At 45.5% G+C, this 221,512-nt stretch overlaps 4 protein-coding genes across 14 annotated transcripts; 1 reads left to right on the top strand and 3 right to left on the bottom strand.

Moving 5' to 3' along the window:
• Positions 1–7,000: 7,000 nt before the first annotated feature.
• Positions 7,001–156,050, bottom strand: slc1a7a (solute carrier family 1 member 7a). 2 transcript variants are annotated; one of them, XM_085982805.1, is made up of 11 exons: positions 155,765–156,050; positions 155,224–155,303; positions 93,375–93,590; positions 74,163–74,205; positions 67,239–67,464; positions 65,488–65,587; positions 62,477–62,710; positions 61,293–61,487; positions 40,564–40,698; positions 40,320–40,419; positions 7,001–7,850 (listed from the first exon to the last, which is right to left on the bottom strand). In XM_085982805.1, exons 1-11 carry the CDS (start codon positions 155,903–155,905, stop codon positions 7,710–7,712), a joined length of 1,611 nt encoding a protein of 536 aa, XP_085838931.1. In that variant the 5' UTR covers positions 155,906–156,050; the 3' UTR covers positions 7,001–7,709. The 2 variants fall into 2 exon arrangements, with proteins under 2 accessions (XP_085838931.1, XP_085838930.1); XM_085982804.1 differs by lacking the exon at positions 7,001–7,850 and adding an exon at positions 27,100–30,294.
• Positions 156,051–159,274: 3,224 nt separating this feature from the next.
• cpt2 (carnitine palmitoyltransferase 2) lies at positions 159,275–170,006 on the top strand. Of its 6 annotated transcripts, none has more exons than XM_085982797.1 (5): positions 159,275–159,621; positions 162,883–162,963; positions 164,825–164,931; positions 165,887–167,191; positions 168,355–170,006. In XM_085982797.1, the coding sequence occupies exons 1-5, from the start codon at positions 159,446–159,448 to the stop codon at positions 168,684–168,686; spliced, it is 2,001 nt and encodes a 666-aa protein (XP_085838923.1). In that variant the 5' UTR covers positions 159,275–159,445; the 3' UTR covers positions 168,687–170,006. The 6 variants fall into 6 exon arrangements, with proteins under 6 accessions (XP_085838923.1, XP_085838925.1, XP_085838929.1 ...); XM_085982799.1 differs by having other exon boundaries at positions 159,535–159,621; positions 165,991–167,191; XM_085982803.1 differs by lacking the exon at positions 159,275–159,621 and adding an exon at positions 159,660–160,899 and having other exon boundaries at positions 165,991–167,191.
• A 765-nt stretch (positions 170,007–170,771) lies between these two features.
• On the bottom strand, positions 170,772–184,501 carry czib (CXXC motif containing zinc binding protein). 3 transcript variants are annotated; one of them, XM_085982806.1, is made up of 8 exons: positions 184,394–184,501; positions 184,213–184,296; positions 178,367–178,423; positions 175,849–175,930; positions 173,079–173,110; positions 172,803–172,880; positions 171,350–171,415; positions 170,772–171,241 (listed from the first exon to the last, which is right to left on the bottom strand). In XM_085982806.1, exons 1-8 carry the CDS (start codon positions 184,397–184,399, stop codon positions 171,164–171,166), a joined length of 483 nt encoding a protein of 160 aa, XP_085838932.1. In that variant the 5' UTR covers positions 184,400–184,501; the 3' UTR covers positions 170,772–171,163. The 3 variants fall into 3 exon arrangements, with proteins under 3 accessions (XP_085838932.1, XP_085838933.1, XP_085838934.1); XM_085982807.1 differs by lacking the exon at positions 178,367–178,423; XM_085982808.1 differs by lacking the exon at positions 184,213–184,296 and having other exon boundaries at positions 184,394–184,483.
• A 7,977-nt stretch (positions 184,502–192,478) lies between these two features.
• magoh (mago homolog, exon junction complex subunit) lies at positions 192,479–203,766 on the bottom strand. Of its 3 annotated transcripts, none has more exons than XM_085982796.1 (5): positions 203,686–203,766; positions 196,692–196,750; positions 196,409–196,519; positions 193,412–193,494; positions 192,479–192,858 (listed from the first exon to the last, which is right to left on the bottom strand). In XM_085982796.1, the coding sequence occupies exons 2-5, from the start codon at positions 196,704–196,706 to the stop codon at positions 192,759–192,761; spliced, it is 309 nt and encodes a 102-aa protein (XP_085838922.1). In that variant the 5' UTR covers positions 196,707–196,750; positions 203,686–203,766; the 3' UTR covers positions 192,479–192,758. The 3 variants fall into 3 exon arrangements, with proteins under 3 accessions (XP_085838922.1, XP_085838921.1, XP_085838920.1); XM_085982795.1 differs by having other exon boundaries at positions 203,651–203,687; XM_085982794.1 differs by lacking the exon at positions 203,686–203,766 and adding an exon at positions 203,555–203,679.
• Between the last annotated feature and the right edge of the window lie 17,746 nt (positions 203,767–221,512).

Here is a 221,512-nt window from a genome sequence, read left to right as displayed (position 1 = left end):
TCTAAAACTTAGAGCCAGACCTTTCAGGAGTGAAATTAGAAAACGCTTCTACACACAAAGGGTGGTAGTTGTTTGGAACTCTCTTCTGCAAACAGCAGTTGATGCTAGATCAATAGTTAATTTTAAATCGGAGATTGATAGCATATTGTTAACCAAAGGTATTAAGGGATATGGGCCAAAGGCAAGGATATGGAGTTAAATCACAGATTAGCCATGATCTCATCGAACGGCGGAACAGGCTCGAGGGGCTGAATGGCCTATTCCTGTTCCTATGTTCCTAATAGCATTGTCAGAATCTCTGAGTAGCACGCAGACTGAACACAATGGCCCAGAAATTCAGGTCGGGGGCTTTCCGCGGGTGCAAGCCCCCGACCTGCACTTACCTAGCGCGCCGGCAGTTGAGCTGTAGGGCCCCGTGGAATTCCGATCCGGGGCCTGCTCCAGCTGCCGGCGCGCAGTGCTTGCGTATCCCAGGGGCGCAGTTAGTGCGATGCGTCCCCTGGGATCACGTGGGCCATGGAGAGCCAATCGGAGCAGGGAATGCTCCATTCATAAGTCTTGACAGGAAGAGCTGTCAAGACTTATAAATACTATGGCCCCAAAATAGCAGTAAACCTTCAAATAAATTTTTTTTAAATCACATTTTTTAAATAAACTATACATTACATTAAATAACTATTTTAAACAATAATTTAAATTTTTGAAAAAAATAATTTTATATTCTAATGGGGCTAAAAATAAACTTACCTTGCTTTAAATTATTTAAAAATAATAAACCTGTGGAAAAAATGTTTTAATTTTAATTAATTGACCACTTACCTTGTAAAAAGCAGGCCTTATGCCTGCTTTTTACATTTCTAAATTCTAAAGACTTACCCTCACAGAAAAACCTGCAAAAAAACCGTAAGTTCGATGCGTACGCGCAGACTCCCCTGCGCACGTGTTCGACCTCTGAACCCCTGCTTTCAGAGGAACGAAAGTGCCGGTTTCCCGCGCATGCAAGAAACCGGCACTTCCATCGGGCCTACGGGTGAGTACACAGCGCGTACTCACCCGTGGAGACCCGAATTTCTGGGCCATCACTGCTGGCTCCATCCCGGTCTCTGAAATGAATTTCCCCTGATTGGGCTTGTTAAGCCCACCCAGCACGTTTCCCGGCCAATTAGAGGAAGCAGGTCTGATGACATAAGAACAATAAGAACATAAGAAATAGCAGGAGTAGGCCATTTGGCCCCCTGAGCTTGCTCCGCCATTTAATAAGATCATGGCTGATCCGATTTTGGCCTCAACTCCACTTTCCTGCCTGTTCCATAGAAACATAGGAGCAGGAGTAGGCCATTCGGCCCTTCGAGCCTGCTCCGCCATTCAATGAGATCATGGCTGATCATCCAAATTCAGTACCCTGTCCCTGCCTTCTCCCCATATCCCTTGATCCCTTTAGCCTTAAGAAATATATCCAACTCTTTTTTGAATATATTTAATGAACTGGCCTCCACCGCCCTCTGTGGCAGAGAATTCCACAGGTTCACCACTCTCTGGGTGAAGAAATTCCTCCTCATTTCAGTCCTAAATGGCTTACCCCTTATCCTTAGACTATGACCCCTGGTTCTGGACTCCCCGGCCATCATAAACATCCTTCCTGCATCTAGTCTGTCCAGGCCTGACAGAATTTTATAGGTTTCGATGAGATCCCCTCTCAATCTTCTAAACTCCAGTGAGTATAAGCCCAATCGACACAATCTCTCCTCATGCGTCATTCCTGCCATCCCAGGTATCAGCCTGGTGAATCTTCGCTGCACTCCTTCCATGGCAAGAACGTCCTTCCTCAGGTAAGGCGACCAAAACTGCACACAATACTCAAGGTGCGGTCTCACCAAGGCCCTGTACAACTGTAGCAAGACATCCTTGTTCCTGTACTCGAACCCTCTTGCTACGAAGGCCAACATACCATTTGCCTTCTTAACCGCCTGCTGCACCTGCATGCTTACCTTCAGCGACTGGTGCACAAGAACACCCAGGTCTCTTTGTATTTCCCCTTCTCCCAATCTATTGCCATTCAAATAATAATCTGCCTTCCTGTTTTTGCCACCAAAGTGGATAACCTCACATTTATCCACATTATAGTGCATTTGCCATGTTTCTGCCCAATCACCCAATCTGTCCAAATCGTACTGGAGTTTCACGACATCCTCCTCACAGCTTACCCTCCCACCCAGCTTTGTGTCGTCTGCAAATTTGGAGATATTACATCCAATTCCCTCGTCCAGATCATTAATATATATTGTGAACAGCTGGGGTCCTAGGACTGATCCTTGCGGTACCCCACTAGTCACTGCCTGCCACTCGGAAAATGACCCGTTTATTCCAACTCTTTGCTTTCTGTCCACCAACCAGTTCTCTATCCAAGTCAATACCTTGCCCCCAATCCCATGTGCCTTAATTTTGCACGCTAATCTCTTATGTGGGACCTTATCGAAAGCCTTCTGAAAGTCCAAATACACCACATCCACTGGTTCTCCCTTATCTATTTTACCAGTTACATCCTCAAAAAATTCCAGTAGATTAGTCAAGCATGATTTACCTTTTGTAAATCCATGTTGACTTTTTCCGATCCTGTCACTGCTTACCAAGTGCTCTGCTATTACATCTTTTATAATAGATTCTAGCATTTTCCCCACTACCGATGTCAGGCTCTATAATTCCCTGCTTTTCCTCTACCACCTTTTTTGAATAGTGGGGTAACATTAGCTACCCTCCAATCCATGGGTACTGTTCCAGAGTCTATCGAGTTCTGGAAGATGACCAGCAATGCATCTACTATTTCTAGGGCCACTTCCTTAAGTACCCTGGGATGTAGATTATCAGGCCTTGGGGATTTATCGGCCTTCAGTCCCATCAATTTTCCTAACACCATTTCCCTACAAATACTGATTTCTTTCAGTTCCACCCTTTCATCAGGCCCCATGTTCCCCGGCATCTCTGGGAGGTTATTTGTGTCCTCCTTTGTGAAGACAGAACCAAAGTATGAATTTAGTTGGCCTGCCATTTCTTTGTTTCCCATTATAAATTCCCCTGATTCTGACTGCCAGGGACCTACGCTTGACTTCACCAATCTTTTTCTCTTCACATATCTATAAAAGCTTTTACAGTCAGTTTTTATGACTCCCCTTGACTCCCCTGTTGCTCAAAAATCTGTCTATCTCAGCTCTGAATATATTCAATGACCCAGCTTCCACAATTCTCTGGGGTAAAGAATTCCAAAGATTCATGACTCTCTGAGAGAAGAAATTCCTCCTCATCTCTGTCTTAAAGTGGGCGACCCCATAGTCTGAGACAATGCTCCCTTGTTCTAGATTCCTCCACGAGGGGAAACATCCTCTCAGCATCTACCCTGTCCAACCCCCCTCAGAATCTTATATGTTTCAATAAGATCACCCCTCATTCTTCTAAACTCCAATGAGTATAGGCCCAACCGGCTCATCCTTTCCTCATAAGACAACCCTTCCATCCCAGGAATCAACCTAGTGAACCTTCTCTGAACTGCCTCCAATGAAAGTATATCCCTCCTTAAATAAGGGGAACAAAACTGTACGCAGTACTCTAGGTGTGATCTCACCAGCGCGCTGTACAGTTGTAGCAAGACTTCCCTACTTTTATACTCCACCCCTTGAAATAAAGGCCAGTATTCCATTTGCCTTCCTAATTACTTGCTGCACCTGCATGTTAACAAGGACACCCAAATCCCTCCGTACCGCCACATTCTGTAGTCTTTCTCCATTTAAATAATATTTTTCTTTTCTATTCTTCCTACCAAAGTGGATAACTTTACATTTTCCCACATTATACTCGATCTGCCAAATTCTTGGCCATTCACTTAACCTAGCTATATAACTTTGCAGACTCTTTGGGCAGGAATTTAACTCAGGAGTTGGGTTGGAGGCAGGACTACAACTTTCGGCGTTGTAGTCCCACCTTCATCGAGGTGCGGTCAATCCACGCGATTTTAACTTGATTGACCTCGTTGAGCCCACCCAGCGGGCTCAGCAGGCCAATTAAGGGCCACCCAGCAACAGGTGACGTCACAGGCTGAAATTTCATCTGTCAAGAGCTTTTAACAGATGAACTATCAGTGTTTCACAGCTGTTTGAAGCTGTCAAACACTGACAGTCTTACTTCTAACCTGAGTCCTTCTTCACAGACTCAGTTAGAAATCTCTCCTGCACAGTAAGCTGAAGGCTGTCATTTTTGACAGTTCGCAGCCATTCTGCTTTCTGTGCCGGTGAGATGAGGGACTCCCGGAACCTAAAGGAAGGAAGGCTGAAAAGGTATGTAATACTTATTTAATCACTTTAGACAAACCAAACGCACTTACCTTTGCATTCATGCACACATCACTCACCGGAACACCGACATCTTGACCCCTCCAAGCCCGCCTCCTCTAACTTGGCGTGGGTCGGAGCCATCGGGAATCCTACACTTCAACATCAAAAATAGGGATTAGGCTAAAAACTGCCTGTTAACTACCTGTTACCAGGCAGTTAATTGGCACTAATCCCTTCCCGCCTCGGGTAGGTGGGTCCTAGTGCGGGGTGGGTACCCGTCTCCTTTGAAACTGGCATGGAGACAGGTTTGGGTGCGGGAAGGGGTCGGGACCCCTGATTTCGGGATTTTAACCCCCCACCCCTCCAATCCTGACTCCATGGTACAATGAAAATCCTGCCCTTTATGTCCTCCTCACAACTTGCTTTCCCACCTATCTTTGTATCAACAGCAAATTTGGCAACAGTACACTTGGTCCCTTCATCCAAGACATTAATATAGATTGAAAATAGTTGAGGCCCCAGCACTGATCCCTGTGGTACCCCACTAGTTACAGATTGCCATCCTGGAAATGACCCATTTATCCCAACGCTCTGTTTTCTGTTAGTTAGCCAATCCTCTATCCATGCTAATATATTATCCCCAACACCATGAGCTCTTACGTTATGCAGTAACCTTTTATGTGGCACCTTGTCGAATGCCTTCTGGAAATCCAAATACACTTATTCACCCTGCTTGTTACCTCCTCAAAGAACAATAATAAATTTGTCAATTTGATGACACGTTATTTGTCGGTTTCCTTAAAGGGACCATGCCCAAATTTATTTTGAGATTTGTGCTGTTAGTGTTCTACAGCATTGAGGTGCTGCAAACACTGACGAGCACTGCACAGAGATGCACGGCTGCACCCAGGCTGTCCCATGACTCCTTCCATATGCTTATGGAGGAAGTCACAGCACAATGGGAGGTCCTCTTCCATTCCCATGGGTGGAAGAGACCTCCTTAGGAGATCAATACAGCCTAGTTGCACATTGCACAAGAGGGTACAAGCAGCAATGTGGTCAAGAAGACCTGGGTGCAGTACCACAAGCATTTCAATGATTTCTGTACTTAACGAAACATTAGTACAAAGCCACATGCAACCTCATCCTGCTGTGCCTCTCATTACATCCCCATCAGTCTGCCTTCCCTACCCTACTCCTGCACATCCTTACTCACACCAACTTAACTTGGACCTCCACCCATCCCTCTCTATCTATATTATCACATCCCCATCTCACAAGCCACCCCTCACACTCACCCTCATCCTAGTGCAATCATACCTACTGACAACACACAAGGGTAGGCACTTGGGTGTTTTATACAATGTTCATGTAAAGTTTCTGTTAATGTGGTGTCAAACATTGAAACCTTTATTTTCAACACTTTGCGTTCTTGAACAGATTTGTGTGCACCTTTGGAAGTGGCTTAGTGAGTTGCAGTGAATGGTGAGACATAACGGTACCCCCCGCAATGGTGGTGAGTGTGAAAGGAATGGCTTGGGCATTGTAGGGATGCTTTATGGTGTTGGTGTGGAGTGGTGCCAAGCTGGCTCATCATGTGGCAGTCAGGGTATACAGCATCAAGTGAAGTTAATCTGGCCATGGTGAGGCCATCCCTGGCCTCCCGGGCAGCAATGTGGTTGGGTGCTGATGCCCTGTGTCCTGTGCAGCATCAGGTGATTGCGGAGAAGGTTGGTGTTGTTATTGGTGCTGCTGGTGTGCCTGGTACTGCTGGTGTTGGGGCTGATCGTGGTGGGATTCTGAAGACCAAGGTGAGAGAGTATAAAGGGCACCGATGCTGATGGAATAGATGGCTGGTGAAGTATATGGATGAGCGGATCAAATGTAGTATATCCAAGTTTGCTGATGATACAAAGCTGGGTGGGAATGTAAGTTATGAGGAGGATGCAAAGAGGCTTAAGGGGATATAGACAGGCTAAGTGAGTGGGCCAGAACATGGCAAATGGAAAATAATGTGGAGAAATGCGAAGGTATCCACTTTGGAAGGAAAAATAGAAAAGCAGAGTATTTTTTAAATGGCGAGATTGGGAAATGTTGGTGTTCAGAGGAACCTGAGTGTCCTTGCACATGAATCACTGAAAGTTAAAATGCAGGTACAGCGAGCCATTAGGAAAGCAAATGGTATGTTGGTCTTTATTACAAAAGGATTTGTGTATAAAAGTAAAAACATCTTACTGCAATTATATAGGGCCATGGTGAGACCACACCTGGAGTATTGTGTACAGCTTTGGTCTCCGTACCTAAGGAACGATATACTTGCCATAGAGGGAGTGCAACAAAGGTTCACCAGACTGGTTCCTGGGATGGGGGGATTGTCCGATGAGGACAGATTGAATAGACTAGGCCTATATTCTTTGGAGTTTAGAAGAATGAGAGGTGATTTCATTGAAACATACAAAATTCTTACAGGGCTTGACAGGGTAGATGCAGGGAGGATGTTTCCCCTGGCTGGAGAGTCTAGAACCAGGGGTCACAGTCTCAGAATAAGGGGTTGGCCATTTAGGATTGAGATGAGGAGACATTTCTTCATTCAGAGGGTGATGAATCTTTCGAATTCTCTTCCCCAGAGGGCTGTGGAGGCTCAGTCGTTGAGTATATTCAAGGTAGAGATCGCTAGATTTTTGGATATTAAGGGAATCAAGGGATATGGGGATTGTGCAGGAAAGTGGAGTTGAGGTAGAACATCAGCCATGATCTTATTGAATGGCAGAGCAGGCTTGAAGAGCCAAATGGCCTACTCCTGCTCCTATTTCTTATGTTCTTAGAGATGACAGAAGCAATCTGTCAATGGCGGGAGAAGTAATGAGGTCAGACTGGATGGAGACTTGAATAAAGTCTTGCAGCATCCTGAATCTGTCGTGGAAATGCAGTTTAGAGAAGCAAGTGATCAAGGGAACATTTCTCAATCAGATGGGAGCTTTGACTTGACATTTAAAGCTCATCAGCTGATTCAATAGCCGCTGATCTTCCGCCTCAGCTTCACAGATGAGGTCTATGCACAGCAGGAAACCAGTGGGCGACCTGGCAAATCCAAAAAGCTGGTAAAAAAACTATTGATAAGTATCTGTAAATAAGCCACTAATGATTTTAATTGCCTCGCCCACCACTGCATGTCGGGTCTGCTCAGCACTGACAGACCCGACATTTGGTAAAGGTGGGTTCACAGTGGGGCCCCGACATGCTGGGGAAAAAAGCACTTTCCCATCCAACCCACCACCAATCGCGCCCTCAGTGTTTATAAGGCACACAGAAGAATCCTCTTTAACCATTATAAAGTGGAAAATACTAATTTGTTATGTTCTTAAGTTATAATCCTATTATATGATGTCATTTGCTTTCTGTATCATAGTTGCAAATAAAATATGGTAAAGGACATTGTTCTACCTTTTTGCGTGGATGTTTTGCTCTTTTCCTTGTAAAAATTGTAAAATTTTGCACAAGCAAGGCACTGTTCTGGATCATCATAATCTTTGACAAAAAGTTAATGAAAGACTGTGTTATGATTTGAAAAATGTCACGATGATATAATCACATACTGTTAACAACTGTTTCAGGACCTTACATATTGAAAAAAATACAGACTCTGGTTTAGGACATCAAGGGTTTTTTTTTGTTTTGCTTTTATTTCAGTTGCCTAGAGAAGCAGAAAAATAATGGTGACATTGAAGTAGGCAATCGGGTCCAATTAAAATCACAACAACCTGACTGCCTAACACAGTCAACACTTGCCCTGAGAAAGAGGATCGAGATTAAATATCAAAAACTTCAGTGCTAATCCAAATAAATCTGACAAGGTTTATCCTTTAGTCCTTTGGACTCTTTATTTATTGTTTAATATACAGTATAGGCTTATCTCAAAAGTAGAGGTGGAAGCTGGGAAAACATATATATATTGACAATCTGGAAATGCATACAAGGGACCTGCTTTCCAACTCACATGGAAATGAAAATGTTCTTTGCACTGACACAGAATATATTTTCTCTGGAGTTAGCAAAAGTGTAATTCTTGTGCTCATGGAGGGATTCAGCACGATCCACAGGGTAGCAGCATGTAGGAAGCTAACATTGCAGGGCTGGGGTCGGGGGTGGGGGGGAAAGAAGATGCTAACATTGGAGTGTTTCTTGCATTGTGGCAGCAAAAAAGCTGGTTTTAAAATTGCACAGATATTGTAATTTACTGGCCTGGATTTTCCGGGGCCTACGACCGTACGTGGCCGTAAGCGCCCCACAAGTTCCAGGTTTCTGCATGCGATGCGATGCGCATGCATGAAAACCCGGAACTTGCAATCTGTCAAGAATCTTCTTTGACAGATCCTCTGTATCCCCGGGAAATGGACATTCGCTGGCGTAGAGTTAGGCTATTTGCCCAACTACTGCCCAGCGAATGCCCGTAAAACTCTTATGCCTGGTAAAAGCAGGCATAGGGCCTTCTTTTACCAGCATAAGAGTTTAAATAAATATTAAAATATTTTTTTAAATTATTTAAAAATAAAAAAACTTTAAAATTAGTTATTATTTTTAGCCCCTTTAAAATGTTTAAATTTATTTTTCAAAAAATTAAATTTTTGTTTTAAATGTTTAATTAAATTGTATTTTAATTAATTTTAAACATGTAATATTTTTTATTTGCGTTGTGTACATGTATTTTTTGGGGGGGATTCCTATTAAGCTTATGGCGATCCCGTACGTAAATGGAATCCTCAGAAGCAGAATGGGAATCCCCTTTCTGATTGGTTGGGCCGGCCCATGAGATCCCAGGGATGCATACAAACCGCCTGCACCCTGGGATACATGGGCCTCTACGCAGGCATATGGGTAGAGGCCCAGGAGCATGAATCTCCGTGGATCCAGGACCATCAGGTAGGTTCATAGTTTTATTGCAGTTCGGAGGCGTCCGCCTGCAGGAAGCCTCCGACCGCAAATTCAGACCCAGTATTTTTAGATGACTTAAAAAGGTATGATCAGCCCTCAAACTCTTGGCTTTCTCAAAATTAGAGTCAAAACATAGAAGATTATTTTTAGAGCTCAGTGTATAAAAATTGGGCATTTACAGATATTTTAATTTGTTATTTTTTCACCGCTTGCCTCCACTTTGTTGTCCCATGCTACACACATTCCAGGGCTGAGAGGAAACAAGGCAGCTTGGTCCTTGGACTGTCAATGGTGCGCTGAGATCAGCTAGTAGGTGTTAATTCATCCTCCAATTTTCCCCATTTGGGAGGGGAGGGGTGAGTGCCTGGCCTGTGCTCAGTGCCTCGGCCTCAACTGCAGCAAAGTTGCTGGTAATCACGGATCTGATCTCATGTCTGGTACAGGCTATTGCAGTGCCACTGTGGGAACCTACTGTTCCAAAGTTTCCAATTTAATCCCACCTCGGGACCAACCTTCTGTGGCATAAACACAAAAATTGGGGGATAAGGGAATGGAGATCCTACAGTGTGTACAGGACTTCTTTCTAACCCAATATGTAAAAAGCCCAACAAGGGAGAATTCGCTATTAGGTCTAGTAATGGGGAATGAACCAGAGCAGATAAGAAAAGTAAAGGTAGGGGAACATATAGGCAATAGTGACCATAATATAATATGCTTTTAAGATGATAATTGAGAACGACATAAGTGTGATGAAAACCAGGTTAATAGATTGGAAAAAAGCTGATGTTGAGGGGCTGAGAATAGAACTTGGGGGAATAAAAGGGCAACAATATTAGCAAACAACGATGTAGAAGAGCAATGGGAAACATTTAAAACGGTGTTCAACAGATTGCAGGAAAAATATATTCCGCTAAAAGGAAAGAACAAACTAAACAATAATGAGACTCCATGAATGAATAAAGCCATAAGGGAACAATTGAGGATAAGGAAAGAGGCATATATTAAGTACATAAACAGCAGGGGAGTTCATGATAAGAGAGAATATGAAGGGATTAGGAGAGAACTAAAAAAAAACACAAGTCAGAAGGCAAAGAGGAATGATAAAACTAAATTATCAAGGAACATAAAACAAAATAGTAAAGTATTTTATAGGCACATCAATAAAAAAAGGAAGGTTGGGATGGGAATAGGGCCATTAAGGAATAGTCAGGATAATACCACAGGTAACAATAGAGAGATGACAGAAATATTAAATCATTATTTTGCTTCAGTATTTACCAGGGAGATAGAACAGGTGGACATGACATTGGATGATGAGATTAGTAATGAGATAAGTGCATTTAAAATAAAAAAGGGAATATATTAAATAAATTAATCAAACTCAAAGAGGATAAACCCCTGGTCCGGATGAATTACATCCACGCATTTTAAAACAACCTAAGGAAGAGATAGCAGCAGCATTACTACGCATATTTAATAATTCGTTAGAATAAAGGTGTAGAGCCAGAGGACTGGTGGATAACTAATGTAATACCGATATTTAAGAAGGGGGATAGAACATGTCCAGGAAATTATAGACCAGTCAGCTTAACATCGGTGATAGGAAAAATAATGGAATCCCTACTAAAGGAGAAAATAGAAGAACATCTAGAAACCAAAAATATAATAATGAATAGTCAACATGGATTTCAAAAGGGAAAGTCTTGCTTGACCAACCTCACTGAATTTCCTGAAGAGGTAACAGAGAGAGTAGACAATGGTAATGCAGATGATGTAATTTATCTGGCTTTTCAAAAGTCCTTCGATAAGGTACTGCATAATAGACTGATGAATAAGGTCAGAGAATGCGGGGTCAGGGGACAAGTAGCAGAATGGATTGCTGGCTGGCTTCAGGACAGAAAGCATAGAGTAGGAGTAAAGGGTAGCTATTCACAGTGGCAGAACGTGGGTAGTGGTGTTCTGCAAGGTTCAGAGCTGGAACCACAGCTGTTCACAATTTACATTAATGATTTAGACTTAGGAATCAAAAACACAATTTCTAAATTTGCGGATGACACCAAATTTGGGGGGGGGGGATAGTCAATACTGAGGAGGACTGCAACAAGTTACAGGAGGACCTTAATAAACTTGCAGAATGGGCATATAATTGGCAAATTAAGTTCAACATAGATAAATATGAGGTATTACATTTTGGTAGGAATAGGGAGGTCACTTATCACTTGGAGAGTGCAAGTCTAGGTGGGGTAGAGGAAAAAAGGGATCTCGGAGTACAAATACACAAATCACTAAAAGTTGCGACAAGGCAATAAAAAAAAGCAAACCAAGCACTAGGGTTTATTGCTAGAGGGATAGAATTGAAAAGTAGCGAAGTTATGCTAAACCTGTATCGAACCTTCATTAGACCACACTTATAGTATTGCGTACAGTTCTGGTCACCATATTATAAAAAGGATATAGAGGCACTGGAGAGGGTGCAGAGAAGATTTACAAGGATGATACCAGAAATGCAAGGGTATACATATCAGGAAAGGATGAACAGGCTAGGTCTCTTTTCTCTTGAAAAGAGAAGGCTGAGGGGTGACCCAATAGAGGTCTTTAAAATTATGAAAAATTTTGATAGAGTGGATACAGGGAAATGTTTCCACTTGTAGAGGAGAGCATAACTAGAGGCCATCAATATAAGATAGTCACCAAGAAATCCAATAGGGAATTCAGAAGAAACTTCTTTACCCAAAGATTGGCAAGAATGTGGAACTTGCTACCACAGGGAGTGGTTGAAGCGAATAGTATAGGTGCATTTAAGGGGAGGCTAGACAAGCATCTGAGGGAAAAGGGAATAGAGGGCTATGCTGATAGATTTAGATGAGGAAAGATGGGAGGAGGCTCGTGTGGAGCATAAACGCCGGCATGGACTGGTTGGGCCGAATGACCTGTTTCTGTGCCATATATCCTACGTGTGTAATCCTATGCATGAAAAGGCTGACCAAATATGACAACACAGTATACTCCACATTGAGCTGAATCTCACTGAAGTTAAAATTTCACACAGCCCAGCATCCGAGCAGCTAAATAGTAGCATTCTTCCTAGGTGGAGAGTGCTAACAGCTCACAATAAAATTCGCTATTTGTATCTGGTTAGTTAATGTGAATATAATTTTTGCTTAATGCACATTAATATGCTACATCCCTAATATGTAGCGGTGAGTATAGAATGCATACAATACATGATTTTAATACAAAAGCAAAATACTGCGGATGCTGGAAATCTGAAATAAAAACAGAAAATGCTGGAAATACTCAGCAGGTCAGGCAGCATCTGTGGAGAGAGAAACAGAGTTAGTGTTTAAGGTCAATGACCCTTTGTCAGAACTGGAAAAAGCTGGAGATGAACAGGTTTTTAAGCAAGTGAAGGGGCAGGGAGAGGGGGGTGGGGAGGAAAGAACAAAAGGGAAGGTCTGTGATAGGATGGAAGGCAGGAGAGATTAAGAGACAAAAGGGATGATGGTGCAAGGCAAAAGGAGATGGTAATGGGACAAGTTAAGAAACAAAAGATGGCTCTAGATGAAGTGTAAATGGCACTGGCAGGATGAAAGACAGCTGCCATGTGAGATTGAGAAAAAAAATATGGAGAAAAAGATAGGGGCAGAGGTTATGGTCTGAAATTGTTGAACTCAATGTTGAGTCCAGAAGGCTGTAAAGTGCCTAATCGAAAGATGAGGTGCTGTTCCTCGAGCTTACGTTGAGCTTCATTAGAACAGTGTAAGAGGCTGAGGATGGTGAGGTCAGAGTGAGAGTGGAGCGGAGAATTAAAGTGACTGGCGACCTGAAGTTCGGGGTCACCCTTACGGACTGAATGGAGATGTTCCGCAAAGCGGTCACCCAATCTGCGTTTGCTCTCCCCAATGTAGAGGAGACCGCATCATGAGCATCGAATACAGTATGCTAAATTGCAAGAAGTACAAGTAAATCGCTGTTTCACCTGGAAGGAATGTTTGGGGCCCTGGACAGTGGGAAGGGAGGAAGTAAAAGGGCATGAGTTGCATCTCCTGCGCTTGCACGGGAAGGTGCCAGGCGAAGGGGAAGGGGTGTTGGGGGTGATAGAGGAGTGGACCAGGGTGTCACGGAGGCAGTGGTCCCTTTGGAATGCTGAAAGGGGAAGTGAGGGGAAGATATGTTTGGCGGTGGGATCACGCTGGAGGTGACGGAAATGGCAGAGGATGATCCGTTGAATGTGGAGGCTGGTGGGGTGAAAGGTGAAGACAAGGGGAACCCTATCATGGTTACAGGAGGGAGGGGAAGGGCTGAGAGCAGAAGTGCGGGAAGTAGAATGGACATGGTCAAGGGCCACATCAACAACAGTGGTTGAGGAAAAAGGAAGACGTCGGAAGCACTGGTATGAAAGGTGGCATCATCAGAGCAGATGCGGTGGAGACGGAGAAATGGGGAGAATGGAATAGAGTCTGTAATGATCAGTAACATGTCATTCTAGAATGGTACACTAGGTGGAGCTCTATGTTTAAGAGTGGGCTACCCACAAGGTAGTAGTCAAGATGGATGCCTGTACACTAGTCCACATGGCTAAGTAAATGACTAGCTCAAGCTAGCTGTTCATAATGAAAACGTCTATTTATTTATGAACATAACATGGTACCAGGATTGGTAATATCTGCTGAATATTGTGAAACGCGACATGGAGAATTTGAAGCCACCGGAGGGTTTGAAACTTACGGGGAATGTCGACTGCAATTGGCGGACTTTCAAACAACAATTTGAACTCTACATTGCCGCCATCGGGTTCGGTACGATGCCAGACGCAAGGAAAATAGCATTACTGCTCACGGTTGCAGGCCCGCAGGCGATAGAGGTATTTAATATGTTTGTATTTGATCAAGAGGAGGACAGAGAAAAGATGGACGTCGTGCTAAAGAAGTTTGATACACATTGTTCCCCCAAAAAGAACGAGACCTATGAGAGGTACATGTTCCATTCACGGACACAGCAGCAAAATGAAACTTTTGATAGCTTTGTGACCGATCTGAAACTGAAAGCACAGACATGTAATTTCTCTGAACTGAAATCATCCATGATTCGTGACCAACTTGTGTTTGGTATTCATGATAAAAAAGTCAGGGAACGTTTGTTGAGAGAAACCGAACTAACATTGGAGGATGCTGTGAAAATATGCCATGCCAGTGAGCTAGCTAAAAAGCACACGAAGACTTTCAGTGAAATTAATAATAATGCGACTGTAATGAGTGACTGTGCTGCTGTCGGTGCTGTTTTCTGCAAGGGGAAGAAACATGGGCAGAACAGAAATGCAAAGCAATCGGAGGATGGAATTTTAAATTGTAAACGCTGTGGTTACCAGCACCAGTCAAGACAATGCCCAACGTTTGGGAAAATATGCACAAAATGTAATGGAAAGAATCACTTTGCCAAACAATGCCTTTCAAATGTAAAAACAAAGAAAGGGCAACAAGTCAATGTGATTGAGGACACTGATTTAAGTGAGACATTTTTTGTAGGAATGGTGTCATGTGACAATATCGAAAAGGATACAGAAAATGTGCAGCCCTCAGAAATGGACAATGCTGAACATAAAGTTAATGCAGTAAAAGAGGACGAATGGATAATGTCACTGCAGATAAATGGAGCATTAGTTACATTGAAACTAGACACTGGGCCAAAAGCAAACTTAATCAGTATGAGTGACATTAAAAATATGAAAGAAAAGCCCAAAATACAGAAAAAGTCAGTACGACTGAAGAACTATAATGGACAGAAAATAGATAGCTTAGGTGTATGCAGACTTAAAGTGACAGTCAAAGACAAAGTGCATCATCTCATGTTTTCTGTTGTGGCTGAAGGACTTGATTCACTACTAGGTGACCTGTGAGGACTTAGAACTGGTCAAGAGAGTCTACTGTATAAACTGTGCCATAAGCAGACCAGATGACTCGGTGGATTCTGTAGTGAGTAATTTCCAGGATGTGTTCAAAGGATTTGGAGTTCTACCATTCACTTACAAGATCCAGCTAAAGGAGGATGCTCAGCCAGTGGTACATGCTCCATGGAGAGTTCCAGCACCCCTGCGTGACCGGCTCAAGAAAGAACTGGACAGAATGACCACACTAGGAGTCATCAGGAAAGTCGAAGAGCCAACAGACTGGTTTAACGCCATGGTATGTGTAAAGAAAAAGAACAATGATCTAAGAGTATGCATGGAGCCAAAGGACTTAAATGCAAACATAAAACATGAACACTACCAGATTCCCAAGCGAGAAGAAATCACCAGTGAAATGTCAGGTGCCAGATACTTCACAAAGCTTGATGCTTCACAAGGATTTTGGCAACTAAAACTGGATGAAGAAAGCACCAAATACTGTACCTTCAACACACCATTTGGCAGGTATTGTTTCCTCAGAATGCCTTTCGGGATAATATCTGCATCTGAAATCTTTCATAGAGCGATGGAACACATAATTGAAGGTCTGGAAGGAGTTCGGGTCTATGTTGATGACATCATCATCTGGGGCTCCACTCTGAAAGAACACAATGAGAGACTGACTAAAGTGCTACAGAGCATACGCCGGAATGGACTGAAGCTCAACAAAGCCAAGTGTCAGTTTGGCGTCGAGGAAGTCACTTTCCTAGGAGATAATCTATCTGGTAAAGGAATAGAGCCAGATATGGAAAAAGTAAACGCCATACACAACATGCCCCGACCCACTGACAAAAAAGGAGTGCTACGCATCATGGGGATGATAAGCTTCATTGGAAAGTTCATTCCTAACTTGTCAGCCAAGACAGCCTGTCTGCGAGACCTGCTACATAAAACAAATGAGTTCGCATGGACAGAAAGACATGAACAAGAGTGAATGAACCTCAAAACAGTGCTGACAACCACACCTGTACTCACCTTCTTTGACCCAACAAAGAGAATCGAAGTGTCAACGGATGCATCAAAAGATGGCCTAGGCGCGGTCTTGCTACAAGCAGAGGGTGAAGATTGGAAGCCTGTTGCCTATGCCTCCAGGTCTATGACTGACTCTGAGTGTCGATACGCCCAGATTGAAAAGGAATGTCTAGGCTTGGTAGTTGGACTAGAAAAGTTCCATGGCTACATATATGGACTTTCCACCTTCACAGTTGAGACAGACCACTGCCCACTGGTTGTCATCATAAAAAAAAACCTGAATGAGATGTCTCCAAGGATTCAACGACTCATGATAAAGCTGCAAAGATATGACTTTGAACTGATCTACACACCAGGCAAACACATAGGCCCAGAAATTCCAGAACGGGGCTTGCAGCGCGTGCAAGCCCCGTATTTGCACTTACCCCGCGCTCGTGCCGATCAGCTTCTGGGACGCCTGAACTTGCAGAAATAGAAAGCACATTCCCGGGCAGCGTATGACGTCACGCCGCCCAGGAGTGCAGCCAGCGCAAAGCCAGGAGCGTGCAGTGTAAGTGAGACACGCCCCTTGAGGTCTCAGTTTCACTGGACACGCCCCCAATGTTTCTGTCAAGCTGCTAAGGATTTTTACATGCAAAGCAGCAGTTTAAATAGGTTTTTGGAAGTTTTTTGAAGATTTTGGTAACTTTTATAAACTTTTTAAAATGTTTACATTATTTTGAGTAATCTGAAGTAGTTTTAAAGAGAATTAAAGCAATTTAAAGACTTTTAAAAGCCCTAAAAGAATTTTTTTAATTCCATTTATTTATTTAGCAATGTTGTCGTCATACGTGTCTTCACACTGTTCCCTTTGGGGAACTGTATGAAGTGGCGGAAGGATTTATGGCCATGATTAACGCTCATTCCGTGACCGTAACCATCTTTGAACCAGCCATTAGGGCGGTTAGTCCTATGGCGGGAGGGTTTTACGGGCTCCCACAAGCTATACAAGGAGGGGGGGCCACCCACACCCACACCCACAGACGCAAATATCCCACTGGATGTCAACCCAGAATTTAGAGCCGGAGCTCCGACTCCACTTGCCGGGACTGTCTGGAGCGGGGTTCAAAACCCTACCCTGATCTGGCCCAGCGGCGGGGATCCTACCGCTATGACAAAGGCCCAATCCGATTAGCAACGTGAAATGGCAGCATAGGGCTCCAGTCACGGGGAGGGAAAAGGCGCAGGAAACGTATGGGTGTCACCTTTTGTGCGGAGTGGGCCTTTTGCGTAGCAGTAAGCATCCCCGCCGCTGGGCCAGAAGGAGTAGGGTTTTGAACCCCACTCCAGACAGTCCCGGCAAGTGGAGTCGGAGCTCCAACTTTAAATTCTGGGTGGACATCCAGCGGGATACTTGCGTCCGTGGGTGTTGGTGGCCCCCCCCCTCAGATGGGTTGTGGGAGCCCGTAAAACCCTCCCGCCATAGGACTAACCACCCTAATGGCTGGTTCAAAGATGGTTACGGTCACGGAATGAGCGTTAATCACGGCCATAAATCCTTCCACCACTTCATACAGTTCCCCAAAGGGAACAGTGTGAGGATACGTACGATGATGACCTCTTGCGCAATGCACCTCCTTGGACCCTCAGTCGCAGATGCGAGGGGGCAAATCGTGCAATTGTTAAATTTTTTATTTTATTGACATGTAAAATGTTGGCCCAGTAATTCCCTTCCAAATGCGCTAGTATGGTCGGGGGTACTTACGCATCTGGCCGGATGAAATGCCGGTTTTCAGCATGCACAGTGCATGTGGGGAAAACCGGCATTTCCTGTCCTCTGAACGAAGGGGTTCAGAGGCAGAACGCGTGCGACTGCACAGGCAGCGCGTGCGCAGTATAATTCGCCGCTTTCATTAATGCTTTCAGTGAGGTCCAGTCATTACAACTTACACATGAAAAAAGCATGGGTACAGTTGCTCCAGAGGCTGCGGAGGAAGATATTTCTTATCGTGGAGCTTCTGAAAGTATGTATGTCTGTATATATTCCTTTGCGTGTTATGTATATATTCCTTTACTTATGTGTATGAATGTATTATTTAATTATGACTTTCAGAGAAAGTAACTTATTGGAAAATCATAATTAAAAATATACATTCATACACATTAGTGAAGGAATATAAAACATACATACATATACGTAAAGGAATATATGTGGACATACATACATAACTCATTCTCACATTCCATTCACACAGCCACAATTGCTCCTTCTACCTACCGTTCTGAAAACCCGTTTAAAAAAAAAAAAATTAAAGTTTAAAACTTACTTAAAATTTCTTAAAATAACTTCCCTCCCTTTCCCAAACCTAAATATTGCATTTCATAAGCTCCTCCATAAAATATATCTCCTTCCCCAGCCAATGAACAACTTTACACTTGCTTTTTTCAAGTGTAAGTTCTAGGGACTTACCCTCACTGAATCCATCAGTGAAATCTACAAAGTTCACTGCGCAAGCGCTGCCTGTGCAGTCGCACGCGCTGTGAATAGACCTCGGGTCTGGAAATGCCGGCGTTCCCCGCATGCGCTGTTCCTGCTGAACGCCGGCATTTCCAACGGCCAGATGCGTGAGTAACCCAACCGTACTCACGCTTCTGGCCTGGAATTTCTGGCCCATAGTGTTAGCAGATGCACTATCCCGAGCACCCACAATGAGTCATGTGAGCTCTACTGAGGAAGACGTGGATGTTCATGTGAGTATGGTCACTGCTGCGCTGCCCGTGTCAGACACAAAATCAAAGCAAATAGCAGAAGAAACAGTAAAAGGTACAGTGTTACAAACAGTAATAGAGAACATTCATCATGGTTGGCCGAAAGGTTCCTGTCCAAAGTACTATCACATCAGGTCAGAGTTAAGTGTCGCAAGTGGACTATTACTAAAACAGAACAGAATAGTCATTCCACAGGCTCTACATCAAGACATGCTCAAAAGGATTCATGAGGGACACCTCGGAATTGAAAAATGCAAAAGGAGAGCAAGAGACACTGTTTATTGGCCTGGCATAAATAAGGACATTGAGAACATGATAGGCATATGTGAGACATGTCAGAAACGCCAAAACAAACAAGTAAAGGAGCCAATGATTGTAGCGGACTTACCAATAGCACCATGGCAAAAGGTTGGTATGGACCTCTTTCATTTGAATGGTAAAGACTATCTAATAGTGATTGACTACTATTCTAATTATCCTGAGATGGCGCTGCTCTCAAGCACATTAGCAAGCAGTGTCATAATGCATGTTAAATCCATCTTCGCCAGACATGGAATTCCCAGGATTGCCGTTAGCGACAATGGTCCGTGCTTCAACTGTAAGGAGTGGCAACAGTTTGCAGCACATTATGACTTTCAACACATCACATCCAGTCCTCTGTATGCTCAGTCGAATGGTAAGGCAGAGAAAGGTGTTCAAGTTCTCAAACAGCTACTGAAGAAAGCTACAGAAAGCAAGTCTGATCCTTATCTCGCCCTGCTGAGCTACCGAGCTTCCCCTTTAGACTGTGGTTCTTCACCTGCTGAACTCCTAATGGGTCACAAGTTGTGGACCACGCTACCCTGCTGTGCAAAAGAAAAGCAGAGTAAGGAACTAAGACAGAGACTTCAACTGTTAAAGCTGAAACAGAAATCACACTATGACAAGTCATTCAAAACTCTGAAACCATTGACAAGGGATGATGTTGTCAGGATTGAGGATCCAAATGCATGGAACAGGAAAGCTACAGTTCTTGAGGAAGTAGGACCAAGGTCATACACCGTTAGAACTGAGGAAGGACAGATTCTCAGGAGGAACCACCGTTCCCTCCTGAAAACACAAGAAACTATCCAAGAGCAAATCGATGACAATGCCGCAACTGAATATTGTCACTCACCACCAGAACAATCTAACACAAACACACATACAGGCTCTCATGAAAACACATCAGACTTACCTGTGCTGAGAAGATCCACACGTGAAGTAAAAAAGCCTGATAGACTTAATCTTTGAGTACAAAGAAAACTATAATAAAAGAACGAAAAGCTTAGAGTTCATAAAGTAAAGCTTTGAAAATTTGTTGACTGTTGTGAATATGTTTATGTTGTTATGATTGATTGATATTGATTTTGTTTAACCTCTAAGGAAGGGGGATGTAATGATCAGTAACATGTCATTCTAGAATGGTACACTAGGTAGAGCTATATGTTTAAGAGTGGGCTACCCACAAGGCAGTAGTCAAGATGGATGCTTGTACACTAATCCACATGGCTAAATAAATGACTAGCTCAAGCTAGCTGTTCATAATGAAAATGTCTATTTATTTATGAACATAACAGAGTCCTTACAGGAAGTGGGGTGGGAGGAAGTGTAGTCCAGGTAGCTGTGGGAGTCAGTGGGCTTGGTGTGCCTCCAGCAATGAAGTCAACATGATTTTAATACTTTATTTCAACTATATCGTGTAAGAATGGACTTTGAGATGTCTGCATTGCCAAAATAAACTTTTGATTTGCAATAGAGGCACACAACAGTATGACTATTTGTATCATCCATACACTTTGGTGTCTTTCGCTTTTGCTGAAATATATTCTCAGCCTCAAACCACAAGGATTTCCCTTTAAAAATAAAGAACAGTTTCAAATGCCTGTTGGGCAGTGCAAAGAGCTGTCACACTATATTTTCATATCTGTTTTAAATTATATTACGCCATCTCCATGAAATATTTTTATAATATTGAGAACATATACATATTTAAAAAGTGGGGAAAATTGGGAACCATTAGAAGCTAATGGGGGAAAAATTGGGTTGCTTTGTGCCTCCCGTTAGCAAAGCCCCTAGTGCCTGGGTGCAGTGCCGCTAACGCCTCCCGCAAAATGCAGCGGGAGATTAGCAGCGGCGGCAGCGCCCTGTGAAGTTGCGCCTCCAGCAATGATGTCATCACCGTGCGCAGCGCCCTGCTCACGCCCCGGCCGCAAACTTCAGTCACGTCTCCTGACCTACCGTTGGACGATATGTCCGACAGGATCAGAGTGGCGTTTTTGTGGCCGCGGTGACGCAAATTAAAGGGCAGGTGCCAGGCAGCCATTTTTTTCTGGCCGCCTGCCAGCACCTGCCCCCTTCCATTTTTTTAAGTGGGGTGCTGGCCGCAATTTGCCAGCCCGGCACTTCTCTTGAGTGCTGGGCTGTTTACCCGGCACCCCACTCCCCGGTGGTCCAGCAGGGCCCCGGTGCGCGCTGCAGTAGGCCCCTCCCCTTTAATCAGGGGAGGGAGGTCTGTAATACCGCGCACTATGTGCCGACGAGCGTGGCGTTGTTGCGTGTAGTGCCACAATATTCACTGGTAGCACCCCAGGAAGGAGGGGGAGTGCTTCCAGTAGCACCCCGCCTCCTGCTTGGGGCACTACCACTGAATTTATGGCACAGGGCGCTAACTTTTATGGAGCGCTAAAAGTAGCACCCCGGCGAAGTTATCGCCCCAAAGGGGGCGCAAGCGAATTTTTCCCCCAACATACTTTAAAATGCTCCTTGGTAATTGGACAATTCTGCACTGCACATGTAAAGAACACAACACTGTCCCAGACTGCTTGTGGTTACATATTGAAAATCCTGCGGCTGGGTTTTTCTTCCACATCACAGCTTTTTTTTTAAAGTTGGAAAGGTCTTTAATTCCTTCCACCCTCTCTCAATTAACATGCTGTCAGTTCAAGTGCGAAGTAGGTTTACCAGTGGAGACCATTAGAAAATCTGATAATAATAGCAATGGCAATGTAAAAACCACGGGCATGAAATTTGGCTGCTTTGTGCCTGCCGTTAGCGCCTCCATGGGGCACAAATGGGTTTTCAATTTAAATTTATGTTATAATGTTTGATTGTATAACAAACAAACATTTATTTAAGAATCACTCTTGTGCATTTCCTTATATCCCCTCTTTGGCTGCAGCACGGCTGGTGGAAGGCTGCTGTGTGTGAGGACTAGAGGCTTCAGATGGCCGTGCAGGACGCCCTCGACCAGCTCTGGGCCTGGAAGGCACGGCTGTAGACAAGGGCAATGGCGGAGTGGCAGTGGTGGGATCAGGAATGCTGTCATCCTGAGAGAGGACAGCAGGTTCCTATTCCACTGGCCTACTGACACTCCCCCGGGGCAGCACCTTAGCATCCCTACCAATCTGCTGGAGCACAGACTGGTGAGCAGCTGGGACACCGTGAGATCCCCGGTGGACTGTGGTGGACCCAGCGGCGATGGCAGCAGTCAGAGCACGCGTGGCATCCAGCTGAGATGCATCACAGCACCAAGATGTTGCATGGCATGCTACTGAGGCTGGATGAGAGCAGTCTGAGCTTCGATGCCACTAACCATTGTCTGCATTACAGCACTAAGATGTTGCGTTGCTTCCGCCTGTGCTGCAATGGAAGCTGCCACATCGCCATGACACGTGTCATGAGGTCTGGATCTGCACAGTCTCTCTGGGAGTCCACCATCGTCTGCAGACTGGCAATGATGGACTCCATGGTATGCACAGAGCTCTGTGCAATGCTGGAGGCAGACTCCTCCATGCTCCTTACCACTGCAGAGGGGCTCTCGGGCACACTTGCCATTGCATCTATCATCTCGGAGTGCATGACCATCACCGTTCTTCTAACGGCCTCCCCATCGAGGTCCTCATCTGAGTTCTGTGCAGCAGAACTTGAGCGCAAACTCTCCCTCCAGGGAGATGGCTCCCGAGGTTCCATTTCCCCTTGACCTTGCTGCAGCCTGCTAGGCCCCAGTGCAGACCCCTGTGCTAAGCTAACCTCTAAGGAGCGCGTAGTGCCAGTCTCTGAACTGGTGCCTGCGGGTGAGAAATGCAGTGACGCAGTGCTTGGCTCCTCCTCCTCCTCTCCCTCGTATGTGTGGGGGGAGGTTGCTCAGGTACAGGTTCCACATCTGCTAGGAGATTATCAGAAAGCATAAATGGCACAAGACTCACGTTAAGGGAAGGGCAGGGGGGCAGGTATGGAGCAAGGAAGGCAGATAGTATCAGGAGGTGGAAAGTGATAAATGCTTCTGCTTTGACGGGGAAGTGGGATAAGCAAAGGAGGGGATAGATACTGTTGTTGTCCCTAGCTGGGTCGACGCCTCCGCCGGCCATGGTGCCCACCACCTGTGGGCCAATGAGCCTCAGCACTCACTCCTCAAGGTCAGAGAGGTCTCGCAGTTGAGGTTCCCCCCCTCCAGTCTGCTGTTGCTCCCTCGTATTATGTGCCATCTTGGCTTGCAAAAGAAAGGAACTTGTGTGAGTGACAGGCCAGCTATGTCTGTGGAAGATATGCCTGCCATGATTGAATAGCTTTGAATGTAGGCAAGGCGTGAGGTGAGTATGTGAGTTTGAGTAGATGCAGATGCTCAGTGGTTGAGTGGTGGTTTGCATAGTGTGCACAGACAGGCTGATATGTAGGAGGTCTGCAAGCATGTACTCACCCTCACCACCTGACTGAGGTAGTTGAATTTCTTCCGGCACTGTGTAAGGGTTTGGTGTAGGACAGTGCTGGCCGACAGCTCCTTGCCAGATGGCCCTGAATATCTGTGGCGATGGCCTCCTGCCAGATGAAGGGAACAGCGATTCCCTCCTTCTCTCCACTGCCCCCACCAATGTCTCCAATTCCACATCGCTGAATTGAGTAGCCCTCTCCCTTGCGGCAGCCATGGCACAAAGCTGTCTCAGTAGCTGAGAGGTCGCACTCAAGTGTAGCAATGCTGATCATGAGCAGCTGCAGCTTGAAATGACCTCCCCTTTAAGAGCTGGAATAAGCTGGAGTCAAGGCTTAAAGGCTGATTGCTGAACGCAAGTCAGCTGAAATTGGGTAGCGCCCTGGCAATAGCTGCAGCGCTCCACTGAGACAATTAGCGCCTCATTTACCGCCCTGCTTCACTCCTGGGGCAAAAATGCCCTATTTTGCAACATGTATATGCCATATTAAAAGGTATGATGTTAGACAAGCAATGGCTAACATTTAAAGAATTAATATATAATTTACAACAAATATATACATTCCTTTAAGGCACAAAAACCCCACAGGAAAAGTGGTCCAACCATGGCTAACAATAGAAGTTAAAGATAGTATTAGATCGAAGGAAGAGGCTTATAATGTTGCCAAAAAGAGTAGCAAGCCTGAGGATTGGGAGGATTTTAGAATTCAGCAAAGGAGGACCAAGAAATTGATAAAGAAAGGGAAAATAGAATGAGAGTAAACTAGTGAGAGACATAAAAACAGACTGTAAAAACTTCTATAGGTATGTAAAAAGGCAAAGGTAAGCGAAAGTAAATGTGGGTCCCTTACAGGCTGAGACAGGGGAAATTATAATGGGGAATAAGGAAATGACAGATATTAAACAAATACTTTGGGCTGGATTTTGTCAATGGAGACGTGCTGGAGGCGGGACTTCTGGTTTCTGGGTTTCAGTCCCGCCCCCAGCGACGTTTGACCAACCCACGCTATTTTCTCTTGATTGGCCTTACCAGCCAATTAAGGGAAAGCCGGTGACAGATGACGTCAGCGTATGACGCTTCATCTGTCGAAAAATTTTTGACAGGTGAATTGTCAGCGTTTGACAGCTTTGAGAAGCTGTGAAACACTGACAATCTCTGTTCTAAGGTGAGCCCTTGCACAAAGGCTCACCAAGACCTCTCTCCTCAGCAGAAAGCAGATGGCTGCTGTATCTGAGAATGCAGCAGCCGTTCTGTCATCTCGGTCATTGAGATGAGGCACCTCCGGATCCTCAACGGTTGAAGCCTGCAGAAAGAAGCAAAGGTAAGGAAACTTTTTCCAACACTTTACACTCACCTCTCATAATTACCTGTCCACACTTGCACCCATCACTCACCTCTACAGCTGACATTTTGACCCCTCTCACCCCTGCAGACCCACTGCTCATCTCGCTGACCCTGGCAAGGTTCAGGAAGCCCGCAATCGCAGGCGTAAAATGGGGAAAAGCCTCAAACCTGCCTGTTAACTGGCAGTTAATTGGCTCTAATCCACTTCCCGCCTCGAGGAGATGGGTCCCTGCGCGAGTCGGGGACCCGCCTCCCAGAAAAATGGGACAGAGGCAGGTTAGGAGCAGGGTTGGTACCCGCTCCCAGTTTCTGCCATTTTCCTGGCAGTCCCACCTCCAAACCCACTTCCTCAGGGCTGGGAAAACCCAGCCCTAATTGTCTGTCCAGAAAAAACTTCCCGGAAATAGTGGAGAAGCAAGAGTCTAGCGAGAATGATGAACTGAAAGAAATTAGTAATAGTAAAAAATAGTACTGGAGAAATTAATGGAACTGAAAGCCAATAAATCCCCTGGACCTGATGGCCTACATCCTAGGATTTTGAAAGAGGTGGCTATAGAGATACTGGATGCATTTGTTGCCAGTTTCCAAAATTCCATAGATTCTAGAACAGTTCCCACAGATTGGAAGGCAGCAAATGTAACCCCACTATTTAAGAAAGGAGGGAGAAAGAAAACGGGGAACAACAGACCAGTTAGGCTGACATCAGTAGTAGGGAAAATGCTAGAATCTATTATTAAGGACGTGGTAACAGCGCACTTAGAAAATAATAATAGGATTGGGCAGAGTCAACACGGATTTATGAAAGGGAAATCATGTTTGACAAATCTGTTAGAGTTTTTGGAGGTTGTAACTAGCAGAATAGATAAGGGGGAACCCAGTGGATTTGATGTATTTGGATTTTCAGAAGGCATTTGATACGGTGCCACACAAGAGGTTATTAAACAAAATTAGGGCTCATGGGATTGGGGGTAATATGCTAGCATGGATTGAGGATTGGTTAACGGACAGAAAACAGAGAGTAGGAATAAACGGGTAATTTTCGAGTTGGCAGGCTGTAACTAGTGGGGTACTGCAAGGATCAGTGCTTGGGCCTCAGCTATTCACAATCTACATCAATGATTTGGATGAGGGGACCAAATGTAATATATCCAAGTTTGCTGATGATACAAAGCTGGGTGGGAATGTAAGTTGTGAGGAGGATGCAAAGAGGCTTCAAGGGGATATAGATAGGCTAAGTGAGTGGGCAAGAACATGGCAAATGGAATATAATGTGGAGAAATGTGAAGTTATCCACTTTGGTCAGAAAAAAAGCAGAGTATTTTTTAAATGGTGAGAGATTGGGAAATGTTGGTGTTCAGAGGGACCTGGGTGTCCTTGTACATGAATCACTGAAAGTTAACATGCAGGTACAACAAGCAATTAGGAAAGCAAATGCGTGGGTTTCCTCCGGGTGCTCCGGTTTCCTCCCACAGTCCAAAGATGTGCGGGTTAGGTTGATTGGCTATGATAAATTGACCCTTAGTGTTAGGGGGATTAAATACGTGGGGTTACGGGGATAGGGTGGGATATGTGTCGGTGCAGGCTCGATGGGCCGAAATGGCCTCTATCTGCACTGTGGGGTTTCTGTGATTTCTGTGTTTCTGTATGTTGGCCTTTATCACAAGAGGATTTGAGTTTAAGAGTAAAGACACCGTACTGCAATTATATAGGGCCCTGGTGAGACCACACCTGGGTTATTGTGTGCAGTTTTGGTCTCCTTACCTAAGGAAGGATATACTTGCCATAGAGGGAGTGCAACAAAGGTTCACCAGACTGATTCCTGGGATGGGGGGATTGTCCTATAAGGAGAGATTGAGTAGACTAGGCCTATATTCTCTAGAGTTTAGAAGAATGAGGTGTGATCTCATTGAAACATAAAATTCTTACAGGGCTTGACAGGGTAGATGCAAGGAGGATGTTTCCCCTGTCTGGGGAGTCTAGAACCAAGGGTCACAGTCTCAGAATAAGGGGTCGGCCATTTAAGACTGAGATGAGGAGAAATTTCTTCACTCAGCAGGTGGTGAATCTTTGGAATTCTCTACCCCAGAGGGCTGTGGAGGCTCAGTCGTTGAGTATATTCAAGACAGAGATTGATAGGTTTTTGAATATTAAGGGAATCAAGGGATATGGGATAGTGCAGGAAAATGGAGATGAGGTCGAAGATCAGCCATGATCTTATTGAATGGCGGAGCAGGCTCGAAGGGCCTACGCCTGCTCCTATTTATTGTGTTTTTCAATGGATTTCGCCGGGTGCTAACTTTTCAAAAAGTTAAAAGCGCTACTGAATTTCGCGCTCACATCTTTACATCTACAAATTACCGACAGCCTGGCATAGTCAACAATGCTTGCACCAATTACACCAAGTCCACACAATTTCATAAAAAACATAATTTATTGCCACTCAAAAAAGGTCATCAGGAGCAATAACTTGTGGTCATACAACGACGACAGCTGGTTACTTGTAGTCTTATTTTTCGATCAAACAGACCTGATACAGAGGGTCCTACAGCATCTGAGAATTCAGTATTTTCAACAGACAGACATAAAAAAAAAAGCTGATAGAAAGTTCATCAGCTATACATTCACAAGACGATTATCTCCATTTAGATACAGTAATTCTCTTTATACATGATACTTGTTTTTGGCTGACATTGTAAAATTTTCCACATGCCTAAACAGTAATAAATTGTAAACTTCTCTACTTAACATTAGACTGTAAGTAGCATACAGTCTGCTTCAGGCTCTGGTCATATTAAATGACGATGCATTTAAACTATGTACAGTGAAAGGATTATTTATTAAAAACCACAGTGCATCAGGTATGACATCAAAATCACATAAGGAATGAAAGAGTGCATCCACTAGGTGATTACTGGACCATTAAATGATTACAACTTGCTATCCCATTCAAAGTATTATGGCCAATTCATTGAAAACATTTTTTTAGCTTTCAATACATAAATTTCCACATAATTATCTTAATCCTTCATTGATGTAGGTCAGCATAATTCCGCAGTAGAAAGATTGCTACAGTGAAGCAGAATTGTTACTTGGTAGGAGAATGATGTATGAGGAGAGATTGGGTCGATTGGGCTTGTACTCGCTGGAGTTTAGAAGAATGAGAGGGGATCTCATTGAAACTTATAAAATTCTAACAGGACTGGACAGACTAGATGCAGGAAGGATGTTCCCGATGGTTGGGGAGTCCAGAACCAGGGGGCACAGTCTAAGGATAATGGGTAGGCCATTTAGGACAGAAATTAGGAGGAATTTCTTCACCCAGAGAGTGGTGAACCTGTGGAATTCTCTACCACAGAAGACAGTAGAGGCCCATACATTAAATATATTCAAGAAGGAGTTGGATATATTTCTTAAGGCTAAAGGGATCAAGGGATATGGGGAGAAAGCAGGGACCGGGTACTGAATTTGGATGATCAGCCATGATCGCATTGAATGGTGGAGCAGGCTCGAGGGGCCGAATGACCTACTCCTGCTCCTATCTTCTATGTTTCTATGATAAGAGGAACTTCTTCAAAGAGAGCTTAGATACAGTATTAAAGGGTTCCAGGGTTAGTATAGACAAGATGATTGAACTCTGCATGGAGCATAATGATTCCTTAATTGCTAGAACCTTGAAAACTTCATACTGAGGCGGCTGCTTCAGGGTGTTTACTGTAATGCAGAGCGTAAGTTTAGGAAAGTTTCTGGAGCTTTATTTGATTTATCTTTTGGATTAGGAAGAAACTTTGCAGAATTTACTTTCAGACCAAACATTTATTTTCCCCTCAACAACTCCATAAAACTTTTTTTTATTAAGCGTCTCTCCCTCATTCTGTCTCAGGACTCAAGACTGTGGAACTGTTTACTTCCCTTGATCTTCCTTTCATCCTACAATAAACCGGCTTTTAAAACCTGATGTTTAACTCATCTTCCTTCTTACTCTTCTTAGTGTTAATGGGCTTTGACCTCTCCCCTCAGAACCTGAGATTAATGGGTTAGGGTGAGTTCATGAAAGAGAAGCTGTCTTGCATCAGGATTTTTGGCTATAAGTGCTTAGAAGCGATTTTGAATAAATACATATTAGGATGATGCTATTCAATTAAATTTCGCTCCCAAGAGATTAAGTCCACAACATGCAGTTTCCAGGAATACAAATTAGAAAAGTGTCTGTCCAGAATGGTGCTTCCTGTATATCACATCAACGTGAGACAATGAAGGTTCATTAAAAACACACAAAATGTTAGCTGCCAGGAGCCCATCAATTGACCAATCTTTTGGCATGAAGAGCTGGGGGAGGGTCAGAGGTCAAGCCATTGGCCTTCTATCCAGCCAAGAAAGGAGACCGTCCTCAGAGATCTCGGGAGTAAAATATTGCAGGAGTTGTCCCGCTTGTTTGCCGTAACTTTGCTGAGTAATACAGCCAGATTCTGACACTGGGGACTGGATCCCAAGGGAGCAAAGTTCCTAGATAATAATTGGTGATTCTTCTATCTTACCCTTTCATATACTAAAACAGGCATCAAGGGGTATGGGGAGAGAGTGGAAATATGGTATTGAGATCGAGGATCAGCCATGATCATATTGAATGGTGGAGCAGGCTCGAAGGGCCGAAGGGCCTACTCCTGCTCCTATTTTTCTATGTTTCTAACATGCAGGAGGATCTCACCTGCTTCCTCAATCCCCTGACTAGATAGAGGGCAGACAAACCTTTGGAAAGGGGAGAAAGGAATCAGGACAGATAAGAGATGACAAAACAAATGTGTTTAATTAGGTACTTATTATTGCTGCAGGTGAAACAAATTAAGTTATTCCATTATACTGTTTCAGAAATAGCCTAGATGGACAACAAACACATAGTAGTGATTTAAAAAATTAAGAAAATTTTTTTTTTTCACAAAAATGAATAGTAATTTACAACTGGTTTGAGTCACTGTACATCTTCAGCACGGCCATCAGTTCTGCTTTTCACTTCTGATGTATATATAACATTTCCAACTGTGAGGTAGTCATACACATTACTGGTATGGCATGAAATACTCCCGCTGAGTACACATTCTTGTGACTATACTTTGGTCTCCAACTCATCTATTTCAATGGTGCAGTGATCTTTTTTGGTGCTGAGGCCCAACTCCATTTGTACATTATGGGATCCATCTGTGGCATAGACTTGTTTGTCTGCCTTGTTAGCATCATTTGTGCATCCATTTCTCGGATAGGCCATGATTTGATTAATGCTTATCGGCTTTGATTCACAAATCAGTGGAACCTAAATAAAAAAATATATAGTGAGCAGATTAGATAGATTGCTCACTGTAGCTGAACAATTTGATAAATTGTAGGTCACTCAAGCAATGATTAAACTTTTCACCATGGATGTCCAATCTCTCTACACCTCCATCCCCCACCAGGACAGCCTAAGGGCTCTCCGCTTCTTCCTTGAACGGAGGCCCAACCATTCCCCATCCACCACCATCCCCCTCCGCCTGGCTAAATTTGTTCTCACATTGAACAACTTCTCCTTTGACTCCACTCACATCCTCCAAATAAAAGGTATTGCTATGGGAACCCGTATGGGTCCTAGCTACGCCTACGTTTTTGTGGGTTATATGGAACATTCTTTACTCCAGTCCCACTCAGGTCCCCTCCCTCGCCTCTTTTTCCGGTACATTGATGACTGAATTGAGGCCATTTCCTGCTCTAGCCCCGAACTGGAAAATTTAAATTTTGCTTCCAATTTCCACCCTTCCCTCGCCTGCACATGGTCCATCTCCGACTCTTCCCTTCCTCGACTCCTCTGTCTCCATTTCTGGGGATAGGCTAGCGACCATTATCCACTATAACCCCACTGATTCTCACAGCTACCTTGACTACACTTCTTGCGAGGACTCTATTCCCTTCTCCCAGTTTCTCCATCTCTGTTGCATCTGTTCTGATGATGCCATTTTCCATATCAGTGCTTCCAATATGTCTTCCCTTTTCCTCAACTGAGGATTCCCCTCCACCGTGGTTGACAGGGCCCTCGACCATGTCCATTTCATTTCACGCAATTCTGCTCTCGCCCCTTCCCCTCCCTCCCAGAACCACGATAGGGTTCCCCTTGTCCTCACCTTCCACCCCACCAGCCTCCACATTTAAAAGATCATCCACCGCCATTTCCGCCACCTCCAGCGTGACCCCACCACCAAACACATCTTCCCCTCCCCACCCCTTTCAGCATTCCGAAGGGACCGCTCCCTCTGCGACACCCTGGTCCACTCTTCAATCACCCCCACTTCCCATGGCACCTTCCCGTGCAAGCCCAGGAGATGCAACACCTGCCCTTTTACCTCCTCCCTTCTCACTGTCCAGGACCCCAAACACTCCTTCCAGGTGAAACAGCGATTTACATGTACTTCTTTCAATTTAGTATACTGTATTCGCTGCTCATGGTGTGGCCTCCTCTACAATGGAGAGACCAAACGCAGATTGGATGACTGCTTTGCGGAACACCTCCATTCAGTTCGCAAGCATGACCCTGAGCTTCCGATCGCCTGTCATTTTAGTTCTCCACCCCACTCCCACTCCCACCTCGGGCTCCTATACTGTTCCAATGAAGCTCAACATAAGCTTGAGGAACAGCATCTCATGTTTCGATTAGGCACTTAATAGCCTTCTGGACTCAACACTGAGTTCAACAATTTCAGATCATTAACCTCTGCTCCCAATTTTTCCAGACGGCAGCTGTTGGTGATGATTCTGTTATTCCCATTTTTTTGTTCCTTAACTTGTCCCATTACATTCTTTTTCCTTGCACCATCATCCCTTTTGTCATTTAATCTTTCCTTCCTTCCACCAAATCACAGACCTTCCCTTTTGTTCTTTCCTCCTCTTCTCTGTACTTGCTTAAAACCTGTTACATCTCTAACTTTTTCCAGTTCTGTCAAAAGGTCATCAACCTGAAACGTTGGGCTGGATTTTGCCAATGGGGAGCTTTTGGAGGCGGGACTCCCACTTGTCGAGTTTTAGTCCCGCCTCCATTGACTTCTGGCCAACCCACGCTATTTTCCCTTGATTGACCTTGTTAAGCCCGCCCAGTGGGTTTAGCAGGCCAATTAAGGGAAGGCCGGTCACAGAGAACGTCAGCGTATGACGTTTCTTTTTTGACAGATGAATTGTCATCATTTGACAGCTCTGTGAAGCTGTCAAACACCGACATTCTCTGTAGTTTGATGAGTCCTTGTATTCAAGACTCATCAAACCTATCTGCTGAGCAGAAAGCAGATGGCTGTTGCATCGGCGAATGCAGCAACCATCTGTCATCTCTGCCGGTGAGTCTCCGGTTCCCCAACTGTTGAAGCCTGCAGGAAGAAACAAAGGTAAGTAAACATTTTCTATCACTTAACACTCACCTCACATACTTACCTCTCCACACTTGCACCCATCACTCACCTCCACAGCGCACTTTTGGACCCCTCCAAACCTCGCTGACCCTGGTGGGGTTTCCCCTACGTCGGGAAGCCTGCACTTGCAGGGGTAAAATGGGGATAATCCTCTTAACTGCCTGTAAGCTACCTGTTAACAGGCAGTTAAGTGGCGGTAATCCCCTTCCCGCCTCGGGGAGGCGGCTCCCAGCGCGGGTCAGATACCCGCCTCCTGGGAAGATGACACAGAGAGCTGTCCCACAGACTAGTCAAGCAACAGCCTGACATAGTCATACTCACAGAATCATACCTTTCAGCCAATGTCCCAAACAGCACCATCCCTGGGTATGTCCTGTCCCACCGACAGGACAGGCCCACCAGGGGTATCGGCATGGTGGTGTACAGTCGGGAAGAAGTGGCCCTTGGAGTCCTCAGCATTGACTCCGGACCCCATGAGGTCTCATGGCTTCAGGTCAAGCATGGGCAAGGAAACCTCCTGCTGATTACCACCTACCACCCTCCCTCAGCTGATGAATCAGTTCTCCTCCATGTTGAACACCACTTGGAAGAAGCACTGAGAGTAGCAAGGGCACAGAATGTACTCTGGGTGGGGCACTTCAATGTCCATCACCAAGAGTGGCTCGGTAGCACCACTGCTGGCCGAGTCCTGAAGGACATAACTACCAATCTGGGCCTGCGACAGGTGGTGAGAGAACCAACATGAGGAGAAAAACCTACTTGACCTCGTCCTCACCAATCTACCTGTCGCAGATGTCCATGACAGCATTGGTAGCAGTGACCACTGCACAGTCATTGTAAAGATGAAGTCCAGTCTTCACACTGAGCACACCCTCCATCGTATTGTGTGGCACTACCATCATGCTAAATGGGATAGATTCAGAACAGATCTAGCAGCTCAAAACTGGGCATCCATGAGGCGCTGTGGGCCATCAGCAGCAGCAGAATTGTATTCCACCACAATCTGTAACCTCATGGCCTGGCATATCACTCACTCTACCATTACCATCAAGCCAGGGGACCAACTCTGGTTCAATAAGGAGTGTAGAAGAGCATGCCAGGAGCAGCACCAAGCGTACCTAAAAATGAGGTGCCAACCTGGGAAAGCTGCAACACAGGACTACATGCATGCTAAAAAGTGGAAGCAGCAAGCTATAGACAGGGCTAAGCGATCCCACAATCAGATCAAAGCTCTGCAGTCCTGCCACATCCAGTCGTGAATGGTGGTGGTCCATTAAACAACTAACGGGAAGAGGAGGCTCCATGAATATCCCCATCCTCAATGATGATGGAACCCAGCACATGAGTGCTAAAGACAAGGCTGAAGCGTTTGCAACCATCTTCAGCCAGAAGTGCCAAGTGGACGATCCATATCCAGTCTTCAGCCAATTCGATTCACTCCACGTGATATCAAGAAACGGCTGAGCTCACTGGATACAGCAAAGGCTATGGGCCCCGACAACATACCGGCTATCGTGCTGAAGACTTGTGCTCCAGAACTAGCCGCACCTCTAGCCAAGCTGTTCCAGTACAGCTACAACACTGGCATCTAACCGACAATGTGGAAAACTGCCCAGGTGTGTCCTGTCCACAAAAAAAAGCAGGACAAATCCAATCCGGCCAATTACTGCCCCATCAGTCTACTCTCAATCATCAGAAAAGTGATGGAAGGGGTCATCGACAGTGCTATCAAGCGGCACCTGCTCACTGATGCCCAGTTTGAGTTCTGCCAAGACGACTCGGCTCCTGACCTCATTACAGCCTTGGTCCAAACATGGACAAAGGAGCTGAATTCCAGAGGTGAGTTGAGAGTGACTGCCCTTGACATCAAGGCAGCATTTGACCGAGTGTGGCATCAAGGAGCCCTCATAAAACTGATGTCAATGGGAATCAGGGAGAAAACTCTCCACTGGCTGGAGTCATACCTAGCACAAAGGAAGATGGTTGTGGTGGTTGAAGGTCAATCATCACAGCCCCAGGACATCACTGCAGGAGTTCCTCAGGGCAGTGTCCTAGGCCCAACCATCTTCAGCTGCTTCATCAATGGCCTTCCCTCCAACATAAGGTCAGAAATGGGGATGTTCACTGATGACTGCACAGTGTTCAGTGCCATTCACAACTGCTCCGATAATGAAGCAGTCCATGCCCGCATGGAACAAGACCTGGATGACGTTCAGGCTTGGGCTGATAAGTGGCAGGTAACATTCACGCCACAGAAGCGTCAGGCAATGGCTATCTCCAACAAGCGAGAGTTTAACCACCTTCCCTTGATATTCAACAGCATTACCATCGCCGAATCCTCCACTGTCAACATCCTGGGATACCATTGACCAGAAACAAAACTGGACTAGCCACATAAATACTGTGGCAACAAGAGCAGATCATAGAAACATAGAAGATAGGAGCAGGAGTAGGCCATTCGGCCCCTCGAGCCTGCTTCACCATTCAATGCGATCATGGCTGATCATCCAAATTCAGTACCCGGTCCCTGCTTTCTCCCCATACCCCTTGATCCCTTTAGCCTTAAGAAATATATCCAACTCCTTCTTGAATATATTTAATGTATGGGCCTCTACTGCCTTCTGTGGTAGAGAATTCCACAGGTTCACCACTCTCTGGGTGAAGAAATTCCTCCTCATTTCTGTCCTAAATGGCCTATCCCTTATCCTTAGACTGTGACCCCTGGTTCTGGACTCCCCGACCATCAGGAACATCCTTCCTGCATCTAGTCTGTCCAGTCCTGTCAGAATTTTATAAGTTTCAATGAGATCCCCTCTCATTCTTCTAAACTCCAGCGAGTACAAGCCCATTCGACCCAATCTCTCCTCATACATAATTCCTGCCATCCCAGGTATCAGCCTGGTGAAACTTCGCTGAACTCCTTCCATGGCAAGAACATCTTTCCTCAGATAAGGCGACCAATACTGCACACAATACTCAAGATGTGGTCTCACCAAGGCCCTGTACAACTGCAGCAAGACATCCTTGTTCCTGTACTCAAACCCTCTCGCTACGAAGGGCAACATGCCATTTGCCTTCTTAACCGCCTGCTGCACCTGCATGCTTACCTTCAGCGACTGGTGCACAAGGACACCCAGGTCTCGTTGCATTTCCCCTTCTCCCAATCTATTGCCATTCAGATAATAATCTGCCTTCCTGTTTTTGCCACCAAAGTGGATAACCTCGCATTTATCCACATTATATTGCATCTGCCATGCTTTTGCCCAATCACCCAACCTGTCCAAATCATACTGGAGTTTCTCGGCATCCTCCTCACAGCACACACGCCCACCCAGCTTTGTGTCGTCTGCAAATTTGGAGATATTACATCTAGTTCCCTTGTCTAGATCATTAATATATATTGTGAATAGCTGGGGCCCAAGGACCGATCCCTGCGGTATCCCACTAGTCACTGCTTGCCACTCGGAAAAAGACCCGTTTATTCCAACTCTTTACTTTCTGTCTGCCAACCAGTTCTCTATCCAAGTCAATACCTTGCCCCCAATCCCATGTGCCTTAACTTTATACGCTAATCTCTTATGCGGAACCTTATCAAAAGCCTTCTGAAAGTCCAAATACACCACATCCACTGGTTCTCCATTATCTATTTTACCAGTTACATACTCAAAAAATTCCAGTAGATTAGTCAAGCATGATTTAGCTTTTGTAAATCCATGTTGACTTTGTCCGATCCTGTCACTGTTTTCCAAGTGCTCTGCTATTACATCTTTTATAATGGACTCTAGCATTTTCCCCACTACCGATGTCAGGCTTACCGGTCTGTAATTCCCCGTTTTCTCTCTACCACCTTTTTTGAATAGTGGGGTAACATTAGCTACCCTCCAATCCATGGGTACTGTTCCAGATTCCATCGAATGCTGGAAGATGATCAGCAAAGCATCAACTATTTCTAGGGCCACTTCCTTAAGTACCATAGGATGTAGATTATCAGGCCCTGGGGATTTATCGGCCTTCAATCCCATCAATTTCCCTAACACCATTTCCCTAAAAATACTGATTTCTTTCAGTTCCTCCCTTTCATCAGACCCCATGTTCCCCGACATCTCTGGGAGGTTATTTGTGTCCTCCTTTGTGAAGACAGAACCAAAATATGTATTTAATTGGTCTGCCATTTCTTTGTTTCCCATTATAAATTCCCCTGATTCTGACTGCAAGGGACCTACGCTTGATTTCACCAATCTTTTTCTCTTCACATATCTATAAAAGCTTTTACAGTCAGTTTTTATGTTCCCTGAAAGCTTACTCTCATATTCTATTTTCCCTTTCTTAATTAATGCCTTTGTCCTCCTTTGTTGAATCCTAAACTGCTCCCAATCCTCAGGTTTACTGCTTTTTCTGGCCAATTTATTTGTCCTCTCCTTGGATCTTATGCTATCCCTAATTTCCCTTGTTAGCCACGGTTGAGTCACCTTTTTTGTTTTATTTTTATGCCAAACTGGGATGAACAAATTCTGTAGTTCATCCATGCGGTCTTTGAATGTTTGCCATTGCCTATCCACCGTCAACCCTTTGAGTGACATTCCCCAATCAATCCTACCCAACTTGCGCCTCAGACCATCAGACACTAGGTATTCTGTGGCGAGTGTCTCACCTCCTGACTCCCTAAAGCCTTTCCACCATCTACAAGGCACAAGTAAGGAGTGTGATGGAATACTCTCCACTTGCCTGGATGAGTGCAGCTCCAACAACACTCCCAAGAGGCTCGACACCATCCAGGACAAAGCAGCCCATTTGATTGGCACCCCATCCACTACCTTAAACATTCACTCCCTCCACCACTGGCGTACCATGGCTGCAGTGTGTACCATCTACAACATGCACTGCAGCAACTCGCCAAGGCTTCTTCGGCAGCACCTCCCAAACCTGCGACCTCTTCCACCTAGAAGGACAGGGCAACAGGCGCATAGGAACACCACCACCCCCAAGTTCCCCTCCAAGTCACACATCATCCTGACGTAGAAGTATATCACTGATGCTTCATCGTCACTGGGTCAAAATCCTGGAACTCCCTCCCTAACAGCACTGTGGGAGTACCTTCACTACACGGACTGCAGCGGTTAAAGAAAGCGGCTCACCGCCACCTTCTCAAGGGCAACTAGGGATGTGCAATAAATGCTGGCCTTGCCAGCGACGCCCACATCGCATAAGCAAATAAAAAAAAAGATAAACAGCGAGATGGCATGGGTTACACATTGTCACACATCCCATAGTGGCCACCAATCATGACTACATCACCCCCAACCAGAAGGACAGATTGTGTGGACCTGTCACCAGAACACATACTTGTCAAAATAGAAGAGCCTGATGGTTGACAATGTGGAGAACTCTGTGCCATGCATCTGGTCCAGCCACTAGCTTGGAGTGTCCTGGGCTAGGTAACATCCACTTCCAGTTGAGAGGAGTAGAATAAGTGTAATAAGCATCACAGTTGCAATTCCACTAGCTTATACACTTAAATGCAACATACTGTGCTTTATGAAAGCTTATACTTTGTAGGGTTGATTCCATGGTCCCTTGCTTCTAGGATATGGTGGCACTTACAGTAAGCACATTGCAGGAAATCACATGCACACAGCCAGTGATTTTACATTCATTAAAATTAATCTATGGGATCTATGTTAAAATTTGAGTTCTTTTAAAATGTGCTTTGAGATAAAGCTTGCTTTAAAAGGGTTTGTTTCTCAGGACAGCTCTATGCTGGATTCTGAATCCAAAGTTTAAAAAAGGTGGTTAATATCCTAATTAGATGTTGTTTTTCCCCAGAGAGCAAACAATAATTGATTTAGTGGCTTGACTCTAAGAATTTTAATCTCTTCCTGACTAAGAACAAAGATACCAAGGAAGGCAGTCTGGTATTTGGAAGCACGGCTGACAAGGCAGTCAGGCAGCAAATGGTCACAAAGGGAGAGTGGTTCTGTCCAGGGACAGTGGAACAGAATGCAGAGAGGTTATTTTGTTTAAGTTAAGCAAGATGACCCACTGAAGTGGGATAATGTTGCATGTTCTTGAAGTACATAACCTGGTCTAAAGGAGATCAGATACAAACAGTTGGCACTTAAAAGCCAGTCAGCAGCAGTCAGCTTGAAGGCCAGACACTAACATTTGAAATAAGCATGTTCTAGAATGTGGAGAAAAACATGTAAAAAAGATGAGTAGGTGACAATATATGGAGATGAAGGGATCCAGCTAGAAATGGAGAGTACATGTAAACTAACTGAAGAGAATAGCTGAAAAACAAAGCCTATAATATTTGGTCAGGCAACATATGAATAAAGCAAATAGGAGATTCTGTAAGATAATCCATATGGGCGAATTTTCTGGTCCCAGCGCAAAAAACAGTGAGCTTCATGCCTACTGTTTTCACTGAACACCGACTTCACATGATTTAGTATATTCAGACTTATGTCAGTGAGCTCCCTTAAAGGACGATTTCCAGCCTCAGTCCTCTCTGCTGAGCTCCTGCCAGGTCTAATAAACTTAGGCTGGGAATATATCTGGAGATTTATCTCACAGCGTCTGGTTTAACACTTAGCTTTGCCTTATGCCAAAGCACAGCTGTGGTTGAGTTGCTGCCATATTCACACCTACTTGTTTATTAAAGGAAGAGGAATCTCTCTCCATTGCAATCTTTCATGTCTTTCTCTATTTTATCAATACTTCTGAACTTTTCCTTCTATGTTCCAAATTATCTATTTTAAATATTCTTCTTCCACACTGTGTCCTCAACACTGTTGAATTCAAGACTCATTGCCCTGTCTCCTAATCACCATCATTCTCTCCGAGCATCTCACAACTATGAAACTTCTTACCCCCTCAGTCTTCCCTTTATACTACAACTTTTAGAACTGTAGCATGGCATCATCTAATCATTAATTTTTGATGTATCTCTCTTTTCCATGCTCTTTCTAACTTTGATCGTATCCTGCACTATAGAACTTGACCCTTGAGCTAGATTTCTTAAAATAAATCTATATCTAGAATTACACTGCAAACCATTTTTTGTAAATACATAATGAAATGCAACACTATGCAACCTGCATATGACATCATGATGAAAGTGACACAGGCTCTTCTCCCTCCTCAAATTAAAAAAAGGTTTGGAGGAAACATTTTCTTGTGAAAACAATGGACCTTCAAACAAGGAAGTCACTGGGGCAATATCCTATACATGTCGAAAATTTCACACCCGAGTTTTGGGTACATACATTGCACGAAAGCTATATCACAAAAGGTCTCTCTAAAGGTGACCATTGGAAAAAAACTCCAACAGCAGCACCAGTCCCAACACAGCAAGAAACAGCTGCTGTTGTAAGAATAAAGTAACACTGTCTGGGACGAGGGAAAAAAAACTCATATCAATGCCCACAAAATAATAGCAGAGACAATTTAGTTATTGCAATCATTGTTCAGAGTGAGCTTTTTCTTCCTCTCCTGAAAGCACTGCCTTAGACTGGGGTTGTGGGCATCAGCAGTCAGCCTCTGGTAGCTTGCCACAAAGGCTACTCTTGAGGTGTAAACCTAGACAGTTCAGAAGCTATTTGTCTATAGGGGGCAGGGCATCATAGCTGAAGCCAATCCTGTCTTCACCTGACATCCACACACTTTCCAACAGAGGTCCTGGTTGCCTTGACTGAGATAAGTGAACACAGATCAGAGATCAAACCTGGTATCTTCCTAGGCTAAATGGCTCATTATCACACTGGGTAATTAATGTATACACCCACTGTGCTATTCGCGGAGTTTCCAAGATTAATTATCAGACTATCAGTCTTTGAAAGAGTTAACAAGCCACTAGGCACATCTGCTAAGTAAAACAAAGTTTGAAAACAGCACAACAAAATAATTTTCCTACTTCATCATTCTCCTGAGTGAAATTCTTTCGGCAGATATGAGCCATAATTCCAGCTGCCAGAGCATCTCCCAGGACATTAATCATGGTTCGAAATCGATCCCTTTAAAAAAAAAGCAGCCATTAAATAAATGTTAGCAGTCTGTAAAAATATTAGTCAGCCAGCCATTTACTTTGCTGGAGTAAAAACAACTTAATATAAGATTTCTATATTTAAAAAAAGAAAAATTCTTGCTTCGCAACTTACAACGCCCAGTCTACAGCAATTATTAGAGTGATGTCATCTGTAGGAAGACCAACAGACGTCAAGACAATAACCATGGTTACCAGGCCAGCTTGTGGAATCCCTGCTGCACCTATACTGGCAGCTGTTGCTGTTATGCTAGAAAAAGAACACATAAGAATTATTTTTTGTATAAGACTCCCTCCTTTTCATGTAACTTTTTCCTGGTTTGTCCCCTTTCCCTCCACCTGTGACTGAGAGGGTGCCCTGTAACCACACCTCTGGCAATGATGTTCTAAAGCCAGCAGGACTCAGCATAAATGAGAGCAGTACCAGGGATGGTGCCACCTCCAACTTTTCCCTCCCCTTTTGTGGACCAAAGCACCCACCTCTGCTCAGCACAGCTGGCATCAGGACCTCGGTGATGCAGGGCTGAAGGCAGCGACGGGTGCTGGTGTACAATTCCCATTGGTGCGGTCAGCTCTTCAAAACCTTGTCTCTGTCAGCAGGCTAATTGAACTTGGGGGCATCATAGCCAAGCTCATTATTTACATGTTGCTTTATTTATTTGACGCCGAGGTGAGCTTCTGACCACATATCCGCGCCATCACTAAGACCGCCTAGCTCCACCTCCGGAACGTTGCCCGTCTCCGCCCCTGCCTCAGCTCATCTGCTGCTGAAGCCCTCATCCATGCCTCTGTTACCTCTAGGCTTGACTATTCCAACACACTCCCGGTCGGCCGCCCACGTTCTACCCTCTGGAAACTTGAGGTGATCCAAAACTTGGCTGCCCATGTCCTAACTCGCACCAAGTCCCGTTCGCCCATCACCCCTGTGCTCGCTGACCTACATTGGCTCCCGGTTAAGCAACGCCTCGATTTTAAAATTCTCATCCTTGCTTTCAAATCCCTCCATGGCCTTACCTCTCCCTATCTCTGTAATCTCCTCCATCCCCCCAACACCCCCCCCAACCGAGATATCTGCACTCCTCTAATTCTGGCCTCTTGAGCATCCCCGATTTTAATCGTTCAACCATTGGTGGCCGTGTCTTCAGCTGCTTAGGCCTGGAGCTCTGGAATTCCCTCCCTAAACCTCTCTTTTCTCCTTTTATAAGCTCCTTAAAATCTACCTCTCATCTGCCCTAACACTTCCTTCTGTGGCTCGGTGCCAATGTTTGTTTTAGAGCGCTCCTGTGAAGCGCCTTGGGACGTTTCACTACATTAAGGGCGCTATATAAATACAAGTTGTTGTTGTTCCCAAAATCTGCTTTTTGATTGGATTTTACTGCGGTTTGGATTTTAGTACCACATCCATGTCCCAACAATCGACACAAGTACAAAAATTTAATCGCTGGCACTTTCCAGCTTCATACGAGACTACACAAGGCGAATGCCATTGTGTTGGTTCTAGTGAAAGAGAAATGCTGGGATTGGAGGCATGACCAGTGTGCTCGGCTTGGCACAAGAGAGGCACATTAAGAAAACCAAACTCAGCACTCAGTACTTTGTAGGAAACTATGAGAGACGCAAGATATTTAATAACCAGATGCTAACTCCAAATGCCAACTCCTCCATTCCCAGTACTGCTCGACAAAATATTGGTGGCTGCACAACTCAGGGAGTTTACAGTTATTTGGACAGGAGTTGTCACCTACACAGGCCACAAGGTGCTAGATGTCATATAAATTCAAATTTTGCCTCCCCTGATTGCTCAGTGAGAAGCTAAGCTAGACAGACCATGGTAGTTCATGTTCTATCCCTGCTCGATTAGTTGATCTCAGCAAGATAGCAGCTACATTGGAGGATGGAGTGGAAATCGCCCTTTATTCCCACTCCTGATGTGTACAGTAGCCTGGTGCATCATAGTACTGGACTATAAACCCAGAGCTTGTGGGGGCTATTTTACTAGTGAGTGGAATCAGTGCAGGGGGGCAGGCGAGCAGCAAGCTCACATGCTGGTACCTTGGAATGTCTGGAGAGATTTTAGCTCCTGGGTTTCATTTCCATATCGGAGGTTGGACTTCCTCCCACAGCCGGAGGGAATCACTGCTTGGCCGGCAGGTGAGAATGGGAATTTGGGCGGCAGGAAGTTGCTGCTGGAGACAGGACATAATGGTCCACAGCCCTGTGGTAAATGGTAGGAGGGGGTCGGAAGGAGATCATGGTCGGGGGAAGGGAGAGGGAAGCCTGGAGCAGAGGAGGCCAAGGTTTCCTGGTGGGGCTCGGAAGAGCATGCCTAGTCCTCCTGACCAACAAGGAAACCACCCACCCAAAATTTTAAAATGTAAATTTCCGGGCCTGGATCCATTTCCTGACAGGTTTAGCCTGGCAGAGAAACCATGAGGGCTGTGGCTTCCCCACACAGGTCTGGGTTAAGATTGCAGTTGGCCCAGATGACATCAGCAGGACACGATCTGCATTCTTAAACAAGGACCCTGCCAGCTTCAGGCAGGTGTCCTGGGCACCTGCAAATTAAAATTGGAGGTTTTTAAAATTCATTTATGGGATGTGGGCGTCGCTGGCAAGGCCAGCATTTATTGCCCATCCCTAATTGCCCTCGAGAAAGTGGTGGTGAGCCACCTTCTTGAACCACTGCAGTCCGTGTGGTGAAGGTACTCCCACAGTGCTGTTAGGGAGTTCCAGGATTTTGACCCAGCGATGATGAAGGATCACCGATATATTTCCAAGTGTGGATGGTGTGTGACTTGGAGGGGAACTTGGAGGTGGTGGTGTTCCCATGTGCCTGCTGCCCTTGTCCTTTTAGGTAGACGAGGTCGCGGGTTTGGGAGGTGCTGTTGAAGAAGCCTTGGCGAGTTGCTGCAGTGCATCTTGTAGATGGTACACACTGCCGCCACGGTGTGTCAGTGGTGGAGGGAGTGAATGTTTAAGTTGGTAAATGGGGTGTCAATCAAGCGGCTGCTTTGTACTAGATGGCGTCAAGCTTCTCGAGTCTTGTTGGAGCTGCACTTATCCAGGCAAATGGAGAGTATTCCATCACACTCCTTACTTGTGCCTTGTAGATGGTAGAAAGGCTTTGGAGAGTAAGGAAGTGAGACACTCGCCGCAGAATGCAAAGCCTCTGACCTGCTCTTGTTGCCACAGTATTTATGTGGCTGGTCCAGTTAAGTTTCTGGTCAATGGTAACCCCCAGGATGTTGATGGTGGGGGATTCAGCGACGGTAATACCGTTGAATGTCATGGGGCGGTGGTTAGACTCTCGTTTGTTGGAGATAATCATTGCCTGGCACTTCTGTGGCGTGAATGTTACTTGCCACTTATCAGCCCAAGACTGAACGTCGTCCAGGTCTTGTTCCATGCAGGCATGGACTGCTTCATTATCTGAGGAGTTGTGAATGGCACTGAACACTGTGCAGTCATCAGCGAACATCCCCATTTCTGATCATATGTTGGAGGTGTAATGTATATACCTTTAAGGGGAACTATCTTTTACAGCTCATGTATACTGCAGTACCGGCAGTGACCACACCTGTATATAGCACTGAGTAGTAATCTGTACAGATCAGTTCCACTGTGAGCCACGTTGAGTAAACACCTGTTGTACCGTTTCTCCTGCAGACTGTGTCTTATTATACACGGACACAACATTGGCGACAAGGCAAGTTTGAACCTACCTGCAACTCTGCATCACCTCCCGGGGATTCATTCCTGGAGATCAGTGGATTGGAGGTCAAGGCCAGAGACTCGGGCGTCAACCACGGGCAACCGCCCAGTCATCCAGCAGAGACTCGAGAATTGCGGGGGAGGCTGTCGATAGCCAAGCTTGGCTTTCCAGTCGAGGCGGTCCAACGAAACGGGCTGGCAACAGGTAGTGCGCAGACCCTTCCCGGACAGTGGCGGGCTAGAGCCTGACTGAGCAGCACAGCAAAGGGCCGAGCAGCGTCGACGGGGAGAGAGAGGGAAGAGCGCACAGGGTGCAGCCGGTGGTCAGGGGCCGAGCAGCGTCGAAGAGAGGGAGAGAGAGAGAGGGCAGAACGCACAGGGCGCAGCCGGTGTTCAGGGGCCGAGCAGCATCGGAGAGAGGGAGAGAGAGACGCACAGAAACCCGCAAGGCGCCGCCATTGCCACGAGGACCGCCGGGTGCGGCGTTGGCAGCAGCGCAGGAGAAGCGCGCAAAACCTACAGGGCGCCGCCATTGCCACGAGAACCACCGGGAGCGGCGTTGGCAGCAGCGGGGGAGGAAGGAAAGCGCGGGAGATGCCATTTTAAGTCATTGGGAGACGCCATTTTAAACCACACCCAAAATGCCGAAGAGTGGCAGTATCACCGCATTTGACAATGAAGTCGAAGATTGGACTACATATGTCAAACGAATAGAGGTGTACTGCAAGGCAAATGAGGTGTCAGATGACAAGAAAGCGTCGGTATTGTTAAATTTAATGGGTGCAAAGACGTATGGTTTATTACAAAATCTAGTAACCCCAACGAAGCCAATGGAAGATATTACGTCCGTGAATGATTGAGACACGGACAGCAGGAGTTGAACAAAACAAGTCTTTACTGCTGGAAATCAATAGTGAAACTGAAAACAACAGAGGCTCACTAGCGCCTTTTATACAGGTGGTCACTGCCGGTACTGCAGCCTGAGACCAGTTATTCTCTTAAAGGTACATACACAACAATTCCTCCCCTTTCAGATAAACAGTACAGAACATTCATTTAACAACTAAATGATAACTAATTACAATCACAATTACGGTTGCTAGATACATTGGTTAAGTTTAAGCAATTATAAGTTCAGTCTTTGAGGAGGCTTCCTGATTCTGTCTGGATAACGCCTCTTTGGGGTGTCAGGTTCTTCTGGCAATGTTGAGTCGGGATCAATGTCATTGTTTGGTTCATCTGCTTCCAATATTACCGGTTCTGCGGTAGCTGCAATTGGAACGTCGATTTCATTACCAGGTGTATCAGATCGTGGTATGGAGTTGACGTTTTCCAGTGACTCTAGAATCTGGTCAGCATGGCATCTTACAATGCTCTCTCCAACATCCACAGTATACATTAGGGGTCCTTGCCGTGTGCAGTTCGTTCCTGGCTGCCATTTCTCTGTGCGGTAGTCCCGGGCCAAAACTGGTTGAGCTATCTTAAAACTCCTGGTCGGCCTTTCATTCATATTCTGAAACTGTCTGTTCTCCACATCTCTTCTGATGTTTGGCTTAACCAAATCCAAGCGGCATCGTAGTCTTCGATTGAAGAACATCATGGCTGGAGTTTGGTTGGTAACCGCATGTGTCGCATTCCAGTAGGCAAACAAGAAGTTGTCCACCTTGTGTTGTAGGGGTATATCTTCATTACACATTGCCTTGATAGCCTTCTTGAATGTTTGGACAAACCTCTCGGCCAATCCATTAGTGGCTGGATGATATGGGGCAGATGTGTAATGCTTAACACCATTGTTCTTTAAGAACCTCCGGAACTCTTCAGACACAAACTGTGGTCCATTGTCAGAGCAAATCTGTTCAGGCAGCCCATTCCTGGTGAATACGGTTTATAAAACTGTGATAGTTTTTTCCGTGGTGGTTGAGGACATTTTTATTACCTCTGGCCACTTTGAATGTGCATCCACCGCAATAAAAACATCGAGTCTATAAATGGACCAGCAAAATCAATGTGCACCCTTATTTTTCCTCTGGGGTATACTTTTTGCCCCGTATACGTCGTCAAGACGATGGATGTCTCTCTCAAGGGTATGTGTGAAAATAGCCGCTCGTAGTCTCATTGATTCATGATGGTTAGCGCTGATCCTGTATCCAATTCCATTTTAACTTGGGACCCTGCTATCGTGAGGGAGACCCAAATGGTTCGGTGATCCTCTTTTGCGATTACATTGTGAAGTTTGAGACAGCTTAGTCTCCTGTTCCCGGATTCACTATCGCTCATCTGGTCTTCGGAACTACTGTCCGTCATCTTTTGTACTTTCTTGTACGGTTCCTTAGTAACCTTTTTGTTGTCGCTGGTCTTCTTCCCAGACCTGCAAACTCGTGCAATGTGTCCCATCTTCCCGCATTGCCTGCATATTTTGTCTTTGGACCAGCAGTCCTTCTGGTCATGGTTAGTTCTACCGCAGCGATAACATTTTGCAAATCCCCGTGTCATTTCGTGGGTGCCGTATTCCTGTGGTTTTTGTTGAATTTCTGCAGCTCCCCTGGCTGCTGCTTCATACGATACTGCCACGCTAAAAGCCTTACCTAGCGTCAGCTCTTTCTCTGATAGTAACTTCTTCTGTGTTCCTTCACTCAAGAGTCCACAGACAAATTTGTCCCGTAGGGCATCTGCCAGTCCTTCTCCGAACTGGCAGTGCTTTGATAGCTTGCGTAGTTCCGTAAGGTACTCAACATTGCTCTCATCTTTCTGCTGAGTTCTCCTGTGGAATTTAAATCTTTCTGCTATCAACAGCGGTGCAGGGTTTAGGTGTTCCTGTAGGACAGCAACAATTTCGTTAAAACTCTTCGCCTTCGGTTTGGCTGGAGTAATCAGGTCCCGCAATAGGCCGTACGTTCTAGCGCCCATTAAATTTAGCAATGCCTTTTTCTCCTCAGCTATTTCGTTTGCCTCGAAATATACCTCGACTCTTTCCACATACGTGGTCCAGTCCTCTATTGTATTATCAAAAGCAGTGATACAGCCAGTCTTCGGCATCTTGCAAATCTAAAATGGCGCCTCCCGCGCTTTGCCTTCTTCCCCGATTTAACAAAATGGCGCCTCCCGCGCTTTGCCTTCTTCCCCGCTGATTAAGATGGTGCCTCCCGCACTTTGCCTTCTTCCCCGCTGTTGCTAGCACTGCTTTCCGCGGTTCCCGTTGCAACCTGCAGCTCCTCGCGGTTTCTTGCGCGTTTAATATTTCTTTTTTTTTAAATTATTTTCCCGTCGTGGAACAACCCTGTGGGACTCTTGCCTCCCTCTTCGCGGGTCTATACGCAGCCCAGCTTCGTAGCACCAGCCGCGCCCTGTGTGCTCCACCCTCTCTCTCTCTTCTTCCCGACAACGCTGCTCGGCCCCGTTGCAAACCACCCTCTCGAGTTCGTGACCGCCGCAGCCCAGGAAGGATCAGTGCACTACCTGCCACCAGCCCGATTAGCTGAAGCACCGTCGACAGGAACCAGGCCCCGCTTCCGACAGCTTCTCCAGCAATCTTCAACTCCACAACACAGGGCGGATGCCCACGGTCGACGCCCATTTCTACTGCCTCTTACTTTCTTTTCTTTCTGGCCTCGACCTCTGCTCACTTCGCTGTAGGAATGGATCCCAGGAGGTGGTGCAGACCGTAGGTAGGTTCGTATCTGCTCGTCGCCAGTGTTACGTCCGTGAATGATTGAGACACGGACAGCAGGAGTTGAACAAAACAAGTCTTTACTGCTGGAAGTCAATAGTGAAACTGAAAACAACAGAGGCTCACTAGCGCCTTTTATACAGGGGTGGTCACTGCCGGTACTGCAGTCTGAGACCAGTTATTCTCTTAAAGGTACATACACAACAGAAGAGAGTTTTGAAGACATAGTAACGACACTACAGGAACATTTAAACCCCACACCGCTGCTGATAGCAGAAAGATTCAAGTTTCACAAAACCAGCATAAGGATGAAAGCAATGCTGATTATTTAACAGAACTGCACAAACTATCGAAACACTGCCAGTTTGGAGCAGGACTGGCAGATACCTTAAGGGACAAGTGTGTGTGTGGGCTTCAAAGTGAAGGAACCCAGAAACGGCTTTTATGTGAAAAGGACCTTACGCTGGAAAAGGCTTTCAGCATTGCAGTATCATATGAAGCAGCAGCACGGGGCGCTGCAGAGATACAACAGAGACCGCAAGAATATAGCACAAACAAAATGTCATATGGAACAGAGAAGTGCTATCGCTGCGGCAGAACAACACATGACCAGAATGATTGCTGGTTCAAAGACAAAGTGTGCAGACAGTGTGGAAAAGTAGGACACATAGCACGAGTCTGCAGGTCAGGAAAGAAAACCAGCAATAAGAAACCTACCAAAGGAAAGTACAAGAAGGTACATAAGATGACGGAGAATAGTTCAGACGAACAAGAGAGTGATAACAACTCTGAAAGCAGGGAACTGAGTTGTCTGAAACTACAAAATGTGTCACAACTGAGGTCGTTCCTCGGGCTGGTAAACTACCACCATAAGTTCTTGCCAAATTTGTCTACAATACTACACCCACTGAACACCCTACTGCAAACTGGGGTGCCATGGAAGTGGAGTGGCGAATGTAGATGAGCTTTCCAGAAGAGCAAAACACTAATCACATCGAAAGAGGTATTGGCCCATTACAACCCGGCATTACCAATTCGGTTGGCATGTGATGTGTCACCCTACGGCATTGGAGCGGTGCTGTCGCACAAATTCTCGGACGGCTCAGAGAGGCCAATAGCCTTTGCGTCACGATCACTAACCTCAGCCGAGCGTAACTACGCCCAGATTGACAGGGAGGCCCTCAGCCTAGTGTGGGGAGTGAAAAAGTTCAATCACTATCTGCACGGGCAGAAATTCACCTTGCTGACTGATCACCAGCCTCTTGTCTCCATTTTTAATCCGAAGAAGGGCGTTCCGGTGATGACTGCGCAACGGCTACAAAGATGGTCACCTTTTCTAGGGGCGCACCACTAGGAGATTGAATATAAGGGCACGAAACAGCATGGAAATGCTGATGGGCTATCACATCTGCCATTGCCTACTGCGGAGGAAGCGCCAGCAGTGGATCCTGTCGAAATATTCCATTCGACTATAGTTGAATACCTACCGGTAACTAACGCTTGTATCGAAAAGGAAACCCGAAATGACCCGACACTGTCTCGGGTATATGATTTGACGGTGAAGGGATGGCCAGCACATGGCGACTCACTGTTGCCAGCATTCTCGACAAGGAGAAAACAGCCGTCAGTGTGCCGGGGGACCGTGATGTGTGGATCCCGAGTGGTAATTCCACCCAAGTTAAGGGATAGAGTGCTCAATGAGCTTCATGAGGGTCATCTGGGAGGGTTAAAAATGTAAAGCCTAGCCAGGGCTTATGTGTGGTGGCCGGGAATCGATAAACAAATCGAGGACCTGACAAAGAGCTGCTCAGGATGCCAGAAAGTCCAAAATGCACCACCACAGGCCCCTCTACACCCATGGGAGTGGCCCTCATCTCCATGGTAATGGGTGCATATTGATTTTGCTGGTCCATTCATGGACTCAATGTTTTTAATAGCCGTGGATGCGCACTCGAAATGGCCTGAGGTCATCAAAATGTCCTCCACCACCACGGAGAAAACTATTGCAGTCCTACGGACCATTTTTGCCAGGAATGGCTTGCCAGAACAGATTTGCTCCGGCAACGGACCACAGTTTGTGTCCGAAGAGTTCCGGAGGTTCTTGAAAAAGAATGGGGTAAGGCATTACACATCCGCCCCATATCATCCAGCCACAAATGGATTGGCTGAGAGGTTTGTACAAACCTTTAAGAAGGCAATAAAGGCTATGTGCAATGACAACATTCCGCTGCAGCACAAGGTGGACAATTTCCTGTTCGCCTACCGGAATGCGACACATGCAGTCACCAACCAGGCCCCAGCCATGATGTTCTTTAGCCGAAGGTTAAGATCTCGCCTGGATTTGCTCAGACCAAACGTACGAAGAGATGTTGAGAGTAAGCAATTCCAGCACATCCATGAAAAGCCAACAAGGAACTTCAATGTAGGGCAACCAGTCTTGGCCCGCGACTACCGAACAGAAAAATGGCAGCCAGGAACGATATGCACACGGCAGGGCCCACTAATGTACACAGTGGACGTTGGGGAGAGCATCGTGAGACGCCATGCTGACCAGATCCTAGAGTCACAGGAACAAGTCAACCCCATGCCTCGCCCATACGTACCTGGTGATGAACCCGACGTACAGGTCGCATCTACCCCAGAAACAGTAGCATCGGAAGCTGATGAACCAACCGACGACAGGGGGCCAGCATCACCTCCGCACCAAGAGCAAGACACTCGGGAAAGGCGCTATCCAGAAAGGATCAGGAAGCCTCCCCAAAGACTGAATATATAAATAGACTATTTTCAGCTAATGTTGCATGTTGAAAGTGTTAATTGTAATTAGTTTGATATTTAATTGTTAAATGAGTGTTATGGTACTGTTAATCTAAAAGGGGAGGAATTGTAATGTATATACCTTTAAGGGGAACTATCTTTTACAGCTCATGTATACTGCAGTACCGGCAGTGACCACACCTGTATATAGCACTGAGTAGTAATCTGTACAGATCAGTTCCACTATGAGCCACGTTGAGTAAAAACCTGTTGTACCGTTTCTCCTGCAGTGTGTCTTATTATACACGGACACAACAGGAGGGAAGGTCATTGATGAAGTAGCTGAAGATGGTTGGACAGTGCCCTGAGGAACTCCTGCAGCGATGTCCTGGGGCTGTGATGATTGACCTTCAATCACCACTACCATCTTCCTTTGTGCTAGGTATGACTCCAGCCAGTGGAGTTTTCCCCGATTCCCATTGACTTCAGTTTTACTGGGGCTCCTTGATGCCAGACTCGGTCAAATGCTGCCTTGATGTCAAGGGCAGTCACTCTCACCTCACCTCTGGAATTCAGCTCCTTTGTCCATGTTTGGACCAAGGCTGTAGTGAGGTCGAGAGCCGAGTGGTCTTGGCGGAACCCAAACTGGGCATCAGTGAGCAGGTTATTGGCGAGTAAGTGCTGCTGGATAGCACTGTTGATGACACCTTCCATCACTTTGCTGATGATTGAGAGTAGACTGATGGGGCGGTAATTGGCCGGATTGGATTTGTCTTGCTTTTTGTGGACAGGACATACCTGGGCAGTTTTCCACATTGTCGGATAGATGCCAGTGTTGTAGCTGTACTGGAACAGCTTGGCTAGAGGCGTGGCTCGTTCTGGAGCTCAAGTCTTCAGCATGATGGCCGGGATGTTGTCAGGGCCCATAGCCTTTCCTGTATCCAGTGCGCTGAGCCGTTTCTTGATATCACTTGGAGTGAATCGAATTGGCTGAAGACTGGCTTCTGTGACGGTGGGGACCTCAGGAGGGGGCCGATGTGGATTATCCACTCGGCACTTCTGGCTGAAGATGGTTGCAAACACTTCAGCCTTGTCTTTTACACTCACGTGCTGGGCTCCACCATCATTGAGGATGGGGATATTCATGGAGCCTCCTCCTTCCGTTAGTTGTTTAATGGTTCACCACCATTCACGACTGGATGTGGTAGAACTGCAGAGCTTTGATCTGATCCGTTGATTGTGGGATCACTTAGCTCTGTCTATAGCATGTTGCTTCCACTTTTTAAGCATGCTTGTAGTCATGTGTTGCAGCTTCCCCAGGTTGGCACCTCATTTTTAGGTATGCTGCTCCTGGCATGCCCTTCTACACTCCTTATTGAACCAGGGTTGGTCCCCTGGCTTGATTGTAGTGGTAGAGTGAGGGATATGTAGGGCCATGAGGTTACAGATTGTGGTGGAATACAATTCTGCTGCTACTGATGGCCCACAGCGCCTCATGGATGCTCAGTTTTGGGCTGCTAGATCTGTTCTGAATCTATCCTATTTAGCACAATGGCAGTGCCACACAACACGATGGAGGCTGTCCTCAGTGTGAAGACAGGACTTCGTCTCCACAATGACTGTGCGGTGGTCATTGCTACCAATACTGTCATGGGCAGATGCATCTGCAACAGGTAGATTGGTGAGGACGGGGTCAAGTAGGTTTATCCCTCATGTTGGTTCTTTCACCACCTGTCGCAGGCCCAGACTGGCAGTTATGTCCTTCAGGACTCGGCCAGCTCGGTTAGTAGTGGCGTTACCGAGCCACTCTTGGTGATGGACATTGAAGTCCCCCACCCAGAGTACATTCTGTGCCCTTGCTACTCTCAGTGCTTCTTCCAAGTGGTGTTCAACATGGCGAAGTACTGATTCATCAGCTGAGGGAGGGCGTAGGTGGTAATCAGCAGGGGGTTTCCTTGCCCATGCTTGACCTGAAGCCTTGAGACTTCATGGGGTCCAGAGTCAATGTTGAGTACTCCCAGGGCCACTCCTTCCTGACTGTATACCACCGTGACGCCACCCCTGGTGGGTCTGTCCTGCCGGTGGGACAGGACATACCCAGGGATGGTGATTGAGGAGTTTGGGACATTGGCTGAAAGGTATGATTCTGTGAGTATGACTATGTCAGGCTGTTGCTTGACTAGTCAGTGGGACAGCTCTCCCAATTTTGGCACAAGTCCCCAGATGTTGATGAGGAGGACTTTGCAGGGTTGACTGGGCTGGGTGTGCCATTGCCGAGTCCGTAGTCGGTGCCAAAGTTGATGCCGGGTGGTCCGTCTGGTTTCATTCTTATTATTTTGTTTCGTAGTGGTTTGTTACAACTGAGTGGCTTGCTAGGCCATTTCAGAGGGCAGTTAAGAGTCAACCACATTGCTGTTTTCATTCCGGATCAGGATTAGAAACCAGCGGGTACATCGCCCACTCCATTTTAACTGCTCCCCATGTCCGGTTTCAACCAGGTGGAGGGGTTAAAATTGCCCCATGAGTTTAAATTCCACTGTGGAAGTTGTGAAACTGATTCGATATATCTAATAATTTGTGGGCTAGCAATCATAAATATAAGCTACCGGATTGTTTAAAAATCCAACTAGTTCACTAATGTTCAAGGAAGGGAATCTGTCACCCCTATATGGTATGGCCTACCTATGACGCCAGTCCCATACTATGCGGTTGAGTCATAGAGTCATACAGCACAGAAAGAGGCCCTTCGGCCCATCGCGTCCGCGCCGGTCATCAAGCCCTGTCTATTCTAATCCCATTTTCCAGCACTTGGTCCATATCCTTGTATGCCATGGCATTTCAAGTGCTCATCTAAATACTTCTGGAATGTTGTGAGTTTTCCTGCCTCTACCACCCTTTCAGGCAGTGAGTTCCAGATTCCAACCACCCTCTGGGTGAAAAAGTTTTTCCTCAAATCCCCTCACCTTGAAACTATGCCCCCTGGTTATTGAGCCCTCTACTAAAGGGAAAAGTTCCTTTCTATCTATCCTATCTATGCCCCTCATAATTTTGCACACTTCAATCAGGTTCCCCCTCAGCCTTCTCTGCTCTAAGGAAAACAACCCCAGCCTGTCCAGTCTCTCTTCATAGCTGAAACGCTCCAGCCCAGGTAACGTTCTGGTGAATCTCCTCTGCACCCTCTCCAATGCAATCACATCCTTCCTATAGTGTGGCGACCAGAACTGCACACAGTATTCCAGCTGTGGCCTAATTAGCGTTTTGTACAGCTCCGTCATAACCTCCCTGCTCTTATATTCTATGCTTCGGCTAATGAAGGCAAGTATCCCATATGCCTTCTTAACCACCTCATCTACCTGTCCTGCTGCCTTCAGGGATCTATGTACATGCACACCAAGGTCCCTCTGATCCTCTGTCCTTCCTAGGGTCCTACCATTCATTGTGTATTCCCTTGTCTTGTTAGTCCTCCCAAAATACATCACCTCACACTTTTCAGGGTTAAGTTACATTTGCCACTGTTCTGCCCACCTGACCAACTCATCTAGATCGTCCTGTAGCCTGAAGCTTCCCTCCTCGCTATTTACCACTCCACCAATTTTCGTGACATCTGTGAACTTACTGATCATACCTCCTACATTCATATCTAAATCATTAATGTACACTACAAACAGCAAGGGACCCAGCACCGATCCCTGCGGTACACCACTGGACACAGGCTTCCAATCACAAAAACAACCTTCGACAATCACCCTCTGCCTCCTGCCACTAAGCCAATTTTGGATCCAATGTGCCAAATTGCCCTGGATCCCATGGGCTCTTACCTTCTTGACCAGTCTCCCATGCGGGACCTTGTCAAAAGCCTTACTGAAGTCCATGTAGACTACATCAACTGCACTACCCTCATCTACACACCTAGTCACCCCCTTGAAAAATTCAATCAAATTGGTTAGACATGATCTCCCCCTGACAAAGCCATGCTGACTATCCTTGACTCTCCAAGTGGAGACTAATTCTGTCCCTCAGAATTTTGTTTCAATAATTTCCCTACCAGTGATGTTAGGCTCACTGGCCTGTAATTCCCTGGTTTATCCCTGACATGAATCAGTCATTCATAAAAGAAAGACTTATGAAATAATACTAAGCGGCCTGCGGGTGGCGCTGTCCAGGGAGAGTATAAATACTCGGGCATGGGCCCAGCTTGCGCAGGACATTCTTAACAGGAACTAGTGAAGGACACAACTAGACCTCCATGTTGTAAAACAGTTGATTAAAGCTTTGTTTAATGCTTAGACCAAGCGCCTAGTAGTTTTCTTAGGTCAATCCCTACTACCCTTCTTGAATAATGGTATCACGTTAGCTGTCCTCCAGTCCTCTGGCACCTCCCCTGTAGCCAGAGAGGTTCTGAAAATTTGTGTCAGAGCCCCTGCAATCTCCTCCCTTGCCTCACACAGCAGCCTGGGATACACCTCATCTGGGCCTGGGGATTTATCCACTTTTAAGCCCGCTAAAACCGCTAGTATCTCCTCCCTCTCAATGCTAATTTGTTCAAGTATATCACAAACCCCCTGCCCGATTTCTATGCCTACATCATCCTTCTCCATAGTGAACACAGATGTAAAATATTCATTTAAAACCTCACCTACATCTTCCGGCTCTACACACAGATTGCCACTTTGGTCCCTAATGGGCCCTACTCTTTCCCTGGTTATCCTCTTGCCCTTAATATACTTAAAAAACATCTTGGGATTTTCCTTTATTTTGCCCGCCAGTGTTTTTTCATGCCCCCTCTTCGCTCTCCTAATTTCTTTTTTAAGTACCCCCCTGCACTTTCTAATGCTTTCTGCAGTGACCTGGCAAGCCACTCAGTTGTAAAATAGCTGGTACAAAACAGAATATCAGATGGATCTATTGGCAATGATCCAGGCACTGGATCAGGACAAGGCTCAAACAATCCCAGCCTATTTGGCCTTGCAAATTCTTCCTCACCAACATCAGGGAACTGGTGCCCAAGTTGGGAGAGCTGTCTCAAGGAACAGCTCGATATGGATGTACTCACAGAATTACATCTATTACATCCCAGACTGATCACCATTCCTGGATATGTCCTGTTCTACCAACAAGATAGATCTACCAGAGGTGAGGGCATAATCATACACAGTCAATTGGATGTGGCCCTGGAGTCCGTAGCAGTGACTCTGGACCTCATGAAATCTTATGACTTCATGTCAAACATGCTGCGAATAAAAAAATGCACGTATGGATGTTAGATGAAGACAGGTTTAGGCGTATCTATGATGCCGTATGGCCTAATAACCAGGCAACACTCAACGTCAATGGTGAATTTGATAAGGTATTGGAGGGCAAGTGGCTGCCATGGAACCAAACCCAAGCTAGAAGTCAATGGGGGAGAAATTTAGTATCGCCCCGTTTGGGGGCGGTGCTTTTGAAAGCTGGGAAATTTAGCGCCAGGCACCAGCGATTCCCAGCTTTTAAAAAATTGGGTTTTAGCGCTCCAGGAAGGAAGTGGAGTGCTAAATCAACTGCCCCACTGTCTTGTTTTGCACACTTTGTACAAAAATTAAAAATTGCAGGACAACGGAGTATTACAGTTTAACTCTTTTATGAAGCATTAGGTCTGATCTTACTCATACAGCAGTGGGGAAAAGATGGCGTTAGGACCCCTAGCCTGGGTCTTCAAAACAATAGTAGTCCTTACAGATGCCTGCAGGCCAATGACAACTCAGCATGTGATCACATGTGAAAATAATAGTTATTCTTTACAGATGCCTGCGGGCCAATGATAATTCAATATGCAAATGTTACATCCCCTTTCTTTTAAAAGAAAAATGTTATGCATTATTTTTAAACCTTTCTTCTACATAATGTTCTCGGTAGCATAACCATATAAGTAAACTCAGCATTTAACTAGCACTGAGAACATCTCAACGTTTCAATAACGACGTACTTTTTTTTTTTTTTAAGGGCAGCGATCCACCTACACCCTTTGACAGTTCACAAGTCAAGGATAACTCTAGGCTTGACATCTCGTCCTGACCTTGTGTGGTATGGAACTGAGCATGCTCCTGAATCGGTCAACAATTCAGGTTCAGGTTTAGGTTCAGGTAAGTATGATGTGTTTTGTGTATTGCTCTGTTCATCACACTCTGTTGAACTGATCCTCTCATCGGAATGACGGTGTTGTTCCTTGGTGTTCAGGAGGTGCCTGCGATTGCGGCGGTACACCTGTCCTTCTGGGGTGCGGACGTGATACGATCGCTCAGTGGCAGCTGGCTGGATGACGACTGCTGGCTTCCAGTAGTCATGCTCCTGGATTCTGACGGATTCTCCATTGTGCAGCGGCGGCAGTAGTCTAGCTGACCTGTCATAGTATCTCTTTTGGTGTTGCTGTCTCTGTGCACGTTTTGCATGCACTTGCTTGCAGCTGACAACCTCTGGCTGCAGCTGCTGGTTGGTGCTTGGAAGGATTGAGCGAAGTCTGCGGCTCATCAACAGCTGTGCTGGTGACTTGAAGTTGTCAACTGGAGTGTTGCGGTACTCAAGGAGACTAATGTAGGGGTCTCTTTTGTCCACTTTGGCTTTGTCCATGAGTGTTTTTGCAATCTGGATAGTTTTTTCAGCAAGGCCATTACTTTGAGGGTAATGTGGGCTTGATGTGACATGTGTGAAATCCCATGCCTTGGCAAATGACTCGAACTCTTTTGATTTGTATTGGGGGCCATTGTCTGAGACTAAAGTCTCTACCATGCCAGGCAAAGGCTGCCTTTAGCTTGTGGATCACAGCTGCAGATGTGGTGCTGTGAAGCTTGTACAGTTCAAAAAATCTGCTGTAGTAATCAACAGTCACTATGTAGTCCTCGTTGTTCCATGTGAACAGATCCGTTGCCGTGACCTGTCTGGGATACGGTGAGGTATCATGGGCTCTTTGACATTTGATGGGCGGCGTTCTAGACAAATGGAACATTTTCCGACAATGTCCTCAATGTGTTTGCACATTCCGGGCCAAAACATAATGTCACGTGCTCTTTGTTTGCATTTTTCCATGCCCATATGTCCAGCATGAATTTTTGTCAACATCTCTTCTTTGAGACTGGTAGGAATGATGATTTTCTCCCCTTTGAAGACGATTCTGTTGATTTGTGATAGTTCGTCTCTGTGGTTCCAGAATTCAGATATGCTCTGAGGGCATTTCCTCCTTTCCTCAGGCCATCCTTCATGTATGACTTTGCTCAGCAGTGTGAGTTGTGCATCTTTCTCTGTTCCTGCTCGGATTTCCTTCAGTTTTGAGTCACTCACAGGTAAGCTGTTGTACACCATGTGCACCTGCACATCCATGCCTTCACTGAGGCTGCTGTCCTGGTAGCTAAGAGACTTTCTGGAGAGCGTGTCTGCGACAGGAATGTCTTTGCCTGGACGGTGAATGATTGTGAAGTCGTATTTCTGTAGCTGAAGGATCATTCTCTGTAGCCTTGGTAGGGCTGCGACTAGTGGTTTCCTCATGATTGACTCGAGGGGCTTGTGGTCGGATTCCACAATGACTTGTCGGCCATAGACGTACTGGTGGAAACGCTTCCATCCAAACAGAATGGAAGTGATTTCTGTATTCTCCATGCTCTGCAGCTCCTCCTTCAGGCGACTATGTAGAGCAAGGGGTATCCTTCTCGGTGGGCAAACCACAGGGGTTGCTGCTGGGTCAAGGTGAATAGTGCATTCACCTGGGAATAGTTCGATTCCTTTGAAAACGTCAGCAAACTCCTCCATGACTGTCTGCTTCTCAACTGGTGCTGTCAATGATAGCACTAACTTGACGAGGTCCATGTCTAAACATGCCTTTAGAGCTAGCACTGGAGGTGCTTGAGTGTCAACAATGTAAAAGTCCAACATCATGTCGCTTTCTTTGTACTTGTATTTCATCACGCATGTGCCTTTTACAATGAGCTGCTCACCCCCATAGCTGGTCAGTCTGCGTGAGGTGGGCTGTAGCTCACACTCACCCTTCAAGCCGTGATACTCACTCAGAGGAATTACATTAACCTGAGCTCCAGTGTCTAGTTTAAACCTAAGCTCTGTGCCCTGTTTTCCTATCTCAATATCGGCAAAGGCTTACTCAGTCTCTGAAATCTGTTTTTTCTGTGACACAGAATCAATAAACAGTTCCTCTGCATTTGGCTCTCTATCTGGCATTTGGCTGTCACTCACTGTGTGTACTGCTATTCAAAAAACAGTCCTGCAAACTTTAGCAAAGTGGTTCCGTTTACCACATTTAGCACATTGCCTTCCTTTGGCAGGGCAATGCTCCTTTTCCACATGCACCTTGTTTCCACAATATCCACAGTTTTTGAAGGGTTTTTTATGTCTGTGTTGCTCATTTTTAGAACTCTCTCTGTTCTTTCTGTTCTGAAACACGCTCTCTGGGCGATGTTCTTTGGTGTGTGTCTATTAACTGCGTGCACTGTCTGTTCACGCGAGCTGTTCGTGGTGCCAGTTATGGTTTTCAACTGTGCTTGGGCTATATCGTGTGATCTAGCTATGTCTATAGCTTTGTCCAGCGTTAGCCCGGACCCAACATTCAAACGTTTCTCTCTCACTTTAGCTGAATGTATTCCAAACACGATGCGGTCTCTGACCATCTCATCTTTATCTGCATATTCACAGTCTTTTACCAGCAGTTTTAACTCAGTCATGAACTGTTCAAACGACTCACTAGCTCCTTGTACTTTCTCCTGAAACTTGTACCTAGCGAATATCGTATTTGTCTTGGGCGTCACATATGATTCAAAATGGTCAAAATAACTTTTCAGTACCTTTGCTTCATCCGCGGTGAGAGACCATGGCCTAGAAATTGAGTGGGGTTAGCGCCCATTTTGAGGCGCTAGAGGGCCTAGCGCCGCAAGTACAGCCGATTGAGAAATTCACTTGGGCGCTGCCATCGGCGTTAGCCGGTTGCGCTGTGCCGGCACCGATGACGTCATCGGTGTGCGCAGCGTCCCGGTTGCCGTGGCAACACGCCCGAACGCTGAAATTGAGTTGCGGCCGCCTCGCCCGTGGCAGCCGCAACCAACGATTTTTCAAAAGTTCGCTACGGGTCTTAGCGCCGGCGCATTAAGGTCGCCCGGCGGCCGCCTGCCCGCAGCTCCCTCCCCGGACTCCTCCAACACCCCCCCGCGGCACAGATGCGTGTGGGCCGCGAGCCCGGCACTTCTCCGAGGTGCCGGGCTCATTTTTCTCCAGAGATCAACGGCCAGCGGTCGGGTGCAGGCAGCTCCTCCTTAACGGAAGGAGGAGGCCTGCACTTCCCCAGCCTGCCGCACCGCATCGGGTGCCGCAGCGGCGGATTAGCGCCACAATGCGGCAGTCAGCGCCCATTGCGAGGCGCTGACACCCTCCAGTAGCGCCGGCAGCCGTCTGGGCGCGGCGCTACTGAATTTTTGGCGCGCGCAGGGGGACATAGCGCCGGCGCTAAATTCCCGGCGCTAAAGCCCTGGCGCGGCGCCAACTCAATTTCTAGGCCCATGTGTTAAAAATGTCTCTCCCTTTTTCTCCGATCCACAGGAGTAGGTAGCTGCAACTTTCTTCCTCCTCTATGCTTTTCAGCAGACCCGCGAACATCAACTCCACGTGTTGCTTGAACTTGCGCCATTCTACAGGTAAGTTCAAAGATCCCCAATCGATTTGAGGCAAGGGAGCTCCAACGATGTCCATTTTCAATCCCTGTTCTGACACCATGTCTTGTTTTGCACACTTTGTACAAAAATAATAAATTGCAGGACAACGGAGTATTACAGTTTAACTCTTTTATTAAGCATTAGGTCTGATCTTACTCATACAGCAGTGGGGAAAAGATGGCGTTAGGACCCCTAGCCTGGGTCTTCAAAACAATAGTAGTCCTTACAGATGCCTGCAGGCCAATGACAACTCAGCATATGATCACATGTGAATATAATTGCTATTCCTTACAGATGCCTGCGGGCCAATGATAATTCAATATGCAAATGTTACACCCACTTCCTTCCTGGAGCGCTAAAGGACGCAGGCGGGGCAGTGGTGGTGCAGCGCCGCACAATGGGCCGTGCAGCGCTGCCACGTTCCAAGGCTCCTTCCCTCCCTTACAGGGAAGGGCCATCACTGCAGGCTCTGCATTGGGACCAGTTAGATAGTCCCTACGATCCGGCTTGATCAGCCGCATGCACTCCAGCAGAGTGCTGGGCTGATCGATCGCGGCCCAAGAGAAGTAAAAAAAAAATAGAACAGAAACATTTTAGAAATTTAGGTACTTACCTCGGCAACCTTCCCTTTAACATTCGCCCCTGAAGCGCACGGCCTCCCGATCAACGCCTCCTGCAGCTGTCGGTGTCATTGTCCAGCGATGCTGCAGGGGGCCGAACTGAAGTTCGGGTTTGGGGCGCTACTGGGGTGATGTGCACAGCAATGACGTCACGATCTCCGGGCACAGGAGATCATGGCGCAAAGTCTTATCTCTGTCGCAAACCTCTCACCGAAGTTCGCGGGAGTCGGTCATCTCGCTGTACCCAGGTGGTAAGTCGTTAACGCCCCATTATCGCCCTCCGGGGCACTAACGGGAGGCGCTAATCCATCATATTTCTCCCCCAAAGCCTTTAAAAGGAGGAGGGAAGAAAAGTTGGCGAGTATATACTAAATTGCAATTTGCTCATATAAATGAGAATTTCAAATACCTTACAGTAATAATTTGTCCAAAGTCCAGTTCATAGTTGTTAACCTGTGCTATAAATATCGCTGCCACAGCTTCGTACAAGGCAGTGCCATCCATGTTGATTGTAGCTCCCACAGGCAAAACAAACCTTGCAATTCTTCTGTCGATATGATTGTTTTCCAACAGGCACTTGAAGGTAATAGGTAAAGTGGCAGAACTGTAAATAGATAAGCAATGGCAACCACAGTTTTACTACAGTGTAAGCCTCAAATAGTGGACAGATCCATGCAGATCTGATTTGTCTGGTTTAACCAATGCCTGTTATAACCAGTGAATGGACCGCCAAAGAAGCCTCAATGACAGCTACTCAAACTTTAAAAATGCTTTTAAAATGTACCCATAGATAATTAACAGTCTTTTTGATCAATCAACTGCATAACTTCTGACGTTGAATATTTGATCATTAACTCTAGGCAGGCAAACCAGATTAGGCTTAAAAATGCAAAATCTGGGAGGAGTAAAATGCCCATTTTATTAGCAGTGCAAGATACAGTCAAACTATGGCTAATTTACCTACATTTGCAGCAACTACCATCTGAAATGTGAAAACCAATTATCTGCGTCCTCTATAATCAATAAAACATGTATTACTTTTAATGTATTTGATTTGGGAAAACTGTTTTTGATCAGATTACTCCACTATCTGGACAAACTACTTCTGCTATAAACAGAATGCACCGCATTACCAATCATTGACTGTGGTGAAGGAGTCAAGTATCAGACAGAAGTTAAAAATAGGATAGGAGTAAGAAGGGAATTCAGGTATAACTTTGTCTTTTTACACAAAGAATAATAGACTTGTGGAATAAGGTACAGTTCAGGTCTGCACTGGATATTTTCTTGGATTCAGCATGACTGGTCTCTCTCATAAGTGGACCCCTTGTAGCCTACGATCATGAGTTTACCCTTACTGCCCAATATCTAGTCATTGGATAGTTTGACCTGGGAGTCATAACAAGGAAACTCTTCATTGTGTGTACTGGCTACTGGAATCTTGCATATGTTCCCATGTGTGTTTCTCCTATTTTGTGGATGGTGTACTAATGAACACTCTAGTAAGATGAGGCTAATTATAAACCAATAGGCCGATTTATTTTTATTATTAAATGACAGCATTTGAATCTTGCAAAAGAACATGGAACATACCTTGATGAAGTAGCCAATGCTATGAGCAAAGCTTGAAGAATTCCTCTTATATAAACTATTGGATTTTTCTTGGTGATAAAGAGGTACACCATGGGTAGAATAAATAGCCCATGGACCACTAGACCACAAACCACTGTGATAGCATAGAAACCCAGTTTCTTTCCAATTGCTGTAGGATCATCCATTTCCAGTATTTTGCCAGCAATAAGGAACACTATGCCTAATGGGAAATAGCTAAAATAAAGAACACAATATGTGTAATTAAGCAAAAGAGAAAACAAATAGAAACAGAAGCAAAATTAAAAGACTAGCACCCACCCAAGCCAAGAATCATCTGGAGACTGCCATCATTTAGATCTCAAGAAGTGCCTTACAGAACTACGAAGAGTTTTAGTGTTGAGAAAATATTATTTTGTCATTTATAGTGTCCATAATTTATTAGCTGGCAGAGTTAGAAGAGACAATTACTAGACAAGGGTCTTTGTTGCTTTTTCATGTCCTGAAATTTAAATAAATTTATGTCAGATAACCTACGTGAAGCCAATTTTCCTTTTTTGAAAAATATAATTCAATAATACAAAAGTTAAAAAGTATTTTCAAAGACTATAGTTACATTGCTTCAGTATATTGCAATGGAATAGCTCATCAACCTATATGTACCAATTGGTACACAGGACTGTCTAAATTATTTATTCAAATGTTGCAATACATAAAATGTAAACTGCATAAAGGAGATCAGATGTTGCAATAGATTATAGGTAAGGAATAAGCCACAGTCTTGAGTTTAACATGAGCCTAATCAGAATGGCAATTCAAGTTATAATCTATACCAACTCTTCATTGAAAGTACTACTATGTACAGAGAGATTCTGGGGGAAATTTTCCGGGGAGTCAGTGGGCAGGATCGGTGGCGGGTCGGGTGGGAAAGTGTTTTTTTTTGACAACGGGTCGGGTCCCCGCTATCAACCCACCGCTAATGAGATAATTGAATGGTTTGCACCACTGCACCCGGGTCTTTCTGACCACATCCCTGCTTATGCCCTCCTGTGCAATCTGCAACCAGGCTGTGTTGGTCTCCTGGGGAGGTTTCTTCCGCCCATGGGAAGGGAAAAGGACCACCCTGCATGCTGTGATTCCCTCTATTAGCATATGGAGGGAGTCATGGGAGAACCTGGGTGCAGCCCTGCACCTCTGTGCCGTGCTTGTCAGTGTTTGTAGCACTTCGATGCTGTAGAACACTGACCGCACAAACATCAAAATAAAGTTGGCCATGGTCCCTTTAAAGAAACCAGCTGATGACACGTCATGAAATTATGTCACCAGATCCCCTTCCTCTAATTGGCCCGGGAAACGCGCTGGACGGGCTTAACAAGCCCCATTTCAGACAGCGGGCTGGAGCCAGCAGCGGGGTCGGGACCCAACACCAACATGGCCCACCACGGACCTGCCAAGGTAAGTAAAATCGCAGCCTCAATCATCAGATCACACCTCTTGGGCACTTATGTCAGTGGACACTGGCTGAAAGGATTATAACAACAACTTGCATATATATATAATGCCTTTAATATAGTAAAATGTCCCAAGGAGCGTTATCGGTAGTAGGCCAGATCACCAACAACGATGAGTCAGCCTACAGGGAGGAGGTCCAGCATCTCGTGACGTGGTGCACCGACAACAACCTGGCCCTTAACACCAAGAAAACAAAGGAAATAATCGTGGACTTCAGGAAGTCCAAAGGCGGAAGTCACACCCCCATCCACATCAATGGGGCGGAGGTGGAAAGGGTGGCCAGCTTTAAGTTCCTCGGAGTCCACATCACGGAAGACCTCTCCTGGTCCCTCAACACCTCCTCTCTGGTGAAGAAGGCCCAGCAGCGCCTATATTTCTTGAGGAGGCTGAAGGGATGTAATCTGTCACCCCCAATCCTCTCTAACTTCTACCGCTGCACTATAGAGAGCATCCTGACAAACTGTATCACGGTATGGTACGGCAGCTGTAGCTCCCATGACCGGAAAGCCCTGCAGCGGGTAGTCAAAACTGCCCAACGCATTACCGGCACCCGGCTACCGACCATAGAACATATATATCAGAAACGCTGCCTACGGAGGGCACGGTCCATCATCAAAGACCCTACCCACCCCAGCCACAGTCTGTTCGCCCTCCTACCATCTGGAAGACGCTACAGATGCATTCGCACCCGTACGACCAGATTTAGGAACAGCTTCTTTCCCAGGGCTGTCATTCTACTGAACTCCACAAATAAACACTAAAGCCTGCACATCTGCCGATGCACTTTATTATGGTCATATTTATGCTAATATATATGTACAAATGTATGTTGAAATGTTTAAGTGTCCTAATCCAAATTGTACACTCTCGGGAGCCGTAAGCCTACATTTCGTTGTACTGCACTTGTGCACTAACAATGACAATAAAAGTTGATTTGATTTGATTTGATTTGATTTATCAGACACAATTTGACACTGAGCCACATAAAGAGCGAATAGGGCTGGTGACCAAAAGCTTGGTCAAAAAAGGTAGGTTTTAAGGAGCATTTAAGTTTGGACGAGCTGAAGTTTACGGAGGGTGGAAAGTGGGAGGCTGGCCAGAAGAGCATTGGAATAGTCGAGTCTGGAGGTAACAAAAGCATGGATGAGGGTTTCAGCAGCAGATGGGCTGAGGCAGAGATGGGCAAATCTTGCGATATTAAAAAAAAAAAATCTTTCCTGAATTTCCTTGCTATCTGGTGGAGATAGTGGGCTCTTATATGGGGTGATAGAGATAGCAACATTTATTGTTGCTACCCAGGAGGCTTTAGTGTACTATTATCAATAAAAAATTTGCAAAATGCATGGTAAGTTTAACACTTAACACCAAAATAAACCGTTATCAGCATTTACTGGTCACAACTTTCACCCAAGTGACACCATAATTTAACATATAATGAAACAGTTACCATTCCTTAAAATTCAAGTAAAGTTATGCATGGAAAGCACCTGACAGAAACTCACCATGTGGCAACAGCGACAATCTTCATCACAGATTCATTTAAACACTGACAGAAGCTGACCAGTGGCAATCCATTCTTTCCCATTCTCCCCAGCATTATACCTTCACACAGAGAATATACACTTGTCACAGCTCAAGTCATTAACTTTAACTGGTTGTCGCAGCATTGCGTTAATATCCAGACCTGAAACATGCAATTGGTTTATGGGCCCATTGCAATATTAAGCAATCAGCATCTTAAGTTCAAAAAAGAGAAAGAAAAGACACACAAACAACCAACCTGAAAATATTTTTGATTAATTATAAAATCAATAAATTCAAGTGACGATTTCTTTTGAGTAATTTAACTCTTAGATTGCTGGAAAGTTCAGTGAAACTCCACTCCCCCCGTGAAGAGCATCTTGTTTGCAGCTTTACATTGTGACCATAAAAAGCATAGGTATTCTAATCACTCTTTTTCTGAATCAGGCCATCTCTCTCTGAAGTAAAAGTTAAGCACGATAATAGTTTAAATATGAAACATCACACAAAGAAAGCTTTTTAAATTAATTCCAGATTGTTTTGAAATCATTTGGAAGAACAAAAATGCCAAAATTTTGTTACAGTAAACAACAATTCCAGTTGCATTGAGAGAATATACTGATGCATGCAGGGACATCCTGCACACTACACAAGCACGTATTATGGCATCCAAAGGACTGCGGGCACAGGTGTAGTGAGTCCCTTTAGTTTTTAGGTTAATATCAACTCCAAGCTTTCTTTCGAGAGACAGTGAAGCCTTCAAGAAATGTATTAGTGAAGGTACTCAACAACGGTAGCTTTTTGGGGGGCGGGGGGGAAGGGGTTATCTGGGTCTGGCATCAACGGTTTGCAATTTTCTAAGAGATCACCACAAACATTAAGTTAAATGTTTGTTTGATTCCTGAAAAATAAGTAAATCTTGTTTTCCTTTATATATATATCTGAATCTGCCTCTCTGGAACAGTAAACACATGACTGTCTTAATAAAATGCTATTTATAATTTCAATTAATAACATTTAGTGGGTGGACAGGGGTGAAGCTTGTAGTCAACTTCTTTTGTGAATGAGCAACTCGCTGTCAATCATAGACATTCCAAGAAATTACCTCAGAAAACATTATTTACATGAGGCAAGAGTATTTATGTTGGATATAAAGAACTAAAATTACCCACCATTTTTCCATTGAGGAAAGGAAATAAAATCTTTGTTTTGCTTTCTAAATGGGTTGTATATTACTATTATAAATAAGCATATGGGAGTTACGAGTTACGTTATGGTGGTCTGCGAGAGTGGCCCTAGAGCAAGTCACTGCTTGGGACTGTGTCCCTTGATCAAACATTAATTTGTACTCTTACACTATATGAAATATTGGTGATCAAAGGCCCAGCAACTGGTGGCAAAAGCAATGTGAGCTGATGAAATATTACACAAAATGCACATAGCATATTAAAATATGTTAAGTAATTTTTCCCACAATATGCTAAATAAGTCCAGTGACAATACTGCAAGGTACATTTACTTACTCATTTTAATTTGGGAAAAACATCTGGCACATCAGGACAAGTAGGCTTATATGGACAAGCAGAGATTTTTAATTGTAGGTGTGTTACTTCATTGAAGAAATGATACACAGGCACAGGAAGTCAGAGGTGAAAACTTACCAAAAAATAATCTATGCATTCTGATACAAGCAGCACAGTTTGACAGAAGATGCCCTTCTTAGCAAACTTACCCATTGTTGCAGAAAATATAACAATGCCAAGAACATTCATTCCCTCACTCGATCCCGGTCCTGATTTGTATATGATTTCTGGAGGTGGGGTGATATCTAAGGAAATGTTCTGAATTATTTCAGAGTCATTGTCACCCTGAATTCCATAGATTAAAGGCATTCTCATGGCAGCTTCAGATCCTGCTACTTTGACAGAAATGACTATTGGGACGATCTTGGTTCGATACTGTGAAACAAGAAGATTATGTATTTGAGGGTTCTCAGTGGCAAATTCTTTAAAATCAAATACTGCTGCAGAACTTCTATTTTCATGTCTACACAGCCCAATCCTAACAAAAATTGAAAATGAAACTTTATTGCTATGAGCTGAAGTTATTTTTCCACTGTTCTGTTCTTAAAGTGCTAAGTCGTGTTGGATACAGTACCACAAGCATGAACAGAGTTCTGGAATTTCAAACATGTGGGAATCCTTCATGGGTGGACTTAGACTTTCCCATACCAGCCACTCTCGTCAACTCTTCAATGAGACATGCCAATTTAGTGCCATTCCTTACTGTGGGCCCAGATTCACAGGGACCTGGTTTCAGCCTGTCAAAACTCAATTCATGCCCATACCTGACAGCCTCCAAAGACACTCTGGAACCCACTGTACCGTCTAGTTTCCACAAGACTTTGGACACAAAAAAGCAATGTGTCACATCAACAGTTCGCAGTCCTCACTCGAGAAGCAGTGGAAAATTTGAAAGGCCTCTATTATTTTTGACAAGATAACGGTTACTGAAATTTTTTTTTTTTTTTTAAACAGGTTATTAAAATTTCTGTTACTAGCTAGAAATTTTTATTATTTTCAATCAGAACTGCATTTAATATTTTTGCTGCTTTTTTCTGTTTTTGGAGATAATATATATGTGGAATGAGAAACACACAATTTGATTTGCCTACGAATTGCATCTTGTTCCCCTCTAAGATTCAAATATGCCATAGATTCAGAGAATCATAGAATCACAGGGTGCAATCATGCCAGCCCTGGGGAGGCGGGTATGGATGTGGGACTGCCGGAAAAATGGCAGATTTTTTTTTTTTAATTCGCTTATGGGATGTGGGCGTCGCTGGCAATGCCAGCATTTATTGCCCATCCCTAGTTGCCCTTGAGAAGGTGGTGGTGAGCTGCCTTCTTGAACCACGGCAGTCTGTGTGGTGAAGGTACTCCCACAGTGCTGTTAGGTAGAGAGTTCCAGTATTTTGACCCAGTGATGATGAAAGGTCGGCAATATACTTCTAAGTCAGGATGGTGTGTGACTTGGAGGGGAACTTGGAGGTGGTGGTGTTCCCATGCGCCTGCTGCCCTTGTCCTTCTAGGTGGAAGAAGTCGGGGGTTTGGGAGGTGCTGCCGAAGAAGCCTTGGTGAGTTGCTGCAGTGCATCTTGTAGACGGTACACACTGCAGCCACGGTATGCCGGTGGTGGAGGGAGTGAATGTTTAAGTTGGTGGATGGGGTGCCAATCAAACGGGCTGCTTTGTCCTGGATGGTGTCGAGTTTCTTGAGTGTTGTTGCAACTGCACTCATCCAGGCAAGTGGAGAGTATTCCATCACACTCCTTACTTGTGTCTTGTAGATGGTGGAAATGCTTTGGGGAGTCAGGAGGTGAGACACTCACCACAGAATACCTAGCCTCTGACCTGCTTTTGTTGCCACAGTATTTATGTGGCTGGTCCAGTTAAGTTTCTGGTCAATGGTGACCCCCAGGATGTCGATGGTGGGGGATTCAGCAATGGTAATGCCATTGAATGTCAAGTGGAGCTGGTTAGATTCTCGTTTGTTGGAGATAGTTATTGCTTGGCACTTCTGTGGCGTGAATGTTACTTGCCACTTATCAGCCCAAGCCTGAACGTCATCCAGGTCTTGTTGCATGCGGGCATGGATTGCTTCATTATCTGAGGAGTTGTGAATGGTGCTGAACACTGTGCAGCGAACATCCCCATTTCTGACCTTATGTTGGAGGGCAGGTCATTGATGAAGCAGCTGAAGATGGTTGGGCCTAGGACACTGCACTGAGGAACTTCTGCAGTGATGTCCTGGGGCTGTGATGATTGACCTTCAACCACCACAACCATCTTCCTTTGTGCTAGGTATGACTCCAGCCAGTGGAGAGTTTTCCCCCTGATTCCCATTGACTTCAGTTTTACTAGGGCTCCTTGATGCCAGACTTGGTCAAATGCTGCCTTGATGTCAAGGGCAGTCACTCTCACCACACCTCAGCAATTCAGCTCCTTTGTCCATGTTTGGACCAAGGCTGTAATGAGGTTGGGAGCCGAGTGGTCTTGGCGGAACCCAAACTGGGCATCAGTGAGCAGGTTATTGGTGAGTAAGTGCCACTTGATAGCACTGTCGATGACACCTTCCATCACTTTGCTGATGATTGTAATTAGACTGATGGGGTGGTAATTGGCTGGATTGGATTGGTCCTGCTTTTTGTGGACAGGACATACCTGGGCAGTTTTCCACATTGTCGGATAGATGCCAGTGTTGTAGCTGTACTGGAACAGCTTGGCTAGATGCGCAGCTAGTTCTGGAGCACAAGTCTTCAGCACGATAGCCGGGATGTTGTCGGGGCCCATAGCCTTTGCTGTATCCAGTGAGCTCAGCCGTTTCTTGATATCACGTGGAGTAAATCGAATTGGCTGAAGACTGGCTTCTGTGATGGTGGGGACCTCGGGAGTAGGCTGATATGGATCATCCACTCGGCACTTCTGGCTGAAGATGGTGCCCAACCCATCCCCAACCTGCCTCCGTGCCATCATGCCAGGAGGCGGGTAGCCGTCCCGCACCGGGACCCGGCTCCTTGGAGGCAGGAAGGGGATTACAGCCACTTAACTGCCTGTAGTTAATAGGCAGATAAGAGGATTATCCCCATTTTACCCATAAAAGTAAGGGCTTCCTGAAGGCTCCGAACCCCGCCAGGGTCACCGAGGCGAGTAGTGAGTCTGTGGAGGTCGGAGGGGTGCAAAAGTGCGCTGTGAAGGTAAGTGATGGGTGCAAGTGTGGAGAGGTGAATATGTGAGGTGAGTGGAAAGTGTTGGAAAAAGTTTGCTTATTTGTTTCTTCCTGCAGGCTTCAATTGGTGGGTATGTGGAGAGTCTCGCACCTCTGTGGCAGAGATGACAGATTGTTATTGCATTCTCCAATGCAACAACTATCTAATTTCTGCAAAAGAAAGAGGATTGATGAGTCTTGAATTCAAGAACTCATCAAACTACAGAGAATGTCAGTATTTGACAGCTTCACAGAGCTGTCAAATGATGACAATTCATCTGTCAAAAATTTGACAGATGAAACATCATACGCTGACGTTCTCTGTAACCGGCTTTCCCTTAATTGGCCTGCTAAGCCCGCTGGACGGGCTTAACAAGGTCAATCAAGGGAAAATAGCGTGGGCTGGCCACAAATCGATATAGGCGGGACATCGACCCGACAAGCAGCAATCCCGCCTCCAATGCGACCCCATTGGCAAAATCGCCCCCTTACAGCACAGAAGGAGGCCATTCGGCCTGTCATGCCTGTCCAATTTAGTCCCACACTCCAGCTTTTTCCCATAACCCTGCAAATTAATTCTCTTTGAGTGCCTGTCCAACTGCCTTTTGAAAGTTCCTATAGAATCTGCTTCCACCACCCTTTCAGGTAGCGCGTTCCAGATCTTAACAACCCTCTGTGTGAAAATAAAAATTCTCCTCATTTCCCCTCTAGTTCTTTGGCCAATTATTTTAAAACTATGACCTCTGGTTACTGACTCACTTGCCAGAGGAAAGTTTCTCCCTACATGCTCTATCAAAACCTCTGATAATTTTGAATACCTCTATTAGGTCTTCCCTTAACCTTTTCAGCGCTAAGGAGAATAATCCCAATTTCTCCAAATAACTTAAGTTCCTCATCCATGGTATCATCCTGGTAAACCTCCTCTGTACCCTCTCCAAGGTCTTGACATACTTCCTAAAGTGTGGTGCCCAGAATTGTACACAATACTCCAGCTGAGGCCTAACCAGTAATTTGAAAAGGTTTAGCATGACTTCCTTGTTTTTGTATTTGATGCCTCTAGTTACAAAGCCAAGTATATGCACCCCAGGTCCCTCTGCTCTTGTACCCCCATCAAAATAGTATTATTTAGATTATATTGCCTCTCCATGTCATTCCTCCCAAAGTGCATCACTTCACACTTATCCGCATTAAATTGCATTTGCCACGTGTCCGCCCATTTCACCAGTCTGTCTAGGTCACCTTACATACCTTTTCTCTATATCTTTACTGTGTTGAAATCAAGACTTATTGTGCCACTTCCTAGTCAAACTCATTCTTTGTCAAACTTCTCATCTCCCTCAATCTTACATTCCTTCAATAATTTACAGGCTTTTGAAACTTAAACATCGTATCACCTAACCATAAGAACATAAGAACATAAGAAATAGGAGCAGGAGTAGGCCAATCGGCCCCTCGAGCCTGCTCCGCCATTCAATAAGATCATGGCTGATCTGATCCTAACCGCCAATCCACTATCACAGAATCATCTCCTGAATCTAACAGAATTAGACACACGAAATAGGAGCAGGATCAGGCTACACGGCCCCTGGGCCCGCTCCGCTACCCACAGGGCCATGACCGATCCGAACCTAGACTCATGTCCAAGTTCCTGCCCGCTCCCCGTAACCCTTAATTCCCTTTACTTCTAGGAAACTGTCTATTTCTGTTTTAAATTTATGTAATGATGTAGCTTCTACAGCTTTTTGGGGCAGCATATTCCACGGACCTACCACCCTCTGAGTGAAGTAGTTCCTCCTCATCTCAGTTTTGAAAGAGCAGCCCCTTATTCTAAGACTATGCCCCTAGTTCTAGTTTCACCCATCATCGGGAACATCTTCCCCGCATCCACCCGATCCAACCCCTTCACAATCTTATATGTTTCAATAAGATCGCCTCTCATTCTTCTGAACTCCAATGAGTAGAGTCCCAATCTACTCAACCTCTCCTCATATGTCCATCCCCTCATCCCCGGGATTAACCGAGTGAACCTTCTTTGTACTGACTCGAGAGCAAGTATGTCCTTTCTTAAGTATGGACACCAAAACCGTACGCAGTATTCCAGGTGCGGTCTCACCAATACCTTGTACAACTGAAGCAATACCTCCCTATTTTTATATTCTATCCCCCTAGCAATGAAAGCCAACATTCCATTGGCCTTCTTAATCACTTGCTGCACCTGCATACTAACCTTTTGAGTTTCGTGCACCAGGACCCCCAGATCCCTTTGTACTTCAGTACTTTCCAGTTTCTTGCCATTAAGATAATAACTTGCTCTACGATTTTTCCTGCCAAAGTGCATAACCTCACACTTTCCAGTATTGTATTCCATCTGCCAAATCTCTGCCCACTTACTTAGCCTGTCGATGTCCCCTTGCAGGTTTTTTATGTCCTCCTCACTCACTACTTTCCCTCCCATCTTAGTATCATCTGCAAACTTTGATATGTTACACTCGGTCCCCTCCTCCAAATCGTTAATATAGATTGTAAAGAGTTGGGGACCCAGCACTGACCCCTGCGGAACACCACTAGTTACTGATTGCCAGTCTGAGAATGAACCATTTATCCCAACTCTCTGCCTTCTGTTAGATAGCCAATCCTCTATCCATGCCAGAATATTACCCCCAATCCCGTGATTTTTTATCTTAAGCAATAATCTTGTGTGGCACCTTGTCAAATGCCTTTTGGAAGTCTAAATACACTACGTCCACTGGTTCCCCTTCATCCACGCTTGTTTGAGATCCAACCTTCTCATCCTCTAATTGAATATGGAATTCAACCATGTTATGGTCACTCATTCCAAGGGGATCCTTTACTAGGACATTTTTAATTAATCCTGTCTTATTATTCCTTACCTCCACCCAAACTGTTTCATTATCCTGATCTTTTGACCCAATATCATTTCTCTGTATTACAGTGATTCCTTCCTTTATTAACATAGCAACCCCACCTCCCCTTCCTTCCTGCCTGTCCTTCCTGATCGTTAAATAACCTGGTATGTTTAATTCCCAGGCATTGTCACCCTGCAGCCATGTTTCTGTAATGGCCACAAGATCATACCCATCTGTAGTTATTTGTGCCATTAACTCGTCTATTTTGTTACGAATGCTATGTGCATTCAGATAGAGAACTTTCAAATATGTTTTGTGACACTTAGTTCCTGCTTTTGCCCTTTTTATTACTTTACCTTTTACTCCATACCTTCTGCCCCTTCCTGACACACACTGGTTTTTAATTTCCCCACTGCTACCTAAGTCTATGACCTTCTCTGTTGTCATTTTTATTATTTGCTCTCTAGGAACCTCCCCCCCACTAGTTAGTTTAAAGCCCTCTCTACAGCCCTAGTTATATGATCCGCCAGGACTCTAGTCCCAGCACTGGCCAAGTGAAGCCCGTCCCAACGGAACAGCTCCCTCCTGCCCCAGTACTGGTGCCAGTGTCCCAGGAAGCAAAACCCATTTCTCCCACACCAGTCTTTGAGCCACGCATTTAACTCTCTAATTTTATTTGTCCTAGCCAAATTCGCTCGTGGCTCAGGTAATAATATTACCCTTGTGGTTCTGCTTTTTAATTTGGCCCCTAGCTGCTCAAACTCCCTCAGCAGAACCTCCTTCCTTGTCCTATCTATGTCGTTGGTACCAACATGGACCACGACAACTGGATCCTCCCCCTCCCACTCCAAGTTTCTCTCCAGTCCAGAGGCTGCAGTATTGAAGTAACCAATACTTCACAATTTAAATAGTCTCCTTTCCTATCCTTTTCAGTATTGGTGGTATTCTGCATTACGAGCCTTGGCCCTTCACCTGGATTTCTCAAAAATAAACCATTAAATGCCATATAGGATATGGACTCACCTGTTGAAATGTAGCTTGAACTAGATTAGATGGGAACATGTTCCTTTAAGAGGGAAAAAGGAAAACATAAAATAAAGTTTCTCAGCATTAATATAACAATCAATAACAGCATGTTCTGTTAGAATTATAGTTTAAATAAAGAACAATTTATAGCTATGAATGATAACAAGGGAAACCAGGAGATAGAAGCTTCAATAGCCTAGAAATTCAGTTGCTTGCGCCAGCCGGTAGCGCCTTAGGAGGAGGAGATGTTGGGCGCTAGGCGGCTAGCGGCCGGGCGCAGCGCGATCTGCGCCTCTCCCCAACTTCACTAGAGATTTAGCGTCGGCGCAAAGTCTTTGCGCGCGTTCAGCTGCGCGCGCAGATCCTGACGCCATTTCATCGTGCAACGCCCTTTGTGCGCCCCAAACCGGAACTTCAGTGGCGCCGGCCTTCTTTGCGCCTGGCGCCCCCAGCGACTGGTAGAGGGGAACGGTTCCCAGTCGCTGTGGGGTGCGGGGGGCGCTATTTAAAGGGGACTCCTCCTGCATTATAAGTGACAGCCATTTTGTGCCAATCCTTCTGTGTGAGAGACAAAGGCAGAGAGCTTTCTGCTTTGACTCAGCGTTCGCACAGGTACTTCTGGCTTCAGGCCAGAGCTTTGCACTTGGATTTCACTTTCAGTGCCATAGCCTTGAGTCGCCACATATACTGTAAATGGGGGCTACAATGGGTGGAAATGTTGGCTTTCTGCATTGCATTCAAAGGGATCAGAGACGCCGTGAGAAAGTGCCAGTCATGGCCAGACGGAGAAGGGCCAACAGGTGTCGGCACAGGAGGCCTTACCCACCCAGGGTATACCGCCAGCAGTTCTCATATCTGAACATGTCTGAGGAGCAGTGTGTTCGGAGGCTGCGATTCAGAAGGGAGGTGGTCACTGAGATCTGCCACCTGCTTCGCAGAGATCTGCAGCCACAGCTGAGGAGCAGGACATCTCTGTCGGTGGCAGTGAAGGTGACGGTGGCTCTCAACTTCTATGCCACCGGCTCCTTCCAATCCACTACTGGGGACATTGCCAACATCTCCCAGTTTGCGGTACATTGCTGCATCCGACAGGTGAACAACGCTCTTTGTGATGATATATTCCATTCATCACTGCCTGTGACTGTGGTTGGTTTCAGGTTTCAGTTCCCTTACCTCAGTTCCGTCTCCTCACCATTGTATTGTATATTGTAATGTATTGTGTGTAGGGCTCCGCCCATACCTGGCCCCTATGTAAGCAAGCTCAGTCTGGCCTCATATCCAGTACTGCAGACCTCCAGATGGAAGATACCTCTCTCCACTGCGTGTTACCTTCTAAGTTAATAAAAGCCTTGTTTTGTTTCGCTAACATCGAGTCTCGGAATTATTGAGGCACATCAATTTTATTAACTTATTTTTCAACACAATGGATCAACTCCTAAAACCCGAACATTTGGATTTGGACCAGCACGCTTCGGACACTGGTTTATGTGTATGGAATTCTTCCTGGAGAATTCCGCAGCCGTCAAAGACGCTACGGACGCTGCGAGTATGAAACTCGGAATTCTGCGGAATTGGGTAAGCCACCGGGTTTACCCCCTCATCCAAGACGCCGACACGTACCTGGCCGCCTGCGACATCTTAAAGGCGCATTACCAGCAGCCTACGAATGAGGTGTATGCTAGGCATCTGCTCGCTACTCGCGCACAGCGACCTGGGGAATCGGTGGAGGAGTTCCTAGGCACCCTGAAAATGCTTGGCAAAGACTGCAAGTGCCAAGATGTAAAAGCCGCAGTGTACACTGACGAGCTTGTTCGCGATGCCTTTATCACAGGCCTCAGCTCCACTTACATCCGGCAGAGACTGCTGGAAAAAACGGGATTGGACCTGAAACAGGCTGCGGACATCGCGCGATCCCTGGATGTGGCCCAGAGAAACTCGGACGCCGACTCTTCAGCCCGCGCCGTCCACGCCGCCACGTGTGCACCAAGGGCGCCGCCATCTTGGAAGGCATCTTCCCCGCCCGGCAGCCCGACACCGGCGGGGCCCCGCTCTCCCCCCAGAAGCCCTACGACAGCCGCGACGCGTCGGGGACCCAACTGCTACTTCTGCGGGCAGCCAAAGCACACCAGAAACCTGTGCCCGGCGAAAGGCACCACCTGCTTTAAGTGCGGTAAGAAGGGGCACTTCGGGAAGGTGTGCAGAGGGAACCCCGCCGGAAAACCCGCCACCGCCGCGTGTGCGCCGTGGGAGCGGCCATCTTGGACGCAATCTTGCCCGACCTCGTGGGGTCCGCCATCTCATGAGCAGACAGCGTGGACGCCATCTTGTCTCGATCAGGGCCCTACAGCGGCATCGGTCACAGTGGACCAGACCAGGCCGCACCCGCTATCCAAATCAATGGTGGACATCGAGGTAAACGGGTGCCGGGTTAAATGTTTAATTGACAGTGGAAGCACGGAGAGTTTTATCCACCCTGAACTGGCACAACAACTCTCCCTAAAGGTGGTCCCTACTCAGGGTACCATCTCTATGGCTGATAAAACCCAGACATCGACCATTCTGGGTTACTGCACGGTACAATTGTCCGTTAACGGAACTGTATACGATAATTTTAAAGTATTAATCATGAAGAATCTATGTGCGAGCGTGATCTTGGGCCTGGATTTCCAGTGCAACCACCAAAGCATCACGCTCAAGTACGGTGGGTCCCAGCCGCCCCTCACAGTGTGCGGTCTGGCTACCCTGAAGGTAAAGCCGCCTTCGCTATTCGCGAACCTTACCCCTAACTGCCGGCCAATAGCGACCAAAAGCAGGAGGTACAGCTGGGAGGACAGGCGGTTTATCGCGACCGAGGTAGACAGGCTCCTGAAAGAGCACATTATTGAACGCAGCAACAGCCCATGGCGCGCCCAAGTGGTAGTGGTAAGGGGTAGCGAGAAGAAATGGATGGTGATCGACTATAGCCAAACGATCAACAGGTACACCCAACTAGACGCCTACCCGCTACCCCGCATATCAGAAATGGTGAACCAAATCGCCCAATACCGGGTGTTCTCCACCATCGACCTCAAGTCAGCGTACCACCAGCTCCCTATCAGACCAGAGGACCGCCCGTACACCGCCTTCGAGGCGAACGGACGCCTCTACCAATTCCTCAGAGTCCCCTTTGGGGTGACGAATGGGGTCTCGGTCTTCCAGAGGGAGATGGACCGCATGGTCGATGACCACCACTTGCAGGCAACCTTCCCCTACCTCGACAACGTCACCATCTGCGGTCACAAACAGCAGGATCACGACTCGAACCTCGAGAGGTTCCTGAAAACCGCACAAAAACTCAACCTCACCTACAACGAGGACAAGTGCGTTTTCAACACCACGCGTCTCTGCATACTAGGCAGCGTGGTGGAGAATGGGGAAATCGGACCAGACCCCGACCGATTGCGCCCCCTACGGGAGCTGCCCCTGCCCAACACTCCCAAAGCCCTGAAAAGGTGCCTGGGGTTATTTTCTTATTATTCCCGATGGGTCCCCAACTACTCCGACAAAGCCCGCCCCCTCTTGAAAGCATCCTCTTTTCCGCTCTCTGCTGAGGCCCACGCCGGCTTCAAAAGCATTAAGCAGGATATTGAGCGGGCCACGCTACAGGCAGTGGACGAGAACACTCCATTTCAAGTGGAAAGTGATGCGTCTGACTTTGCCTTGGCGGCCACCCTCAACCAGGCGGGGCGGCCCGTAGCTTTCTTCTCGAGGACCCTCCAAGGGCCCGAGATCAGACACTCCTCCGTAGAAAAGGAGGCCCAAGCCATCGTGGAGGCAGTGCGCCACTGGCGCCACTACCTAGCCGGCAAACGCTTCACCCTACTTACCGACCAGCGGTCGGTAGCGTTTATGTTCAATAATAAACAGAGGGGGAAGATTAAAAATGATAAGATTCTTAGGTGGCGGATCGAGCTCTCCACCTTCGAGTATGACATCATTTACCGGCCAGGGGCCCTTAACGAATCCCCTGACGCCCTCTCACGAGGGATGTGTGCCAGCGCCACCGGGGATCGGCTACAGACCCTCCACAACGACCTCTGCCACCCAGGGGTCACGCGGCTGTTCCACTTCATAAAGTCCCGTAACTTACCCTACTCGATTGAGGAAGTTCGGTCTCTGACCAGGAACTGCCGCACTTGCGCTGAGTGCAAGCCTCGGTTCTACCGCCCAGATAGAGCCCACTTAATCAAAGCTACACGGCCCTTTGAGCGGCTCAGCTTAGATTTCAAGGGCCCCCTCCCGTCAGTCGACCGCAATGTTTACTTCCTGAACATTGTGGAAGAATGCTCCCGTTTCCCATTCGCCTTCCCCTGCCCAGACATGACCAGCGCCACGGTCATTAAATGCCTCAACAGCCTGTTCGGTATGCCGAGCTACATCCATACGGATAGGGGGGCGTCCTTCATGAGTGAAGAGCTACGCCAGTACATGCTGTCCAGGGGGATCGCCACGAGCCGTACCACCAGCTACAACCCCCGGGGTAACGGTCAAGTGGAGCGAGAGAACGGGACAGTATGGAAAGCAGTCACTCTAGCTCTAAGGACCAAGGGCCTCCCTATCTCCCGCTGGCAGGAAGTCCTCTCAGATGTGCTCCATTCGATACGGTCGCTATTGTGTACTGCCACTAATGCCACGCCTCATGAACGAATGTTTGTCTTTCCCCGGAAATCCACCTCAGGCGTATCCATGCCGTCATGGCTCTCCACCCCGGGTCCGGTATTCGTGCGAAGGCATGTGAGGGGCCATAAGACGGACCCTCTCGTGGAGCCAGTGCACCTACTCCACGCCAACCCCCAATACGCGTATGTCCAGCACGCCGACGGAAGGGAGGACACCGTGTCCATAAAAGACGTCGCCCCAGCCGGTAACGACAACAACCACGGCAATAGCAACAACAACGATCACAGCAACTCTTACCCACCCAGTACTCTTTCATCACCCCCGGAAGAACATCGACCAACGGCACCCCCACCAACTACCCCTTCAACAACCCTGGCGGCACCCCCGGCAGAGACCCAGGAGGCCACCGGGGACACCCAGCCGACACCCGCGACATCACAACAGCCACGTCGGTCGCAGAGGACTATCAAACCCCCGAGCAGACTAAATCTATAGAAGGGGTGAATGTGATGAAATATTCCATTCATCACTGCCTGTGACTGTGGTTGGTTTCAGGTTTCAGTTCCCTTACCTCAGTTCCGTCTCCTCACCATTGTATTGTATATTGTAATGTATTGTGTGTAGGGCTCCGCCCATACCTGGCCCCTATGTAAGTAAGCTCAGTCTGGCCTCATATCCAGTACTGCAGACCTCCAGATGGAAGATACCTCTCCCCACTGCGTGTTACCTTCTAAGTTAATAAAAGCCTTGTTTTGTTCTGCTAACTTCGAGTCTCGGAATTATTGAGGCACATCAATTTTATTAACTTAGAACGTAACACGTAAGCGAGAGAGATGTCTTCCTTCTGGAGGCTGAGGCCAGACTGAGCCAGCCTACAAACGGGGCCAGGTATGGGCAGAGCCCTACACACAGCACATTCCAGCACATTCCAGTATACAATACAGCACATTCCAGTACACAATACAATGAGGAGTGGGGGAAGGGAAATGGCACTGAAACCGATCTCAGTCACAGGCAGTGATGATGATGAATATTTCATCACATTCACCCCTTCTATAGATTTAGTCTGTTCGGGGGTTTGATAGTCCTCTGCGACCGACGTGGCTGTTGCGGTGCCGCGGGTGTCGGCTGGGTGTCCCCGGTAGCCTCCTGGGTCTCTGCCGGGGGTGCCGCCAGGGTTGTTGAAGGGGTAGTTGGTGGGGGTGCCGTTGGTCGGTGTTCTTCCGGGGGTGATGAAAGAGTAGTGGGTGGGTAAGAGTTGCTGTGATCGTCGTTGCCGCTATTGCCGTGGTTGTTGTCGATGCCGGCTGGGGCGACGTCTTTTATGGACACGGTGTCCTCCCTTCCGTCGGCGTGCCGGACATATGCGTATTGGGGGTTGGCGTGGAGTAGGTGTACTGGCTCCACGAGAGGGTCCGTCTTGTGGCCCCTCACATGCCTTCGCACGAGTACCGGACCTGGGGTGGAGAGCCATGACGGCATGGATACGCCTGAGGTGGATTTCCGGGGAAAGACAAACATTCGTTCATGAGGCGTGGTATTAGTGGCCGTACACAATAGCGACCGTATCGAATGGAGCACATCCGAGAGGACACCCTGCCAGCGGAGATAGGGAGGCCCTTGGTCCTTAGAGCTAGAGTGACTGCTTTCCATACTGTCCCGTTCTCTCGCTCCACTTGGCCGTTACCCCGGGGGTTGTAGCTGGTGGTACGGCTCGTGGTGATCCCCCTGGACAGCATGTACTGGCGTAGCTCTTCACTCATGAAGGACGCCCCCCTATCCGTATGGATTTAGCTCGGCATACCGAACAGGCAGAACAGGCTGTTGAGGCATTTAATGACCGTGGCGCTGGTCATGTCTGGGCAGGGGAAGGCGAATGGGAACCGGGAGTATTCATCCACAATGTTCAGGAAGTAAACATTGCGGTCGACGGACGGGAGGGGGCCCTTGAAATCTAAGCTGAGCCGCTCAAAGGGCCGTGTAGCTTTGATTAAGTGGGCTCTATCTGGGCGGTAGAACCGAGGCTTGCACTCAGCGCAAGTGTGGCAGTTCCTGGTCAGGGACCGAACTTCCTCAATCGAGTAGGGTAAGTTACGGGACTTTATGAAGTGGAACAGCCGCGTGACCCCTGGGTGGCAGAGGTCGTTGTGGAGGGTCTGTAACCGATCCCCGGTGGCGCTGGCACACGTCCCTCGTGAGAGGGCGTCAGGGGATTCGTTAAGGGTCCCTGGCTGGTAAATGATGTCGTACTCGAAGGTGGAGAGCTCGATCCGCCACCTAAGAATCTTATCATTTTTAATCTTCCCCCTCTGTTTATTATTGAACATAAACGCTACCGACCGCTGGTCGGTAAGTAGGGTGAAGCGTTTGCCGGCTAGGTAGTGGCGCCAGTGGCGCACTGCCTCCACGATGGCTTGGGCCTCCTTTTCCACGGAGGAGTGTCTGATCTCGGGCCCTTGGAGGGTCCTCGAGAAGAAAGCTACGGGCCGCCCCGCCTGGTTGAGGGTGGCCGCCAAGGCGAAGTCAGGCGCATCACTTTCCACTTGAAATGGAGTGTTCTCGTCCACTGCCTGTAGCGTGGCCCGCTCAATATCCTGCTTAATGCTTTTGAAGGCGGCGTGGGCCTCAGCAGAGAGCGGGAAAGAGGATGCTTTCAAGAGGGGGCGGGCTTTGTCAGAGTAGTTGGGGACCCATTGGGAATAATAAGAAAATAACCCCAGGCACCTTTTCAGGGCTTTGGGAGTGTTGGGCAGGGGCAGCTCCCGTAGGGGGCGCAATCGGTCGGGGTCTGGTCCGATTTCCCCATTCTCCACCACGCTGCCTAGTATGCAGAGGCGCGTGGTGTTGTAAACGCACTTGTCCTCGTTGTAGGTGAGGTTGAGTTTTTGTGCGGTTTCCAGGAACCTCTCGAGGTTCGAGTCGTGATCCTGCTGATTGTGGCCGCAGATGGTGACGTTGTCGAGGTAGGGGAAGGTTGCCTGCAAGTGGTGGTCATCGACCATGCGGTCCATCTCCCTCTGGAAGACCGAGACCCCATTCGTCACCCCAAAGGGGACTCTGAGGAATTGGTAGAGGCATCCGTTCGCCTCGAAGGCGGTGTACGGGCGGTCCTCTGGTCTGATAGGGAGCTGGTGGTACGCTGACTTGAGGTCGATGGTGGAGAACACCCGGTATTGGGCGATTTGGTTCACCATTTCTGATATGCGGGGTAGCGGGTATGTGTCTAGTAGGGTGTACCTGTTGATCGTTTGACTATCGTCGATCACGATCCGTTTCTTCTCGCTACCCCTTACCACTACCACTTGGGCGCGCCACGGGCTGTTGCTGCGTTCAATAATGCGCTCTTTCAGGAGCCTGTCTACCTCGGTCGCGATAAACCGCCTGTCCTCCCAGCTGTACCTCCTGCTTTTGGTCGCTATTGGCCGGCAGTTAGGGGTAAGGTTCGCGAATAGCGAAGGCGGCTTTACCTTCAGGGTAGCCAGACCGCACACTGTGAGGGGCAGCTGAGACCCACCGTACTTGAGCGTGATGCTTTGGTGGTTGCACTGGAAATCCAGGCCCAAGATCACGCTCGCACATAGGTTCTTCATGATTAATACTTTAAAATTATCATATACCAGTTCCGTTAACGCACAATTGTACCGTGCAGTAACCCAGAATGGTCGATGTCTGGGTTTTGTCAGCCATAGAGATGGTACCCTGAGTAGGGACCACCTTTAGGGAGAGTTGTTGTGCCAGTTCTGGGTGGATAAAGCTCTCCGTGCTTCCACTGTCAATTAAGCATTTAACCCGGCACCCGTTTACCTCGATGTCCACCATTGATCTGGATAGCGGGTGCGGCCTGGTCTGGTCCACTGTGACCGATGCCACTGTAGGGCCCTGATCGATACAAGATGGCGTCCACGCTGTCTGCTCACAAGATGGCGGACCCCACGAGGTCGGGCAAGATGGCGTCCAAGATGGCCGCTCCCACGGCGCACACGCGGCGGTGGCGGGTTTTCCAGCGGTTGGTTTTCTGGCGGGGTTCCCTCTGCACACCTTCCCGAAGTGCCCCTTCTTACCGCACTTAAAGCAGGTGGTGCCTTTCGCCGGGCACAGGTTTCTGGTGTGCTTTGGCTGCCCGCAGAAGTAGCAGTTGGGTCCCTGACGTGTCGCGGCTGTCGTAGGGCTTCTGGGGGGAGAGCGGGGCCCAGCCGGTGTCGGGCTGTCGGGCGGGGAAGATGCCTTCCAAGATGGCGGCGCCCTCGGTGCACACGTGGCGGCGTGGACGGCGTGGGCTGAAGAGTAGGCGTCCGAGTTTCTCTGGGCCACATCCAGGGATCGCGCGGTGTCCGCAGCCTGTTTCAGGTCCAACCCCGTTTTTTCCAGCAGTCTTTGCCGGATGTAAGTGGAGCTGAGGCCTGTGATGAAGGCATCGCGAACAAGCTCGTCAGTGTACACTGCGGCTTTTACATCTCGGCACTTGCAGTCTTTGCCAAGCATTTTCAGGGTGCTTAGGAACTCCTCCACCGATTCCCCAGGTCGCTGTGCGCGGGTAGCGAGCAGGTGCCTAACATACACCTCATTTGTAGGCTGCTGGTAATGCGCCTTTAAGATGTCGCAGGCGGCCAGGTACGTCTCGGCGTCTTGGATGAGGGGGTAAACCCGGTGGCTTACCCAATTCCGCAGAATTCCGAGTCTCATCCTCGCAGCGTCCGTAGCGTCTTTGACGGCTGCGGAATTGTCCAGGAAGAATTCCATACACTCAAACCAGTGTCCGAAGCGTGCTGATGCGTCCGGAGCATGTTGATCCAAATCCAAACGTTCGGGTTTCAGGAGTTGATCCATAGTGTTGAAAAATAAGTTAATAAAATTGATGTGCCTCAATAATTCCGAGACTCGAAGTTAGCAGAACAAAACAAGGCTTTTATTAACTTAGAACGTAACACGTAAGCGAGAGAGATGTCTTCCTTCTGGAGGCTGAGGCCAGACTGAGCCAGCCTACAAACGGGGCCAGGTATGGGCGGAGCCCTACACACAGCACATTCCAGCACATTCCAGTATACAATACAGCACATTCCAGTACACAATACAGTGAGGTCTGGGGGAAGGGAAATGGCACTGAAACCGATCTCAGTCACAGGCAGTGATGATGATGAATATTTCATCACATCCTCCTCTTTTCTCTCCTAGCCTATTACATTGTCCCTCTCTTTGGGGGAAATTTTAATCTAAAAAGGGGGTGGGTTTAGAGTGTGGGGGTAGTGAAATTATTAAAAATCGGAATCCCGACCTGAACCCGCCTCCAACCCGCTCACTTCCTGTTTTAACGGAGGCGGGATGGGGCAGGCAGCCAACCTGGTGCCAGGAGGCGGGACATCAATTTAAATATTACAATGAGGCTGGAAACCTCTTCTTTAAACTCATTTTGTTTTTAAACTGTGGCTGGTCAGGTTTTACACACCTCATAAATCCCGGCAGTTACAGCAAGGCGAGGACTGCTACATCCCTGAGGTAAGTGCCTCTACACCAACCTCCTGGATCGAGGGTCTCTGCCTAACCCACCCTCTAGTGATCGGAGACATCCTCACGAGGCCTCCGATCGCCTTCCCAGACTGACCTCCCCCACGATCATCCTGAGGCCAACCAGGATCCTCCGGTGGCCGGCCCCGATCTTCTCTTCCCTCCTCCCAATCCACCAGAGGCCCTGATCTTCCTTCTCACCTCCCCACCGGAGGCCAGCACTGGCCCGCCCACGCGATCCCTCCCTCCCCCCTCTGTGCAGCCTAGTTCCGCAGGCCTACCTGCCCTCAGCCAGCCAGCCTCTCCATCTGGCTGGCTGCGGGTGGGAAACAGAGGCTTCAGATGCAAATCAGCGCTGTCATTAAAGTCGACAGTATTGTGTCTGTACCTTTCTACCTAGACACAATTAGGGCTCAGAACCCAGAGATTCAAACATGAGGCTACTTTATTCAAAAGGAAGGTTCTGGAGAGTACAGAACAAAGAGAACAAAAACCCAACCAAGAGAACAAACCCAACCATTTGAGGAGAACACATAATACATAACAGACAGGGCCTGCGGGAAACCATTTCTCCCGTGTTTCCCGCCCGCCACCAACTTGCCTTCCCCATGAAAATCCAGCCCTCTGTCTCTCTGATTTCTTTCATTCCCATTCTTTCATTCACCCTGTGCTTCCCTCTTTCTGTCATTCCTTCTCTTCATGTCTCATATCCTCTCTTCTTCTACCACCCATTCCCTCTGACAGTATTAGTAGCAGTAACTCTTTCTCTTATTAAACCTGGCATACTTTCCCCCAGGATTTCCTGACTTCTTATCTGCCACAGAGACCAGTAGCACTAAGGGTTTGTGCTTGTTGTGGTTGCAGCAGCGACACTCTTCATTTGCTCCTTTGCCAGGTTCTGGTTAATTGTTAAGAGCCGAGTTTACACGGCAGAATCCCACTGGATATGGTGATGCATTCTGGTTAATATTAGATGAATCAGAAAAGATTCCTCAAATATGTGAAAAAATAAACTAGGTTATCTTAAAGCAGGTCCATTTCAGATTACTTGTTATTTAAATCAAGCCATGACCTCGATGCTGGTTCCTGAACAACAGTTTCAATAGTCAAAAACATCTTCATATACTTGTCCCTTTTCCAGTAGCTATCATTGAAAGACGAAGGAATAAACAATTTTCACCTATGGTGAATGGAAAACATTTATAATACACGAACACCAACCCTCCCTCCCTCGTGCTTACGACCTATCCTGTTATTTATTATATGAATGTATTGACACTCCACAAATGTCTTCCGTTTCTCCAAATCCAGGTCTGATACATGCTTTGGTTGTACCCACCTATTATAGTTTCTGATCACCTGCCGCCTCCCACCCCCGACCCCACTTCCCCAAAATAGCACTTTTTGATCAAATGTTGCTCTTTAGACATCTGGAGAAACCACATAGGCCCAGATTTTCTGGGGCTTATGACCACGTACACTGTGCCCTGCAAGTTCCGGGTTTCTGTATGTGATGCGCATGTGCGAAAAGCCAGAAGCTGCGATGCGTCATAGAAACATAGAAAAATAGGAGCAGGAGTAGGCCATTCGGCCCTTCAAGCCTGCTCCACCATTCAACATGATCATGGCTGATCCTCTATCACAATACCATATTCCCGCTCTCTCCCCATACCCCTTGATGCCTTTTGTGTCTAGAAATCTATCTATCTCCTTCTTAAATATATTCAGTGACCTGGCCTCCATAGCCTTCTGTGGTAGAGAATTCCACAGGTTCACCACCCTCTGAGTGAAGAAATTTCTCCTCATCTCAGTCCTAAATGTCCTACCCCATATCCTGAGACTGTGACCCCTCGTTCTAGACCCCCCAGCCAGGGGAAACATCCTCCCTGCATCCAGCCTGTCTAGCCCTGTCAGAATTTTATATGTTTCAATGAGTTCCCCTCTCATTCTTCTAAACTCTAGTGAATACAGGCCTAGTCGACCTAATCTCTCCTCATACGGCAGTCCTGCCATCCCAGGAATCAGTCTGGTGAACCTTCGCTGCACTCCCTCTATGGCAAGTATATCCTTTCTTAGGTAAGGAGACCAAAACTGCACACAATACTCCAGGTGTGTCAAGTTTCAGCTTGGCAGATTGTATGAATCCGAAGGAAATGAATATTCGCTGGCACAGGGCTAGGTTATTTGCCCAACTACTGTCCAGCGAATGCCCATGAAACTCTTATGCCTGGTAAAAGCAGGTTTAAGGCTTTCTTTCACCAGTGTAAGGGTGAAAATAAATAGTAAAATAATTTTAAAAAAATCATTTAAACATTCAAAGTCCTTTAAAATTAGTTTAGGTTATTTTTGGCCCCTTTAAAAATTAAATTTTTGTTTTAAATATTTAATTAAATTGTATTTTAATTAATTTTAAACATGTGATGGTTTAATCTGGTGGATAGCTAATGCAATACCTATATCTAAGAAGGGAGATAGAATATGTCCAGGGAATTATAGACCAGTCAGCTCAACATCGGTGGTAGGAAAAATAATGGAATCTCTACTAAAGGAGAAAATAGAAGAACATCTAGAAACAAAAAGTATAATAATGAATAGTCAGCATGGATTTCAAAAGGAAAAGTTTTGAATAGGTAACAGAGAGAGTAGGCAATGGTAATGCAGAAGATGTAATTTATCTGGATTTTCAAAAGGCCTTTGATAAGGTACCCCATAATAGACTAATGAATAAGGTCAGGGGACAAGTAGCAGAATGGATTGCTAGCTGGCTTCAAGACAGAAAGCAGAGAGTGAGAGTAAAGGGTAGCTATTCACAGTGGCAAAAGGTGGGTAGTGTTGTTCCACAAGGATCAGTGCTGGGATCACTGCTGTTCACAATTTACATTAACGATTTAGACTTTGGAATCAAAAACACAATTTCTAAATTGCTAATGATACCAAATTTGGGGGGGGGGGGAATTCAATACTGAGGAGGACTGCAAAAAATTACAGGAGGACATTAATAAACTTGCAGAATGGGCAAATAATTGGCAAATGAAGTTCAACACAGACAGATGTGAGGCAAGTACGGATTTTACTTGCGGTTTAGAGGAATTCACCCGCGGGAAGCCTCCGACCACAATTTCAGGTACATTACCTCTCAGTCTGAACACTGGACCTGAGATTTCCTGCACAGGGGTTTCTCCAACTAGGTCAATTTCTGGAGCCATTCTCGACCAATTTAGGGTTGGCATAAATTCTCACCTTGTGTCACACGAATGACTACACCTTCAAGGTCAAAAATGTTTGGAGGTAAAATACAGCCACCAATCTCCATGACAGCAGATGGGAAAATCTTGGCTGTTTCAAATCACAAGCTAGAAAGTAAATTCTCATAGCAAACTCATTACTGGCAATAAAGTGCAATAACTAAGCACTGAATATTATAAGAACACTCATTTATTAATCCTTCCCCCAGAAAAGAACCAACTTAAAAGGATCATTTTGCAAAGAGTTGGGGGAAAAATTCAGTTGCTTTGCGCCTCCCGTTAGTGCTCTAAGCAACTCGGCGCCGCCAACGCCTCCCGCAAAATTCAGCGGGAGGTTAGCAGTGGCGCTAACCATTAGCACCCCCCGGCGCTGTGCTGCCAGCGATGACGTCATCGCCATGCGCAGCGCCCCGGCCGTGATCTTTGGTAGCGCCCCCTGACTTTCCGCTGGACACTATGTCCGACGGGGTCAGGGGGCCTACCTGCGGCCGGGGTGATGCTATTTAAAGGTGAGGTGCTGGGCGGCCATTTTCCTTGCTGGTCACCTGCCAGCACCTGCCTCCGCTGCCGTCCCCGGCCTCCTTACCCGCCACCACCCCGCCCCCGCGGAGTGCCGGCTGCGCTCCATGAGCCCGGCACTTCTCTTGAGTGCCAGGCTCTTTTGCCAGCACTCCCGATCCTCGGAGTCCCAGCTGGGCCACGGGTCGCGCTGCGCAAGGTCCCTCCCCTTTAAGAAGGGGTGGAAGGCCTGCAATACCGCGGCATGACGTACCGCAACGCGTGGCACTGCGGCACACAGCGCTGCGAAATTCCCTCGCAGCGCCCGAAGAGGGAGGCGGGGTGCTTCCAGTAGCATTCTGCTTCCCTCTTGGGGCACTACCAGTCAATTTCGGTCGCGGGGGTGCTAATTTTCCCTGGCGAAGTTAACGCCCCATAGGGGGCGCGACTCAATTTTTTGCCCTTTATGTTACAAACATTTTGTGCAACATTGGTGAAATCAGAAAGCCCGTATTTCAGATAAAAATATTATAAATAACATTGTAAATTTATTTATAAAGCTACTTAATACAACATTAATATTTGGGATTGGGAGGGGGCTGGTTAAGAAGCAGATCAAGTCTATTTCCTAAAAATATACATACAAAAAAGGAAAATGTTATTTTTCCAGAGGTGAGAACTAAGTTTAGGATCGCCATCTTCTTTACTGTTATTGTCAGTTGAGAAGGCAATTAGTTCTTAATACACACTCCATAGTAAATAGCTAATATATTACAATTCATGAAAAGCATATTAGTGAGGTCAGAAGGGGAGGAACACTACTTGTTTTGTCAAGTTCAGCTTCTTTCTGCACTTCTGTGTCAGGACTGAGTACATGGGCAAGACAGGCAAACAAAGCATTCAAAGACCACACAGAGGAGTCACACACAGCTTGCAAGTTTCTGGTTGGCCATCCCTGAAATAATGCAATGCCCCTTGATTTGAATGCAGTAGGGATGCAGGGAACAGGTAGAATGTATGATTTGGTCTACTTAGGGCTTGGGAGGAATGAGGGAGAAAAGCTCAGAGCAGCAATGACCGCAGTATCACCAAGGTAGCAAAAGACAAGAAATATTGTGACAGGGACGTTGCAGGCTAGAAGTGAGAGAAGCATCACCCATCAAATAACAAGGCCCTTTTTGCATTCTGTCCACAAGTGCAGGTGAGATGCTAGAAGAACCTCCCAGTTATGGGATATCATCTCATGTGACAATTAAGTTGGGAACAGAACAATTTGAACACGAATGGCAGCAAGAAGGTGCATCAGGAGATTTTAAACAGTAAACAGTCACATGTGGAGAGAGACACACAGGCTGTGAGATTCTCAGCAGCTCAGCTCTGCTCGGTGCTGTGTGAACGGGCTGCTCCACACCCCGGCTGCTCGCGGGGAATGCCAGTGCGGAGGGCCCAGTGCAGAAGGTCCAGGGTGGAAGACCCAGAGGAGAGTGTCCTAGGCGGGAAGCCCAGCACGGAGGACCCTAGGCGGGGGGGCCCAGGGCGGTGCGGCTGGTTGGCAGAAGCGGAGTCGGGTGATGCTGTGGGTGAGCATGCTGTACGGTTTCTAAGGTTGAAGAACGGTCTCGGGTGCGAATGAGTTCCAGCGGCCCCGTCTGGTGGCAGCTGTGAGGCTTTGTTTCGGTGATGGGATTGGGTTTGTGCGCCGCCATCCTGGTGGAGGAAAGACAGACTGTTTCCATCTGTAGCATGGCGCATGAGCGGTCATAAGATGGGAAAAGAGAACGGAATAAAAATGGGAAAAAAAGGAAGATAAAAGACAAAACAAAGTAATATCGGCAAGGAATAATGAGTATTTTGATGGTTGGGTCCTGGGAGCGATAACAGCAAGTAGAAGAAAATTTGAGTATTCGGTCTTTTTACGGGATTTGAGAAAGTGATTGGCTTCTTTTCCGTGGAAAAGCTGAGGACCGTGGACAAGGATTGTGACATTACATGGTTAGACAACATCAAGTGAAAATGAGGAGTTATTAGATTGCCAATAGGACTGGCGCAGAACTGGTATTCACTTGTTTTGTTGAAGAAGTTTCTGGTTTTCTGGTTGAAAGCAGTCTACTTGAAGCTTTAATTGATTTCTGATAAGGCTATGGGACTTTGTACATTGTGGTGTTAATTAGTGTCTATGTGGAATTTACTTTGAGATTATTGCCTAGTAAATGATATGTTTTACAAAAGGGAGAAAAATAAGTTAACAGGGGAAAGTTAAAAGGAAGGGGAAAAAAAGATAAAATAAATTATATTGGTAAGAAATCTGAGTACTTCGAACGCTTGAGTGAACGCACGCCGCAGACACAAATGATACGCACGCACGCATGCACGCACAATGGAACTTACGCTCGAGTGAACGAATGAACGAACGAGCGCGCGCATGCTCGCACGTAGACACAAATGACACGCATGCACGCACAATGGAACTTATGCTCGAGTGAACGAACGAACAAACGGACGATTGAATGATTGAATGGGTAAACGATGCCAGTAGGACTGGCGTGATACGTTTTTTTTTTCTGGGTTTATTGAAATAGTGGTAGTTTGTACTGTAAATATTATTGACTTATTTGTAAAAATTTATCATTGCATTTATATTGTTAACCATAACGCTGTTTTTTAAGGCTTTATTCTTTTCTTATTGTGGTCAATGGATGTAATGGATTTACTTTATAATTGATGAGTTGTATAAGTACCGTTGTACTTAAATAAAGAATAAAAAAAGGTGCATCAGTGGAGGTGGTCACAGTTTGCCAGCTCATTGCATGCACTCCAGTTTTTTTAAGCAAAGGCAAATATTGACCTGGAATGGCATTTAAATCACATTCACTCTATAAATGGAGAGAATTATTTGACAGCATGAGCTCATACTCCAAACAAAAGTTTAAGTAAATTCATCTGTACAGTCTGCACAAACAAATTTACCATGAATGGGCAACAGATGTGGATTTTCAACTGTAGTATAATTGGGTCATTAAACATGTTAAATACTGCGTGGGAGAAAGAAATGTCAGCAAGCCACTATGGACCAGCCATTAAAATATACCTATTTGGCTGATTAACTGACCATTTAAATGTAACCTTCCTTCAGCTGGGAATAGTTATCACACCTCTGTTCAGTTTATACTGTGCTTTTCTTTTAAAACTCCTTTTTTGAATGTTAGTTCTCACACAAGTATTAGAATTAAATTCATATTCGTTTTATGAACTGGTATCCGGTTTTCATGTTCATATCCAAATGAGGCTGTTCAAGCTAAGGAAAAGAACGCTATTTCATTTTGGATACAAAGTCAGCAGAAGATAGGTTGAGCAGGACCAGAAACAGAGTAACGTTCATCCTAGTCTGCCCCCAAAAATGTAAGGCAACGTTAACCTCAGAACAGCATACAAAAATATATTATCAAACCAGACATTCTATGGTCTCGCCTGAGTGGGACTGCCAGTTTGTGCTGCATCTCGGGCAGTTTTGAACCCATGCTGATTAAGAGCCAGGTTAAGACTACTGCAGCTCATTTTGCATAGAGCCTTTATAGCCAGTGGAGAAATCAAACATTCATCCCATCAGTCCAGACTGGATTTAAACCCCAAACCCAGAGATAAAAGAGTAGATGTTAGTTGGTTGCAATAGCCAGCTTTGTAAATCGCTAATCTAGTTGGGAAACATACCAAAGATTGACCGAGGAATGTCAGAGACAACTCTGCCAATCTTTGAAAATAAAACTGCCAATTAGCTCCAAAAGCTAGTTTTTCAGCCAACTGCAGGCAAAGATTTAAAGTTGCTCTCTCCTCTAAAATGGACAACAGGTGTAGGGAGACTGGCGAAACAGAGCGAGTAAAATATTATTTAAAATAAACGGGAAGAAAAGTTTGAAATAGGTAGAATGAGTTATATTACTGAGAATGTCTAGAAGTTAAAATTTAAAAAAGGACTGCAAGAAATGAAGAAAAAAATGAAGAAAAAAGGTTAGTGTGAAAAACATGGGTAGGATTTAAATGTTTTTATTTGCATTGCATTGAAGATTGTTTTGAGTTATTTTAGTAGTTTGTAATATATAGAGCTATTTCTGTTTGAGCAACTTTATTACAATAATATGGTTGTTTCAGCATCACACTGCTTAAGCTGAAAATTTACTAAATAAGCCAGCATTTTAGTGGTTAACTAAAACTATTCCTCGTTAGACCTAATTTAGATAATTAGAAAATAATCATTCAACTTGAATTAGAAGAGAAGAGAACATTTAAACAAACACCAAATAAATGCTTGCTGACTTAAATTAAATTAAATTATATATTAGGCTTCTAAAAAAAGTTACTTCAAATAAGCTTAAAAGGGGCGGCTGAGAAATATCTGCAAGATTTCTGTAAAAGAACAGTGCATTTTCACACTTAACACAAAGTGTTAACAAATGGCATGAGGCAAGTAAATAGGGATTAATTCAGACATTCAATTCTTCTGTCTTTCCCCCCCCCCACCCCAACTCTCACAAACTTTAATCAAAAACATAGGACCCAATATTCAAAAGATTTATTATCTTGGTCTATTGCCACATCCCAACCAACACCTCGGCTGAAACCAGTTAGCTCAGTATAGGCCAGGAATCAAGAATGGGGCCTTCTTGGTCCATATGACTCAGTGCCACAACATACAGTGCAGATACCCACTGCAGTCCAAGAGCCTTTACCAACATTTCTTCTCCAAGGGTAGGATTGCTATAGCACAGTTACTCACTGCAGTACCAGAGCTTTTACCAACATTTCTTCTCCAAGGGTAGGATTGCTACAGCAGTTACCCACTGCAGTCCTAGAGCCTTTACCAACATTTCTTCTCCAAGGGTAGGATTGCCACAGCAGTTATCCACTGCAGTCCTAGAGCCTTTACATTTACCAACATTTCTTCTCCAAGGGAAGGGCTGCTGCTGCACCATTCAGTGGACAAGATTAGATTTCACAGGCGAGGCATAAGATAACTTGATTGAATGTCACATAACAGGTTGGGTTCCACTTAAATTAATAAGTCATATAATGTTATTCTGACAGTGCCGCCTGCAGGGGCAATACCATTAGAATATTACAACCACACACCATTTTTAATATAAGAGATTGTTATGTATTACAGTAATAAAACTGACATTCCTGTTGCATCATATTAGATGATTGTTCAGCCTCACAATGTGTGAAGTAAATTGTATTTAAAAATAGCCATCTGAATTCCCTGGAGATGCTGTAATTCTGACACTGAACAAAGGTCAATACTTGCACGTACCGTATCAGATCCAACAACGCATCAGCAGAGCTCATAATTGGCTTTCCACTGTCCTCGGTGTTCTCCTTCTGGGCCGCACCACCAGGATGGATGATGGAGACCATAATAATTCCAATAACGACAGCTACAAAAGTGGTCCAGAGGTAGTAGGCTATTGTGATGAGACCCAACCGACTTGAAGCTTTTGCATCCAAAGCCGCCAGCCCAGACATCAAACTGAAAGACAAATACTTGAATAGTGCAAGATTTTTCTGAGCGTGCTTGCCTGTACATTACTTGCTTCATTCTTTTCCCTCCTGTTCTGAAGTGGCTCATACTGGGGATAGCTCCACAGGTGCTTTGATCGTATGATCGTTCTTCCTTTGAATCAAGCACGAGGCAACTGAAACAGGATTGATTTTTCCCCCTCCCTAATCCTAGGATGCTGATGCCAATTGTCATGCTCCTCCTATTATCCTCAGCCTTCTCCCTTCCCATTGAGGACAAACGCATCCTCCTTCTCCTTCCCAACCCCCACCCCCACGCTCACAGAGGAGACATTTGCCCTTCTCTTTTTCTATCCTCCCTGCCACTGTGCTATCATCCTATGAATTGAGCTGGTTACTTATCTGGCTTTGTGTCCCAACATCGACTGAAAAAGAAATTTTAAATATATTTCGCCCTTGTAACAGCTGCAAAATTTTCTTCCAATCTAAGCAGCCACCCTAATGTAAGTGGCTATATCTCTTTAAATTTTAGCCCTGTAAGGACTGCTGATGTATTGTTTTCTGCTCCCCTTCCACTCCTTTGACAAGCTCCCAATACTGGGCTCAACATAGGCTGGGCGTTCACTATGCATGATGAATTAGGGCCAGTCCTAGAAAAATTGGCGCGTGTTAAGCTCACTGTGCTCTGGTCCAAATACTTTAGCATTGGGGATTGGGAAATTAACACTTGCATCTCTACCAATGTTGAATGTTGCACTGCAATGCAGCCGAATTAAGAAATCTTCCTCTTTTGTACATGTACAGAATAGTTTACAATTTGATTTTCTTCCCTGCCTTTGATACAGACTCGACATGCTCAGAGTAGTACTGAGCCATACCGATTAAAAAGGTAACCGGTTCAAATTTCTGGTGTAGCCAAGTAGGCTGACCCCAGCAAAGATGGTGCTTAAGTCCTATAACTGAACGTAGTCCCCTTGGACTTGGAAGGGACTGGGGGGGGAAGTTGGCTAAAGTTCCTGCTCCCAATTGCTTTACCCCGTTTGAAAGTTCACATCTGTAGATATCATGGGAGGAGCAGGATCAAGCTCGACTCAGATACTTGTGTAGTTTATCAATGTTCAATGTGTGGTGAAAAATGCCTATTTGGATGAGGTACTGGAAGCTGCCTTTGCTTGTGAAACTGCAGGATTTAGCAAGAGTACATGTCTTCGGGGGTGGGGGGAAGAAAGGAGAACAATGGGAAGGGAAGAGGAAGGATTTTTTAAAAAGACATGACATGTCACTTTTATTAGTAAGACCAAGATTTTCTGGGGGGTCAGCAGGCGCGATCAGTGGCGGATCGGGTGGGAAAGTGTTTTTTTTCCCCAACGGGCCGGGACCCCGCTGTGAACCCGCCGCCATGTGCCTTTCCCCGATGTCGTGTCTGTCAGCGCTGAGCAGACCCGACACGCAGCGGCGGGGGACCCAATTCAGGTCATTATGACCTTGTTTAGAGATCATTAAGAATACATTTGAGCTCACCTTTTGATTTTCCGTGCTCGCCCATGGGGTTCTTGCTGCGGGGACCACGTCTGTTAAGCTGAGGCGAGAGGTGAATGGCCATTGAATCAGCTGATTATTTGACAGCTTGAAATGTGCTATAAAAACTCCCACCTCACAGCTGTTGACTTTCCAAGCTCAGAAGCTGTTGCTTACTGCATTTGGAAGACAAATTGAGCAGGTTGCAAGTGTTTGGAGCAAACTCTCTTATCAGTGCCATCTCATTGGAACAAACTCTCTCACCACTGACAGATTGCTTATGTCATTTATTCCATCAGCATGGGTACAGTTTATACTCTCTCACCTTGGTCCTCAGAATCCCACCACGATCAGCCCCAACACCAGCAGCACCAACAACAACACCAACCTTCTCCGCAATCAACTAATGCTGCACAGGACAGAGGGCATCAGCACCCGACCACATTGCTGCCCGGGACACCAGGAATGGGCTCACCATGGCACTTGATGCTGTACACCCTGGCTGCCACATGATGAGCTACACCAGAAAGCATCCCTACAATGCCCAAGCCATTCCTTTCACACTCATCACCATTGCAGGGGTGTACCGTTATGTCTCACCATTCACTGCAACTCACTAAGCCACTTCCAAAGGTGCACACGAATCTGTCCAAGAACGCAAAGTGTTGAAAATAAAGATTTCAATGTTTGACACCACATTAACAGAAACTTTACATGAATATTGGATAAAACACCCAAGTACCTACCCTTGTGTGTTGTTAGTTGGTATGATTGCACTTAAAAACGAATAGTAAGATTGGGCAGAATTAACATGGATTTATGAAAAGGAAATCCTGTTTGACAAACCTATTGGAGTTCTTTGAGGATGTAACTAGTGGAGTAGACAAAGAGGAATGGGTAGATGTGATGTATCTGGATTTTCAGAAGGCCTTCGATAAGGTCCCACACAAGAGGTTGGTGAACAAAATTAGGGCACATGGAATTGAGGGTAATATACTAGCATGGATTGAGAATTGGTTAACAGACAGAAAACAAGGAGTAGGGATAAACGGGTCTTTTTCAGGGTGACAGGCTGTGACTAGTAGGGTACCGCAAGGATCAGTGCTTGGGCCCCAGCTATTCACAATCTATATCAATGATTTGGATGAGGGGACTAAATGTAACATTTCCAAATTTGCTGATGATACAAAGCTAGGTGGCAGTGTCAGTTGCGAAGAGGATGGGAAGAGGCTTCAAGGGGATCTCGACAGGCTCAGTGAGTGGGCGAGAACATGGCAGATGGAATATAATGTGGATAAATGTGAAGTTATCCACTTTGGTAGAAAAAACAGAAAGGCAGAGTATTTCCTAAATGGTGAAAGATTGGGGAATACAGATGCTCAAAGGGACTTGGGTGTCCTTGTACATGAGCCACTGAAAGTGAGTGTGCAGGTGCAGCAAGCCATTAGGAAGGCAAATGGTATGCTGGCCTTCATTACAAGAGGATTTGAGTACAGGAGTAAAGAAGTCTTACTCCAATTATGTAGGGCCTTGGTGAGTCCACACCTGGAGTATTGTGTACAATTTTGGTCTCCTTACCTAAGGTAAGGATATACTTGCCATAGAAAGAGTGCAACGAAGGTTCACGAGATTGATTCCTGGGATGGCGGGACTGTCGTATGAGAAGAGATTGAGTAAACTAGGCCTGTATTCTCTTGAATTCAGAAGAATGAGAGGGGATCTCATTGGAGCATACAAAATAATTACAGGGCTTGATAGGGTGGATGCTGGGAGAATGTTTACCTTGGCTGGGGAGTCTAGAACCAGGGGCCACAGTCACAGGATAAAGGGTAGGCCATTCAGGACTGAGATGAGAAGAAATTTCTTCACACAGAGGGTGGTGAATCTTTGGAATTCTCTACCCCAGAGGGCTGTGGAAGCTCAGTCATTGGGTATATTCAAAACAGAAGTCGATAGATTTCTGACTAGTAAAGGCTTCAAGGGATATGGCGATAAGGCCGGTGAATGGAATTGAGGTAGAAGATCAGCCATGATCTCATTGAATGGCGGAGCAGGCTCGAAGAGCCGAATGGCCTACTCCTGCTCCTATTTCTTACGTTCTTATGATCGGTCAGTCAGTCTTATTAGAAATACAACAACCTCTTTATCCAGAGAGTGTTGAGAATGTGGAACAGGAAGTAGTTGAGGCGAATAGTATAGATGCATTCAAGGGGAAGCTAGATAAGCACGAGAACAGAAAGACTTACATTTATATAACGCCTTTCACGACCACCAGACGTCTCAAAGCGCTTTACAACCAATGAAGTATTTTTTGAAATGTAGTCACTGTTGTAATGTGGGAAATGCAGCAGCCAATCTGCACACAGCAAGCTCCCACAAACAGCAATGTGATAATAACCAGATAATCTGTTTTTGTTATGTTGATTGAGAGATAAATATTGGCCAGGACACCGGGATAACGCCCCTGCTCTTCTTCTAAATAATGCCATGGGATCTTTTATGTCCACTTGAGAGCACAGATGGGGCCTTGGTTTAACGTCTCATGTCCAAAAGACGACACCTCAGACAGTGCAGTACTCCCTCAGCACTGCACTGGAGTGTCAGCCTAGATTTATGTGCTGAAGTCCCTGACTCAGAGGCGAGTGTGATACCCACTGAGCCACAGCTAACACTGAGGGAGAAAGGAATAGAAGGACATGTTGATGGGGTTAGATGAAGAGGGGTGGGAGGAGGCTGGTGTGGAGCATAAACACTGGCATGGACTGGTTTGGCCAAATGGCCTGTTTCTGTGCTGTAAATACATGGTAATACTTGGTAAAACAGTTAGATTTATGTTCTGAGGATACAGCAGTCATCAGATTAATTCAGAAAATGTACAATTTTATTCACATGCCAACTTTTTCATTGATTTAATTACTGGTCAGCTGGCAAAGCCCAATGAACAATATAGTTGTTATTCCAGAGTTTTAAAATAATCTGCAAGTCACAGCATAACAGAGATAAGGATACAAGTAATCTATCTCTAAAGTATAAAATGTATAAAGTAGAGCAAAAGCTCTTTCATGTATTTGAGAGAATGCTATACAGATTGTTCCCCCGTGGTTAGCACACAGACTGACAAACAAAAGAATTAGGCATTAGTATGAAACTAAGACAACACTGAACTAATAAATGTCAAACCCTCTATTACATTGATCCATTGCACACCTTTGGGGATAGATTTCCTCTGTTATTTGTAGTGTGCAGTGAGATTGTATACATATTCTCAATGAACGCCTTTAGGATTTCACTACAAATAACTCTTGAGGGATAGCTTTCCCCTTTGTTTCCTGTGTTGCTTTAATTTCTTTTGAGTAGGAACTCATTGCACAAGTGCAACTTGGATATTCAATGGAAATACCTTTAGCAAGTAACTGTGTTGTGGGGTTTGTAGACACTGGGGTTCATTGCTTTGAAGTGAACTTTGTATCAATACCTAAACCACAAGCTCAGGCTGTCTTAGTGTTCTCCTCTTTACCACTTTTTATTCTTTTAAAGAGCATTTTCCATGCATCAAATAAATCATTTCTGTTGTATTGTATTATTCTACTCTCGTCATTGAATGAAAAGCATACCAGCTAGATTTTCCCTCAGTTTTCAAGTTATTTCATAGTGCAAACTAGAGCTAAAAGTAAGCAAATGTAGCCCAAGGGCTTTTGGTATTTTCATCTGCTCCTGCTTCTAATTTCCCACGGTGCCCACTGAAACCCCACCTCTGCCATTAAAATCCTTGTACAATGAGTATAAAATGTGTAACACTAAATTTCTCTCCTCCAGTGCTGGGTTATTGCTCCCAAAAATTAATGGCAGTATATTAGTGGCTTTGCATGTTGCTAGAGGCACAAGTAAATCAGAGGTGTTGCTAGGTGGGTATTTTGGACTTCTGTGAAAGTTTTGGTTTTTAGGGATTGCAGAACTTGGGCTTTGCTGACTACAGGATTGTTGCCGGGGGTACCATCTTTGCTACTGTAAACTCTGGAGCCTGCCAGCAATTGCTCCCCTCCAAACAATGCCCTTTTTCCTAGGCTGGGGATGGGGAGGATGCCTTGAGATGCCAAATTAATAACGCACCGTAGACGTAGACTGGCATCAATCCACCCATTGCACCACATTTGCGGACCAAGGAGTATCCAGATACCAAGTACATTATAAGGCTGCTCCTTCCCAAGCAGACAATACCAGAGTTGTGCCCTCAACTTACAGCCTTCATCCAACACTGACAATGGCACCAGGTATTGTGGTTAAAATGCCACATATTCTTTTCAGGCCACATCCAGAGATATTTGCCCCAGTGATCCAGACTTTGACATCTGCTTCTTCAACTTTGTAACTCATTGCATGGATTCCCTGGAGCTTCTTGCTGATACAGCCACTTAAATTCTGAAATAGCAGAGAGACTGGCTACCAATAGGCAGTGAAAATAGCACCCACCTACAGTACTGTAAAGAGTTGGACCCAGGAACATTGGGCGGATGCATTGCAGGGTCACCAGAGCTAGTGGATGTGCAGTCTTGGTGCTATTTTAGCACTAAACCCAATGGAGAGGAAAATCTAGGCTGCTTTCTTTATCCTCTCCAATTCCCCTTGCCCTTGGGCCAAGTATATCATTCAGCTGACACAACCGTTAGCAGACCTGTATTAAGCTTTCTGCCAATGCAACTCAGACCTGCAGAGGTGCCCATCAGAGAGACCTTGGGGCAGTTTTTGCTTCTGATTTTTCCCTCACCCCAATGTTTCCCTAGAGCAACATAAGTGAGATTAGGAAAGTAGGGGATCAAACTCGCATCTCTCTGCCATGGCACCATATGTCAGTGGTCCAACATTCTGCACCATCACATTGCATAATGCACTTTGTTTAAGGAGGCATCCTACGGCACCGATTCAAGCAGTCTGTTGATTTGACATACAAGTCAAAGTCACTTATAAGGCAGCTGAATTGGGAAAATCACTTGAAGGATACACGTCTCGGGCAAAGCCCATATATTTTCTCAACTTTAATAGCTGAACCCACAATCCTTTGTGTTATAATCTGCACCATGTCCCTGGCTAATAGCAGGGTGACAGTCAAATATTACACACCAGATGTCAGTCCATTAATGGGCACACAAAAAAATCTGTGCCCATTCTAATAATCAGATTTATAAATGCAGATTTTTCAATAAGAAAATGGCTGTTTGAACAGATACGTGCCTCAGATCAACTGGGGAAAACAGAAATACTTCAAAAGCTTTTTATTTATTAGGATTTTGATTTTGTGGCTTTGAAAGTGCTGACATTCACTGAATTTTTATTCTGTTGTCTGAAGCTAAATGGCTTTTTTAAACTTGTACTCAACCTCATAATATTAAACAATTACATTCTCCTATGTAAGTGACAAAAAATGTTAAAATACATTTACATTATTTCTTTTCCTTGATATTGCTAGAGCCTGTACTGACAATGGCAGAGAGCGTGTGTGGGTGCCTTAATCCAGTAGAACAGCTGAGATCAGGAATTAGTAGCACTGGAATATCTTAATCCACCACCCACTGTCCCACAGTGCAGCATACTTGCTCTTCACCATCCATTACACGCTGTTTGTAACATAAACCCCATCTCCAGCAGCTAGAAACTATATGAAGCTCACTTTGACACAGATGGTTATGAATGAATATATATTATGAGCGATTTTAGCGATTAGAGAAAAAGAGAATCCTCCCAAGCAGCAGTTAAGTATTAATGATCAGTCAGAGTGAATTCATGTTTGTCTCCATCGTCTGTAGTGACTTGCCCCAAAAATGGACTCAGAATTAAAGCCTTACAGGCAATTTTTTTTGCCAAAGCTGTGTTATTAGTAAAACTTAATACAGTAATACTTTCTATATTTCAGTTTACAATCCAGTCAGAAAACAAATTCTCTGAGCAATCAGTAGCCTTTGCATGTTTTGGTTTTCATTCAATATATTTCTTTGTAAGAACATACCCACCAAGTTATTTTTCCCACATTCCCCCGGTTGTCTTTTTGTGTCCTGCAGCAACTGTAACCAGCTCCCATATATCTACGCTGGGACTGGGCAGCAGGAGATGCAGGGCAGCAATCTAAGGAGGACTTCTACATATTTTCTTTCTTCCCCATGGGGACTTGACTGACACAGGTTAAATTTTCATGTGACATTGTAAATGGTTCCCCCTGCTCAGGTAGTGGTCATCTCCCTTTCAAAACAGTTGTCATCACCCCCTCCTCAAAAAACCCCACCCTTGACTCCTCTGTCCTTGCAAAATATTGTCCCATCTCCAAACTTGCTTTCCACTCCAAAGTTCTTGATCATATTGTCGCCTCCCAAAATCCATTCCCATCTTTCCCACAACTCCACGTTGAATCTCTAAAATCGTGATTCCCTCTCCCCTCCCCGCCACAGCACTGAAACAACCCTAATCATTGTCACAAATGACATCCTCTATGACTGTGATTGTGGTGTATTTTCTCTCCTCATCCCCTCTGTAACCTTTGACACAGTTGCCTATGCCAACCTCCTCCAATGCCTTTCCTCCGCTCGTCAGCTCTGTGCGACTCCCCTCGCTTGGTCCCATTCTTAACTATCCAATCGCAGCCAGAATATTTCCAGCAATGGCTTCTCTTCACACCCAGTTATCTCTGGAATTTCCCCAAAATCTATCCTTGGACACCTCCTTATCTACATGCTACCCCTTGGCAACATCATCCAAAGACATGTACACTGACAACATCCAGCTCTACCTCTCCACCACATCTCTTAACTCCTCCACTGCCTGTGTTGTCAGACTGCATGTCCAACATCCAGTCTTGGGTGAGCCACAATTTCTTCCAGTTAAACATTGGGAAGACCGAAGCCATTGTCTTCGGCCCTCGCCACAAACTCTGTACCCTTGGCACTGATTCCATCCCCCTCCCTGGCCACTGTCTCTGGTTGAACCACACTGTTTGCAACCTTGGTGTCACATTCGACCCCGAGCTGAGCTTTCAACCCCGTATCCTCTTCAGCACAAAGACCGCTTACTTCCACCTCCATAATATCGTTTGGCTCTGCTGCTGAAACTCTCATCCATGCTTTTGTCACCTCCAGACTTGACTATTTGAATGCATTCCGAACCGGCCTCCCATCCTCTACCTTCCATAAACTTTAGCTCATCCAAAACTCTGCTGCATGTTTCCTATTCTGCATCAAGTGCTGCGCACCCATCACTCCTATTCTTGCAGACCTACAGGTCTCCTGGTCTCCCAACATTTAAAATTCTGATCCTCATGTTTAAATCCCTTCATCGCCTCAACTCGTATTTCTGTAAACTCCTACAACCCCCAACCCAGAACGCTCCATTCCTGTAGGATTCGCAAAATCCAGAAAATACAGTCTAGATTGGTAAAACCCCTGAAATGGCCACATTGTGAGAACACAAGATGGAGTTGGCAGTTCTCATGGCTCAGTTCAAAAGGACACACCAGCAGTATCTTACAGCAGCCTGAGTCATCACCGATTAGAAGATTCCAGAACTTACTGCTATTGATATGATAATATGGTTACAGCAGTAACAAACTCGTAAACAAAAGTATTTGCACCTGGAGGTGCGCTAATTGCTAGCAAAACGCAAACCCACCTCTGAAATCGCTGAGCACAGAAAAAAAAACATTATCTGTACCAAACTCAGAGGGACACAGGACAGATCCCATCAGTTTCATTTACAAGACATTAAAATAAAGTACTTGCTTTTGTCAAAGCAGCCTGCCCATTACCTTGACAAAAGAAAACCCCTGATTTGGCACCGAGATAAAGGCAAGGAAACAGTATAACTGTTGAGGGAAAATCGACAGCAAGACATTCATTCAGTGAGATTCAGACAGATCCATCACAGATTCACACAGACACGAGGTCAAGGACAGAGCGAGGAGGACCCACAAGATTGTGCAGGAGAGCAGATTCAGAAGTTCAGTCCAGATCCAAGACCATCAGGAGTTCGAAGGCCGAGTGGAGAGGAGACGGTTCGAGGAGTTCGGAGGACTTTCAAGATTGTGCAGGAGAGCGGGTTCAGGAGCCGGTCCCATGAGGAAGATCGGAGATCCCGGACGTCACAGGAGTACCAAGATTAAGGACGGTTTTAAAACTCTGGTGAGCATAAAGGCCCAACTCTACCTAACTGACATAGTTGAGGTATATTTTAGCAACGGGAGGGTTTGTAACATTAAGGGTTTGTAATTCAGGAGTGTGATTTATCCCTCGATGTGTCCGTGCACTTTTCCCACCCCCGTTTTAGTATACCGCTGATTAAGAATTGTTGTATGATTTAAGATAGTCAAAGTTATTCCTTGTGTGTTAAATTTTAGTTCCCATTGGGAGACGTGCTAATGATTTTTGTCTAAATTGATTCTTGCATTCTCTGTTTATTCTCCTTGAAAATAAAGATATTTCTGATTTAAAACTCACCTTGTCTCACCTGATCCATTTGTCTTCCGAGTCACAAGTTGGGCCAACACATCAAGGTTGTCTGGCAATAAGCCCAGTGTCTAGAACCGGTGAGGGGGGAGCGCTTCGGAACCGCTCACGAGCAGTGCGAAATCAAAACCGATCTAGCACACCACAAGCTCGTTAAAACGACCCCTTACATTCCTCAGGCTCATACATTGTTCCCGCCGCCCCACTCCCTTTGCCCCACCATTGGTGGCTATGCCTCTAACCATTTAGGCCCATGCTCTGAAATTCCCTCCCCAAACTCTCCACCTCTCTCCTCCTTTAAAACCCACCCCTGACCAGGGTTTTTATCAGCACTCTGAATATTGTTGTGGTTTCTGTTGTTTCCAGTGAAGAGCTTTGCAGAACAGCTCATATTGGAATTCACGCATGTGCTGGATATTACTTTTAAATGGATAGAAAATCAGGAATCAGGGATGCACCCAAATTCCTGATGAGCATCATTCGATGGGAGTGCCTAATGCCAAAATCGCTGGACGTGAAAATTTACCTTTACTTTTTCATACTTAGTGCAATTTCATTTAGGCTTTTTGCATATATGATGGTATTACAAGGTGCAGCTATAAACAATGATACCTAGGAGAGAGATCTTACGAACTTTATCTTGTTGGTTCCTGGGAGCAAAGAAAACTTGGAAAAATTGTAGCAGTTAGAGATTTCCAAAAGCCTTCTCATTCTACCTTAATTCACAAGTGATAGTTAATGCTGCCCTTCCTCTTTACTACATCTTCAGTGTTGAAATCAACACTGTCTCCTACTCTAATTCATTCTTTGCCTGAACCTCTAAACTGGGGAACTCCTAATTTTCCCTCAGTATTCCCTTCATCTTACAATTATCAGCACCTATTCCTTGACTACCTTGCACTCTTCTACACTTTTGGTGCTGTCCTATGTGTGACACTACAACCAGATTTCTCAGCTTAAAAAACTGCACGGCCAAGGGAAATAGTTCCAGCCAACTTCACAGTCTGGGAAAGAGTTCCACAGGCAGGAGAAGCAGTGTTCCTGTGCCTTGTTGCCAGTACATGACTAAACAAAGGAAAATCACTGTAAAAAGTTGGAAAACATGCAGTAGACAGGAAAATTCTGAGGATAGGAATTTGGAACATTTAGGAACAGAAAGATAATTCACCCCATCAAGCCTGCCCCTCTTTGGTTGATGACAACCCTTCCTCCATATCCCTCAAACCCCTCTTTTTGCAGAAAGAAACTCTTTAACTAACCTATTTTATTATTTCTGCTTCAGTGGTCTTTGCTTGGTAACTTATTTCAAATGTTTATTACCCTTTGTATATAATGATTCAGCCTGAATTTGTTATTTACTGCTAATTTTACGTTTTCTAGTTTTGGAACTTTTCATGGTATGAACAATTTATCCAGATGAACTTTATCAATCCCTTACATAATTTTAAATACCTCTACTGAGTCACTTTGAAGCCTGCTCTTTTCCATGATCTGGAATCGTGCTAAAATTTCAAATAAATAAAATAAAATGGACTTCCCGTGTAAAGGGCTGAAGAATGGCCTACCAAGAATCTCGGACCTTCTAAAACAAGCACTTCCACCATCAGCTCTATAATCTGATTGATGATTCAGAATGGCAGGGACATCACTGGCATTGGCAGTTCTCTGATACAGCAATTGTAAAGAAAGTAGAACAAAACATTTTAATTAAGAAGAATGTATAGAGTTAAATATTACTGTTGGTGTGAATAGCGGAAAATTGTTTAGCACATTTGTATGAAGTTACTCTGCGTTGTTTTAACAGAAGCTTTAGCTTATTAAAATAAATATGTTATGATGTCTCCATTAATATAGTAGACAAATGATGCCATTTGAACCTGGCAGTCATTCATCCATTGTTAATGCCAGCAGTAATTTCTAGACTATAGTACAGATCACAAGAGTACAATTAGCCAATCTATAGTGGTGAATTATGCTATAATTATGAGTGAATTTGACAGTATGACTACAAAACACCATCCAGCAGCTCATACTTCCACTGAAAAAAACAACTCTGGCAGATTTTAATTAGGCAGATTCTGTTTCAGGTCTTTTATTATGGCATCCTCCAGCAACAAGGTTCGTGTATTGTATGTGGAGAATGAATCCAGCCAAACTCAAAATCCAAACCGATCCAAATGGAGGGGAATTGATCAAACCAAGCCAAATCCAAGCCTTTGTGGTTTAGTTAGAATTTGGCTCGGACTTATTTTTTCCCCCCCAAAGTCCCAAAACCCATGACTGCAGTTAAAGCAGCAGAGGATCCTTTTTAATCCCGGTTTGAATGGCTGCTTCAACCTCTGCCATCAGCAGGGATTTGGATTGAGGCAAACCGAATTTCAGCGACTCATCACACTGATTCAAGCCGACATGTATAAATCTATAATTCAGCAGCTTCAAAACACACGGGAATGATTTATTTTTTCCTCTCAATTTTCTCCCCTCATCTTCGGAGTGTGCTGACTTACAATGGGGTACAGTTCCATAGGTGTTAACCCCCTTTCACTAGCTTGCCCCCAAGTGGTCCTTTTATGATGTGTGAAGCTCGACAGTGTCAGAAGGCTAGTTGAGCACCATAGACAAATCCAACATCCCACACACGTGACTTTTCCAGCAGGAGTCGCCAAGAAGCAGTCAGGAGTGGGAACTCTACAAGTTTTCCCTCCCATCATTAAATCAGGGGTGCTGAGGCTAATGGTGGCACTCTTACAAGTAGTCTGGATGATATCAGCTCACTCAACACAGATCAGGGATAGAATTTAGAACCTTCTGGTCTGTAGGGCTCTGTTCTTCATTAAGCACTACACTTGCCAATTAACCCATCTGGGAGATTTGTTGGTCAACTTCATTTCTATTTTTCTTCTGAGCATTCTACCTAAGAGAGTGTGTGTGTGTGTGTGTGTGTGTTGGTTACGACTACTGCTGTGGTCCTGGTTTGCCACAGAACATGGCGGGGTTGCTGGCTTTTTTGTTCCTGATCAGTTGCAATCACCTGAACAAATAGACATGGACTAATGTTAATATCTCATCTGAGGCACAGCCCTCAGTACTGCACTGTTTAGATCATGTGCTTAGGTCCTGGAGCAGGGCTCAAATCAGCAACTTTCTGACTCGGGAGCAAGACTGCTAACAACTGAGGCTGCTAACACTTACTTACGTGATCGGTATATGGAGTTTTCCTTTTTTGGAAATTCTTTGTTTTTTTCTAACCCATTATACATACCTAGGGTTCACAATACCAATGACCACACCTAAAAATCATTACATCTGTGATGCAAGTAGAAGCAGAAAGCAGTCAGAGTCGGCCATGTTCTTTGAGCTGCCAATTCCTCCACCCTGCTGGTGAAATTACTGTATAGCATAAGACAGGGTATCTTACCAGAAGAGCAAACAGCAAATATACGAAGGCACTATTGAAGACAGCAATGTACTACAAATGTTGCATTAAGACCATGACAGTCAGCCAGAAAAATAAGAGATGTTCATCCCATCAGTCTAGGCTGGATAGGATTACCCCATCATGGATGTGCCTCCAATTCCATCACAAATCCCAGGATCAGGAGCATTAGCATGTTGCAGGCAGGCACCTGCACCATTGTGACACAATTGATATGCCCGCCTCAGCGTGCAGGAGAGGGATTTCACTGTGGCACTTTGCTGCAGCATATGTGGGCTGCTGCACTTGGCAAAGATTACTAAAAAGTTTTAAACTGGCCAGGGTTTGAAGTTCTCCTTTTCTGACAGCAATCGATTTCCATAGGGGAATGGCCTTTTAATAGTTCAGTGCTTTCAGTTCCACCAGGATCAGGTCCTGGCATGAAAATATGTCGGCTATGCAATGTGCGCTTGCATGATGGGAGCAAATGAGGGATCACTGGAACTTTGATGGGCGAGGTCATCCTGTCAGTCCTGCCACTTTTAGTGATGTCTATGTAGAGGGGAACAGACACAAGAAACACCCACCCACACTTTGTGAAAAGTTCAAGGCAGAGAAAAGGAACTGAGACCTCATGTAACCACTCCAAATTGTACCAGGTTTTTTTAATTTCACCACCTCAGTCTTCTCTCTCTAATGTCACAAATTACAATAAGAAACATTTGAAGTTGGACTTGAAGAACTGACAGGGAAAATGTTTTAAACCCCAAATGATCACTCCCAGCCAGGTATTTTGAAAGTTAATCTCAATTTTCACTGGTAATTCAGTCAGTCCTTCAGCTGCAGGTATCTCCACGTACTGGGAGGAGGTAACAGCTAGAATTGCCCTGGTTACACTACTCCTCGTAATGTGGAGCTCTGACTGCTGACACCAGATTCAGCATATTTGCATTATTGTAAAGATACAACTGTTGGTGAGACAGGAGATGTCTATTAGCTCCCTCCCTTTAGCACTGGCACTGCCACAATAACACAAGATACACCATCATAATGACATTGCAGATATTTATAAAATCCTGACCAAGACACCAGGGGAATGGGTGGGAAAGAAAAAAAAGAAAGGAAAGAAAGACTTGCATTTACATAGCGCCTTTTACAACCACCAGATTTCCCAAAGCACTTTACAACCAATGAAGTTCTTTTGAAGTGTAGTCACTGTTGTAATGTATGAAACACAGCAGCCAATTTGCGCACAGCAAGCTCTCATAAACAGCAATGTGACAATGACCAGATAATGTTTTAGTGATGTTGACTGAGGGATAAATATTGGCCAGGACACCGGGGATAACTCCCCTGCTCTTCTTCGAAATAGTGTCATGGGATCTTTTACGTCCACTTGAGAGAGCAGACTTGGTTCAACATCTCATCTGAAAGACAGCACCTTCAACAGTGCAGCTGTCAGCCTAGATTTTTGCACTCAAGTCTCTGGGGTGGGACTTGAACCCACAACCTTCTGACTCAGAGGTGAGGCTGCTACCAACTGAGCCATAGCTTCCATGATTGGGTGCAAGTGGTGGGTTAAATGGCCAAAAAATGGAAGTGTGTCGGGAAGCCAGCTCCAACCAGCCGACTTCCAGCTTTTACTCAGGTGGGACAAGGGGCAGGCAGCCAACCCGCTCCCAGGAGGCGGGTTGGCATTTTAAATATGTTAATGAGGCTGGAAGCTTTTCATGTTTAACTATGGCCGACTGGGTTTCCCGGGCCTTGGGGAGCACTCCTTGTGGCCCAGGAGAAGCAGGAGTGTTTCCTCCCCGCCCCCCAAGCTCCCCCGCCATCAGACCACCACCCCCACCTTCCGCCGCCCCCAGGATCAGACCCAATCCCGGGATTGGATCCCAACCCCACGCCCCCACCAGGATCTGTGCCCATCTCCATTTCAATCCGTCTGATTAGATTTCCGCTTCTCCCACAGCGCCAAAACCACCATAAAAAGATCAATATGAACAATCTCTTTGACTCGTCTAATATCCCTCCTCATCCTCTCTGCAGCTTTCAACATGATCAAACACACAATTCGCCTCCAAAGCCTCTCCTCATTGTTTAGCGCATTAGGACTGCTGTTACTTGGTTCTACTCTTGGCTATCCGTTCATAACGAGAGCACCATTAACAATGGCTTCTCAGCATTATCATCTCCAGAGTCTCCTAATGATCTATCCTTGCCCCTTCCTCTTTTTCTTCTACATACTTCCCCTTGATGACATCATCCAAATGTATGCTGATGACAGAAGATAAGAACATAAGATATAGGAGCAGGAGTAGGCCATTTGGCCCTTCAAGCCTGCTCCACCATTCAATAAGATCATGGCTGATCTATCACAACTCCACCTTTCTGCAGTATCCCCATATCCCTAGATTCCCTTAATATTCAAAAATCTAGCGATCTCTGCCTTGACTATGCTCAATGACTGGGCATCCATGGCCCTCCAGGGTAGAGGATTCCAAAGATTCACAACCCTTTTAGTGAAGAAACTTTTCCTCATCTCAGCCCTAAATGGCTGACCCCTTATTCTGAGACTGTGATCCCTGGTTCTGGACTGTCCAGCCAGGGGAAACATCCTCCCAGCATCTACCCTGTCAAGCCCTGTAAGAATTTTACATGTTTCAACAAGATCACCTCTCATTCATCTAAATTCTAAGGAATATAGGCCTAGTTTTCATATATAGACATATACAACACTGCCTCTGTGCGATCAGATTGTTTATTTAAAATCCTGTCTTAGAGGATCTGTAATTCCCTCCAGCAAAACATTGGAAAGACCGAAGCTATCGTCTTCAGCCTCTGCCACAAACTCTATAACCTCTTCCTCTCTACAATCACAGCTGAACTAGATAGGATGCAGAGTTAACGAACTGTTAACCTCTGAGCTAAGGTTCAATTTATATCCTCTCCATCAAAAAACATATACTTCCACCTCCATAATATCGTCCACCTGTTCTTCTACTTCAACCCATCAGGCACTGAAACCCTCCATCTTTTGGCATTTTATGACCATTTTGCCACAGAAAGCATATGCCAAGAGAGTTATTTTTAAATATTGTATTTTAAAGCATAGTGTATTCATGCAGGATAAAAAAAAGCCTCTTAGACAATATGTAGTTAAGATACTAATGAGCCAGCTTTAATGTTATTTCTTCAGACTGCAAATAATGAGCAATTCATTAGCTTGTTACCGATAAACAATAAGCACCTCACCCCTATTCATTTGGAGAATCATTGGTCCCGGGTGCCCAGCAGAGAGACAGAGACATCGGCCGCAATTTTCTGCTTCGAGGTGGCTTCGGAGCGGATCAGCTGCCTTCCGGGTTCCAGTCCCGCCCCCAACTACATCCAGCCCACAGACGTAATTTTACGTCAATTGGCCTTGCCGGCCAATTAAGAGGAAGCCGGTGTAGGATGATGTCATTTGATGACGCGTCATCTGCCAGTTTTCTTAAAGGGACCACGCGCAATTTTTTTTGACAGTTGATTTTTCAGTGCATTGAGGAGATGCAAACACCGACAATCACTGTACAAAGGTGACCTCTTGCATCCAGGCTCTCCAGTGACTCCCTCCTTAGGCTAGAACAGATGGCAGCTGCAGGTGAGGTTACAGAAGCAATCTGTCGCTGGTGAGAGAGGTTCTCCCAATGAGGTGGGACTACACATATAATTCAAAACTTGTTACCTACAGAAAAGTCTAAATGCATTAAAAATGAATTTCCCAACATTTTCTTACCTCTGAAACTCATCAGTGCACCATTGGATCCTTCACACCACTTCTGCAGCTGTCATCAATGTATAAACATTACAGCAGATTCACAACACGCCACACTTACCTGGCGTGGTGTCCGGACATCAGGAAGCCCGCAGTAGAAGTGTCAAAATTGGAAAAAGCCTGTAAGCAGTTAAGTGGCTATAATCCTCTTCCCGACGCTCGGTGTCGGGTCCCTGCGCAAATCGGGGACCCGGCACTTGGGAAGATTGATTGGCGGTGGGTTGACAGTGGGTTTCCGACCCGGTCAATCTTTGTGATTTTGCCGGATGTCCAGCCTCCAAACCCGCCCCAAGCACCGGCAAAATTCCGGCCATAGACACACATCAGCAGCTGATGTAGTTTTTTTAAAAAAAAAACAATGTTGCAATGCAGTTATACAGTAAAGCCTACGAGAAGGTGGGAATACAAGAGAGAATAGTCAGAAATTGCCTTGTTTAAATCAATTAAGATAACCCACTGATGTTGGGAGGTGCAGTGATTTCTTTATTTTGTAGTATTAAAAAAGATAAGTTGTGTTGTTTGAATTAGAGTGAGTCCGAGCATTACTGATGTTCTGTATGTTTTTCTTACTATGAAATAATGCCGCTGATCAATTTGTAGCCAGCCTCATTTCATCAAGGGTTTGCTCAGTTCACCTTCAAAGAGGTTGAAGAAGCACCCGTGTGAACAACATGAATATGTCATTCAGATTTACTGAGGATATTGCTACATCCCTGGGTTATGCTATCATACAAGTACATACAGAGCAGAACAAGTCAAAGCAATATGTTCAGATCACTTATGGGAGGTGATTGACGCCCGTGAACGCCATCTACGGCAGACCCAAATTTGAAATACACCTGTATTATATCTTTGTCACTTCCAGACTTGATTAATCCAATAGTTTTGTGATTGGCCTCCCATCCTTCATCCTTCATAATCTTCAGTTTATTCAAAACTCTGCTGTCTGTGTCCTAGTTTGCACCAAGTCCCAAGATAGAATTCTTCATTAAGATGGAGAGTGAAGTAGTTGACTCAGAGACTAGGGTCCTGAATTGAAATAAAGGAAACTACGATGGTACAAAAAAGGTGACTCAACCGTGGCTAACAAGGGAAATTAGGGATAGCATAAGATCCAAGGAGAAGACACATAAATTGGCCAGAAAAAGCAGTAAACCTGAGGATTAGGAGCAGTTTAGGACTCAGCAAAGGAGGACAAAGGGATTACTTAAGAGGGGGAAAATAGAGTATGAGAGTAAGCTTGCAGGGAAGATAAAAACTGACTGTAAAAGCTTTTACAGATATGTGAAGAGAAAAAGATTGGTGAAGTCAAGCGTAGGTCCCTTGCAGTCAGAATCAGGGGAATTTATAATGGGGAACAAAGAAATGGCAGACCAATTAAATACATACTTTGGTTCTGTCTTCACAAAGGAGGACACAAATAACCTCCCAGAGATGTTGGGGAACATAGGGTCTAATGAGAGGGAGGAACTGAAAGGTGGTAGAGAGAAAACAGGGAATTATAGACCGGTAAGCCTGACATCGGTAGTGGGGAAAATGCTAGGGTCCATTATAAAAGATGTAATAGCAGAGCACTTGGAAAACAGTGACAGGATCGGACAAAGTCAACATGGATTCACAAAAGGTAAATCGTGCTTGACTAATCTACTGGTAATTTTTGAGGATGTAACTGGTAGAATAGATAAGGGAGAACCAGTGAATGTGGTGTATTTGGACTTTCAGAAGGCTTTTGATAAGGTCCCGCATAAGAGATTTGCGTGTAAAGTTAAGGCACATGGGATTGGGGGAAAGATACTGACTTGGATAAAGAACTGGTTGGCAGACAGGAAGCAAAGAGTTGAACTAAATGGCTCTTTTTCCAAGTGGCAGGCAGTGACTAGTGGGGTACCGCAGGGATCGGTCCTAGGACCCCAGCTATTCACAATACATATAAATGATCTAGATGAGGGAACTAGATATATCTCCAAGTTTGCAGACGACACAAAACTGGGTGGGCGTGTGTGCTGTGAGGAGGATGCAGAGAAACTCCAGTATGATTTGGACAGGTTGGGTGATTGGGCAGAAGCACAGCAGATGCAGTATAATGTGGATAAATGCAAGGTTATCCACTTTGGTGGCAAAAACAGGAAGGCAGATTATTATCTGAATGGCAATAGATTGGGAGAAGGGGAAGTGCAACGAGAGCTGGGTGTCCTTGTGCACCAGTCACTGAAGGTAAGCATGCAGGTGCAGCAGGCGGTTAAGAAGGCAAATGGTATGTTGGCCTTCGTAGTGAGAGGGTTCGAGTACAAGAACAAGGATGTCTTGCTGCAGTTGTACAGGGCCTTGGTGAGACCACACCTTGAGTATTGTGTGCAGTTTTGGTCGCCTTATCTGAGGAAGGATGTTCTTGCCATGGAGGGAGTGCAGCGAAGATTCACCAGACTGATACCTGGGATGGCAGGAATGACATATGAGGAGAGATTGGGTCTGTTGTGTATGTACCTTTAAGAGAATAACTGGTCTCAGACTGCAGTACCGGCAGTGACCACCCCTGTATAAAAGGTGCTAGAGAGCCTCTGTTGTTTAGTTTCGTTATTGACTTCCACCAGTAAAGATCTGTTTGTTTTCTCTCCTGCTAGTCCGTGTCTCAATCATTCACGGACTTAACACTGGCGACGAGTAAGAAACGTACTTACCTGCAACTCGGCAGCAGCTCCGAAGACGTTGTTGAAGGTCGGAGCCAGAAGAAAAAAAAAAAAAGAGTCCATTGAAACTCGAGAAACGGGCGTCGACCGTCAATCATCGGGTTCAAAACTTGCAGGAGAGATTGTCCAGAGCCAGGCTGGGTTCCTCGGTCCGTGGTTTCCCAGCTAATCGGGCTGGTGGCAGGTAGTGCTCTGATCCTTCCTGGGCTGCGGCGGGCTGAAGCTCGATCGGGTGGCCTTTCAACGGGGCCGGGCAGCGAGTCGGGAAGCAAAGAGAGAGAGGGTGGAGCATACAGGGCGCGGCCGGTGTTTCGAAGCCGGGCAGCGTTCGGACCCAAGAAGAGGGAGGGAAGTGTCCCAGAGGGTCCGCCCCACGACGGGAAAATAATAAAAGAGAAAGAATCAATATTTAACGTGCAGGAAACCATGGAAAGCAGTGCTAACAACAGCGGGGAAGAAGACAAAGCGCGGGAGGCACCATTTTGTTAAATCGGGGAAGAAGGCAAAGCGCGGGAGGCGCCATTTTAGATTTGCAAGATGCCGAAGACTGGCTGTATCACTGCTTTTGATAATACATTAGAGGACTGGACAACGTATGTGGAAAGAGTCGAGGTATATTTCGAGGCAAACGAAATAGCGGAGGGGAAAAAGGCATCAATATTGCTAAACTTAATGGGCGCTAGAACGTACGGCCTATTGCGGGATCTGATTACTCCAGCCAAACCAAAGGCGAAGAGTTTTAACGAAATTGTTGCTGTTCTACAGGAACACTTAAACCCTGCACCGCTGTTGATAGCAGAAAGATTTAAATTCCACAGAACTCAGCACAAAGATGAGAGCAATGCTGAGTATCTTACGGAACTACGCAAGCTATCAAAGCACTGCCAGTTCGGAGCAGGACTGGCAGATACTCTACGGGACAAATTTGTCTGTGGACTCCTGAGTGAAGGAACACAGAAGAAGTTACTCTCAGAAAAAGAGCTGACGCTAGATAAGGCTTTCAGCGTGGCAGTATCGTATGAAGCAGCAGCCAGGGGAGCTGCGGAAATACAGCAAAAGCCACAGGAATACGGCACCCATGAAATGACACGGGGATTTGAAAAATGTTATCGCTGCGGCAGAACAACCCATGACCAGAAGGACTGCTGGTCCAAGAACAAAATATGCAGGCAATGCGGAAAGATGGGACACATTGCATGAGTTTGCAGGTCTGGGAAGAAGACTAACGACAACAAAAAGGCTACTAAGGAACAGTACAGGAAAGTACAAAAGATGACGGACAGTAGTTCCGAAGACCAGATGAGCGATAGTGAATCCGGGAACAAGAGACTAAGCTGTCTCAAACTTCACAATGTAATCGCAAAAGAGGATCACCGAACCATTTGGGTCACCCTCACGATAGCAGGGTCCCAAGATAAAATGGAATTGGATACAGGATCAGCGCTAACCGTCATGAATCGACGAGACTACGAGCGGCTATTTTCACACATACCCTTGAGAGACATCCATCGTCTTGACGACGTATACGGGGCAAAAAGTATACCCCAGAGGAAAAATAAGGGTGCCTGTCGAATACAATGGCAAGAAAATATGGAAATTGTATCTCTACATACTGCCAAATGGTGGACCACCGTTATTGTGACGGGAATGGATCAGGAAGATAAACTTAGATTGGCATTCCATTCATGCAATGACGGTGGATGGTAAAAAGGATGAAGACGTCACTCCTGGACGATTGTCAACAATCTTAGCTAACGCCAAAGAGGTATTTCAACAAGAACTGGGCACGCTTAAAGGCGTAACCGCCTCGATATAAATAGAAGAGAATGCAGTTCCCAAGTTTTTCAAAGCGAGACCGGTACCATATGCAATTTGCCCAGCTGTCGAGGCAGAGCTGGAGAATCTGGGCGTGTTGTCTAAGGTCGACTGGAGCGAGTGATGACACCCATCGTTCCTGTCATGAAGAAAACGTTAAGCAATAAGTCCGGAGAGCCAAGGAAGATTCGCATCTGTGGGGATTTCAAGGTGACGGTGAACCCTGTCCTTCGCACAGTACAATATCCTCTTCCAAGGATAGAAGACATCTTCGCCTCGCTGTCTGGAGGAAAGCGTTTTACAAAAATTGACCTGGCACAAGCATATTTGCAGATGGAGGTTGAAGAGTCCTCCAGGAAGTATCTCACAATAAACACTCACAAATGTCTTTACCAGTATCATCGATTGGTATTCGGAGTAGCATCGGCTCCGGCGATATGGCAAAGAGCGATGGAACAAGTCCTGCAAGGGATTCCGGGGACTCAGTGTTACTTGGACGACATCCTTGTAACAGGTGAAGATGACAGTGAACACCTTAACAACCTAGAACAGGTGCTCACTAGACTACGGGAACATGGGCTGCGAGCCAACCGCCCCAAGTGCGAATTTTTTAAGAAACAGATATCGTATTGTGGCCACGTGATTGATGAAGAGGGGTTACATAAGTCCCCTGACAAAATTGAAGCGGTTGTTAAGGCCCCAGCGCCTGAAAATGTGTCGCAACTGAGGTCATTTCTCGGGTTGGTGAATCACTATCATAAGTTTTTGCCGAATTTGTCGACAATTCTGCACCCGCTGAACGCCCTGCTACGAACGGGGTAGCATGGAAATGGAGCGATGATTGTAAGCGTGCTTTTCGGAAGAGTAAGGACTTAATCACTTCAAAGGAAGTATTGGCTCACTACAACCCAGCACTGCCAATCAGGCTGGCGTGTGATGTGTCTCCCTACGGCATTGGGGCGGTACTGTCACATAAATTCCTTGATGGTTTGGAGAGGCCGATAGCTTTTGCGTCACGCTCGTTAACTTCTGCCGAGCGTAACTACGCTCAGATTGACAGAGAGGCCCTCAGCCTAGTGTGGGGGGTGAAGAAGTTCAATCACTATCTGCACGGTCAAAAATTTACTCTACTAACCGATCATCAACATCTTGTCTCCATTTTCAACCCTCAGAAGGGCGTACCGATAATGACAGCACAACGGCTGCAGAGATGGTCCCTTTTCCTAGGGGCACACCAATATGACATCGAGTACAAAGGAACTAAACAGCATGGAAATGCTGATGGATTGTCACGTCTACCGTTGCCGACGGTGGAAGAAGAAGACCTTGCAGTGGATCCAATGGAGTTATTCCACTCGACCATAGTCGAATGTCTTCCTGTGACGAATGCAAACATAGAAAAGGAAACACGGAATGACCCGACACTATCACGGGTCTATGATTTAACGGTGAAGGGATGGCCAGCACATGGCGAACCACTGCTGCCAGCATTCTCGCCGAGAAGAGAACAGCTGTCAGTGTGCAGAGGAACCTTGATGTGTGGATCCAGAGTAGTAATTCCACCTACGTTGACGGATAGAGTGCTCAATGAGCTTCATGAGGGTCATCTGGGTGGGGTAAAAATGAAGAGCTTAGCCAGAGCGTTTGTGTGGTGGCTGGGAATCGATAGAGAAATCGAAGAGATGACCAAGAGCTGTGCAGGATGCCAGAAGGTCCAAAACGCCCCACCACAAGCTCCTCTGCATCCATGGGAATGGCCCTCATCTCCATGGCAAAGGGTGCACATTGATTTTGCTGGTCCCTTCATGGACTCGATGTTTTTAATTGCGGTGGATGCACAAAGTGGCCAGAGGTAATAAAAATGTCCTCAACCACCACGGAAAAAACTATCACAGTTTTACGAACCATATTCGCCAGGAATGGGCTGCCTGAACAGATTTCCAGAGGTTCTTAAAGAACAATGGTGTTAAGCATTACACATCTGCCCCATATCATCCAGCCACTAATGGATTGGCCGAGAGGTTTGTCCAAACATTCAAGAAGGCTATCAAGGCAATGTGTAATGAAGAGATACCCCTACAACACAAGGTGGACAACTTCTTGTTTGCCTACCGGAATGCGACACATGCGGTTACCAACGAAACTCCAGCCATGATGTTCTTCAATCGAAGACTACGATGCCGCTTGGATTTGGTTAAGCCAAACGTCCGAAGAGATGTGCAGAACAGGCAGTTTCAGAATACGAATGAAAGGCCGACCAGGAGTTTAAAGATAGGGCAACCAGTTTTGGCCCGGGACTACCGCACTGAGAAATGGCAGCCACGAACGATTTGTACACGACAAGGACCTCTCATGTATACCGTGGACGTTGGGGAGAGCATTGTAAGACGCCATGCTGACCAGATTCTAGAGTCACTGGAAAACGTCAACTCCACACCACGATCTGATACACCTGGTAATGAAATCGACGTTCCAATTGCAGCTACCGCAGAACCGGTAATATTGGAAGCAGATGAATCAAACAACGACATTGATTCCGACTCAACATTGCCAGAAGAACCTGTTACCCCAAAGAGGCATTATCCAGACAGAATCAGGAAGCCTCCTCAAAGACTGAACTTATAATTGCTTAAACTTAACCAATGTATCTAGCAACAGTAATTGTGATTGTAATTCGTTATCATTTAGTTGTTAAATGAATGTTATGTACTGTTTATCTAAAAGGGGTGGAATTGTTGTGTATGTACCTTTAAGAGAATAACTGGTCTCAGACTGCAGTACCGGCAGTGACCACCCCTGTATAAAAGGCGCTAGAGTGCCTCTGTTGTTTAGTTTCGTTATTGACTTCCACCAGTAAAGATCTGTTTGTTCTCTCTCCTGCTAGTCCGTGTCTCAATCATTCACGGACTTAACAGGGTCGATTGGGCTTATACTCGCTGGAGTTTAGAAGAATGAGAGGGGATCTCATTGAAACTTATAAAATTCTAACAGGGCTAGACAGACTGGATGCAGGAAGGATGTTCCCAATGGCCAGGGAGTCCAGAACCAGGGGTCACAGTCTAAGGATAAGGGGTAAGCCATTTAGGACAGAGATGAGGAGGAATTTCTTCACCCAGAGTGGTGAAACTGTGGAATTCTCTACCACAGAAGGCAGTGGAGGTCAATTCATTAAATATATTCAAGAAGGAGTTGGATATATTTCTCAAGGCTAAAGGGATCAAGGGATATGGGGAGAAGTCAGGGACAGGGTACTGAATTTGGATGATCAGCCATGATCTCATTGAATGGCAGAGCAGGCTCGAGGGGCCGAATGGCCTACTCTTGCTCCTATCTTCTATGTTTCTATGTTGACCATCCACCTGTCTTTCAATTACACTCAGTCCCCAACACCTCAAATTTAATTCTCATTCTTATATTTAAATCTCTTCATGGTCTCGCCTCTCCCCATCTCTGTAACCCCCTCTAGCATTGCACTCCCCCTCCAAACTTTCAATTCCTCTGGATCCAGTGTCTTGTGCATTCCCTCCCCACCTCCCCCCACCACCACCTCCCCTTCACCTGACCATTGACAGCTGTACCTACATCTCGAAGTTCCACTCTCTGGAATTCCCTCCCTAGACTTTTCCACCTCGCTATCCCTTAAAAACCTCCTGAAAACCTACCTCTTTGACCAAGCTTTTAGTTACCTTTCCTAATCTCTCTTCCTTTGGCTCGGAGTCTAATTTTTCCTTATACCATTGTGAAGCACCTTTTGACAGTTTACTATGTTAGAGGCATTATACAAAGGCAAATTGTAGTTTTCACTACTCTCAGGGCTCATACTGGTACATCCCTGGGGGCTGGAGAGTTTGCACAGTAGTGTGCGCTGCAGCCTTGTATCTATACTAGAAGATTGACATTAAATTATTTGAGCTCATTGTAGCCAGCAGTAAATGTTATCTCCATCGTTGGGCCATTGAAACAGTGTGATGAAATATTCCATTCATCACTCATCAGTATTTCTCTGCCTGTGACTGTGGTTGGTTTCAGTTTCATTTCCATTGTATTGTACTGTGTGTAGGGCTCCGCCCATGCCTGGCTCCTATGTAAGCTGGCCCAGCCTGCAGCACATCCAGTACGGCAGACCTCTGGATGGAAGATACATTCTCCCTTGTGTGTTACCTTCTAAGTCAATAAAAGCCTTGTTTTGTTTCGCTAACATCGAGTCTCGGATTTATTGAGGCACATCAAACAGAAAAAGGAGGCACATGACAAATGTAAGTTTGATAATACAGTAGAGAACCAAGCTGAATATAGAAAGTACAGAGGAGAGCTAAAAAGGGGAATGAGAGGGGCAAAGAGCATGAGAATAAATTAGCTAACATAAAAGGGAACCCAAAAGTCTTTTATAAACATATAGTGCTGGATTTTCTCAATGGGAAGCTTTTGGAGGCGGGACTGCTGCTTGCCGGCTTTCAATCCCGCCTCCATCAGCTTCTGGCCAACCAGCGGGATTTTCCCCTGATTGACCTTGTTAAGCCCGCCCAGCTGGCTCAGCAGGCCAATTAGGGGGAAGTCAGTGACAGAGCACGTCAACGTATGACATGCTATCTGTCAAGAACTTGTAAAAGAAGAAATGTCATCGTTTGACAGCTCTGTGAAGCTGTCAAACACTGACATTCTGTGTAGTTTGATGAGTCCTTGTGTTCAGGACTCATCAAACCTTTCAACTTTGCAGAAATCACCTGGTTGTTGGTTCGGAGGATTCTACAGCCAGTCTGTGATCTCTGCAATAGAGATGTCGGGACTCCGGCTCCACAGCGGCTGAAGGCTGTAGGCAGAAACAAAGGTAAGTGAACATTTTCTAACACTTTACACTCACCTTACATACTTACCACTCCACACTTGCGCCCATCACTCACCTCCACATCGCACTTTCAGACCCCTCCGGCCCCCCGCAGACCTCCTAATCATCTCCTATACCCTGACGGGTTCCCCGAGGTCAGGAAACCTGCACCTTGGAAGGAAAAATGGGGATAATCCTATTTTCTGCCTGTTAACTGGCAGTTAATAGGCTTTAATCCCTTTCCCGCCTTGAGAAGATGGGACCCGGGGCAGGACGACTTCCCGCCTCCTGGCAAGAGAGCACGGAGGTGGGTTGTGGGCGGGTTTGCCAGCCGCCCCCAAATTCTGCAACTTTACCGGCAGTCCCGCCTCCATACCCGCCTCCTCGGGGCTGATAAAATCCAGCCCATAAATATTAAAAGGGTAGTCAAGGAAGGGTGGGGCAGATTAGGGACCAAAAAGGAGATATTCTTGTGGAGGTAGAGGGCATGGCTGAGGTACTAAATGAGTACTTTGCATCTGTTTTCACTAAAAAGTAAGCGAGTTTGGTAGGCAGAGGAAACAAAGGCTAGAAAATAGACAACAAGGGAGTTTGGCAGTGCTAAATGGTATATACTTCAATGCAAGGAGTCTAGGGAATAAAGCAGATGAGCTGAGGGCACAGATAGACACGTGGGAGTATGATATTATAGCTATTACTGAGACATGGCTGAAAGAAGGGCAGGAATGGCAGCTCAACATTCCTGGTTACAAGGTTTTCAGACGAGATAGAGAGGGGGATAAAAAAGGAGGGGGGTTGCAATATTGATTAAAGAATCAATTACAGCTGTGAGGAGGGAGGATATCTTAGAAGGATCATCAATTGAGGACATATGGGTTGAACTGAAAAAAAAAAGGGCCAATCACACTGCTGGGAGTGTACTATAGACCTCCAAACAGTCAGAGGGCGATAGAAGAACAAATATGTAGGCAAATTTCTGAGACGTGCAAAAATAGGGCAGTAATAGTAGGGGATTTCAACTTCCCTAATATTAACTGGGATAAAATTAGTGTGAAGGGCATAGAGGGAGCAGAATTCTTAAAATGCATTCAAGAGAACGTTTTTGGCCAGTACGTAGCAAGCCCAACAAGAGAGGGGGCGGTTCTGGACTTAGTTTTAGGGAATAAAGCTGGGTAGGTGGAAAGGCTATCAGTGGGAGAGCATATTGGTGGTAGTGATCATAATTCAGTTAGTTTTAGGGTAGTTATGGAAAAGGACAAGGATGGACCAGGAATAAAAGTTCTCAATTGGGGAAAAGCTAATTTTACTGAGCTGCAAGGTGATTTAGCCAAAGTGGACTGGAAACAGAAACTTGAAAGTAAATCAGTGTCAGAGCAGTGGGAGGCATTCAAGGAGGAGATAGTGAGGGTTCCCTTAAAGAAAAAGGGTGAGACTAACAAATCTAGAGCTCCCTGGATGTCAAGGAGCATACAGGGTAGGATAAAGAAAAAAAGGGACGCTTATGACAGATACCAAGGACTCAATACTGCAGAAAGCCGAGAGGAGTATGGAAAGTGCAGGGGTGAAATCAAAAAGGAAATTAGGAAAGCAAAGAGAGGGCATGAAAAAATATTGGCAAGTAAAATCAAGGAAAACCCAAAGATGTTTTATAAATACATTAAGAGCAAGAGGATAACTAAAGTAAGAGTAGGGCCTATTAGGGACCATAAAGGTAACCTGTGTGTGGAAGTGGAAGACATGGGTATGGTTCTTAATGAATACTTTGCGTCTGTTTTCACAAAAGAGAGGGATGATGCAGATATTGCAATCAGGGAGGAGGAGTGTGAAATATTAGATGAAATAAACATAGAAACATAGAAGATAGGAGCAGGAGTAGGCCATTCGGCCCTTCGAGCCTGCTCCGCCATTCAACGAGATCATGGCTGAAAGAGGAAGTATTAAGGGGTTTAGCATCTTTGAAAGTGGATAAATCCCCAGGCCTGGATAAAATGTATCCCAGACTGTTAAGAGGAAGTAAGAGAGGAAATAGCAGAGGCTCTGACCATCATTTTCCAATCCCCTCTGGCTACAGGTGTGGTACTGGAGGACTGCTAACGTGGTAGTGTTGTTTGAAAAGGGATAAAAGGTTAGACTGAGTAATTACAGGCCAGTCAGTCTAACCTCGGTGGTGGGAAAATTAATGGAAAAAATTCTGAGGGACAGGATAAATCTTCATTTAGAAAGGCACGGATTAATCAGGGACAGTCAGCATGGATTTGTTAAGGGAAGGTCGTGTCTGATTAACTTGATTGAATTTTTTGAGGAGGTAACAAGGAAGGTGGATGAGGGTAGTGCGTTTGATATAGTCTATATGGATTTTAGCAAGGCTTTTGATGAGGTCCCGCATGGCAGACTGGTCACTAAAGTAAAAGCCCATGGGATCCAAGGCAAAGTGGCAAATTTAATCCAAAATTGGCTCTGGGGCAGGAAATAAAGGGTAATGGTCGAAGGGTATTTTTGTGACTGGAAGGCTGTTTCCAGTGGGGTTCCGCAGGGCTCAGTACTGGGTCCTTTGCTTTTTGTGGCATATATCAATGATTTGGACTTGAATGTAGAAAGTATGATTAAGAAGTTTGCAGATGATACAAAAATTGGCCGTGTGATTGATAATGAAGAAGAAAGCTGCAGACTGCAAGAAGATATCAATGGACTGGTCAGGTGGGCAGAACAGTGGCAAATGGAATTCAATCTGGAGAAGTGTGAGGTAATGCATTTGGGGAGGGCTAACAAGGCAGGGGAATACACTATAAATGGTAGGACACTGAGAAGTGCAGAACATCAGAGGGAGCTTGGAGTGCATGTCCACAGATCCCTGAAGGTAACAGGACAGGTAGATAAGGTGGTTAAGAAGGCATACGGGATACTTGCCTTTATTAGCCGAGGCATAGAATATAAGAGCAGGGAGGTTACGCTTGAACTGTATAAAACACTAGTTAGGCCGCAGCTAGAATACTGCGTGCAGTTCTGGTCACCACATTACAGGAAGGATGTGATTGCACTAGAGGGGGTGCAGAGGAGATTTACGAGGATGTTGCCTGGGCTGTGGAATTTTAGCTATGAGGAAAGACTGGATAGGCCGGGGTGGTTTTCTTTGGAACATAGGAGGCTGAGGGGAGATTTAATTGAGGTGTATAAAATTATGAGGGGCCTAGATAGAGTGGATAGGAAGGACCTATTTCACTTAGCAGAAGGGTCAATAACCAGGGGGCATAGATTTAAAGTAATTGGTCGGAAGTTTAGAGGGGATTTGAGGAGAACTTTTTTCACCCAGAGAGTGGTGGGGGTCTGGAACTCACTGCCTGAAAGGGTGGTAGAGGCAGAGTCCCTCATCACATTTAAAAAGTACTTGGATATGCACTTGAAGTGCCGTAACCTACAGGGCTACGGACCAAGTGCTGGAAAGTAGGATTAGGGTGGATAGCTCTTTGTCGGCCGGCACGGACAAGATGGGCCGAATGGCCTCCTTCTGTGCTGTAAATTTCTATTATTCTATGAAGAGGATGCTGCCAATGTAGAGGTGGAGGAGGAGGTAATAGCAATATTGGACAGGATAAAAATAAAAAGGATACTTAAAAAGTTGGCAGTACTCAAAGTAGAAAAGTGACCCGGTCTGATGGGATGCATGCTAGTTTAATGAGGGAAGTAAGGGTGGAAATTGGGGAGAATCTCGCCACAATCTTCCAATCCTCCTTAGATATAGGTGTGGTGCCAGAAGACGGAGGGTTGCAAATGTTACACCCCTGTTCAAAAAAAGGGGAGGGGGATAAACCCGGCAATTACAGGCCAGTCAGCCTAACATCAGTAATGGGGAAACTTTTAGAGACAATAATCTGGGAAAAATTTAATTGGCACTTAGAAAATTATGGGCTAATAAATGAAAGTCAGCAGAGATTTGTTAAAGGCAAATCGTGTTTGACTAACTTGATTGAGTTCTTTGATCCACTGTCTCTAAATTGTTTGACTGCTTGTCCGACATCCAGTGCTGGATGACCAGAAATTTCCTCCAACTAAATATTGGGAAGACTGAAGCCATTTGGTCATCTGCCCTAATAGCTCGGTGTTAAAATTCATTTGATAATACAGTACTCCTGTGAAGCACCTTGGAAGGTTTTACTATGTTAAAGGTGCTATGTAAATACAAGTTGTTGCTGATGAAGTAGTGGAGAGTGTTGATGAGGGTAGTGCGGTTGATGTTGTGCATATGGACTTTCAAAAGGCATTTGACAAAGTACCACATAATAGAAGTGAGCAAAATTAAAGAGACAGTGGCAGCATGGATATGAAATTGGCTAAGGGACAGAAAGCAGAGAGTACTGGAGAACAGTGGAGTTTCAGACTGGAGGGAAGTATACAGTGATGTTCTCCAGGGGTCGTTATTGGGACCACAGCTCTTTTTGATATATACTATTGACTTGGACGTGGGTATACAGGGCATAATTTCAGAGTTTGCAGATGACACAAACCTCAAAAATGTAGTTAACAATGAGGAGGATAGTAACAGACTTCAGGAGGACATCGACAGACTGGTGTAATAGGCAGACACATGGCAGATGAAATTTAACGCAGAGAAGTGTAAAGTGATATATTTTGGCAGGAAGAATGAGGTGAGGCAATATAAACTAAATGGTACAATTTTAAAAGGGGTGCAGGAACAGAGAGATCTGGGGGTGTATGTACACAAATCTTTGAAGGTGGCAGGACAAATTGAGAATTCTGTTAAAAAAGCATAATGGATCCTTGGCTTTATTAATATAGGCATAGTGTACAAAAGCAAGGAAGTTATGCTGGATCTTTATAAAACACTGGTTAGGTCTCAGCTGGAGCATTGTGGCCAATTCTGGGCACCACACTGTAGGAAGAATGTCAAGGCCTCAGAGAGGGATGAGTGACTTCAGTTGTGTGGAGAGACTGGAGAAGCTGGGGTTGTTCTCCTTAGAGCAAAGAAGGTTAAGAGGAGATTTGGTAGAGGTGTTCAAAATCATGAACAGTTTTGATAGAGTAAATAAGGAGGAACTGTTTCTAGTGGCAGAAGGGTCAGTAACCAGAAGACACAGATATAAAGTGAAAAGAACCAGAGGTGACTTGAGAACATTTTTATTTTTATTTTACACAGCGAGTTGTTAAGATCTGGAATGCACTGCCTGAAAGGGTGGTGGACGCAGATTCAATAGTAACATTCAAATGGGAATTGGATAAATACTCGAAGGGAAACAATTTACAGGACTTGGGGAAAGAGCAGGGAAGTGGTACGAATTGGATTGCAATTTTAAAGAGGTGTGATAGGCCGGATGGCCACCTTGTGTGCTCCATATCATTCTATGACTCTTTGATTTCTTAAAGTAGGTTACACAATAGTATTTTGAAGTAGTCTACTCAGGCAATTGAGGACATATCCAATATTTATAATGACTCTACATTGCTGCAGCACTGTCATAGCAGATATATAAATGAGTTTGTTAGACACTGTGCAATGTTCAATCCAACAGCAGGAACATTCCCCCCACTGTTGCTCCCCATTTACCTTAAAGACAGTGGCCTAGAAATTGAATAAGACCCAAAAACGGGCGGGGACTTTGCCCAGCGCTATTTGCCTGCTCCTGTTCAAAGTGCTGCAGGCAGCACACAAAATTCGTGCTGCCTGTTCATTTACATGATTGCACTGCTGATTGGCTTAGCGCTCAACAGGAGGGCCAATATCAAGTGCAGTCTACTGGCTAATAAAGTTTGGCCTAGGCTCTCTGCACTACTTAAAGGGGAGGTGCTTTGCTGCAGAAGCACCTCATTGTCAGTCGACATGAAGTCACGGCCTAACAGCTGAGGCATAAGGGCTAGATGATTTTCTGATGCAGCACTGGAGGCCTTGGACCTGGCGGTCCAAAGACACCGGAGGTCCTCTACCTGCAGGGGGGCAAGAGGCCGTCAAGGATGTCCACAAGGAGGATCTGGGAGGAGATTGATCAAGCCGTCACTGTGACGAGTGTTGTCCCCAGGACTTGGATCCAGTGACGCAAAAAGTTTAATGACTTCACACGAGTGGTCAAGGGGAGTGAAGGCACCATCAAATGCCATATCCCACCATCTGCACCACTAGCCTCACACACTGCTCAATGCACCACACCCCCATCACTCACCTACCAACAATCTCTAGCAATCACCACTCCTACCTCACAATCATAGCTTCACCTCAGCCTCATACACTTATCAAGAGGCCCCAAGGGGCTCAGGTAGGCCTCAGTGCGGCATTGGCAGCGGCGACAGGCGGAGCAGCGCGGCAGAGCGACTACAAGAGGCCCCAGAGGCTCAGGTAGGCCTCAGTGCGGCATTGGCAGTGGGTGGAGGCGGAGCAGCGTGGCAGAGCGACTACAAGAGGCCCCAGAGGCTCAGGTAGGCCTCACCAATCTCAGGCAAGGAGAGAGGTAAAAAGTATTCAAGGTGTGACGTCACCACAAAACAGATAGGTGATTGGTTGGAGTATTTCTCTCGTTTTAAAACTTTAAGTCTGTGGTTTATAGTTTTTAAGGTTGCTGTGGTGTACCAAGGCCTTTCTGGTGCAGAGTGACTGTTGGTAAACCATTTAACTGGTGTAAATAGAGGGATTGATTTAATTTAAATCCAATTAATTAAAGGGGATACTAGCATCTAAAATCGGGCAGAGGGTGTCCATAACTAACAATAAAAAATTTAATTAATTAAATAGAATGGAGCAGGTGATGTGTTACTGTTGCGAGATGTGGGAGCCGGTGAACCCCATTGAGGCTCACGGTGATTACATCTGTGACAAGTGTCTGCTGCGACAGGAACTCCAGCTCCGTGTTGATGAGCTGGAGTCTGAGCTTCAGACACTGCGACACATCAGGGAGGGGGAGAAGTACCTGGACTCTGTGTATCAGGAGGTGGTCACACCTATGAAGTTAAGTAATTCAGATGTAGTCCATGGTCAGGGACAGGACGGTGTGACTACGAGTGAGGCAGGTACGGGGATCCAGGATGTAGAGCTGGAGGAGCCGCAGCCCTTGCTCTTGTCCAACAGGTTCGAGGTTCTTACTCCCTGTGGGGACAGGAGCAGGGACTGCAGGGAGGATGAGCAACCTGGCCACAGCACCATGGAACGGGGGGCCATTCAAGAGGGGGGAGTAAATAGAAATGTTGTAGTGGTAGGGGATAGTATTATTAGGGGGATAGATAGAGTTCTCTGCAGCCGAGAGCGAGAGTCCCGAAGGCTGTGTTGCCTACCCGGTGCCAGGGTTAAGGACATCTCCTCTGGGCTGGAAAGAAACTTGCAGTGGGAGGGGGTGGATCCAGTTGTCGTGGTCCATGTTGGTACAAATGACGTAGATAGGACTAGGAAGCTGGTTCTGTTAAAGGAGTATGAGCAGCTAGGGGTCAAATTAAAAAACAGAACCTCAAGGGTAATAATCTCTGGATTATTACCTGAGCCACGAGCGAATTTGGCTGGGACAAATAAAATTAGAGAGTTAAATGCGTGGCTCAAAGACTGGTGTGGGAGAAATGGGTTTTGCTTCCTGGGACACTGGCACCAGTACTGGGGCAGGAGGGAGCGTTCACGATGCTCAGGGCATCGTGAATAGCACATTTACGGAGTTGGACACACCGCAGGTAGAGGTTGGACAGGAAGAAAGGGAACGGGTGACCAACAAGCAGAGTACTAGGCGCAGGCAGGTAGTGCAGGGGTCCCCTGTGGCCATCCCCCTCTCCAACAGATACACCACTTTGGGTACTGTTGGGGGGGATGGCTTATCATAGGAAGGCAGCAGCAGCCAACTTCCTGGCACCAGGGGTGGCTCTGCTGCACAGAATGGGAGGAAAAAGAGGGGTAGAGCTATAGTAATAGGGGATTCAATTGTAAGGGGAATAGATAGGCGTTTCTGCGGCCGCAAACGAGACTCCAGGATGGTGTGTTGCCTCCCTGGTGCAAGGGTCAAGGATGTCTCCGAGCGACTCCAGAACATCTTGGAAGGGGAGGGGAGGGTGAACAGCCAGTTGTCGTGGTGCATATAGGCACCAACGATATGGGTAAAAAACGGGATGAGGTCCTAAAAGCAGAGTATAGGGAGTTAGGAGATAAATTAAAAAACAGGACCTCAAAGGTAGTAATCTCAGGATTGCTACCAGTGCCACGTGCTAGTCAGAGTAGAAATAGAAGGATACTTCAGATGAATACGTGGCTAGAGGAATGGTGCCAGGGGGAGGGATTCAAGTTCCTGGGACATTGGAACCGGTTCTGGGGGAGGTGGGACCAGTTCAAACCAGACGGTTTGCACCTGGGCAGGGCTGGAACCAATGTCCTAGGGAGAGTGTTTGCTAGTGCTGTGGGGGAGGGTTTAAACTAAAATGGCAGGGGGTTGGGAACCTGAGCAGGGAGACAGAGGAAAGGGAAACAAGGATAAAAGCAAAAGATAGGAAGGAGAAAAACAAAAGTGGCAGTCAGAGAAATCAACGGTTTAAATCAAACATGGCCACAGTAAATAATAATTCTAATAGGTCTAAGAGCGTTAAAAAAACAAGCTTGAAGGCTTTGTGTCTTAATACGAGGAGCATTTGTAATAAGGTGGATGAATTGGCTGCGCAAATAGCAGTAAACAAATACGATTTGGTTGGGATTACGGAAACGTGGCTCAAGGAAGGCCAGGACTGGGAACTCAACATTCAGGGGTATTCGATATTCAGGAAAGATAGGCAAAAAGGAAAGGGAGGTGGGGTAGCATTACTGGTTAAAGAAGGGATTAACACAATTGTAATGTAGGATACTAGCTCTGATGAGGTGGAATCTGTATGGGTAGAACTGAGAAATACTAAGGGGAAAAAAACGTTCGTGGGAGTGGTATATAGACCTCCAAACAGTAAGGCGGAGGTTGGGGATGGCATTAAAAGGGAAATTAAAGAAGCGTGCAATAAGGGCACAGCAGTCATCATGGGTGACTTTAATCTACATATAGATTGGGCCAACCAAATTAGTAACAATACTGTGGAGGAGGAATTCCTGGAGTGTTTACGGGATGGTTTCCTGGACCAACATGTCGAGGAACCAGCCAGAGATCAGGCCATCTTAGACTGGGTATTATGTAACGAGAAAGGATTAATTAGCAATCTTGTTGTAAGAGGCCCCTTGGGTCGGAGCGATCATAATATGATCGAATTCTTCATTAAGATGGAGAACGAAGTAGTTGACTCGGAGACTAGGGTCCTCAATTTAAATAAAGGAAACTATGATGGTCTGAGGAGCGAGTTGGGTAGGATTGATTGGGGAATGGCACTCAAAGGGTTGACGGTGGATAGGCAATGGCAAACATTCAAAGACCGAATGGATGAACTACAGAATTTGTTCATTCCAGTTTGGCATAAAAATAAAACAAAAAAGGTGACCCAACCGTGGCTAACAAGGGAAATTAGGGATAGCATAAGGTCCAAGGAGAGGGCATATAAACTGGCCAGAAAAAGCAATAATCCTGAGGATTCGGAGCAGTTTAGGATTCAACAAAGGAGGGCAGAGGGATTAATTAAGAAAGGGAAAATAGAATATGAGAGTAAGCTTGCAGAGAACATAAAAACTGACTGTAAAAGCTTTTATAGATATGTGAAGAGAAAAAGATTGGTGAAGTCAAGCATAGGTCCCTTGCAGTCAGAATCGGGGGAATTTATAATGGGGAACAAAGAAATGGCAGACCAACTAAATACATGTTTTGGTTCTGTCTACACAAAGGAGGACACAAATAACCTCCCAGAGATGCCGGGAAACATAGGGTCTGATGAAAGGGTGGAACTGAAAGAAATCAGTATTTGTAGGGAAATGGTGTTAGGAAAATTGATGGGACTGAAGGCCGATAAATCCCCAGGGCCTGATAATCTACGTCCCAGGGTACTTAAGGAAGTGGCCCTAGAAATAGTAGATGCATTGCTGGTCATCTTCCAGAACTCGATAGACTCTGGAACGGTACCCATGGATTGGCGGGTAGCTAATGTTACCCCGCTATTCAAAAAAGGTGGTAGAGAAAAGGCGGGGAATTATAGACCGGTAAGCTTGACATCGGTAGTGGGGAAAATGCTAGAGTCCATTATAAAAGATGTAATAGCAGAGCACTTGGAAAGCAGTGACTGGATCGGACAAAGTCAACATGGATTTACAAAAGGTAAATCATGCTTGACTAATCTACTGGAATTTTTTGAGGATGTAACTGGTAAAATAGATAAGGGAGAACCAGTGGATGTGGTGTATTTGGACTTTCAGAAGGCTTTCGATAAGGTCCCACATAAGAGATTAGCGTGCAAAATTAAGGCACATGGGATTGGGGGCAAGGTATTGACTTGGATAGAGAACTGGTTGGCGGACAGAAAGCAAAGAGTTGGAATAAACGGGTCGTTTTCCGAGTGGCAGGCAGTGACTAGTGGGGTACCGCAAGGATCGGTCCTAGGACCCCAGCTGTTCACAATATATGTTAATGATCTGGACGAGGGAATTGGATGTAATATCTCGAAATTTGCAGACGACACAAAGCTGGGTGGGAGGGTATGCTGTGAGGAGGATGTCGTGAAACTCCAGCACGATTTGGACAGGTTGGGTGATTGGGCAGAAACATGGCAAATGCACTACAATGTGGATAAATGTGAGGTTATCCACTTTGGTGGCAAAAACAGGAAGGCAGATTATTATTTGAATGGTAATAGATTGGGAGAAGGGGAAGTGCAAAGAGACCTGGGTGTTTTTGTACACCAGTCGCTGAAGGTAAGCATGCAGGTGCAGCAGGCGGTTAAGAAGGCAAATGGTATGTTGGCCTTCGTAGCAAGAGGGTTCGAGTACAGGAACAAGGATGTCTTGCTACAGTTGTACAGGGCCTTGGTGAGACCGCACCTTGAGTATTGTGTGCAGTTTTGGTCACCTTACCTGAGGAAGGACATTCTTGCCATGGAAGGAGTGCAGTGAAGATTCACCAGGCTGATACCTGGGATGGCAGGAATGATGTATGAGGAGAGATTGTGTCGATTGGGCTTATACTCACTGGAGTTTAGAAGATTGAGAGGGGATCTCATCGAAACCTATAAAATTCTGTCAGGCCTGGACAGACTAGATGCAGGAAGGATGTTTCTGATGGCCGGGGAGTCCAGAACCAGGGGTCATAGTCTAAGGATAAGGGGTAAGCCATTTAGGACTGAAATGAGGAGGAATTTCTTCACCCAGAGAGTGGTGAACCTGTGGAATTCTCTGCCACAGAGGGCGGTGGAGGCCAGTTCATTAAATATATTCAAGAAGGAGTTGGATATATTTCTTAAGGCTAAAGGGATCAAGGGATATGGGGAGAAGGCAGGGGCCGGGTACTGAATTTGGATGATCAGCCATGATCTCATTGAATGGCGCAGCAGGCTCGAGGGGCCGAATGGCCTACTCCTGCTCCTATCTTCTATGTTTCTATGTTTCTATGAGCTGTTCCGTTGGGACGGGCTTCACTTGGCCAGTGCTGGGACTAGAGTCCTGGCGGATCATATAACTAGGGCTGTAGAGAGGGCTTTAAACTAACTAGTTGGGGGGGGAGGTTCCTAGAGAGCAAATAATAAAAATGACAACAGAGAAGGTCATAGACTTAGGTAGCAGTGGGGAAATTAAAAACCAGAGTGTGTCAGGAAGGGGCAGAAGGTATGGAGTAAAAGGTAAAGTAATAAAAAGGGCAAAAGCAGGAACTAAGCGTCACAAAACATATTTGAAAGTTCTCTATCTGATTGCACGTAGCATTCGTAACAAAATAGACGAGTTAATGGCACAAATAACTACATATGGGTATGATCTTGTGGCCATTACAGAAACATGGCTGCAGGGTGACAATGCCTGGGAATTAAACATACCAGGTTATTTAACGATCAGGAAGGACAGGCAGGAAGGAAGGGGAGGTGGGGTGGCTATGTTAATAAAGGAAGGAATCACTGTAATACAGAGAAATGATATTGGGTCAAAAGATCAGGATAATGAAACAGTTTGGGTGGAGGTAAGGAATAATAAGGGGAAAAAAACACTAGTGGGCGTAGTCTATAGGCCTCCGAACAGTGGCAACTCTGTTGGACGGAGTATCAATCAGGAAATAGTTGAGGCTTGTAATAAGGGAACATCTATAATTATGGGGGATTTTAACTATCATATTAATTGGACAAATCAAATTGGGCAGGGCTGCCTTGAGGATGAGTTCATTGAGTGTATTAGGGATGGGTTTCTTGAGCAGTATGTAACTGAACCGACCAGGGGGCAAGCAACCTTAGATCTGGTCCTGTGTAACGAGACAGGATTAATTAAAAATGTCCTAGTAAAGGATCCCCTTGGAATGAGTGACCATAACATGGTTGAATTCCATATTCAATTAGAGGGTGAGAAGGTTGGATCTCAAACAAGCATGCTAAGCTTGAATAAAGGAGACTATGAAGGTATGAGAGCGGAATTGAGTAGAGTGGATTGGGAAAATAGATTAAAGGGTAAGACAATACATGATCAGTGGTGTACATTTAAGGAGTTCTTTTACAACTTCCAAAAAATATATATTCCACTGAGAAGAAAAGGGTGTAAAAGAAAAGACAGCCATCCGTGGCTAAGTAAAGAAATTAAGGATAGTATTCGACTAAAAACAAGGGCATATAAGGTAGCCAAATCTAGTGGGAGGATAGAGGATTGGGAAAACTTTAAAAGACAGCAAAAAATAACAAAAAGATTGATTAAGAAAGGGAAGATAGATTATGAAAGTAAATTAGCAAAAAATATAAAAACAGATAGTAAGAGTTTTTATAGTTATATAAAAAGAAAAAGGGTGGCTAAAGTAAATGTTGGTCCCTTAGAGGATGAGACCGGGAAATTAATGGTGGGAAATATGGAGATGGCAAAAACACTGAATGAATATTTTACATCAGTCTTTACAGTAGAAGACACTAAGAATATCCCAACACTGGACAAACAGGGGGCTAAAGGGGGGGAGGAGCTAAACACGATCAAAATCACTAAGGAAGTGGTACTCGGTAAAATAATGGGACTCAAGGCGGATAAATCACCTGGACCTGATGGCTTACATCCTAGGGTCTTGAGGGAAGTGGCGGTAGGGATTGTGGATGCATTGGTAATAATTTTCTGAAACTCCCTGGACTCGGCAAAGGTCCCGGCAGACTGGAAAACTGCTAATGTAACACCCTTATTTAAAAAGGGCAGTAGACAGAAGGCTGGAAACTATAGACCGGTTAGCCTAACATCTGTGGTAGGTAAAATTTTGGAGTCCATTATTAAGGAGACAGTAACAGGACATTTGGATAATCATAATTTAATAGGACAAAGTCAGCATGGTTTTATGAAGGGGAAGTCATGTTTGACAAATTTGCTGGAGTTCTTTGAGGAAGTAACATATAGGGTGGATAAAGGGGAACCAGTGGACATAGTGTATTTAGACTTCCAAAAGGCATTTGATAAGGTGCCACACAAAAGATTATTGCTTAAGATAAAAAATCACGGGATTGGGGGTAATATTCTGGCATGGATAGAGGATTGGCTATCTAACAGAAGGCAGAGAGTTGGGATAAATGGTTCATTCTCGGACTGGCAATCAGTAACCAGTGGTGTTCCACAGGGGTCAGTGCTGGGTCCCCAACTCTTTACAATCTATATTAACGATTTGGAGGAGGGGACCGAGTGTAACATATCTAAGTTTGCAGATGATACTAAGATGGGAGGGAAAGTAGTGAGTGAGGAGGACATAAAAAACCTGCAAGGGGACATCAACAGGCTAAGTAAGTGGGCAGAGATTTGGCAGATGGAATACAATACTGGAAAGTGTGAGGTTATGCACTTTGGCAGGAAAAATCGTAGAGCAAGTTATTATCTTAAAGGCAAGAAACTGGAAAGTACTGAAGTACAAAGGGATCTGGGGGTCCTGGTGCACGAAACTCAAAAGGTTAGTATGCAGGTGCAGCAAGTGATTAAGAAGGCCAATGGAATGTTGGCTTTCATTGCTAGGGGGATAGAATATAAAAATAGGGAGGTATTGCTTCAGTTGTACAAGGTATTGGTGAGACCGCACCTGGAATACTGCATACAGTTTTGGTGTCCATACTTAAGAAAAGACATATTTGCTCTCGAGTCAGTACAAAGAAGGTTCACTCGGTTAATCCCGGGGATGAGGGGATGGACATATGAGGAGAGGTTGAGTAGATTGGGACTCTACTCATTGGAGTTCAGAAGAATGAGAGGCGATCTTATTGAAACATATAAGATTGTGAAGGGGTTGGATCAGGTGGATGCGGGGAGGATGTTCCCGATGATGGGTGAAACTAGAACTAGGGGGCATAGTCTTAGAATAAGGGGCTGCTCTTTCAAAACTGAGATGAGGAGGAACTACTTCACTCACAGGGTGGTAGGTCCATGGAATATGCTGCCCCAAAAAGCTGTAGAAGCTACATCATTACATAAATTTAAAACAGGAATAGACAGTTTCCCAGAAGTAAAGGGAATTAAGGGTTACGGGGAGCGGGCAGGAATTTGGACATGAGTCTAGGTTCGGATCGGTCATGGCCCTGTGGGTAGCGGAGCGGGCCCAGGGGCCATGTAGCCTGATCCTGCTCCTATTTCGTGTGTCTAATTCTGTTAGATTCAGGAGATGGTTCTGTGATAGTAGATTGGCGGTTAGGATCAGATCAGCCATGATCTTATTGAATGGCGGAGCAGGCTCGAGGGGCCGATTGGCCTACTCCTGCTCCTATTTCTTATGTTCTTATGTTCTTATCACTGCTACAACACTCACACCCACATCTCGTACCTTGCACGCACTGCCAACTATTCAACTATGGCAGGCACATCACACAAACACATTGCACCACACTCACTGACACACTTCCCTTTCTCTTGCAAGCCAAGGTTGCGCACATCCACCGAGAGCACCAGCAGACGGGAGGAGGGCAAACAAAAATTGAGAACCTGACGTACCTGGAGGAAGCAGTGCTGGCAATAATTGGAGGGCAGTGACGGAGTCCGTGGCGAGTGGAGAAGTGGAAAGCATTGCTGATGACGGTACGCTCATACCTAATCCTTCTTCTCACATCCCACTTCCCCCTCATCCCACAATCTCTTCTCACTTACAAGCTGCTGATGGTGTAAGCATGCACATCTTGCTTCCCCCACACCCGCTTCCCCTCACCACAACCCTATCCTTGTGCATTTCTCCTTTCAGATACTGAAGAACTGCCAGCAGCCCAGCCTGTCCCTGAAGTGCTGGAGGAGAGTGATGGAGAAGAAGACCCATCAGCACTGCATCTGACGCTCGCAGACACCAGCTCAGAAAATGGCACTGCGCGTACTTTGGAGAGTAGTATAGAGTCGGGATCTGCACGTGGTGAGTCACCAGGCACGAGAGGGCTGCAGCCAGACCAGGAGGAAAGGGTAGATCGGGTGCCAGCTCCCCTGGGGGCAGGTTCACGCACGAGTTCTGCTGCACGTGACTCGGATGATGACCGCGATGTGGCGGCCTTCAGAAGAAGGGCAATAGGAATGCACACAGAAATGCTTGGTGCAATGGCAAGCCTGCCAGAGAGCTTTTTGTCAGTGTCAAGGACCATGGAGGTGTCCGGCTCCAACATTGCACGGGGTTTTGGAGCACATGATTTCCAGGATGGACAACAAATGATGGGCAACTCCAGGAGAGAACTTGTGGACCCTAACATGATGCTGGGTGTGATGAGCAATCTCGCAACTTACATTGCAACACAGGCGGAAGCGACCCAACATCTCAGTGCTGCAGTGAAAGTGCAGACTACTCTCCTGAAGTTTCAGCTTGCTGCCATGCAAGCTCAGACTGCTGCCATCATGGCTGGGTTTACAAGTGTCGAAAGAGGCTTGTAGGGTGTCACAGCAGTCCCGCAATCTGTGCTTCAACAGATGGCTAGGAACGCTGAGGCTCCACCCCAGGTGAGTGGCAGTGGCTCTGTGGAGCAAGAACCTGCTGTTCTCTCTCAGGATAACAGCATTCCTACTCCCACCACTGCCACTCTGCCAGTGCCCTAGTTGCTGCCTGTCAATAAGCCAGCCCAGACAGCTGCTGCCCATGCCGAAGTGGTGCAGTCTACAGCCGGGCCTTCTCGGCCCAGAGCGACTCATGGTCGTCCGATGTACTCTTCCCCCACTGAAAGTCAGCAGCCTTCCACCAACTGTGCTGCAGCTACTGGGGTATAACTAGAGTAGGAAAAGGGACACAAAAGACAGAGACTAAGGAAATTCACAAGGGTGATTAGTTGACTTTGTTCTTTTGATTTGAATTTGATAAATTATGTTTGGAATGTGTGTTTTGTGGTGGCTTTCATTTCAGCTTTGTGCCTAGGAGGACGCTGTGATGTTCCGTGACAGAGGGATGATAAGATGGGGAAGTGTTGAGCAACAGGAGTCTGGGGTTTCATTCACTCGAACCGGAGCCTGATGAGGCGCTCACGGACAGCCCGTCCGGAACGGGAACGTACTGCTTGCCTCCTCCTGCTCCTCCTGAGGTGGTCCCAGAATCCGTGGTGGCAAGAGCTGTGCCCTGATGATGGCCAAATTGTGGAGCACGCAGCAGACCATCACGAAATGGGACACCAGCTCCAGCGAGTGCTGGAGGGCTACTCCCGAGCGGTCAAGGCAGCGGAACCGCTGCTTGAGCACCCCGATGGTGTGCTCAATGACGTTCCTCGGGGCAGCATGGCTGTCATTATACGAGTGCTGGTCATGCGTGCTGAGGTTGCGGAGGGGAGTCATCAGCCAGGTGCAGAGTGGATGTCCCTTGTCGCTGAGCAGCCTCCCTCGGGTTTGATGTTGGTGGCTGGAAGATTGCTGGCACACCAGAATGGCGCAGGATGAATGCATCATGACTGCTGCCAGGATAGCGGGCATTGACCATCATGATGCACTGGTCATGCTCTCATAAAAACTGCATATTAAGTGAGTGGTAGCCTTTGCGGTTACGGAACATCTCAGGATGGGTATACAGTGCCCGCATATGCAGTCGATGGCGCCCTGCATCATGGGGAAGCCTGCTATCCTGGCAAAGCCACATGCGCACTTGTCCTGCTTATCTCTGTTCAGAGAGAAGACAATGAACTCCCTTCTCCTGGTGTAGAGAGCCTCTCTGACCTCCTGGATGCAGTGATGGACGGCAAACTGGGAGATGTTAGTTATGTCTCCTGCTGCAGACTGGAAGGATCCGGTGGCAAAAAACTGAGGGCCACGGTGACCTTGAAGGTCATTGGGAGAGCCGTCGTCGCCCTGTTCTGAGGCTGCAGGTCTGGTTGCAGGAGGTGGCAGAATTCTGTGACCACCTCCTTGTTGAAGCGGAGCCTCCTAATACACGGCTCCTGGCTTAGGTGCAGGTAGGAGAAGTGCTCCCTGAAGACCCTAGGTGGGTAAGGCCTCCGAGATCCTTCCTGTCCCTCCTCCCTCGGCGAGCATCTTGTCCTCTTCTTCGCTGCCTCCGTTCCATCTCCCTCTCCCTCATACTTGAACACGAGGGAGGCTGCAAGTAGAGCCCCCATGCAGGTGGTCTGAGCAAAAGCCTTTAAATCATGGTTGTTGTTGTTGGAGGTCAATCATCACAGCCCCAGGACATCGCTGCAGGAGTTCCTCAGGGCAGTGTCCTAGGCCCAACCATCTTCAGCTGCTTCATCCATGACCTTCCGTCCGTCATAAGGTCAGAAGTGGGGATGTTTGCTGATGATTGCACAGTGTTCAGTGTCATTCACAACTCCTCAGATAATGAAGCAGTCCATGCCTGCATGCAGCAAGAGCTGGACAACATTCAGTCTTGGGCTGATAAGTGACAATTAACATTCACGCCACACAAGTGCCAGGCAATGACTATCTCCTACAAGCGAGAGTCCAACCATCGCAGAGTCCCGCATCAACAACATCCTGTGGGTCACCATTGACCAGAAACTTAACTGGACCAGCCACATACTGTGGCTACAATAGCAGGTCAGAGGCTGGGTATTCTGCGGCAAGTGTCTCACCTCCCGACTCCCCAAAGCCTTTCCACCATCTACAAGGCATAAGTCAGGAATGTGATGGAATACTCTCCACTTGCCTGGATGAGTGCAGCTCCAACAACATTCAAGAAGCTCGACACCATTCAGGACAAAGCAGCCCATTTGATTGGCAACCCATCCACCACCTTAAATATTCACTTCCTCCACCACCAGCGTACCGTGGCTGCAGTGTGTACCATCTACAAGATTCACTGCAGCAACTCGCCAAGGCTTCTTCAGCAGCACCGCCCAAACCTGCGACCTCGTCCACCTAGAAGGACAAGGGCAGCAGGCGCATGGGAACACCACCACCTGCAAGTTCCCCTCCAAGTCACACACCTTCATCATCGCTGGGTCAAAATCCTGGAACTCCCTCCCTAACAGTCCTGTGGGTGCACCATCACCCCACTGACTGCAGCGGTTCAAGAAGGTGGCTCACCACCACCTTCTCAAAGGCAATTAGGGATGGGCAATAAATGCTGGCCTTGCCGGCGACGCCCACATCCCAGGAACGAATAAAAAAGAGAAGCAAGGCATTCTCCACTTGCAGCAATACTCCCCGTCACCTCAGTAACTTGAAGTAACTTTAGAAAACTCAAAAAAGTTGCACAAACAGAGACAGTAGAAATCAAAAAGCAAATCAGTTGCAAGTTGTTGATGATCAGTTTAAATAGTGCTGTTGGGGGGGTCCTTGTGTGAAGGAATTCTACTATATAACCTTTTCAGAAAAATATACTATATAAGATAAATACACTATTGCCTTTTTAGAAAAATACACCATAACTTTTTTAAGGGAAGGCATGGCAAGCTGGATTTGGAAATCCTACCTTCTGAAAGAATTCTGGCCTCGTTGAGATAAGACAGTGGTTAACCCTGAAGGGTGTAATGATATCAGCAAATAGTGATGGTATTTGCCTGTTTGATTATGATGCCTTACCAGCATATTTGCCTGTTTGATTATTTATGCCTTACCAGCAGAGGGCATGTGAGAGAGGCAGAGTTTAGTTTTAGTTTCTTCTTTGTTTGTCTCAGTCTTTATGAGCTCCATTTTTGCATCTGCTATGGGCAGTGCACTTGTGATCATGTCCACGTAGGCGTTCACTTTTTCATCCATTTTGGTGTTTGCGGGCTCTCTTGGGTCAACAGCTCTGGACGTGTCTGCTGTATACATCAGCTTACCCGGTGTGTATGTAACATTCAGTGTATAGCGTTGCAGCCTGATCATCATTCTTTGTATTCTAAGCGGACAGCTATTTAGTGGCTTTTGGAACAATGCAATCAAGGGCTTATGGTCAGTCTCTACACTGATTGCTTGTCCTGCCACAAACTGGTGAAATCTTTCACAGGCGTATGTGATGCTGAGCAGCTCCTTTTCTATTTGAGCATATCGCGTCTCCGCGTCTGTCATTGAGCGCGATGCATATGCAATAGGTTGCCAGTAGTCATATTTTTGCAGAAGAACGGCTCCGAGCCCACTCTGTGATGCATCTGATGATATCTTGATGGGTCTCGCTGGGTCATAAAACCTCAGAACTGGTTCCTCTGTGAGTAGTTTCTTTAGATCGCTCCATGACTTCTCATGCTCATGATTCCATTCCCATTCTATGTTCTTTTCAGTTAGTCTTCTCAGTAGCACCATCTTTTCTGAGAGGTTGGATATGAATTTACCTATGTAGTTGATCATTCCATTAAACCTCTGCACGTCCTTTTTGCATTGTGGCTTTGGCATATTCTCAATGGCGGACACCTTTCTGGGATCTGGTCTGATGCCCTCACTGCTAAGGATATCTCGCACGAATGTCAGTTCTGTCACCCCGAGCTGGCATTTCTCTCTATTCAGCTTCAGGTTTGTTTTCCTTGTTGCTTCCAGCACTTTTTTCAGTCTCTCATCATGCTCAGTTCTCGTGGTTCCCCATACTATGATGTCATCCATTGATGTATCAACTCCCTCCAGGTGCTCATAGATCATATGGATAGTTTTGTGATACACTTCAGGAGCTGAGGCAATGCCAAATGGTAACCTTAGGAATCTGTATCTGCCAAATGGACTGTTGAACGTGCACAGTCTTGAACTTGCCTCGTCCAGTTTCATCTGCCAAAATCCTGATGATGCATCTAACTTGCTGAAATACTTTGCATTTGCAAACTGTGACATGATTTCCTCACGTGTAGGAAGCTTGAAGTGCTCTCTCTTTATTGCTCTGTTTAGATCTCTTGGATCCAGGCAAATTCTGAGCTTTCCATTCTTTTTGTCCACAACGACGAGGGAACTCACCCACTCAGTTGGCTCATCTATCTTCTGAATCACGTTCAGGCTTTCCATCCTGTCCAACTCTGCCTTCAGTTGCTTTTGAAGAGCAAACGGAACTTTTCTGCATGGATGTATGACTGTTGGCATACTTTTATCTACTCTGATCGTGTGTTCTCCTGGAAGGCAGCCTAGACCCTGAAATAGGTCGTTGTACTCTTTCATGAGTTCATCATAGACTGTCTCTCCTTCGCTTTCCACAACGAGGACTCTCTTTACCAGGTTCAGTCTCTCACAGGCTATTAAACCTAGTATGGCTTGCACATCCTTTGGCACCACGATTAATGCTAGCGTGTGCTCTCTGTCCTTGTGTGTCACTTTGACAATGCATCTTCCTTTCACTGGTATATCAGTACCTGAATATCCTGTCACTTTCACTTTGATTCCATGTATCTTTGGTCTGGGTCTAATTTTCTTAAAATCAGTCTCTGATATCACATTAACTTGTGCTCCAGTATCCAATTTAAATGGAATGTGTGTGTCATTCACTTTTAGTGTCAACATCCAGTCTCTTTTTTTCTTTTTTGTTTTCAGACACAACATCCACATAGAACTCCTCAATCTCGCTTTCATCTACTGCATGGACCTTGCTTTGTTGCGCTTGGTTCTTACAGCAACGGGCATAATGGTTGTTTTTGTTGCAACTATTGCATGTTTTACCATATGCTGGACACTTTTTTGGTGGATGCTGTGTACCGCATCGACTACATGACTTTCGATTGGCCCTTTCATTTTTGTTCGCTGGCCACGCCTCTTTTTTCACATTGGCGCTCTTTTGTTAAACGGTTTGTGTCCGTTCTTTCTCACTGCATCCACGTTGCAGCTACTGTCATTGAACAGCTCTTTTGCCTGCGACTTCACAGTCTCTGTAGCCCTACACAGTGCTATGGCTTTTCCCAGGTCTAGATTTTGCTCTCTTAGCAGTCTTTCCCTTAGACCATTATCTGGAATACCACACACCAGTCTGTCTTTTATCAGCGAGTCTGTCAGTCCCCCAAATTCACACGTTTTGCTTCCGTTTCTCAGTTCAGTCACATACTGATCAATAGTCTCTCCCGTTTTCTGTACACATGTGAAAAATCTGTGCCTCTCAAACGTCACGTTACGTTTAGGTATGCAGTAGGCCTCAAACTGTTCCATTATTTTATCCAACTTCATTTTGTCTCCATCAGCAGCGAATGTGAAGTTATTATACACCTCCAGCGCTTCATCACCCACGACATGTAAGAACACTGACGCTTTCATTTTATCACTTTTCTCGTCAGCTCCGATTGCCGCTAAATACAACTCCAAACGTTGTTTGAACTTCCTCCAATTTTCAGCCACATTACCTGTCAACTGAAGCTTCGCCAGTGGGTGTAAACCTTCCATTTTTCACTTCGTTAGCTATTCTCCAATGGTAAGTAACGATGTTCTCTTTTGGCTTGCTAATATGTGGAGAGCTGATTTAACTTCAGATTTTTCCTCTTCATCTCTTTCAATCACTTCTTCTGACACCATGTATTGATTTCTATGTGGGTTCAATGACGAAACATTCATGAAAGAGAATGTCTTTTAATCTAAAGTATGTTCAACTCAGTTAACAGCATTACAGGAGACACCATCTTAGAGATCCACCTAAAACGAAACTAAAACTAAACTCTGCCTCTCACATACCTTATAAGGAACTCTACCTTATAAATTCTTTGGCACATGACAAACTGGGTTTGGAAATTTAGAAACCTAAATATGAAATAGCTATGAAAGAATTGTAGCTATTGAAATAGGACAAGTTAATAACCCTGAATTTGTAACATTATTATTACAATAAGACAATGGTCAGCCCTGGATGAATGATCGTGATTAAAACCTCTTGAGAATGACATGATGTAAGGCCCTTTGCCCATATATGGTAAACTCCCACTAGCTATTGATGATGTGGCAGTAAGAATTTCATTAGGTTAGCTAAAAGATGATTAGTGATAATTAACTTGGATTAACAGAAACCTTATGAAAAACAACTGAAAAAGGGGTATAAATATTGGAGTCTCGAATGAGATAATCAGACTCGCTTTAATTGGGCAAAGCGATTCTCGACTACAGGGGCGGCTCTGTAGTTCTTCACTCTTTTGTACCTCGGGATTGAAGGTAACTGCTACCTTGATAATTGATGGATATCCTGTAATAGACAAGTTTAAGAACTGTAATACTGTAGCAAAGTTAAGATTTATAAGTAGGATTTTCTGTTAAGAGTAAGATTGTATTTTTTCTCTTTTTAAAACTGTTAACGTTGCGATTGATTCACCAACTGTAAATTGCATGTCATTTTTTAAAATAAATCTCTCTATATTTTTAGAATTGTCTCATATATACGTCTTCTGCATCAATAATTTGGGAACCCAATCTTTGTACACTCTTTGGTGGAGAGTTACATATCTGAAGGAAATCTCCAGACCCTCATAATATCCGGGACTTTACTGTCTGCCTAAACTTATTAAAAGTGCTATCTGGAGGACGGTAACATTCTCGGGTTGTTCCTTTCCTTTAGGGAGAGATAGCCCGGACCTTTAGACCCAGTTAAGTGTCTCTAGGATTCGGCTACCTCAACCTTTAGTTGAAAGTGAAGATCTGAGAAATATGCCTGATCCGGATAGCCCCAAAGGGGCTCGGACTAGTAAATATCCTTTCACTTGCTGCTGCTGAACGCATGGTCAGCTGGTCGTAATTAGGAGTCGGTGTTAAATGGAGCGGTAACATTGAAAATGGCAGATCGCCTGTCAAATCAGCGTTGCACACTCATTGATGTCACGACCTGCCTCATCTAAATTGAGCACAGAAATGACAGCGCTACCGACCTCCCCAAAATGGCGGCCACCGCAGGACCCACTGGGTGGAAGTAAGGCAGCCGCCATTTTTTCAGCAAAACCTGCCCTAACGGCTGGCACTAAACCTCCGAATTTCGCGGCCAATGACCTGTGAAGGGTTATGGATCCGTGGGTACAAGTCGCCCTCTGGTGGCCATATGTAACCTGGGCAGTGAGTGCAGGCAAATGTGACCATAGGAGTGTCACAGATGAGTCCAAAATTCAATCACCCACAAACTCCTGAATGCACAAAAAATACTTTTTGGAGATTAATATTTAACCTGGAACTCAGCATTTTTCTTCTTGACATTTCAGTTCTGATCCCTTTATAATTAATTGTCACAATCTAATTTCTGTTTCCAACTCCTGTTTTGGTTTTAGTGAGATTTAATACTCACAGAATGGAAAAATAGTTTATTAGCAAACCACCATAAGCGGAATAAAGATATTTGGGCAGATGCCTGATACCATCACTTGGCAGTTTACCACTCACTGCATTTTCACATGTGGATCCAATGGACAGTGGATTATGAAATTGCGAAGCATGCTATTACAACGTTATCACCTGAAGCATACAGGCGAACTTCATGGAAATTTCCATATAGTACTTAGAGTTGGTGATACTTGAAAACTCTGGTTAGATGGAATGAATGCTTCTGATTATAAAGGGACTGGGTCAATGTTAAGGAATCGGTTATTGAAACAAGTTCCAGATAATCTGAGTTTGGTTACTTGGTAAGGGGTATCAAGCAGTTAGACAGACAATGTTATCATTTTGTAACATTGCGAACGCCTCGAAAACTTCACATAGGTGGGCAATCATTCGCCCTAAACTACCCATCCAATGAGTTGCTCACTGAGCCAGATGTTTAGCCCATACACTGTGAGCCTGTATCATTACAGCTGAGCAGAACACAAAAAAGGGTGATGACGAAAAGATTCGGGGCCTCATGCATCACAATGCAGTCACTCCCGAACCACCAGGAGCCATGCAATCTCCTGGGGGAGGCGAAAAACCCTGGACAATTAGGGGGGAAAAATCTGGAAAATTCCTCTCCTACCCCTTTAGACAATTAAAAGCTGGTCCAGGAGAACACACTGACCCTAATTTATATTACAGGGTATCTTCCTCTTGTACGATGTAATCTTCGCTCCAGCCAGAAACAGGTCTAGCCGTCTCTCGAGGATATAGTGAATCAGTGTTCACTACACTCACTGCACGGGCCGGCCAGCAACCTCTTCCACAGGTCCACTATTCTCTGGGTATAGAAGAACTGCCTAACTTCCAACCTAGGTCTGTACTTACATAACGTGTAAGCGTGACCCCATGACCTCCAACCTATCCAATTTGTCCACGTGACCCCATGACCTCCAACCTATCCAACTTGTCCACATAAACACAATCCAGTCCCTTCATTATTTTATAAACTTCAATCAAATCGCCTCTGAGTCTACACTTCTCCGGCGTGTACAGACCCAGCTCTTTTAGTTCTGTCTAGGTAGCTAAGGGGTCTTAAACTGAGCCCGCTCCAAAGCCTCAATACCCCCCCCCCCAACATGTGAGGGGACCAAAACTGGACACAGTATTCTAAATGAAACCTAACCAAGGCCTTGTGCAAGGACAAAATGGTATGTTTTGTTTTGTAGTGAATTGTCCTGTGTCAACCTAGTACCCAGTTTGCTTTAGATATAGCTGCACAGCATTGGCTGTGAATCTTTAGTGAGTGATGTACCAGAACACCTAGATCATTTTCTTTCACCCCTGGCTTCAGTTCTGTTCCCTGTGGGGTGTATGTATATCTAGCAGTAGACTTGCTCACACACATAACACTACACTTTTCTGGGTTAAACATAATTTTCCAAACATGGACTCATTTCCCCAGCATATCAAGATCTGCTTGCAGTAGTTTAGCATCCTCTACAATTCTAATTCCTGCACGTAGTTTTGTATCATCCGCAAACTTGTGGATCATTCCCCCTGTGATGAAATATTCCATTCATCACTGCCTGTGACTGTGGTTGGTTTCAGGTTCCCCCTTACCATTGTATTGCCTGTGACTGTGGTTGGTTTCAGGTTTCTCCTCACCATTGTATTGTGTATTGGAATGTATGGAATGTGTTGTGTGTAGGGCTCCGCCCATACCTGGCCTCTATGTAAGCCAGCTCAGTCTGGCCTCACAGCCAGTACTGCAGACCTCCAGGGAAGATACCTCTCTCCTATCCGTGTTATCTTCTAAGTTAATAAAAGCCTTGTTTTGTTTCGCTAACATCGAGTCTCGGGATTATTGAGGCACATCAATTTTATTAACTTATTTTTCAACACAATGGATCAACTCCTGAAACCCGAACGTTTGGATTTGGATCAGCATGCTCCGGACGCATCAGCACGCTTCGGACACTGGTTTATGTGTATGGAATTCTTCCTGGACAATTCCGCAGCCGTCAAAGACGCTACGGACGCTGCGAGTATGAAACTCGGAATTCTGCGGAATTGGGTAAGCCACCGGGTTTACCCCCTCATCCAAGACGCCGACACGTACCTGGCCGCCTGCGACATCTTAAAGGCGCATTACCAGCAGCCTACGAATGAGGTGTATGCTAGGCATCTGCTCGCCACTCGCGCACAGCGACCTGGGGAATCGGTGGAGGAGTTCCTAGGCACCCTGAAAATGCTTGGCAAAGACTGCAAGTGCCGAGATGTAACAGCCGCAGTGTACACCGACGAGCTTGTTCGCGATGCCTTTATCACAGGCCTCAGCTCCACTTACATCCGGCAAAGACTGCTGGAAAAAACGGGATTGGACCTGAAACAGGCTGCGGACACCGCGCGATCCCTGGATGTGGCCCAGAGAAACTCGGACGCCTACTCTTCAGCCGACGCCGTCCACGCCGCCACGTGTGCACCAAGGGCGCCGCCATCTTGGAAGGCATCTTCCTCGCCCGGCAGCCCGACACCGTCGGGGCCCCGCTCTCCCCCCCCCCCCAAGAAGCCCTACGACAGCCGCGACGCGTCGGGGACCCAACTGCTACTTCTGCGGGCAGCCAAAGCACACCAGAAACCTGTGCCCGGCGAAAGGCACCACCTGCTTTAAGTGCGGCAAGAAGGGGCACTTTGGGAAGGTGTGCAGAGGGAACCCCGCTGGAAAACCAAAACCCGCCACCGCCGCGTGTGCGCCGTAGGAGCGGCCATCTTGGACGCCATCTTGCCCGACCTCGTGGGGTCCGCCATCTTGTGAGCAGACAGCGCGGACGCCATCTTGTCTCGATCAGGGCCCTACAGTGGCATCGGTCACAGTGGACCAGACCAGGCCCCACCCGCTATCCAAATCAATGGTGGACATCGAGGTAAACGGGTGCGGGGTTAAATGTTTAATTGACAGTGGAAGCACAGAGAGTTTTATCCACCCGGAACTGGCACGACAACTCTCCCTAAAGGTGGTCCCTACTCGGGGTACCATCTCTATGGCTGATAAAACCCAGACATCGACCATTCTGGGTTACTGCACGGTACAATTGTCCGTTAACGGGACTGTATACGATAATTTTAAAGTATTAATCATGAAGAAACTATGCGCGAGCGTGATCTTGGGCCTGGATTTCCAGTGCAACCACCAAAGCATCACGCTCAAGTACGGTGGGTCCCAGCCGCCCCTCACAGTGTGCGGCCTGGCTACCCTGAAGGTAAAGCCGCCTTCGCTATTCGCGAACCTTACCCCTAACTGCCGGCCAATAGCGACCAAAAGCAGGAGGTACAGCTGGGAGGACAGGCGGTTTATCGCAACCGAGGTAGACAGGCTCCTGAAAGAGCGCATTATTGAATGCAGCAATAGCCCGTGGCGCGCCCAAGTGGTGGTGGTAAGGGGTAGCGAGTAGAAACGGATGGTGATCGACTATAGCCAAACGATCAACAGGTACACCCAACTAGACGCCTACCCGCTACCCCGCATATCAGAAATGGTGAACCAAATCGCCCAATACCGGGTGTTCTCCACCATCGACCTCAAGTCAGCGTACCACCAGCTCCCTATCAGACCAGAGGACCGCCCGTACACCGCCTTCGAGGCGAACGGACGCCTCTACCAATTCCTCAGAGTCCCCTTTGGGGTGACGAATGGGGTCTCGGTCTTCCAGAGGGAGATGGATCGCATGGTCGATGACCACCACTTGCAGGCAACCTTCCCTTACCTCGACAACGTCACCATCTGTGGTCACAACCAGCAGGATCACGACTCGAACCTCGAGAGGTTCCTGAAAACCGCACAAAAACTCAACCTCACCTACGAGGACAAGTGCGTTTTCAACACCACGCGCCTCTGCATACTAGGCAGCGTGGTGGAGAATGGGGAAATCGGACCAGACCCCGACCGATTGCGCCCCCTACGGGAGCTGCCCCTGCCCAACACTCCCAAAGCCCTGAAAAGGTGCCTGGGGTTATTTTCTTATTATTCCCAATGGGTCCCCAACTACTCCGACAAAGCCCGCCCCCTCTTGAAAGCATCCTCTTTTCCGCTCTCTGCTGAGGCCCACGCCACCTTCAAAAGCATTAAGCAGGATATTGAGCGGGCCACGCTACAGGCAGTGGACGAGAACACTCCATTTCAAGTGGAAAGTGATGCGTCTGACTTTGCCTTGGCGGCCACCCTCAACCAGGCGGGGCGGCCCGTAGCTTTCTTCTCGAGGGCCCTCCAAGGGCCCGAGATCAGACACTCCTCCGTGGAAAAGGAGGCCCAAGCCATCGTGGAGGCAGTGCGCCACTGGCGCCACTACCTAGCCGGCAAACGCTTCACCCTACTTACCGACCAGCGGTCGGTAGCGTTTATGTTCAATAATAAACAGAGGGGGAAGATCAAAAATGATAAGATTCTTAGGTGGCGGATCGAGCTCTCCACCTTCGAGTATGACATCATTTACCGGCCAGGGGCCCTTAACGAATCCCCAGATGCCCTCTCACGAGGGATGTGTGCCAGCGCCACCGGGGATCGGCTACAGACCCTCCACAACGACCTCTGCCACCCAGGGGTCACGCGGCTGTTTCACTTCATAAAGTCCCGCAACTTACCCTACTCGATTGAGGAAGTTCGGTCTCTGACCAGGAACTGCCGCACTTGCGCTGAGTGCAAGCCTCGGTTCTACCACCCCGATAGAGCCCACTTAATCAAAGCTACACGGCCCTTTGAGCGGCTCAGCTTAGATTACAAGGGCCCCCTCCCGTCTGTCGACCGCAATGTTTACTTCCTGAACATTGTGGACGAATACTCCCGGTTCCCATTCGCCTTCCCCTGCCCAGACATGACCAGCGCCACGGTCATTAAATGCCTCAACAGCCTGTTCTGCCTGTTCGGTATGCCGAGCTACATCCACACGGATAGGGGGGCGTCCTTCATGAGTGAAGAGCTACGCCAGTACATGCTGTCCAGGGGTATCGCCACGAGCCGTACCACCAGCTACAACCCCCGGGGTAACGGTCAAGTGGAGCGAGAGAACGGGACAGTATGGAAAGCAGTCACTCTAGCTCTAAGGACCAAGGGCCTCCCTATCTCCCGCTGGCAGGAAGTCCTCTCAGATGTGCTCCATTCGATACGGTCGCTATTGTGTACTGCCACTAATGCCACGCCTCATGAACGAATGTTTAGCTTCCCCCGGAAATCCACCTCAGGCGTATCCATGCCGTCATGGCTCTCCACCCCGGGTCCGGTATTCGTGCGAAGGCATGTGAGGGGCCATAAGACGGACCCTCTCGTGGAGCCAGTGCACCTACTCCACGCCAACCCCCAATACGCGTATGTCCGGCACGCCGACGGAAGGGAGGACACCGTGTCAATAAAAGACGTCGCCCCAGCCGGTAACGACAACAACCACGGCAATAGCAGCAACAACGACCACAGCAACTCTTACCCACCCACTACTCTTTCATCACCCCCGGAAGAACATCGACCAACGGCAACCCCACCAACTACCCCTTCAACAACCCTGGCGGCACCCCCGGCAGAGACCCAGGAGGCCACCGGGGACACCCAGCCGACACCACAACAGCCACGTCGGTCGCAGAGGACTACCAAACCCCCGAACAGACTAAATCTATAGAAGGGGTGAATGTGATGAAATATTCCATTCATCACTGCCTGTGACTGTGGTTGGTTTCAGGTTCCCCCTTACCATTGTATTGCCTGTGACTGTGGTTGGTTTCAGGTTTCTCCTCACCATTGTATTGTGTATTGGAATGTATGGAATGTGTTGTGTGTAGGGCTCTGCCCATACCTGGCCTCTATGTAAGCCAGCTCAGTCTGGCCTCACAGCCAGTACTGCAGACCTCCAGGGAAGATACCTCTCTCCTATCCGTGTTATCTTCTAAGTTAATAAAAGCCTTGTTTTGTTTCGCTAACATCGAGTCTCGGGATTATTGAGGCACATCACCCCCAACACCTATATCTAGGTCATTAATGAAGATAGTAAAGAGTAAAGGTCCTAACATCAATCCCTGTGGGACACCAATGGTAACCAGTCTTCAAGAAGGTCTAAATCCATTGACAACAACTTCCTGCCTACAGACATTCAGTCAATTCTTAATCCACTGTGACAGATTCTATCTTGTAGAGTAGCCTTGTGAGGTACCTTATCAAAAGCTTTCTGAAAGTCCAGGTAGACAATGTCTACTGCGTTGCCCTTATCCACTAACTTAGTAACTTCTTCAAAAAATTTGATCAAATCAGTAAGACACAACCTTCTTTTCCAGAAGCTGTGTTGAGTGTCCCGAATGTCACCTTTTCTATCTAAGTGGTCATATAGAGCATCTCTACGATACCTTCGAACATCTTACCTATTACTGATGTCAAACTAATGGACCTATAGTTACTTGTCTCTGCCTTATCACCCTTTTTAAAAATTAGAACTATATTAACATCCTTCCAGTCTGAGGGAACAGTCCTCAACTCTAGCAAGTTATTAAAGATACGGGCAAGGTGCTCGCATAGCACCTGTCCCATTTCTTTAATGACCCTTGCGTCGATGTCATCTGGGCTGTCAGCCGATCTATTTTAAGGTTCCTTATTCTGCCTAAGGCAGTATCCGCGTCTAATTTATTAATAATTTTACTGTTAACAGCACAACTTATGGCTGTTAAATTAGGCATTGTCTTCAAAAGTAAAGACTGGTGCAAAATACTCATTTAATATCTCTGCCATATCCTGAGAGTCTCTTCTGTCCTAGACAATCTTGGAATGGCCCAATATAGTCTTTGATCGTCAATAGGAATTCAAATTGTGTGGCTAAACCAGCCAGTCACCGGCAGAGATAAGTGTGTCACTTAGCTGTACAAGCTGTCGGAGATCAAGGAAGACGAGAGTTAAGCCAGCTAACCCAGAATACAGTTTCTAATGCACAAGATGGATTCAGCCACAGTAGAAGATCAGAGTATACAGGTGTCCCCACCACCAAAGAGAGGTTCAGCAACTCGAATTCCAGAAGCTAACACCACATTCCCAGGGGAGGAAGATGGTCAACTCAACCATGCTACTCATAAGGACAAGGTCATATAAGCTTTGGAAAAATTGCTAACCACCAGCACATAGACTCTAATCTATTCAATAGATTGGCTATCCAATGCTGTTAACTTGTCAGCTGTCTAAGGAGTGAGTCCGAATTTAATTTCACCAATTTGCAGTAGTCTCAGACACTGATCTCAATTATAATTTAATAACCAGTAATCCAGTTAATGCTGAATTATATATGATACGCCGAATTGCCTTTACCACCAGTCTATTAATTATTATTCAAGTTGCTAGGTAACCCTGTCTACAACTATTTACTTCTACTAATTATTTGTATTCTCAATGTTTAAATTTAAGTAGCACCTATGATTTTGAAGTCAATAAACAAATGTTAGTGCATGATTTGCTGTCTGACTTCTTCTTTGATGATTTGGCAAGAAAGGGTTAATTCATTCACTCAATAGCTTGTGGGTATCCGAATTGGGAATTGGTATGGTAAACTCAAATTCAATCTGAACTGGGTGAGGTAAGATAGTTCAGTGAGCCAAACTTAGGCATCATTCACTCCTAGACGCAGGCTGGGAGGTAAACCCCAGATGGTTCCTTAGTGAGAAGTTAAGGTGAAGAGGGTTAATGATTCATCTGATTTCTTCATATATAGTTGTCAGGATACAAAAACTCAGTGTTCTTGCAACAAGGCATCCTTATATGCCTTGCCTATTCAAGGAAGGACACAAGTTGTCACATGATCCACACCCTAGCCAATGGCAGTGTGAATGTTTTGCTTGGTGCATTGCTTCAGCTAGGCACTGGTCAACATAATGGAGTCAAAGCTCATTCGAAGTACCCCCAACCATCAGTGTGAGGTAGTTTGGCAAATGGACCAATGCAGTTAATTTGATGCCAGACAGATCACATCCACAGCCTTTACCATGTAGTACACAAGACTGCGGCAAGAGCAAGTTCCAGAGGCACTAGGCGTAGGTGTTGTACATCTGTTGGGCAGGTTTCCATGCAGCTGTGAGTTCCAGCAACCCAGGAGGCTCAGTAGGCCATAACAGCTTCCCAAATGCAGTGTGCACAGTCATCACAAGCGAGACACTAGGCACATACTTGAAAGGGAAGTGATGTGACAAAATCAAGCACTTTTGTCTGTGATGGATTATTTATTGGATTCTTTCTTATTAATCACAGCACACAGAGTTAAAATAGGTTATTGTTACCTATTTCTGCATGGGTACAGAGAATACACAGCCCAAACTGGTTGAGATGCGTGGATCAATTGTAGTCATTATCCTTGAATAGGGATCTGTCTAACAGCCCATTCAAAGGGCTTGGAATGATCAATCGGTCAAGACATTCCATTCAAGTGCAAGTATCCTGTGGGGTTGTTCACAGTACATTTGTTTTGCTGGTGTATGTGTATGGACAAACGCCATTTTGAATCTTGTAACGGGCTGAGCACTTAATCTAGTTTTGTGAAGTAAAGTTTTTAATGTCCCTTTATTCTGGGACATCTTCAAAAGGAATTTGGAGCTATACCTTGGGCGGTATTACACAAAGACAACAGTCAGTTTAAAATCATCAGGGGTATGACACTAGGTCAGGGGATTTTGTGGTATGGATAATCAAGAATTAATTAAAGGACCGGATTTCATGGGTCAGTTTAATGTCTAAGGTTAGCACAGGAGAAGCATCAGTCACTTTGATATTGAGGAGATTAAAATTTTATAATTTTTTATTGGCCATCCCTAGTTGACTTGAGAATAGAATGATGGGCCGCCGTCTTGAACTGCTGCAGTGCTTCTGGAGATGCTTCTCCTACAATGGTGTTAGGCAAGACGGCCTAGGATTTTGACCCAGCAATGATGAAGGAATGGCAATATATGCCCATGTCTTAAAGGTGCAGATGTTCCCGTGATATTGCTGCCCTTGTCCTTCTTAGTGGTAGAGGTCATAAGGGAGGGAGGTGTTGTCAAAGTAAGTTTGCTGCAATGCAATGTGTAATTGGTACATACTACAGCCATAGTATACAAGTACTGGAGGTAACTGAGTCCAATTACAGAGGCACCAATCAAGCAAACTGCTCTGTCCTGGATGGCATCAAGCTTCTTCAGTGTTGTTGCAGCTGCACCCATCCAGGCAGATGGTGAGCATTCTAACTTGAGTCTTGTAGATGGTGGAGAGGCTTTGAGGGGTCAGGAGGTGAGCTACTCATCGCTGAGTAACAAGCCTCTGCCCTGCTTTTGTACCTATGGTATTGATATGGCTGTTGCAGTTTAGCTTCTGGTCAATGGTGACCTCCAAGATATTGATGATGGGGAAACTCAGTGATGGTGGTGCCAGGGAGATGTAATTGGGATTTTTCTTGCTGTAGATAATCATTATCGGATACTTATGTGGTGTGACTGTCACCTGCCACTGGTCAGCCTAAGCTTGTATGTTGTCCAAGTCCTGCTGTAGATTGGCTTCATTACTAATAGGAGTTGTGAATGGAGCTGAACAGTGGAATCATCAGCCCCAGTCCTGATCTTATGACAGAGGGAAGGCATTGAGGAAGCAACTGAAGATGGTTGGGCTGAGGACCCTGCTCTGATGATCTTCTGCAACTATGCCCTGTGGCTGCAATGACTGGCTTCAGACAACCAGAAACAGAGGAGGCTGAGGGGAGATTTAATTGAGGTGTATAAAATTATAAGGGGCCTAGATAGAGTGGATAGGAAGGACCTATTTCTCTTAGCAGAGAGGTCAATAACTAGGGGGCATAGATTTAAAATAACAGGTAGAAGGATTAGAGGAGAGTTAAGGAGAGCTTTTTTCACCCAGAGGGTGATGAGGGTCTGGAACTCACTGCCTGAAAGGGTGGTAGAGGCAGCAACCCTCATCGCATTTAAAAAGTACTTGGGTATGCACTTGATGTGCCGTAACCTAGAGGGCTACGGACCAAGAGTAAGAAAGTGGGATTAGGCTGGATAGCTCTTTCGGCTGGCACAGACATGACGGGTCGAATGGCCTCCTTCTGTGCCGTAAATTTCTATGATTCTAACCATGAATATCTTCCTTTGTGTCAGATAGGACTCGAGCCACTATTTGTAGAGTGCAGGTGTCAGCTTGGCTCAAGAATTGCAGCTGAGTCAGAAGGTTGAGTTCAAGTCAACTCCGGGTCTTGAGCGCATAATCTAGACTGACATTACAGTGCAGTATTGAAGGAGTGCTGCATTTGGATGAGATGTTAGACTGACATCCAATCGGCCTGTGGGTGTAAAAGATCCCACAGCACTATTCATAGAAGAGAAGGGGATTTCTCCTGCTGTCCTGGCCAACATTCCACCCTCAACCAACACTGCCAAAAATTGATTACCTGGTTAATTATTTCACTTCCTGTGTGAGAACTTGCGGTGCACAAATTGGCTGCTTTGTTTACCTACAAAACAACAAAGTGACTACATTTCAAAAGTAATTCAGTGGCATGTTCTGAGGACATGAAAGGCACTACCATAAATCCAAGTTATTTCTCTACTCACCTGTTTCACATTCAATTGATTTGTCTGTTGGTTTATATCCTGAGTCACAGTCTGATAGAGTATATATTCTTCTGCTTAATTAAGACAAGGAGATGATGTGACATCACCTCATAGTTCATTATTAATAATGAAAACACAACTATAGCCAGTGAGTATGTGTCAGTTAAAAATTATTCATCCACTTCATCAGAGGCACCCGGTGAAACCCCTGCTCAAGGGTTTATGTGACTCTGATGACAATAACACTGGATCATTTACACTACAGGTTTGCCTTCCATACCAGCATTGGAGACTATAAGAAGATTATGGAATAGCGCAACAAACACCGCTTCCACTTCAGAAACCGGAGATTTGAACTAGGACAAAAGTTGCCTTTTGCTAATAATTGTAAGGATCTCACATGAAATAGGTTTTGATTGTGTCAACCCAGTGCCAAAAGGGCACAAGTCCACAGAACAATACTGCCCACAATCCAACTCATGACTGCCGTTCTCACTTACATGCACTCTGTGATGCCCATTATCACGATGCTACTCACACTGAGGCAGCAACCCTCATCGCATTTAAAAAGTACTTGGGTATGCACTTGACACTTTATTTAGATGGGACATTGCTGTAATAAAGTTGACATGGGACAGTCCTGGCTCTTCGCCCTTCCCATCAGCAGGACAGAGCTGCTTTAAAACAACTTTGTCAAAAGGCAGAGCACCAGCTTGGGACGAGTGCCAGACCACTCAGCTAAATTGACACAGGCTATGAAAGACAATTAGAAAAAGTCCGAACAGAAATAGATCTTTCCTAACATTCATCTGGTGGAATGGTGAAGTATGTGCAACAGAAGAATCGCTGGGACAAGTTTTCACTCACCTCGATACCACCAGTGGAAGAATTAACATTTTCAGCATCCTCATCAACAGCTCGCCAGGGAACTGGAAATACTTGATTTCCTAAAGTCACAAATACACAAATCCAGGTGGATGGGGCCCATTAAAATACTGATAAGTTTGCAGTAAAATATACTGAGGATGAAACAATCTTACATAAATATAATTTGAAATGAAATAGCACCAGACTTTGGCAGAATTTAGAAAAGGCATGTTTATTTGGGAAATACAAATAAAGGCAATTACTTTTGAAAAGGAGAGTAAAGAGAAACCGAGTTTTCAGACCAAGTCCTCAAATAATCACAGCTCATCGTTTATATTGTCATAAAGATAAATAATAGTGTTTGTTGTAGAAGTGGCACCTTTGGACAAAAAAATAATTGATGCAAATTTAACCCTGGTGGAATTGTGAATTTATTGATTTTTTTTTTTAAGTCACACCATTAGGAATTACCAGTTACATAGATGATTCAATATTGTTTGCTGTCAGTGAATTCATGTCAAATATTTTTAGAATTGCCTACCTCTTCAGAGAGATGCCTAGTCCTGAGAAAAAATCCCAGCGAGCACCCGATAATAACGGACAACACCGAGAGAATGAGCAAACCGTTCCTTTTAATGACATCCTTGATCTGAACCGAGACTGCAGCAAATGCCACCGCCATCGTGCCCTGGTTTGCTGCGCTACTCCATCCAGACACCGGTAGTTGTGTGACTGCTCGCAGGCAAGGGCTCAGCTGGAATGTCCGATCGTTGGGCTTTGCACACACAAAACCTCTGACCTCCCAGCCAAACTTCGTCAAATAGAAAGCTCGCACCAGCTGCCATTATTATCCCAAACTGATGTCTCTGATCCCATTATCCGAGAGTTCATTAAGTATCAAAGACGATTATTGACCAACCTAAGGGCTTGAGTTCTGCCAGCACTCAGAGATGACATTTCCGGCTCCTGGACTTAAACATTCGAAATGGTTCTGGAGAACATGTAAACTAGAAAAACAGAGCAACATTTATTCAAATGTTACTCCTAGGGTAGCTTCCCTTCTGTTCTAGCCCATTAACCAAAAAAAATTATTAATTTTAGGTTTGAATCTGCAATTACAAGAAAAAGTTCCAGCAGTCAAATGGCTCAGTCGATAAATGAACTACCCGGTATGGTAATGAGCTGCACAGACCAGATAGTTGTTCTCAATAGAGTGGAGGAAGAGAGAGAGAGAGCGAGGCCGACAGAGAGCCAAAAGGTGGATTGGTGGAAAAGGCAAATGGAATTCTGGGTTTTATACAGAGAGGGTTGAATATAAAAACATGGAAGCGTTGATGAATCTGTGGAAGACATTAGGCCACAATTTTGGGCAGAGAAGGCTAAGAGAATGTCTGATGGAAATTTTTGAATGGGTTTGACAATTAAAGATTATTTCCACTGGTCAACGAATCAGTAACAATGAGGCATAAATCTAGGATTAGTACTATAAGCCTATAGGGAGAGGTTACAATAATGTTTATCATGCAGATGGTTATTAGAATATATTGCCTCATATGGCTATTACAGTATTTAAAAGGGAATTGTTTCAACAGCAAAAATATTAGAGGATACTGAACAGAGCGAGGAAAGAGGATTAGCTCCAACAGGGAGCTAGGACTGGTGCAGGTAAGATGGGACAAATAGCCTCCTTCTATCATGAAATTTCTGTAATTCCATGATATAAGCTGGGGTGACAGTAGGGGTACTATAACTAGCCCTCAGATGGAATACTATAGAGTACTATAATGCATCTGAGTCTACTTTTTTTATATTAATTTTCGAGATGTGGGCGTTGCAGGCAAGACCGACATTTATTGCCCGTCCTTAGTTGCCCGAGAAGGTGGTGGTGGTGGGTCGTCTTCTTGAACCGCTAGAGGTTTTCATCCAGATCATTGATTAAGATGGTGAAAAGCAATGGTCCCAAGACTGATCCTGCGAGACTCCACTAGTGACCAGTCCCCAAGCAGAACTACTGCCATTAATAAGTACCTTCTGTTGATGAGAATGCAACTAATTCCTTATCCAACCCAAAACATGCCTGCTAATCCCACAGAACTCAACCTTATTTAGTAGATTTTTCTGCAGCACCGTGTCAAAATCTTTTTGAAAATCAAGATATGCAATGTCGACTACGCAACCTAGAAACCTCCTTAACAAACTCAACCAGGCTGGTTAGACACAACCTTCTTTTCCTGAAGTCATGTTGAGGCTCCCTAATAACCCTTCTCCCTTGAGGTGGTCATACAATGGTCACTTCTACCAACTTGCCTATAACTAACAACAACTTGTATTTAAATAGCACCTTTAACATAGTAAAACGTCCCAAGCTACTTCACAGGAGCATTCTAAAACAAAATTTGACACTGAGCCACATAAGAAGAAATTAGGGCAGCTTGGTCAAAGAGGTTGGTTTTACGGAGCATCTTAAAGGAGGGAAGAAAGGTGGAGAGGTTTAGGGAGGGAGTTCCAGAGCTTAGGGCCTAGGCAGCTGAAGGCACGGCCACCAATGGTGGAGCGATTAAAATCAGGGATGCTCAAGAGGCCTAAATTGGAGGAGTGCAGATATCTCGGGGTGGGGGTTGTGGGGCTGGAGGAGATTACAGAGATAGGGACGGGCGAGGGCAGCGAGAGATTTGAAAACAAAGATGAGAATTTTAAAATCGAGGAGTTGCTTAACCAGGAATCAATATAGGTCAGCGAGCACAGAGCTGATGGGTGAATGAGACTTGGTGTGAGTTAAGACACGGGCAGCAGAGTTTTGGATGACCTCAAGTTTACGTATGGTAGAACGTAGGAGGCCAGCTCGGAGTGCATTGGAATAGTCAAGTCGACAGGTAACAAAGGCATGGATGAGGGTTTCAGCAGCAGATGAACTGAGGCAGGGGCAGAGTCGGGCAATGTTACGGAAGTGGAAATAGGCAATCTTAGTATGACGCGGATATGTGGTCGGAAACTCATTTCAGGGTCAAATATGACACCAAGGTTGCGAACAGTGTGGTTTAGCCTCAGACAGTTGCCAGGGAGAGGACAGAGTCAGTGGCTAGGGAACAGAGTTTGTGGTGGGGACCGAAGATAATGGCTTCGGGCTTCCCAATATTTAATTGGAGGAAATTTCTGCTCATCCAGTACAAGCAGTCTGTCCATTCAGAGACAGTGGAGGGGTCGAGAGAGGTGGCGGTGAGGTAGAGCTGGGTGTCGTCAGCGTGTATGTGGAAACTGATGCTGTGTTTTCGGATGATGTCGCCAAGGGGCAGCATGTAAATGAGAAATGGAGGGGGTCCAAGGATAGATCCTTGGGGGACACCAGAGGTAACGATGCGGGAGCTTGAAGAGAAGCCATTGCAGGTGATTCTATGGCTACAATTAGATAGATAAGAATGGAACCAGGCGAGTGCAGTCCCACCCAGCTGAACAACGGTGGAGAGGTGTTGGAGGAGGATGGAATGGTTAACCGTGTCAAAGGCTGCAGACAGGTCGAGGAGGGATAGTTTACCTTTGCCACAGTCACATAGGATGTCGATTGTGACTTTGAGAAGAGCCGTTTCGGTACTGTGGCAGGAGTGGAAACCTGATTGGAGGGATTCAAATATGGAATTCCGGGAAAGATGGGCATGGATTTGGGAGGTGACATCATGTTTAAGGACTTTGGAGAGGAAAGGGAGATTGGAGATGGGGCGGTAGTTTGCAAGGACGGAGGGGGTCAAGGTTTTTTTTTGAGGAATTAATGGGTGTGTAATTTCCCAGTTCTGACTTATTGCCCTTATCAACTAATGGCACACATGGGACCCTCTCCAGTCCATGGGAACAATCCCAGGGGGAGGGAAAAGAAAGGGGTGGGGGACATGGAAGGGGAGAGAGGAGGGAGGGGTTTGCCATGTACTTCACCCTGGCTTATCATGTCATTGCCTTGTCTTGCTAAGTTTGCAGCCTGTTGACGCTGTCCTTTGTCAGCAGCACTCGCCCTCTGCTCAGCACTTTTGAAATGGTGCCCCGTTCCCGCCAGCAGTTTGCCGTCACTTCCCGCGGCAGCAGCAGTATTCCGGACTGTTGAGCAGGCGGGGTCGCCAGGCTTTCCCGGAAGTCCTGGAGCGCGAGACCGCCGCAGCGCTGCTGCCAGATATACAGACCTTCATATATATATTTAAATTTTATTTTGCAAACGTGTTTGCGGGTTTTGGGTGCAATGGCTGCTCTGCGGGTCCCTTCGACATTCAGCAAGCTGAGCGGTCTGGGGAGGGCGGGGAGACGGTGCGGGGCCGGCGCCTTTACTCTGCTCCGGTCGCTCAGCTCGAGTCCAGACCCCGATTATCTGCACAGGAGCATCGTGCCCACCGACCACTTCCAAAAGAGTCTCCCGCGGTCAGTGTCAAACTTCACACTCTTCCCCGGCGGCGGGTGCATTTAACTCCACTTCTCAGCAACTTGCAAAACCGGGGTTGCGACACTGCCTGTTTCAGGCTGCGCGTTTATTTCACGCCGGCCGACGCGTGGTTTGTAGTATTAAATGTGCAAGAACCGAAAGTGATTTGCCGCCGGGTGGAGCTGATTCTTGCAGCTGTAGCTTGAATGGATTGTGGTTTGGGAGCTGCAATGGGTTGAATTGGAGGTTTCCTGTCACGTTCAGACTGTTTTAATGCTGATCGGCATTAAAATATTTGCAAACACACTGACCCCCATTTGTGAAACTTAGGTTTCCAGCGAGTCACTTTACTGGTCTAAATGCCCCTTGTGGCATTGGCCGGCAGCTGCTACTTCTAAATATGAGCGGATTTATAGAGGTGGTATTACCCGTCAGATTGAGCAAAAATCACCCTCGCTGCATTATAAATGGGTTACAATGAAGAAACTTTTTTTTTTAAATGCATAGGATTTGTAGCTTCCTTTCTTCCAGACTATGGCCCAGAACTGATAGCGTTCGCCGTCATTCCGCCTTTGAAACTGACCGCAACTTCGAGATTTAGAGCATACGCAGCCTAATGCGGATATCCTGAAGTTGTGGTCTCATTCGCTGCTCCTCTACAGGCTGCACTGTTCTTCCTCCTCCTCCCAGCCCCGAGCCGGCAATCGGTGTAATCTTTCAAATCAGGGAAACTGATGAAAACTTCGGCTCTTCCGCAGTAAGTACGCTGTTAAATTCCCCACTAAAAGTTAGACCCAAAGGGATTGGGTGTTACTGGGGCTTTAACAGCGTATTGACTGCTAAACAAAGGTTATGGCCCTGAAAACCTAATTTTAATTTTATGCAGTGGGAAATTTAACCATTTTAATAATTTACATTTTTAAGAAACTTGAAAAAACTTTTTTTAACGTTTTATCTTTTTTTCAGGTTTACCTTTCCCCATGTGAGAGCCACAATCTTTATTTTCCTCTCTTTAACATTTTAAAAAAGTTAGAATTTTAAGAACTTCATTGTTCACTGTGAGAATTCTGCGTTTTGATTGGTTGCTTAGACAGCCTGTTGAGGTCACAGCAGCTCGCACTAGGGGATCCCCACTATACTCCGTTGATCTGAATTACACGTCGTAAAATCCGAACTTCCTGACAGAGATCGCAAGCTTTGTGGGAAGCTCACTTCGGGGCCTGTGGCGAATACCTTTGCTTCGCCACTGACCGCAAATTCAGGGCCATTTTCTCCAGGTCAGGATTTTCACGTCCGTCTGAAGTTGCAGCTCTTATTAATTGAGATCGCGGTGGGTTGGGGAGTGTCTCCCCAAAGCCTAAAGAAGTGACGTTTTAGTATTTTTTTTAAAAAAAGCTTAAGCATTTTCTTGTGGGTGTACTTTGAACAGAAAATATCCCAAACACTTTTCTGACCTTTTAACTTTGCTATACTTGCTGAACCTGTGCCACTTGCATTAGGGAGAACTCAGATGGGCACCATTTTAAGAACTTGCCGTGGTCCCCACTGGAGAAGATCATGGCCCAGAAATTCGGGTCGGGGGCTTCCCGCGGGTGCAAGCCCCTGACCTGCACTTACCTTGCGCGCCAGACGTTGAGCTGTGAGCCCCCGTGGAATTCCGATCCGGGGCCTGGTCCAGCTGCTGGCGCGCAGTGCTTGCGTATCCCAGGGGCGCAGTTAGTTCGATGCATCCCCTGGGATCACGTGGGCCATGGGGAGCCAATCGGAGCAGGGAATGCTCCATTCATAAGATTGACGGGAAGAGCTGTCAAAAGTTATAAATACTGTGGCCCCAAAACATCACTAAATCTTCAAATAATTTTTTTTTTTTAATCACATTTTAAAAATAAACTATAAATTACATGAAATAACTATTTTAAACAATTTAAATTTTTGAAAAAAATAATTTTATTTTCTAATGGGGCTAAAAATAAACTTACCGTGCTTTAAAGTATTTAAAAATAATAAACCTGTGGGAAAAAATGTTTTAATTTTAATTAATTCGCCACTTACCTTGTAAAAAGCAGGCCTTACGCCTGCTTTTTAAATGTGTAACTCCTGGAGACTTACCCTCCCGGGAAAACCTGTTTTAAAAAAAAAAAAAAACGATGTCCGATGCGCACGCGCAGCCTCTCCTGCGCACGCGTTCGACCTCTGAACCCCTTTGTTCAGGGGAACGGAAGTGCCGGTTTCCTGCGCATGCGCAGTGCATGCAGCAAACCGGCACTTCCATTGGGCCTATGGGTGATTACCCCGTGCGTACTTGCCCATGGAGACCCGAATTTCTGGGCCCATTTATCACTTTACAGTGACTTGCATTCAGTGTTGTGATTATACATGTGACTTTACCAGAAAACTAGATCTTTTTTTAAATGTATAATAGTGGGGACAGGGTAGTTTATTTTGATCTAATGTGTGACAGAGCCCCACTCAATCAATGCCACTGACATTCAGAGAGACCACAAGATGGCTAGTGTGGGGAATGGGAAAATGTCACATTGGTGCTGTTGTGAGGTTGTGGCTGAGGCACATTGCCCAGTGTACAGGGAGTTCATCTGCATCAGCCATGCTATCCCTGATCTGGGGGTACTTGATGCTTACACTAGCTGTCCAAAATAGAAAGTATTCTATTCCCCGGTGCTACTACCCTTCCTCTTTAAAGTTATTAAAAAATGTATAATGACATGTGACAAGGTCCCCAGATACACTTGGGCTTCTGCAATAAGTCACCAAGTGATTAACTGTGGGATATGATTGTATTGCAAGATGGTTTCTCTCATTGTCTGTTTATGCCATGTTAAGTAGTTAAAACAAATGGAAATTATATTGATACAAATGATCTTGTAAACATTTTCTTATGACCATCAATTTTCAGCTGTGAAATGTAACATTTCATGCAACTGAAGACTGTTACTATGGTATAAATACACAATACTAAGTACACAATTCAACAAGGTTACTTTACAACCCCTAAGAGATAATGTTCCAAGCTGTGATACCAAGCAATATCTGTAAAGGAAAAAAGTCAACATTCTACAGTGTATGATATGGGTTAGGAGAATGCTTGTTGATATAACTTCAATCTGTAACCAGGGTGACAAATGCTGTTAAAATGTAATGTTTCACTTATAATTATACCTGCCAATCTATTTTTTTTGTCACTGCCGGTTTAGGCTCTACTGGTAATCTATTTCCTAACCCATTTTACTTTACACCCAAAGGTTACCCATTCCAAAGTTGAAGGATACAATCTGGCGTTTCCTGACTGCACAGAAGCCACTTATAGATGATGACCAGTATAGGTAAGTAAACAGAGGACTGAGTCTCAGGTAGTCAATATTTTAGTATTGTCATCTAATGCTCCCAATATGTAATGACAAGGAATAAACACCCAGTCATCTGTGTCTGTTCCAGTATTTTGTTCTTGGGATAAGTGCATCACTCAACCACATTGGCCACTCATCATTAGTTACAATAGCTGACTAATAGGCAAGTATTTGAATAAAATACACAAGGCATGACAATCTATCCTGTCTTAGCCAGAAGCACCATAGTTTGTAGATGCAGGGCACAGACTATCCAGAAATGCTACATCTTTATAACTTAAATTAAAATCTCTCTGGCAGTTTGTTAAGATTACATTAAAAAAATTAACATTGTACTGTTACAAAACTGCCGCTATCTTTCATTGTTATACTATTCTACTGTTTGTTATACTAGTGCACATTACCTGTTGAAATTATGTCATTCATAAGTTCAAGATGGAACATAACTTACCGACAATGCTGCAAAACAACAGTTATCAATCAGTCTTGTGGAGTGGCAGAATGTAGGTTAGATTTCAGTAAGGAATTGCTGAGCAGAGATGAGGCCTTTTTCATACAGGGAGAAACGGATCACTCTCAGTGCCTCCTTAACAGCTGGTTTAAAGCCTCACTACCAGTACCTTATCAGACACACCTACCTAATCCTACCTGACCTTTATGTGCCTACACACTTCCAGCAGAGCTCACTGGATAATGATCAGGACACAGGAACCCTGGCAGAGTTTTCCCCTCCCTGTCGCTGATGCTGAGGCCTCAGCTGAGATCAGTTAACTGAGCACAGACTGGAATCATCCTGGTGTGTAGGGCTTGGGTACTCATTGGATAAACTCAGTAAGCCATGAGTGAGTTGGAATTATATAGGCCATTCTTACTGGTGGTTTTGTTTCTCCATTAACCATTAAGTTCTATATGCACCTTTATTTATATCAGATGCTGGCTGACTTTTATAGCTTGACTTTTAAAAAAGATTAATGTGTAATTTGAAAATTAATAATTGTGGTGTTCTATGGGGATTTACTATGTGCTGAATTAGCTGTTCGCAGCACAATGGGAAACCACAAGCAGCTTTTGTGTCCCCATGCTAGAGAGACAGAAAAATAAATCATGGTTTCAACTCCTGGTTATTCAGCAAACGCCCTGCCAGAACTTGCACGTGTACAGACATTAGATGAGGACTGGATCAGGCTTGACAGCGATGCCCTGTAAATGAATAGCCTGCTGACGCTCGCTATCTAGACACATGCATGAAGAACGGCTACTTTGGTGAGGCACCTGAGAGCTGCTGGCACCTTGGAACTACTCCTGTATGAATCGGCACCTTCAGGAGAGCTGGGGAGAAAATTAGGAAAGGAAGATATTTTGCAACTATTTCTGCTATATACAATGACTTCCCTCTTCGACATGCAATTGATGTTCCCAATACCTAAAAAGAATGATGGAAAAAGAAAGATAAGGGTGTAAATGTAAAGGAACACAGCCATGTCTCTCTCTCTTAAATAACTAACGTTCCCAACTGTCCAGTTTTGAATGGGAAAGTCCAGTGTCTGAGCAGATCATTCAGAAACCTGTAGCATGTAAACCAGACACTAAAAGCTTGATTCCTACAAGTCCATGAAGTGGAGCCATATTAAGGTTTCTGACATTTCTTCAGCTAAGCAAATCTCTGAACTCAAGCTGTGATTTTGCCCCTATGTCTGATTTTAGACTTGGTAAAGGTGGTGATTAACAATTCTGGGCAAATTAAATTATTCATCTCCATTTAAACTGCATTGACTTCTTGGTCAGGTTGGTAATGTATACATCTGCTCACATTTTGTGGTCTGTTTTTCTATTGTAGGAGAACTGAACAGTTGGCTCAAGACTTTGAAAATGGAATTGGTAAACAGCTGCATGAAGAGCTTGTGGCCCAGGACAAAAGAAACAAACACACCAGTTACATTTCGGGTAAGGCCCACAAACCGCTTGATCGGACCTGCTAGACCAAGAATAAAGGCAGAACTGAAATATATCAAACTTCGCTATCTGCACATGGAAAGTGTCTGGCTAGTCCATAGTTCAGGAAAGACAACTGCTGTCAGTGCTTTTACTCCTTCACTATCATGCTGAAAAAATTAGACGTACAGAACTTGGGCCGAATGGCCTCCTTCTGTGCTGTAAACTTCTATGATTATGTCTATTTGGTATAATATTTGTCTTGTTCTTTTTACCAACTTGATGCAAATACATTGGTTGAAAGGAGTAGCTACCAACTAAATATAAAATATTTTTGTTTGCTTTTGCCATTTTGCAAAATAATAAGAGCTAATGAGATTTAAATAAACTGTATACGTAATGCTCCTTGTTTCTGTGCTAAATTTCTGACATATTACAGCTACTCTATACTTGTCCCAATGGCAAACTGGAATGAGAATTGTGGTATTGAGTCACTCACATAAAAGTCCCGAGTTCGATCTCTGGTCTGTGCTGTGTTAGTTGACCTCTGTCTGGGTGTAAGTGCCACAATTGGCCTCCACACCCATGGCCGAGGGTAGAGAAAAATATGCCACGGTTCACCGCTCATTCAGTGATCCCTGGTGGAAAAAGCTTGTGTGGGCAGTGAACGAGGGCAGGATCAAATTTAACTGTGATATCTGCCAGTCGAATCTCCTGCCAACACTTGCTAGGCTCCTACATGGAGAATGGCTGTTTGGGTGAGTTACTGGAGGACTGACGATGCCGCAGCTTGAGTCACTGAGTCAGAAAAGAGGAGGAAGATGCCAGAAAACAAACTGGATAAGCAAATAAGAAGTTCATTATGGGACATGTTACTCTAATGTAAAGATTTAAAAAAATGTATATTTTAAATGCTTAATATATTCAGTGCTTTTTAGAATTTTTTTTCCCCCCCTTATTTCTTTAGGACCCTGGTTTGATATGTACCTCATGGCTCGTGAATCAGTCGTCTTGAATTTTAACCCTTTTGTATCTTTTAATCCTGATCCAAATCCCGACTACAACACTCAGCTTATTAAAGCAACCAACATGACTGTGTCTGCACTGCGTTTCATGAAGACCTTTCGAGCTGGCTTATTGGAACCTGAAGTTTTCCACCTCAATCCTGCTAAAAGTGACACAGCTCTTTTTAAGAACATCATTCGATTTATTCCTGCCTCCCTTTCGTGGTACGGTGCCTACATGGTTAATGCCTACCCGCTTGATATGTCTCAGTACTACAGACTCTTCAACTCCACTCGTATTCCCAAACCTGTTCGCGATGAACTTCTTACAGATGACAGCGGCAAGCACTTGCTGGTGCTGAGAAATGGACATTTCTATACATTTGATGTTATTGATAGAGATGGAAGAATCACAAAGGCTTCTGAAATCCAGGCCCACTTCAAGTATATTTTGTCTGATCCCAGGCCCCCTCCTGAATTTTCTCTTGGATACTTGACGAGTGAAAATCGAGATACCTGGACCGTGCTGAGACAGAGGCTGCTGGAGGCTGGGAATGCACAGGTGCTGAATAAAATAGATTCAGCTGTCTTCTGCATTTGCCTTGATGATATCACCATAAAGGACCACCTTCAGCTTTCCCACAACATGCTTCATGGAAATGGCCTCAACCGCTGGTATGACAAATCCTTCAGCTTTATATTAACCAAAGATGGCAGTGCAGCTGTGAACTTTGAGCACTCATGGGGTGATGGTGTGGCTGTCCTGCGTTTACTGAATGAAGTTTTTAGAGATACAATCCAGAGGCCTGCTATTTCACCCACAATGTTGCCTGCAGCAGTCGACTCCTCTCAGACTGTACAGAAGCTCGAGTTTAAACTTGATGATGTGCTAAAATCAGGTATTTCGAGTGCAAAGGAGAAATTCAATGCCTCAGTGAGCACCTTGTCTATCGACGCACTGGAATTTAGAAAAGGTGGGAAGGAGTTCCTAAAAAAGCAAAACCTCAGTCCTGACGCAGTGGCACAACTCTCTTTTCAGATGGGGTTTCTGAGACAGTATGGAAAAACGGTAGCCACCTATGAGTCGTGCAGCACCGCGGCATTTAAACACGGTCGTACAGAAACCATCCGCCCTGCCACCATTTACACAAAGAAGTGCTGTGAGGCGTTTGTGAAGGAGCCGTCAAAACACAGTATCTCAGAGTTGCAGACGATGATAGGCAAGTGCTCCAAGTATCACGGGCAGCTGACCAGAGAGGCTGCTATGGGTAAGTGCAAATGTCCTGTGGGTCCTGTCACTCGCTTTGATTGCCTTAGTTTATAATTTTCTTTCCAGCATTCTTCCCTCTACTGAAGGTGTTGACTCATGCAGAATACTGACAGCCTTCAGGTATCGTGGCCATTCTTAATGTGTAAGCATCATACCCAAACCAAATCCTCTCCAACTGATGTCCACCTATGCACTTTCCATAGAATTTTATTGCAGCAAAGGAGGATATTTGGCCCATCATGCCCGTGCTAGTTCTTTGAAATAGGTTATCAATTAGTTCCTTTCCTTTCCCCCTACCTTTTTTATGTTTTTATTCTATTTTCCAACATGGTTCACAGAGTAGTGATTAAGAGCAGAAAAGCTGGGTGATTTTTACCTTCTCAAGCTCAGAGCAGTTCAGCTTTCTGAAGTTACGCTGTAACTTTCATAATTAAAGAAGTAAAGACATGGGTAGTACTTTCTGATCAAAGTACATCTCCTACCCCTCCCTGACCTGGGGGGGAAAAATGGTCACACATTAATTTGGTCCCTGTCAGAAATACTCATCCAATCAGCAGCCTCCGAGCCTCCTTTGAACAGATGATACTGCTTCTTGACTAACAGATATTACCATCGCTCCCCATGATTTTTCTAAATGTTTCTAATCTTAGTTAAGACTGACCTCACCACTTGTAAATTAACTAATTTGCAAGAAACCACAGGTAGGGGCTATTAATGCAATGGAGGGCACAGAAATCGGAGCCCTATTCTGTGCCCAATGTGGTTGTTCAGTGGCATGGTTAGCCTGCATAAGCTTCATTAAGGTTCTTGAAGGTATACAGCAAATCGGCATTCACTGTACAAGCCAGCAACTTTTTCCATGGGTCTACTATTCTCGGGGTCTAAATGAAGAATGCGTGACCCCTGGTTAAGGGATTTTAAACTGGGAATCATTCTAGTGGCCCTTCTCTGAACCTTTTCCAAAGCCTCAACATCACTCACCATGTGAGGGACCAAAACTGGACTCCGCATTCTAAATGAGTCCTAAGGTCTTGTACAAGGACAAAATGGTATTTTTAATTTTATACTGGATAGAATGTAAGGGTGACTATTTTCAAAGATATCTGTCAGAGACATCAGTCACTATGTTTTGTTCTTACTATACTTTTGTTTTCTCAACAGCTCAGGGATTTGACCGCCATTTGTTTGCCTTGTGTTACCTATCAAAATCTAAAGGAATGTCTTTACCAGAACTATTCCAAGACCCGTCGTATATTCAGATCAACCATAACATTCTTTCTACTAGCACCCTAAGCAGTCCTGCAGTCCATTTAGGGGGCTTTGCACCTGTTGTTCCTGATGGCTTTGGTGTGGGTTACGGTGTCCATGATCACTGGATAGGCTACAACGTCTCCAGCTATCCTGCTCGAGACGTTAAGGAATTCCTAAAGTGTGTGCACAAAAGCCTGGATGATATTTTTGATGTGTTGGAAGGACGACCCATCAACAGCTAAGTTACGTGAGCTGAAGGGATGGAAATGGATCAGTAAGAATGTAATGATAGTACTCTGCAATTATTAAACCTGATGCAGTGCATCTGAAATCATTCTAGCATTAGTGTTGTCACTAAGTTTAATCAGTATCCTACAGGGGAAAAATGATACTTGAATCAACATGTAGAATAGTGTAGTAGGTTGGACATTGGCAGTTCACTTATCTAACCTGGGTCAAATCTGAGCCAGATTGATGGGGTGAAAGTCTCCTTTGATAGCTGGCTTTAAGGTGCCTTCTGTGAAATGAGTATGGGCCCAAACTAATTAAGCACTCAATGACATTCTCAATCAGGCCACAGAATAACTGGAAATATAACACTGATGCAATAAATGTGCTGTTTTGGAGTTGAAGGACATTGTTGGGGACCTTTAATGTGTATCCAACTGTGCTACATCTGACCTGGAAGTACGATGTTAATACAGGGTACCTGAAATGGTGAGTGCTCTAATCCCGAGCACGAACATCCCTCGCCTTTAAGAGCACAAAATTCAGTTATTTTAATTTTGTGTGATGTGCTTCTTGTCCACTACTCTTATTTCATCATCTCAAATTGCTCCTGTGACAGATCTGTAGCCGCCATTATTTTACCGTTATACAGCTGAAAATACTGTTCATCCACACCGTGTGAATATTTTGTACATCCACCGTTACTTTATTCAAATCCTAGTTACAACTCTTAATTATCTAAAGGAGAATACTAGTGTACATCAGTACTAGTTCATATTCAATATAAATTTTAACTTGGTTTAGTTAATCGATTTGAGATGATTTTTAAATCTACATTTTGTTCCATACACTTTACCTCGATTCTTTTCATATGAACAAATACTGTAATCTTACAATAAGTATGTGTTGGGGAAGTTTGGGCTTCCCTTGCATAATGGCTAGTCTTTTCTAAACATTGCTTAATAAATAATGTGATTTAAACTTTGAGTTTTGATGCTGTAGGTTTGACCAAAGGAATTTTACTTTTGGGTACTATAAAACATTTACTAAGCATTCAGAGTGAAGTGAAGCTTTTAGTTATGCAAACTCAATGCAAATTCTGGGTACTTTGCACTGTATTCATTTTATATTTGAATCAGTAGAAAGATGACCTGACTTTACAATACTCATACACCAAATGACTGTCATGTTTCAAAATGAAGCCGGATGAATTACTAAAATGGAATTGGACTAACATTGTTTATTTATATTGTGCAAATTTAAGGGACCTAATTTAATAGGATAATCACTGTTTTGAAAAGAAACCAAAAATAAAGTGACTCGCTTAACATTTGCATTGGGATTTCCTTGTCTTTTAATCTGAACAGTTATCTTCTGCACTTAATGTGATACGACTGCCATCGAAACAGTTGGAAGACATTCGCCAGGAATTTCCATGGGGCTACTCCCATTCTGGTGGCGTGAGGTTCAGTGGAATCCCCATTTACGTCCATAAATTGGGTTTCCTCTGAAGTTAGTGATGGAGCAGGAGACACCCAGGAAATTCATCCCCATTGTTTCATATTTTTAATAACTGTTTGAAGCTAAGCTTCAATGACATGAAACATGTCATGAACAATTTCCACTGCTGTATAGAGCAAAATTGTTAATATGTACTTTACACTTATTTCACTATAAATAGTAAACAGGAAATCTACCTTTCCCCTCCCATCATTTTAAAATCTGCTGCTAAGATAAAACCTGTGTGATTTTCCATTGATCCATTTCCATTGATCCATTTCTCAGTGTATCATGACTTGATGACAGAACCTTCATGCAGTTCAAGCATCAGTGACACTAAGATGAAGAGATATAAAATGATCTGGCCGAGTTACATAAAATGTGCAGTACAGACCCAAGCAAGTCTCTTGAGATTGAAGGTTGATCTATGCAATGACCAACCTACCATCTTTTGGTTAACTCCATATACCGATTGTCTTCTGCTTGGAGGGCAGAACTGTACGTGTCTACTAGTTTAGCCCATGTAATGACAAAAATAAACAAACTAATGGAGATAAAAAAGTACATTCTGACTAACTAATAAAAAATACTCATGGCAATGATGTATATATATGTTATATTAGTATTTAACTTTAAACTCCTGGAAAAATGACTTGTAATTTAATATCCATCTTTGCTGGCAGTGGCCTCAGAATGTCAGAGCTGCAACATGCTCAGATACAGAAATAAAACAATGTTTTCCACAGGTGAACATGACTTGATGACAGAACCTTCATGCAGCCTTTTAATCCTAATTCAGCTGACTAGTGTTAATTTTAATTGGACATAATATAATTAAACTACTTCAACTTTGGTACAAGATGCAGAACTGATTAATGGGCAAACGAATGCCAGATGACAACAGCGCTGTTGCTTCTCCGACTCGGGAATTTGTTGGTCATTGAAGTGGAAGAGAGGATCCTTAGCTGGCAAACGTCAGTCAGAGTCAAGTTCAAATTTTAACAAATTGATGTGTGACTTCATAGATTCCCACTGATTCCTTGGCTTTCTCATCATAATCATTCCAGTCCTAAACAAAATAAAATGAAACACTAAATTATTCTAATACTTGATTAGCAAGTGTTATTTACACTTTTGCTTTCCAACTCCTATGGAATAGAATATGTAAGGAGCTCACCTTTTCCTGCAGGTTAACCTCACCAAATTGTGTGCCAGACTCGGCCCCTTCTGCTGCAAATCCAGCCTAAAGGCAGAGAATGAATTGCAGTTAATAGCTGAACAACATTTTAGAAGAATTACTGAACTTTCAGTGAAGCTTATACTGGGGCAGAGAATACACATCAATGGGCCAGATTTTGTCCTAAGCGACGCCAGCCGTTCATTACACTTGCCCAGAGACTTTCCATGGGATTTTGCACTGGAACTTAATGTGAGTAGAAAGCCATTTCAGCAGAGCGCTATCTACAGGGGATCTGGGACCTGTGTGAACCGGGAAAGCAACTGTGTATCTCCTTAACCAATCAGATTGAAGAATCGTTACTGGGGAGTGCAGGGTCTGATCCAGGAAGTGTCAGTTGAAATATTTAATGCCAAATCAGGTACAGAAAACAAAAGAGAGATAAGAGACAACATTTAAAAAAACATTTAAAAAAGTCTCCAACAATAATTAAAATCTGAAGGAATGAGACTCCGCGCCTGTAAAAGTTAATTTTCAATAACAGAGAGGTTGTTTGAAAAATGTACTTACACTGGAATGGACACGCCCTTATTCTGGTGAGTTTAGTGTGTATCTATGACGCAAGTACAGCAATTTCACACTGTTCTATGTATTTCAATGCCAAGTCTCTTGGTGAAATACCATTATAGTGCAGCTTTGGAGGAGCAGGGCAATTTGGCACTTCTTGGAAGTGGAGGTGTTGGGGTCAAGGTCAAGCGGTTTAAGGAGATGGTTGAAAAAAGAGTCTTGCATTATCTTTGCTCTCCAGGATGATCCTCGAGTGGTGGATGGTTTTGAAAGAGGTAAGTGAGGCCTGATCGAGCTTGACGTGGTCCATGTGGTGATGGATGGCTAAACCAGTTGTGCGTCAGATATGTTAAGGCTGCGCCCCTTGGACTTGAGGGAGCAAAGATGGGTACGTTCCAGCGGGAAAGACCAGGATAAGAGAGACTAAAGGTTTTGCTGGGGACATACATCAAAGGTGGAGGTGAGGGAGTGGTTGAGAAAAATCGATGACTTTAAACTCGATGGCTGCAGAAGTATTGTGGCAAATGGAAGACCAATGTGGGGAGTTTGAAACTGCAGCTGTAAGCTGGGGGCAGTTTTTTCCAGGATGCAGAAGGGTTGTAAGGGCGTAGGGGAATGTGGGTAGTAAGTAATAAAAGGAAGTGATTGGAGATGGTCTTGTCAATGATTCAGCCCATGAAAGTAGGGCAGCTATGGGAAATGGCAGGGTCGAGGGTATGGCCATGAATATGGGTAGGAGAGGTTTAGGGAGAACAGGAGGGTAGTGAAATCAGAGGAGTGGACAAGCAGAACTGAGTTTGGAATCCAAGAATGTCCCAGTCTGTTGTTCAACACAAGACAGGGCAATGCAATAATATAGATTCCTATAAGGAAGTCTCTTATTTACCTGTGGTTGAAAGTCCACTGGTTCCAATCCTCGACACTCAAAGTGTATTATAGTCTTAAATTTTTCACTGTCTTCAGCCTTAATATAAAAGAATTACAATTCGCAGAATCATTCTGTAAACAAATACATACAAGTAGAAGCAACATAATTCAAGAATTGTTTTAGGAAGAACAGCAGATACACATCCAAACAATACAGACCAATCACCCACACAAGAAAGCAAGTTTACAACATCGCAGAGCAGTAACATTTTGTATGGTTCATAAGCCCACTTACATTGTATGGCTTGATGGTGTCCTTCAGAATATCTAAAAACCAACACAAAAGAACACATTAAGGGTTTAAACTTTAATTATATTTAAATACAAAAATATAATTTTAATCACTGCAGTTGAAATATTCCATGCTGTAACAACTACATTATGGGTTTTGAAAATCACTGCACTGAACTACCAAATAATTCTGTAGCATCCAAATATTTGAACTAAATCGTGGCCAACAAGCATAATTAGTGCAGTTTTTGCTTTTTGGTCAGGATAATGAATGCTCTCCTTGTACAAAAGAATGGTTATGTGAGGCTGCAGCAATAGATTTTAATGGACAATTATTGAATTGTATATCTGGCAATCAGATATCAGCAATTGGGAGTGCCAACTGAGCCCAAGTAACAGTAGTGGTGAGAACACTGCTCTTAGCCAGTGCTCCTCAAGGTCAGAGATGCCCACTAGAAACCACAAGTAAATGTATTAAGTAACTGCTGCACAAAACACACATCTGCTCACAGATTAGCATAAGTAACAAGCTGATTAAAGGAGAAGGTAAGTGTCAATGACAATAATTTCAATATATAAATAATTCCTTCCACAGCCCCAACTAGAAGTACCATGGATACAAAATTTAATAATATTTTAGCTAGTAGGACGTAATCCTAGTCCTATTAGTGCTTTCTTGTCACACAGCCCTGCCATTTCAGATGTTTCCTTCCTTTTGGGAGTGAGTTTGCTGACATCAGCTGCAGGAGTGCCAATGAGCTGCTGCATAGGCAATTCCAGATTTATTTCTAGCCCTGGGATAACAACAACAACTTGTATTTATATAGCACTTTTAACGCAGTAAAATATCCCATGGCGCTTCACAGGACCATAATCAGACAAAATTTGACACTAAGCCACATAAGGAGATAAGGTTTTAAGGAGCATCTTAAAGAAGAGAGGTAAAGAGGCGGAGAGGTTTAGGGAGGGAATTCCAGAGCTTGGGGCCTAGACAGTTGAAGGAACAAACACCAATGGTGGGGCAAAGGAAATCAGGGATGCACAAGAGGCCAAAATTGGAGGAGCGCAGATATCTCTGAGGGTTGTAGGGCTGGAGGAAGTTAGAGACAGGAAGGGGCGAGGCCATGGAGGGATTTGAACTAAAGGATAAGGATTTTAAATTTGAGGCATTCCTGGACAAGGAGCCGATTGAGGTTAGGGGTGATGGGAGAACGGAACTTGGTGCGAGTTAGGATATGCGCAGCCGAGTTTTGGATGTGTCCAAGTTTACGAAGGGTGGCGGATGGAAGGCCGGCCAGGGGCGCATTGGAATCGTCAAGTCTGGAGGTAAGAAAGGCATGGATGCCGGTTTCAGCAACAGAGGCACTGAGGCAGAGATGGAGACAGGCAATAATGCAGTTTTGTGATGGAGAGGATATGGGGTTGGAAGCTCAGCTCAAGATCAAATAAGATGCTGATGTTGCAAACAGTCTGGTTCTGCCTCAGAAAGTGGCTGATAGGGAGGCACCCAAATACTGCTAAACACTCAGCTAGTACTGAATGTATACAACGTGGAAATCTCCTCAGCAACTAGCATCTAGAACTGAAAAGAATGCCCTGAGGCAACTCAAGTTCAAGGATGCTTCCACAGCCGATGTCAGTGGCACCCTGAACTGGGCATTTTTCACAAGAAGTTAAACAGCATTAAACCCGAGAATACTCCACAAAAGTCCTTTGCAAAGTTACTTGTTCTCTAGTGGCAGGGATTCAAGGTAGCCGTGAAACTGGTATGCTCTTCATAGAAATTTATGGCACAGAAGGAGGCCATTTGGCCCATCGTGTCTGTGCTGGCCAAAAAAGAGCTATCCAGCCTAATCCCACTTTCCAGCTCTTGGTCCGTAGCCTTGCAGTTAACGGCACTTCAAGTGCATATCCAAGTACTTTTTAAACGTGATGAGGGTTTCTGCCTCTAGCACCCTTCCAGGCAGTCAGTTCCAGACCCCCACCACCCTCTGGGTGAAAACATTTCTCCTCAACTCTACTCTAATCCTTCTACCAATGACTTTAAATCTATGCCCCCTGATTATTCATAGAAATGAAAAATATCAAAATTAGTATTTCTTTCCCCAAATCATTTTTACCATTGATGAGACACTTCATTTATATTTGATAATTCTGAAGAATTTCTAGGTCTTGTGATGTGGATTTTCAAGATACCCCAGGGTCTAAGCACGGGACATCATTGCCCACCACTCAGGTCACGGGCAGGCTAAGCTCTCAGCCCACTATATGGGCCAGCAAGCATAAAACCTTCCCCCAGACGCAAGACACAGCCAAACATTTAAATGTCATGATTGTGACTTTTGAACACAGCCTCCATAGCTGGCACACTGGCAGTTGTTTCAGTGTTGCTGCTCAGTGCTGACTTTGCTTTGCAAAATAAACAAAATGAATTCCCAGTACCAGCACCCTCATCACATTTAGATCTGGTTCTGGATCCCCAGCATAAATGTGCCATTAAAAAAAATTAAGCTTTTGTTCTCCAATTTTGGTGAGATTTTCAATTTGGGTAGGATGCAAACCAAAAACAAATGCTCAAGCAGAAAAGTGTTCAGACATTGACACACGTTTGCAAAATATTTTTAAAAAGCTCCTTTTCACAGTTGTCATCATTGCTAAAAATAGTCTCTTACCAATAAGGCTGATTTAAAGAGTGAAAAAATTTGAAAAGTGCAGCATAATTAAAGCAACACTGGCCACTGAAAATGAGTTAGCTTCCTCTACCAATTACCTACCAATGGAGTTCTCTCTCGAGCACAGCTTGCACTTCTGTATCATACTGGCACTTCCTCTCCCACCTTTGAGTGGGACACTGGCCTGTACAAAACAACAACAACTTGCATTTATGTGGCACCTTTTAACATAGAAAATGCCGTAAGGCACTTTATAGGGGGAGTGGAAAGAGAAGAGACCAATTAAGGGAACAGACGATAAACCACAGAGTGAGATATAAAGGAGGGGTGGGCGAAAACTTGGTTGAAAGGATGGGCTTTGAGAGAGAGAGAGAGAGGCGGAGTTTGGGAGGCAGTTCCAGGAAGCAATGCAAAGGCAGCTGAAGAGATCTGCCACCAGCGGTAGGATGAAAGGAAGGAAGATGTAGAAAAGGCCAGAATTAGAGGAGCAAAGAGTATGGGAGCAGCTATAAGGCTGGAGGAAGTTGCAAAGATAGGGTGGGGTGAGGCCAGGGAGGGATTTGAAGTTCAGGCCAAGTATTTTAAACTTAATGCGTTGCGAGACTGAAAGACAATCTGGGTTAGTGAGGATGGGGTTGTTGAATGAGTGGAAATTAGTGTGGAACACGATGCAGACATCTGCTTTTCGACCAGTTGGGAGTTTATGGAGAATGGAGGCCAATGAGGAATACATTAGTAAAAACAAGCCTAGCGGTGACAGAAACATTGGTAAGGGTTTCAGCAGCAGATTGGTTGAGGTAGAGGAGGAAATAAGCAGTCTGGGTAAAGGATAGGATGTTCTGGTTTGAATCTCAGTTCAGGGTTAAACAGGACACCAATGTTTTGCATGGACAGGTTCAAGTGAGTCGCAAGGGAGTGGAGTTTGTGGTGGGAGCCATAAATGATGTCTTCAACCTTCTCGATGTTAAGCTAGAGGAAATTCTGACTTAATGGGGGTAATTTTGACTTTGTGCAATAGTGTAAAAAGGGAGATAGCGAATCGGCAACCCGTCTCACATCTCTCCCCATTTTTATTTCCGTTGACTTCAATAGAAATAAAAAAGAAATCGGGCGGGAGATGTAAGCCGGGCGGCTGATTTGCTATCACCCATTTTACACTATCGCACAAAGTCAAAATTACCTTCCAATATCAGTAAGGTAGTCTGACAGCAGGTATTTCTTGAGGGGTCAAGAAAAATAGTGGAGCAGTACAGTTGGGTATCATCAGCATACATATGGAAGTTGACCCCTTGCCTGGAAAAGGTACCATTGAGGGGCTGCATGTATATGAAGAGGAGGAGGGGACAGATCCCTGGAATACATCAAAGGTAATGCTGCAGATGCAAAGAGAGAAAGCATTGCTGGAGAAGCACTGGCTGAATTTGGACAGGTAGGAGTAGAACCAAGCACAGCTATCCCAGAGAGCTACAAGCAAAGGCGATGCGGTGGAAGAGGATGGTGTGGGGCACCATGTCAAGCTCTGTGGAGAGGTCAAGGAATGATGATGCTGTCATAATCGCTGTCAAGGAGGATGTAATGTGAAAAATTGGCCACAAAGAAAAAAGGCTTGCATTTATATAGCGCCTTTCACAACCTCAAGATGTCCCAAAGCGCTTTACAGCCAATGAAGTATTTTTGAAGTATAGTCACTGTTGCGATGTAGGAAACACGGCAGCCAATTGCGCACAGCAAGCTCCCACAAACAGCAATGTGCTAATGACCAGATAATCTATTTTTGGTATGTTGATTGAGGGATAAATATTGGCTAGACAGTTTTTGTGTTTTGAGTAAGTCAGAAACCAAACTGGAGGAATTCAAAAAGTGAATTTTGGAACAGATGGGCATGGAGCTGGGTGGTGGTGGCTTGACTGAGGGCCTTAGAGAAAAAAAGCATGTTTGAGATGGGTTAATAGAGAAATTAGATGGGTGGAAGGTCATGATGGTAGTTTTGAAATAGAGAGGAATGTTGCCTGAGGAAAGTGGGGGCGGGGGGGGGGGGGGGGGGAGAGCTGTTAACAATTTCACTTAACATGGGGGAGTAGTGGGGGGGGGGGCTCAAAAGAGCAGGAAGTGGGTTTCTAAAAGAGATGAGCTTGTAGAGGGCAGAACAAGCAGAGAGAAACTGCAGAATGATGGGAATCAGGAGTGTGTGGAAGTGGAGAGAGTAAGAGGCAGGGAGGTTAGTGGTGGAGGTAGCCACATGGATGATCTCAATCTTGGAGATGCAGAAATCCATAAGCTCTTCATGCTTGGTATTGGAAGTAAGGCTGGAGGGGATGGAGAAAATTGGATTTCGGGAGATGATTGGTTATGGTGGTTACAGAGAGGAATGGTTATGGTGATTAGAGAGAGGAATGGTTATGGTGGTTACAGAGAGGAAGAATATTCTATCACCCATTAAATGGAGCAGGCTGAGAATTTGTAAACTGGGTGGAGGGGGAACACATCAGGTTTTCACCTTTATAAAACAGCAACCTGACCAATTAAGGTCCTATAACCAAATACATGGAACTTATACAGCTATTTAATTTTATTAATTAATGGGGAATGAGTAAAAGATGACATTCAAAATACAACTCACCATTAATGTGATATACTGCCATTTATCAGAAACTTCTCCACAATTCTGGCATTTCAACTATTGCAAAAGCATATAGAAATTAGTTGAGCACTAAAGAATAGTGCAATATAAATCATGAGTTATGCTACATTCAGGCAACTAGTACTATCCAGTATGTTAAGATTTAAGTTTTGTCTGGAGAGCTATGCGGCCCTACCTAACACCATTGTGGGAGCATTATCACTACAAGAACTGCAGTGGTTCAAGAGGAAAGCCCATGATCACCCTCTTCAGGTATGGGAAATAAGTAAGGCTTTGCCAGCATCGTCCGCATCCCAAGAATACTTTTTTAAGAGTGTTTATAAGATATAAAGATTAAAGATTGACCTCAAAATGGGTGATTTTCAGTATTATTTTAAGTGATGATTAGGATTTGGGGCCATACATTTCGTACAGTACACCAGCACAGGCTCACAAAATCAGAACTTGGTCATCAGCATGTGGAACTGGGGATTAGGGCTTAATGAAATCTGATACGGTATGGCTACAGCTCTACTAAACCTCATGCTTTTAAGCAAGCATGTAAAATCCCAGCAAAATCTATATCCATCTATAAATTAAAAATCTAACGACTGCACGCACTTCCTGCATCAACTTTTTCTAAATTCCTATTTTCAGATTTATTATGGAAACTGCCTATGGAAATAGTGCATGCTGTAACTACACCCTCCCACCTGTGGTGGCACTGCAGCACTTCGGTTTTGCATCTTGCTGAAAAGAAACTCCTGCTGCCCAACCACATCTACTGCTCTGCTTTCCAAGTATTATATAAAAATATAAGGACAGAATGTCTGATTCTAACATGGAAACTATCATCTGGTCCAATAATCTCCCACTCTCTATCTCCACATCAACTGAAAACTACTTGATTCCCATTTGTGCAATCCCACAGGCAATCAACAAATGATATTCTAAAAACGACAGCAAAATTCATTGTAAATAGCTGCAGTAACTTCCCTGCCACCTTAGTTAACCCAGAACTTTAGAACTAAAACATTAATTCTATACAGCTGTACTTTTCAAATGAATACATGCATAATGCAAACTTTAGTACGATAGCAAAATACTGCAGATGTTGGAAATCCGAAATAACAACAGAAAATGCTGGAAAAACTCAGGTGGTCAGGCAACATCCGTGGAGAGAAATTTGAGTTGACGTTTCGGGTCGAACCCTTCTTCAAAACTGGAAAGAAAAGAAAATAGATCGAAGGCAGGGCTGCGATCGGACAAAAGAAGTAAAAGAAACAAAAGTAGTAAAAGAGACAATAAAAGTTATTCGAAGCTAGACGAGATGGTAATAGGCTGAGATTAGGTGTGAAGTGTACTGGCAGGGCAAGAGATAGCTGCCAGGTGTGAGAGAGAAACAAAAGGGGGGGGGGGGGAAAGGAGTGGAAAAATTACATGAAAAAATGTGATGGGGCTGAGGTTATGATCTGAAATTGTTGAACTCGATATTGAGTCCGGAAGGCTGTAAAGTGCCTAATCGGAAGATGAGGTGCTGTTCCTCGAGTTTACGTTGAGCTTCCATGGAACAATACAAGAGGCCAAGGACAGTGAGGTCCGAGTGGGAATGGAGCGGTGAATTGAAATGACAGGCGACCGGAAGCTCGGGGTCCCCCTTACGGACTGAACGGAGGTGTTCCGCAAAGCGGTCACCCAATCTGCGTTTGGTCTCCCCAATGTAGAGGAGACCGCATCGTGACACTGGGGAGACCAAACGCAGATTGGGTGGCCACTTTGCGGAACACCTCCATTCAGTCCGTAAGGGTGACCCCGAGCTTCCAGTCGCCTGTCATTTTAATTCACCGCTCCATTCCCACTCGGACCTCACCGTCCTTGGCCTCTTGTATTGTTCCACGGAAGCTCAACGTAAACTCGAGGAACAGCACCTCATCTTCCGATTAGGCACTTTACAGCCTTCCGGACTCAATATCGAGTTCAACAATTTCAGATCATAACCTCGGCCCCTATCACATTTTTTCTTGTAATTTTTCCACTCCTTTCCCCCCCCTTTCCTTTTGTTTCTCTCACACACCTGGCAGCTCTCTCTTGCCCGGCCAGTGCACTTCACACCTAATCTCAGCCTATTACCATCGCGTCTAGCTTCGAATACCTTTTATTGTCTCTTTTACTACTTTTGTTTCTTTTACTTCTTTTGTCCAATCGCAGCCCTGCCTTCGATCTATTTTATTTTCTTTCCAGTTTTTAAGAAGGGTTCGACCCGAAACGTCAACTCAAATTTCTCTCCACGGATGTTGCCTGACCTGCTGAGTTTTTCCAGCATTTTCTGTTGTTATTTCATAATGCAAACTTGTTTTTATGTGGACTTGCTAGTATCTAGAAATCTTGCTTTCCTCATCCTCATTTTCTCCTTCTCGCTTATTGATGGTGACTCCTGCTGTATACAATTTGAGAAGCATCAGCAGCCCTCTAATATCTTACCCAACTGGCCATTCTTCATGTGCTGATCAACAGTGAAGGGCCCCACAGCTGAGACCAATTTTATCCTCATAGAATGTACACACATGCATACTTTCCAACGGGAGTTATTGGATAGCGATTAGAAGCAGAAACCCAGGCAGATTCCCCCCCCACTCTGGTCAACTGAGGCTAATTGTAAAGCCCCACCACTGCCCTGTCTGAGATCAATTAACTTGCCACAGACTAGGAATTGGAGCTAGAACCTTCTGGTCTGCTTGTCTCCATTGAATTATCTCCACTGAGTTATCAGAGGAAGCCCCATGGAAATGTTTTCCCCTTGATTTTCAATGATATCATTCATTTCTAAACTTTTGTGTGGGCAAGGTGTTACGATATGCTGGGGCAGCACAATTTTCTGTCCAATTAAATTAATGGACGGAAAATCAGGCAGGTGATACTTCATTTCCGATGTTTCTCTATTAGCTGTGCCCAGGTGATTCTTTACACTCTAGTCCAATTAGAGAAAACTATGCCCCATTGAGTCTTACATATCCACCTATTTTGTACCAATGCATAACTATTTGATATGATCAGATTTGTTCTGCCCCTGTAAGAGCACTGACCCAGGGTATTCTTTGTAGTATTGCTATAAGCCTAGTTTTGGACCATACAGTCCTATTTCTAGATAGATGTGCAGACAAAATTTAATTGTAAACACCATCACAATTTGTTTTTAAAGTAAATTTTCTATTTACATTTGTGCTTCATGATGCGGATGCCTCAATTACTAACATTATTAAAAGTATTCATTGAATACTCATCATCAGCAAAGTAAATTTCAAACCTCATCCCCTATTCTGCCCACTGTGCAGTTTTGAGCTTCTTTGCTGTCCAGCAGTGAGTTTAACAGAGTCAAAAAAGCTCTCAAAATCACCATTAACCATTTTGTTTATAAAACAGAAGTTTAGCAGTGGGAGTTAGTCACTGCAGGGGTTTGGGGCCCCCGGGTGTTCAGACACTAACTGGGCTCCTCTGGTGCACAGATACATCCACACAGCAGAGGGTGTTCGAACAGTACAATAGCAAAATACTGCGGATGCTGGAAATCTGAAATAACAGAAAACGCTAGAAAAACTCAGCAGGCCAGGCAGCATCCGTGGAGAGAGAAACAGAGTTAACGTTTCAGGTCGAAGACCTTTCGTCAGAACTGGAAAAAAGCAGGAAAAGGAACAGATTTTAAAGCAAGTTTAGGGGCTGGGAAATGGGGGAGGGGATGTTTGAACAAAAGGGAAGGTCTGTGATAGGATGGAAGGCAGGAGAAGTAAAGAGGCATTAAGAGATATTCAAGGCAAGAGGAGATGGTAATGGGACAGGTTAAGAAACAAAGGATGGCTCTAGATGGAGTGTGAATTGCGCTGGCAGAATGAAAGACAGCTGCCATGAGGGAGGGAAGAAAAAAAGGCACAAACAAAAAGTGTGGATAAAAAATATATATATATGATAGGGGCCGAGGTTATGATCTGAAATTGTTGAACTCTATGTTGAGTCCAGAGGGCTGTAAAGTGCCTAATCGAAAGATGAGGTGCTGTTCCTCGAGCTTACGCTCAGCTTCCGTGGAACAATGCAAGAGGCCGAGGACGGTGAGGTCTGAGTGGGCTCCCCTGGTGCACTGACACACAGCAGAGGGTGTTCGGACAGCTCCCCGGTGCACTGACACACAGTAGAGGGTGTTCGGACAGTAACTGGGCTCCCCTGGTGCACTGACACACAGCAGAGGGTGTTCGGACAGTAACTGGGCTCTCCTGGTGCACTGACACACAGCAGAGGGTGTTTGGACAGTAACTGGGCTCTCCTGGTGCACTGACACACACAGCAGAGGGTGTTCAGACAGTAACTGGGCTCCCCTGGTGCAGAGACACACAGCAGAAGGTGTTCAGACAGTAACTGGGCTCCCCTGGTGCACTGACACACAGCAGAGGGTGTTCGGACAGTAACTGGGCTCCCCTGGTGCACTGACACACAGCAGAAGGTGTTCAGACAGTAACTGGGCTCCCCTGGTGCACTGACACACAGCAGAGGGTGTTCAGACAGTAACTGGGCTCCCCTGGTGCAGAGACACACAGCAGAAGGTGTTCAGACAGTAACTGGGCTCCCCTGGTGCAGAGACACACAGCAGAAGGTGTTCAGAGAGTAACTGGGCTCCCCTGGTGCACTGACACACAGCAGAGGGTGTTCGGACAGTAACTGGGCTCCCCTGGTGCAGAGACACACAGCAGAAGGTGTTCGGACAGTAACTGGGCTCCCCTGGTGCAGAGACACACAGCAGAAGGTATTCGGACAGTAACTGGGCTCCCCTGGTGCACTGACACACAGCAGAAGGTGTTCGGACAGTAACTGGGCTCCCCTGGTGCACTGACACACAGCAGAGGGTGTTCGGACAGTAACTGGGCTCTCCTGGTGCACTGACACACAGCAGAGGGTGTTTGGACAGTAACTGGGCTCTCCTGGTGCACTGACACACACAGCAGAGGGTGTTCGGACAGTAACTGGGCTCCCCTGGTGCAGAGACACACAGCAGAAGGTATTCGGACAGTAACTGGGCTCCCCTGGTGCACTGACACACAGCAGGTGGTGTTCAGACAGTAACTGGGCTCCCCTGGTGCACTGACACACAGCAGAGGGTGTTCGGACAGTAACTGGGCTCCCCTGGTGCACTGACACACAGCAGAGGGTGTTCGGACAGTAACTGGGCTCCCCTGGTGCAGAGACACACAGCAGAGGGTGTTTGGACAGTAACTGGGCTCCCCTGGTGCACTGACACACAGCAGAGGGTGTTCGGACAGTAACTGGGCTCCCCTGGTGCAGAGACACACAGCAGGTGTTCGGACAGTAACTGGGCTCCCCTGGTGCACTGACACACAGCAGAAGGTGTTCGGACAGTAACTAGGCTCCCCTGGTGCACTGACACACAGCAGAGGGTGTTCGGACAGTAACTGGGCTCCCCTGGTGCACTGACACACAGCAGAGGGTGTTCGGACAGTAACTGGGCTCCCCTGGTGCACTGACACACAGCAGAGGGTGTTCGGACAGTAACTGGGCTCTCCTGGTGCACTGACACACAGCAGAGGGTGTTCGGACAGTAACTGGGCTCTCCTGGTGCACTGACACACAGCAGAGGGTGTTCGGACAGTAACTGGGCTCCCCTGGTGCACTGACACACAGCAGAAGGTGTTCGGACAGTAACTGGGCTCCCCTGGTGCACTGACACACAGCAGAGGGTGTTCGGACAGTAACTGGGCTCCCCTGGTGCACTGACACACAGCAGAGGGTGTTCGGACAGTAACTGGGCTCCCCTGGTGCACTGACACACAGCAGAGCAGCTCCACCTTCAGGAACCAGCGGAAATCCTTGCCGTCCGGCCGCACTTTGCTGATATTTTCCAAAGTCGCTTTAAACTGCAGCCCAAACTTCTGCAAAGAAGAGAGAGTAATCTGAAGATTAAAAAAAATCCTTGCCGGCACGGAATTAAAAGTAAAAATACAATAAACCTCCCAGACCGTCACTCACCACCATCTTGGGCTCGCCACAAATCAATTTACGGCCTGTCGGACTCAGTGATCACGACAACAGCCGCTGCCGCGGCGCCCCCTGGAGGTGGCAGAAACCGAGGGCAGGAGAGCCCAAACACCTGTTAGAAAACATCAGCAATTGTGTTTTAAGTCGGATGGGAAGTCCTATTCATTGCGATGAATTTAATATTTATGGATTAAAGGGGATCGTCAGCAATTCAGGAAGAGAAAGTCAAATGTCATTGAGCGAATTTTACGCAATGACTTTTTTTGTGCATGGGTACAGTACCGATTATGTCACTGGAGGAATAATCCAGAGAATTTGGGAATACTGTGCACAGTTCTGGACTCCCTTTTATAAAAAGGAGAAGGTTCAAAAAAGATTCACATGGATGTTACCAGAACTGAGAGTACATACTTATCAGGAAAAGTTGGGGCTCTTGAGAAAAAGAGAAGGCTAATAGAGGTCTTTAAGATTTGATTGGGTGGACATAGAGAAGATATTTCTGCTTGGGGGGGGGGGGGAAGAGACCAAAAGTAGGGGCATAAATATGAGTCACCAATACATCCAAAAGGAAATTCAGGAGAAACTTCTTAACCCAGAGAGTAAGAATGTGGAACTCACTACCACATGGAGTGGTTGAGGTGAATAGCATAGATGCATTTAAGGGGCAGCTAGAAAGGAATACAAGGATATGCCGATATAGTTAGGAAAGGGGTGGGAGGAGGCTTGTGTGGAGCATAAACACTGCATAGATCAGTTGGGCTGAATGGCCTGTTTCGGTGGCATAGACTATTTAATTCTATGTAACATGAGTTCAATTTCCCCATGGAAGTTTGAGAATTTGATTTTGTTTTTAAAACTGGAAATAAAAATCTGACATCAGTAAAAGTGATCATGAAGCTGTTGGACTGTTGCAAAAACCCAACTGGTGGGGTAAGCCATTTAGGACTGAGATGAGGAGGAATTTCTTCACCCAGAGTGTGGTGAACCTGTGGAATTCTCTACCACAGAAGGCAGTTGAGGCCAATTCATTAAATATATTCAAGGAGTTAGATATATTTCTTAAGGCTAAAGGGATCAAGGGATATGGGGAGAAAGCAGGGACAGGGTACTGAATTTGGATGATCAGCCATGATCTCATTAAATGGCAGAACAGGCTCGAGGGGCCGAATGGCCTACTCCTGCTCCTATCTTCTGTTTCTATGGTTCATCTTTTAATACTTATTTTCAAGCTAATTATCTTCCAAAGGAATGTATGAACTCTGCATCGCAGAGAATGGCACTTTCTAACCACCCGATGAAATTTTTTTTGCCAATGTTCCCTTGAATTATTTTTGTAGTTACTGTATCTTAAATTAGCAGCCTATTATCTCAGTGACTAGTGGAAACAATCGATTGCCTTAACATAACGCATCATAATTCTGAAGACCTCTATCAAGTAACCACTCAACCTTCCATTAAAGGAATACAGTGCTCCAATAAGACCGTGATGGCTTTATCCTGGAAAGTTTGTGATAAAAATGCAGCTTTCCTGTACACGCTCCAGTTAAATAATTCTTCCAGAAAAGCTTGCTATTCATTTTTTGTGCTCATGTTTTTGTCTTTTTTTTACCAAAGCCTCTGGTTTATGCTGGGGTTATGTTCCTTGGGCTATGCTGGCTCACGTATCTTACTCCAAGTGCCATTTTTCAAATAAAACAAGAGTGATCGTCAGGAGATCCAAGAAACAGAATCTCAGGCTGATTTCTCCATATCATAACCAAGGATTTCAGAAGCAAATTGTTGTCTCAACTTGCACATGACTGAAAACAGCTAAGTAGCCTTGAAGCATTTAAAAAAAAATAAAAGACCCTACTTCTCTCCACATATCCCTGCTACGACAACAGGTGCTGTTTTCATCACTTTAAAAAAATGAAAATCTCTCCTGTGCAGCCAAATACTCAGAAAAACTTTTATAGCTGCAATATTTTCCATAGTGAGTTATCAAAGATGAGCATCATAACTTTTTAGTATAAAATCTGGTAATTTAAGATTTTTAAAAGCAAGATGGCAAAAATCATGAACCCACTAAATAGCAGGTTTTTCTTTAATAAAATGTGATTTAAGAATGTACTGTTTCTTTTTAATACTGAAAGGTTTCATTTGTCTTCACAAATTTCACAGTCTTCCCTTTATTACGCAAGGGTACGAATTCCTCCATTTTCTGTCATAGAAACATAGAAGATAGGAGCAGGAGTAGGCCATTCGGCCCCTCAAGCCTGCTACGCCATTCAATGCGATCATGGCTGATCATCCAATTTCAGTACCAGGTCCCTGCTTTCTCTCCATACCCCTTGATCCCTTTAGCCTTAAGAAATATATCCAACTCCTTCTTGAATATATTTAATGAATTGGCCTCTACTGCCTTCCGTGGTAGAGAATTCCACAGGTTCACCACTCTCTGGATGATGAAATTCCTCCTCATTTCTGTCCTAAATGGCCTACCCCTTATCCTTAGACTGTGACCCCTGGTTCTGGACTCCACAACCATCGGGAACATCCTTCCTGCACCTAGTCTGTCCAGTCCTGTCAGAATTTTATAAGTTTCAATGAAATCCCCTCTCATTCTTCTAAACTCCAGCGAGTACAAGCCCAATCGTCCCAATCTCTCCTCATACGTCATTCCTGCCATCCCAGGTATCAGCCTGGTGAATCTTCGCTGAACTCCTTCCATGGCAAGAACATCCTTCCTCAGATAAGGCGACCAAAACTGCACACAATACTCAAGATGTGGTCTCACCAAGGCCCTGTACAACTGCAGCAAGACATCCTTGTTCCTGTACTCAAATCCTCTCGCTACGAAGGCCAACATACCATTTGCCTTCTTAACCGCCTGCTGCACCTGCATGCTTACCTTCAGCGACTGGTGCACAAAGACACCAAGGTCTCGTTGCACTTCCCTTTCACCCAATCTATTGCCATTCAGATAATAATATGCCTTCCTGTTTTTGCCACCAAAGTGGATAACCTCACATTTATCTACGTTATATTGCATCTGCTATGCTTTTGCCCAATCACCCAACCTGTCCAAATCATCCTGGAGTTTCTCGGCATCCTCCTCACAGCACACACGCCCACCCAGCTTTGTGCCGTCTGCAAATTTGGAGATATTACATCTAGTTCCCTTGTCCAGATCATTAATATATATTGTGAATAGCTGGGGTCCAAGGACCGATCCCTGCGGTACCCCACCAGTCACTGCCTGCCACTCGGAAAAAGACCCGTTTATTCCAACTCTTTGCTTTCTGTCTGCCAACCAGTTCTCTATCCAAGTCAATACCTTGCCCCCAATCCCATGTGCCTTAACTTTACACGATAATCTCTTATGCGGGACCTTATCAAAAGCCTTCTGAAAGTCCAAATACACCACATCCACTGGTTCTCCCTTATCTATTTTACCAGTTACATCCTCAAAAAATTCCAGTAGTCAAGCACGATTTACCTTTTGTAAATCCATGTTGACTTTGTCCGATCCTGTCACTGTTCTCCAAGTGCTCTGCTATTACATCTTTTATAATGGACTCTAGCATTTTCCCCACTACCGATGTCAGGCTTAACAGTCTGTAATTCCCCGTTTTCTCTCTACCACCTTTTTTGAATAGTGGGGTAACATTAGCTACCCTCCAATCCATGGGTACTGTTCCAGATTCCATCGAATGTTGGAAGATGATCAGCAATGCATCTACTATTTCTAGGGCCACTTCCTTAAGTACCCTAGGATGTAGATTATCAGGCCCTGGGGATTTATCGGCCTTCAATCTCATCAATTTCCCTAACACCATTTCCCTACAAATACTGATTTCTTTCAGTTCCTCCCTTTCATCAGACCCTATGTCCCCCGACATCTCTGGGAGGTTTTGTGTCCTCCTTTGTGAAGACAGAACCAAAATATGTATTTAATTGGTCTGCCATTTCTTTGTTCCCCATTATAAATTCCCCTGATTCTGACTGCAAGGGACCTACGCTTGACTTCACCAATCTTTTTCTCTTCACATATCTATAAAAGCTTTTACAGTCAGTTTTTATGTTCCCTGCAAGCTTACGCTCATATTCAATTTTCCCCTTCTTAATTAATCCCTTTGTCCTCCTTTGTTGAATCCTAAACTGCTCCCAGTCTTCAGGTTTACTGCTTTTTCTGGCCAATTTGTATGTCCTCTCCTTGGATCTTATGCTGTCCCTAATTTCCCTTGTTAGCCACGGTTGAGTCACCATTTTTGTTTTATTTTTATGCCAAACTGGGATGAACAAATTCTGTAGTTCATCCATGCGGTCTTTGAATGTTTACCATTACCTATCCACCGTCAACCCAATCAATCCTACCCAACTCGTGCCTTAGACCATCGTAGTTTCCTTTATTTAAATTCAGGACCCTAGTCTGAGTCAACTACTTCATTCTCCATCTTAATGAAGAATTTGATCATATTATGATCGCTCTGACCCGGGGGGCCTCGTACAACAAGATTGCTAATTAATCCTTTCTCGTTACATAATACCCAGTCTAAGATGGCCTGATCTCTGGTTGGTTCCTCGACATATTGGTCCAGGAAACCATCCCGTAAACACTCCAGGAATTCCTCCTCCACAGTATTGTTACTAATTTGGTTAGCCCAATCTATATGTAGATTAAAGTCACCCATGAGGACTGCTGTGCCCCTATTGCCCTGTCCTATTTTCCCCAGGCCGTACACTACCTTCAGCTATTGCACAGACCAGCACCTGCGAGCTTTACTCTCCGCCAACGACTAGGCAATGTTAAGTAGTGGCCCATGATTCACCCTCCCCACAGCTGGATTGCAGATTAAGAATTCAGCACCATATAGGAAAATCAAATCCTGCACAGTTAAGAGTCAAACATATCGCCCTACCATTAATCCCTTTTTAATATCCAGGATTATATCCAATTCACACGTATACAGTTACTAACGATCATCTTGTATTCAATATGGAGCCAACCTTCTTTGGCACGCCTTCCAAACTTTTATCAGCTTAAGTATTAGAGACTGATCAATTTCTCAACTATTTAAGCATTTAAAAACTACTAATGTATTATCTCTGAGCAATTCTAGAGGTAAAACTAGTTTTCTGGAACAGCTTGTGGTATACTATATTAAATTAGAAGATAAAACAGATGTACAATTGAAGCTACATTTCTTTTTTAATATAGTTATATAAATGAATGGCGGTGTTGTTCAGGGAAAAGAATCAAGTTTCATTCTATATAACATTTTTTGTCTAAACTCTATATCCATTTATGGTGGAGCCGAACCCAACATCATGATGTGCACTAATGGTCACGGTTGGAAAAAATGGATAATGTTGCAGTGCTTTGAGCACTGTATTAAAAACATCATGTCCACCATATCTATATCCATTTATATAAACCAGTCCGAGGTGACTCTCATAGTCCAGTCAAAAGAACAGAAAACGTCAAACAAATGAGCACAATTTATTTGTATTGTTCGATGTCAAATTTTGTTTGATTATGCTCCTGTGAAGCAACATGCGACCCTTTTAATGTTCTACGTTAAAGGCACTATATAAATAATTGTTGTATAAATTAGCTCCTATGGCATTAGGTACAGAACAAAAAAAGTAAATTCAAGAAATCTTTCAGCTAGATAGAACTGGTAAAATGTGCAGTGGCTTGAGCCATTACAAAAACAGCACACAATCCCTATCTTTCAATTTTTAAATTAAAATCATTATCTAAAGGCATCTGCATTACTTTAAATTTAGTGAAAGCAGCTGAGGTTTCCTTTGCCTCACTCCTTCTGTCTCAATTAGAATCATAGAATGGTTGAGCCCATGCCGAATCTCAGCTAGTCCTACTCCCCTGCCCTCTCCCATAGCCTTGCAATTTTTTCCCCTTCAGATACTTATCCAACTCCCTTTTGAAAGGTAAGATTGAGTCTGCCTCCACCACTTTTTCAGGCAGTGCATTCCAGATCTTAACCACTCGCTGCATAAAAAAGTTTTTTCTTACGTCGCCTTTGGTTCTTTTGCCAATCACCTTAAATCTGTGTTCTCTGGTTCTCGACCCTTCTGCCAATGGGAACAGTTTCTCTCTCTCTACTCTGTCCAGACCCCTCATGATTTTGAACACCTCTATCAAATCTCCTCTGCTCTAAGCAGAACAACCCCAGCTTCTCCAGTCTATCAATGTAACTGAAATCCCTCATTCCTGAAATCATTCTCGTAAATCTTTTCTGCACCTTCTCTAAGGCCTTCACATCCTTGCTAAAGTGTGGTGACCAGAATTGGACACAGCACTCCAGTTAGGACCAAACCAGTGTTTTATACAGGTTCATCATAATGTCCACACTTTTGCACTCTATACCTCTATTTATGAAGCCCAGGATCCCATAAGCCTTTTTAACTGCTTTCTCAACCTGTCCTGCCACCTTCAACTATTTGTGCACACATACCCCCAGGTCTCTCTGTTCATGCACCCCCTTTAGGATTGTACCATTTAGTTTATATGTCCTCTCCTCATTCTTCCTACCAAAAAGTAACACTTCACACTTTTCTGCGTTAAATTTCATCTGCCACGTGTCCACCCATTTCACCAGCCTGTCTATGTCTTCCTGAAGTCTATCACTTCCCTCCTTACTGTTCACTATACTTCCAAGTTTTGGGTCACCTGCAAATCTGTACACCCATACCCAAGTCATTTATATCAAGAAAAGCAGTGGTCCTAGAACCGACCCCTGGGGAACACCACTGTAAACCTTCCTCCAGTCCAAAAAACAACCATTCACCACTACTCTCTGTTTGCTGTCACTTAGCCAATTTCACATCCATGCTGCCACTTACCCTTTTTTCCATGGGCTTCAACTCTGCTGGCAAGCCTATTATGTGGCAACTTTGTCGAACGCCTTTTGGAAATCCATGTTCTGTACACGTCGACTGCATCACCCTCAACAACCCTCTGTTACCTCATCAAAAAACTCGATCAAGTTGGTTAAACACGATTTGCCTTTAACAAATCCGTGCTGGCTTTCCTTAAGTAATCCACGCCTATCCAAGTGATTGTTAATTTTGTCCCTGATTAGTTTCTAAAAGCTTCCCCACTACCGAGGTTAAACTGACTGGCCTGTAGTTGCTGGGTTTATCTTTACACCCTTTTTGAACAAGGGTGTAACATTTGCAATTCTCCAGCACCCCCACCCCCGTATCTATGGAGGATGGGAATATTATGGCCAGCACCTCTGCGATTTCCGCTCTCAATTCCCTCAGTATCCTAGGATGCATCCCATCCGCTCCTGGTGATATGTCTAAACTTAATTAGCAAGCCCAAACCTGTCTCCAGGAGGGAAAAATATAAACCAGCTATAGATGTACTCAAGCGGATACCTTTACACAATGCGAGTGATTCATCTGAGACCCAAGTTGATGAAAATTTTTCCCCCTTGGCTTCAATAATTTTATCTCCCAAACGGATTCAATTATGGTCCCATGTGAAGCCACTAAAGAGAAAAAAAACTTAAGGAAAATTAACTAATTAAAATAAATCCCTTCAAGAGTTTTAATTATTCCCACCATCTTCTAGGCAAAGAACGAGAGCCCACCAGTCACTACCTTGGTAAAGAATCCAGTCACATTACTGTTGTCACTCTGGAAGTGGCAGCTCCTCTGCCATCGTAGTAAAGCAGCTTCATTTATTGAAGCCACAGCTGGAGGTCAGTGTACCCGAGAAGTGCTAGTTATTCACAATAAACACCTGGAACCAGGAGCTTTCTATAAATAACAAACCTTCAATTTATTGCCTGCTGTTAAAACAGCAACAAAGCCTTAATTTGGCTTCTTACTGGTTTACCATGAAACTGACAAGACATTTACAGCACATGGTTAGTAGAAAATATTAAGTGCCAAAAAGCAGGCATTTGCTTTCTAGATACAGCAAAACATTTAAAGCAATAAATGTTGGTTTGCTCTCTATGTCTCATTACACTATTAGTATTACAGCTTTTATTTAAATGTATAACCAGATGGTCATTTGGTGATATGGATACATTAGGAAATGGCAACACCATTTGCATATTCTTTGTTACCTTTTTAATAGAGAAATTCCAGCAGCAAACCACACAAATTTATCCAATGAGGTTTATTTTAATATAAAAACAAAATTCAAATAGTTTATAAACAAGATGGAATTGTTATATATTCACATAAAAAATTACCAAATCCACAATCCACATTAGACAAAGTTAGATGCTGTAACACATACTCTGAGCCCAAGCCAATTCTTGCCCTCCCATCTCTTCCCCTCCCGCATCCGATCCATCCCCAAATCCATCATCCTTGTGTGAACACCAAACTCCTAGATAGGCTTGATCTTGAAGTGCAACCCAATGAGGCTGAAAACTAGACATTTCAAGTCCTGGACCAGGTAGTAGAATACTCGCAGACCCTCTGGATCCCTAGATGTAAACATGTTTTTTTCCATTTAGAAAAGGCACAGCAATTAGAATTACAATAGTTTAAAACAAATTAGCCAGATTTCTATCTAACAGATGCCCTGCACAGAAGTAGAACATATATATTTTAAGTCTTCACATTTTGATTTTTTTCTCCAAACAGAATATGTCTCCTTCCCCCAAATAAACACCCACTCACTCTGGCATGCATTTCCAGAGGCACTGGACTTTTTTCCAGTACCTTAAAGTGGCCATTCTTCGTGGATCGGAACTTAATCAGCAAGCCCAAACCTGTCTCCAGACATGGATTATCCAGCGTGCCAATGGATAGTGATCAAGAGAAGGATTCTAAGCTCATTTTTATCATCTCCAGCGCAGAGATGGTGACACTAATTGTGGCAGCCCAACTGTCACACTGGCTATCACAGGTATAGGCACTTTACTTTTACAAGAATATGGTTTAACCCAAAATATAGGACCAATCAGTACAGCAATATATTGTTCTCCACTGCTGAATTTTTTGTAGCTTTTCCACTCTTACCAACGTTACACTTACTTGGATTGGTTTACATCAATTAGAGACCCAATCTTAGATGTTGTAAATGAAATATGTTCATCTCCTATTACTATTTCCAGCTCCTGTTATGAACAAAATATGAAAGAGGATTATTTGCATGCATTTAAGGAGGTTCCACAATCAAGCACAAAATATGAAATTACTTTCAATATTGTGTACTGACTTCTTCTGATAATTGATTGCAGATTTTAGACAAATTCTGTTAATTCCATCACAATTAATCATTCACCAGCTTTCAACACCCTACCCAATAACTGCTGATGGAGGCTACAGGCATTAGCTAGGTTTAGTCAGAAGATGTAGAAACCAAGCCCCCCTCCAGAAACCTGAGCATATAATCTAGGCTGACTCTTCAGTACAATGTTCCCCACAATTTCTTCTGGGTGTGCGGTCCATTAAATTTTTTACCCATGTGCAAAATCTCCCATTGAAAAGCCGTTGAGCGGCCTGCGCGAGACCGCCAGACAGCTGCGCAGATTAGCGGGAATGTTGCCGCTGAGTGAGCGCTGCATTGTTGGACACACCATCTTTCAGATGAGACATTAAACCGAGGAAGTGTATGCCCCCACAGGTGGACGTAAAAGATCCTATGGCACTATTCAAAAAGTGGAAGAGCTCTCCTAACATCCTGGCCAACAATTATCCCTCACCAGCATTTCAAATACAATGATCTGGCCATGACAGGGCTCCTGCATCTGCTCACTATGCAATTGGAAAGCGTGCATATATGAATGTCAGGTGGGTCAGGTTTGGCCTTGACTGTCACCTTCCCCCCACCGCCCCCAACCTGGGTAAGTAGCATAGGAACTGCTAGACGATAAAAGAAGCACACGCAATAAAAATTAGTGGGAACATTGTTACTCTCAATCATAAGCAAAGTGGCGGAAGGTGTCGTCAACAGTGCTATGAAGCGGCACTTCCTCACCAATATTCAGTTTGTGTTCCGCCAGGACCACTCGGCTCCCAACTCATTACAGCCTTGGTCCAAACATGGACAAAAGAGCTGAATTCCAGAGGTGAGGTGAAAGTGACTACCCTTGACCAAATGTGTCTTCAAGGGGCCCTAGTAAAATTGAAGTCAATGGGAATTGGGGGAAAACTCTCCACTGGCTGGAGACATACCTAGCACAAAGGAAGGTGGTTGTGGTTGTTGGAGGCCAATCATCTCAGCCCCAGGACATCACTACAGGAGTTCCTCAGGGCAGTGTCCTGGGACAACCATCTTCACCTGCTTCATCAATGACCTTCCCTCGATCATAAGGTCAGAAGTGGAGATGTTCACTGATGATTGCAGAGTGTTCAGTTCCAATGTTCCCTCTAATTTTTTCTGGGGTGCACGGCCCCTTTAAATTTCCAAGCATGCGCGGTTTTCTATTATAAAGCCGGCAAGCGGCCTGCGCAGCTTAACGGGAACATTGTTCAGTTCCATTTGCAACTCCTCAGATAATGAAGCAGTCCATGTCCGCCTGCAGCAAGACCTGGACAATATTCAACTTGGGCTAAGTGGCAAATAACTTTCGCACCACTTGTGCCAGGCAATGACCATCTCCAACAAGAGAGTGTGTAGCCACCTCCCCATGGCATTCAACGGCATTACCATCGCCAAATCCCCCATCAGCATCCTTGGGGGGGGGGGGGGGGGGTGTCACTGTTGACCAGAAACTTAACTAGACCAGCCACATGAATACCTTGGCTACAAGAGCAGGTCAGAGGTGACGAGTGTCTCACCTCCTGACTCCCCAAAGCCTTTCCACCATCTACAAGGCACAAGTCAGGAGTGTGATGGAATACTCTCCACTTGCCTGGATGAGTGCAGCTCCAACATTCAAGAAGCTCGACGCCATCCAAGACAAAGCAGCCCGCTTGATTGGCACCCCACCCACCATCTTAAACATTCACTCACTCCACCGTGGCTGCAGTGTGTACCATCTACAAGATGCACTGCAGCAACTCACCAAGGGCCCTTAGACAGCACCTCCCAAACCCGCGACCGCTACCACCTAGAAGGACAAGGGCAGCAGGCGCATGGGAACACCATCACCTTCAAGTCACACACCATCCTGACTTGGAAATATGTCGCCGTTCCTTCATCATCACTGGGTCAAAATCCTGGAACCCCCTCCCTAACAGCACTGTGGGAGTACCTTAACCTCACAGACTGCAGTGGTTCAAGAAGGTGACTCACCACCACCTTCTCAAGGGCAATTAGAGATAGGCAATAAATGCTAGCCTTGCCAGTGACGCCCACATCCCATGAATTAATTTTAAAATGTTTTAAATTAATAGACACTTTCATTGGGCATGTGATCTCAATACTCATTTTAGCACGGTGTACACATGTACTATAACCTTTTTGTGCATTTGTTGGTAAAATTAATGTGACTGAACATTCTCATCAATCACTGATGAAGTTAAATTACTGCTGGACAAAAACTGCACTAAGCTGCATTAAGATGTGCAGTGTCCAATAAATCCATGCCAGAATTCCAAACTTTGATCTAACAGAAATACTGCTACGAAGTTTCACACTGAATGGTGATAGATATTAAGTAAATATTCACGTGAAATACATTTAACTCTATGTGTGAGTGTAAGCAAGGTGTCTTGTACAAAGATGAATGCAAGTGACGAAAGCGGTGTTGCCGTAGCCACACGTGTGGTTAGTCACCAATTTCTATTGGACAACACTAGTCTAACGTGAAAAATGGTCACGTGGGTCCCCATAGAAGTGTATTTCAATGTGGGTTAGCGCCTTTAGGGAAGGAAAATATTGTATTAAAAAATCTCTCATAACACAGTACAATGCACAGACTATCTGTTTCACCCAAGGTTTCGTCAGCTTTTGTTAAGTGGAATCGATCCTCATGTTTTCTGGTGAGCTCGAGAACAGTTGCCAAGCGATGGATTGTTACTTTCAAACCATATTCTCTGGTATGTGTGCTTTTGAGTTTACGAAAAAAAGGGAAAAATACTGACCTGTCGCCCTACTCGGTCAGGTGGGGGCCACAAAGCATCATCTTCCTTTGTGATCTCGCTGTCTTCTATGATTCGTTTTAGCTCTTCCATCACACTTTTGTGGACATATGCCTATAACAGTTATACAAGTACCAACAGGTATGTCACAAGAAAATATAAAATTGTATAAATTACAAAACAAGCTTTTGTCAAGTTTAAATTAAATCCAATCTCAGAATCTCAGAATCGAAGCCATTTTACTATCTAAATTTTCTCCAACTCACAAAGTTTCAAGCACGCTTACCTCCTTCCTAATCATCACGTCATTTTTGTAATTGCTGTTGTTTGCGTATCTGAGTTTACCTGTCAATCAAATAAGAAATCTGTTTGATTCTTATCATTGGCTAAAGGCATTAAAAATATAATCCCAGGTAACAACTCACTTGTTATCTTCTTATATCAAGTCCCTTTCTCCAATCCCTATAACATTCACCCCTCTATTGAAGACAGCAGCACATTTCTGGGCTATCAATGCTGAAAAATTAGGTTTCAAAAAATAGATTCTGATGCTAGATAATGCTTATGCCAGTGATGGGTTTAATTTAAACGGTGAATCCTGAAGCATGTAGTTCCTGCAGCAAAAAAGTGAAAATTGTTGAAGTAGTTAGCCCTGAAGGCTATGAATTGCTGAAATTCCAATCCATTTTTTTCTCCCTCTCCTTCCCACCAATTTTCTCCCTCCTCTCCTGAAGGTATTTACTCCTTCCTGGCGGAATGTTCCAGTGTTGCCGGTTACCCATCTTTCTCAAGGACGCATCTTTCACATGTAAGCCAGGACAGTGAATGTCAGCAAACTATTTGACCACAGGGGCATCACAGCCAAGCCTGACCCTGTCCGTACACAATGTGTACGTAAACACACTTTTCTGCAGGGGTAGCTGAATAGAAACGATGAGCGGGAACATTGACTTTTACCTTCCCTAACCCAAGGGTACTGAAAAGAACTGCAACTTGCTGTCTGGTTGAGCTAACTCAGCCAAAAGCAGGGATTCAAATAGTCAAGCAATCCTGTCATGCATCCATTCAGGTATCAGTATAAAATAAAAAAATGGAGAATGGATCCTGCTGATAGAAGGTAACTATGCTACAATTTTATCTTAAAAGCCTTAGGCAGAAAATATGCAGCCTGGGAACTCCTGGTCTGCATGGTTTGACTATTCACTGTCCTAATGGTCTGAGAGGGAGCAACACACAGGACCTTACTGTAAAATGATAAAAACATCAGTAAGATTGCACTGCAACAATGTCTAGCTGCCAGTGCTAACTCACCCAATCCTTGTCTGATAAAGAAGCTGCACGCCAGGATTGCTGGAATATTTGAAGACCTGATTCCAAACCAGTTATCCAGGTGATTTTAGGGACAGCAAAGGTAATAAATTAACAGGTACTGTAAGGAAACCTTCTTTTGTTTAAGCAGGGTATACATACCAATAAACAACATTTTGGTCATCTTCATAATGGCTTATAGATGATTTACATACATAACATATAGCTACAAAAAAAGACGCCTGGGAACAAGAAATTAACACCCCTCAAAATAAACTCTGCCAAAAACAATGACTAGTTTTCTCTCTGGTCAGACAGCTTCCTATGAGATTACCAACAGTTGGCAACTCCTTCCTGAAGGCACCGTTAGCAAGTTCACGTAATGTGCCATGCTAATTTGAGTACATTTATGTTTTGATTTAACAGCAAATTTCACAAATGCATTTACTGTCCATTAAATACACAACATCCACTTTCAGCACAGTTATTGACTAAGGTTTCGTCAAAAAATTTCAATTCGAAGCAACATCTTCCTCGAGGGTCATCTCACCAGGGCTCCATCACCCTTCACTGCAGAGAAATGGAACATATTTAGCGCCCATGACAGCGAGCTCCTCAGAGATGCCGTAATTGCGACCATCTTCAAGGTGACAAGTCCGATTGCGGTAGAGGAGTTTCCCTGCTATCTGCCACAGGGAAAGTCATCGCAAGAATCCTCCTCAATCGCCTTCTCCCAGTGGCAGAAGAGCTCCTCCCAGAGTCGCAATGCGGATTCCGCCCACTAAGGGGCACAATGGACATGATCTTCACCGCACGTCAATTACAAGAGAAATGCAGGGAACAGCACCAACCACTGTACATGGCCTTCTTTGATCTCACAAAGGCCTTCGACACTGTCAACCGTGAAGGATTATGGAGTGTCCTCCTCAAATTCGGCTGCCCTCAAAAGTTTGTCACTATCCTCCGCCTGCTTCACGACGACATGCAAGCCGTGATCCTGACCAACGGTTCCACCACAGACACACAATTCACGTAGGCACCGGGGTAAAGCAAGGCTGTATCATTGCACCAACGCTCTTCTCGATCTTCCTTGCTGCAATGCTCCATCTCACCCTCAGTAAGCTCTTCACTGGAGTGGAGCTAACTTACAGAACAAACGGGAAACTTCAACCTCCGTCACCTCCAGTCCAGATCCAAGGTCGTCCCATCCTCTGTCGTCGAATTACAGTTTGCATACGACGCTTGCGTCTGCGCTCACTTGGAGGTCGAACTCCAAACCATCGTCAACACCTTCACTGAAGCGTACGAGAGCATGGGCCTTACACTAAACATCCGTAAGACAAAGGTCCTCTACCAACCTGCCCCCGCCACACAGTGCTGCCCCCCCGATTATCAAAATCCACGACAAGGCCTTGGACAACGTGGACCACTTTCCATACCTCGGGAGCCTACTGTCAACAAGGGCAGACGTCGACGACGAAGTCCAACACCACCTTCAGTGTGCCAGTGCAGCCTTCGGTCGCTTGAGGGAGTGTTTGAAGACCAGGACCTCAAACCCGGCACTAAGCTCATGGTCTACAGGGCAGCAGTGATACCCACTCTGCTGTATGCCTCAGAGACATGGACCATGTACAGCAGGCACCTCAAAGCACCGGAGAGGTACCACCAACGCTGCCTCCGCAAGATCCTGCAAATCCATTGGCAGGATAGGCACACCGTCAGTGTTCTTGCTCAGGCCAACATCCCCAGCATTGAAGCTTTGACCACGCTCAATCAGCTCCGATGGACGGGTCACATTGTCCGCATGCCCAAAACGATACTCCCAGAACAAGCGCTCTACTCAGAGCTTTGGCACAGCAAGGGAGCCCCAGGTGGGCAGAGGAAACGCTTCAAGGACATACTCAAAGCCTCCTTGAAAAAGTGTAACATCCCCACCGACACCTGGGAATCCCTGGCCCAAGACCGCACAAAGTGGAGGAGAAGCATCCGGGAAGGCGCCGAACACCTCGAGTCTCTCCGCCGGGAGCAAGCGGAAGCTAAGCGCAAACAACGGAAGGAGCGCACGTCAACCCAAGCACCCCACCCACCCGCCCCTTCAACCACCGTCTGCCCCACCTGTGACCGAGACTGTAGGTCCCGCATTGGACTCATCAGTCACCTGAGAACTCAATTTTAATGTGGAAGCAAGTCATCCTCGGTTCCGAGGGACTGCCTAAGAAGTAAGAAGAGGAGCTCCTCATTACAGTACAGGCCACGTCCTCACAGGAAGGAAGAAACTGATTGTAGAACAGATAATTCATTACAATTATGAGGAAGGAGGAAGGCTGAATTCCAGCTCTGGCAATGTCCAACAGAAATAAGGCCCAGAAACAAAGCAGTCTGCTGAGGGCCACCAATGGCCCAAGCTGTATTGTGTTTTATACCACTGATTTACACTGTATTACAGTCTTAGGATTGGATCCCAAAGTTAACTGTTGCCCAGCACTTCTTACTATTCACCCAAGTCTGCAGGCATATATCAAGCCCAAGAAAATAACATTCAATTTTGCTCCACACCATCATTAGGTACTTTTTGTTCCACTATCAACAACATAACTGTTAGATGGATAAGTTATCAAAAACAAAACTCTTGTTTGGCTAAGGAAGGAAACTGCTGCATCTTATAGCCGATTTCCCCTGCAGGCTACGTAGAATGTTTCAAGTTTTCTGCCCAGAAGTGATACTGCACCACCTTGAAAAGTTGCATATTATTCCAAATGCTTTCCAGACCTAAAAGCAGAATACTTTTACATAACAATTAAGGGGCAGGGTGGGAAGAGTGGGTTAATTTCCTCCGGGTTGGCTTTGCTGGTCAGTTGGGAGGGGAGCTGTTGTAATTATTTCCTGCGAGGTATGTGTTAGGTATGCAATAAAGGTGTGCTCGAGTAACTTTTTAGATTTTGTTCTGTATATACACACACTGCCAGCAAAAGGACAACTTGCATTTATATAGCATCTTTAACGTAGTAAAACGCCCCAAGGCGCTTAACAGGAAGGTTATCAAACAAAATTTGACACCGAGCCACATAAGGAGATATTAGGATAGGTCAAAGAGGTAGGTTTTAACGAGCGTCTGAAAGGAGAGTTAGAGGGGTTTAGGGAGGGAATTCCAGACCTTAGGGCCTAGGCAGCTGAAGACACGGCCGCCAATGGTGGAGCAATTAAAATCAGGGATACGCAAGATGGCAGAATTCGAGGAGTGAAAACTGAGGTCTTGTCTGCCCTCTCATGTATGGGAGTTATCCCCGGTGTCCTGGCCAATATTTATCCCTCAACCAACATAACAAAAACAGATCATCTGGTCAGGTCATTATCACATTGCTGTTTGTGGGACCTTGCTGAGTGACGGGTTTCCCACATTACAACAGTGACTACACTTCAAAAGTACTTCATTGGCTGTAAAGCGCTTTGAGACGCCTGGTGGTCATGAAAGGTGGGTTATTCGGCTGGAGCAAATTAGAGATAGGGTGGGGCAAGGCATCTGAAAACAAGGATGAGTGTTTTAAAATCGAGGCATTATCAGACCAAGAGCCAAACAAGAGCTTGCAAACTGTGTATAGAATGGAGTAGTACACCCAGTAAAGGGAAATTTAATCCATGTGAAGGGGAAACCAAAACTAGGGGTCATTGATACAAGATAATCACTAAAAAATCCAATAGGGAATTCAGAAGAAACATCTTTACCCAAGTGTGGTTAGAATGTGGAACTCACTACCCCAAGGGTAGCTCAAGTGAATAATGGGCCAGAAATTGCAGTTGGGAGGCGTACTGACCTGCGAAAGGAATACAAACCTACCTGATGGCGGCCCTCCTGCGTAAACTAGCGGTCGGACGCTGCGAGGCAGAGGGCAGCCTAATGGCCCACAAATCCCAGGGACGCAGGCGGTGCGGAAGCGTACCTGGGATCACGTGGACCTGGTCCTCCAATCACAAAACAGAATTCAATTTTAAGCATTTCCAAAGGGAATCCCATAATCAGATTTAATTTTAATTTGCCGGATTGGAATTTAATTTCTAATTAGCTTCATTTCACCAACTTCACTAAAAAATATATTTTTTGATAATTTTCAACGTCCTTAAAAACACTTATTTGCCAAAACATTGCAAACTCATTTGACAGTGTACGTGTACAATTTCCGAGATGAAAATGTTTAAATCATGCCTGAGGTAGCCCCTTACGCTGATGCAAACAGGCCCTGTACTTGTTTGCATCAACCATAACATTTCCGTACGCAATTGCTGACCAGTCAATGGGCAAATAGCCCAACTCTGCGCCAGCAATTGGTTTTTTGTGGGCCGTGCGGATGGCCTGTCAACGCATATATTGACAGACTGCAAGTTCTGGATTCCACCACAAAATTCGGGCCAACATAGATGCATTTAAGGGAAAACTGGATAAACACACGAGGGTGAAAGGAATACTGTAGAAGGATATTCTGATAGGGACGAATGAGGAGTGGTGGGAGGAAGTTCATGTGGAACATAAACACCAGATGGGCCAAATGGCCTGTTTCTGTGCTGTAAATTCTATGTAAAACTGCCAGCAGGAAAAAAAAAACACTATACCATGTTTCACATTCTCAGGACTTCACAGCCATAGAGTCATAACGGCACAAAAGGAGGCCATTCGGCCCATTGAGTCCGTGCCAGCTCTCTGCAGAGCAATCCAGTCAGTCCCATTCCCCCGCTCTATCCCCGTAGCCCTCAACTTTATTTCCCTCAAGTGCCTATCCAGTCTCCCCCTGAAAACATTGAGTGTGTCTGCTTCCACCACATCCGTCGGCAGCAAATTCCAGGTCATTACCACTCGCTGTGTAAAAAAGTTTTTCCTCACATCCCCCCCTGTATCTCTTGCCCAAAACCTTAAATCTGTGTCCCCTAGTCCTTGTACCATCAACTAGTGGGAACAGCCTTTCCCTGTCTAGCCTATCCAAACCCGTCATAATCTTGTACACCTCTATCAAATCACCCCTCAACTTCCTTTGCTCTAATAAAAACAAATCCAGCTTCTCCAACCTGTCCTTGTAGCTAAGATTCACCCCATCCCCGGAACCCTTATGGTAAATCTCCTCTACACCCTCTTGAGCCTTCACATCCTTCCTAAAGTGTGGTGACCAGAACTGGACGCAATACTCCAGTTGTGGCCTAACCAGTGCTTTATAAAGATTCAGCATAACTTCTCTACTTTTGTACTCAATACCACTTATTTATGAAGCCCAAGATCCCATATGCTTTGTTAACCACTTTCTTCTCAATATGTCCTGTCACCTTCAGGGACCTATGCACATTAACTCCCAGGTCCCTCTTTCCCTGCACACTCTTTAAAACTGTGCCATTAAGTGTATATTGCCTCTCCCTGTTCCTTCTGCCAAAATGCATCACCGATGAATTGTCATTGTTTAGTAAGCAAACGTAGCAGGGTGTGTGGGGGGTTTAGATGCTGCTTTAGGAACCTCCTGATGCGGAGTGTACCAGTGAAGAAATGCCTGTTTCTGAGTAGACTGTGTGCAGGACTAACAAGGAGGCTGCCATTTACAGCCAGGGTGTTATTCGCCACGCTGTACGGGAGGGCTCCTGCTGCAGACTCAGTCGCCAATGCAGAAGCCGCGTGCGGCCTGGGGCGTAGGTTGGTGCTGGGGCCTGAGGCAGCCTGGGGTGCTGGTGCCGGGTGAAGGCTGGAGCCTGGGGTGCTGGTGCCGGGTGGAGGTTGGGACCCGAGGCTGGTGCCTGGGCCTACTCCTTCATTCAGGGCCCCGCCACCCAGCGGGCTCGGCTGCTCCGGGAACTCCACTCATCTCTTACCGTCCGGCCTGAACTCAAACTCCAGGAACTCGTGGCCAAACTTGCCCTTGTGCCCCACATAATAGCGGAGATAGAAATCACTCGACATAGCCCCACCGCTGCTACCGCCCCGCCGCATCTGTAGTCCTCACGTCAAACGCGCACTGCGTCACGCTACGCGCGCCGACGTCTGATGTCACAGGCCACCCGGCTTGCACAGCGGCTTCGCTCCAATCCAGTTCTGCCCTTCCAAAAATAAGCCAAGTCTGTGCTGTTGTTGGAAGCCAGTAGCTGTCAGTATTGGGGGAAGTTAGGCAGCGAGGATTAAAATCAGCAGCAATGATACAGATTGGAAACCTACTCAAATAATTATTGGGGGGAAGATTCCATTCAAGTCAATGGAAAGGAAAATCGAGCGGGTTTATCGTCCAGCGGTGAAAGTTAAAATCTGCTCCCCTTGGCGTTTTTGGCGCAAATGCTGAAAATCTGCAGTAAAAGCAAAAAAAAAGACAAGCGTACATTTCGTCACAACTGAAGCTTAATTCTGATGAGGGGTACACACCCAACATGTCATAACTTGGCTTTACTCTTTATAACAACAACTTGCATTTACATAACGCCTTTAACATAGTAAAACTTCCCAAGGCACTTTACAGGAGCGATTATCGAACAAAATTTGACATGGGTTACATAAGGGGATATTAGGACAAGTGACTAAAAGCTTGGTAGGTTTTAAGAAGCGTCTTAAAGGAGAAGAGGCGGAGAGGTTTAGGGAGGGAATTACAGAGTTTAAGGCCTAGGGAGCTGAAGGCACAGTCAGCAATGGTTGAGCGAAGAAAATTTGGGATGCGCAAGAGGCCAGAATAGCTGCTGATCAACCTGTTGTGTATTTCCAGCATTTTCTGCTTTTATTTCAAAATAAATTAAATTTTAAGGACACAATAATTGATTATAATTCTTCATGAGTCAAACAGGGCAGCTCACTTTATTATCTTAATCTCTCTCTATTCTTTGTGTGATGGCTGCTAAATATCTCTCCCTTTTAGAGGTGTTACAGATCTGCTAAAAGTCACCATTAAGTGTAACTTAAGCCCATAAAGTGCCCATCGCAGACGTATTTTCCAATTGGGGTTACACAATTTTCAGTCACAAATCCTGACAGGAAAAGTGTGCATTGATCTGTTAGGTCTGAAACTGGTGGAGCTCAATTATATAATGGCCTGTGGCAAAGCCACCAAGGGACTCCTGTATAACTGTATAACTGCCTTTAACAGAGTGCTACAACACCTAGGTTGGTTTTCTGTATGTAAATAGCCCATTCTGGGTAAGTCCCAGAACCAGCGCGATGACGTCATCATGTGGGTCATGTGATGTCCCGAACGGCGGGAAACGTCATGACGTCAGACTGGGAGGTTCCCAGTTCAGACCTCGTGAAGCCAGCATTAAGAAAAGACCTGTTGATTGTTTCTCCTGCATGCCATTGTTTGTTCTCTAGTTTACATTAAACTTCCTTTTATTATCGGACTGACTCGACCTCAGTACTTCAGTTATGGATCTGTCGATTCCTACATTGGTGACCCCGAAGCTTCACGGACGATTTTCGCGGAGGACGCGCAGAACAAAACGATGGATGTTACTGCAGCAACCTTCAAGCTCCCTCAATTTTGGGAACAACAGGCGGCCTCCTGGTTCGTCCAAGCAGAGGCTCAGTTCCAGCTTCGGAACATTGTGCTGGATCAGACCCGTTATCTTTATGTGGTCTCCGCACTGGACAGCTCGACGGCTTCGAGGATCATCAGTCTGCTGGAGACCCCGCCCATAGATAACAAGTATGATACGCTTAAGGCGCGACTAATGCAGGTTTTCGGCCTCACGAAAGCGGAGTGCGCGCGACGTTTACTCACACTGCCCGGGTTAGGCGACGCCAAGCCATCTGAGTTGATGAGCCAGATGCTCACGCTCCTCGGTTCTGAGCCGCAGTGTTTTCTGTTTCGGGAACTGTTCCTGAGCCAGCTCCCCGAGCAGGTGCAAGCAGCCCTCGCCAGGTCGGAGGCTACGGACGGTGTAGCGCTCGCGGCCGAAGCCAACACCATTTATGCGGCGATGCAGCAGTACTGCGCCACCTCGAAGCGTCCTGCCCCGAAGAACCCCGCCTCGGCGCCTCCACCATCCGGTCTCTGCTACTACCACGCCCATTTCGGTCCAAAAGCCAGATGCTGCCGTCCTCCATGTAGTTTCGTGCCAAATGCACCGAGAAAGCAACAGCACCGACTGCGTGAATGGAAGAATGACCCCGAGGCCGGTTTCGCGTCTACGATGGCGGTTGGAGATTCCGGGAATATCGGAGTCATTCGAACAGGCTTGTCCGACCTCCGCTGCGATTGATTTTTGAGGTTAAAGACACTTCTGGGGGGGGCGCATGTGGCAAAGCCACCAAGGGACTCCTGTATAACTATAACTGCCTTTAACAGAGTGCTACAACACCTAGGTTGGTTTTCTGTATGTAAATAGCCCATTCTGGGTAAGTCCCAGAACCAGCGCGATGACGTCATCACGTGGGTCACGTGACGTCCCGAACGGCGGGAAACGTGATGATGTCATGACGTCAGACTGGGAGGTTCCCAGTTCAGACCTCGTGAAGCCAGCATTAAGAAAAGACCTGTTGATTGTTTCTCCTGCATGCCATTGTTTGTTCTCTAGTTTACATTAAACTTCCTTTTATTATCGGACTGACTCGACCTCAGTACTTCAGTTAGGGATCTGTCGATTCCTACAGGCCCGTATTTTTCGATCGGAGGCTTCCTGCGTGCGGAGGCCTCTGATCTGGTAAAAATCTACGCACTTACCTGAGGGCTCCTGAGGTCCGGACACTTCCGCTCATGGGCCTCTCCAACTCCAAGTGCGCAGAGCCTACGTATCCCGGGGCGCATGCGGTTCACAAGCGTCCCTGGGATCACGTGGGCCATGGGGAGCCAATCAAAGAAGGGAATCTCCCTTCATACACTTGACAGATAGACCTGTCAAATATATGAATGGAGATCAATGAAAAAACATAGTAAAACTTTAAATAATTTTTTTTTTTAAATCACCTTTTTAAATTTGTTGAAATTACAATAAATTAAATATTTTAAACAAAAATTAAATTTTTTGAAAAAAATAATTAAAGTTTTTTACAGGGTTAAAAATAAACTTACCTTTTTTTAATGTATTTTTAAATGATAAATGACTGAAATTTAAAAAAAAACTTTTTTCAACTCTTGTCCTGGTAAAAGCAGGCCTTACGTCTGCTTTTACCAGGCGTAAGAATTCTAAGGCTTTTCTGCGGGCGGAGGGTTTCCAGAAAGCGGAAATCGCCACCCACAGAGGCCCTTCTCCAGGGCAGGCGTCCGATCTGTCAAGAGCATTCTTGACAGATCGGAAATGCCGGTTTTCAGCGCATGCGCTGTGCATGCCTGAAACCAGCATTTCCGATGTCCCTACGGGTGGGTGCACAGCGCGTACCCACGCATAGGGATCGGAATATCCGGGCCATTAACTTAGAGCCGTAGATATTCTGCACACCATTTCTTAGATAAGTATATGGAAGTTAATGGTGGAAACACATTAGTTCAGTGTATTTCGGCATTTTGTTCACTTGTTACAATTTAAAAAAAACTGCTGACACTTTGTTCTCATGAGCCTACTTCCTTTTTTGCTTGTCCCCAGCATCAATATTGGCACCAACGGGTTTCCCAATGGGAATCCTCTATCTGAGGTATTTGGAAGAAGTGGTGGAGCAACAAAGGAGATCCTACACAGGTCAGTCTGCACGAGAAGTCATCTGTGTCCAACTGTTGAGAACCACACCTGCAGACAGACCTCATTTTAGTGAATGATTATTGCTTGCAATGGCTCCTATTCTCAAGGGATATTTTAGTTCAGCAGACCCACTGACACCTAACATATGTAAAGGCTTGACTAATCTCAGAAGTACACCACTCTCATGCTTTCAGTGGCACTGCAGAAAATAAGGCATTCTAGGGTGACCCTAGATTCTTTGATTGGCTGCACCCACTATCAATATCTATAGGTCCTGGCACACTTGCCTGCAATGACCACAGGGAACTGTCGACACATGGTCATCAGAGAGCCAGATACAGAGCTGTGCCACCTGTTGCAAGGACACCCGGAGCTACAGTGCAGCAATGAACCGGCAAATCCACAGGGCATAATGGTCAGCTGCAGCCAGTAACTTGGCCCCACCACCTTGCTGCAGTGCTGACCTATGGGGAGGGTGCTGTGGAGTGGCTGAGAGGGCAACCTTCATTTCAGGCACCAAATGCTGAGGTTGGGTGGGTTGGGTGCCTGGCTGCTCCTTTACTTGCCTGTAGACGTATGTCTATACCTTGGATCTTGGAATTCCTTTCCCTTCATTTCTGCATGCCATTTCTTAGTCCTCCCCTCACCCCACCACCACCCCCAACCCACTTTCAGTTGTGACAAAGACTGTTAATGAGTTGAGATGTCCTTTGAGCCTTTTCAAAGGCTTATCTCAATTTTTGTCATCCTATTATAAACTGCACTCCAAAAAACACTTACCTACCATCTCAAATTCTAAGGAGTGAATATCTGGAATTTCAAAACAACAACAACATCAACTTGTATTTATATAGCGCCTTTAACATAGTAAAACGTCCCAAGGCGCTGCACAGGAGTATTTTAAGACAAAAAAATTTGACACCGATCCACATAAGGAGAAATTAGGGCAGGTGACCAAAAGCTTGGCCAAAGAGGTAGGTTTTAAGGAGCGTCTTAAATGAGGAAAGAGAGGTAGTGAGGCAGACAGGTTTAGGCAGGGAATTCCAGAGCTTAGGACCTAGGCAACAGATGGCACGACCACCAAAGGTTGAGCGATTATAATCAGGGATCCTCAAGAGGGCAGAATTAGAGGAGCACAGATATCTCGGGAGGTTGTGGGGCTGAAGGAGATTACAGAGATAGGAAGGGGCGAGGCTATGGAGGGATTTGAAAACAAGGATGAGAATTTTGAAATCAAGGCGCTGTGGTGGAACCACTAGAGGATTATGGACAATTGTATATGTAATAATAATAAATAACTTCCGGAGGAAGTTATGTGCACATCACTTCCTGTGAACTGTGAACTGTGAACTCTGTGCATACATCACTTCCTGTGCATACGTCACTTCCTGTGTTTGGACTAGTATAAATACTGAACTGCTCAGTATAGTAAAAGGGCTTCTCCTAGAGGCATGGTGAAGTCTGCTCTTGTACATAGTATAATTATAAGTTGTTTAAAGCTTACTTTAAAGTTCCTTGATGTGTGAGACTTTTTATTACATCAATTTAAACAACTTAGTATTTACACTCACAAATACTAGACCTTCGGGCAAACTCGGAGTTAAGGATCCAGGGAACCACCCATCATGGAAAACATCCTTAAACCTACTTGTCTGGACTTGGACCCAAACGCACCAGCAGCTGGCAGGGTATGGAAGCATTGGTACCGTACTTTTGAGAATTTTCTTGATGAATGTAAAGCGGATGCTCCTACTAAACTGAGGATACTTATCAACTATGTGACCCCAACAGTGTTTGAATATGTTGATGAATGGGATAATTACGATGAGGTGATCCGGGCACTTAAAAAACTATATGCCAAGACCGCAAATGAGGCCTATGCTAGACATCTACTGGCCACAGCCCGACAAGGGCCAGGGGAATTGATTAATGAATTCCTTCAAGAACTTCGCAGGTTCAGCGTAGATTGTAACTTTCAGGCAGCCTCGGCTGAGCTGTACCGCGAAGAAATTATTCGTGATGCTTTCATCTGCGGGATTGCCTCTCCATTTATACACCAGCGTCTGCTAGAAAGTAAAACACTTGAGCTACAAAAGGCTTTTGACCTGGCTTGTTCTCTGGATTTGGCAAAGAAAAATGCAGACCTCTATCAGCTGCCCAGATCTCGATCTGCTGCTGTAACTGCAACCAGACGATTCAAGTGGTCTCAGGTGAACCCTATCATGGAGGAATCTAATCCAGATGATAATTAGGATGAAGAAGAGGAGGATGACCCCACTTTAGCAGCCTCTTGGCAATCTAGGAAGGAATGCTTCTTTTGTGGAGATTCTTTTCACCCTAGGAAATTCTGCCCTGCTTGCAATGCGATCTGCAGTCATTGCGATAAAAAGGGACACTTTGCAAAAGTTTGCCAATCAAGAGCCTCTGCGAGGGCCTATCCAGCTAAGGCCTACTGAACTGCCCCAATTAGGGCCTATCAAGATGCTCCGGCTAGGACCTATCAAGCTTCCTCTCGAGCTCTCTCCCGAAGAAGCACACCTAGAGTTTCAGCCACTCTCTGTGCAACCACACCAATTACAGCTGCTTGCCCACAGAACCTGTTTCATGCAGCTACAAAAGTTTCAGTTAATGGGCATACCTTAGATGCCTTAATTGACTCAGGAAGTACTGATAGTTTCATTAGAGAACAGATTGTTGCGAAATTGAAACTACATATCTTCCCATCGGACCAGGCAATTGCGATGGCTCAGTCATCACTTAATACCAGAATCTCCGGCTCTTGTATTATTGATATGACACTTAATGGTCGCATGTATCTCTCCACCTGACTTTCGGTGCTCAAGGACTTATGTAGTGATCTCATCTTAGGGCTGGATTTTCAAAAACAGCATAAGAAACTCACCATTGAGTTCGGCGGATCCAAACCTGGACTTACTATTTCTAATATACTGTCTAAATTACCGTTTTGTGCATTATCAGCAGCTTCACTTGATGAACCCTCATTATTTGCCAGTATTCCTCCTCGATGCAAACCAATAATAACGAAATCGCAGCGCTTTAGTCAGGAAGACCAATCTTTTATTGAGGCTGAAATCTCACGACTTTTAGCAGAGGATATCATCGAACCATGTTCGTCGCCCTGGCGGGCTCAAATCGTCATCGTCAAGAACCCTCTAAAACCTCACAAACAACGACTATGCATTGATTATTCGCAAACCATCAATCAATATACTGACTTGGATGCCTACCCATTGCCACGCATTGATGATTCGGTTAATAAACTGGCCGAATACAAAGTGTCCTCAACTTACGATTTGAAAAGTGCCTATCATCAGGTACCCTTGAAGGTCTCAGATAAGCAGTACACGGCCTTTGAGGCTAATGGACGGCTGTACCAATTTCGTCGCCTCCCATTCGGGGTTACTAATGGAGTGGCTGTCTTCCAACGGGCAATGGATGGCCTGGTTAAGCAGGAAAATTTAAGGGACACTTTTCCCTATCTTGATAACATTACTATTGCAGGTCACGATCAACAGGAACACGACGCCAACCTCCAAAAATTTCGGGATGCTCTCCATCACCGTAACTTAACTTTGAATGAATCTAAATCTGTTGAGTCGCAACCGACCATCAACATCCTTGGCTACTGCGTAGGCAATGGTATCATTAAGCCAGACCCAGAAAGACTTCGCCCGCTCCAAGAGCTCCCGTCACCTAAGAATCCGGCTTCTTTACGTCGGGCTCTCAGTCTGTTTGCATACTACGCTAAATGGATTCCTCATTTTTCAGACAAAATCCAACCCTTGCTGCATGCTAGATCATTTCCATTGGAAACAGCGGCTGTTGCAGCCTTTAACCTTCTCAAAAAACAGTTGGAGAAAGCGGCTCTTCACTCCATCGATGAGAATCTCCCTTTCATAGTCGAATGTGATGCCTCGGAGGTGGCGATCTTGGCTACTCTAAATCAGGAAGGTCGTCCTGTAGCATTTATGTCTAGGACCTTACAAGGTGCCGAGCTACATTATCCTCCAGTTGAGAAGGAAGCCACAGCCATCATAGAGGCAGTACGGAAGTGGAACCATTTCCTAGCTCGCCAACACTTTACATTAATCACGGACCAGCGATCAGTCGCCTTCATGCTCGATAATCGAAAACGAACCAAAATTAAGAATAATAAAATACAGCTTTGGAGGATGGAACTGGCCTCTTTTGGTTACACCATTCACTATCGACCTGGCAAGGAGAATGTGGCCCCGGATACCCTCACACGAGCATTCTGCTCCACTATGTCGTCCTCTACTCTCATAGATGTCCATAATGGATTGTGTCATCCTGGCGTTACGCGCATGCTACATTTTGTACGATCACGGAATCTCCCTTTTTCTATTGGAGATGTAAAGAAAATGTGCTCAGAATGCCGGCTTTGTGCAGAATTAAAACCTCAGTTCTTCCGCCCCTCAGATGGTATGCTCATACACGCAACCCAACCGATGCAACGACTTAGCATCAATTTTAAGGGCCCAGTGCCCTCTTCAACTCGGAACACATATTTGCTCACCATGATTGATGAATATTCACGTTTTCTGTTTGCCTTCCCCTGCTCCAATATGCTGGCGTCCACAGTAATCTGCTGCCTCGAGCAAGTATTTTCTCTCTGTGGCATGGCGGCTTACATTCACTCAGATCGGGGTCCATCCTTTATGTCAAGGGAACGCAAGGACTACCTCTCAGAACGGGGAATTGCTACAAGCAAAACGACGCCATATCATCCCATCGGAAATGGGCAGGTAGCGAGGTATAATGGTATCATCTGGAATTCCGTACATCTTGCTTTAAGATCTTGGGGCCTACCAAACCAGCAATGGGAAGCAGTGCTTCCGGATGCATTGCACTCTATACGGTCCCTTCTTTCTACGGCCACAAATACTACACCTCATGAGCGGTTCTTTGGATTCCAGCGTCGCTCATCTTATGGGACATCCCTCCCATCATGGCTAACTACTCCTGGACCTGTACTACTCCAAAGATACGTTCGGACGTCTAAAAATGACCCTTTCGTAGATGAGGTCGAACTAACCGATGCCAACCCCACCTATGCATACATACGATATCCCGACGGCCGAGAATCTACCGTATCACTACGGGATCTGGCTCCCTGCCCACCAGGACCTAGTGGGACATCGAGTGATGGTATTTTACCAGGAGCCTCTTGGAACCTACCGGGTACCCCTCTCCAGGATCCTGATCTGACACCAACTAGCTTGGTGCCGGTAGAACCCCATACTCAAAGTTGCGACCCTCCTAGTACCGCGCACCAAAGTACTGATCCGCCACGGACCAGCTCTGCACCTCCCTCTGAACAGAGACAGACCGACTCTGCACCTATTGGGGCTCGTACACGAAGCCATGATCTCCCGACCCTTCACAGGGTAATCCAGGCCACACAGACTCTGACCAATGGCCAACAGCATGCAAGCGGATCAGTGACCCTCTACGACGGGAACCCAAACGGGTGCGACTCTTCCTCGTTCGGCGGCTGCGGAATAAAAGGAAGACCACAGCCTTCTAATCTCGCAGGAGGGAAGAATGTAATAATAATAAATAACTTCCGGAGGAAGTTATGTGCACATCACTTCCTGTGAACTGTGAACTGTGAACTCTGTGCATACATCACTTCCTGTGCATATGTCACTTCCTGTGTTTGGACTAGTATAAATACTGAACTGCTCAGTATAGTAAAAGGGCTTCTCCTAGAGGCATGGTGAAGTCCGCTCTTGTACATAGTATAATTATAAGTTGTTTAAAGCTTACTTTAAAGTTCCTTGATGTGTGAGACTTTTTATTACATCAGTATATAATTCCTTTTACAGCAATGTAGTACAGCTGGGGGCTGCACTTTTAATGTATCTGTTAACTGTACTAGGGCTTCTTTCCTGTACTCCGCGTGATGATGTCATGCCGTCTGATGTGCCTCAATGAATCCAAGACTCAACGTTAACGGAGTAAAGCAAGGCTTTTATTAACTCAGAAAGTAATACACAGTGGAGAAGTGTCTCTCATCCAGAGATCTGCTGTACTGCCTGTGAGACACGCTGGGGCCTGCTTAAGTAGGGGCCAGGTATGGGCGGAGCCCTACACACAATACAATACAGGTAAGGAAATGAAACTGAAACTAAACTCCCCTGCTTGTCACAGTCACAGGCACAATCAAACACAGAGAATACAGAGTGCCTGATGAATGGCATATTTCATCACATTCACCCCTTCTACAGATTTAGTCTGTTCGGGGGTTTGATAGTCCTCTGTGACCGACGTAGCTGTTGTGGTGCCGCGGGTGTCGGCTGGGTGTCACCGGTGGCCTCCTGGGTCTCTGCCGGGGGCGCCACCAGGGTTGTTGAAGGGGTAGTTGGTGGGGGCACCGTTGGTCGATGTTCTTCCGGGGGTGATGAAAGGATAGTGGGTGGGTAAGAGTTGCTGTGATCGTTGTTGCTGTTGTTGTCGTGGTTGTTGTCGTTACCGGCTGGGGCGACGTCTTTTATGGACACGGTGTCCTCCCTTCCGTCGGCGTGCCGGACATACGCGTATTGGGGGTTGGCGTGGAGTAGGTGCACTGACTCCACGAGAGGGTCCATCTTGTGGCCCCTCACATGCCTTCGTACAAATACTGGACCTGGGGCGGAGAGCCACGACGGCATGGATACGCCTGAGGTGGATTTCCGGGGAAAGACAAACATTCGTTCATGAGGCGTGGCTTTAGTGGCAGTACACAATAGCGACCATATCGAATGGAGCACCTCTGGGAGGACTTCCTGCCAGCGGGAGATAGGGAGGCCCTTGGTCCTTAGAGCTAGAGTGACTGCTTTCCATACTGTTCCGTTCTCTCGCTCCACCTGGCCGTTACCCTGGGGGTTGTAGCTGGTGGTACGGCTCGTGGCGATCCCCCTGGACAGCATGTACTGACGTAGCTCTTCACTCATGAAGGACGCCCCCCTATCCGTATGGATGTAGCTCGGCATATCGAACAGGCAGAACAGGCTGTTGAGGCATTTAATGACCGTGGCGCTGGTCATGTCTGGGCAGGGGAAGGCGAATGGGAAACGGGAGTTGTTAAGTCTGTGTGTCCCAGTTATGCGTATTATAAATCACTGGACACAGACCACAAGAATAACTTTAACAGGTCTTTACTATTCGGAGGTCAGGGCTGAACTGCCCAGCAAATCCCTACACAACACTTATATACCGGTGTGGTCACCACCGGTATTACAGTATACAGCAGCCAAGAGAAAGTAGTACATCTCTTAAGGTAGTTCTCTTAAGGTGGAACAGATTACATACACCACAATCCTCCCTTTTTAGCTTAACAGTTATATCCCCATTTAACATAACATAATAACATATATATATATACAACTTCATGCAAAACAGTTCAAAGATTCAGTCTCTGAGGAGGCCTCCTGATTCGAGTTGGATAACGCCTTTCAGGGGTCTCTGATTCTCGTTGCTGGGGTGACTCATCTAGTTGGTCTCTTATGGATTGGACATCATCATCAGGTACATTCACTTCTGAGGTAGATGCTTCAGGTTCACTAACTTCTTCCACGGTTGTCTCTGCCGTAACCATGGGTTCGACCCTTGTTTTCGATTCTACCAGTTGGTCAGCATGACGCCATATTACATTTTCACCAATATCTACCGTGTACATCAGGGGTCCTTGTCTGGCCCGAATTGTTCCAGATTGCTATTTCTCATTTTTATAGTCCCGGGCTAACACTGGTTGTCCTATTTCGAAACTCCGAGTGGTCTTGTTATTTATATGCTGGAACTGTTTGTTTTCAACTTCCCTCCGCACATTTGGTTTTAACAAGTCCAACCTGGACCGCAACCTCCTGTTATAGAACATCATGGCAGGACTTTGGTTTGTCACTGCATGAGTGGCGTTTCGATATGCCAGTAGGAATTTGTCCACCTTGTGTTGTAGTGGAATCTGATCTTCGCTCATGGCCTTTATTGCTTTTTTGAACGTTTGTACAAATCTCTCGGCCAACCCGTTTGTAGCCGGATGATATGGGGCAGAGGTATAATGTTTCACCTCATTCTTCTTCATGAATTTCTGGAATTCTTCTGACACGAACTGCGGTCCGTTGTCTGAACATATTTGTTCTGGCAATCCATTTCTTGCAAATATCGTTCTTAACACCGCGATCGTCTTTTCCGAGGTAGTGGTAGTCATCTTAATCACTTCTGGCCATTTAGAATGTGCGTCCACCGCAATTAAAAACATGGAGTCCATGAATGGACCAGCAAAGTCAATATGTACACGTTGCCATGGGGTTGAAGGCCATTCCCATGGATGCAGCGGTGCAATCGGAGGTGCATTTTGCACTTTTTGGCACCCTGAGCAGCTTTTCGTCAGATCCTCTATCTGTTGGTCGATACCCGGCCACCACACATAAGCCCTAGCAAGGCTTTTCATCTTGACTCCCCCCAGATGACCTTCATGCAGTTCCTTTAGAACTCTCTCTCTTAACTTAGGAGGAATAATCACCCTTGTTCTATACATCAATGTTCCTTGACAGACGGACAGCTGTTCTCGTCTTGCTGAGAATGCCGGTAACAGTGGATCACCATGTGCTGGCCATCCCTTCATTGTCACTTCGTAGACCCGGGACAGTGTCGGGTCGTTCCTGGTTTCTCTTTCAATACTTGCATTGGTGACTGGTAAACATTCGATGATGGTCGAGTGAAATAACTCAACAGGGTCAACCGTCGGTGCCTCCTCCTCTGTAGGTAGTGGCAGGCGCGACAGCCCATCAGCATTACCATGCTGCTTTGTACCTTTGAATTCGATCTGATATTGATGTGCCCCTAGGGAAAGGGACCATCTCTGGAGTCTCTGTGCTGTCATCACCGAAACACCCTTCTTAGGGTTAAAAATGGATACCAACGGCTGGTGGTCTGTCAGAAGCGTAAACTTTTGGCCCTGCAGGTAATGATTAAACTTCTTTACTCCCCACACAAGGCTGAGAGCCTCCCTATCTATCTGAGCATAGTTGCGCTCAGCGGAGGTCAATGATCTGGATGCGAACGCAACTGGCCTCTCCAGGCCATTTGGCAACTTGTGTGAGAGTACTGCCCCCAATACCATATGGAGAAGCATCACAAGCCAAACGAATAGGCAGCGTTGGGTTGAAGTGAGCCAACACTTCCTCTGAGGTGATCAATGCCTTGCTTTTGCGAAAGGCCCTCTTACAGTCCTCGCTCCACTTCCATGGTACTCCCTTCTGCAAAAGAGCGTTCAGCGGGTGCAGCACCGTGGATAAATTTGGCAGAAACTTATGGTAATAGTTAATCAACCCTAGGAACGACCTCAACTGGGATACATTATCCGGAACGGGAGCCTTCACAACAGCTTCGATCTTGTCAGGAGACTTATGAAGCCCCTCCTGGTCAATGACATGACCACAGTACGAGATCCGCTTCTGAAAGAACTCACATTTCTGGCGATTAACTCGAAGTCCATATTCTTTCAATCTGGTGAGCACCAGTTCCAAATTTGCAAGGTGTTCCTCGTCATCATCTCCTGTAATCAGAATATTGTCCAGGTAACATTGTGTGCCTGGAATTCCCTGTAATACCTGCTCCATGGCCCTCTGCCAAATTGCTGGAGCCGATGCCACTCCAAAAACCAGTCTATTATACCGGTATAAGCCTCTATGCGTGTTGATCGTGAGATACTGGCGTGACTCTTCCTCAACTTCCATCTGTAAGTACGCCTGCGCCAGGTCTATCTTGGTGAAGTGTTTCCCGCCAGACAACGAAGCGAAGATATCCTCAATCCGTGGAAGCGGATACTGCACCGTGTGAAGCACCGGATTAACAGTGATCTTGAAATCTCCACAGATGCGAACCTTCCCCGGTTCCCCCGGCTTGTTGCTCGATGAACGCTTCATGACGGGGACAATGGGCGTGGCCCACTCACTCCAGTCTACCTTAGACAGTACTCCTGAACGTTCTAGCCCTTCCAGCTCAGCTTCCACAGCAGGTCGCATCGCATAAGGTACCGGTCTGGCTTTGAAAAATTTCGGGTTTGCATGTTCTTCAACCTTGATGTTTGCCGTAATTCCTCTCAGTGTTCCCAGTCCCTGTTGGAACACCTCTTTAGCATCGTCCAATATTCTGGACAATCGTTTAGGTTTGACATCTTTTTTACCGGAATCTACCGTTAGTGCTTTTACGGAATGCCAGTCCATATTTTTTTCCTAATCCACTCCCGTCCCAGTAGTGGTGGACCTCCCTCAGGTAGCACATATAAGTCCATTCCTCGGCTTTCTTTGCCCTTGTGGACCACCTTTACCTCTATCTTCCCGATGGGGTATACTCCTTGCCCCGTGTATGTTTTCAATACAATCTCCGTATCCCGTAGGGGAATATGTGGGAATAACCTTTTGTAATCTTGCTTATTCATGACCGTCAATGCCGATCCAGTGTCCAATTCCATCTTCACTTGGACTCCTGCTCTCTGAAGTGTGACCCAGATTGTTTGGAGGTCTGCTTCATTACCAACATTGTGTACTCTTAGACTACCCAGTTCATTACTGCTGGAGTCTGAATTTGACTTCTGTTCGTTCGAACTGTTCTCTGTCACCTTGTGTACCTTTCTGTACTTTTCCTGCGGTGAGTTTTTGTTGCTGGTCTTCTTTCCTGACCGGCATACTTTAGCTATGTGACCAAGCCTGCCACATTTTCTGCATTCCTGATTTTTGAACCAGCACTGGTTCTGATCGTGCGTTGTCTTTCCACAACGATAACATTTTACTGTACCCAAGACCATTTGATTGGTGCTGAGTTCCGGTGACCGTAGCTGCATTTCCGCAGTGCCTCTCGTTGCGGCTTCGTGCGATGCTGCAATAGTGACAGCTTTATCAAGCGTAAGATCATTCTCCTCAAGCAGTCGCTTTTGTGTTCCTTCTTTTAACAATCCACACACAAATTTATCTCTCAGCGCATCTGCTAGTCCTGTTCCAAACTGACAGTACTTTGATAGCTTACGCAGTTCAATTAAAAATTCAGCGTTGCTTTCGTCTTTCAGCTGCATTCTTCTGTAAAATTTAAATCGTTCCGCTATCATCAGTGGCGTGGGGTTTAAATGATTTTTCAGGACAGTAACAATATTCGCGAAAGTCTGATCCGCCGGTTTATCTGGTGACAGAAGGTGCTTCAATAGCCCGTATGTCTTCGCACCCATTGAGCTTAATAAGGTTAGTGCTTTCTCATCATCTGGTACCTTATTTGCTTTACAATAAACTTCCATGCGTTCTACATACGTGGTCCAATCTTCGATATCGCTATCAAAGGTATTAATGTTCCCATGTTTAGGCATCCTTGCAAGTTTTTAAATTTTTCTTTTTCTCAAAATGGCGGCTTCCCGCGCTTGCCTTCTTCCCCCGCCTACTAAAATGGCGGCTTCCCGCGCTTAGCGGTCTTTCCCGCGCTCATCTTCTTCCCCCGCCGACTACAATGGCGGATTCCCACGTTTGCCTTCTTCCCCCGCTGGCTGCAATGGCGATTGCTGTGCTGCTGCCGTTCTCGCCTCCCCAGCGGTTCTCAATTCCCTGACGCTGCTTTTACTCCCCCGCGGTTCCCGTGGGCATTCATGCTTCCCCTGCTGTTGCGCCTCTCAGCCCCGCATGCAGCCCGGTCCTTTACACCGGCTGCGTTTGAGTTCTCCGCGGCTCTCGTGCCTTAAGCTGTCCCAGTCGCTGCGCCTCTCGGCCTCGATTGCAGCCCGGCCCTTTTCACCGGCCGTGGTCGAGTCCTCCACCCTTTTCCCTCCGTTTTCCCTCCCCCACTCCACAGTCAACGCGGCCGACTTTCTGCTCGTGTCGCTGATCGGCTTACCCACCACCGTGGTAGAAGGGATGATCACTGCCTGTCGCTGATGGAGGGCTTCGTGGTCAGAATTTTTCTTTTTAACCCGGGTTCTCGATGCCTCCCATGCGATGGTGCTCAGCAGGATGATGAGGGCGGATGCCTCTTCTCGACGCCCGTTCTGAGGACGAAGCTGCCTTGGATGTAAAACTGCCGCAGGGTAAGATCGGACTCGTCGCCTCTGTTAAGTCTGTGTGTCCCAGTTATGCTTATTATAAATCACTGGACACAGACCACAAGAATAACTTTAACAGGTCTTTACTATTCGGAGGTCAGGGCTGAACTGCCCAGCAAATCCCTACACAACACTTATATACCGGTGTGGTCACCACCGGTATTACAGTATACAGCAGCCAAGAGAAAGTAGTACATCTCTTAAGGTAGTTCTCTTAAGGTGGAACAGGTTACATACACCACAGGAGTATTCGTCCACAATGTTCAGGAAGTAAACATTGCGGTCCACTGACGGGAGGGGGCCCTTGAAATCTAAGCTGAGCCGCTCAAAGGGCCGTGTAGCTTTAATTAAGTGGGCCCTATCTGGGCGGTAGAACTGAGGCTTGCACTCAGCGCAAGTGCGGCAGTTCCTGGTCAGAGACCGAACTTCCTCAATCGAGTAGGGTAAGTTGCGGGACTTTATGAAGTGGAACAGTCGTGTGACCCCTGGGTGGCAGAGGTCATTGTGGAGGGTCTGTAGCCGATCCCCGGTGGCGCTGGCACACATCCCTTGTCCACGTTGTAAGTGAGGTTGAGTTTTTGTGTGGTTTTCAGGAACCTCTCGAGGTTCGAGTCGTGATCCTGCTGGTTGTGACCGCAGATGGTGATGTTGTCGAGGTAGGGGAAGGTTGCCTGCAAGTGGTGGTCATCGACTATGCGGTCCATCTCCCTCTGGAAGACCGAGACCCCATTCGTCACCCCAAAGGGGACTCTGAGGAATTGGTAGAGGCGTCCGTTCGCCTCGAAGGCGGTGTACGGGCAGTCCTCTGGTCTGATAGGGAGCTGGTGGTATGCTGACTTGAGGTCGATGGTGGAGAACGCCCGGTATTGGGCAATTTGGTTCACCATTTCTGATATGCGGGGTAGCGGGTAGGCGTCTAGTTGGGTGTACCTGTTGATCGTTTGGCTATAGTCGATCACCATCCGTTTCTTCTCGCTACCCCTCACCACCACCACTTGGGCACGTCATGGGCTGTTGCTGCGTTCAATAACGCGCTCCCTCAGCAGCCTGTCCACCTCGGTCGCGATATACCGCCTGTCCTCCCAGCTGTACCTCCTGCTTTTGGTCGCTATTGGCCGGCAGTTGGGAGTAAGGTTCGCGAATAGCGAAGGCGGCTTTACCTTCAGGGTAGCCAGACCGCACACTGTGAGGGGCGGCTGGGACCCACCGTAATTGAGCGTGATGCTTTGGTGGTGGCACTGGAAACCCAGGCCCAAGATCACGCTCGCACATAGACTCTTCATGATTAGTAATTTAAAATTATCATATACAGTTCCGTTAACGGACAATTGTACCGCGCAGTAACCCATAATGGTCGATGTCTGGGTTTTATCAGCCATAGAGATGGTGCCCCGAGCAGGGACCACTGTTAGAGAGAGTTGTTGTGCTAGTTCAGGGTGGATAAAACTCTCCGTGCTTCCACTGTCAATTAAACATTTAACCCCGCACCCGTTTACCTCGATGTCCACCATTGATTTGGATAGCGGGTGCGGTCTGGTCTGGTCCACTGTGACCGATGCCACTGTAGGGCCCTGATCGCGACAAGATGGCATCCACGCTGTCTGCTCACAAGATGGCGGACCCCACGAGGTCGGGCAAGATGGCGTCCAAGATGGCCGCTCCCACGGCGCACACGCGGCGGTGGCGGGTTTTCCAGCGGGGTTCCCTCTGCACACCTTCCCGAAGTGCCCCTTCTTACCGCACTTAAAGCAGGTGGTGCCTTTCGCCGGGCACAGGTTTCTGGTGTGCTTCGGCTGCCCGCAGAAGTAGCAGTTGGGGCCCCGACGCGTCGCGGCTGTCGTAGGGCTTCTGGGGGGAGAGCGGGGCCCCGACGGTGTCGGGCTGCTGGGCGGGGAAGATGCCTTCCAAGATGGCGGCGCCCTTGGTGCACACGTGGCAGCGTGGGCGGCGCGGGCTGAAGAGTAGGCATCCGAGTTTCTCTGGGCCACATCCAGGGATCGCGCTGTGTCCACAGCCGGTTTCGGGTCCAATCCCGTTTTTTCCAGTAGTCTCTGCCGGATGTAAGTGGAGCTGAGGCC

This window comes from Somniosus microcephalus, chromosome 3 (assembly GCF_052327205.1).
Source record: "Somniosus microcephalus isolate GS21.2 chromosome 3, FLI_Smic_1.0, whole genome shotgun sequence".
Lineage (NCBI taxonomy): Eukaryota > Metazoa > Chordata > Chondrichthyes > Squaliformes > Somniosidae > Somniosus > Somniosus microcephalus.
Note: the sequence above shows the minus strand (reverse complement) of the source record. Positions and strands in the feature narration are given on the sequence as shown.

Excerpts from the sequence above, each read along its gene's own strand:
- slc1a7a (XM_085982804.1), bottom strand. The coding sequence starts at position 155,905 with ATGGCGGTGGCATTTGCTGCAGTCTCGGTTCAGATCAAGGATGTCATT. Across the intron at positions 74,206-93,374 it reads GCGTTGTTGGATCTGATACG|GAACATGTTCCCATCTAATC; the intron begins GTACGTGCAAGT and ends TCCCTCTTAAAG. Across the intron at positions 30,295-40,319 it reads TCACTCAGGAGAATGATGAA|GTTCCACTGATTTGTGAATC; the intron begins GTAGGAAAATTA and ends TTTTTTATTTAG.
- magoh (XM_085982794.1), bottom strand. The coding sequence starts at position 203,672 with ATGCGGCGGGGCGGTAGCAGCGGTGGGGCTATGTCGAGTGATTTCTAT. Across the intron at positions 196,520-196,691 it reads ACGTGATGATTAGGAAGGAG|GCATATGTCCACAAAAGTGT; the intron begins GTAAGCGTGCTT and ends TAACTGTTATAG. Across the intron at positions 192,859-193,411 it reads ATTGATGTAAACCAATCCAA|GGATCCAGAGGGTCTGCGAG; the intron begins GTAAGTGTAACG and ends GTTTACATCTAG.
- cpt2 (XM_085982797.1), top strand. The coding sequence starts at position 159,446 with ATGGCTGCTCTGCGGGTCCCTTCGACATTCAGCAAGCTGAGCGGTCTG. Across the intron at positions 159,622-162,882 it reads TTCCAAAAGAGTCTCCCGCG|GTTACCCATTCCAAAGTTGA; the intron begins GTCAGTGTCAAA and ends TTACACCCAAAG. Across the intron at positions 167,192-168,354 it reads GACCAGAGAGGCTGCTATGG|CTCAGGGATTTGACCGCCAT; the intron begins GTAAGTGCAAAT and ends TTTTCTCAACAG.
- czib (XM_085982806.1), bottom strand. Across the intron at positions 175,931-178,366 it reads GGCAGTATATCACATTAATG|GCCAGTGTCCCACTCAAAGG; the intron begins GTGAGTTGTATT and ends TGTTTTGTACAG. Across the intron at positions 171,416-172,802 it reads CAGTGGACTTTCAACCACAG|GCTGGATTTGCAGCAGAAGG; the intron begins GTAAATAAGAGA and ends CTCTGCCTTTAG.